Here is a 288358-nt window from a genome sequence, read left to right on the forward strand (position 1 = left end):
TAACATCATCGCGAAAAAGGGTTAGAAATGTAAGAAGAAAGGTTAGAAAAAGGGTTAGAAATTTAATGATAACACGTATTTCACGTTTCTGCTAAGATTAATATAATAAAATAATAATAATAATTCATGATTTATATATTTAGTAAATATTAGTTTTCGTAATTTGTGCGCATCCATCCTATTTTATATCATTTATAATTTTTATAACACTATTCACAAAATAGTACTTTGTGACGAGTGTGAAGTTCATCTGTCTTCTTTGGAATTGATTTCAAAGTATTTTATAAAACAGATATTTTGTATAGAAGTGTCCTTTATTTGTAATATTGAACAACAATACAGATAAAGTAGTCCAACTGAAAAAAGAGAAAACATTCTAAAGCAGCTTCTTAATTTAAATCGAAGGAGTTTGCTTGGCGTACTCTGAACAGCACGGATAGATGCCCCAGATATATTTATGCATCACGTCGTTTCATCAAATATAAAAGTGATGTCACGGTCCTAAGCTAAAATGATAGTGATGAAAGTCCGTTATGTAAATCACCCTGATGATGGAATGTACAGTCATCTTTGAAACTTAGGTTCGCTTTAAATGCTTGTACAGCTATTTCAATTAGTAGTTCTGCTTTACTGATGTCCCTGAGAAGTTATAAAGGGCGTTTTTGAAAGGTTTCCTCAAACTGGGAGCGTGTTCTGCTGAGTATAAGAATGAAAAAAGGTCTCGAAATGCTTTCCTTTCCACCTATAACCCCAGGAGCTCACATCTGGTGAATATGGGCTTGCTTCGCACACCCAGGGTCCTGAGCTGGATATCATAATTCTTCTCTTTCTTGGTGATTCTCTCTCTCTCTCTCCCCCCCACCCTTTAGGGTAACTTGGGAATTTTGGCTGGTGCAGCCTAAGCCTCAGGCTTCCTTGCACCATATAGCTAATAATAATAATAATAATAATAAAGAACCTTTGAATTTATTCAAACTGTCAGCCTCAACTACCTGCAAGGGCAATTTAATTTAAACCTCAAGCCCTGTAATCTGAATTTATTTGGCAGTTTTAAAACAATCTTTTTCTATAGAGCAACCAGCATTTGCATAAATGAATCAAAGTGAGTGAATTTATTTTACACCTGAGTGTTTTCTTTAAAAAAATTAATAGATTGAGCTGTTTAGAATAATCTCCAGGGCAGATAAGGCCATGAAATGTTAGTATATGGTGTTTTCTGTAAACTGTGAATAATCTAAAAAAAAAAAACAAAAAAACGTGCATTTCTCGCTTCAGACCAATTAACTTTGGTACAGTGTAGGTAGATTACGTGCTAAGATATAACCCCATAACTCCTACACTTGGTAACTTGTGTAACTCCCAAAACCAATTTTTGCATGCAAGCTATTTGTATTCAGTGGTCTGTTTGCTGGATGAAAACAGAAATTTCCAAGGTAACAAAAATTGAAAACACCTGAGACCGTATAACTTGGTCACACTGTGAAAATAACCTGAAATGGTTTCTGCTATCTGGACAAGAAGTATACATTATCAACAGCCAGGAACGATAATCAAATCTAGGCCACGTCCACGGAAAATGAGCAAGCAGTAATTTCTTTTGTTGTATTGCTTGCATGCGATGAATTCGGCTCGGTTGTTTAAAATGCATGTTAAGCGCCAAAGCAACTAAGGCATTGAGGCGTCAGTATATCTCGTCTGTAAATTGAGTTATTCTGTGGTCTATATGCCTTTTGCTGTACGTAAAAGCCGAGTTTCCTGGAGAAAAAATTATGGGACCCTCTCATAGGCTAACTCAGCCACATTATGAAAAAGGCCATAAAAATTCGTCGAGTAATCGACGGGATTCAAACCCAGGCCTTTTCCACCAGGTGTGGAGAGGATGGTAATTATATCTACTTTGTTATCGCGTTTGTCAGTTGCTCGCATTTAGTAATGTGTTGGCTTGATTTCTGAATTTAAATCCTTTAAAATGTTGCAGTATACAATTCTTTATTCGTTACGCACGTGAAAATTGATATTTTAAAAATCTGGTTTTCCTGCCATTTGATTGAAAGATATGAAAGCTGTTTATGATTTTCCTAATATATATATTTCTTTTTTATCTGTACGAAGATGTTTGATGCATGATTAATGCCACGATTGTATTATGAGTATGTTTGTTTATTGCCTATGTTTTTTAGTCGGTTTGCTTGTTTTTTGGAAGAAAAACCCGAATTTCTGGGAGAATAACCTCTCGCCTGAGACCACTGAGTCAGTCACGCAGTGATAACAGCTCATCCCTCCTCTTTTTCACTCAGCATGGGAGAGGATGGTGATTATAACCACTACACTTGGACGAAAAACCCGAGTTAGTTTCTGGGAGAATAACCTCTCGCCTGAGACCCACTTACTCAGCCACGGAGTGATAACAGCCCATAAAAGTTCCTTGTGTCATTCACGAGATTGGAACCCCATTTTTTTTCACCCAGCATGGGAGTGGATGGTGATTATAGTCACCATGCTACCCTGAATCCAGTTAATGGAAAAAAAATATCGCATTTCGGTGGTGAAGAACATGTTTGAATTCAACTCTGGTCTAGCCTGTCGCTCTAAAGAATCAATCTTCGTGGGTAGCACAGTTGGTATAATCACCGTCCTCCCCATACCGGGTGGAAAAGACCTGATTTCGAATCCTCTCAATGACCCGAGGAATTTTTACGTTTTTTTTTTTTTTTTTGCACAATGTGGCTGAGTTCGTCGATCTCAAGTGAGGATGGCATGGTTTTTTCCTGAAAACTAGTGTTTTTCGTCCAGCAAACAGAATCGATCACAGAACACAGGCACACTCAATTTACAGACATATTATGTACGGCGCAATATGGCGTAAGTTGCTGATACGCCCAAACCTACAACCAACAACACAACAGCTAAAGAATTGCCGATTGCATATGGTCCAATTCGAAAATTGCTCGTCTCATTCCCTGGATATTGGAGTTTTCGGGACCGACTTTTGTATTTTAGTCCGTCACTGAATGGTAATGAACACACGGTGCCAGGATTCGAATACTGTCTGAACGGGAAGACATTTATCGGATTTTTTCAAAATGTAGCCGAGTTGTATCCGAGCTGGAGGAATACATAGTACACCTTCCTGAAACCCTTAGTTTTTCCTCCAGGAATCTAACTTAAGAATTTACTATATTATAGACACAATACCCTGGTGCCTCATTTTCCTTGGCATTTACGTAATTACAAGTATTACCACTGTGGTTCACCCTTCCATCTTCACTGTCCATATTGAGCCCTCTTGGCAAATTTAATGCGCTAACAAATATCCATTAAAGCTGAGTGAAGACATTTTAACATGAAAATGGTGTGGCATTTAGTATTAGTAGTGGGAATTGATGCAAGGAAGCAAGCTTACCCAGCATCTCATAAAAGGAAAACACTTACAGAATGCTACCCACATCACCCGACCATCCTATCTAATTGTCTAGTTTCCTCAATTCGCCCCCCCCCCGTCTTGTTCGAATGTTTCTCACGCATTCCCATTATTTATTTCTAAGTTGAATCTTATTTAATGGAACTGTAATATGTTGGTTGTTATAGAATTTTAGGTGCATCAGCGACTTAGGCAAAATATAATATATCTGTAAATTGCATATGCTCTGTGGTCGAATTATTTTTGCTGGACGAAAAACCGGAGTTTCCAGGAGTAAAATTATTCTACCCTAAATCATAATTTCCAGTTTGTCTCGAAGACAATTTCTTAAATATCAATTATCCAAACTGGCTTTGATTATAGACTAAACTCATTGTATAGGTAATATTGTTTACTTAGATTTCAAAAAAGTATTTGACTTTGTTTCGTCAACATTGGCGTGGTAACCCCTGGCATGGTGCCGTGAAGGGTATTGTATGGTCGTGGTACCTGCGTGTACCGGTGAACTGTACAATAAAGATCTTATTGTTTACTTAAAATTTTAGCGAAGTATTTTACTCAGTCTTGAGAGGTTACTGTATAAGCTGGGACATCCTGAAATCTCAGAGAAAAAAAATCCTTACATTGATTGCAGAAGGCAGACGGTTGTGACTGACGGTTAATCTTCAGATTGGGCTAAAGTAAGAAGTGGGGTTCCTCAAAGATCAACACTGGCACTCTTGTTTTTGGTTTTCTAACATAAATCGACGAAGGGATGAAGGGGGTGATCTCAAAATTTTCAGATTATATCAAGATTGATAGAGTACTTAATGATTATCACCAGGCATAACTTCTTCAAGATAACTTAGATAGAGTTCAGGGATGGTCAGAAAAGTGGCAGCTAATTTTTAATGCACAAAGATTCTTACACTTTGTGAACAGCAAACTCAAAATAACTTACACACTTAATGGGGTTGAGCTTAAACAGTGGAGAAAGAGAGAGATTTGGGAGTGACGATATAACGATATGGTCGGACATGATGTTCTCCGAGAGGTGTAGATAAGCTGCAAGGATAGGACACCACGGTGTCCTATCGATGAATTATCGAGCAAGTGCTTGTAGAGATGGAGAGGTCATAATACCACTATAAGGTAATTGTGAGGGCACACTTGGTCTGTGTGCTGGTATGGAGACGGCACCAAAAGAAAGACATCGGACTCTTTGAAAGGATCTGAAGGGAAACCTGCTGATGAGATTGGCAACGGCGGACATATGAGGAAAAACTTCGAATATATGGGCTGCATAGCATGGAAACTAGACAACTTAGGGAAATTTTGATTGAGATAAGTAAGGCTCCGAAAATAGTAAAATGAATGAGAGAAAAATGTTCACTATAATAAATGGTTCCAGAACTAAGGGCCATGAATTCAATTTCGAATGAATTGCATGAAGTTTTATTTCTGTCAGCAAGCTGTTATTGGAATAAGTTGCCTTCATTGGTAGTATCACTCGTGGGGCAGCACACCTCGTTAGTAGGATCGCCGCCCTTCCCACACTGGCTGGAAAAGACCTGAGTTCGGGTTCCGTCGATGAGGGAGAATTTTTTATGGGCCCTTTTCACCACATGGCTGAGTCAGTCGGTCTCCGACGAGGGCAGCATGATTCCCGGAAACTCGGGTTTTTCATCCAGCAAAGAGAAATTTAACCTCAGAACACGCAAATTAAAGACAGTACACGTGGAGCAACATGGCTTTGTCGCTGATGCTCCTAAAAACCCTATTACTGCAATTATTACAACATTGGTGGTTGAGGTTAACAACGTAGGGAAATTCAAAAGTTATGAACTCATTAATACCAAATTTCATTAATCTATCAGTTGTAGAGCAAACCGTTACACTTTTGTCATTATATACTCTCTCCAAGTAATATCCGGACGCACTTCGGTTTCACATTCACGTTACTGCTACTCACTTCCGTGCGTGTCACCCCCCCCTCTGGTCTCATACAGTCTACCCTCTTGAGTAGGCATTCTACCAAGGAACGATAAACTATTTAAAAAAATCTACCCATGTGTATTGTGTCTGTAAATTGCGTGTGTTCTCTAGTCGACTTGCTTGCTTTGCTGGACGAAAACCTTGCTATTTATGCCTGAGACCGACTAACTCAGCCACGGAGTGAAAGATGCCCATAAAACATCCTCGCGCCATCGACGGAATTCAAGTCCGGGCCTTTTCCACCCGGTGTGGGGAGGATGTGACAATACCACTGTGCTATTTGTTGTTGTTGTTGTTATTTTGTTTTTAGGAGCATTAGCAACTAAGGCCATATTGCTCCGGGGATATGCGGTGGTCATTTCCTGACCTTTCCGCATCCTCCGTATTTGGTGTTCACGGGCTCGAACCCCAGTCTAATCAAGAAGCGTGTGCTACGTACTGCTGCTCCTGCCCACCTGGCTACGGAGGCGCCCGTGTGCTACTCGTGCAGTACCAAGAAACAATAGATTGAAATGGGTATAGCTCTCCTTTCCTCCTGTGGAACAGTGACCATTTGAGCTACCGATGTAGAGCGCTTTGGTCTGGCTCTCACCGACATTCCGGTTTTGTCATAAGCGTTCCATACAATTCAAATCGATATTTTTCGCTGGCTATGGAGCATTATTCTGTTGAAACAAACATTATCTTTTCCCAAAAAATTTTCACATCGTAGGGAGCATGGAAGTGTCGCACATATTAAGGTAGACCTCGGCGTTCGTGATATCCTGTACTACAATCGGGTAGTCTAATATCCTGTACAGATAGTAGATCACCCGATGATACCTGTAACTCTGAACTTTAATTTTGTCTCAATGAATTTCAGCATCAAATATTCTCTAGTCCGAATCCGCTCCATCTGATTTTAATAGGGTGTCACCAAGTTCGTGACACCATAGAGCCAACTCGTGCTCTTTTGTGGATAAATTATGGCGGTCCTTACCCCATGCAAGTTATGATCAATGATTGTGGTTAGTTATGTTTATCTTATGTACCTCTGCTTTTCTATGAAAAACAGAGGCGTGGAGTCCCTCACATAAGTCTATTCTGTTGGAATAGACTTTAACTCCTTTCTATGCTTTAAACTCGTGGTGGCAGCTACTGATCTATCGCATCTACTGGTGGGTGTGGGATTTTGGTGCAGTTTGCACAATCAGTATAGTGGACCCTGGCCTGGCTGTGCATGCCTTGGGAAGGCTGCCTGGGTGTTGGTAGCTCCCTGGTGGCGAAGTGACCTGTCACTAACACCAGAACATCACACTACATATTACTGACCCCCCTCCCCCCACACATTAATACTCCTATAGGACCGATTTGCAGAGGTTCTACATAAATACAGTTATACACAGGTGGAGATAGACGTAAGCTTGGGAGTCAGCTTAGACCCGAACAGATATACATGTTCGACTCCGCCTCGTGTCGCTGTAAAGAACAGAATCACTGCAAAAGGGCCAGAAATGTGATTGATGTTGGTTTGAGTGAGAGGTATGCATGTTCAAAACTGCTTCTATAGTGCGGAGACGATACTGTGTGATACATTATGCTAATGTTCCACCTCCATCTGCAATTGCCTGGCTTAAAGTCGTGGAACGGTTCACCATCTCAAAGTATCATCAAAGCGATGATGAGTGTGCCTGGGTAGCACAGTGGTATCGTCACAGTCCCTCCCCCCCACCACATCCAGCGGACAAGGCCCAGGTTCGAATCCCTTTGATGACATGAGGAACTTTTATGGGCTTTTTTCACTCCGTGACTGAGTTAGTCGACCTTAGGCATAAATAGCAAGGTTCCCCCCCCCCCCCCGGAACCAGTGGTTTTTCGTCGAGCAAAGCAGGCAAATCGCCCAGAGACAAATGGGTAGTTGAATTAACATTATGGGTGAACCTAATAAATAGTTTTTAAATGACGATTACTTGCCATCCTGAATATGGAGATGTCGCTGTCCTACTGAACAAACCAAAAATGGGAATGAAATGATGTGGCTGCAATTCATGGTTTCATAGGCGTGAATAATTTGCAGAATGTGCGACTCTCTAATGTAGTAGTTGTTGTAGTAGGGTTTTAGGAGCATCAACAACTAAGGCCATATTACTCCGTGTATATTGCCTGTAAATTGCGTGTGTTCTGAGGTAGAATTTCTATTTGTTGGAGGAAAAACCTGTTCCCATCGCCTGAGACCGACTAACTCAGCCGTGTTGGGCACTCGAACCATGTCTTTTCCACCCGGTGTAGAGAGGACGGCGATCCTACCAACTGTATCATCCAGGAGGGCCCGTCTCATTTTGTTGATAGATCGATTTCTGCCGGATACTCTGAATTTGCATGTCAAGATGCCTATTATATCAAATATTCGCCTTCGGCGATACTCTTCACAATAAAATCTTCATGAAAAACATTTTGTTGCCGAGCAGTGTAGCTGCGATCGTACATCGTGTGTATCGATTCGTATATCTTGTGTATGGATAATGTTCCTTTTGATAATGAAAACCCAGAAGTTTTGGGATGAAAAATCACACAGAGATCCAAACAATTTTTTTTTATTTAATCCATTGCATCTGAGATGATATTTCAACTACGTCTGAATATTAAACATAATTATAAACTTAAATTTTGATTTTCAAAACCGTGGTGTCAATATAATGATAAGAAGGTCAAATTCAACAAGAAGAGGACCCAGGCGTTTCCCTACAGTGAGAGAGAGCCGCGACACTATCAACTGTAAAAGGGGGGGGGGAGATTAAAGGAAGCAGAGCTTCCTTATGATCAAAATGTGGATTTATTTTACTACTACGTGATGATTAAAGCTTAGTGATCTTCCGATTTAGGCCCCTCATTTAGAAAATCCTGGGAGAGTTCTGATCAACTGCACTAACTTGCGAGGATTACGCAAATGCATTGATAGATATTTTTAATAATGGAACTAATAGATATATTTGCAATCATTACAGAACAAAAATATTGTATAATTATTAACTCAAAATTAACTTTTCAAACCCTACTTTGTCAATCTAATGTTTCCTCGTCTTTCGAACATTTTAAGGGAGAATTTTATCACGAGAGGGCCGGTTCAACCGGAATGATCTATGATATACACCGGTAAAAAGCCGGCCGGTTTCAGTTACTGAACATTTCTTTAATACAGTATTTGTGTAAAAGAAATATTTTTCCGTATTTTAAAATCTTTATTTACTCCTTTCATTGAAATGTGTAATAGAGAACGGAAAGAAATACGAAAGATTGAGTAAAATACTCATTTATTCAATGAGAGTAATGCGTCCTGCGCTATATTCTCTAGAGAGCTATAGCATAATATACATAGCAAAACATTCTAAAATAATCCCCAAGAGAGAAGAATAATCCCTCAGTTTTCGCTTTTTATTAGACATCTTAACATTTTCTTGCGAATAACATCTGTAGTCTTCGCGAAGCTGCAGCAAACTTACGCTGATGTACAGTGTACAGTTGTACGTCTGACGTGAGAGGTGGCGTGATAGGCTTGAACCATTGAATAACCACTCGTGTTCATGCTGCACGCTGGAGAAGACAAGTGGTGTAAACCAACTGTCGTCAAGATTTCTTGATATTATCTTTCCTTTAAACTGGTTAGGGAATGTAAATATGACCATACTGCTAACGTACTTGTCATTGATTCGGTCACATGTGATTTGAAGTATGTAGCGATACCGGTGTTTTAATTTTGTGGAGGTTTGAGAAAGTACTCTGCACTTCTCCATCATTCATCTATATCTGATATATTTTATGTCTCTTATTTCGGATTAAGAATAAATGTAAGTTAATTTTTTCTTTTTAATTGTAGAAATCTTTCAGTTGATTTTCTGTCTCGAATGGTTAATATAGAAGTTGTATTTTTTTAACTGTAAGGACAGTAAATACAAATCACGCATAAAATTTCTGAAAATTCGTAATTATTCATTACAAACAGCATATGCTATTTTTTGAGTAACTGTTTATTGAAAATACAGTATTGAGACAAGTATTTTGTTTATGATCAGTTGCACGTGTTCTATCTGGGTGTATATGCATCGTTTTTATACTGCATCTAAATAAATCTCGTAAATAAGTAAATTAAACACGTGGATAAATGTTCATCCTTGCATTGATCAAAGCGGGTACTAAGTACTTTGACCATTGTAGTTAATGAATATAATAATTGGAAATATCAGCAATTTTTATATATAGTCTAGACCAGTGAGTAGACTATTCTCCAAATGAATATTCTCGAGAATTATCCGTTTTGATCTTATTTATCTGTTTGTACAGGCTCTCGAGACGCGGTTTACTTTCAGGGCCCGAAAGAAAGGGGATTGAATTCAGTAATTTAAGAATAATGAAATGTGGAATGAGAGCTATTGATAGTTGAACTGAATATTGTGCATGGACTTGATGGTTTTATTCAGTTGGACAAACCCGTGAAATTCTGTAAATTGTACTTTTTTTTTTTTTTCTCCTCATCCAGTAAGATGTGACTGACTGGCTCATACTAGGCTTGCTTGGTGCAACGAATTCTTTGCACGAGATGAACATAATCCATTATTTATTTACTGTGAAATTCTGCATCGCAGTAGACACTCTGATCCGTGATACCTGTGAAATTTGTTAATTAAATTGAAACGAACTCGAAAATTTACGTATGTTTGCTTTTCGGTGTGCGGAACATATTGGTTTTCGAACATTTTGTATCTTACACATTGAAGCGCTATTGCTGGGAAGAAGAAACGTGTTTTAAGTTGACTGTATGCATTAATCTTAGCGAAAAGGGTTGAGAAGAATTGGACACAAACAATTTTTTTTTTCTGAATAAGAAATGATTAAAAATACATTTACATTTCAATATAATATAATATACAGTGTAGAGTCACTATAGACAGCATGGTTATCCATGTTGTGGTTAGAACATGCGCTTATCATAATGAATGTATATATCTCTCTCTCAACATTTTTCGAGTTGATGCTAAAGAAGTCCCAGTCTGATTTCATTGAATCAATATACTTTATTGTACTAATAATTTTTTGTCATCCTACCACTTCACATATTAATCTGTTACTTAATGAATAATTGATATGTGTATGTATCATGTATGTAAATATGAATTTTTATTATTTATTTTGTTTCATTTTATTTTATATTTTAATGGTAAGCGGTGCATGCTTTTTATTTAGTCTGCACAAGAAGGGAGAACTTCGTTAAAGGACTGGAAGTGATCCCATCTGGTTAAGGCTGGTCCTAGAGTTCATAGGACCTGAGCATGGGAAATTAATGTTGTGGAAAAGGACAGCAAGGGGAAGTTCCCCCTGCCTTGGTTAAGGGGGGGCCCTTCTCAGCACAGAGTCCATTGCATTAACCCCACAAAGGACAGGTCCAATAATGGGGTAGAATTTTATATTTTTCATCTGGGCACTTGGTGCTCAGATTAAATTTTAAATTATAATTAAATAAATTTTAATAATTATTATTAAACAAGATAAAGATATTTTTTGAGTTTATCCAACATGTGCAAACATTATACACACCAGTTCTGATTCATTCAAACCTACAGATGCAGTATCTTATGGACTATAAGATGTACTTTTATCGTGGAAAATATTACTTAAAATTCACCTGCATCTTATGGTGTGAAGTTATACAGTGTTCATAAAATGTTTTAATCTGTAGTCATGGCTGGATGGTCAATGTCCAAGTGACCTGAGAAAGCTGGTTCTTTTAGTGTGTGCTAGTTTAGATTGCCTGCAATGGAGGCAACAAAAAGGGCAGATGCTGAAATAAACATAGAGTTAGCTGTAATACCATGAGGCCTTAGCCCACTCCTTGCACTGGATATTATAATTAACAAACCCTTTAAGAGCAAAGGCATCCAACTATTTTTGGCATTGGGCAAAACAAATAAACTACTGAAGGTTGTGGGCCACAAGAATAGTTCTTTACTGTTAATTACACATTTTTTGTTATCAGTGTTTATATTTTCAGTTTAATATTTTTATATTAAACTGCAAGTATTTGATGTGGCTTGTTGCACTTTAAAATTCATGATTTTATTGATCAGAGAATTTGTATCAAATTTTGTTTCAACTTAAGGAAAATTATAACAGAAACCAAATAAATATTAAGAACAGCTTTTAGAAAATATGCTATTTGTGGTTTGCAAAGTTTAATGAGGGGGCCATAAATTCTTGTGTTTGTGATCTGACGAGGAGTGATTGACATTTAACGAACTGCTCAGTTGATATTATGCAATTGGTATTTCTTATGTGATATGTCAATCAGTTTTAACACAGGAAAGTTCATTGAAAGGAAAGTTCTTAATGTGCTGCTGATGAATATTTTGTTTGTTCCATCATTACTAGTGATGAATTGTGGGTTTGGCTATGACCCAGAAACAAAGGCCCAATCCTGTCAGTGGAAAACTCTTCTCCAAAGCCCATAAAATGCAAGACTGTCTTGATATAAAATGTAGATCTTGTGTTTATCATATATTTTTTAGTTTTCTGGCATTGTTCACTATGACTTTGTCCTAGACGATCAGACAGTGAACCAGGAATACTACAAAACAGTTCTATGGTAATTGTGCAATCTGTTTGAAGAAAATAGCAGGAAAAGTGGGCTTCAGGGAATGGCACTTGCATCATGACATCATCTAAGCACTTTCCATTCAAATATTTTTTGTTAAACACTCCATTACTGTGGTACTCCATCCACCATTCTCACCAGATTTAGTTGCAGTGATTATTATTTAAACAAAATTTATTTTTTTTTGATTTTCCAAGCTTAAAACCCCTTTGAAATTTCAGTAACCGAGGATTTGTGGTGACTGAGGAAATTCAGAAGCCATGAATGCCTACATCATGGAGGCCATGAATGATTGTTGCAGATTGGAATTTATTCAGAACACAGCACAGGAACTGTTAGCAATTTCAAAAGAAGAATATCAGGAATGCTTCCCCAAACATTTTGATCACACCTTGTACATAACACATGCATGGAAGGCAGTGGGAAACCACTACATCATCTGTATGAGCTTAGTACATTGGGCATTTGTCATTCAGATTTTGGATCCTTAATTAGAAGGATGAACTAACACAACATGATAATGGGTATGAGCAATTTTCTTTGAATTTGGAGTTAAGTATTCTTCTTAAGGAATTTATTAAGCATATTTTTCTCTAATTTTTCAATCACTGTTTTCAAGAAGAAAATTATGAATGTTGTATCTGTTGTCTTCAGGACTTGATTTATTTCTTATGTACCTTTAGGTACATGAGTTTCGGTGCTCTCTTGATATAATTGTAATGATACAATTTATTCAGAACACAGTACAGAATACAGTAGGCATCAGAATACTGATGCTTCTTGTATACTGTTCCTCTTTTGTCCATTGGTGTCCCAGGCAAATGATAAATTCACCTAATGATAAATGTGGCACTATCTGTCATACAATTGGACTTTGTGCATCGTAGCTTATGTTGCCAATGTACCATAAAACATAAAATCATCTCTCGTGCAATTGTATAAAATATGTGGCAGATGATATTTTCTGAATAACACCTGATTACAAAATATTGTGTGATATGTTATATATGTGATACTCTGAACTGGTGATGTTTCTAAATTCCCTATGGACCTTTGGTATCAAGCAAACTTGAACAGTGGGGAAGAGATAAATTCCATTGTTACCAGAGAGTAATCGCTACATGTTACACTGACAGTAATAAAACAAATTAGTGTCAAATAAATAAATAAATCTTTATTGTCAGGTATATAAATACAAACAGCAAAGTATATATACAAAAGCAATGTTCCCTTCATGGCCGGAAGGAAATGACAATATTTACTTAATTACACCATGTGCATAGCATATGGACTGGGAATAATAAAACTCTTCGCTTTATTAGGCATGTTTGCACGTAAGCACTTGTTTAAGTACATCTGTCTTTTCGCATGTAATAGCTGTATTTCCAGTGAATTTATTTTCATGAAATTTATATTTGATTCTTTCAAAAACATTTGACATGACATGAAATTTCAACTTTCATTGAATAGAGACAAGTATAAATCTGGCATTTTTTTATTTTCCCTAAAATCAATTAAAAGTAATTAAAATTATATTTTAGCATTAAATCAACTCACACACCAACCATAAGAATAAGTATTTACTGTAACTAAAATATTTACAAATTAAAATAAAAATTTACAAAAACTGCTATTATATTAAATTAAATTATATACATGTAAAAAACATTAAAACTGTGATAAAATCCTTGAGATAAAATACACTAAAATAAACCGGATTAAAAGCGATAAAAACGATAAAAAATCTCTGGAGCTTTCGGAAGCATCGGCTTCCTTCCTCAGCAGTAACAAAACTTCCTGCAGCACGTCCATATATAACAGGCTCACGGTACTTATACACGTGGTCTGAACTGGAAGCGGAAATAGCTCAGGATCGTGTTAAGCAAAACCGTTCATCCGTACTTAGGATGACAGTTTCAAACAGAGGATGCATACTCATACCTCTGTCCCTATTCATAATATTGTGGTCAGATGAACAGATTCGTAGAACAGAACACAGCGTGTTTTATAACCCCGCAAAACCCCGTAGAGGATATTTGTTCTGGTGTGGAACTTTCTCTGGCCAGCACCACTATGGTGTACCAAGGTGTTATGTACAAACAGGTTCACGGTACAGCCATGAGATCTCCTATTAGCGCCATCGTGGCCAATCTGGCCATGGAGGAGTTAGAGGACAGGGTTTTTAGTGGATGTCAGTGTCCCATAAAGAAATGGAAAAGGTATGTTGATGATACCTTCACCGTGGTCCAGAAAGGGAGAGAGGATGATGCACTCCATTGGCTTAATAGCTTCTCCCAATTTATACAATTTACCTCAGAGGTGGAGACAGGAGGTACCCTTCCTTTCTTGGATGTACTGGTCTCTAGGATAGACCCTAGGCTCAAAACTTCTGTGTTTAAAAAACCTATGTGCAGAGGCCAGTACACCCATTATAGTTCAGCACAAGCTGGGCAGCATAAGAATAGTGTAGTGAAAGCTCTACTAGATAGAGCAGGGTCACACTGCACCACCTCTGAGGACAAAGAATGTGAAATTAGACGAGTCAAAGCAGACCTTAGAAAATGCGAATACCCCCAGAGGATCATGGACAGGTTTAGTAGAGGAATCGAGTCTAACCGTCAGGAACCGTTTGTTCCTGTGGCTACCACATACATTCCTTACTATCCGGGCGTTACTGAGCATCTCGCTAGAGTTTTGCGGGGTTATAAAACACGCTATGTGCAGCTTCCCGGGTGGAGGTTGCACACAATGTTGTCTCAGGTAAAAGACCCAATAACAAAGGACTTGAGTAGTGGAGTAGTATACAGGATAAAATGCCCGGATTGTGGGGAATGTTATGTGGGTGAGACAAAACGACGGCTCAAGGATCGTCTGGGGGAGCATGCAAATGCTATAAAAACCGCTGATTACAATAAGTCTGCTGTGGCCGAACATTTTTGGGAGAAGCAGCATCAAATCTCCCCAGAGGATGCGGTTATCGTGGATCGAGTGCAGAGCCTACGAATCTGTTCATCCGACCACAATATTATGAATAGGGACAGAGGTATGCATATGCATCCTCTGTTTGAAACTATCATCCTAAGTACGGATGAACGGTTTTGCTTAACACGTTCCCGAGCTATTTCCGCTTCCAGTTCAGACCACGTGTATAAGTACCGTGAGCACCACTTGTATAAGTACCGACTGCACCACGTGTATAAGTACCGTGAGCCTGTTATATATGGACGTGCTGCAGGAAGTTTTGTTACTGCTGAGGAAGGAAGCCGATGCTTCCGAAAGCTCCAGAGATTTTTATCGCTTTTAATCCGGTTTATTTTAGTGTATTTTATCTCAAGGATTTTATCACAGTTTTAATGTTTATTACATGTATATAATTTAATTTAATATAATAGCAGTTTTTGTAAATTTTTATTTTAATTTGTAAATATTTTAGTTACAATAAATACTTATTCTTATGGTTGGTGTGTGAGCTGATTTAATGCTAAAATTGAATTTGCCCAACCTCAGAGGCCTTTTTCAGGATAAAATTATATTTATTCAATCAAAAATGTGAGTATACCTAAAATATAATGTGATGTGTACGTTGCCTAACTTGTTTTTAGTATCGCTGACACTTTTATTTTTATGTATTGTGAAGTAATATAATTAATGAAGTTAGGTCATATTGTATATTAAGTATTACCTTAATTATCCTCCTTATGTAAGGCATAGTGGTATATATTGATATATTTTTATTAATGCATATCTGTTTTGTTGTATATCTGTATATCTGTTTTGTTGTATATCAGTATATCTGTTTTGTTGGTGCTCAGGTATCATGCATCCAAAACCTTCTGAATATCAGGAACTGTTCGTGTGTGCTAAAGGGCATAAAATAGATATCGTACCAAAAATCAACCTAATCAGTGATCAGAGCCCCTATGTCATTAATTTGGTGTGTTTATATCAAACTGAACATATGTATATTTTTAAAAGATTTAATCATATACTTATTGTCATTGCAGACTTTGGTGAAACTCTTATCTGTTGAGCTTCATTTAAGTATTTTCTGGATTATCTTCCTGAAAAGTTCTGTATGCAAAAAAAAAAAAAAATTTTTTTATTTTCCTTATTGCTCATGCAAGGCTTATTGAACCATATTTAGGAAATGGAGAAGTTTGTCAGAGTGGAATAAATTGAGGTATTATATATTTGTAGCATGCTGATAAAGGAGTTAGTGATTGTGATAAATTTTGTGTGAAGGAAAACAGGTGTCAGTCTGGTATCTGGTCTCAATGTGTTGACGGAAGATAGGTGTCTGTGTTAAATTATAAACTTTAAACCATCTCAATCATTATACTGTAATTTAAGGTGAATGTATGAGTGTAAAATAACTGAAAGCTTATAAAATAGAATATAAATGAGAAAAATTAAAGTAAAAAGAGTAATAGGTTAGAAGAATTGAAAATAAATAAATAAAATAGTGGCGTATAATCAAAATTTTAGCAGTTCTTACCATATAAAACCCTTGGCTTTTTGGCTTGAAGGTACATTGCAACACTATCCAATCTTGTAACTGTTACAATTGAAGGTGGTGAAATCTCTCTCAATTGTTTATTTATCCTAAAAAGAATAGCGGCTTGCTCAATATCTTTTGCATACTATTAGTTGTTGCATATATTTTAGTGATTTGGAGTCTATAGAGCTAGAATATTCTTGACCTTCTTGCTCAATATCTTTTGCATACTATTAGTTGTTGCATATATTTTAGTGATTTGGAGTCTATAGAGCTAGAATATTCTTGACCTTTCATTACCCCGGGGGCTCACATCTGGTGAGTATGGGCTTGGCACACCCAGGGTCCTGAGCTGGATTTCATCATTCTTCTCTTTCTTGGTGATTCCCTTCTACTTTTGACTCTCTCTCTCTCTCTCTCTCTCTCTCTCTCTCTCTCTCTCTCTCACAGGGTTACTCGGGAACTTTTTTTTTTTTTTTTTTCCTGGTGCAGCATAAGCCTCAGGCTTCCTTGCATCATATGGATATTAATAATAATAATAATAATAATAATAATAATAATAATAATACTCACAAATTAGATGACATCACAGGACTTAAAATACAGGCACCATTGGCAGGTAGTGATCACACAGTCACTACCTGCCAATGGTGGCAGGTAGTGACTGTGTCATCAGTTGGAAGATGAAGAAAGATGTTACAGTAGTTCAAGGTGAAGGCACGAGTTTTAATTTAAGAAGAGGGGAAGTTGACGGTTTAAGGTACTAAAAAAAAAAAGGTAAAGTGCAGCCATTATCAACCCACTGCAGGATGGAAACCTCCTCAACAATTCATGCTGAGGGAAATGGACCATAATCTGCTGCGCTGGTCCTGTGCGGGTTGGCAGATCGACCGTATTCAGCAGCCAGCGGCTTGAACCCCGGTCTACTCAAAGAGCGTGTGCTACTGCACTCCCGCTCCTGACCACTCAGCTACAGAGGCTCGTTTAAGGGTAATATACAGTGCCTATTAATTTGGCAGTTGCAGAGTATGGGCGAATACATTTGAATTATAGAATACCTTTAAAGCAAAAATCACAGACGCCATGAATGCATGCGTACCATCTGGAAAATATTATTGGAGGAGGACACTGAAATGTATGAATGTGGAGCTGGCTGGTCAAATAGAGCAGAAAAAGATAGCATGGGAGAGTTACAGAGCGATAAAAAGTACTGAAGCCTGCAACAGTTACAAGTTGATTTGTAATAGTACCGCAGACAAGGATAGAGAAGCCCACTGCATACAAGAAAGCACTGGCTAAGAGAGTAAAGAGATGGGGACCAGGAATTTTTCATGTATGTGAATACAAGACTGTTCGAGGCTTAGACCTAAATGGATGTCAGGTGAACTATTGAGACACGTGACAGGGAAGAAAAGTGCATGGGATGCATATAAATGAATAAGGTGATACAGAAGCCTAAGGTAGATATAAATTAGGCTGTAATCAAGTCACAAAGGAGGTTAGGCAAGCTAAGGCAGATTATGAGAAGTCTCTGGCAAAGAAATGTAGCAACAACTTCCATATTTATATTAACAGTAGAAGGAAGAGATTGAATCACATTGGGACACTTGAAGTTAGTAGGTTAACTGTTGATGATCCCTCTCGTTTGCTGACAAATTAGTATTTTGCATCTACATTCACATATGACGAATCCTTTAGGGAAGGGGATGCCAGAAGTTTATTAAACTCCAATGGGGAGCTAAATGACTTTGTGATAACTGAAAGGAAAGGGGAAGAGGAATTGTTTAAGCTGAACATAAAAAAAAAAAAAAAAGGTGGCTGGAATCTATCCAGTCATATCAATAGAGGCAGCAAAGGAGGTAAGCAAGCCTTTAGCCATAATTGTGAGAGCTTCTTTGGATTCATTGATGGTCCCTATGGACTGGAGACTTCAGATGTGATTGTATCCCCAATTCATAAAGGGAGGTAAAAAGGTGACATGAATAATTACAGACGTGTTAGCTTAATATATATGTTCCAGGAAAAATAATGGAGTCAATGGTTAAAGAAGTAATGCAGAACCATTTGGACAGGAATGCAGTTATACTGCATTCACAGCATGAATTTGTTCAGGGGCGGCCTTGTCTAACCAATCTGATTGAATACTGTGATGCAGTGACCAAGGAACTGGATGCAAAAAATAATTTTGATATCATATACTTAGATTTTAGGAAGGCTTTTGATACTGTTGCACATAAAAGACTGCTGTATAAACTGGAGCAATGTGGCATTAATGGCAAGTTATTACTATGGATAAAGGGATGGTTAAGTGGAAGAAGACAGAGTGGTTATCAGTGAGCACTGCTCTTCATGGAATAATGTTATCAGTGGAGTTCCCGAGGGTTCAGTGCTGAACACGTTGTTTTCAGTGTTTATTAATAATATTGATGAAGGTATATCAGGCTTAAAATCAAAGTTTGCAGATGATACAAAGGTTGGCAGGATGGTTAATGACAGTAATCAGGGCGAGATACTGCAACAAGATCTAGGGCAGTAGTAATCCCAGAGTAACTTATCAACTGTGTCATACTACAGTCAGAGTAGCTGAAAATGAAAAAGACCTGGGGTAGTTGCTTAATTAGATATGAAATTCTCTGAGCAGTGCAGACATGGTGCCAGAATTGCTCATTGGGTTTTGTCAATGATATACAGAAATTTTGCTAGCAGGGATAAAGAGGTGATTATCCCTTTATACAAGGCCACAGTTAGGCAGGATCTTGAGTATTGTATACAGGTCTAGAGGCCTCACTTTAGAAAGGATGTAGATCTGCTGGAACAGGTGCAAAGAAGGGAAACCAGATTAGTGAAGTGAAGTGAAGTGAACAAAATAGAACAATTTAAACATAGTTTATTTGGATTTTAGCAAGTCATTTGACTCAGTCCCTTATGAGATGTTATTATATAAGCTGGAACATGTTGGGATTACTGGAAAAATTCTAAGATTGATTGCTGGGTGGCTGCAGGGTAGAAGGCAGAGATTTACCATTAATGGATATGCTTCAGATTGTGTAAAGTCAGAAGTGGGGATCACTGTTGGTTCTGATTTTCATAAACAACATCGATGAAGGGATAGAAGGTGTAAATCAAAATTTGCAGATGATGTTAAAATTGGTAGAGTTGTCAATGGTCCATCCCAAGCATCAATCCTCCAGGATGACTTGAACAGCTTTCAGGAAAGGTGATAAAAGTGTCAGCTATGTTTTAATGCAGCAAAATGCAAGGTCACTTGGGGAATATCAACCCCAAAATAAATTATACACTTGTTGGGGGTTGAATTAAAAACAGTAGAGAAAGGAAGGGATCTGGGAGTTATGATATGGGCAGATATGAAGTTTTCTGGGCAGTGTAAAGAGAGCCCATGGTGTCCCATTGATGAATTATTGAGCATTATCCTGTAGAGATAGGGAAGGCTTGAAAGGGTCCAAAGATGGGCAACTCGCATGGTGAGACCAGCAAAAGGGCAACCATATAACGAAAGGTTCTGATCATGTGGGCTGCAGAGCTTGGCAACTAGGCACCTCAGAGGGGACCTCATTGCAGTTTATAAGGCTCTGAAGAGGGTTCAGTAACATAAATGAAGGCAGAATTTTCAGTGTTATAAAAAATTCCAGAACTAGAGGCTATAAATTCAAATTACAGGAGAAGAGGTTTAGACTACATTGTAGGAAGTGTTCTTTTAGCCAGCAAGTCATTGATTGCTAGAACAGGTTGCTTTTGCAGGTAGTTGAGGCTGACAGTTTGAATAAATTCAAAGATCAACTGGATAGTTGATCTTTGAATTTGTTACCTATGTGAGGAAAATAAATTTTGTTTTCTTAACTACTTTTTTTTCCCAGTCAGTGCAGCAAAAGCCTGTGGCTTCCTTGCACTATATGACTATTACTGTTACTACTGTCTAGTCCCAATATTGAAAAAAATGTTACTCACCCTTGGTTATTTGTTTGTTTTCACTTTATATGTGTCATATATATGTCATTTATAAAATAACTCATCCTGGAAATTATTTTATTGTTTGTTTATTAATGTACTGTATAGGGACTATAATTGATTCTCAAACTCCGGATTGTGATCTCCTTTCCTGAGGGTGTGGGTAGGAAGGCACAAGAGCAGTGTGGGCCCTTAGGAAGTTTGCAGGATGGAAAATTTTGAGAACTGCTACTGCGTACTATTTTCACAATATTCTTTATATTGCTGCAAAAATAAAACATAGCTTCTGTATGATAACTCATTTTGAAGTTAAAGATTTTTTAGATTTTTATTTTTTTTTGTATATATATATATATATATATATATATATATATATGTATGTAGTATTCATATTAGTAGTAGCAAATGGTGCAATGTAGCAGCAAGCTTGTTGTTTTGTTTGTTATTTGGTTTTTAGGAGCATTAGCAACTAAGGCCATATTGCTCCGGGATATGCGGTGGTCACGGGTGTTTGGTGGTGACGGGCTCGAACCCCGGTCTAATCAAGAAGCGTGTGCTACGCACTGCTGCTCCTTCCCACCTGGCTACAGAAGCGCCACAGCAAGCTTATATAGCATCAGATAAAAAAAAAAAAAAACGATCTTCTCTGTTAATTTGTCTAATTCTTCCTTAAATTTATTCAAACTATCCACCTCCACTACACCAAATTTCTGAATTTTGTTCCAACAATCAATTGCTCTTTGGCTTAAAAATTTTCACTCATCTGCCCTATAACCATCCTTTTTCAATTTAAATTTGTCCCCTTATGTATGTTGTCCAAGCAGGATACCATCCAAATTTAGTTTACTCAGTCTGTTTAATATAGGATAAGTGCAAGTAGAATAAATTCTCTAAAGACAGCTAAGGGATTAAACATTAAGGGTTCCAAAATCCAAGAGGGCTAATAATTTGTGGTGGCTGCACCTAAAAATGACAATCTTCAGGGAGTTTTCAAAATGGGATAAGGAGCACTAATAATTGTCCCTATGTGGAATAATGGCAAAGGTGCAAAATGTAAAGGTAACTAGACACTTTAGGGGGGGGGGCAATTGTGGTTATATGGCCCTGATGGGGATCGGTACACTGAGTGAGGTAGGTGTACTCTCACTGGTAGGAGAGACAAGAATTAGGGAATGCAAATGTAAAGGCTGATTATTGTAATGACAAATGTAAAGGCTCATTAAATTTACACCTATACAGGATATTGTTAATTCTGCAATAAATTCTGTACCAAGTGGCTATGAACAGAGAGTTTGTTCAACTTTAAAGTGGAACTGGATGGTTACTTTTTTTTTAAGCAGGTGAATTATACTTCCTTGCATCATTTAGCCATTCTAATACCAATGTTAATTATCTAAAACATCAGTGTCGTTTAATTATACTTTCATGACTCTGTCATGAAAATAACCACTTTACAACTGTATTTCAAATTATTGTCCTATTAATTCAATTTTATCTCAGTAACCAGGTACTGCATTAGGTTATTCAGATTATGGAAAGAATTTGCTAGAGTATGAATGATATTCTTTCCGTTTTTAAAATTTGTGGAAGTAGAAAGAAAGAAGGGTACATTAATATATGAATAGTTAATAATATGAGCATAAATTGTAATCATAGGGATGGAAATTAGGTATGAAATTTACATTTTATGATTAGAGATAATCATATCAATATGAATTTTTTATTGGTTAATATTTAAGTAATTAAATTAGTTATATATCGTAAGGTGCACTTATGCTACATTGTTTTTTACATACTGAAAATATGCATTGCAGTGACTCATACTGTTGTGAAGTGCAATATATATTTTCTTTTATAGACCGCATATTTATTTCACCCTTATAAAGAAAAATGATATCTAGATAGTGCCTTCAGGATCACTATCCTTCTATACCATGTGAAAAATAGTAGTAGTAGTGGCATGTAATGCAAGAAAGCAAGTGTATGAGCTTATGCAGCATCAGCCAAAAAAAAAAAAAAAAATGTTGGACTTTGAATCCTGTTAAGAGATGGAAGGCATATTTTTTTGAATACTGTGGCTGAATTAATTGTCTGGGGCAAGAGTTGATTATTTTCCCCCAAAAAAACTTATTTTCTTTTTTTTTTTGTTATCCAGGAATAGTGAAAAAACCCAGAGAATATATGCAATTTACGCCAGTTAAATGATACTTTATGACTTTAATTACTTGGGCATAAAATTAAAAGCAACAATATAGATAACCTTTATTATTATTATTGGTAGAATGATTATTGCTTTCCATTGAATAGGTATTAATTTTGTTGTCTTTACATGATAAATATGACATTTAACTACACTCTATTTTTTAAATGTCAAATGGTCTTTTTTTTAGAACCAAAATTACTAAAAAAAGGTTCTTATTATTAAATAAGACAAACCTATTCTCTAGCTCCCTTATTGCTGTTTGATGCCATAAGGATGCTATTCTCCAGCTTCCTTATTGCAGTTTGATGCCATATTATTAATCATTAACATATGAATTTCCCACTTACAATCAATTTATTAAGTATAATATAATACATTAACAAGGTTGATAAAATGGTCGTGGTTACAAATTTGTATTGGAATCATTCTTGCTATTTTAAGATTAGATCTGTCACTCAAAAAGCTAGAACTAGTAAAGCGAAAGCAAAACAAGTTTCTCCTGGGTTTCCAGACATGTAGGAATAGATGGCAATGAACAGGCGGACCAAGCAACAAAACAAGCGGAAAGCCTGATCAAAAATACCATATGATGACTATAAAATTACAATTTGAAATAGCGCCAAAAGACAGTAGCAACAAAAATGGCAGGAGCAAGATGGTAACAAATTATTACAGATAAAACTGTGGTTACAACAATGGAAAACCAGTACAAGAACCAACAGACAAGAAGTTATACTGAGCAGATCAAGAATAGAACACACCAATGTTACCCACTCTTACCTGCTCCGAAATGAATCTCCACCTCAGTGCTCTGACTGTCACACAGTGCAAACAGTCCAACATATTCTACTTGACTGCCTTACTTTACACGAGAATATCAGATTACCTTTAAATCCTTAAAAGGAACAGGCACATTTTCATTATGAACAATATTGCCAGATAAATCTAATATATCTGAAGTTTTCCAGTTTCTGAAATGCATTAAATTACTATTATTTAATATAAAAAGTTATAATGAAAGACATCAGTGAATAAACCATAAATCATGAGTTTGGCACGCTATAGCCATAAAAGCTGATGCACCGGTAAAATATCCAAACCAACCAATCAAAAGCTGGGCTACTGTTTTTTTTTTAGCCTGTCCTGTATAATGTGTATTCATTGCTAATTCAAACTTTAATAAATTGCATTTGATTTCAAAAAGTTATCTGCATACTATTTTTCATAATTAATTAAATGTTAGCTAGATTTATAGATATTCTACTTAAGGGATGGTTGATTGGGAGAAGACCGAGAATGGTAATCAGTGGGATCGTGCTTCGTGGACTAATGTTATTAGTGAAGTCTCCTGGCGTTCAGTGTTGGGCCCATGGTTGTTTTCTATATTTATTAATGGTATTGATGAAGGCATATCATAAATCAGCATTTTTTAACTTGGTTCTATACATTTCCAGGATTTGCAGAGATATTATGAAAGCATCCTTGGATTCAGGGGAGGTCCCTACAGATTAGGATATGTGCAAATGTATCCCCAATTTACAAAGGAGGATTAAAGGGTGACAGGAGTAATTACAGACCTGTTCCAGAGTGAAAAATGGAGTCACTGGTAAAATAAGTAATGCAGGCTCATCTAGACAAGGCTGCAATTATACTTCAGACACAGCATGGATTTGTTAAGGGGAAATCTTGTTTGACCAATTTTATTGGTTACTATGATGTGGTCACAAAGGAACTGGATCCAAAAATTACTTCTAATATCATATACTTGGATTTCATGAAAGTTTTTGATACTGTTGCACATAGGACTGCCGTACAAATTGGAGCAGGGTGGCATTAAGGGCAAGTTGCTGCTATGGATAAAGGGATGGTTGATTGGGAGAATACAGAGAATGGTAATCAGTGGACATTGTGCTTCGTGGATTAATGTTATTAGTGCAGTCTCCTGGGGTTCGATTGGGCCCATTGTTATTTTCTATATTTATCAATGATATTGATGAAGGCATATCAGGCTTAATGTCGAAGTCTGCAGATGATACAAAGGTAGACAGGGTGATTAATGAGAGTAATGAAAATATGCTACTACTGCCATAGGATCAAGAAAAGTAGGCAGCTGTGCTGAGAAATGGCAATTGAAATTTAAAATTGATAAATTCAAAGTATTGCATATGGGTAGCAGTAACCCTTGAGTAACATGCCAGCTGTATGGTACTACATTTAGGGTAGTCGAAGATGAAAACAATTTGATTGGTAATGTAAACAATTGTGCAGTCAGATATGAAGTTTTTTGAGCAATGCAGACAGGCTGCCCGGCTCAGAGTTTTGTCAAAGATGAACAGGAATTTTGCTATCAGGGATAAGGAAGTGATTATCCCATTGTATAATGAGGCAGTGGGTAGGCTGCATCTCCAGTACAGCACACTGATCTGGAGGCCCCATTTTAGAAAGCTGCTGGAACAAGTACAGAGAAGGGCAATGAGATTGGTGAGTGGAACAAAGGCGTGCTCTTACAAAGAAAGGCTTCAATTCTGCAAATTGCAGCATCTGGAGACTGGGCACCTGCGAGGTGAGCTGATTGAGGTATTTAAGAGAAAGAATCCCATGGATTGAGCAAGCTCAATCCATGGGATTCTTTTCCTTGCTCAGACTACACGAGGGGGCACAAATTCCAATCGAGGAAAGACGGTTGCAGAATAGAAGTGCAGAAGTTTGCCTTTAACTGGTTGATTTCTGGAACAAACTTCCACATGTTGTGGAAGTTTATGGTTTAAATTTGAGGAAGAACTAGACAAACTATTGGAGGGAATGAATAGGTGAAATGGGAGGTGTTGTATTTTTTTTTTTTTTTTTTTGTGGCTGATGCTGTATAAACTTTCTTTCTTGCATCATTTGCTAATGCTATTTGAGGGATCAGTGAGTCATATTCAAAGCAATTAATATTTAAAAACTAAGAAAATTTACATCAATAAAATATTTTTTGGATGATTTTGATATAAAATATATATATTTTACTTATGTGTATTTATGAATAGTGTTGCTCTCTGCATGTAGCAATCGGTTAATAACTGATATTATTGCCATTAATAATAATTTATCAGCAAGTTTGAAATGTGTCAGGTTTTTAGGAGAGCCTAGATAGAATGATAGCACCTCATATTTTGGGGAGTTAGTAATTTTACTAATTTTTTGAAACTTGCCATGACATGTTGGAAAGCTTTATATTCTGTTTTTTCTTTTGGTACTGAAAATGTTTTTGATGTCAGTTAGATATATTCATGAGTTTAAATTATTGGTGGCTTGAAGTTTGCAGTCAAGGTGGGCTGGCACAGGAAATTTGAGAAAGGTATTAAACATTTGATTTGATTAAAATCAGTTTTATTAATAAAAGCATGTCAAAAATCAAAATAATAGGAATATACAGTTGGAAGGCACAATCATAGCTGAGTAGCGAGGTTGAAAGTACAGGGCACCTTGCTCATGCCTCTGCCCCATGTTCAGAATAATGCAATATTACAAAATATTTCTTGTACTTATCTTTTAAACTCCTCTGACCTTTTGAGTCCATATCTGAATATAAATGAAATTTAATTTAAAGCTGTGCACTAATATTAGGATTAGCACTACTAGAGGCATATGATGCAAGAAAGCAAGCTTATACAGCATCAGCCAAAAAAACAGTTCCCATTTCACCGATCCATTTGCTCCAAATGTTTGTCCAGTTCTTCCTTGAATTTATATAAGCTATCAACTTCCATGACAGTTGGAAGTTCCACTGGTTAAAGGCAAATTTCCACACATCTATTCTACAACTGTCTTTCCTCAATTTGAATTTATGTCCCCTCAGGTGTGTAACCTGAGCAAGAGGAAGAATCCCATCAGAATTGGGCTTGCTCAAACCATTCAAGGCTTTATACACCTCAATCAGATCACCTCGGAGATGCCTAGTTTCCAGATGCTTCAATTTGCAGGACTTAAACCTTTCTTGGTAAGAACAACCCTTTGTTCCCCTCACCAATATTGTTGCCCTTCTCTGTACTCATTCCAGCAGCTCTATATCCTTTATAAAATGAGGCCTCCAGACCTGTATGCAGTATTCAAGGTGGTATGGCCTGACCATTGCCTCATACAGAGGAATAATCACCTCCTTATCCCTGCTAACAAAGTTCCTGTATATCATTGACAAGACATCACGAGCTGCTCTGGCAGCCCGTCCTGTCTACACTGCTCAGAAAACTTCATATCTGACTGCACAAATACCCCCAGGTCCTTTTCATTCTCCACTACCCTGAGTGTTGTACTGCACAGTTTGTACATCACTGTGGTTCCTGCTACCCATATGCAGTATTTTGCAATTGTCAGGGCCGGCTCCAAAATTTCTGAGGCCCTGTTTGAGAATTACTTGCGGACCTTGGTGGGGTCTTGTGCAAAACTTGTATGGGTTATGGAGTGTTTTGTGTATAGTGATTTATTAATTTATTTTTTCAAATTTTACAGTAAATAAGAAGTAATTGAATAATTTTATATTAAACTGAACAAAATTTTTAAATACGAATAATATTTAATACATTAAATTGCAGTCATCTCATAAAAATACAAACATGAATAAATAATAATAGGAACCAATAATCACACACATTTACATATTATTAAAGCAATTATTGCACACCAACATTTTTTAGATAATTAGAAAATATTTCTAGCCCTTTTGGCTGCAAAGTCATTAATGATGTTATCATAACCAATTTTTTTTTTTGCTATGTCATTTTCGATAGAAATAATGCATAGTGAAGTTAGTGTGTCCTGGGAAATGGATGACCTTAAATAATTTTTAACTATTTTTAGCTTGGAATGGGGTAATGGAATACATAAAAATTGCATTTTTAAATAATGTCCTATATTCAATATCAAACAAAACATACACATTGAGATTGAAGTATACGCTCTTCTAGAAACTTTCAAGTCAACTTGCAAAGTGCTCATGTGCGTAACTAGACATTATGATGTGGTAGGCTCATTGATAGAAATGCGGAAAAGATGTAGATGATATTATTATTTAGATCAATTGAGCGCTGGGCTCTGTTTGACAGAACCGTTTGAATATGAGTATAGCCAGCACTGCATTTTTCAATGTTAAACTTCAATTGCCACCTCTCAGCCCATTTGCCCAAACTTTCTGGATCCTGTTGCAATAGCATACTGTCATTAACAACCCTGCCAACCTTCGTATCATCTGCAGACTTGGACAACAATGACCCCAACATGGAAGCTGGGGGACTCCACTAATAACATTAGTCCACGATGACTAGTCCATTAATTACCACTCTTTGTCTTCTCCCACTCAACCATCCCTTTATCCACAGAAGCAGCTTGCCTTTGATGCCTAATGGTCCAATTTGTGCAGTAGTCTTCCATGTGCAACAGCTTTCATGAAATTCAAATTAGCATTAGCATTAGTAGAAGCATTTGATGCAAGAAAGCAAGCTTATGCAGCATCAGCCAAAAAAAAAAAAAAAAAAAAAACCCACTTCCACTTCACCCCTCTGTTCGTTCAAAATACCTGTCCAGCTGAGCCTTAAACTTATTTAGGCTATCAACCTCCACTACAAGGGATGGAAGTCTGTTCCACCAACCAACCACCCGCTGGCTAAAGGCAAATTTCCGCACGTCTATCCTATATCTGTCTTTCCTCAATTTGAATTTATGCCCTCTCAGGTGATTTTTCTGAGCAAGAGGAAGAATCCCATCGGCATTGAGCATGCTTAAACCATTCAAGGCTTTATACACCTCTATCAGATCACCTCGCTGGTGCCTAGTCTCCAGACACTGTAATTTGCAAAACTTAAGCCTTTCTTCGTAAGAGCACCCCTTTGTTCCATTCACTAATCTTGTTGCCCTTCTCTGTACTCGTTCCAGCAGCTCTACATCCTTCTTGAAATGAGGCCTCCAGACCTGTATACAGTACTCAAGGTGTGGCCTGACCATTGCCTTATACAATGGAATAATCACCTCCTTATCCCTGCTGGAAAAATTCCTGTATATCATTGACAATACTCCATGAGCTACTCTTGCAGCTCGTCTGCACTGCTCAGAGAACTTCATATCTGCCTGCACAACCACCCCAGGTCCTTTTCATTCTCTACCACTGTCAGTGTAGTACCACAGAGTTGATACGTTGCTCTGGGGTTGCTGTTTCCCATGTGTAGTACTTTACATTTGTCAATGTTAAACTTCATTTGCCACCTCTCACCCCATCTGCTCAACCTTTCCAGATCCTGTTGCAGCAGCATAGTGTCAGTAGTGTCCTTGACAACCCTGCCAACCTTTGTATCATCTGCAAACTTGGACATTAAGCTTGATATACCATCATCAATATCATTTATAAATACAGAAAACAATAATGGACCCAACACTGAGCCCTGAGGGACTCCACTAATAACATTAGTCCACGATGAGCAGTGTCCATTGATTACCACTCACTGTCTTCTCCCCCTCAACCACCCCTTTATCCATAGCAGCAATTTGCCTCCAATGTCACACTGCTCCAATTTGTGTAGCAGTCTTCCATGTACAACAGTATCAAAAGCCTTTCTAAGATCCAAGTATATAATATCAAAGTTATTCCCTGCATCCAGTTCTTTTGTGAATGCATCATAGTATCCAATCAAATTGGTCAGGCAAGACTTCCCCTTAACAAAACCATGCTGTGTCTGAGCTATAACTGAAGTCTTGTCTAAATGATCCTGCAGTGCTTCTTTAACCAGTGCCTCCATTAATTTTCCTGGAACAGAAGTTAAGCTCACAGGTCTATAATTACTTGTGTCAGCCTTTGATCCTCCTTTGTGAATTGGGGTCACATTTGCACATTTCCAGTCTATGGGTACCTTCCCTGAGTCCAAGGAAGCTCTCATAATTATGGCTAAGGGTTTGCTTACTTCCTTTGCTGCCTCCTTTAATATAACTGGATAGATCCCATCCACCCCGGGTGCCGATCGGGCTAGCCGAGTGGGTAAAGTACCTGCCCGGCAACCCAAAGGTCGCGGGTTCGATTCCCGCCTCGAGCTTGGATCAAAGTACTGCAAAAACCTTGGGAGGTGCAATATGGCCACAGAAGCCGATGCGCCAACAACTACCAAATAAAAAAAAAAAAAAAAAAAAAAAAAACCACCCCGGGTGCCTTTCTTGTGTTTATCTTCAACAGTTTCTCCTCCACTTTACTCCCAGTTATTTCAAGATTCTGTAGCTTACTGCTAGAGTTGAATACACCTCTGGCATTCCCCTCACTGAATAACTCCTCATGTGTGAATGTCGATGCAAAATATTCATTTAGTTTGTTAGCTACTTGAGCAGGATCATCAACAGTTGACCCATCAATATCAAGTGGACCAATCTGATTCATCCCCTTCCTTCTAGAGTTTACATAAGTAAAGAACTCTTTGCTGTTTTTCTTTGCATCCCTTGCCAAGGATTTCTCGTAATCTGCCTTCGCCTGCCTAACCTCCTTTGTAACTTGGTTGCATATCAACTTGTATCTATCATAGGCTTCTTTGTCATGTGTTAATTTGTAAGTATCCCATGCATTTTTTCTTCTCTGCCATATGCTTCATTAGTTCATCTGACATCCATTTTGGCCTGGCGCCTCCGTAGCCAGGTGGGAAGGAGCAGCAGTGCGTAGCACACGCTTCTTGATTAGACCGGGGTTCGAACCCGTCACCACCAAATACGGAAGATGTGGAAAGGTCAGGAAATGGCCACCGCATATCACAGAGCAATATGGCCTTAGTTGCAAATGCTCCTAAAAACCAAATAACATAACATAACATCCATTTTGGCCTAAACCTTGAACAATATTTCTTAGTTGGTATGTAAAGCCTGGTAGCTTCCAAGATAAGTTCTTTGAATGCTTCCCATTTTGAATTTGCTGTTGGTAACATCATCAGTTGATCCCACTGTATAGAATTTAAATACTGTCTCAGTCCATCGTAGTCGCCTTTACGGAAGCAATAACCCTTCCCTTTACCCCTAATGGTAGTTACCTCTTTGAGTAAATCCCACTTCAGCACACTGTGATCACTGCCACCTAGTGGTTCATTTATCTGCAGATTCTTAATGCATGAAGAATCACTGCTGATAATCAAATCAAGAGTATTACTCCCTCTAGTTGCCTCCCGAACATGCTGATGTAGAAAACAATCATCCAATAAATCCACAAAAGCCCTGCTAGTGTGTGAGTAACCAGCCCCCAAATTCCAGTCAATATCTGGGAAATTAAAATCTCCCATTATAAGACTCTCTGATTTACTGGCCCACTCTATTTCCCTGTACAGTTTCTTATTATACTCATCAGAGTCATTAGGCCTATATCACACTCCTACTCTCAATTTTGATCTCCCAATGCTTATGTCACACCAAACTGACTCAACACTGCACTGTCCAGCGAAGTCGACTGGCTTCACTTCCTTGGTTTTTATGTGTTTCTTAACTAATAGCATAACCCCTCCCCCCTTCCTATCCTGTCTATCCTTTCTGTAGACATTGTACTCCCCAAATTGCAGTTCTGCATCCCTTATTTCTGACACCACGTCTCTGATATCTCAACAATATCTGCCTTTGATGTTTTGAGCAATACCTCAAATTCATCAAATTTATTTACTAAACTCCTAGCATTGGTGTACACGCAAGTATACCTGCACCTGTTTCTATTCTTAGCTACCCTAACACAACCCATGTGTTTATTTGTACCGCAATGGCTCCCAGTGAAATATATGATATCAAAATTAATTTTTTGCATCCAATTCCTTTGTGGCTACATCGTAGCATCCAATCACATTGGTCAGACAAGACTTCCCCTTAACAGACCCATGCTGTGTCTAAACTATAACTGCAGTTTTGTCTAGATGATCCTGTAATGCTTCTTTAACAAGTGATGCCATGATTTTCCCTGGAACAGAAGTTAAACAGTTGATCCTCTCTCCCCTATTTGTGAATTGCAGATACATTTGCACAACTTCAGTACATGAGGACCTCCCATCAGTCCAAGGATGCTCTCATAATTATGGCTAAGGGTTTGCTTACTTTCTTTGCTGCCTCCTTTAATATAACTGGGTAGATCCCATTCACCCCAGTTGCCTTTTTTATGTTTAACATCAACAATTTCTTATTCACTTTGTTCACAGCTATTACAAAATAATTTAGCTCACTGTTAGAGTTTGATAAGCTTATGGCTTCCACTTCCTTACAGAATTACTCATGTGTGAATGTAGTTGCAAAATACTCATTCAGTTTGTCAGCTACCTGAGCAGGATCATCAACAGTCGAACCATCAATATCAAGTGGACCAATCTGATTCAAAGGAAGGCTTTACTGTTTTTCTTTGCATCCTTTTCCGAATATTTCTTGTAATTGGCCTTTGCTTGCCTAACCTCCTTTGTGACTTGATTACTGACTAGCTTTTATCTACTATAGGCTTTTGTGTTGCCTGGTAATTTATGTGCATTCCATACATTTTTCTTCTCTGCCATGACTCTAGTAGCTTCCAAGATTAATTCCTTGAATGCTTCCCATTTAGAATTTGCTATTTGTAACATTATCGGTTAGTCCCGCAGTGTGAGAGCACTTTAATCACCTTTATGAAAGCAAAAACCCTTCCCTTTACCCCTGATGGTAGTTACGTCTTTAAGTAAATCCCACATCACTACACTGTGATCACTGCCACCAAGTGGTTCCTTTATCTGCAGATTCTTAATGCATGAATAATCACTGCTGATAATCATATCAAGAATACTCCCTCTGGTTGTCTCTCGAACATGCTGCTGTAGAAAACAGTCATCCAATAAATCCACAAAAGTCTTGCTAGTGTGTGTGCCCAACCCACAAGTTGTTGTCTCTATCTGGGAAGTTAAAATTCCCCATTATAAGATATCTGGTTTACTGGCTCACTCTATTTCTCTGTACAGTTGTTTGTTGTACTCAACAGATTCATTAGGCCTATAACAAACTCCTACTCTCATTTTCGCTTTCCCAATGCTTATGTCAGACCAAACTGGCTCAACATTGGACTGTACACACACATCAGTTGGATGCACTGCCTTAGATTTTGTGTTTCTTAACTAACAGCATAACCTCGCCTCCCTTCCTATCCTGTCTATACACATTGTACTCCCCGAATTCAAATTCTGCATACCTTATATCTCTCTGACATCATGTCTCTGATATCCCAACAATATACACCTTTGATGTCTTGACCAGCACTTTGCATTCATCAAATTTATTTATTATACTCCTAGCATTGGTGTATACTAAACCTATTTAAAGATATTAAATAGATTTAGTAGCATTCATTAGCGTCTTATTTTGAATTTAACTAGTGATTTTTTTGAAATTACTACTCCGGTGTTGGTGCCAATATTGTTGAACTAGCTGCCATATTGTAATTGATAAGAAATAGTGCAACGTATATATCTGAAACCGATAGCTTAAGGTATGACGTAAAACTAGATAACGTATTACGAAGCACTGTATTAGGAATCTGTTAGCGTAGTATAGTATTATTAATTAATTAAAAATATTTATTAATCTTATTAAATTCCTTAGTTAATTAAACTGGGAATAATTAAACTGGGAAACGTATTTAAATGGAAATCATGACCCAGACTGGAGCTGTGAAGCAAAGATCACAGACTAGCAAGAATGCTGTGACTCGGGGGGGGAACAAAGGGGCAATTCTCCAGTGCAGCATAGTCTCAAAAAATGTATGAAATGCGAAATGTTTGCTGAACGTTCTAAAATGGAACATGATCTAGCCAAAGAGGATATATTTTTGTGTGCTAGATGCCTACAGTGTCAAGAAATTGGGTGTCAACTCAGCATTCTGATGGGCATCTATGAGAGCTTGAGGTGTAGGGTAAATGCCCTCAAAGAAATTAATATGAGGGGTCCATTAAGCTCTCAGCTGCCTAGCTCAACGGCAGAGCTGACTCCTGTTCATCAGACAACACAGAGGCAATCTCCAAGGCAGAATGCGCTGGTCCCAAAGGAACTAATTATTGTTGGTGGCTCTATTGTCAGGGATACAGGAATATACTATGCAAGAAGAATAGGTGGAACAGGACCAGGGTATGTCTGCCAAGGGCAAAAGTTGATGATGTTTTACAGCAGATATCATCTTTTAAGGTCACAAAAGGTGATATTGTTGTACATATACATGACATTAAGAGTAAGAAATCTGCAGATTTACTCAACAAGTACAGGTCAATGTTGAAAAAAAGTTGTGAGTTAGGGTTGAATGTGAAAGTGTTTGCAATTCTGCCCAGACACAATAGGAGGGAGTATATGATGAGAGCCTTGTCGATCAGTTTGACACTGGAGAGATTGCACAAGGCTCAAGGGGTAGAATTTTTATCAGCCTGATCTGTGCTTGTTGATGGGAGAGACTGCTTCTACAGGGATGGGGGTACATCCCCATCCCTATAGAAGCAGTCTCTCCCCTACTCCCTTCCTGTCCTGTTTCTACAGGACAGGAAAGGGAGGAGGGGTTATGCTGTTAGTTAAGAAATACATAAAATCTAAGGAAGTGCATCCAATTGATGTTGGTGGACAATGCAATGTTGAGTCTATTTGGTGTGACATAAGCACTGGGAAAGGAAAACTGAGAGTAGGTGTGTGTTATAGGCCTAATGAATCTGATGAGTATATTGAGCAGTTGTGCTGAGAAATAGTGGACTGTAAATCAGAATGTCTTATAATGGGGGATTTTAACAGTCCAGGTATTGACTTGAACTTGTGGGTTGGTCACTCACACACTAGCAGGACTTATTGCATGAGTTTTCTACAGCAGTATGTTCGAGAGGCAACCAGTGGGAGTAATACTCTTGATCTGATTATCAGCAGTGATTATTCATGCATTAAGAATTTGCAGATAAAGGAACCACTAGGTGACAGTGATCACAATGTACTGATATGGGAATTACTTAAAGACGTAACTACCATCAAGGCTAAAGGGAAGGGCTTTTGCTTTCGCAAATGTGAATACAGGGGTCTCAGACAGTTTCTAAATTCTGTATAGTGGGATCAACTGATGATGTTACCAATGTTGAACTCTAAATGGGAAGCCTTCAGGGACTTAATCTTGGAGACTACTAGGCTTTTCATTCCAAATAAGAAATACTGTTCAAGTTTCAGGCCTAAATGGATGTTAGATGAATTAGTGAGGCTCGTAACAGAGAAGAAAAATGTAATGGGATGTGTATAAATTATCAGGTGATACAGAAGCCTACGGCAGATATAAGCTTGTCTGTAATCAAGTCACAAAGGTGGTTAGGCAGGCGAAGGCAGATTACGAGAAATCTTTGGCAAAGGATGCAAAGGAAAAACAGCAAAGAGTTCATTACGTATGTAAACTCCAGAAGGAAAGGGAAGAATGAGATTGGACCACGTAACATAGATGGGTTGACTATTGATGATCATGCTCAGGTAGCTGATAAACTGAATGAGTATTTTGCATCTACATTCACACATGAGGAGTTATTCAATGAGGGGAATGCCAGATGTTTATCAGACTTGAGCTAAGTGATTTTGTAATAACTGAGAGCAAAGTGGAGGAGAGATTGTTGGAGTTAAACCTAAGGAAGGCACCTGGGGTGGATGGGATCTATCCAGTTATATTAAAGGAGACAGCACAGCAAAGGAAGTAAGCAAACCCTTAGCCATAATTATGAGAGCTTCCCTTGACTCAGAGTAGGTCTCCATGGGCTGGAGGTGTGCAAACGTATCACCAATTCACAAAGCGTGTTCGATATGTGACTCAAGTAACTATAGACTTATTAGTTTAACTATGTTCCGAGGAAAATAATTGAGTCACTGGTTAAAGAAACATTGCAGGTTCATCTAGACAAGACTGCAGTAATAGTTAAGACACAGCATGGGTTTGTTAAACAGGTCTTGTCTGACCAATTTGATTGGATAATATTATGTGGTCACAAAGGAACGAATGTCAAAAATAATTTTGATATCATATACTTGGATTTGGGGAAAGCGTTTGATACTGTTGCACAAAGAAGACTGCTGTACAAATTGGAGAGGTATGGCATTAAGGGTAAGTTGCTACAATGGATAAGGGGATGATTGAGGGGGAGATGACAGAGAGTTGTAATCAGTGGACACTGCTTTTCACGGACAGATGTTATTAGTGTAGTTCTCCAGGTTTCGGTGCTGGGCCCATTGTTGTTTTGTGTATTCATCAGTGATACTGATGAAGGTATATCAGGACTAATGTCCAAGTTTTGCAGATGATACAAAGTTGGCAGGGTTGTTAATGACAGTAAAGACAGTATGCTACTCCAACTGGATGTAGACAAAGTTGGGCAAATAGTCTGAGAAGTGGCAACTGAAGTTTTAACATTGACAATTGCAAAGTACTGCATATGGGTAGCAGTAATCCAAGAGGAACATACCAACTGTTTGGGTACTACACTCAGGGAAGTGGAAAGTGAAAAAGACCTGGGTGTAATTGTGTAGTGATATATGAAGTTTTCTGAGTCGTGCAGATGGGCTGCCAAGGCAGGTCATGGAGTCCTATCAATGATATATGGAATTTTGCTAGCAGCAACAGGAAGGTGATTATCCTGTTGTAGAAGGCAATGGTAAGGCCACACCTAGAGTACTGTGTACAGGTCTGAAGGCTTCATTTTAGGAAGATGTACAGTTGCTAGAAAGAGTACAAAGAAGTGCAACAAGATTGGTGAGGGGAACAAAGGGGTGCTCTTACCAAGAAAGGCTTAATTTCTGAAAATTGCAGCACCTGCGAGGTGATCTGATTGAGGTGTATAAGACCTTGAATGGGTTGAGCAAGCTGAATGCTGATGGGATTGTTCCATTTGCTCAGATTAAGAACCTGAGGGGGCATAGATTCAAATTGAGGAAAGACAGTTGTAGAATAGATGTGCGGAAATTTGCCTTTATGTGAAAGTTCTTTGGCTAAGGACACAAAGAAAAGTAGGGAAGAATTCTTTGCTTATGTTATCATCACTTTAGCTCATGAAGAAACCACTCTGTCTTCTACCACTTGACTATCCCTTTATCCAAGTAGTAACTTGCCTCCAGTTCCACATTGCTGCAATTTGTTATTATCGAACAGGATGAACTGTATCAATCCACTGTATATGAATGGCATAATTGTTGGTAATTGATTCTGTATAGGTTACTGTCAAACTGAATAATATTTTGCATCCACATTCATGCATGAAGAAATTTTTAGAGATGGGAAGATCAGTAGTGTATCTAATACTGATTGGGAGTTTAATGATTTTGTGGCAACTGAAAAGAAGCTGGAAGATAAATTGTTGCTGCTAAAGGCATCTGGGGCTGGTATAATCTATACAGTTATATTAAAAGACGCAGCAAAAGAGATAATTGGATCTTTGACCATGATAATATAGTGCCTTTGGATTCAGGGCAAGTCATAGGGCTCACATCTGGTGAGTATGGGCTTGGCACACCCAGGTTCCTGAGCTGGATATCATCATTCTTCTCTTTCTTGGTGATTCCCTTCTACTTCTGATTCTTGTTCTCTCTCTCTCTCTCTCTCTCTCTCTCTCTCTCTCTCTCTCTCTCTCTCTCTCTCTCAGGGTAATTCAGAATTTTTGAATTTTTTTTTTGGCTGGTGCAGCATAAGCCTCAGGCTTCCTTGCACCATATGCTAATATTAATAATAATAATAATATAGCTTGGAAATGTGTGTAATTAGAGATATGTAAGTTTGACTGCTGTGCCAGGGAAAATAATGGAATCAGTATTTTAAGAAGTAATACAAGATCATTGTGATAGGAATGGAGCTATAAGGCAATCACAGCATTGGCATTGTTGAATACTGCATACATGTCTGACCAGGCTGATTTAGTTACTATGAGGTTGCCACAAAGGAACTGGATCATAGATTAATTTTGACATCACATACTTGAGTTTCAGAAAAGCCTTGCTATTATATCATGAATGATTGTTGTATAAATTGGAGCAATGTGTCATTGGAGGCAAGTTACTCCTTGGATAAAGGGGATAGTTAAGTGGTAGAAGACAGAGTGGTTTCTTCATGGGCTAAAGTGATGAGTGGGATATCATAGGGTTGGTGGAGTCCTCTCTTACTGTTTTTATTATTTATTGGCGATAATGATGTAGGTATTTCAAGTTTGATGTCTGAGTTTGCTGATGATATAAAAATTGGACACAGATGAATGACAGTAATCAGGATATGCTACTTCAAGAAGATAATGATAAATTATTCACATGGGTTGAAAATGGAAATTGAGATTTAACACTTAAAATGAAAAGTGTTGCATTTAGGAAGTAGTAATCCAAGAATAACATACCATTTGGGTAGTAACAAATTCAAGGTTGTTTATAATGAAAAAGATCTATTGGTAATTGTCCAGTCTAATATGAAGTTCTTTGAGCAGTGAAGGTTGGCTGCTAAAACAGCTCATAGTTCCCCCTTCCCAGGTGTCAATGATATACAGGAACTTTGGCAGCAGAGACAAAGAAGTGATTATCCTGTATAAGGCAATGTGTACATCTGTAAATCTGGCAATGCCAGATAAATATTAAAAGCTACAAAATTTTACTCCTTGCAGTGACTACATTCATCCAGGAGGGGAGGGGGAGTATACTTCGAAGTCCTGGAGCAACTGTGCCTCTGAAAATCCTCCCTTCCATGCATGTTTAGAAACCTCATTTTTCATGTTTCATGGACAAAAGAGCAACGGGACACCGTCATCTTTTCTGACGAATCGAAATTCAACCTGCATGGCAAGCGATATGTCAGGAGACGAAAATCGGAGGCATACCATCCTGATTGCATAACACCAATTGTAAAGTTCCCCGCCGGTCAGATGGTCTGGGAATGCATAACAAGCAAAGGCGTGGGGCAAATTAAGTTTATTAACGGAATGGTGAATGCAGAAACCTACACTGCTATCTTGAAGGAGTGCCTGAAACCCATTATTAGGGATCACCACACAGACATCCAAAACTGCATTTTTCAGCAGGACTCAGCACCTTGCCACACAGCAAAATTAGTAAGTTTTATGCTATTTAGATTTAATGATGAGTGTCTTCTTGTCTCACAAGGCTTAAAACATATTTACACCAATGTTTTCCCTAGTTTTTCTCCCTTAAGGTGCAGCCATACCTCAAAAATGCTGGCATTAAAAATTGCTGGTGTGTAATGTCATCTAAAATTGCTAAGAAGAAGCAAACAAGTAAGATTCAGCTGCAGGAGAGCATTGTAAGGGTGTAGTATCATGAAATTGGGCAGCCGTATATCCAGAAGTTGATTAACTCTATGCCAGATCATTGTAAGGCTGTAATTGCAGCTTGGGGAGTAACAACAGAATATTGAGTACTTATTTTGTTGATTTACAGTGTGTAATACTATTACATTAACTTGTTATTTCAGTTTGTACACGTAAATGCAATAAAATTTATGTTTGGTTGTCATGATTGCCATTTGCATGATTTCTCATATTTTCATTAATTATGTATTTTACCCTTTGGGAAGATATTTATGGCAATTAGATATATCAGGTGGAGTTTTTTTTTTTTATTGGATTTCATTCACAGAGATATATATCCCATCTAACAAATGCATTTCGAATGTTTCTGCAACCCACAATGCAGCGCAAAACACATTATTTGGAAAATTCACAAGTGATGCAGTTTTTTTGTCTGTCACTGTACATTAGCATTAGTAGAGGCATTTGATGCAAGAAAGCAAGCTTATGCAGCATCAGCCAAAAAAAAAAATAAAGTAAAATAAATAAATAAAAAATAACCACTTCCACTTCACCCCTCTGTTCGTTCGAAATACCTGTCCAGCTGAGCCTTAAACTTATTTAGGCTATCAACTTCCACAACAAGGGATGGAAGTCTGTGCCACCTACCAACCACCCGCTGGCTAAAGGCAAAATTCCGCGCATCTATCCTACATCTGTCTTTCCTCAATTTGAATTTATGCCCTCTCAGGTGATTATTCTGAGCAAGAGGAAGAATCCCATCAGCATTGAGCATGCTCAAACCATTCAAGGCTTTGTACACCTCTATCAGATCACCTCGCTGGTGCCTAGTCTCCAGACACTGTAATTCGCAAAACTTAAGCCTTTCTTCGTAAGAGCACCCCTTTGTTCCATTCACTAATCTTGTTGCCCTTCTCTGTACTCGTTCCAGCAGCTCTACATCCTTCTTGAAATGAGGCCTCCAGGCCTGTATACAGTACTCTAGGTGTGGCCTGACCATTGCCTTATACAAGGGAATAATCACCTCCTTATCTCTGCTAGAAAAATTCCTATATATCATTGACAATACACCATGAGCTACTCTTGCAGCCCATCTGCACTGCTCAGAGAACTTCATATCTGCCTGCACAACCACCCCCAGGTCCCTTTCATTCTCTACCACTGTCAGTGTAGTACCACAGAGTTGATACGTTGCTCTGGGGTTGCTGTTTCCCATATGTAGTACTTTACATTTGTCAATGTTAAACTTCATTTGCCACCTCTCAGCCCATCTGCTCAACCTTTCCAGATCCTGTTGCAGCAGCATAGTGTCAGTAGTGTCCTTGACAACCCTGCCAACCTTCGTATCGTCTGCAAACTTGGACATTAAGCTTGATATACCATCATCAATATCATTTATAAATACAGAAAACAATAAAGGACCCAATACTGAACCCTGAGGGACTCCACTAATAACATTAGTCCACGATGAGCAGTGTCCATTGATTACCACTCGGTCTTCTCCCCCTCAACCACCCCTTTATCCATAGCAGCAATTTGCCTCCAATGCCACACTACTCCAATTTGTGCAGCAGTCTTCCATGTGCAACAGTATCAAAAGCCTTTCTAAGATCCAAGTATATAATATCGAAGTTATTCCCTGCATCCAGTTCTTTTGTGACTGCATCATAGTATCCAATCAAATTGGTCAGGCAAGACTTCCCCTTAACAAAACCATGCTGTGTCCGAGCTATAACTGAAGTCTTGTCTAGATATTTTATTTTTAATACATATATAAAAATACATATAAAAATACTAAAAATACATATATATATTTTTATTATTGTCAGCTATATAGTGCAAGGAAGCCTGAGGCTTATGCTGCACCAGCAAAAAAAAAAAAAAAAAAATTTCCCAAGTTACCTTGAGAGCGAGAGAGAAAGAAGTAGAAGGGAATCATCAAGAAAGAGAAGAATAAATAAATAAATTTTCTGTTTATATTCCGTCACGACAACCAAGTCAGTAGAGTTTACAATAAATCGTCAATACAAATATTTATCATATTTAGTAATCACGGGCTTGAACCCCGGTCCACTCAAGGAATGCATGCTATGCACTCTAGCTCCTGACCACTGGGCTATGTTAAGAATGACACACCCACCCACCCACCCACCTACCTACCTACCTTTGCATCATTTTAATACTAAATTGACTGGTGTCATTGTCTGTGATTACTAAATTCCATTAATTTAAACATATACATTTACTTTGTTTGGTCATAGCACACAGTCAGGCAAAAACATTAAATATATTTATATCATTGTACACTTCTGTTTTTCTTATTATTTCTCAGTTAAGTTTGTTGCAAATAACTACTTTATAATAAGTTTTGATAATATGAAATGACTTCTTTGATTTGTCTCTTTATTTGGTTTCTTTCAGGTTTGTAATGTGTCTTATCATTAATATATTTTGCTTCCTTTTCTATAATTTTGAGGCTGTTTCTCGTATCTAGAATAAATTCTCAGAATGATCTGAAAAAATTAGTACAATTCTTCAAATTTTTATTAAATTTGTCCACATATCACGAGACACTTGCTGTTAGCATTTATTTTCTATAATTTGTCCTACAATACTGTAAGCAATGTTATTTTGTATTCAACAAAAACTGGATAATATTTGGATATCTTTGCAAGTCATACAAACCTGATGTCTTCTCAGGCCTCGTTAAGGACCTCAATATGCTGAGATTTATATTTTCATTTTATTTTATAATGGTTTTGTTTCCATTCCAGTCCTAAGAAAGATCCAATTTTGCATAAGGGCAGAAAATAAAAGTTTTTATATATAAGTATAGAAACGCAGTTCCTGATGCATGGTCAGGTGTAGTCACCTCATGAAATACCTGATCACATATCAATATTTGCTTCAGCTGACATCAGATTCTGTACATTTGCCTTACCTATATTCAACTGACATCAGATTCTGTACATTTGCCTTACCTATATTCGACCTTTATCTAAATATGTTTCCCTCCATATCTGATGACAGCTGTACCACTTTTTATTTTTATTTTTGTTTAATTTGTATTTTACTGTACTAATTTTACTTTACAGTTTACCCACCTACTATTGGCTTTGTAATTTAGCTCATAATTCTCTTAATTCATCATTAACTTTTAGGATATTAACATTCTTTCACCTTTCTACTACATTTTCTTTTCTACTATCCTCACCCTTCTAGTTACTGGCACTTTGTGTAATTTTCACATCCATTTATGCATACTTTATTCAGTATATTAATATAAACTTATATATACTCTTGCATCCTTTAATGCTGCTTTGCACTTTTAGGACCATCTGTCATACCTGACTTATTAGCCTTTCATTAACTGAAACTATTTCATCAACTGAAAAACCTTTTTCATCCACTGTAACTTTAAAAAAAAATTACATTTAATATATATATATATATATATATATATATATATACACAGTGCTTTTTGTGACGGTACACAATAGTACGGCATACTGGCACCTTTATGAATAGTGATGTGTGACATTTGGATGCAGTGCACTTTGAAATTTGTAAAATTCCTTAAATTTTTTTTTTTTTTTTTTTTTACATGTTTATCTACTATTCAAATAAGCTTAAAATTATTTAACTAAATTTACATTTTTTGCTGTCTATTGTTAAGATATTTTCTACATAAAACTGTATAACCATTTTCATAATTCTAAATTACTCAGTCGGACCTATTTTATTTATTAATTATAAATTATTCAGTCGGACCTCTGTTTAATTATTTTGAATTCCCCTTGGAAGTTACATTTAAAATAGTTTCCGTTGAGTGAGAAAATTTTCATGTAGCGAATGGATTAGGAGAGAATTAACTCGGTACTCCTTGTTCGCATTTCTGGCCTTCAGGCAATTTAGGCAATTAGTGCTGCTGTGCGAATTAAGAGAGCTGAAGGGATTACCATTCTATAACTTAGTGGTACCTGGTAAAAACTATCCGACCACCAGTCCCACATACGGAGAAGTCGCGCTGGTCTGCAGTGAGCTGATAAAGGTGTATTTCCAATGGGCTCTGGTTGACCTTCTACTGCAGTGGTGTCCAAACATTTCCCATACAGGGGCAGTATTCAAAAAAAATTCAAAGTTAGATTTCTTTAGTGTGTTACATTTTCCCTATCTTGTTGCATGTAAAAGTAAAATTGAAAATATTCGAAAATTTTATGAAGTACAATACACAATTACATTTACTGAACAAAACATTTAATGAGATTTTTTTTGATAATTAACAAAATTTAAAATGCTGTTTTAGTTCACATTCCTCGTGGGCCGTAGGTTGGACACCTTTGTGAATCAACCGTAAGCGCCCCGTTCGAGAATTAGAAAAGTGATTTTCTTTTATCCCAACAAATAATCATCTGCTGTTTTGCGGAAGTGCGTTATCCACATTTTTCCGTAAATTTTCCCCATCTCTGTTTATATGATCACAGTACCTGAATATCCGAATGACACTGACATTTTGGAGTTTCAAAAAAAAAAAAAAAAAAAAAAAATTCAAATTTAAGAACTAGTGACAATACCAATGACGAGAGAGAGAGAGAAGGAAAATGAGGACAATGAAGGTATTAAACCTTTTAAGCATGAGTTGTTGGCATTTGGCAAAAATGAAGTTAGAAAATTATCAATCAGGTTATAGTTAAATGCAATTCGTGGATTTTGGGGGAACCTAGTTGAAAAGATGGTTTCGGAAGAATTGAAGAATTTCATGGATGCTCTGAGTATGATACCAATTTCATCAAGTGAATGTGAACAAGTATTTTCACAAATGAATCTGATTGTCAGCCCAACCAGAGCTTCGTTGATGACAAAAACAGTTTCTTCACTACTGTTTCTTAAAATTGTATGCCCATCACTGACCCGCTTCGATCCAGCAAAATATGTCGATTTGTGGCTGCTTCGGAAACGTCATTCAGCAACTAACACACACAAAGAGGAAGAAAAGAAAAAAAAGTCGGGATAGGGTGTCGGATGAAAACTTAATAAAAATTTGGAATATTCTACAAAAACTTTTATAAAATTATTTTTACTTATTATTTTTAGGGGCCATACTCTAACGAAGGACCCTTAAAATGTCACTCAGTTGTCTGCCTGTCCATCCGTCTGTCATAGCATTGTATCTCTGGAACCACTCAACCTATGACTAGAAATTTTGCATGGGTTTGCACATCAAGTGGGCCAACATAATGCCATATTGATCATTGTTGATAAAAATTTGTCTGAGAAATGGAGGGAGATTAAAATGTGGGGAGATAAAAATGTTGTTGACAACCTATAGCTACACTGTTGGAAAATATAATTTTAAAATTAAAAATGGCAGCGCCAAACAGGAAAATGTGAGTAATTTTCGTGTCCCCCTCTCTATTTCCGTCGCTAACAGAGCTAAAAATTTAAAAATCACATTTAGCTATGCGTTATTCGATGCTTATCAAGGGAAAACTATTCCGATTGAAATCTATCATTTATAATTAAATGATAAATTATATATGTGTTTAGAATTAAAAAAACAATTTTTTATTGCACTTTGATAGCGCTTCTTTGTACTAAGTAACTCTCCTTTTGGAGACAAAAAGGTTGCTAAATAGTTAGTTAATAATTCTATAAAGGTCATTTATAAATTTTGCGACGTGAAGTATTTTTTAACAGTTTTCAAAGCTGGAGTTGTCCTGGCAAGGAGGTGCTCAGAGAGCCAGTGTTGAGGCTGTGGTGGTGGAGAGGTGTCTGCATGGAGTCTTGCACGGCCCTCACCTGCCAGTCGTGCCTCCTTAGCCAGGTGGGAAGGAGCAGCAGTGCGCAGCACACGCTTCTTGATTAGACCGGGGTTTGAGCCCGTCACCACCAAATACGGAGGATGCGGAAAGGTCAGCGAATGACCACTGCATATTCACGGAGCAATATGGCCTTAGTTTCTAATGCCCCTGAAAACCAAACAACAACAACCTGCCAGTCACTTCTTCCCCGAGACTTTAATTGCTTCTCCAGGAAGAAGTCAGAGTCACTTTTCCCACCCTTGGCATTCACAACAACTGGAAAGACTCAAATAGACAACGTTTTCATTATTTCCTAAGTTTTAGGCCAAGCTGGGGTACTGGAAACTTTTTTTCAGTTTCTATAAAGCTCTCTATTTGAGATACTACACTAACAACCATTCGTGTCATCCTTAGCGCCCGGCACTCAGTAGTTGGCCGATTTATTTACTTATTTTTCTTTATATACTTGAATAATTAATTTATATTTAATGAACTGTGTTAATATACTAAATTTGTTGTTCTTATTCCAAAAACATTACTACGAAAGTAACAAACAATATCAGGAAAAAAAATTTTTAGAGTACTTTTTATATCCTTTTAATTTTCAATTTTTCCTGATAGCAAAGAATGAGTACCGGCACCTATTTTTTTTTTACAAAAAAAGCATTATATATATATATATATATAGACAAATGTTTATTTTCAATGTATTGGGTAGGGGTGCTGACTTGTCAAGTTTCTTCCTGCAAGTGTAATTATCATGGAAAAAATTGATTGAGAAAGCCAGCAAGGTAAAAGCAGATAACCTGAAATTAAATTAGATTAACATACAAATAATAATGATAATAACGATGGTGCCTAAAGCAGTGGGTCCTAGGGCTTTAACTTCTTCACAGGGTCGACAGCCAAAACCGTAGGAGCCACTGCAATAAGAAGGCAAAAGATGGCAAAATACAGTATGAAATTTAAACAGTTTAAATTTCATACTGTATTTTGCCTTTTTTTGAATTCAAACTCTCATTCATTTTTCCTTTAACTAGATTTAATTGCCATTATTTTAGCTTTTTAACTCTATTTTATACTTATATATTTATTTTTATTTATGTTTGAATTTTATTCCTTTTGGTCTCTGTCGGGTCGGCTGTGATGTATACATTTTGCACGTATACATCATAACAGAAACAGAGACCCTGCTTATTGTGGTGGTTCCTACGGTTTTGGCTACCGACCCTGTGAAGAATTAGTTAAAGGCCTAGGACCCACTGCTTTAGGTACCATCGTTATTATCATTATTATTTTTATGTTAATCTAATTTAATTTCATGTTATCTGATTTTACCTTGCCAGCTTTCTCAATTTTTTCCGTGGTAATTACACTTGACAAGTCGGCATCCCTACCCAATACACTGAAAATAAACATTTGTCTATATTTCATTATGGTTGCCGAGTATTTCTACTATAACTAGTAGTGCCCGGATCCATAACCCAGTTTAATAATTTAATACTTTTTCTTGCTTGCTTACTCGTTCAGTAATGTGATTATATCCTATTATTTTTATCAATATTATATATATATATATGTATATGATGTAAAAATGTTTGACAAGTTAGAAAAAAGAAAGTTTCATTATTTGAAAAATTTCATGGAAAATTACCACATTACATCTTTTCTTAACTATATTAAACTTAAGGAAGGTAATGTATTAGAATAGAGACCCCATTCTACATGATTCAGTTTTCAGGCCTATGTTTTCAAGGGTGGTTTTCAGGCCTATGTTTTCAATTGATATGAATTGTCACACTCCAGATGTGTTTGCCAACAGTTTATTTAAACATGTTATAAGAAAGTCATCTTTAAAGCTAGTGAGGGATATTACAGCATTAATGCTTTTCAACTTTGAATTAAGTGAAAGAGATTTAATAATAAAAAAAATTACATTCGATTATAACATGATATATGGTAAATGAGTTTAATTAATATAATTATTTCTCTTTTTTTTTCAGAAAACAATGGCAGGTATATGCAGTGGGGAAGAATTTATTGATATCTTGGAAGATAGGCGGAAAAAAGGTGATTTTAACTGGGTAACCCGAGATTGGAGTTGTGCCACGTACCGCTTCTCAGCAAATAGGAATCCTGAACAAATAAAGCAGCAGGTGCTGCAGAGCTATAGAGTACAGCTAGTCATTAAAGAAGTAAGCTTATAAAATAGTTAAGTAAATTTTGGGCAACACTTCATGCTGAATAACTATAAGTAATTTTGGTACTTGTCTGTTTCTTCCTGCCAGTAATTACAAAGCCACCACCCCTAGCAAAATATACAAAAGGTAAATATATATAAGTATACATATGCATAAATATACACTGGTTAGGTTAGGCCTACTTGTAACTTACTCACTGGGAATAATAGACAAGTACATAATTTCTTTATAAAATAGGCAAAACTAAAGAAAGTTTTTAGATTTAATAATACAGTATTTAAATAACCTAATTAAAAAAAAAAAATAGATATATTGTTTAGATTTTAGTTCAGAGTTAATGATTGCATAATCTCTTAATTTACTGTTGTGGATTCTGGATAATTAGAGTTTCTTGCTCATAGGATCTTTTTTTGTAAATGAAATGGTGAAATCATTTTATTTACAAAAAAGAAATCAGACATCAGGTGTTTTCTTCTTTCAGAAATACAGCTCAGATTAAGACTTTTTCCTTACATAATTACATTCAGATTTATGGGTAAAAAGCAAATAATGAAAAATTATGAACTTTGTAATCCATTTCTTTAGCCTATTTGAGTTATACTGAAATTAAAAATCTAAAGAGAAATTTTTAGCAGTGGAAGGAGACAAGGTCAAGGTAAGGTGTGTTTGTTTCAATTGCCACCTTCAGGGTTTCTCCTATATGCCGCTGTAGTATCTGAAAAGGTGAAGGCCGGCAAGTGTATGTATGTACGTAGGTGTGGAAGTATGTGTCTTGTTATGTTGAGTGCCGGCACTGGCGACTTTGCAGACCTGGTTCCCTTCCCCCTGACTCCCAACCTTTGCCACGAGGAGGCGCACCAGAGTCCACTTTCTAGCTGAGACTCTTACTGGGGCTATCAGGCAAGCCTGGGAGCCCCAAGGGAAAGGAAGTGGGGATAAGAATTGAAGTATGGGGATTGGAAGGGATGGGGAGGTTGGATAGAAGATAAGGGGAAGAGATAGACCTCCCATGAAATAGAAGAGAAAAGTGGAAGGAGACAGAAAGGTTCCTCTGATGATTGGGATTGGAATTGCAGGTTAGATCTTCTAAACCAGACGATTCTAAAATTTTTGTTATTTGAAGAGGCTGTGGAGTTAAAAATTCTGTATTTTGTGACACCTTTAAAGTGCCATTGATCTTCATCAGATTTTTCTTAATCTTGCAGCACTTCTTAAGGAAGTTATAGCAACTTCATGTGCCATAGCAACTTTAGGGTGCTGCAGTGGTTGGGAAACATTGTTATAAGCAATAATCCTCCAAATGCAATGAGCCAAAATGAATCAAATGATATTTTTAGCTTAGAAGGTTTATACTTAATGATCTATGATTTGATGATAATCAAAAACAGCAGAGTAATGTATAAAATATAATTCACATAATTGCAAGAAAATCAATAAAATGCAAAGTTTGTTTTGGCAAAGCTGTAGAAATGGGGGGGGGGATAGCTCTCTTTCCATGAATATTAGTAATATCAGAATGGCAGTTTATCAGATTTCTTATATTGCTGAACGCAGCATTCCAAAAACTCTCACACAGATTGAGAATTTTTGGAATGCTGTATTCAGAAATATAAGTGTGTATTTGCGAAACCCTTAAAGAGCCATTGATCCTCATGGGAATTTTCTTAATCTTGTAGCACTTCTTTAAGAGGGTTGTAGCACACAATCCTTTTAGTATTAGCTGTATGGTACAAGGACGCCTGGGCTTTTGCTGCCCTAGCCAAAATAAAAATATAATAGAGAAAAATATAAACCACCTATTTGACTCCCTTCTCACATAGATACGTATGTATTTATTTGAGCTTTGAATTTCCTCAAGCTGTTAGCTTAAACAGCACAAGGAGGTAACTTATTCCAGTAATTAAGCAACTCATTGGCTACCTTCCTATAATCCAGTCTAAACCTCTTCCTCCATAATTTGAATTTATGGCTCCTAGTTCCAGAATCATTTATAACAGTTGTATTTTATAAACATTTTCATAGAAATGCATTGTTACAACCATCCCTACCTGTGCATAAACCATAACATATACTAGTATCAATTGTAATAGATATAAACAGATGGGAAAATTAATAAATCACATTGATATTGCTAGTACAACTTTTTTCTTCAAAGGATTATGTCGTTGCAGAAGAATCATGCATCTGGTCTCTCCTGTAATCAGTGTATAATATATATATATATATATATGATTATACAGGGTGTCTCAAAAATATTGGTACAAACGTTTAGGGGAGGTTGGTAACATCTAAAGCAATGTGAATCGCATAGGAATCCATAACCGGAAACGTCACCGTAAGTCGGCAGACGGCGCTGTTCATCAGTTCGCGAGAGGGAAAATTTCTGGTTTGCTCATTCAAGCAGTAGTCACCGCACGAAGAGCATGCATTGATATACGAACTGTGAGCTGGCAGACATGCACCTAGTGTATGGATTAGCAGAAGGCAATGGACGAGCCGCTCAACGAATTTATGGAGAACGCTTCCCAGACAGACATGTACCAGACCACCGTTTGTTTGCGCATGTACATCAAAATTTGTGCGATTATGGGTCATTTAGAGGTAACAGGAGTAGTGCGGGCAGACCATGTTCAACACGAACTGCTGCCATGGAAGAAAGTGTGTTGAATGCCATCCAGAATAATCCTACTACCAGCACATATGCTGTTGCCTCTGCCTTAGGAGTGTCTCATTGCAGTGTACAGCGTGTCTGGCACGACGATTCCTTACACCCCTTTCATCTCCAAAGTGTTCAGTTACTGCTCCCCCAAGATCATCTTGCATGTGTGGCTTTTGCGCAGTGGTTTCTCCAAGAAAGTGTTCAAGATTGAATTTTCCAGCCTATGTTTTGTTCACAGATGAGGCTTATTTCACTCGGGAAGGCTTATTCAATCAGCACAATGCTCGTGTGTGGGCTCATGACAACCCACACAGTGTGTGCCCCCATGCGGTACAACATCGCTTCGCAATAAATGTGTGGGCAGGTATGGTCGGTGACTGCTTAGTTGGCCCATATCTGTTACCATCCCGCATGAACTCTGCTAAATATCGGATCTTTCTTGAACAAGTTCTACCAGGGTTACTTGACGACGTTCCAGCAAATGTGAGACACAACATTTGGTTTCAACATGACGGGGCGCCTGCCCATTATGGAAGGTGTGTTCGTGACCATTTGAACAGGCGTTTTGGGCGTCGATGGATTGGCTGTGGTGGACCTGTTGCCTGGCCTCCACGCTCACCTGATTTATCGAGCCTTGATTTCTTTCTGTGGGAAGCCCTCAAATCTATCGTGTATGAATCGCCTGTGGAGACGAAAATGGATCTCGTGGCGAGACTCGTCTGCGCTGCTGCTACTGTCAAAGAAACTCCAGGTGTGTTCGACCGTGTCTGCCAATCCATGCTGCATTGGTGTCACACATGCATCGCGTCTCATGGTGTGCATCAAAATTTGTGCGATTATGGGCATCTTCGAGCATCTGTTGTAACTTCATGAAATGCATCCATCTCGTACTCCATTGTTAATATTATGTCAAATAAATGTTTTCCATTAATTACTGTCTTGTGTCATTTCTTCTTCTTGTGCCTCTGCTACTATTGTCCCATCATGGGACAATAGTAGCAGAGGCACAAGTAGTAGCATTCTGGTTATGGGTTCCAATGTGATTCACATTCCTTTAGATGTTACCTACCTCCCCTAAACGTTTCTACCAATATTTTTGAGACACCCTGTATATATATACCCTCATTCATTTTACATTTTCATTATACACCTCAGTCAGATCTTCTCAGAAATGTGTAGTTTCCATACTCTGCAGCCCACATGTTCGAAGTCTTTCCTCATATGGATGCCCTTTTGCCAATCTCACCAGGTACATTTGTCTATCATTGAACCCTTTCAAGAAGATCAGTGTGTTTTTTTTTTTTTTTTTTTTAAAGGTGTGGTCTTACAGTCATGCAGAAGAGGTTGCTATATATGCTAGAACATGTTGGGATATAGGTAAGATCCTTGGTTGGATAGCAGGATGGCTGTAGGATAGGAGGCAGAGGGTTGTGAATTTATGGTTGTTCTTCAGATTGGGCTAATGCAAAAAGTGGGGTTCCCCAAGGATCAGCAGTGGGACCACTGTTGTGTTTGATTTTCTTAAATGACATCGATAAAGGGTTATCAAAACTTGCAGATGATGTCAAGGCTGGGAGAGTGGTTAATTATCAGTGCCAAGCAGTGCTCCTTCAGAACAACTTTGAGGGCTTCAAGGTCTTACACTTGGGAAATAACAGCTCAAAAAACTTACCACACATGGTGTGGTTGAATTAAAAATAGCAGAGGAAGAGTGGGATTTGGGAATTACAATATGGCCGGACATGAAATTCCCCATGTATTGTAGACAGGTGGGAAGAAAGGACATGGTGTCCTGTTGATGATTTATCAAATAGGACACCATAAAGCAAGTATAAAGCTGCACTTGGACTTCAGATATTTGGGCTACAGAACTTGGTAACTAGTGTCCTTAGAGGGGACCTCATTGAGGTCTCTAAGGCAATGAGTATGAATAGTAAAATAAGGGAAATGAGAATGGGGAATAAAATGTAATGAATGAAGAGGAAATTTTTTTTATGATTATAAATGAATCTTGACTTGGAATCGTGGGGGAAAAGGTTTGTTTCGACTGGATTGTAGGAAGTTTTCTTTTAGCCAGTGAGTATGATTTCTAGATCCTGTTGCAGTTGTTAATCATTAGAATAAGTTTCCTCCATGGGTAGTTGAAGCCAACAGCTTCAAAAGTCAGCAGAATAGTTGTCTATGTGAGGAGGGAAACACATAGGTATTTTATTTATTTGTTTTACTTTATTTATTTATTTTTTGCCTGATGCAGCAAAAGCCGGGGGATTCCTATCACCTAATACTAAAACCATAGAAACATCGCTTGTGTTGAATTTGATTTTAATGTTGAACATGCAAAGAATTGATGCTTTGGTTCTTTGGAAGTCCATTTTATATGCTTGTTTCTTTGGCTGATTGCTATGTTTGCATGCATATGTGATCACCTGTTTAGTGCATTTTTTTTACTGTAGATCAGGGTTCGGCAACCTGTGGCTCGCGAGCCGAATGTGGCTCTTTGAACATGTAACTGCGGCTGTTTAACTTTTAGCTCACATGAAGCACAATTTGAAATGGAGTTAGAGGATTTAAAAATCAAGGACATGTGGAGTGCAAGACTAAAATGCTTTAAAACTGAAATTGAGGATTTGGAGAGGCAAAAGGCTGCCCTTGCAATTCTACACAAATGGATGGCGATAGATGAGTTGAAAATGCAAGACCAAATTGTGTTCGATGCGTGGAGTAGCTTACCAGACAAGTATATAAATTTTAAAATATTTGTGTTTAGACTTCTCTCGGTTTTTGGTTCGATGTATTTCTGCGGGCAAATATTTTCGAACATGAACTATATTAAAAATAAATCAAGAAACCGTCTGAACAATGTGAGTCTCCCAGCTTGTTTAAAGATGGAAATTATGGCATACTCACCTGATGTTGAGAGACTCACTCAAGAAGTTCAGCAGCAAATGTCACACTAATTTGTACCTAATTGAATGTTTATTACGTTTTTTTCAGTATTAATAAATGATATTTGAAAATATATATTTTTATTTTATATATATATACACACACACAAAATATATATATTATAAATTATGTAATATATTAGAAAACAGGCCTTGTGTGTCGGGTTGCATATCAATCATCCAAGTTTCTTGCGACAACTGACTAACTGGTTAAAATAAATTTATTAAAATAAATAAACGATATATACATTATATGGGTCTGCGCACGTCCCTGGTCATTTGCATAGCACTGCTCGCACTTTTTCCTGTGCTTGGATGCACTCTAGTTCGACTAGTAACAGGGAATTGGAGATTTCTGAAATTAGGGCAGAGCTTAGGAATTGAAGCTATCCACCTCATGTTCTAGATAGATGTGAGCTTCAAGCTCACGAATTTGTTACGCAATCTAACCCTCCTCTCGTCAATGAATTTATCTCTACTGCCTACATCCCCTATTATCTGGGTGTATCGGAACGTCTTGTTAGGATTTTGCGTCTCCATCATATACGATGTGTGCAACTTCTGGGGAGGAAATTACAGTCTATTATTTCTAAGGTGAAAACACCTGTTTCTCCTTTCCTATGGAGTGGTTCCGTATACCGCATAAGTGTCCAGATTGTGGGGGGTGTTATGTAGGTGAGTCTGGTAGAAGATTCCAAGACCTGGTTTCTGAGCATGATGTGGCTCTGTGAACCGCTAATTTTGATTGCTCCACAGTCGCTGAGCATTATTGGGTTGAGCAGCACAATCTTGATCCCAATGGGATATTGAAATCTACTATTCACGTGATTACTGCCAGCGCTCATGGCTTGAAGCACTGCACATAGCTACCAATAATAGTACTATGAATCGCATGAGGGGAGTTCACTTACACCCTATTATAGAATGTACTGTATTGCAGTGCGATTAGCGCTGGCGGTCATCACGTGTGTGTAATTCTGTTCTACCAACACCAGACTCGTGATATACGATCATGCCCAGCTGACTTTTGCTAATGTAGCCATCAATATATACTGAAGTATACCATTCACCGACTAGCTTATGAAGAGGCACTTCACTTCGAAAGCTTCTATGTTTTTAACACTTTTATTATATTATATTTTAAAGCTTTGATCTTATTTTATCTCAGTTTTATCTTATGTATATATCATTTTAACAAATTTATTTTAACCAGTTAGTCGGTCGTCGCAAGAAACTTGGATGATATGTATTATATATTTTTTTAATAAAACACCTTCCCACTCTTCCATTTCTTCAAAAACTCCCCCTCCCCCTTGAGCTGAGGTGCGGCTCTTCGGATTCTCTCTTTTTTTTTTTTTAATTATATCAAAAATGGCTCTTCACTCAAAAAAGGTTGCCGACCCCTGCTATAGATATTGGAAGTATAGCATGACTGTGTGCATGCTAGGTGAGTCATGTAAAGTTTTTCAAGCTGTTTTTTAATGCAGACTAATAGAGCTGTCCTTGCACTGTTTTTCATTTTCAGTTCAAAGCTTTCATTGAACTGAAAACTTTATGTGAGTAATTTCCTCTTATCTCATTCTGTTGCTCAATTGCAACATTATTTTCTTTACCCTGTAGAGCCCATTAGGTCAATAATTTCATCATTATTTTTTTCAGGATGTTTCCACAAAACTCAACTGTTTTTCTGCAGTTTATATGCTTCTTAATGTTAGAAGCATATTCATGGTAGTGTAAACAGGATCAGCCATATAGTACTTTTGACTTGTTTGCTAAATGATTCCTCTGTGGCAACTTAGTCAGCCTGATATATTGGTGTCTGCTATTTTTTTGAAGATATCTGTGTTTGATCCTTGAGGGAATTTTTAAAATCCTCTTCAGTTGAGGCTGTAGTTAGCTGATATTAGGTAGAAGAAGCGAGCTTCCATGTGAGTTATTCTACAGGTTTTTCAGCTTGCGTAACATGCAAATTAGTCCACAAACAAAACATTTCTACAGACAAAATAAACAAACAGATATGAGCTCTGGTGCTATGAAAAAAATAATTTGAATTTAGTTTACCAAATGTTTTCATTTCACGAATCTCCAAAACTAAATGATATCAACAGTTTAATATGGCTTTTTGTTTTATCCTTCTGAAGTGGATGGTGGGGAAATATTAGTTTATTTCTTCAAACAGAAAAAAAAAATTAAATAATTTTTTTTTTCTGTTTGAAGTTTTTTAAGTAATATGCTGTAACTTTATTATCTGAAAGAGCATGGTGGTTACTAATGGTATGAAATTAAAAGTTCAGTTTGTATAGGAATCTGCAAAACAGTGTTAAGTAATGTTTTTCAATGTTTTATTGTAAGTATAATTTTTGATTACTGTGACTGTAGATCAGCAAAGAAAGTGGAAGATCATTTGAAGATGTACAGGACGAGGCAAAGTGCATTCTGCAAGAAATGGGCCATAATCATCAGATGAAAGCAATAAGATTTTTTGGCTTTCTTTTAGCAAAAATAATGAAGAGGATTTGTAAAGGAATATATGTTAACACCAGTGGAGTTGAAAAGGTGAGTTAAATTTTATCATAATATGGTCTAATGCAGTTTTGTTTCAATAGCAATCAAGATTAGTTTAATTCTCATTTTTATGTGGTAGAGAGTCAGCAAGTGCGTTGTATCCATCTTTCAAAAATGGATACAAATTTGATATCCATTTTTCAAAACTTTTAGCATTAGCAGTAGCAAATGATACAAGAAAGCAAGCTTATACATCATCAGCCACAAATAAATAAATAAATAAAACACAACACCTCCCATTTCACTTATTCATTCCCTCTAATAGTTTGTCAAGTTCTTCGAATTTATTTGAACTGTCAACTTCTACAACAACAGATGGAAGCTTGTTCCAGCAATCCACCGCCTGCTGGCTAAAGGTAAACTTCTGCACATCTATTCTACAACCATCCTTCCTCGATTTGAATGATTTGAATTTGTGCACCATTTGTGTGTGGTCTGAGCAAGAAGAAGAATCCCATCAGCATTGAGCTTGTTCAATCAGTTAACCTCAATCAGATTACCTCACAGGTGCCTAGTCTCCAAATACTGCAATTTGCAGAACTGAAGCCTTTCTTGGTAAGAGCACCCCTCTGTTCTGCTCACCAATCTCATTGCCCTTCTCTGTACTTGTTCTAGCAGCTCCACATCCTTTCTAAAGTGGGCTCTCCAGGCCTTCAGTATGCTGTTCTTGAGAAACAGCATACCCATTGCCTCATTATACAATGGGATGATCACCTCCTGTTAGCAAAATTCCTGTATATCTTCGAAAAAACTCCATGAGCTGTCTGAGCAGCCTGTCTGCATTGCTTCATATCTGACTGCACAATTGCCACCAGGTCATTTTTCTTTTATCATTACCTTGAGTGTAGTACCACACAGTTGGTACATCTTTGCATTTATCAATGTTAAACTCCAATTGCCATTTCTCAGCCCACCTTGGTAACTTTACTAGATCCTGTTGCAGTAGCATATTTTCATTAATGTCATTAACCACTCTGACAACCTTTGTATTATCTGCAGACTTGGACATTAAGCCTGATATACCTTCATCATTATCATTGATAAATATAGAAAACAACAATGGACCCGACGCCGAACCCTTGGGGACTTCGCTAATAACGTTAGTCCACAAAGAGCAATGTCCGTTGATTACTACTCTCTGTCATCTCATCCATCAGTCATCCCTTTATCCACAGTCATCCATCAGTCGTCCCTTTATCCGCCAATCAGCCATCCCTTTATCCATAGCAACAACTTGCCCTTAATGCCATACTGCTCAAATTTGTACAGTAGTCTTCTATGTGCAACAGTATCAAAAGCTTTCCTGAAACCGAGTACAGGTCGACCATCACTAATCTGGCTACTGGTAATCCGGTTCCACCGCTAATTCGGACATAATTTCCTCTAACATAATTTCAAATTTCTCGGGTCGGCGCACCGACATGCCACTAATGTTTTGGTGGCGTTTGTTGCAGCGTCAACTGTTGGTGCGAACTCGTAAACACTGGCAAGCCATTCCCACTTGTTTTTCTGCATTTATTATTATAACCTGCTCACATTTAGCCCAAGCCATGGTTCCAATGCATAAAGGAAGTGCCTCTCGTGGTGTAAACCGCAAACACTGTACATTTTCCATAAAAGATAAAGTTGAACTTCTGAAAAAATTCGACATTGGTGTGTCTGTGAGAAGTTTAACTCTGCTTAATTGTAAATTCCAGCAATTTCTCTCAGTTCCTTTTATTTTAGTAATTTTCTTTTAGCCATTCCTTTTTAGATTTTTTTTACAACACATTTGTACAAACTTTGCGAAAAAACACAACACAATATGATGAATAATACAGCGTGCTAACGAACTCGTTTTCACAAAATCTCTAACAATACTGACAAACTTATTGCAACGTTTGAGAGTTTATTTTATCGCAGTTAGTTTAATTGGAGTGCACCGTGCATGCAATAAACTAATCACAAACAACCTTCATATGTATGCTGTAATAACGTCACACGTATGTGGCTGACACGGCTTCTCAAGAAATAAAATAACATAATACTGGGCCACTTCGGCTACATATATGCGACATAAAAGAACACTTTTTTTTTTTGATATTTTAAGCGAAAAAATGACAACGCTGACGTTACAATATTTATTTTAGAAATACTAATCAAATTATATGCTAAATGTTTTTTGGCCGCTGGGGAATTTTTTTCTTAAACTAGCTTGGCAGTCAACATGTTTAAGGTAGGATGAGGTGGTTAGCTGTTGAGTAAACTGTATATGCTAAAATAACCACCGGTGATCTGGCAAACTCGCTAATCCGGCACCCCACAGGTCCCAACACTGCTGGATTAGTGATGGTCGACCTGTATATGATATCAAAAGTATTTTCTACAACCAGTTCCTTTGTGACCACATCATATTAACCAATGAAATTGGTCAAACAAGATTTCTCCTTAACAAACCCATGCTGTGTCTAAAGTATAATTGCAGCCTTGTCTAGATGATCCTGCATTACTTCTTTTACCAGTTACCCCATTATTTTATATGAAACAGAAGTTAAACTAAAAGTCTGTAATTACTCGTGTCACCCTTTGAACCCCCTTTGTGAATTGGGGATACATTCGCATATCTCCAGTCTGTGAGGACTGGTGATGTGCAAATGTATTCCCAATCCAAGGATGCTCTCCCCTGAATCCAAAGATGATTTTGTAATCTCAGAATCCTCCCCTGAATCCAAGGATGCTCTCATAATTATGTCTGAGAGTTTGCTTACTTTGTTCGTTGCCTCCCTTAATATAATTGGATAGATGCCATCCCACCAGGTGCCTTTCTTACGTTTAACTTCAACAATTTTTCTTCCAATTTTGATTGACATTGACTGAAGACTATATATATATTGTTCATCTGATTTTAACAAAATTATGCAATTTTCCTGTGAACATTAATATATTTCTGTAATATAATATACTTTAAATATTTCTTATTAATAGTGAAACAACTTTTCATCAAAACATATTTAAGTAAGTAAGTACAACCATTTCTTTAAGAATATAATGTAATATTCTTTTACTGTATAAAGTTAAGATTTTATACAGTAAAATGTTGTTGTAATGAAAATGAATGCCAGTTTCATATACTGAAATATTCAGTATATGAAATAACTTCCCATCCCCTGTGTATTTTTATATAAAATATTTAATTTTTTATGAGTGTCATTAATTCAAGGAAATTTCATCTCACTATAAAAAGATATAACTATTATAAAGAAATTTGTAAAAAGAAAATCCTAAAACAATATGAAATATATTTTAATCTTTGTCTTATCAATGTCTTACTAACTGGGCAGTTAATTTCCTGTTTGGGATTAATGACTTTTGATCTGTCTACCTACCTTCCTACTTTGAGAAATTTTGGAAGTGGGAGGGTTATAGTTATATATTTCATGAAACATGCTAAACAGATGAGGCACTAGCATTATTGAAATTATGTTTATTTGCAAATTTGTGTGCAAAGTAGCTACGATTTTAAGTTTCACTTATCATGATTTTATAAATTTGAGGAGTGGAAGAAACTGTAGTTTTATGCTGATAGTGTTTTTTTTTCATTTTTTTTTCAATATAATTTGTTTCAAAGAATTATATTGAAAAAAAAAAAAGCATAAAAAAGTGCACATTTTTAAATTTTTGAATTTTTCATTAAAAATATAAGATGCATTTAATGAGTAAATTTCTTTCATTATAATTATTTTCAGTAATATGTAACTTTCTATTCTGGCATATTTTATTGCATTTAAGTGTAATGAAATTTTATTATGATGAATAAATTTTGGTCACCCACATGAATTCATTATACTGACATTTCACTGTAATAGGATTCCACCTTGCAGCTGTTTGCAGTCATCATTAGTTTGCATGTTGCATGTTCAGATCTATATGCTACCATAAAAAATACATGAACCTCCCTTTGTTTAACTCATTGCAAAAACATCAACTGCAGTAAACAATGATGGTGGAAACCCTGCTTGTCACTGGGTAGCTTTATTGGAGTATAAAAAGAAATTTTAGGTATGTACGTAGAATCAACCCTGCACATTTTTACAGGAGTTTAATTTTTACTCGTAATATTACAAAAAATGTGTATATATATATATATATATATTAGAAAATGAAATGCACAAGGTATTAATTTCTTATGGGTTTCTTATATATGTGTGTGTGTGTGTGTATATATATACAAGGTGTGGCTATTAAATAACAAGGCTGATGAAATAAAATAAATATAATGAATATTTCATACATTACAAGTTATCTTCTTCAAAATAATTGCCTTGGACATGCACATATTATTCCATACGTTCCAAGCACAGAAACGTTTCTGAAAGTCATCTCCTGTAAGCCCTTTTAACACTTCAGTCAGTTTTTTTTCTGAATGTCTTCAGCAGACTGAAAATAGGTTCTCTTAAGTACAATTTTTAGTTTAGGGAAGAGAAAAAAGTTAAAAGGGACTTGGTCTGTAAAGTAGGGTGCATGTTCACATATAGTGATTTGTTTTTTGCTCAGAAACTGCTGAACAGAAAGCATGTTGTCTTCTAGAGCATTGTCTTGATGGAGTATCCAACCATCCTTAATTTTATTTCTTCAAATTTTTTCATGCAGCCTTGTCAGAACTTCAACGTAGTATGTTTCATTGATAGTCTGATTTGGCAGGATTGTATTCAGCCATAATGATTCCTTTGATATCAAAGAAAACAAGAAGCATGGTTTTAATTTTTTGATTTTTTTTTTTTTTTTTTTTGGTCTGGGGGATTGTTTTGTCTTCCATTGCATTGATTATCTTAGTTTGTGGGTCATACTGAAACAGCCAACTTTCATTGTAAGTAATTACAGAAAGTCTCTAGGCGCCTCCGTAGCCAGGTGGGAAGGAGCAGCAGTGTGTAGCACACGCTTCTTGATTAGACCGGGGTTCGAGCCCGTCACCACCAGATATGGAGGATGCAGAAAGGTCAGGGAATGACCACCGCATATTCCGGAGAAATATGGCCTTAGTTGCTAAGCCGACTGGGCTAGCCGAGTGGGTAAAGTACCTGCCCGGCAACCCATAAGGTCGCGGGTTCGATTCCCGCCTCGGGCTTGGATCAAAGTACTCCAAAAACCTTGGGAGGTGCAATATGGCCACAGAAGCCGATGCGCCAACAACTACCAAATCTTAGTTGCTAATGCTCCTAAAAACCAAATAACAACAACAACAGAAAGTCTGGATCTTCAGTTTTTTTTTCAAAACATCTTCACAAATTTGGAGTCCAACCATTCTTTAATCTTCCTTCAAAATTTTCAGTTAAATGCCTAACTATTTCTTTGTGCATAACAAGTTCTGATGCAACCATTCTAATGCTTAAACAATGATCACTTCTAATCAATGTCCTTACCCAGGCCACAGTTTCATCAGTTTTCATGGATACCAGATAGCCTGGTCATTCATCATCTTCCACATTCTCTCTTCCTTCTAAAAATTTTTTATTTCATTCAAACATGTGAGCTCTTGATATAGTATTTTCCCCATAAACTTGACATAACAACTCAACTTTCAGTTGGTGTTTTCTTTAGTTTTGTTAAAAATTTTAGGTTGATTCATTGTTTGATTTTTTTGTCTGTCATTTTTCTTAAAAACTGCAAAAATACAAGGTAATTAAAACCTGTCTCACTGCAAAGTGAATGAGCATGTTGGAACATGACTTTGCAAACAACTAGGGAATGGTTCAAGGTCAGCTGCTGTACTTTTGTTTTATGGGTAGCACTTGGTGTGCAGTGACTTCATGTGCAGTCTTGTTATTTAATAACCACACTTTGTATTTTAAGGAGCACTTTTGACTGTTGTCTTTATCTGAATTCATAATGTAGGAAACTATGGCAGGTGGACCAGTACTCTATGTGAATTTTAAGAAAATATTTATTGAATAGCAGCTGCCACTCTTGGAATACAGGTCAAATAAGATATACCCAACAGTAAAAGACTGAAATAGTCATTAAAGATAGAATAAAAAGTAAGCAATGGGGGGGGGGGAGAAGAGAGAGAAAGAGAGAGAGAGAGAGAGTTGTTTGTTATTTGGTTTTTAGGAGCATTAGCAACTAAGGCCATATTGCTCTGGGGATATGCGGTGTTCATTCCCTGACCTTTCTGCATCCTCTGTATTTGGTGGTCATGGGCTTGAACCCCGGTCTAATCAAAAAGCGTGTGCTATGCACTGCTGCTCCTGCTCACCTGGCTAAGGAGGCACCGAGAGAGAGAGAGAGAGAGAGAGAGAGATATTACTATATGTTACAGGTGAAGTGTTATGGCCTTCAACAGCATATTTTGGGCATTTTAATCTAGTGAAAAAAACTGCGTGGAACATATTTATCTCCAGAGCCACTTGATGGCTGAGCTGAAAATGTAGAAATAGAAGGAAGATTGTGTTTGGTCTGTTCCCAGTCTGATACAGACATTTATGGGAACTGTATATCCTCAACATGTGCTATTCCATAGAGTTGGACAGCCTGTGATCACCATTATGTCTCTGAGAGAATGTTCCATTATGCTGATTGACTCTGACCTATCTGCTTTGAATGTGCAGTGACCTTTGTAGGATGACACGGGGGATTGAATTTCAATGGATGGAGCTTGATTCAGTTTGCTAGCTGTCTGGAAAGTCTGTCTTTCTGTCATCACAAAAAATCTACACATCTCACAGAAATCTGTCTGGATTCTTTGGTACCTCCTGGTACTGGAAGAACATAATGTATGATGCAGGCCAGTAATCTCCCTCCCCCTTCCAGTTATTTTCTTGCTTTTTTGACTCTATTTGAGTCTTTTTACTATTGAGTATATAGTTTCTAAATTGGTCTCTTCAAATTCATGCAAAGTATTATTCCACTTTTCATACCTCATATATTTTATACCCCTGGAATAGGACTAGGGTATGTCTGCCAGGGGCAAAAGTTGATGACGTTGTAGAACAGATATCATCTTTTAAGGGTGCAAAGGGTGATATTGTTGTACATTCTAGCACTAATGATATTAAGGGTAGGAGATCTGTGGACATACTTAACAAGTACAGGTCAATGTTGAAAAAAAAGTTGTGAGTTAGGGTTAAATTTGAAAGTGTCTGCAATTCTGTTCAGACATGATAGGACTGAGTATATGATGAGATCCTTGTCAATCAGTTCAGCCCTGGAGAGATTGTGCAAGGCTCATGAGGTAGAATTTTTCTCAGCGTGGTCTGTACTTGTGAACAGGAGAGATTTTTTCTACAGGGATGGGATACACTTAAATAGAAAGGGTGCAACAGTATTTGCTGAAGCTATCGAGGCAGTGTTACATGGGTTGGAAAATTGCTAGCTTGGGGGGGGGGTTCACAGACTAATAGAACCATAGCCACAGGCAGAGATGAAAGTGATTCTTGCACTGCTTCTATTAGAATGAGCAGCAGCCTGGAAAGCGAGGTACTGGGGATTTCAAGGCCTGCTCGGAGTCATCATGGAACAAGTAAATACATGGGTTGTATTAGGGTAACTAAGAGAAAGAATAGGTGTAAACTTGCATGTATACATAAATGTAAATTGGAAATGTAAATGTAAATTCATCAAATTTATGTAAATAAATTTGATGAATTTGAAGTGCTGACCAAGACATCAAAAGCTGTTTGTTTTTTTTTTTTTTGTTATTTGGTTTTTAGGAACATTAGCAACTAAGGCCATATTGTTTCGGGGATATGCGGTGGTCATTCCCTGACCTTTTCGCATCCTCCGTGTTTGGTGGTCACAGGCTCAAACCCTGGTCTAATCAAGAAGTGTGTACTATGCACTGCTGCTCCTGCCCACCTGGCTACGGAGGCCCCTGACATATAAAGCGGATATTGTTGGGATATCAGAGATGTGGTGCCAAACGGATATCAGCAGTGCAGAATCGGAGTTTTCGGGAGTACGATGTGTACAGAAAGGATATACAGGACAGGAAGGGAGGAGAGGTTATTCTGTTAGTTAAGAGACACATAAAATCTAAGGAAGTTCATCCAATTGACATTGGTGGACAATGCAATATTGAATTAGTGTGGTGTGACATAAGCATCGGGAAAGGAAAAATGAGAGTATGTGTGAATACAGGTTATTGTAAATATAGTTATCAAGATTTGTTTTGTTTTATTTTATTTTAATTTTATTTTACTCCATGAAAGGTTGGTGAAAAAACGCTAAGAACGTAATATGAATATACCCAACCTCAGAGGCCTATTTGAGGAGAGTATGTGTGTGTTATAAGCCTAATGAATCTAATAAGTATAATGAGCAGTTGTGCAGAGAAATACTGGACCAGTAAATCAGAATGTCTTATAATGGGGGATTTTAACTTTCCAGATATTGACTAGAACTTGTGGGTTGGTCACTCACACACTAGCAAGACTTATTGGATGACTGTTTTCTACAGCAGCATGTTCAAGAGGCAACCAGGGGAATAATACTCTTGATCTGATTATCAGCAGTGATTATTTATGCATTAAGAATTTGCAGATAAAGGAACCACTAGGTGACAGTGATCACAACGTACCAATCTGGAAATTACTTAAAGATGTAACTTCCATCAAGGCTAAAGGGAAGGGCTTTTGCTTTCGCAAAGATGAATACAGGGGTCTCAGAGAGTTTTTAAATTCTATACAATGGGATCAGCTGGTGAAGTTACCAACGATGAATTCTAAATGGGAAGCCTTCATGGAATTAATCTTGGAGGATACTAGGCTTTTCATACAAACTAAGAAATACTGTTCAAGGTTTAGGCTTAATTGGATGTCAGATGAATTAATGAGGCTTGTGACAGAGAAGAATAATGCATGGGATGCATATAAATTATCAGGTGACATAGAAGCCTATGGAAGATATAAGCTAGTCTGTAATCAAGTCACAATGGAGGTTAGGCAGGCGAAGGCAGATTATGAGAAATCTTTGGCAAAGGATGCAAAGAAAAACAGCAAAGAGTTCTTTACTTATGTAAACTCTAGAAGGAAAGGAATAAATCAGATTGGTCCACTTAACATCGATGGTTTGATTCTTGATGATCATGCTCAGGTAGCTGATAAACTGAATGAGTATTTTGCATCTACATTCACACATGAGGAGTTATTCAATGAGGGGAATGTCAGAAGTTTATCAGACTCTAAGGGAGCTAAGTGATTTTGTAACAACTGAGAGCAAAGTGTAGGATAAATTGTTGAAATTAAACATAAGGAAGGACCTGGGGTGGATGGGTTCTATCCAGTTATATTAAAGGAGGTAGCAAAGGAAGTAATCAAACCCTTAGCCATAATTATGAAAGCTTCCTTGGACTCAGCGGAGGTCCCCATGAACTGGAGATGTGAAATGTGTCCCCAATTCACAAAGGGGGATCAAAGGGTGACACGAGTAATTACAGACCTGGTAGTCTAACGTCTGGTCCAAGGAAAATAATGGAGTCACTGGTTAAGGAAGCAATGCAGGATCATCTGGATAAGACTGCAGTTATAGTAAAGACACATCTTGGGTTTGTTAAGGGGAAGCCTTGTCTGACAAATTTCATTGGTTACTATGATGGTCACAAAGGAAATGGATGCAAAGAATAATAATTTTGATATCATATACTTGGATTTTAGGAAAGCTTTTGATACTATGGCACATGGAAGACCGCTATACAAATTGGAGCAGTATGGCTGTAAGGGCAAGTTGCTACAATGAATAAAAGGATGGTTGAATGGGAGAAGACAGAAAGTGGTTATCAATGGCCACTGCTCTTCATGGACTAATGTTATTAGCGGAGTCCCCTAGGGTTCAGTGTTGGCCCCATTATTGTTTTCGGTATTTATCAATGATATTGATGAAGGTAAGTCAAGGTTAATATCTAAGTTTGCAGACAATACAAAGGTTGGCAGAGTTGTTAATGACAGTAATGTTATTATGCTACTTGAACAGGATCTGGAAAAGTTGGGCAGATGGGCTGAGAGGTGGCAACTGAATTTTAACATTGACAAATGAAAATTACTGCATATGGGAAGCAGTAACTCAGAGAAATGTACCAACTGTGTGGTACTACACTCATGGTAGTGGAGAATGAAAAGGACCTGGGGGTAATTGTGCAGTCAGATATGAAGTTTTCTGAGCATTGCAAAAGTAGCTCATGATGTCTTGTCAATGATATATAGGAATTTTGCTAGCAGGGATAAGTGGGTGATTATCCCCTTGTATAAGGTAATGGTCATTCCACACCTTGAATACTGTATACAGGTCTGGAGGCCTCATTTTAGGAAAGTTGTAGAGCTGCTGGAATGAGTACAGAGAAGGGAATGAGATTAATGAGTGGAACAAAGGGTTGATGTTACCAAGAAAGGCTTAAGTTCTGCAAATTGCAGCTTCTGGAGACTAGGCACCTGTGAGGTGATCTAATTGAGGTGTATAAGGCCTTGAATGGATTGAGCAAGCTCAGTGCTAATGGGATACTTCCGCTTGCTCAGATTACTCATCTGTGGGGGCATAAATTCAAATCGAGAAAAGACAATTGTAGAATAGATGTGCGGAAATTCACCTTTAGCCAGCTGGTGGTTGATAGTTGGAACCAACCCCTATTTGTTGTAGTGGAGGTCTGCAACTTAAATAAATTCAAGGCAGAAGTAGACAAACATTTGGAGTGAATGGATGGGTGAAATGGGAACGGTGTTTTTCCTTTTTTTTTGGCTGATGCTATATAAGCTTGCTTTCTTGCATCATATGCATCTACTAATGCTGATGCTAATATTATTTACCACATGGTAGATAACATCTGAATTCACTTTTTTATTTTAAGATTTTGCATATGAGATTTTGGTTGGGAATTCATATTGAATATTCAACTTCATTTTGTAATTTTGTGTCAGTAATTTTGTTTTTGAGCATTTAAAAACAAAATAATCTGAGTCAAATGCTAAATTTAATTGATTTTTTTCATTCTTAGCTTCGAAATGTTGCCGAGAAATATCCTATTTTGATGATGCCAACTCATAGAAGCTATGCTGATTTCCTTTTGTTATCTTATGTCTGCTATCATTTCAACCTTCCAGTTCCAGTGATTGCTGCTGGTTTAGGTAAGCACCATTAGAAAGCATGTTATGGTTTAATGCCAGATTCTGATGTTAGGCTATTTAGGATATCTCAAAATAAGTTTGTGTATCAGCTCATCTTAAGAGATATAATATAATAGGATTTTCTATGAATGTGTCATCTGAGCTCTTGCTTGTATTTATGATTGATAATTTGACTTGCATGAAGTGCATTATAAAAAACAGTTTTCGAATTCTGACTTTGAAATTTCAATGTTATAACCTGCATTAAAGTATTTTAGTTTTTGTTAATCAAAAAAAATTATATTATTTTTATTTGATACTTGTTTCATAATGATACATAGTTTTCTGTCTGCTTATATGCATGAGCAAAAGATGGGTGCCTAATGCCAACTCAGAGGTTAGTGCTAGAATATTGCTGGCATGGAGCTGGATAATTGGAAGTTATATCATTTCTCATGAGATATAATGGGACATGATCCAGACAAGGAGGAGGATGCCTTTGTGTGTGCTAGGTGTCTAGAGTGTCAAGAAATTAGGCACCAACTCAGAGTTCTGATAGGCGTCTATGAGAGCTTGAGGTGTAGGGTAAAAGCCCTCGAAGAAATTAATATGTGGGGTCCATCAGGCAAAACAGAGGCAATCTCCAACCCAGAATGCGCTGGTCCCAAAGGAACTAGTTATTGTTGGTGATGCTATTGTCAGGGAGATGGGAAATATACTATGCAAGAAGAATAGGTGGAATAGGACCAAGGTATGTCTGCTAGGGGCGAAAGTTGATGACGTTGTAGAGCAGATATCATCTTTTAAGGGCACTAAAGGTGATGTTGTACACATTAGAACTAATGACATTAATAAGAGTAAGAGATCTGCAGATTTACTCAACAAGTACAGGTCAATTTTGAAAAAAAGTCGAGAGTTAGGGTCGAATGTGAAAGTGTCTGCAATTCTGCCCAGACATGATAGGAGGGAGTATAAGATGAGAGCCTTGTCGATCAATTCGGCCCTGGAGAGATTGTGCAAGGCTCAAGGGGTAGAATTTTTTTCAGCCTGGTCTGTGCTTGTTGACCGGAGAGACTGCTTCTACAGTGATGGGATACACTTAAATAGAAAGGGTGCAAGAAAATGTGCAACTTGTGAGATTAGCATTAGCATTAGTAGAGGCATTTGATGCAAGAAAGCAAGCTTATACAGCATCAGCCAAAAAAAAAAAAAAAAAAAAAAGTAACATAAATAAATAAAAATAACCACTTCCACTTCACCCCTCTGTTCGTTCGAAATACCTGTCCAGCTGAGCCTTAAACTTATTTAGGCTATCAACTTCCACGACAAGGGATGGAAGTCTGTTCCACCCACCAACCACCCGCTGGCTAAAGGCAAATTTCCGCACATCTATCCTACATCTGTCTTTCCTCAATTTGAATTTATGCCCTCTCAGGTGATTTTTCTGAGCTAGAGGAAGAATCCCATCAGCATTGAGCATGCTCAAACCATTCAAGGCTTTGTACACCTCTATCAGATCACCCCGCTGGTGCCTAGTTTCCAGACACTGTAATTTGCAAAACTTAAGCCTTTCTTTGTAAGAGAACCCCTTTGTCCCATTCACCAATCTAGTTGCCCTTCTCTGTACTCGTTCCAGCAGCTCTACATCCTTCCTGAAATGAGGCCTCCAGGCCTGTATACAGTACTCTAGGTGTGGCCTGACCATTGCCTTATACAAGGGAATAATCACCTCCTTATCCCTGCTAGAAAAATTCCTATATATCATTGACAATACACCATGAGCTACTCTTGCAGCTCGTCTGCACTGCTCAGAGAACTTCATATCTGCCTGCACCACCACCCCCAGGTCCCTTTCATTCTCTACCACTCTCAGTGTAGTACCACAGAGTTGATACGTTGCTCTGGGGTTGCTGTTTCCCATATGTAGTACTTTACATTTGTCAATGTTAAACTTCATTTGCCACCTCGAAGCCCATCTGCTCAACCTTTCCAAATCCTGTTGCAGCAGCATATTGTCAGTAGTGTCCTTGACAACCCTGCCAACCTTCGTATCGTCTGCAAACTTGGACATTAAGCCTGATATACCATCATCAATATCATTTATAAATACAGAAAACAATAAAGGCCCCAATACTGAACCCTGAGGGACTCCACTAATAACATTAGTCCACGATGAGCAGTGTCCATTGATTACCACTCTCTGTCTTCTCCCCCTCAACCACCCCTTTATCCATAGCAGCAACTTGCCTCCAATGCCACACTGCTCCAATTTGTGCAGCAGTCTTCCATGTGCAACAGTATCAAAAGCCTTTCTAAGATCCAAGTATATAATATCAAAGTTATTCCCTGCATCCAGTTCTTTTGTGACTGCATCATAGTATCCAATCAAATTGGTCAGGCAAGACTTCCCCTTAACAAAACCATGCTGTGTCCTAGCTATAACTGAAGTCTTGTCTAGATGATCCTGCAGTGCTTCTTTCACCAGTGCCTCCATTAATTTTCCGGGAACAGAAGTTAAACTCACAGGTCTATAATTACTTGTGTCAGCCTTTGATCCCCCTTTGTGAATTGGGGTCACATTTGCACATCTCCAGTCAATGGGTACCTCCCCTGAGTCCAAGGAAGCTCTCATAATTATGGCTAAGGGTTTGCTTACCTCCTTTGCTGCCTCCTTTAATATAACTGGATAGATCCCATCCACCCCAGGTGCCTTTCTTGTGTTTATCTTCAACAATTTCTCCTCTACTTTGCTCTCAGTTATTACAAGATTCTCTAGCTTACTGCTAGAGTTGAATACACCTCTGGCATTCCCCTCGCTGAATAACTCCTCATGTGTGAATGTCGATGCAAAATATTCATTTAGTTTGTTAGCTACCCGAGCAGGGTCATCAACAGTTGACCCATCGATCTCAAGTGGACCAATCTGATTCATCCCCTTCCTTCTAGAGTTTACATAAGTAAAGAACTCTTTGCTGTTTTTCTTCGCATCCCTTGCCAAGGATCTCTCGTAATCTGCCTTCGCCTGCCTAACCTCCTTTGTAACTTGGTTACAGATCAACTTGTAACTTGTATCTATCATAGGCGTCCGTGTCACGTGTTAATTTGTATGTATCCCATGCATTTTTCTTCTCTGCCATATGCCTCATTAGTTCATCTGACAACCATTTAGGCCTAAACCTTGAACAATATTTCTTAGTTGGTATGTAAAGCCTAGTAGCTTCCACGATAAGTTCTTTGAATGCTTCCCATTTTGAATTTGCTGTTGGCAATATCATCAGTTGATCCCACTGTATAGAATTTAAATACTGTCTCAGTCCATTGTAGTCGCCTTTACGAAAGCAATACCCCTTCCCTTTACCCCTAATGGTAGTTACCTCTTTGAGTAACTCCCACTTCAGCACACTGTGATCACTGCCACCAAGTGGTTCATTTATCTGCAGATTCCTAACGCATGAAGAATCACTACTGATAATCAAATCAAGAGTATTACTCCCTCTAGTTGCCTCCCGAACATGCTGATGTAGAAAACAATCATCCAACAAATCCACAAAAGCCTTGCTACTGTGTGAGTGACCAGCCCCCAAATTCCAGTCAACATCTGGGAAATTAAAATCCCCCATTATAAGACTCTCTGATTCACTGGCCCACTCTATTTCTCCGAACAGTTTCCTATTATACTCATCAGAGTCATTAGGCCTATAGCACACTCCTACTCTCAATTTTGATCTCCCAATGCTTATGTCACACCAAACTGACTCGACACTGCACTGTCCAGCGATGTCGACTGGCTTCACTTACTTGGATTTTATGTGTTTTTTAACTAATAGCATAACCCCTCCTCCCTTCCTATCCTGTCTATCCTTTCTGTAGACATTGTACTCCCCAAATTCCAGTTCTGCATTTCTTATATCTGTGTGACACCACGTCTCTGAAATCCCCACAATATCTGCCTTTGATGTTTTGAGCAACACCTCAAATTCATCAAATTTATTTACTAAACTCCTAGCATTGGTGTACACACAAGTATACATGCACCTGTTCTTTTTCTTAGCTACCCTAACACAACCCATGTGTTTACTTGTACCCCAATGATTCCCAGCAGTCTCTGAACTATCCTGCATCTTATTTTCCAGGCTGCGGCTCATTCCAATAGAAGCAGTGCAAGAATCACTTTCACCTCTGCCAGTGGCTACTGTTAATCTATTAGTCCTTGTATCCCCCCAATCTAGCAGTTTTCTGACCCCTCTAACATTGCCTCGATAGCATCAGCAAACATTCTTGCACCCTTTCTATTTAAGTGTATCCCATCCCTGTAGAAGCAGTCTCTCCTGTTAACAAGTACAGACCAGGCTGAAAAAAATTCTACCCCTTGAGCCCTGCACAATCTTTCCAGGGCCGAATTGATTGACAGGGCTCTCATCATATACTCCCTCCTATCGTGTCTGGGCAGAATTGCAGACACTTTCAATTTCAACCCTAATTCACGGCTTTTTTTCATCAGTGACCTGTACTTGTCAAGTAATTCCGCCGGTCTCCTACTCTTAATGTCATTAGTGCCAACGTGTACAACTATATCACCTTTTGTGCCCTTAAAGGATGATATCCGCTCTACAACGTCATCAACTTTTGCCCCTGGCAGACATACCCTGGTCCTATTCCACCTATCATGTTTGCCAAACTCTCTGGAACAGAACATGATCTAGCCAAGGAGGATGTCTTTGTGTGTGCCAGGTCAGCATTCTACTGGACATCTATGAGAGCTTGAGGTGTAGGGTAGATGCCCTCGAAGAAATTAATATGAGGGGCCTGTCAAGCTCTCAGCTGCCCAACTCAACGTCAGAGCTCACTCCTGGGCATCAGGCAACACAGCGGCAATCTGCAAGGCAGAATGTGCTGGTCCCAAATGAACTAGTTATTGTTGGTGATTCTATTGTCAGGGAGACGGGGAATATATTGTGTAAAAAGGATAGATGGAACAGGACCAGGGTATGTCTGCCAGGGGCAAAAGTTGACGATGTAGTAAAGCATATATCATCTTTTAAGGGCAAAAAGGTGATATTGTTGTAGACGTTGGCACCACCAATGACATTAAGAGTAGGAGATCTGCAGATTTACTTAACAAGTACAGGCCAATGTTGCAAAAAAGTCGAGAGTCAGGGTTAAATTTGAAAGTGTCTGCAATTCCGCCCAGACACGATATAAGGGAATACATGATAAAGAGCCTTGTCAATCAATTCGGCCCTGGAGGGAATGTGCAAGGCTCGAGGGGTAGAATTTTTTTCAGCGTGGTCTGTGCTTGTTAACAGGAGAGACTGCTTCTACAGGGATGGGATACCTTAAATAGAAAGGGTGCAAGAATATTTGCTGATGCTATCGAGGCATTGTTAGGTGGGTCAGAAAACTGCTAGCTTGGGGGGGGGGGATTCACAGACTAAAAGGTTAAAAGTAGCCACAGGCAGAGGTGAAGGTGATTCTTGCACAACTTCTATTAGAATAAGTAGTGACCTGGAGCAAGGGGTGCTGGGGCTTCAGGGAGTGATGGCAGTCATCGTGAAACAGGTGGGTACATGGGATGTGTTAGGGTAACTAATAATAATGATAGGTACATGTATACTTGCATGTATACCAATGCTAGTAGTATAGTAAATAAATTTGATGAATTTGAAGTGTTGGTCAAGACATCAAAGGCGGATATTATTGGGATAGCAGAGACGTGGTGTCACACAGATATAAGGAATGCAGAACTGGAATTTGGGGAGTACAATGTGTACAGAAAGGATAGACAGGATAGGAAGGGAGGAGGTGTTATGCTGTTAATTAAGAAAAACATAAAATCAAAAGAAGTGCATCCAGTTGATATAGATGAACAGTGCACTGTTGAGTCAGTTTGGTGTGACATAAGCACTGCGAAAGCAAAAATAAGAGTAGGGGTGTGTTATAGGCTTAATGACTCGAATGAGTACAATGAACAATTAAACAAAGAAATGGAGTGGGCTAGTAAATCAGAATGTCTTATAATGGGAGATTTTAACTTCCCAGATATTGACTGGAACTTGTGGGTTGGTCACTCACACACTAGTCAGACTTTTGTGGATTTATTCGATGATTGTTTTTTGCAGCAGCATGTTCGAGAGGCAACCAGAGTGGGTAATACTCTTGATCTGGTTATCAGCAGTGATCATTCTTGTATTAAGAATTTGCAGATAAAGGAACCACTAGGTGGCAGTGATCACAGTGTACTGATGTGGGATTTACTTAAAGATATAATTACCATCAGGGATAAAGGAAAGGGGTTTTGCTTCCGTAAAGGTGAGTAAAGTGGTCTCAGACAGTTTTTAAATTCTGTACAGTAGGATCAACTGACGATGTTACCAACAGTAAATTCTAAGTGGGAAGCATTCAAGGAATTAATCGTGGATGCTGCTAAAAGTTTCATACCTATTAAGAAATATTGTTCAAGGATTAGACCTAAATGGTTATCAAACGAACTAATGAGACTCATGACAGAGGAGAAAAATGCACGGGATGCATATAAATTATCAAGTGACTCAGAAGCTGCCTATGGCAGATATAAGCTAGTCTGTAATCAGGTCACAAAGGAGGTAGTAGTGGTAGTAGTAGTAGCAGTGGCATGTGATGCAAGAAAGCAAGTTGTCCCAATTTAGCATTAGCATTAGTAGAGGCATTTGATGCAAGAAAGCAAGCTTATGCAGCATCAGCCAAAAAAAAAAAAAAAAAAACCCACTTCCACTTCACCCCTCTGTTCGTTCAAAATACCTGTCCAGCTGAGCCTTAAACTTATTTAGGCTATCAACCTCCACCACAAGGGATGGCAGTCTGTTCCACCAACCAACCAACCACCCGCTGGCTAAAGGCAAATTTCCGCACGTCTATCCTACATCTGTCTTTCCCCAATTTGAATTTATGCCCTCTCAGGTGATTTTTCTGAGCTAGAGGAAGAATCCCATCGGCATTGAGCATGCTTAAACCATTCAAGGCTTTATACACCTCTATCAGATCACCTCGCTGGTGCCTAGTCTCCAGACACTGTAATTTGCAAAACTTAAGCCTTTCTTCGTAAGAGCACCCCTTTGTTCCATTCACTAATCTTGTTGCCCTTCTCTGTACTCGTACCAGCAGCTCTACATCCTTCTTTAAATGAGGCCTCCAGACCTGTATACAGTACTCAAGGTGTGGCCTGACCATTGCCTTATACAATGGAATAATCACCTCCTTATCCCTGCTGGAAAAATTCCTGTATATCATTGACAATACTCCATGAGCTACTCTTGCAGCTTGTCTGCACTGCTCAGAGAACTTCATATCTGCCTGCACAATCACCCCCAAGTCCCTTTCATTCTCTACCACTGTCAGTGTAGTACCACAGAGTTGATACGTTGCTCTGGGGTTGCTGTTTCCCATGTGTAGTACTTTACATTTGTCAATGTTAAACTTCATTTGCCACCTCTCAGCCCATCTGCTCAACCTTTCCAGATCCTGTTGCAGCAGCATAGTGTCAGTAGTGTCCTTGACAACCCTGCCAACCTTTGTATCATCTGCAAACTTGGACATTAAGCTTGATATACCATCATCAATATCATTTATAAATACAGAAAACAACAATGGACCCAACACTGAGCCCTGAGGGACTCCACTAATAACATTAGTCCACGATGAGCAGTGTCCATTGATTACCACTCTTTGTCTTCTCCCCCTCAACCACCCCTTTATCCATAGCAGCAATTTGCCTCCAATGTTTGCTGTTTTTCTTTGCATCCCTTGCCAAGGATTTCTCGTAATCTGCCTTCGCCTGCCTAACCTCCTTTGTAACTTGGTTGCATATCAACTTGTATCTATCATAGGCTTCTGTGTCATGTGTTAATTTGTAAGTATCCCATGCATTTTTCTTCTCTGCCATATGCCTCATTAGTTCATCTGACATCCATTTTGGCCTAAACCTTGAACAATATTTCTTAGTTGGTATGTAAAGCCTAGTAGCTTCCAAGATAAGTTCTTTGAATGCTTCCCATTTTGAATTTGCTGTTGGTAACATCATCAGTTGGTCCCACTGTATAGAATTTAAATACTGTCTCAGTCCATCGTAGTCGCCTTTACGGAAGCAATAACCCTTACCTCTACCCCTAATGGTAGTTACCTCTTTGAGTAAATCCCACTTCAGCACACTGTGATCACTGCTACCTAGTGGTTCATTTATCTGCAGATTCTTAATGCATGAAGAATCACTGCTGATAATCAAATCAAGAGTATTACTCCCTCTAGTTGCCTCCCGAACATGCTGATGTAGAAAACAATCATCCAATAAATCCACAAAAGCTCTGCTAGTGCGTGAGTAACCAGCCCCCAAATTCCAGTCAATATCTGGGAAATTAAAATCTCCCATTATAAGACTCTCTGATTTACTGGCCCACTCTATTTCCCTGTACAGTTTCTTATTATACTCATCAGAGTCATTAGGCCTGTAGCACGCTCCTACTCTCAATTTTGATTTCCCAATGCTTATGTCACACCAAACTGACTCAACACTGCACTGTCCAGCGATGTCGACTGGCTTCACTTCCTTGGTTTTTATGTGTTTCTTAACTAATAGCATAACCCCTCCCCCCTTCCTATCCTGTCTATCCTTTCTGTAGACGTTGTACTCCCCAAATTGCAGTTCTGCATCCCTTATATCTGTGTGACACCACGTCTCTGATATCCCAACAATATCTGCCTTTGATGTTTTGAGCAATACCTCAAATTCATCAAATTTATTTACTAAACTCCTAGCATTGGTGTACACGCAAGTATACCTGCACCTGTTTCTATTCTTAGCTACCCTAACAGAACCCATGTGTTTACTTGTACCGCAATGGCTCCCAGCACTCTCTGAAATACCATGCATCTTGTTTTTCAGGCGTCTGCTCATTCTAATAGAAGCAGTGCAAGAATCTCTTTCACCTCTGCCAGTGGCTACTGTCAATCTATTGGTCTTTGTCTCCCCCCAAGCTAAAAAACAGAACCCAATCGAGAAAATAGCCAGGGTTTACTTCGTTTAATTGGGACAAAATGTCATTTAATCGGGGCAGGAGACCACAGCACTGGAGATTACCCCACGACTGTCTCCGACCGTACCACGTAGTTCGGACGGATTTGTGGAGGTCACAACCATAAAACAAAGGAGGTAGTAGTAGTAGTGGTAGTAGTAGTAGCAGTGGCATGTGATGCAAGAAAGCAAGTTGTCCCAATTTAGCATTAGTAGAAGGTAGTAGTAGTAGTAGTAGTAGTGATAGTAGTAGTAGCAGTGGCATGTGATGCAAGAAAGCAAGTGTATAAGCTTATACAGAATCAGCCAAAAAAAAAAAAAAAAAAATCACACCATTCCCTCCAAATGCCTGTCCAGTTCCTCCTTAAATTTATTCAACCTATCAACTTCTACAACGACAGATGGAAGTTTGTTCCAGCAATTAACCACCCGTTGGCTAAAGGCAAATTTCGCACATCTATTCTACATCTGTCTTTTCTTAATTTGAATTTATGCCCCCTTAGGTTCGTAATCTGAACAAGTGGAAGGATCCCATCAGAATTCAGCGTGCTCAACCCATTCAAGGCCTTATATACCTCAATCAGATCACCGCGCAGGTGCCTAGTCTCCAGCCACTGCAATTTGCAGAACTTAAGCTTCTCTTTGTAAGAGGATCCCTTCATTCCCCTCACCAATCTTGTTGCCCTTCTCTGTACACGCTCAAGTAAATCTATATCCTTCCTAAAATGAGTCTTCCAGACCTGTACGCAGTACTCAAGGCGTGGCCTAACCATTGCCTTATACAGAGGGATAATCACCTCCTTTTCCCTGCTACAAAATTCCTATATATCATTGACAAAACCCCATGACCTGCCCTGGCTGCCTGTCTGCATTGCTCAGAAAACTTCATATCTGACTGCACAATTACTCCCAGGTCTTTTTCATTTTCTACCACCTTAAGTGTAGTACCACACAATTGGTACATTTCTCTGGAGTTACTTCTACCCATATACAGTACTTTGCATTTGTCAAGGTTAAACTTCAGTTGCCACTTCTTAGCCCATCTGCCCAAATTATCTAGATCCTGTTGCAGTAGCACACTGCCATTACTGTCATTAACAACCCTGCCAACCTTTGTATCATCTGCAAACTTTGACATTAAGCCTGATATACCTTCATCAATATCATTGATAAATATACAAAACAACAGTGGACCTATCACCGAACCCTGTGGGACTCCACTAATAACATTAGTCCAAGAAGAGCAGCACCCATTGATTACCACCCTCTGTCTTCTCCCACTTAACCATCCTTTTATCCATTGTAGCAACTTACCCTTAATACCATTCTGCTCCAATTTGTACAATAGTCTTCCATGCGCAACAGTGTCAAAAGCTCTCCTGAAATCCAAATATATGATATCAAAATTATTTTTTGCATCAAGTTCCTTTGTAACCACATCATAATATCCTATCAAATTTGTCAGACAAGACTTTCCCTTAACAAACCCGTGCTGTGTCTGAATTATTGCTGCAGTCTTGTCTAGATGATCCTGCAATGCATCTTTAACCAGTGACTCCATTCTTTTACCCGGAACAGAAGTTAAACTAACTGGTCTGTAATTACTCGTGTCATCCTTCGATCCCCCTTTGTGAATTGGGGATACATTTGCACATCTCCAGTCCGTGGGAACCTCCCCAGAGTCCAAGGACGCTCTCATAATTATGGCTAAGGGTTTGCTTAGTTGCTTTGCCGCCTCCTTTAATATAACTGGATAGATCCCATCCACCCCAGGTGCTGGTAAGTAAAGTAAAGTAAAGGTTAGGCAGGTGAAGGCAGATTACGAGAAATCTTCGGCAAAAGATGCTAAGAAAAACAGCAAAGATTTCTTTATTTATATAAAGTCTAAAAGGAAGGGGATGAATCTGATTGGTCCACTTGATATCAATGGTTCGACTGTTGATGATCCCGCTCAGATAGCAAACAAACTGAATGAGTATTTTGTATCTACATTCACACATGAGGAGTTGTTAAGGTTTGAAAATGGCAGAAGGTTATCAAATTGTAGCAGGGTGCGTAATGATTTTGTAATAACTGAGAACAAAGTGGAGGAGAAATTGTTGAAGTTAAACAAAAGAAAGGCACCTGGGGTGGATGGGATCTATCCAGTTATATTAAAGGAGGCGGCAAAGCAACTAAGCAAACCCTTAGCCATAATTATGAGACTCAGGGGAGGTCCCCACAGACTGGAGATGTGCAAATGTATCCCCAATTCGCAAAGGGGAATCGAAGGGTGACACGAGTAATTACAGACCAGTTAGTTTAACTTCTGTTCCAGGTAAAATAATGGAGTCACTGGTTAAAGATGCATTGCAGGATCATCTAGACAAGACTGCAGCAATAATTCAGACCCAGCATGGGTTTGTTAAGGGAAAGTCTTGCCTGCCAAATTTGATAAGATATTATGATGTGGTTATAAAGGAACTGGATGCAAAAAATAATTTTGATATATATTTGGATTTCAGGAAAGCTTTTGACACTGTTGCACATGGAAGACTATTGTACAAATTGGAGTAGAATGGTATTAAGGGTAAGTTGCTACAATGGATAAAAGGATGGTTGAGTGGGAGAAGACAGAAGGTGCTGCTCTTCGTGGACTAATGTTATTAGTGGAGTCCCACAGGGTTCGGTGTTGGGTCCTCTGTTGTTTTGTATATTTATCAATGATATTGATGAAGGTATATCAGGCTTAGTGTCGAAGTTTGTGGATGATACAAAGGTTGGCAGGGTTGTTAATGACAGTAAAGACAGTATGCTATTCCAACTGGATCTAGATAAGTTGGGAAAATTGGCTGATAAGTGGCAACTGAAGTTTAACATTGACAAATGCAAAGTACTGCCTATGGGTAGCAATAACTGAAGAGAAACGTACCAACTGTGTGGTACTACACTCAGGGGAGTGGAAAGTGAAAAAGACCTGGGGGTAATTGTGCAGTCAAATTGTGCGGTGCAGATGTGCTGCCAGGGCAGGTCATGGAATCTTGTCAATGATACGTAGGAATTTTGCTAGCAGGGACAGGGAGGTGATTATTCTGTTATACAAGGCAGTGGTCAGGCCACAGCTAGAGTACTGTGTACAGGTCTGGAGGCCTCATTTTAGGAAGGATGTAGAGTAGCTAGAACAAGTACAAAGAAGTGCAACAAGATTGGTGAGGGGAACAAAGGGGTGCTCTTAACAAGAAAGGCTTAAGTTCTGCAAATTGCAGTGCCTGGAGAGTAGGCACCTGCTAGGTGATCTGATTGAGGTGTATAAGGCCTTGAATGGGTTGAGCAAGCTGAATGCTGATTTGATTCTTCCTCTTGCTCAGACTAAGAACCTGAGGGGGCACAGTTTCAAATTGAGGAAAGATAGTTGTAGAATAGATGTGTGGAAATTGGCCTTTAGCCAGCGGGTAGTTGATTGGTGGAATAGGCTTCCCTCTTTTGTTGTGAAAGCTAATTGCCTAAATAAATTTAAGGCTGAGCTGGACAGGCATTTGGAACGAATAGATGGTGAAATGGGAAGGTTTTTTTTTCTTCTTTTTTTTGGCTGATTGCATCGTATGCCTCTAATAATGCTAGTGCTAATGCTAGTCTTTATTAGGTATTTCTCCGATAGAAATAAGGCATGAAGTTTCTATTCTGTTTATAATTTATTTAATTGTTTCAGTCATGAGCACTAAGCAACCTTTTGTCACTCCTATACTTAGAATGTAATTAAAATTAACCTGTCAGCATGTATAGAGGGTGGGAATCTCTTTCTCAGAGCCATAAGAACAAAATACTTTAGTAACTTTCAAGGGTAATGTGAGAATTTGAGACACTAAGTGAATCAGTTTATTTTAAGAGTGAACATTCATCTATTAAGTGCTTAGGTTGACAAGTTATGCTGTATCCTTATTGACATAACTTATCAAATTAACATGCATTTGCTAAATTGATTATTGTTTAGACTCAGTGCTACTCAAAGTGTGGTCTGTGGACCACATCTGGTCTGCTAACTGTTTACCAGTCCACGATGAATTAGAAATTGGTTGCGGACGTTAGTGGTCCCCGCTGATTCGTCCATTACCGGTCCTAGAGATTTGTATTTTACAAAAGTACTGGTCTGCAATGGATTGGAAATGAAAGAAACTTGTCCTTCACCACAGACAGTTTATGAAGCATTGGTTTAGACTATATATTATGTCAGAGATTAACTGTTCCTTGGATAACTTTATTTCAATTCTGTGGGTAGAAAAAGATTTTGTCTCATGGTGTCATTGACTTATAATTATAAACCACTGCGAAAATATTGCAATGTTAATTTTATGCGTTTTTTTTTTTTTGATACACATTTTTTTACTGCAGATTTTAGTCATTATTACTTGACTTAAAAAGCAAGAGAAAACTATTCTTAAACTAAACCAGTGGTTTTCAACCAGGTTGCCTCAACAACATTCCAGGGGTGCCATGTAATTTGGGTTTAAGTTACTTAAATTTTTTTTTTTAATTTACAAGTTTATTTTACTATAAAAAGATATACAGTATCTTTTTAATTTTGTGGTGATCTATAATTAATGTTTACTTAGTACCTCTATATAAAGAATAAAATTATTATAAAGTCTATATATATAATTTGTATTATGAAATGTAATTTTTATAATTATATTATTGTAATAACTATCATATAACATATATGTATATATATACACACACAGAGAGAATCGGATCTAACAGGCAGAAAATTGAGTAGGGGGTGCTGCAAAACAAAAAAAATTACTTAGGGGTGCCGTTATTTAAAAAAGGTTGAAAACCACTGAACTAAACTATTCTTGACCTAAAAAGCAAGAGAAAAACTATTCTTAAAAATGTCCACAACGTGCTATTTTGGCATGTTGTGGACATCTTTTGTATATAAATATAAAAATAAAATAAATATAACCAATTGCACAACATGCTTAGAGTAATATTGACTAGAAAAAAGTTAATGAAATTCTGTATATATTGAAATGTCATGAGCTTTTTGTGCTGGGATGAAAGAAGAAATCTGGGGTCACACACATTATAAATCCATGTTCCCACTACTGGTCGGTTGATAGCGAACATTTTATTCCAAGACTTTAAAAAAAAAAAGTTCTTGTAAACTAAGTAAATTTAATAAAACTGAATGTTAATTACCATGAAAAAAAAATCTTTTTTAAAATTTTTATATATTTTTTCAAGACTTTCTTGGATTGAAGGCTGTGAGTACACTTCTGAGAAATTCTGGTGCATTTTTTATACGACGATCATTTGGAGATGATAAATTGTATTGGACAATATTCTCAGAATATATTCAGACTCATATTTATGGTGGTGAAGCACCAATGGAGTTCTTTGTGGAGGGAACTCGAAGCAGAACAGCTAAGTCATTAACCCCACGGTTAGGTAAGAGTTTTGTAATTTTCTTTTAAATTTAAAAATTATTTTACTTTGTTGTTATTATCATAGGGTTTCAGGTACATCGGCAACATTGACCATTGTGTGTATGCGTGTGTGTGTGTGTGTGGGATCAATTTTACTATATGCTGGACTAAAACATGAGTTTCCGAGAGAAAAAAAACCATGCAACCCTCTCCTGAGACCAACCAACTCAGCTGTGTAAAAAAGCCTATAAATTTTCTCACATTATTGACAGTTATTTACTTTACAGTTTCAGATAAAACTATAAGACAGGTCTTATAGTTTTATCTGAAATATGTTCTGAAAAATATGAAAGAACATATCTGAAATACACTGTGCTGCCACTTTATTAGGTACACCTACCTAGTAGTGTGTTGAGCCTCCTTTAGACTTCAAAACAGGCTGAATTCGTCTAGACATAGATTGAACAAGATGCTGAAAACATTGTGTGGGAATGGAGTACCATGCAGACATAAGTGTGTCATGCAGTTCCGTGAGATTCGACGTAGGTGTATGCCTGGAGCAAACAGCTCTTTCCAGCTAATCCAAAGATGTTCAATAGGATTGAGATTCGGGGACTGAGCGGGCCACTGCAGCAAAGAAAAGTCATTGTCATGTTCCTGGAACCATTCCATAGTGATTCGGGCTTTGTGCACCGGTACATTATCTGACCCTCAGTCAGATAATGTGCCGGTGCACATTATCTGACTGAGGATAAACTGTCAACATGAATGGATGCACTTGGTCAGCAATGATGTTTAGGTACAATGGCATTCAGACGTGAATCTATGGGTATCAATGGACTCATTGTGTGCCAAGAAAACATTCCCCACACCATAACACTGCTCCCCACCACCTTGCACAGTATTCATCAGACATGTTGGTTCCATGGATTCATGTTTTTTTTTGCCAAATTCTGAGCCTTCCATCAACATGATGCACCAGGAACTTTGACTCGTCAGACCAAACAACTGTTTTCCAATCCTCAATAGTCCACTGCTGGTGTTGCTGTGCTCACAGGAGCCGACTGGGCTAACCAGGTGGGTAAAGTGCCTGCCTGGCAACCCAAAGGTCGCGGGTTTGAATCCCGCCTCGGGCTTGGATCAAAGTACTGCAAAAACCTTGGGAGGCGCATTATGGCCACAGAAGCCGATGCGCCAGCAACTACCAAAAAAAAAAAAAAAAAAAGAAAAAAAAGCTATGTCCACAGGAGGCGTGTTCTTCATTGATAACAAAGGTACGCGATGTGGCCGTCAGCTATTGTAGCCCATTTGCAACAAAGTGTGACTAGTGGTACATCGCGATATTTTGTTCTGCACACCAAGGTTGTATTCTGATACGATGTGTGACATTGTGGCCTGTCTGTTTGCTTGCACAATTCTAGCCCTGCTCCTCTGACCTCTCTCATCAACAAGCAATTTTCTTTCACAGGAGTGCCGTTGAGAGGATGTTTTCTGTTCATTGCACCATTCTCGATACACCCTTGAAACTGTGGTGCGTGAAAAGTTCAGGAAAACTGCCGTTTCAGAGATGCTTTGTCCAGCACGTCTTGCACCTACTACCATGCCACGTTCGAAGTCCATTAGATCACTCCTTTTCCCCATTCTTGCTACGGTTTGTATGCTTAACTTGATACTAGAAAGGTTGTTCTGCTGCATTTATATCCAAACTGTGGTCATGTGACTTGCAACGTTGTGGGACAAACCATTTCTGTGCACAGCAGGGGTGTACCTAATAAAGTGACAGCACAGTGTTTGTTCTTTCATATTTTCTCTAATTTTAGTTGTTGAAGATGTGTAGTGTGGTTGCAGTTTCTTTTTGTGAATTAAATGAGATTAATGAAATTTAAGGTGGTAAGGGAAAAAAAAAAAGGATTTTTGTAAATTGAGATTGTTTAATTCACTAGATCTTACTATTTTTATTTGTGCATATATACTATACCAGTGAACTATTCAGTCCAGAAGTACAGTCATGTATATAGGGTGTCTACAAACTAAATATTAGCAAATTGTTTGTGCTTGTTATATAAACTATGGTGAATTACTTAGGTGGATATTGACTGTCTTCTTTAAATATGAGTACTGTAATGATTATATGCTAACCAGGAATTTATAAAATTTGAGATAAATATCATTAAGTTATGCAAACAGAACTACACAGACATATTTCAAACTTTAATTATGTCTAAATAATATAGAAGAATGTGCATTTGACAGAGAATTTGACATACATAAATATATATTAATATCTTATATGCACAATTACTGTTAGCAAGATTATACTGTACCTGAATTTATTACACTATATGTTTATGCAAGGCTATTGCTTATATGTTATGACCTTGCTATGATGACTCTTTCAACATGTAATAATAATAATATAGTGTTAGTTTATTAGTATTAATAATGGCCATATGGTGTAAGGAAGCCTAAGGCTTGTGCTGCACTAGCCAAAAAAAAAAAAAAGAGTAAAATAATAATAAAATTAAATATAATAAAAGAAAAGAAAAGGAAATACACAACCTATGCCATGCATTTCCCCTTTCCCATAGGTAACTATCCAGCTGCCCTTTGAATTTCCCCAAACTTCTGGCCTCAACCACCCACATAGGTAACTTATTCCAGTAATTTATAACTCGCTGGCTAAAATAAAACTTCCTGCAGTCCAGTCTAAACGTCTCCCTCCTGTAACTTGAATTTATGGTCCCTATTTATATATTTTTAACCATGAAAATTTTGTCCTCATTCATTTTACTTTTGCCTCTCAGAGCCTTAAACACCTCAACCAAGTCTCCTCTAAGGTGCCTAGTTTCCAAGCTGTGCAACCCACATATTCAAAGTCTTTCCTCATATGGATACCCTTTTGCCGATCTTGCCAAGCAAGTTACCCGTCTCTGGATCCTTTTATTAGCCCCTGTTTCTAGATGTACACAGTGGAATAGACAATCATGCTGACCTGCACTCCATATTGTAACACTTAGTGATGGCAGTTATGTAGTATTTATGCTGTGTTTGTGCATGTTTGTATTCATTATTTTCTAACTTACAACCAGTGAAGGAAGTCTGGCATTTGATTTTATTCAGCAGCATGCTAATTTTTGTTCACCCAATGCTGTTTTCATTTTATTTTTTACTCCTACCAATTCTGACTTCATTCATTACTAGCACCTAAGCATTGGTTTCCATAAACTTCAAGTATCACCACATAAACATATTACGTTTCCTCTATCACGTTGCATTAAAAATTTAGCATTTTAACCTCATATCCTCTTTTGTGTTAATCTTAGATGCATTAGTATTGATTCTGTTTTCTCAGTAAATCTATGGAATTTTATTATAATGATCATCTCTAGATGTGCAGAAATTTGCCTTTAGCCAGCGGGTAGTTGATTGTGGAAGTTGATAGCTTAAATAAATTTAAGGCTTAGCTAGACAAGCATTTGGAGTGAATAGATGAGGGAAATGGGATTTTTTTCTTTTTGGCTGATGCTGCATAAGCTTGCTTTCTTGCATCGTATGCCACTGCTAATGTTAATACTAATCTCAGTTATAGTTTTACAAGCAACCACAGAATTGATTTTCTGTGGTCGCTTGCGAAACTTCTTGATGTTATTATATAAAGAGCTCCCCTTTTCTTCTGAACCTTCTGAATTTTCACATAAGCAAAGAATAATATGAGTGGTACTGTCAGTTTTTTAAAGTTGGATTGAATTTTTCTCAACTAATTTGTCACTAGAGAGGGGAAAAAAGAAACTGTTCAACTTGGTAACTTCATGGAGTCTTTTAGTACCTTCTCAGAGGACCAGGTTGAAGAAAGTTGGTGTTCATAAGGAAGGAGATAAATTTTCTTTTCTTTTTTAATTTTTTTAATTTTGGGAAGAGAGGGAAACAATATCATGTTTCCCCTTCTTTATAAATTTGATATGTGGTGGTCTTAAGTTTTACCTGGTTAATTGCCAAGTGAGTTGTAAGCTTTGAAGCAAATATAAAAGATGGTGATACTTGTTTTTGGGACGCTATTCAATTTATAAATTGGTAGCTATTTTAACATAGTGTACAAGTAATGTAATCTTGTATATTGAAAAATATGAGAGTCTCTTCAAAAATAGTGCCTACATTTTTTTTTTTTTTTTTTTTTTTGATACCAATTATGCCAATTTGAACCATAGGTTACATGCTTCAGTATGTAACCTATTCTTAAGTATTACATTTATTTTTCCACATATTCAGTTCTACTTTGTTTACATTTTCTCTACTGCTGAGCCAGATCCACCTCTCATAAAAGTTGGGGGAATGCCTTGCCAATGACAGCATTGTCATTGGCAGAGTGTTCCACCAAAGGCCATCATTTTTAGGACTAAAAGTGAAAGTCTGATGCTGCAAGATCAGGATTGTACACAGGGATGTGGCAGAACAGTCTGCCCAAATTCCACAATGGTCTCCCTTGCTTGTATTGAGTCTGGCATTGTCATGCCGAAGAAGAAATTTTCCTTTTTTTTCTGGCCTCACCTTGCAATTCCTGTCTTTAGCTTCTTCAATGTCTCCCCATGGGGAGCAGAATCGATCATTTGTCCTCATTTCAGGAAATCTGCCTGAAGGATAACTCCTCTCTTATCCATTGTCATTAAAGATGAAACCTGATTACCTCATAGACTGCTTATTCTGGTTCATAGTGGTGTATCCAGGTCTCATCTTTAGTGACAGTTGTCAAGAAAATTATTGCCTTATGGTCTTTTCCTGCTCTAGAAAATTAGCACAAGTCTGCACTCTCTGCTCCTTGTGATTCACCCGACATGCATTTTTCATTAAAGCCCATTCCTGCTTTAGCACACATTTCATGCATCTATTTTCAAGAATCAGTTTATTCACTTCTCCTCATTTTCTGCCATCAGTGCAGTGTGAAGACATTGGTCTCATCTTGATATGTCTTCGTATCACTACTGCTATCACTGATGTGCCTAACCCACTGCCTCACTCTTACTGTATAAACTTTCATGTTCCCATAAACATTCTTTAAACATCAGTAGATCTCAGTGGACTTACTGTTCTCTGCATTCAGGAACTCATTAACACACTGCTGCTTCATCTGCACATCAGTATTGCTCTCCATTTTCATTGACTATTATTACACAAGTGGTAAAAATTCAGAGTGGCCTTCATATATTTTGAAGAGAAAACATTATTACTGCATGAAATTATTAAGTTTAGCTTATTGTGATTATTTAAGCAGTATAAAACCCTTTCAAGAACTTTCAACCTTAAAATATACAATTTGATTACATTTCCGGACTCTTGGTTGAATTTTCTCTTCAGAACAATATGAGAGAATGGATTCAGTAAAAATCTAGAAACAAACTAAAATTTATAAACAATTTCATGTGGTAATGAATTTTCTTTTAAAAATATATTTTTTAAAAACCACAATGTAATGCCCTTTCAGAACTAAAATAGTATATGCGTTTATTTTTGTGGAGTAATCATTGAATAAGGCTTACAGTAATTTTATTTTGCAAATAATTATTTGTATCTATATATTTAATTACTAATTAAATTCTTGGTTGATTTTAAATAATGGAATGAATAGGAACTGTTTCTACTTGAAAAAAAAAAAAAAAAACAGCAGTTGTTTCAGGTGCTTATACATAACTGAGTGGTCAGTTGCAAGTGGTAACATATGCGTGAGTGGGCTTGAACACGGTTCAAGCCCACTCACGTAACTGCTAAATGTCGTGCATGGTTCAAGTCCACTCGCATACCGCTAAATGTGGTGATGCAAAGTCCTCTGACCTTATGTGGTGTTCTGGATTATAAACAGAATTTTTTTAAAAATTTTATTTATATATATATATATATATATATATATATATATATAAAAAAAAGACCTTGGCCCTTTTATTAGAAATAAAATAAGGAAAAACTTCAGTTAATCATGTTTTCAATAAAAAATAGACATGTTTTTCTTAAGTATTTTATAGAATATTAATTGTTTTATTGTTTGCTTTTTTTTGAAGGTCTTCTACAGGTAGCATTAGAGCTTTTCTTTACATCAAAAGTACCAGATATTACTATTGTGCCTATCAGTATAGCTTATGATCGTACGCTAGAAGAGAGTTTATATGTATATGAACTTCTAGGAGTTCCTAAGCCAAAAGAGTCAACCAAGGTAAATAAATATTTATTTTTTTACTGAAACAAATGCATATATTTGAAATTGCATGATTACAAGGGGCACTTGAAAGGTTTGTGTCCTGAGTATGAAGAGATTATTTGAAGAGTCTGGTAACATGTTACTTTTACCATAGTCATCTTTGGAGTCTATCCACTTTTGCTACCAATGCTGCAATACGTCAATTCCAGCTGCAAAGAAAGTCCCCTCTTGGGCTTCCAGGAGGTCATCCAATACAGCAGTGACAACACTGTTGGTGGGAAAATGGATGTCAGCCAGATATTTTTTGAAATTAGGAAATAGGTGAAGATCCAATGGTGCAAGATGTGAATATGGGAGATAGTGTGGTCTGTGCTTGCTAACAGGAGAGACTGCTTCTACAGGGATGGATACCCTTAAATCGAAAGGGTACAAGAATATTTGCTGATGCTATCGAGGCAATGTTAGGTGGGTTGGAAAACTGCTAGCTTGGGGGGGGGGATTCACAGACTAATAGATTAACAGTAGTTGCAGGCAGAGGTGGAAATAATTCTTGCACTGCTTCTATTGGAATTTGCAGCAGTCCAGAAAGCAAGTGTTGCTGGGGATTTCAGGAACTGCTGGGAGTCATGAAACAAGTAAATACATGGGCTGGGTTAGAGTAACTATGAGTACGAACAGGTGCATATATACTTGCATGTACACCAATGCTAGGAGTATAGTAAATAAATTTGATGAATTTGAAGTGTCAAGACATCAAAGGTGGATATTGTTGGGATATCAGAGATGTGGTGTCACACAGATATAAGCTGATAAGTTGACATAAGTCGATAGCTTAAATAAATTCAAGGCAGAACCAGACAAACATTTGGAAAGAGTGGATCAGTGAAGTGAGAAGGTTTTTTTTTTTTTTTTTTTTTTTTTTGGCTGATGCTGTATAAGATTGCTTTTGCATCGTGTGCCTCTGCTAATGCTAATAGTCCAAGATTTGAAAGCTGCAGTCATGCAGTGAAGCCATGGTATTGACAGACTTCTAAGCAGGCACATTCCTCATTTGTCTTTGATATTTTCATGTAAATGCCTCAAACACTCCATTAACATTTCAAAAAACTGGTACCATCACCTTGCCAGCAGAAGGATTTGACTTGCTTTCATTAGAGGGAGAGAAGAGCTGTGTTTCCTCTGTTTGGACTGCTCCTTAGTCTTTAGCTGAAAGTGATGAGCCCATGTCTTATTCATGGTCACAGACCTTGCAAGGAAATTTGCTGGATCTGCTTGAAAACTATGCAAATGTTTACTTGTACGTTTTTGATCTACTGTCAACAGTTTTGGGATCCATCATATGGACACCTTTTTCATAATGAGAACTTCTGTCATTATGTGGTACACTCATTCTGATGAGATGTTGAAGATGTTGGCAATGTACCAAACTATCAATTATTAATCACCCATTAGCAGATCATGTACACTGTCAACAACTGCTAGAGTAATGGACATTGCAGTTTTTCCAAGCTGTGGATTATCTTTCAGGCTCTTCCTTCTTCAGTTAAATTCTGCTGCCACTTCTTAACAGTGGAATAGGAAGAGACAGTTTTCTCCCAATGTTGTAACCATACCCTCATGAATTGTTTGGTGTTAGTCCCTTTTTTCCCAAATATTGGATGACTGCATGGTGACTGATTTTGTCTCTTTCCTCATTCACACAACTTTGTTGACTTCAGGACCTGTAATTAGAAAAACCTGTATTGGAACTGCACGAAACTTGGTGGGTTAAGTACAGAAATTTTTAACACTGTACTGCTACTCAGGCCACAAACTTCTCAAACACTCCTCATGTTAGTGATCTGCAAATTTGATAGTGGTACCAGGATTAACTTATGAAATTCACATGTCATCAGTTAAAGCCCTTTAGAAGTTTCTTCACTTTACTGGCCATCCATGAAGCACATCTACATTCAAAAAGTTGTACTTAAATTCAGTGTAAGGCTGTAATATAAGCATTTTATGAAGTTGCTGTATCAAGAAGATAACCTTTTACTGTTATTAATATAATTTCAGCTGAGTTATTTTTTATTAATAAAAGTATATTAATTCGGATTTATACTTTGTAGAGTTAGGTACGAATATGAGTTCTCCACTGAGCTTAAACATTAGTCTCAGCTTTGCAAAAGTTAAATTTTCTTTCAGTTTGTAATTGCAATAGTTTAAACATTTCCTTTTATTGAATGCTAAATAAAGACACCAATGATACTTGACACCTGAAAACAGCAAAGCTAGAAGTATTTACATGGAACAGTATTATACATAAAGGTTAATTATATTCATTATTCAGTAAGTACATCAGTGTATTTATTAGGTGTTTGTATGATTATACATTAACATAGTTAACAATAAATACTAAAGAATTATTTAAGATTCCAGTATAGCACCTAATATTGATAAGGATATTAGAAAAGTTGACTTGAGCATCTGGAAAACATATTAATCATGAAGTTATATGCCTCAAAAAAATTCTTGCTGCAGTGTATTTTATTACTTTTAAACTGTACATGTTATCATTTCTTAATATATTAATTTTATTAATTAGAAGCAATAAATTTAATTTTATTGCTTTCTTAATTTGTATGTTACTTAATTTGTATTAAAGAGTTAAATTGTATTAACACTGTTCTAGTTCTTAATCTCCCTTTTTATTATTTTACTCTAATGATTACTACATCCATATCAATCATGTATAAAGTGAAGTAATAAAAAAGGGAGTTTAAGAAATAGAACAGTGTTAATACAATTTTTATCCCTTGTAGTTTTTTTTTTGTCCCCGAAATATATCTAATAAGGAGATCTGTATCTAGGAATTGAACAGAGTTGCTAATATGAAAAAATCAGTGTGTGTGTGTGCGCTGGGAAGGTGCAGTTATTTTTTCTACTTCATTGTTCTCTGCCATAAACATTTTTTGAAATTACTGCTTATTCTAACTCAGAATGAGTGTCTTTAGTTTCAGGATATACCTATGTATTGACAAGTATTGCCTTGTCTTTGTGTAAAATATTGAATGCAGCTTTTATGTTTCATAGTTTTTTTACTTCTTGCCTAGCTGTACACTGACTGCTTGTTAAGTAGTGTGTCCTGATTTTCCATAGTGTTTGTTGTGGATACAGGGTGTCCTTGAAATAAGTGCAATAAGGACCGATAAAATGAAAAAATGTTATATAAACATGGGTTTGAAAGTGCTTCGTTTGCAAATGGGGACATTTGAAAATTTTCTTAAACCTATTTAACAGAAAACAGTCCTATCATCAGTGGCAGTTTTCTATCAGTGTTTGGACTGGTATCTTTGAAGACCATTTGATAGGTCTATGCTTTGCCCCATACCATCATTTTTTTTAACACACTTTGCCAGAATTTGGACACTGTTCCACTGGATATTTGAGGAAATGTGGTTCATGCATGATGGTGCACAAAAAACTGTCTGGCACTTAGTTTAGGCCTACCATATCATTACTTTAGTGCTGATGATATGGTAGGCCTAAAAACTGGAGTGGCAAGGGTATTAAAAGAGGAATGGAGCACTTGGTTAGAAATAGGTGGTTCTTGTCATCATTAATTTTGGCTGAAAAGGGAGCTGCATAACTTCCTGTGAAAGTGGGTTAATAATTGGTAGACATTTACTACTACATAGAAATAAGTACTAAAAGGAAAGAGATTTAAACAATTTCAACTGATACATGCCACTGAAGTAAAAAAGATTTCAAAACATGTTTGTACATGTTGGATCAACATGTGCAAATGTGTCTGGTTAACATGTAACTTTGGTTAAATATGGTTATATTTGTGGAAACAGCAGCAACTTTTGATAAGCCTATTTAAAGAGGAGATTAGAAATGGTCATAAAAGTCATATGAGCACTGTTCAGAGTTAGCAAATTAAAAATTACAACAAGCGATCAATGGTGAGCGACACTGACTCATATCCCAATCCAGTTCATGGTCCAAAAGAAGTTTTGAAAGAAGGCAAATTAATGAACTCCCCAAGAAAAAGAACTGAATTGCAAATGTCTGGTGAAAGAAATCCTGAACAGGCCAAGCAAGTCGAGCTGATAATTTTGGCATTTTATCCTCACCCATGCAGAAAGCCTCTTCATGTTTCTCTCTTCTGGCTTTAGCAATTTGAAGCAATTTGCTTGTTTCTTTTAAATGCTATGCCAATGTTTGGAAATCTGAACATAGTTCTTCAGTACAGCATGCCTTATATCTGTGTTAGTCCCTTTTTTCCCAAATATTGGATGACTGCATGGTGAAACACAAGGAAGTTTATGCCAATGTTTGGAAATCTTAACATAGCTCTTCAGTACAGCACCCCTTATATCTGTACCGAGATCTTCACTCCTAGATATGTCAAAGAATGTTATGTGCAAATTTATTTTATTAACAGATTTTAAATCATTCCATTTTGGAAATAGATTACCTTAATAGACTAAACCAGAAGGATGATTTTGATTTAGTCATAGGCATTTCTACTGTCAAGATCATGGAGAATCTAAAACAAGAGGAAAAGAGTCTGTTCTTTTTGCTTGTTGGGGAAGTACTTTATGACTTCCAATTTTTAAATGGTGAAGTAGCACAAATTTCAGCAATTGGCACTGCATTATTTTCAAATTTACAATTTTTTATGGACATGTTTCCAGTACTTCTTGGTGGTGTTAAAGATAAAGGAATAGTTTAAGCAGTAGATATTCTTCAGCATCATTTCTATCAGTTTCGGAGTGAGAACCTACAAGCTGCTATTATGAAATAAGATAGAATCAATGTGAAATGGTCCTTAGTTGGGGAACTGACAAGTGCACAAGGAAGCTTGAAATATAGAAAATTATCCCAAATCATGCTTGGCATTTCAATAATTCCTCATAGCAGTGCTGAGTGTGAGAGATTATTCAGCCAGGTTAGAAAAACAAAAACTAATTCTCTTTCTGATGAAGCATTAGAAATGCTTTTAATGGCCAAGTATGGACAACAGAGCACTGTTATACACAAGACTTTTGACTCTATTTCTGAAGAGGGCATACAATAAGGTCTACAACAATATCTTTCTTGAAGCAATCAAAATCAGTTTATGTCTAATAGCAAATAAAAACGGAAATCCCTAGACAGAAAAATATTAGGTAAGCTAATGTTTAAATGCATACTATACTGGTAAACAATACTATGACTGTATTTTAATTGCTAGTGCAGTGTTGACTTTAAAAAAAAATCTGGTTTTTCTGAAAAATCTCCTGTGCTCTTCCTTCTGCTTAGGGTGGTTGAGTGGGAGAAGATAGTGGTAATCAATGGAAGCTGCTCTTTGTGGACTAATGGCCTGGTGTTGTTTTGTATGTTTATCAATGATATTGATAAAGGTATATCAGACTTAATGTTGAAGTTTGCAGATGATACAGAGGTTGGCAGGATTGATAATGAAAGTAATGGTAGTGTGCTACTGCAACAGGATCTAGAGCAGATGGGCTGAGAAGTGGCAACTGAAGTTTAACATTGATAAATGCAAAGTGTTGTATATGGGTAGAAGTAACCCCAGAGAAACGTACCAATTGTGTGGTACTGCACTTAGGCTGGTCAAAAATAAAAAAGACCTGGGAGTAATTGTGCAGTAAGATATGAAATTTTCTGAGCAGTGCAGACAGGCTGCCAGAGGAGATCATGGGGTATTGTCAATGATATACAGGAATTTTTCTAGTAGGGAAAAGGAGGTGATCATCCTTTTGTATAAGGCAATAGTCAGACCACGCCTTGAGTACTGTGCATAGATGTGGAGGCATCATTTTAGGAAGGATGTAGAGTTGTTTGAGTGAGTACATAGAAGGGCAACAAGATTGCTGAGAGCAACGAAAGGGTGGTCTTACCAAGGAAGGCTTAAGTTCTGCAAATTGGAGCATCTGGAGACTAGGCACCTGCGAAGTGATCTGATTGAGGTGTAAGGCCTTGAATGGGTTGAGCAGGCTCAATTCTGATGAGATTCTTCCTCTTGCTCAGGTTACGAACCTGAAGGGGCATAAATTCAAATTGAGGAAAGACAGTTATAGAATAGATCTGCGGAAATTTGCCTTTAGCAAGTAGGTAGTTGATTGCTGGAACAAACTTCCATCTGTCGTTGAAGAAGTTTATAGCTTAAATAAATTAAAGGAGGAACTGGACAAACATTTAGAGGGAATGGATGTGAAATGTGTTTTTTTTTTTTTTTTTTTTTTTTTGGCTGATGCTACATAAGCTTGCTTTCTTGCATGACATGCCTTGATTACTACTACTACTGCAACAAATGCCTGATCTCCAGCTCTTTGAAAGTCACATGTGCACTATGAACTTGATTCTTTAACTGGAAGGGAGGAAAAATTTTGTTGGATGAAATAATTGAATGGTTTAAGTTTCTTTAAAATGTATTCATTCTAATGCTAATGGTATCTTTTGCAATTTGTTTTTAGGGTTTATTCAAAGCAAGAAAAATTCTTCAAGAAAATTTTGGCAATGTATATCTGAGGTTTGGGGATGCAATTTCATTTCGAGAATTCTGTGGCAATAGAGCTGACAGAAGTATTCACAATCTATCACCAAGGTATGTTAACTTTATTTATTTTGAAAGGCAGGAGGTGGAAATAAAATGGTAGCCACGTTATAATGTTTTATCAATTGCAAATTAGAAATGAATATTGTCATATTATTCTTTGTATACTTGAATGCCTTAGAAGCTAATGTAAATGTTTTTGAATTTGGGGGTAGAGTAATTTTTTGGATTGTTGTCTTGTTTTCTGTAAGAACAGCCATTCACTACATTTTTACCTCAGCTTTAACCTGAACTTATAGTAATTTCCAAATCCACTCATTTTTTTCAATAAATGGAGAAATGTGTTCATGGTGTATGTCCAGAAAATTTGATATTTTGCTTTTATCGTAAGAATTACAATAAAATTTTAAAATTTTAATGTTTTGCTAATAGTTTTAATAGAATTTTGTTCTGTATTAATGAACTCCCCAGAAAAAAAAAATTCCTTCTATTAAAAGATGAAAATGGCTACTGAATCTTGCTTTATTCAGTAATGTAATTCAGTGCAGCAACTAAAATAATTAAATGTATATAAGTTCCTTTTTACTGAATACAAATTCAAAATACATTCCATAATTATTAAATGTATTAGTATTAGTTATATTAATGCAAGGAAACCACCAGATTTTCCTGCACTAGACACAAAAAAATATATAAAATAACTAAATAAAAGTAAGAATATAAAAGTAGAAAATTATCTGTAGTTTCCCATTTCATGTAACTATTCAGTTGACCTTTGAATTTCACCAAGCTGTCATCCTCAACTACCCATTGAAGGTAACTTATTCCTGTAATTAACAAGTTGCTGTTAAAAGAAAACATTCTACAGTCCAGTCTGAATCTCTTTCCTTTTAATTTTAAATGATGGTCACTAATTCTGGACCATTTACAATAATGAAAAAATTTGGCCTTTGTTCGTTTTACTATCCCCACCCAAAAGCCTTAATGACCTCACTGAGTTTCCCTGGTAGCTAAGCTCCATATCCCATATATTTGAAGTTTTTCCTTATACTGAAAAATCTTACTTTTTTTTCATATTTTGCCAAGTGAGTTGCCTATCTCTGGGCATTTTTAGAAGGTCACCTTTTTTAAGATGCAACTTCCATACTTGGACATGTTATTTACATGTAGCCTTACAATTTCCTTATATAGTGGAATTATGATGTCACTATCTCTACAGGCAAATGTTCAATAAATCATTGATAGGACACTGGGGCTTCCTTGCTGCCTGTTTACACAGCTTGAAGAACTTCATATCTAGCCCCATATTGTAACTTCCAAATCCCTTTCTTCCTCTACTTTTTTTAGTTCAACCCTACGAGCTGGGAAAGTCATTTTGGGATTGTAATTCCCCAAGTATAAGCCCTTGCATTTTTCTGCATTAAGACATAGCTGCCAATTTTTCGAGCATCCCTGAAGTCTGTCTATCCTGAAGAAGCTGTGCTTGGCTCTGATCAGTAATTACTCTACCAATCTTAACATCATCTGCAAATTTTGACATCACACCCTCCATTCCTTCATCATTTAAAAAAATCTAAAATAACAGTGATTCTTGGGAAACCCCACTTGTTACATTAGCCCAATCTGAAGTAGAATTACTCACAACTCTCTGCCTTGTGCCCTGAAGAAACTGTGCAATCCATCTTAGAATTTTACCCATGAACACAATGTATTCCATCTTTTATAGTAACCATCATGAGGGACTAAGTCAAATGCTTTGCTGAAATCCAAATAAAAAATGTCGAAATTATTTCCCTACATCCAGCTCATGGGTAACTGTGAAAATTGCTAACCAGACTAGTTAAACATGATTTTCCCTTAATATGTATATAAACTTCCCTTGCTTATAATTGAAGGAAAGAGAATTTTGACATATTAGTTATGCCAAAGTCGTAACGGAGTTGTGAAGTTCATAATTTTTTATAAGAAACCATTTTATATCTTATCATTATGTAAATTGTTCATCGTATAAGTTAGTGCAAACGCATCATACAAGTACGCAGCTAAACTCTGAATTAGCAAAAATATGCAAAGGTGGCATCATTTAAGTTATATCTCATATTGTGAATACCTTCACAATGAGTTGCCATGATATTGCACTACTTTGAATAAGTAATGGTTCACCAAAGGAGAAGACTGTTGTTACTTATTCTCAGTGGATACCACCGCCCAGACGGCACTGTTTCAGGGATATTTGGCCCTTCTTCGGTGGGTGAGTAGGTACCCTAATGATGCAATGATGACAAAACAGATATGAAGTATAACTTCACAATATGAGAGATGCCTGATGGTGTATAATACCTCAGGCTGCGAGAGATTTAGACAATGTACAAGTTAGTGCAAATGCCTCTTGCAACCTGAGGCTAAAGCCCTTAACATATTTCAGTCTTAATTTATATTATACACCATCAGGCATCTCTCATATTGTGGAGTTATACTTCATAACTGTTTTGTCATCATTGCATCACTAGGGTACCTACTCACCCACCGAAGAAGGGCCAAATATCCCTGAAACGGTGCCGTCTGGGTGGTGGTATCCATCTGAAAATAAGTAACAACAGTCTTCTCCTTTGGTGAAGCGTTACTTATTTGAAGTAGTGCAATATCATGGCAACTCACAATATGAGATATAACTTAAACGATGCCGCCTTTGCATATTTTTGCTAATTCAGAGTTTAGCTGTGTACTAATATGATGCGTTTGCACTAACTTGTACGTTGTCTAAATCTCTTGCAGTCTGAGGCTAAAGCCCTTACCATATTTCAGTAAACTGTTCATTTAATATGAACAGCTTAAGTATTATTTTTAAGATAAATTTTAATTAAATTATGGTGCATATAAATACACCTAAAAATAAGAAAGCATTTTTTGTAGTGGTTTCTAATTCATATTATTTTTAATTTTTTTTCAGCTTCAAGACATTTTTGGCACCTCACGAGCAGGTGCTTTGCTCTGACCTAGCAAATAGAATTATTCGAATGCATCATTGTAATTTGTTACTTTCTCCATTCCCTCTTGTTTGTCTTGTGCTTGGCCATCCAGATGTGCTTATAAGAAATCACATTCATTTAAATCATATAGTAGAAGATATTTTATGGTTGAAAGAACTTGTACATCGAACAGGAGCAACTATAGTTTATCAAGGTAAGTGCTTAATCTCTCTACAGCTGAAAATTAGGAACAGCATTTTAGTAATAACAGCTATCTATATTAGTCTATCATATATATATTTATATGTGTGTATACATACAGTCGATTCCGGTTATTTGGGACACGTCGGGACTAGTGCATTTTGACCCAATTAAGCGGCTGCCCCAATTATCCGATGTTTCACGTAAATAGTTAAAAATACAATGGACCCTCCGCTTTACAATTAGTTCACTGTAAATCAAATCATGTTACGATGGCGTCACCATAGTAAAGTACCATTCACTATACGATGTGTAGTAAGCACCGGTCGATGCGATCACATTTGTGAATTGAATTTTAATTCTATTAAACAGCAATTCTAATTAGCAAAAATAGGAGGAATGTTATCCACAGGCTATAAAAGTAAAGATATATTAAACACAGATTTACCCTTTATTACCTTACCAATTCAAAAATTAAATGATATGTGAAAATAAGAAGAATATACGTGATAATCGGAATAATTAATACGTACTGGAATATGTACATACTAGCTAGTTGACATCTCTGTTCACTGACATTTGTGGGTAGGGATTAAAATTTAAAACAGTAAAAAAATAAGCAATCAATAACAAAGAACACAGAACACACAAATTGCAAGTAACACGATATGCGCAAGTGAGAACGGAGTAACAAGTTACGAAGCTTTAAAAATAGGAATGAAGAGAAGATTTTGAAAATTAATTTTATTATATGATTGAAGATTCCATGGAAGTGTAAACACATTTCACCATAATAACCCACAGAATTCCAGCTGTCGGTATTACTGCAAATTCAGTAAGATCGAGTTTACTATCCGTTTATGATAGATTGCACTAACAGAAAAGCCCAATGAACAGGTGACTGCTAATTGTTTTTATTTTTTTATGGTTGTGACCTCCAGAAATCCGACCAAACCATGTGGTTCGGTCTGAGACAATTGTAGGGTAATCTTGTGCTGCGGTCTCCTGCCTCAATTAAACAGCATGTTGTCCCAATTAAGCGAAGTAAACCCTGGCTATTTTCTTGATTGGGTTCTGTTTTTTAAGATTTGCCCCAAATAAACAGCTGTCCCGATTAACCGATGGCCCAAATAACCGGAATCTACTGTTTATATACAGTGGAACTTCTATTTAACGAATTTCTCTATATTACGAATTTTTTCGCTAAACATTGCACCTTGAAACGAAATTACATGTAAAATTAACCCCACATAGCAAAGTGTTAGTCTCTCTAAAGCGAATTTTTACAAAAATTAGTAAAAGCATTTTTGAAGATTTTCAAGCATTTACTGCTAAACAGTCAATCAAATATACTGCCTCCTTCCTTCCAAAATTGCACATTAGCATCTGGAATTAAATAATCATCCTTTTAGTGAACACTTGTGATCATTGACATCCATAGGAGGATCTTTGTTTCATTTTTGTTACAGTTATTAAACCAAATGGGTTTTCTTAAAAGTGGTCGTAAACTTTACAATAAATAGGGTAGATTTGTAAATTGATGTTGGCTCAGGGGAAAACGAAATTCACTGTGGTAAACTTTAGCATGCTGCGGTGGCAATACATAGAATGCTGCCATAGTCGGTTTTTTAGTAACTCCTAGCTGACCGGGCTAGCCAGGTGGGTAATGTGCTTGCCTGGCAACCCAAAGGTCGCGGATTCGAATCCCGCCTCGGGCTTGGATCACAGTAAAATGCAAAAACCTTGGGAGGTGCATTATGGCCACAGAAGCTGATGCGCCAACAACTAATAAAAAAAAAATAAATAATAACTCCTACTGAGTGACCTTCGCTTCTCACCTCAACTGTACCACGTGACCTTCCTGTCAATCATTATATGATATGTCCGCTCTCATCTAACCGGACTCCCAGTAGATTGTTTTCATGAATTTTTTTTTTTTTTAATTACGTTCGTCATCAATCACATAGGCCATATGCTCTTGTATTTTTTTTTTCCTGAAACGTAACATACAGCGTACATTAATCATAAATTTTCTTTGATGTATATATTTGCTGATGCTATCGAGGCAGTGTTAGGTGGGTCGGAAAACTGCTAGCTTGGGGGGAGACAAAGACCAATAGATTGACAGTAGCCACTGGCAGAGGTGAAAGAGATTCTTGCACTGCTTCTATTAGAATGAGCAGAAGCCTGAAAAACAAGATGCATGGTATTTCAGAGACTGCTGGGAGCCATTGCGGTACAAGTAAACACATGGGTTGTGTTAGGGTAGCTAAGATTAGAAACAGGTGCAGGTATACTTGCGTGTACACCAATGCTAGGAGTTTAGTAAATAAATTTGATGAATTTGAGGTATTGCTCAAAACATCAAAGGCAGAAATTGTTGGGATATCAGAGACGTGGTGTCACACAGATATAAGGGATGCAGAACTGCAATTTGGGGAGTACAACGTCTACAGAAAGGATAGACAGGATAGGAAGGGGGGAGGGGTTATGCTATTAGTTAAGAAACACATAAAAACCAAGGAAGTGAAGCCAGTCGACATCGCTGGACAGTGCAGTGTTGAGTCAGTTTGGTGTGACATAAGCATTGGGAGATCAAAATTGAGAGTAGGAGTGTGCTATAGGCCTAATGACTCTGATGAGTATAATAAGAAACTGTACAGGGAAATAGAGTGGGCCAGTAAATCAGAGAGTCTTATAATGGGAGATTTTAATTTCCCAGATATTGACTGGAATTTGGGGGCTGGTTACTCACACACTAGCAGGGCTTTTGTGGATTTATTGGATGATTGTTTTCTACATCAGCATGTTCGGGAGGCAACTAGAGGGAGTAATACTCTTGATTTGATTATCAGCAGTGATTCTTCATTCATTAAGAATCTGCAGATAAATGAACCACTAGGTGGCAGTGATCACAGTGTGCTGAAGTGGGATTTACTGAAAGAGGTAACTACCATTAGGGGTAAAGGGAAGGGTTATTGCTTCCGTAAAGGCGACTACGATGGACTGAGACAGTATTTAAATTCTATACAGTGGGACCAACTGATGATGTTACCAACAGCAAATTCAAAATGGGAAGCATTCAAAGAACTTATCTTGGAAGCTACTAGGCTTTACATACCAACTAAGAAATATTGTTATTCTTAGTTGGTATGTAAAGGGAGTAAAGTAGGCCAAAATGGATGTCAGATGAACTAATGAGGCATATGGCAGAGAAGAAAAATGCATGGGATACTGACAAATTAACACATGACACAGAAGCCTATGATAGATACAAGTTGATATGCAACCAAGTTACAAAGGAGGTTAGGCAGGCGAAGGCAGATTACGAGAAATCCTTGGCAAGGGATGCAAAGAAAAACAGCAAAGAGTTCTTTACTTATGTAAACTCTAGAAGGAAGGGGATGAATCAGATTGGTCCACTTGATATTGATGGGTCAACTGTTGATGATCCTGCTCAGGTAGCTAACAAACTAAATGAATATTTTGCATCGACATTCGCACATGAGGAGTTATTCAGCAAGGGGAATGCCAGAGGTGTATTCAACTCTAGCAGTAAGCTACAGAATCTTGAAATAACTGGGAGTAAAGTGGAGGAGAAACTGTTGAAGATAAACACAAGAAAGGCACCCGGGGTGGGTGGGATCTATCCAGTTATATTAAAGGAGGCAGCAAAGGAAGTAAGCAAACCCTTGGCCATAGTTATGAGAGCTTCCTTGGACTCAGGGGAGGTACCCATGGACTGGAAATGTGCAAATGTGACCCCAATTCACAAAGGAGGATCAAAGGCTGAAACAAGTAATTATAGACCTGTGAGCTTAACTTCTGTTCCAGGAAAATTAATGGAGGCACTGGTTAAAGAAGCACTGCAGGATCATTTAGACAAGACTTCAGTTATAGTTCAGACACAGCATGGTTTTGTTAAGGGGAAGTCTTGCCTGACCAATTTAATTGGATACTATGATGCAGTCACAAAAGAGCTGGATGCAGGGAATAACTTTGATATTATATACTTGGATCTTAGAAAGGCTTTTGATACTGTTGCACATGGAAGACTGCTACACAAATTGGAGCAGTGTGACATTGGAGGCAAATTGCTGCTATGGATAAAGGGGTGGTTGAGGGGGAGAAGACAGAGAGTGGTAATCAATGGACACTGCTCATCGTGCACTGATGTTATTAGTGGAGTCCCTCAGGGCTCAGTGTTGGGTCCATTGTTGTTTTCTGTATTTATAAATGATATTGATGATGGTATATCAAGCTTAATGTCCAAGTTTGCAGATCCTGTTGCAGCAGCATCTGGAAAGGTTGAGCAGATGGGCTGAGAGGTGGCAAATGAAGTTTAACATTGACAAATGTAAAGTACTACACGTGGGAAACAGCAACCCCAGAGCAACGTATCAACTCTGTGGTACTACGCTGACAGTGGTAGAGAATGAAGGGGACTTGGGGGTGATTGTGCAGGCAGATATGAAGTTCTCTGAGCAGTACAGACGGGCTGCAAGAGTAGCTCATGGAGTATTGTCAATGATATACAGGAATTTTTCCAGCAGGGATAAGGAGGTGATTATTCCATTGTATAAGGCAATGGTCAGGCCACACCTAGAGTACTGTATACAGGTCTGGAGGCCTCATTTCAAGAAGGATGTAGAGCTGCTGGAACGAGTACAGAGAAGGGCAACAAGATTAGTGAATGGAACGAAGGGGTGCTCTTACGAAGAAAGGCTTAAGTTTTGCAAATTACAGTGTCTGGAGACTAGGCACCAGCGAGGTGATCTGATAGAGGTGTATAAAGCCTTGAATGGTTTAAGCATGCTCAATGCTGATGGGATTCTTCCTCTAGCTCAGAAAAATCGCCTGAGAGGGCATAAATTCAAATTGAGGAAAGACAGATGTAGGATAGACGTGCGGAAATTTGCCTTTAGCCAGCGGGTGGTTGGTTGGTGGAACAGACTGCCATCCCTTGTGGTGGAGGTTGATAGCCTAAATAAGTTTAAGGCTCAGCTGGACAGGTATTTTGAACGAACAGAGGGGTGAAGTGGAAGTGGGTTTTTTTTTTTTGGCTGATGCTGCATAAGCTTGCTTTCTTGCATCAAATGCCTCTACTAATGCTAAATGCTAATGCTAATGAATGAAAGCAGAATAAAAGAAATTCACAAAGTCGTATATTTCTTTAAAGTGATTGATAGGAAAGGTCATGTGATACTGTTGAATTGGCAAGTAGTAGTAGTAGTAGTAGTGGCACATGATGCAAGAAAGCAAGTGTAGGAGCTTATGCAGCATCAGCCAAAAAAAAAAAAAAAAAAAATCACACCATTCCCTCCAAATGCCTGTCCAGTTCCTCCTTAAATTTATTTAACCTATCAACTTCCACAACGACAGATGGAAGTTTGTTCCAGCCATTAACCACCCGCTGGCTAAAGGCAAATTTCCGCACATCTATTCTACATCTGTCCTTTCTTAATTTGAACTTATGTCCCCGTAGGTTCGTAATCTGAACAAGTGGAAGGATCCCATCAGAATTCAGCGTGCTCAACCCATTCAAGGCCTTATAGACCTCAATCAGATCACCGCGCAGGTGCCTAGTCTCCAGCCACTGCAATTTGCAGAACTTAAGCCTCTCCTGGTAAGAGAATCCCTTCATTCCCCTCACCAATCGTGTTGCTCTTCTCTGTACACGCTCAAGCAAATCTACATCCTTCCTAAAATGAGGCCTCCAGACCTGTACGCAGTACTCAAGGCGTGGCCTGACCATTGCCTTATACAGAGGGATAATCACCTCCTTTTCCCTGCTAGCAAAATTCCTATATATCATTGACAAAACCCCATGACCTGCCCTAGCAGCCTGTCTGCATTGCTCAGAAAACTTCATATCTGACTGCACAATTACTCCCAGGTCTTTTTCATTTTCTACCACCTTAAGTGTAGTACCACACAGTTGGTACGTTTCTCTGGGTTTACTTCTACCCATATGCAGTACTTTGCATTTGTCAAGGTTGAACTTCAGTTGCCACTTCTTAGCCCATCTGCCCAAATTATCTAGATCCTGTTGCAGTAGCACACTGCCATTACTGTCATTAACAACCCTGCCAACCTTTGTGTCATCTGCAAACTTCGACATTAAGCCTGATATACCTTCATCAATATCATTGATAAATACACAAAACAACAGTGGACCCAACACCGAACCCTGTGGGACTCCACTAATAACATTAGTCCACGAAGAGCAGCACCCATTGATTACCACCCTCTGTCTTCTCCCACTTACCCATCCTTTTATCCATTGTAGCAACTTACCCTTAATACCATTCTGCTCCAATTTGTACAGCAGTCTTCCATGCGCAACAGTGTCAAAAGCTTTCCTGAAATCCAAGTATATGATATCAAAATTATTTTTTGCATCCAGTTCCTTTGTGACCACATCATAATAACCAATCAAATTTGTCAGACAAGACTTTCCCTTAACAAACTCATGCTGTGTTTGAATTATTGCTGCAGTCTTGTCTAGATGATCCTGCAATGCATCTTTAACCAGTGACTCCATTATTTTACCCGGAACAGAAGTTAAACTAACTGGTCTGTAATTACTCGTGTCACCCTTCGATCCACCTTTGTGAATTGGGGACACATTTGCACATCTCCAGTCCGTGGGAACCTCCCCTGAGTCCAAGGATGCTCTCATAATTATGGCTAAGGGTTTGCTTAGTTGCTTTGCCGCCTCCTTTAAAATAACTGGATAGATCCCATCCATCCCAGGTGCCTTTCTTACGTTTAACTTCAACAATTTCTCCTCCACTTTGCTCTCAGTTATTACAAAATCATTAAGCACACTGCTACAATTTGATAACCTTCTTCCATTTTCAAACTGTAATAATTCCTCACGTGTGAATGTAGATGCAAAATACTCATTCAGTTTGTTTGCTATCTGAGCAGGATCATCAACAGTCGAACCATCGATGTCAAGTGGACCAATCATATTCATCCCCTTCCTTTTAGAGTTTATATAAGTAAAGAAATCCTTGCTATTTTTCTTAGCATCTTTTGCCAAAGATTTATCGTAATCCGCCTTCGCCTGCCGAACCTCCTTTGTGACCTGATTACAGACTAGCTTATATCTGCGACAGGCTTCTGCGTCACCTGATAATTTATATGCATCTCATGCATTTTTCTTCTCTGTCACGAGTCTCATTAGTTCATTTGATAACCATTTAGGCCTAAACCTTGAACGATATTTCTTAATCGGTATATAAAGTCTAGTAGGTTCCACGATTAATTCCTTGAATGCTTCCCACTTAGAATTTACTGTTGGTAACATCGTCAGTTGATCCCACTGTACAGAATTTAAAAACTGTCTGAGACCACTGTACTCCCCTTTACGGAAGCAAAAACCCTTTTCTTTACCCCTGACGGTAGTTACCTCTTTGAGTAAATCCCACTTCAGCACACTGTGATCACTGCCACCTAGTGGTTCCTTTATCTGCAAATTCTTAATACACGAATGATCACTGCTGATAACCAGATCAAGAGTGTTACTTTCTCTGGTTGCCTCTCGAACATGCTGCTGCAGAAAACAATCATCCAATAAATCCACAAAAGTCTGACTAGTGTGTGAGTGACCAATCGACAAGTTCCAGTCAATATCTGGGAAGTTAAAATCCCCCATTATAAGACATTCTGATTTACTGGCCCACTCTATTTCTCTGTACAATTGTTCATTGTACTCATTCAAGTCATTAGGCCTATAACACACTCCTACCCTTATTTTTCTTTTCGCAGTGCTTATCTCACACCAAACTGACTCAACAGAGCACTGTTCATCTATATTAACTGGGTGCACTTCCTTTGATTTTATGTTTTTCTTAATTAACAGCATAACACCCCCTCACTTTCTGTCCTGTCTATCCTTTCTGTACACATTGTACTCCCCAAATTCCAGTTCTGCATTCCTTATATCTTTGTGACACCACGTCTCTGCTATCCCAACAATATCCGCCTCTGATGTCTTGACCAACACTTCAAATTCATCAAATTTATTTACTATACTTCTAGCATTGGTATACATGCAAGCATACATGCTCCTATGCCTATTCCTTGTTACCCTAACACATCCCATATACCCAACTATTCCATGATGACTACCATCCGTCCCTGAAACCCCCAACACCCCTCGCTCCAGGTCGCTTCTTATTCTAATAGAAGTTGTGCAAGAATCACCTTCACAACTGCCTGCGGTTACTGTTAAACTATTAGTCTTTGTATCCCCCCAAACTAGCAGTTTTCCGACCCACCTAACACTGCCTCGATAGCATCAGCAAATATTCTTGCACCCTTTCTATTTAAGTGTATCCCATCCCTGTAGAAGCAATCTCTCCTGTTAACAAGTACAGTCCAGGCTGAAAAAAATTCTACCCCTTGAGCCTTGCACAATCTTTCCAGGGCCGAATTGATCGACAAGGCTCTCATCATGTACTCCCTCCTATCGTGTCTGGGCAGAATTGCAGACACTTTCAAATTCAACCCTATTTCACGGCTTTTTTTCAACAGTGACCTGTACTTCTTGAGTAATTCCGCCGGTCTCCTACTCTTAATATCATTAGTGCCAACGTGTACAACTATATCACCTTTTGTGCCCTTGAAAGATGATATCCGCTCTACAACGTCATCAACCTTTGCCCCTGGCAGACATACCCTGGTCCTGTTCCACCTATCCTTTTTACAAAGGATGTTCCCCGTTTCCCTGACAGTAGTCACCAACAACAACTAGTTCCTGTGGGACCATCGCATTCTGCCTTAGGGGGTGCTGCTGTGTTGCGTGATGACCAAGTGCAAGCTCTGGCCTTGATGTGGGCAGCTGAGAGCCTGATGGGCCCCTCAATTTAGATCTTTCGAGGGCATCCACCCTGTCCTTCAAACTCTCATATAGGCCCATAACAACGCTGAGTTGTCGCCTGATTTCCTTACACTCCTTACATCGCGCACACACAAAGACATCCCCCATGGCAATATCATGTTCCGTTCCAGAGAGTTCGGCAAACATTTCACAAGTTGCACATTTTTTTAGGCTGTGATGCGTTGGAGAATTGCCCCCCTCAGTTCTCCCCCGAGTCACAGCACTCCTGCCACTTTGTGCCCGTTGCTTTGCTGCTCTAGTTTGGGGCATGGTAGCTTAAATTAATAAAATCAATAAATTAAATGTCAATAGTATTTGAATAGAAACTATTAAATAGAAACAGTGAAGCGTATTACTGTATAATTATGCGTTAGGGCTACCTGCTAGGTAGCCCTAACGCATAATTCTACCTCAATAGCTACCTCAATTAAAAAATTTGAATTCCCTACCACTATATCCAAAAACAATGGCTACAAAAATGGAACGAAATAACGGTTTTACCTATCGTAAGTAAAATCCACAAAAACTCTTTATTTATCTAAATAAAAAATAAAAAATAACCAGCGTAACTATAACTATATGACTACGTATTAAGTACAATATAAAATAACAATCATGTAAATAAAAGGCAAACACTTATCGTTTTTGCGGAGCCTGTAACTGACAGCTGTAACTTTTAAAGAGATTCAGCGCCCTCTATCTGAACGTCATTGAGTAGGCGGTACTAACAATTCACTATATGGCCAGCGCAGCGAAATTTACGGTGTATGTATCGGCAAGAGCTGCAGTAGAGTAATTTTTCAATTGCGGAGACAATGTCGAACAGAAAGTGTTTAAGTAATAATGATAAAGCAAAGATTGTTATGATATTAACCAGGGTTTTAAGAAAAAAGATGTTGCGGAGAAATATGGCATACCTGCAAGCAGTTTATCTATGATTTTAAAAAATCGAGAACCAATTTTAAATGCAATTGAAGGAGGAGCAGACAAGGAGTGAATTAAGTTGTGTATATACGAAGATGTTGATAAAGCTGTTCTAAAATGGGTGCAAATGATACATGAAAAGAATATACCAATATCGGGCTTAACAATTAAGCAACAAGCTCTGAAATTTGCACAGTCCCTTGGACATACAGAATTTAATGCGAGCACTGGGTAGCTAGATAAATTTAAGAAGCGCCACAGAATTGTGGAAAAGGTTATTTGTGGAGAAAGTGTTAACGTAAGCGAAGAAGATTGCAACAGTTGTGGAGGATCAATACCTTAAAGAAGATTTTGGAAGAATATGAGCGTAAGGATGTTTTTAATGCTAACGAAATGAGTTTATTCTTTAAATGTTTATCGAATAGAACACTTGCTTTTAAGGATGATAAATGTTTTGGCGGAATACAAAGCAAAGAAAGAATCACTGTGCTAGTTGGAGCAAATATGACAAGAAGTGAAAAATTAAGACTTTTAGTCATCAGAATATCAAAAAACCCAAGATGTTTTAGAGGCACAAAATCTTTGGAAGTTGACTACACCTTTAATAAAAAAGCATGGATGACAAGTGATATTTTTGAAGAATGGATATTAAAACTAGACAAGCGTATAGCAAAAGAAAAAAGGAAAATCGTGTTGGTAACTGACAACTGTCCGGCACATCCTGCCAGTATTTCGGACAAACTTAAAAGTGCAAAGTTGTTGTTTTTACCACCAAACATAACGTCAAAACTCCAGCCAATGGACCAAGGCATTATTAAAAATTTTAAATTTCATTTTCGAAAGAGAATAATAATGAAGATTGTCAATGGGTTATCAGAAAATAGAAACTTGGAGGTTACAATTAACTTTAGAGATTGCATCTCTGAACTGGCAAAAGTTTGGACAAACGATGTCACTGAATACTCTATTCAAAATTTTTTTTCGAAAGCGGGATTTGCATTGAATACAGAAGTCGAACAACAACTGGACGAACAAGATGAACTGCCCCTTTCACAACTGAAAAACTTTTGGACATTATTAGAATTGTCTGGAAACATCGAAAATGAAATAACACTGAATAGTTATGTTTATGTAGATCACAGCAGAACATCTAAATGAAGATAAAATACTGCTGAACAGTGTTAGACGTGACCATGATCACGAATAAATTAACGATGACGCTGAAGACGCATCAGAACAACCCATAGAAAAGCCAACTCGCAAAGAAATGATTAACCCTTTTAAAATGGTTCATATGGGTCTACAGTTTTGTGAAAATGTTCCTGATAATATTTTTAATGCTCTGAACAAATATGAGGTTTTCTTTGAGAATCAGACAATTTTTTAATTGTACTGTGCAAACAAAATTACATTTTTTTTAAAAATTTATGATACTTACCAGCGAAAATTGTGTAAACGTAATTTAAATAAGCATGTTTTTGAAATAAAATACATTCAAAATAAATGTAGATTCGTTTTCATTTTCTAATTAGATAACAATTTCTAATAAAAAAGATATTCTCTGTATAACAAAATTTCTCTGTAACAAATTTTTTCGCTGGATTTATCGAATTTGTTATAGGGAAGTTCGACTGTATATATATAAATTTAGACCGGCGTCCACTTGATAACAGCGAGGCCGAATAATGTAAAATATCACGATAAAGATAGTGTAAACTATCCACAAAAAACAAATAAATGAAACAACCAAAAAGAGAGAACAGCTAATCATTGAGTCTCTTATCAGAGGTCCACAATAGTCATGGAAATTACTGGAATTTCACATTATTTGGCCTCAACGTTACCAAGTGGGCACTGGTCTGAATTTTATTCTTTGTCTTTTAAATTTATGGTACGTTTGCCAATCTATTTAAAATATTGAAAATTTTTGGTATTCTTCCATATTCTTTCCACATTCTTCCCCTCTTTACCTTTTTGTTTTTCTAATTGGATTTAGTTGTATTCACATTTTGCAGCACTTTCCTTCTTACTGTCTTACTTTAATTTGACTCACATTATGTTCTGGAAAATATTTTGTTGGACTCGCTAACACTGCCTCTTATGTTCACCATTTTTTCTTTTGTTATTTTTTATCTTTCTTAGTTTTACTTTTAATTTAATTCAACAAAATTACCTCAACAGTTCAACAGAATTGATCACCTCAACAAATGATAGATGCCGATTAACATGGTGTCAGGAGTGCAAATCCTGGTCTGCAGAGCAGTGGAAAATAGTCCTATGGACTGATGAGCCGAGGTTTGCACTCTACCAGTCTGATGGCTGTACGTGGGCATGGCAAATGCCAGGGGAACAGTTCCTTCCTAATTTTTTTTTTTTTTTTTTTTTTTATGTAAACCCCAAACACGAGAGGTATTAGAACCTATAGTACTGAGCACCGTGCTTGGGTTGGAGGTTGAGAAGACGAAAGAAGATAATTGTTTACATTGTACTTGAACTTCTGTAGCCTGTAATTTTCAGGAAATACGTATGAAGGAAGGTTGTTCCGGAAAACGGCAGTTGAATGAATAAACAAGGAAGATGAAAAGTTGGTTCTGTGAGTTTGGAGTTGGACAGTAAATGGATGTTGGCTGGTGGCGGCACGTGTTCGGACTGTTTTGAAAGAGAGAGCAGGAATTATAGAAGCCAATTCAGAAGAACAGTGCCCATGGAAGTATCTGTAGAAGAGGCATGCAGCAGAAACAGTACGTCTATGAGACAGCGAGTGGAGAGACTTTGTTAAAGATGAATCATTAATTAACCTAATTGCCCTCTTCTGAATGGAATCAAGAAACCTGAGAGAAGTTTTGGGGGCACCGCCCCAGATTTGGGAACAATATTCCATGGCAGGGCGGATTTGCGATTTATACAGAGTGAGCAGCTGTTTGGAAGAAAAGTAATGCCGAGAGCGAAAGAGAAAACCAAGTTTTTTAGATGCAGAGGAAGCAATATTTGTAATGTGCTTGTGCCAAGAGAGATTAGAAGTCAGGGTAATCCCCAAAAGAGATATATCATTTTGCCTAGAAATTGGAGTGTCACTAAAGATAAGCATAGGAGCAGAAGAATCCTTTTTGCGAGATATAAGACAAGACTGAGTTTTAGAAGGGTTGAAATCAACTAAGTTGTCTTTGCCCCACTGGAGAAATACCTGAAGATCGGCATTTAAGGAATTGATAGCAGATTTTCGAGAAGTTGAAGCTGATTGAGCAGGACAAGGTTTCTCAAAATGGAAAGTGGAATGCAATGTGCTATCATCGGCAAAACTATGGATAGGATTTCCAGTCAATGGAAGAAGGTCATTAATATACAAGAGGAAAAGAGTGGGGGAAAGAATTGAACCTTGGGGGACATCGGCATTAGTGGAGAAGTTAGAAGGCAGAAAGCCATCTACCATCACTCTCAGCGAACGATTAGAGAGAAAACTGGATAAACAATTACTAAAAACAGTTGGCAAATCATAAGATGGAAGCTTGTTTAGAAGACCTTTATGCCAAACACGATCAAAAGCCTTTGAGATATCAAGAGCAACTACTTGTGTTTCACCGAACCTTTCCATTGAATTAGTCCATAAATGGGTAACATAAGCCAGAATATCACCAGTGGATCGACACTGACGGAATCCATACTGGCGATCGTTGATCAGATGGAAGGTTTCTAGGTAGTTTAAGAGTTGGCAGTTAATTGATTTCTCCATTACTTTAGAAAGAGTAGAAGGAATTGCTATGGGATGATAATTGGATGGGAGGGATTTGTCACCCTTTTTAGGAACTAATTTTATCCTCCCAACAATGAAGTTTGGTGGAGGCAGTGTCCTGGTATGGGGCTTCCTTCGTGGTTTGCTTGGGTCCATTAGTCATTATTGACAAAACCACGAATGCTGTGCAATACAGGACAAATTAGACAATTATGCACTTTCAACATTATGGCAATACTTCAGGGAAGGCCCATACCTGTATAAGCAAGATGCACCATGCCATACTCAGTTACTACTCAGTTACGACCTGAGTAGTAACTCAGGTCGTAACAGAGTGGTTTGAGGATGTGGTTTTGGAAGAGTTGGATTGGCCAGCCCAGAGTACTGATCTGAACTCTATCGAGCATCTTTGGGATGTGTTGGATCATCTGGTTCGTGCACGTCGAGATCGCCCAAAGAACAAGGCCGAACTGGTGGATGCGTTAAAGGCCAAGTGGAGGAACATATCACCTGACATTTATAAAAAGCTGGTTGAGAGTATGTCACTGAGATTGCAGGCAGTCATAAAAGCAAAAGGTTTCAGCACAAAATATTAAATGACACAATAAAAGCTCTTTTTTTGTCTAAAGGCAGGTGTCTGGATGTTAATGGTAGGGCAGTGTATATGTTTAACATGAAAACTTGATATAATTAGTATGAATTATAGTATAATTTATAATTCATTTTACATGAAAAATTAATTTATTTCTTTAAAACTGAAAAAGGAACCTGTTCAAAATGAGGCAGTTGAAGGATGTAGATATATATATAATCATCAAGAATAATGCAATAGAGAAGCTATATGCTATAGGGGGGAAGAAAATTAAGAATTAGATTAGATAAGACTGAATTACAATAACATGAATTATGGATCAGGGTCACAGCTATCGCAAAAGTACCCTACAGCCATAATGTATATATAAAATATTATTAGTATAAAATACAGTAAGTAGATGTTTATGCATAGAAATAAACTAATGAAAATACGGTGTACCCTGGGAGCGATATACGTTGTGAACGAAGGGGGGAAGAAAGGAACCGGAAAAAATAATTGTAACGATTGAAAAGTAAACCAAATGAATTTTTTGAAGAAACGACCAAGGTGGAGATAGCATTGCAGAGTCTTTCATAATTTTTGTGTCTTCATCAGAGGTCATCCACCAAAATCATGAAAAAGACAGCAATGCTCTTCCCCCCTTCGTTCACAACGTATATCGCTCCCAGGGTACACCGTATTTTCATTAGTTTATTTCTATGCATCTACTTACTGTATTTTATACTAATAATATTTCATATATATATATATTTATTTAAGATATTAGTTGTAGTGGTAAGTTCTAATAGTGCAATAATAGACAAAGTTAAGCTGGCTATAATGTATAATACGAAAGCTAGTAAGTTATAGCATCTCAAGCAACCCAACGCCTTATGCAAGTGCCCAACGCAAACTGGAAAAAAAATATATATATATGCCAAATACAGTAAGGAAAACCTTACATATCAATAACATTAAAAGAAAAATTAAAATGTTAATTATAGGCAATTAGATACATTGAAAGGGACTTTTTCGAGGGCTAACCCTTTCAATGTATCAACCATAATTAACGAGCTATCCATTTCTGTAGTCATCGTCCAGCATAACTGTGTCCAAATGATAGTCAGATAGTATAAGATAACCAGGTAGAATAAAATAACATTAAAGATGTATAACAACCATACAAAGGAAGTAACCATCCATTACAATAAGATATTTAAGTTGATATATCCCAATTTAGTAGTAAACTGGCAAGATGACTGTTAGCCCGATGGATAGCCAAATTTTAAATTATAAAAAGAGATCCATCTATAGTTGGAATTATACGTATGTAGTATATAATATATAATCATGGTAGAATCAGTAATTGCCAAGTAACAGTAGAAGCAAAAGCTAACCAAGGCGAACGGAAAAAGTCAAAGTATAGATATGGTACCTCAATCCCCCTCAAATTACTCTAATAGTTCATGAGGTATGAAAAATAGGGATCTTACAGCAAAAGTTAAAAAGAATAGAAAAAGTTAAATCATAAATTAACTTCAGATATAACCGGGAGCGTAAATTCCCGTCCCTTATAGTAAGGGATCCTGGTTATGGCAAGCAAAGTAAAGTCCTTTAGTATAAGCTAAAAATATATATAAGAAAACTGCTTACCACCGTAAAGCAAAAGTACGAAAGACTGAATGAATCGGCACGTAGATGACTTTCATCAACCGGTGAAATACCACCACTTTGCTTATTGGAGCAAAGTGGTGGTATTTCACCACTTTGCCATGAAACCCATGTTTAGTCTCTAGAGCAAAGTTTCCGGCATCCCCCTTCCCCCATACTTCTCCTTCAACCCATGCACGGTACTAAGTACTATAGATTTTGATACCTTTCATGTTTGGGGTTTTCATAAAAAAAAAAAAAAAAAAGGTTAACGACCAAAGCCTCCCCCCCCCCTAGGAAAAGTAGTTAATATCACTAAATTGCTATAATTCTAATATATGTAGCGCCCTCTGCAATTTTGTATATGCTGCTTAAATATAGAAATGCCAACAAATAGATGTTTCTCGAAGTAGCTGTAGAGGTTAATAGAATAAGTTCCTACCCATAGCCTAAATATAGGTACAACGTTTTCAATGCGTGTAAGCTATATAAAACTTACTCCATGGGCAGTGTCTACTATATACATAAATACATGTCCAACAAAGGCTACCTATGCCAAAGTAACTTCCACGAAAAAACCTACCAAATCTATGCTGTATCAGTGCAGATTTAAAGACTTTATCCATAATATGATGTTGGTTTAGGTTATAGTGCCCTTTGTTATTAGCTATCAAAATGGCCTTATGTAGATATCGTGCAATTATATAGTGTGGGAATCCATTTTTTATTAACTTAGATCTGAAATCTATAAGCGTATCTATAATGTAATCTATCTTGTTACATATGCATATTCTTCTGATACCTTGTGCGACTATGATATTTCTGTGTATCCGTTTAGAGATGTTAGAGTTCCAGTTGGTAAGGTCTATAGAATTAAAATGAAATTCTTTACGTTTGTCATACAGCTTGGTGTGTATAGTATTATTAACTATACTAATGTCTAGGTCTAGGAAGGTAGCTAATTTGGAACTGTTTGTGTTAGTACATTCTAATATTAATTCTGGTGGATAGTACTTAATTGCTTCTGTGAGAAAATCTGGTTTGTTAATAACAATCAAATCATCTATATATCTGTATAGAATAATATTGTGCTTAAAGTTATTTTCAAAATGGTGAAGGTATAGATTCGCCACTAAACAAGAGCTACATGCTCCCATAGCTATGCCTATATGTTGCTTATATAAGTTACTGCCATTAAATATGTAGTTGTTGAAAATACAAAGGTTAATAAGGTCATCCCAGTAGTATTTCTGACATGGTAATATATTTTTATATTTATTGTAATAATCACTAAACACTGTTTTTAGGTTGTTATGAGGGATACTAGTAAACAAGTTATTGAAGTCATAGGTATTAATGTATTCTATCGTATTTATGTCTATTTTATTATTTATGTAATTTAATACCAGTCTATTATTGAGAATAATATAGGAATTACCTATGTTATTGAAAATTGTTTGCAGTAATTGAACAAGTTTGTGATGGGGAATCTTAGCGTAGCTATCCCTACACGAAGTTATAAATCTAAAACCAGTAAGAGTTTTATGAAATTTAGGTATACAGTATATGTTTGGATACAAGGTGTTATTGTTAGTTAACTTTAACTTTCTATGCCAAGCCCGTATTATAAATATATATATATTTATATATAATCCAATTAATCTAAAAATTAAATAGAGATAAAAATTAATAAAAAATAAACAAGAAAAAATAGTACGAAAGCTAACATCAGTGGCAGCAGAAAAGCATAGTCCACTACATGCTGCTCATAATAATAATAAAATAGAATTTTTGCCAGTAGCATGGCAAACCATTAGAGTGAAAATAAACTGAACCAAATAAAAAATAACAATAACAGAAAATATAAGGGGGGGGATAAAGAAGGAGAGGGTAGTGTTGAAGCAACGTTCCTAGAATAATTTAGAAAATAAGCCAATTAAAAGAAATTTAGCGGTGCCCCCTCGTAGGCACCTGTTTTCGAATTATGTGAAATCTCACTAAGGTGGAAACGTAGACTAACAACATTACATGACCAAATAAATTAAAAATAATGAAATGAAATAAAATAGACTGACCATTATGTCCCATCTCGACAGAGGACCACGAGGCCAATAATAGTCAGGAATCACTGCATTTCGAATGCTAAACAAATCCACGCAACGACGGAATGATACCAAGATCAAACTGCTGATGCAATAGATTTGCATACGGTGGTCCTTATACAGCATAAAATAATAAAACAAAGTCTAGTACTCGCATGGCCAAACCACACCACTGACAAAACAATAGTTGAACTGAAGATATATAGAAACAAATTAGGCTATAGATGGCGGTACGAATGCAGCATTAGCACATCGTCACACTACTACCCCCAATGTAAATATAATCCAATTAATCCATCTATAGCCTGATTTGTTTCTATATATTTTCAGTTTGGCCATGTGAGTCTAGCTTTCTGTTTTATTATTTTAAGCTGCTTAAGGACCACCGCTATGCAAATCTATTGCATCGGCGGTTTGATCTTGGTACCATTCTGTCGTTGCATGGATTTGTTTAGCGTTCGAAATGCAGTGGTTCTCTGTCGAGATGGGGCATAATGGTCAGTCTATTTTATTTAATTTCATTTTATTATTTTTAATTTATCTGGTCGTGTAATGTTGTTAGTCTGTTTTCACCTTAGTTTGATTTCACATAATTCGGAAACTGGTGCCTACGAGGAGGCACCGCTAAATTTCTTTTAATTGGCTTATTTTCTAAATTATTCTAGGACTGCTGCTTCAACACTACCCTCTCCTTCTTTATACCCCCATTTATATTTTCCGTTATTGTTATTTTTTATTTGGTTCAGTTTATTTTCACTCTACTGGTTTGCCATGCTACTGGCAAAAATCCTATTTTAATTATTATTATATATTTATATATATATACAGGAATGACTAAACTTATTAAATTATACACACCACTATGTTATAATAACATAATTTAGAAATTTAATTATTAAATTTAATTAATAAGTGAACATTACAAAAAACTTAAACGTTTCAAAACATGGTTCCTTCATCTGTGGGAATTTGATTCCCATTCATCTGTTCTCACAGATAAAGGGAATGTTGGAAATGTTGAGGTTTCAATTATGTTATTGCATTGCAGTGCAGTGCAGTGTATGTTTTAATTAGATGCAGTGTATATTTTAATTAAATTGAGGAAACGTTTCTTATGCTAGTGTATTTTAATATATCAAAATGCACATATAGGAAATCGGATTAATTTGAAGTGCAAATGAGCAAAAAATGACTGTCTTTAAAATCATCATCAAATGACAATCAGTAAGCAGAAATCCATCTTACTGGATGCTGTGTTGAATACTTTTTCTCCAAACATTCTAGTCTAGTTGTTTAGATAATTGAACCACATTAATTTCTACCTCCCAGTTCTGTTTCCCCCCCCCCCCTTTCCCTTTTAATTTTTAATCCAGACACCTGCCTTTTAATTCCAGGATTAAGTTAGGAATACTCTTGTGATTTTTTTAAGCAATGATTTAACTTGTCTCTCTCCATTTATTGTTTTTGCCAATTCTTTCTTTTCACATTCTTCAAATTATCTCATCGTTTATTAATGTTATCTGTTTTATTTTAAATGTGCATCTCTATGTGAACATTTTGAAATAATTCAGGATTATTACTCATCCAAACCTTTATATGTTATTTAGAGAGACATCTCCAGTTCCCTCTGTTCTCATCAAAGTTGGAATGCACTGAGACATACTGATTGCATTTCTAACAGCCACCTTTCACCTTTCCATTTCATAGCATCTTATCATTTCCTTTTCTGTTGAATATCATTTCTTAACATTGTTCAAAGTTTATTTGGGTCTTGTTATGGATTTACCCATGATGGCAGTGTTTCTGCTGTTGTGACTGTCATCATTCTTATAAAAATTGGAAATACCTGATTCTAGGCAAATGAAGAACAGATAGTGATAAAGTTATAATACTTATGAATTGTCATAGCAAATTCATTGGTCCCTTAAATTTCTGTTGTCAGTTTTCAGTTGTGTTTAGAATCGTGGATGGTTCTAAAAACAGCTGAAAACCAAACTAGATCTGGCCCTGAGGTGGCATGCAACACATTTCCAACATAATATGGGGCATACTGCAGGAAAAGGTTTGTCACCCCTATTGTAATGCATGAATTGTTAAAGGTGGAACACTGTGGAATATTTTATTAATGTAATTATAGGTTATGTATATATAATACATTATAGTTGTATCTGCTGATCTAAACTATATGTGTATTTGGTTTAATTTTCCAAGTTTCTAATGGCTATTCTGATGGCTGCTGTTGGTGTGAGTCAATTAAGAATGCAGGAACTGTTTTAAAGCAATTCATTTGACATTTTGTTATTAATATGTGGTCTGTGTAATTTCACAGTTAAATATATAAAATTTACTTTTTTTAAAAAAAATTGTACTAATATATCTGGCTACCATGGCCTTCTTTCTGTTGCAAATTTAGAACTGAGAATTTGAATTGCAAATTAAAACATTCCATTTGTATGTTGATAAAGAAGTTTCACTCAGTGTTAAATTTACAGCTTGAATTTTCTTTGATATATATATTTTTTTTTCAAATACTTAATAAATTCATAAATTTTAATAGTTATTGCATTTCTAAAGTAATTAGTTTTTATTTCTAATTACATTAATTATATTAATATAATTTCATTTCAACATAATCATAAAATAATATAGACATGAATATAACAGAAGAAATTTAATAGCCTAACTATTTCCTTATAAGATTTTTGTAATATTCTCTAAAAAAAAATCTTTTGTATGCTGTCTTTTGCAGAAGATCTTATCTCTAGTATTTGCTCCTCTATTGAATTACATTCAAATATTGTTCAGCTTTCTTCAGAGGGTTTTGTTGCACCTAAAGAGTGTGAGCTAGAGAAGACAAGATCTACTCAGATTCCTCTTAGGTTAAGCGTTGAAACGCTGAAGCAAGCACTACCTCAGGTGTACCTCTACCATTATGAGAATCAAGCTCTTCAGTTGTTGGTGCATTTTGCAATGATAGCTCTGGCAATGTTTGATAATGGTATTGTTTTAGAGAAACAAGGTAATATGGTTTTAACTTTTTTAATATAAGTAAAGCTTTTTGATAATATCTTTTATGTGAAAAAAAAAAAAGAAGCCTAAACTCTTAATGGTGTTTAGCTTATTTGAGATATGCAAACAATCTAAATACCATCTTTTAAAGAATCATCTAAACACATCTTCTTGTCCTTTGCAAAATGACCTCTGATAGTGTTGGCAAAATGATGCAAAGAAGCAAGCTTATATGGCATCAACAGAATGAGGGAATTCAAGATAATGGTGTCACCTTCCCTCACTTCATTTACCTATTCCTTTCTGATATTTTTCCAAACCCACCTTAAATTTAGATATTCTTCTAACCTCCAGAAGAGTAGCTGGTAGTTCATTTCATCATCAATCATTCTTTAATTAAAGGAAAATTTTTAGACATTTAGTCTACAATTAGTCTTCCTTGCACCATGTGGCCATTTCTAATACTAATACTCTCAGTATTTAGTTCACTCAAACCTTTTAATGCCTTAAACACTTCAGTCAGGTCGTCCTGCAAATCCCTGGTTTCCAAGCACTAATTAGCATTAGCAAAGGTACATGATGCAAGAAAGCAAGCTTATATAGCATCAGCCAAACCCCCCTCCCCCTTATTTCATCCATCCACTCGCTCCAAAAGTTTGTCAAGTTCTGTCTTGAATCTATTTAAGCTATCAACTTCTACAACGACAGATGGAAGTTTGTTCCACCCGCTGGCTAAAGGCAAAATTCCACACATTAGCCTACAACCATCTTCCTTCAATTTGAATTTATGCCCTCTCAGGCAGCCAGGTGGGAAGGAGCAGCAGTGTGTAGCACACGCTTCTTGATTAGACCGGGATTCGAGCCCGTCACTACCAAATACGGAGGATGCGGAAAGGTCAGGGAATGACCACCGCACCGGAGCAATATGTCTTTAGTTGCTAATGCTCCTATAAACCAAATAACAACAACAGCCCTCTCAGGTGATTATTCTGAGCAAGAGGAGGAATCCCATCCGCATTGAGCTTGCTCAAACCATTCAAGGCTTTATACACCTCAATCAGATCACCTCGCAGGTGACTAGTCTCCAGACACTGTAATTTGCAAAACTTAAGCCTTTCTTCGTAAGAGCAACTCTTTGTTCCATTCACTAATCTTGTTGCCCTTCTCTGTACTCTTTCCAACAGCTCTACATCCTTCTTAAAATGAGACCTCCAGACCTGTATACAGTACTCAAGGTGTGGCCTGACCATTGCTTATACAAGGGGATAATCACCTCCTTATCCCTGCTAGAAAAATTCCTGTATATCATCGACAAGACACCATGAGCTACTCTTGCAGACCGTCTGCACTGCTCAGAAAACTTCATATCTGCCTGCACAATTACCCGCAGGTCCTTTTCATTTTTACCACTGTCAGTGTGGTACCACAGAGTTGATACGTTACTCTGGGATTACTGCTTCCCATATGTAGTACTTTACATTTGTTAATGTTAAACTTCATTTGCCACCTCTCAGCCCATCTGCTCAACTTTTCTAGATCCTGTTGCAGCAGTGTACTGTCATTAGTGTCATTAACGATCCTGCCAACCTTCGTATCATCTGCAAACTTGGACATTAAACCTGATGTACCATCATCAATATCATTTATAAATACAGAAAACAACAATGGACCCAACACTGAACCCTGAGGGACTCCACTAATAACATTAATCCACGAAGAGCAGTGTCCATTGATTACCACTCTCTGTCTTCTCCCACTCAAACATTACTTTTTCCCTAGCAGCAATTTGCTTCCAATGCCACACTGCTCCAATTTGTGCAGCAGTCTTCCATATGTAACAGTATGCTTTTCTAAAATCCAAATATATGATATCAAAGTTATTCTTTGCATCCAGTTCCTTTGTGACTACATCATAGTATCCAATCAAATTAGTCAGAAAAAACTTCTCCATTACAAACCCATTCTGTGTCCGAGCTATAACTGAAGTCTTGTCTAGATGATCCTGCAATGATTCTTTAACCAGTTTCTCCATTAATTTCCCTGGAACAGAAGTTAAACTACTAGGTCTTTAATTAGGGCCCATCAAGCTCTCTCGCTGAGAGCTTGATGGGCCCTCAGTTTAAATCCTTTGAGGGCATCCACCCTGTCCTTCAAGCTCTCATATAAGACCATAACAATGTTGAGTTGGCACATGATTTCCTCACACTGCTTACATTGCGCACACACAAAGACCTCCCCCTCGGCAATATCATGTCCCATTCCTGATTGCTCCACAAACATCAAACAAGCAGTGCATTTCAATAGACTGTGATTCAGAGGACAACCGCCTCCCCTCCTCAATTCTCCCCTGAGCCCCACACACTTCCACTAGTTTGAGCCTTTTGCTTTGCTGCTCTGGTCCGAGTCATGATTTCTATTCAAGTTCAATAAAATTCCAATACAAAATATAACCCTAAACCTATATCCCAATGCAGTTTATTTTATAGAATAAACTAAATATAATTTATAGAACTCAAGTCTTTCTCTTGTTGAGAATGCTCTTTTGTGCTTTTAACTATTTTGTTACTCTTCTCTGTGTGCTTTCCAAAAGGTCCATCTGTTTCCTCAGTGAGGCCTCCAAGCTTGTATTCCATATTCAAGATGTATCCTAACCATTGCTTTATATAATTGAAATAATTGCTTCTTTGTCTCTACCTGCAGAGTTACAGTATATTATTGACAAAATCTCATGAGCTTGCAGCCTGTTTGCTATTCAGAGAATCTCATATCAGATTGTATATTTACTCCCAAAACCTTTTCATTATCAACATCTTGAATCTGATGGTAAACAAATGGTATGTCAGTTTCAGATTGCTATCACCTTAATGCAGAACCTTGCATTTTCCACTGTTAAATTTCAGCAGTTATTAACCCATGAATAGTTTGGCTGAGTTTTATAACATGAGTGGTTTGGCATCCCTGATGGGATGAATTTTAACCTTAAATTTTGAGAAGAGTATTTAGTATTTTGAATTGTGCTTATAATTACGCAAATTCTTGATCTTTATCAATAGACTGCAATACTTAAGTTTATTATTTGTTATTTTTTAATAATAATTCAAGTTTTTTTAAATGTGTTTTTTGACACTAGAAATGTCAAAGAATGTTTGACGCCAGAAATGAAACAAAAAAGTTTATTAATTATGCTTGAAATTTTGAAAATACATTGGTACCGTATAATAGAAATGTGATAATATTAATTGCTACCAAATTTAAATTTTTAGATGTTTATTGCACAAAACTTTGATATTGTTCCAGCATTGCAAATTAAACCAGAAAACACCTTGAAATTAACATTTTTTGATGAAAAAAAAAGTAATAATAAACTATCATTATTTATTTATTCCTGTGTTGAATTAAATTGTAAACTTGAAATAATTACATAAAATCATTCTTTTACATTCTTTTCAAGATTCCTGTGACATTTGGCAGCCACACACTAGCAATTCTTCCTGCAGACCCAGACCGCCATGGTCCAGGCCTACAGGAGAAGGGGTTCAAAAAAGATATGTATCCAATCAGAAGAAGTTGATAGAAGGTTGAAACAAACACCATGCATTACACTTTTCCAACGTAGTCACCAGACAAAAAGACACTTTTTTGCCAATTATTACACTTTCACAGGCAATTTTGTAAAAGTCCTCTGACTATCCTTCAAACCATGACTCAGCAGCAAAAATCACCTTATCATCAGTAGCAAAGTGTTTTCCATGAAGAAAGGACTTTAGGGCAGGAAAGAGGAAGAAATCCGAGAGTGAAAGGTCGGGGAATAAGCAGGATGCGACAATATGTCAAACCCACATTCGTGGGCACACCTCACTGCAGTATGCAAGGAATGTACAGGAGCATTATCGTGGAGCAGGCACACACACACCTTTTGACAGCTTTCCCCATATTTTTCTTTTATAGCAGCACGTAGCTTTGAGGAGGTTGGTATAATACTTTGCTGTCACAGTACAGCCCTGTTGAAGGAATCTGTTAGATTATACCATGCTGATCTCCCCTCAGAAAAACTGACAGCATCACCAGCATTTGGTTGCACCTTTGCCTTTTTGCAGGAATGGTGATTCTGCATTCTTTCATTGTCTTGATGGGATCATAGCAATTGATCCAAGTTTCACCCATAGTGACTAGCCATGAAAAAAAAAATACTTTTGATTTTCATGCACTTTGACGTTTCATGTGCACATTGTACCCTTTCCATCTTCTGGTAAGGGGTCAGAAGTCTAACCGTCTAACAAACACTTTTCTCACATGCAACTGTTGATGGATTATGTTCTTCGCAGACAATACACTAATTTGGAGCAGTGCAGTTAGTTTTTTGACAATATTTTGACACTAATATGGTGATCTTCCAGGATTAGTGCCTCAACTTTTGCAACACTCTTTTGTTACAGCAGTTGCTGGGCATCATTTCATTGGTATAAACATTTGAATTGTTTACACCAATGTGTAAACACTTTAACCTGGACAGTCTTCTCCATAAATAGCAACCATTTTTTCATGGATTCTTGTGGGTGTTTTTCCTTGTAGAAAGAGAAACCAAATCACTGTTTGTATTCCATTGTGGATTCAGCACTGCAAAAAGAAAAAAAAAAACAAATTGTCAGATTGAAACCAAAAATTGTGTGGTTACTATAGAGATTTCAAGGTGTCACACGCACACAAAAAAATCATATTTCTATTACAACTACTTCTTGTGTGAATACGAATCTTTTTTTGAACCACCTTGTATATACCTGCTTGTGTGTGGCTTGCAATAAATGAAAAAAAAAAAAAAATAAATAAATAAATAAATAACAAACAAATAAATAAATAAATATATTCAGACCTCTATATAATGAAATCGATTGTTCCCTTGAAAAAATTCGTTAGACAGAAATTTTATTATAAAGAAATATCTCTTTTTTTCAACAGTGAAAAATACTGTAAATTCAGAAATATAGTAAAAGATGGGAAATAAATTAGATATAAGTGGCAGTGAATAAATTTTCTAACTAAAATGTTAGAAAATTTATTTGCTCAATTAATTGTTTTAAAATAAACAATTTATTAATACATACATATTAAGAAATGACTACTTACATGATGTCCACAATATATTAGTACACTTTTAAGAATTATGTTGTAAAATATTTGGTTATTTTTTGTTGTACAGTGGATTTTACTGTACATCGTTCATACAAATGTGTGCATTTGTTTAAGCAATCAAATATATTTTCTGGCACATTTTTTTCACACTGAAGGCCTCTATGCAAAGTTTCAAATGCTGCCAACATTTCACGTTTGGAAGGTTTAATATTTCCCTCATTTTCATCCAACTCATTGTCGATATTGTCACTAGTTCTTTGAATACTCTCCAAAATGTTCGAGTTACTCTGATATTCAGTTACTATGATATAATTTTCAACTCCTAAATATTCTTAGGTGCCTCCGTAGCCAGGTGGGAAGGAGCAGCAGTGCGTAGCACACGCTTCTTGATTGGACCGGGGTTCGAGCCCGTCACCACCAAATACGGAGCATGCGGAAAGGTCAGGGAATGACCACTGCACCGGAGCAATATGGCCTTAGTTGCTAATGCTCTTAAAAACCAAATAACAACAACAACAATCCTAAATATTCATCAAGAACAATTTCTCCACTGATTAAACCTTGGTTGAAACCCTTCCCAAGACTGCTCAATATCTTGTAGTAGTTCATCCCTCTCATCGCTGTTAATTGGCATTTTAGCAAAACCTGCTTTTGCGATAGCGAAACAATTCTTAATTTTTTCCGTCACATCTTGACTCCACGCTTTTGCCAACTCTGCTATGCACATCTGCAAATCTATAACAGAATCTATAGGTTGGTTGGTTTCTACTCTCAGTATAATTTTTTTCAGTATATGCCTTCAGTAGTGCATTTTCAAATCCTTGAGCACATTAAATTTGTCCAAACAAGCAGAACTGGCTTGGAATGTTTTATGCCCTTGATGAGATTCATGCTCCATAGCCTTTTCTTTTATTAATGTCCCTGATATCAGCACGTTTTGATCTCGAATCAACTTCATCCACATAAAAATTGCTTCATCTACCTCTTCACAAAGGCATAATTTTGCACGCCTCCAAATGGGTTCCGTTTCCTCAAACAATTTGAGAATCGAAACACCGGTTTTTCAGAATGGTTGACACATTACTGGCAGGGGCACCAAATTTTAAAGCAACTTCCTTTTTTTTTAATGCCGCGATCTATACTATTAAGCACTTCCACCTTTTCCACTACGTTTAAGGATTTCCTCTTAAACGTTGTAAGGTTACTTGCACAGCAGCTAAAATAAAACTGATTTAGGGATCACTTGTACCTACCATACAGAGACAGGAGAAATTTAGTGAAAGTGTGGATGACTCATTTCTTAGCAACAACAGAGGAATTTCCCGGATAAAGGAAAATCGCTCTCTCCTAATTTTCTAATAGGATGCTTACAGTAGAAAACAGGTGGATCAGACCCAATGTCCACTTCAGGAATATGCCTTAATCTTTGCCAATGGCTGTGGACACACAGATAGTGATTGAGCACGACTTCTCAGTACACTAGTGTATAGGATGTATAGGTTTAACTACTTCTTTTTAGCCATTGCTGATCCCCTGCTGCACATCCCGTGCTGTGGTTGGCCATTTTCTTCCTGCAGGGTTTTAAGGGCACCACTGAATTGTAAAATATTTTAGCTTTTAATGCGTGGAATTATTCCCTTTAGCTCTTAAAAGCTAACAGGATTAATTCTTAATCTTTTTAGCTCTTAATTCGTGCTTTCTACAGTATCAGCTCTATTCCCTAAAGGCCTGAGGTGTGAACAGTGCTTACCCAGGTCTGTTGAAATAAGTTTGTTATATGGAAATTTTCTTCATACAGAAACTGTTTTTAGTGTAATGACCAAGGGAAAATCAAAAAAGTTTGCATTAATTCCTCCATGCATATATATATATATATATATATATATATATATATATATATATATATATATATTGGAGAAATTAATAGGTTTGATAAAAGTACAAAGATGGAAGTGAAATTTACACAAAATGCCAAAAACTAAAAGGGGAAGGATAGCAGAAATAAGAAAAGTTGTAGGTGTGAAAAAAGGAAAGAATGTGAATATCTTATATGTTATAATGAATTAAGAGAATTATAGGCTGAATTAAAAAGCTAATTAGAGAAGAGGGAACTGCAAAGTAAAATAATTAATACAAAGTGATTAAACAAATAAAAGGTGAACTAGCCAGCATCAGAAATAGGTGGGCAAATTTAGCTATAAGTTGAAAAAAAGGGGGTAGCAAAAATGCAAAAATCTGATGTTAGTTAAAGTAAATATTGATACATGTTCAGGTATTTTATCAGAGGACTACACCTGACCATGTATCAAGAACTGCATTTCTATATTATCCGTAATAGTGGAAGAGAAGCAAATTAAAGAATAAAACTTGTGTGATAAAGCAGCATTACTCACAAAATATGGACAAGGTAGTCACAATGCAGTGTAAGTTATATAAAAATTAAGGTGAAATTAAGATAATGCTGAAATAAATTAAAATATAAATAAGTGTTTTCAGAGTAGGGAAAAAAAAAATGGTTAAAATCTGTATTGTAATTTATAATAAATATTGGTATTGGAATTTAGTAGAAAAAGTACATAAATTTGATAAATTTAGAACAAGCAAATGGTATAAGGCAAGGGATTAAATTGAGGATAGGGAAGGAATAAAAGTGTAATTAAATAGAGACGAAGATAGCAAGAGATTAAGGATAGTAGGAACATTTGTATCACCCTCTTATTGCACTAATAGCTTTACAAAGTGTATTATTGGAATGTAAAAAAGGTAGAAGTAGAAAGTAAAGAGATAAAAAGTAAAGAAAAAGGTATTAAACGTACTAGGCTAGCTGGGATTGTAAAGCGCAACCTTTTAGTAAGGGCCCTGACTTTGTGTGTTAGTATAAAAAAGAAACTAATACCAGGTGCTTGTGAAGAAGGGAAAATGAAAACGAAAATCAGGAGCCGAAAAATATAAGTCGAAACAGGCAGAAACAGAAATCGAAAGTATAATGAGAAAAAAAGTATAAGATCGATACGTGGAATTTTCAAGTAATGCTTAGTGGAAGGAAGAAGGCATGAAAAAATATTGCAAACATTCGGTTGAGTTGATAAGTTTATCTAAAACAGTACCACATTAGATACTGTGCTTCAGACACAATTATTTATAGTAAAAGAACAGACTTAATAGAGAGCTGTGAAAAAAAAAAAAAAAAAAAATTAGTGACCTTTATAGTCGCATTTTGATAAAATATGTGCGTAGAGATACATAAAGTGGAGTTGTTGGTAAAGAGAAGGAATTATCTATAATGATAATCTATAATGATAATTGAATTCTGTAGATACAAAGGCAAAAATATGTAGAAAATAAACATAGATCAGTCTATAAATAAAAAATACATATTGAACTCAGTAGTGACTAGTCTAGCAAATCAGAAAGTAATAAAATGCCTCTTATAGGTATAAGTAAAAAGGCATATAGAATGAATGTAGATTAGAATTAATAGAAAGTAGACCAAATGGTGTGGCTACTATATATCTAAAAACTTTGGAGGTTGTATAAGTAAAGCCTTGTAAAATATATAAAGAAATTTTATAAACCAGGGTAGCTTTGTCTAATTTTTGGAACTAATTACCATTTTTAATTTTCTCATTATAAGAAAATGGTCACTTCCAATCTCAAATCTTCTGTATCAAGTAGTTGTTTAAGAAGATCCTTTTCTATAATGATACAGTCAATTATTCTTTTCTTGTTTCTGTTATGTTCCCTCCATATAAACTTGTGATTATCTTGATGCTTAAATACTATGTTTGTAATTAAGAGCACATGCTTGCATAAAATTCTAATAGCTCTGTAGGTGTAATTCTCATTTTCTACCTATTTAAACTTCCGACAACTACATATCTTTCTTTGTCTTTAGTTTCTACTGATATTTCTAAGATATAAGAAGTGAAATAGAAATAACCTTTCAGTTTCATTTCTTTACGGTTTATTCCTATTTCTCTTCTGTTTTGCTTTCAGTAATCTGTTATTTTTCTGTTCCTTCTCTCTTTGGTTAGACTACAATTTTCTGCTTTCTTAGAAGTTTATATCACTTTAACTATTATAATAGGTCATATATTCTTTTGAGTTACATGAAAAAAAAATTGTCATTTAATTTTCAGATGCTGTTTTTTGCAAGTATAAAGTTCTGAGAAGGTTACTGCAGAGAGAGTTTGTGTTTGAAAGGGAGAAAGATGAGGAGGTAAGCAGTCAATATTTGTTCATTATTAATAATTTTGATAGTTTATAGTGTGTTGTGCAGTTTTTATGCATAGCACACTATAAATCTTTATCCGTCATGTTCCCTCTGTATACAGATAGTGAAGTTGTTGTTAGTTGCTAGAATGCTATTGCTGCATACAATCCAGAGTAATAATGTATGCAGGCTTGGTATACTCTGATTAAGGTACCTTTGTAAAGACTTTCCATACAGCTATTACTACATTGCTATGATGCTGTTCAAGGATCAGATGCATCTAATGCATACACCACACTATCTACCATGCTCACTCTTCTTTAAGAGTTTCTGTCCATGGCAGCAAACCTGTACAGACTTTATTATGACAAGGAAGGAAAATACAACTAGCCCTCATAACCTATTCTATGTGGACTACAGATAACTATACCTTGCAAAAAGTATCTTTGCATCCCTATAGTTGGACTTTCCTAGCTACTCAAGTGAGTTAGAATAGTATATAAGGAAGGCATATGAGCCACACAAGTTATTTGTTCTTGTCATAACATTGAGCCAAGGCGCCTGATTTCGAGAACCGTGTTATTGTTGGATGTCGCATTGTTGGCTTGGCAATTTGTGCAATCAGTGACAGCCTATATCATCCAAAATTGACTGTTTCCGATGTTAAAAATGGAAGCGTAAGAAAGGCCACGGAAGCTCACTCCTTGTGGCCAGAGGGTACTCAGAAAGGTAGTATGACAATCTCATCAGACTTCTCAGCAAAATAACCAGGACTTTAAAGCATCAGATGAAAACACTACTTATGGAGCTCCATAGCCTCAGTTTTCATGAGAGAGTAGCATAACCAGTCTTGTCTTGCATAGTGCTAAAAATGCTGTAATTGGTCTTAGAGTGGAGGAAATCAATTCTGTGGAGTGACAAATTTCACTATACTTTATTCCAGTCAGATGGGTGGCTGTCGGTGTAGAGGATTCCTGGAGAACATCTGCTGCGAGAGTCCATTGTGCCAGTAGTGAAGTTTGGAGGAGACAGGGTTATGGTGTGGAACTGTTTCTTGTGATATGGCCTAGGACTTTCGGTGGTTCTGTGGGGAATCATGAATACTGATACCTACCTTAACATTTTTGACACTTCTATGCTCGCTATGATGTGTCAGTTATTTGGTACAGTTCCATATTTATTTGTTTCAACAGGATAATGCCCTATGCCATACTGCTAGTACTGTTTGAGAATGGTTCATGGACATGGATGTATCAAAGCTGGAATGGCCACTGTAAAGTAATGATTTAAACCCTGTGGAACACCTGCAGGATGGACTGGAACATCACATGTGGATCAGACCAGTGCTCCCATATAGCCCAGCTGATTGCTGTTCTTCAGGAGGAACAGAGGACTGTATCCAGTGCAGTGTATTATTGGAAAGCCTGTTGGCAGAAAATAGTCGGAGGGGAACTGACATGCTGTTGAAATGAGTGGCAGCAACTCTAGTGTCTAGATATTTTTTTGGAGTGTAGTGTACATGTGCGGATAGTGTGCATTTGATAAACTTTGTTGATTAGGCATTTATGATCTTATTTGTTCTAATGAGTAATGTACTTTATTAAATCTAACTGATGTCTGCACATCAGTCTGCACATAATTTCTAATTTCTTCCTTGTGAGAAATAAAAAAAAAAAAAAAAAAAAAAAAGTCACAAAAAAAATACACAACAGTCTCACTGTTATGTGAATCCAACGGTTAACTGATGAAGGCCAAAATAAATCCCGAAAGCTTTTTGTATTACTGGTTACTGTATGTATCTAAATATTCTGTTTTTACTGTTTATCTTATGTATTTAACATTAAACCTAGTTTAACTACAACTTGTCATTTTATTTTGCTTTCCGTTCCACTCTGTGCTACATAATAGAGAATATAGAATACATAACAGTCTGTATAGTATGGTTTTGGGGACCTTTGGGTTGTAAAAATCTGTTATATGGTAACTCTTGTGTTGTACTATTGTATTTTGTAATAATATACATTTGTGTATTAAGAAACAAATTTTAAAACACTGGATTAACTCTTTTTTATTTTGTGTACTTTCCTTTAGGACTTCAGCCATACATTACAGGGATTAGTTGATGAAGGTATAGTGAATGTGAGAGAGGGAAATATTATTACCGTGAAAAGGGGTGCTAAGAAATTGGATTTTCTCTCAAAGTTGTTAGATCATTTTCTGTTTTGCTATCAGGTAAAATTCCTAGTTAATTTGTTACCACCATTTACTTGGTCACTTCTGTAACTTTATTCTTGCCCTGGTTTTAATTTAAATGGGAAATGATGTTTGTAATTATTTTGAATACCATAATATTGCAGATATAATTTTTAAATTATGTGGTTAATTATAAGAGCCTGTTGGACTTGGGGGTTGATCCCTGTGAGTTGAAGTGCCAGTGTAACATGATCCTTCAAACAATTTTGCCTAATCAGCGACAGCCACGTGCTATTGGCAGAAAGGACATATCTTCTGGTTAAGACGTGTCCTTCCTAATATTTGATGTCCAGGATTTCAAGATCCATTGCTGGTTGGAATAAACCCCCATATGTTGCACTAGATACACTTTGAAAAGTAGTGATGATATGTGAATACATCCCAACATCCCACCTTTGAATCTGTATTGTTGCTGTAGTTGAATGAATATTAGAAAAGTGGCCTTGGGCATTGAGAAACATGATGTAAAAGATTTCTTGTAACAGTTGAAAAATACAACTGAATAACAACTAGAATTAAAATCAAAATTTTAATAAAATATAGCTACATAAACATGAATAAAACACTAAAAATATTAAAAGCAAATACAAATAAAGTAACAATAATACTGATAAGATTGATGAATAAAAGTGCTAAAATAAAGTGAGGTACGATAACAAGATTATGGTTTTGGATGGATGCCACCCTTACCCTTCTTTCCAATAAGTCATGAATATGACTGCATTTCTGGATACCGAAGAATTACTTCCTTCCCTTTCTACTTGTCATGCAGGTGATAAAAGATGCCAAAAGCTGCTGAGTCTCAATGTTTTTAAATTTTATGATTTTACTTTTTTAGCAATTTTAACCAGTATAGTTTAAATATTTAAATATATGTTTTTAATTGATATTTAGGTTTTTATTTTTGTACATTTTTAATAATAAATATATATTGAAGTTTTTATTTGGAGTAATCAAGAATTATTCATGTACCCAATTCCTGACCAGCAAAGGTTTTTCAGTTATCTAGTGTTGCTAATGATTTGGATGCAGGAAATAATTTTGGCATTGTTTATTTGGATTTTAACAAAGTATTTGATACAGTCTTACATAAAAGATTGCTTTATAAGCTGGCACACACTGGGATCACGTGAAGGATCATTAGATACATTACAGGGTGACTGCAGTTCGGGAAGTAGGCAAAGGTTACAATTAATGGGTACATTCTATGATTAGAAGTGGAATCCTTCAAGAATTGGTATTGAGGCCTTGTTTCTCCTGTTTCTGAGTTTCTTAGGTAATATTGATGAAGGGATGCAGGATGTGATGTCAGAATTTGAAGATAGTAGGAAGACTAGAACTATAGTTAATGACTATCATAGACAGTGCTCCTTCAGTATGACTTTAATAAGTTTCTAGGGTAATCAGATTAGCATTAGTAGGGCATATGATGGAAGAAGCAAGCTTATATAGCATCAGCCAGGGAAAAAAAAAAAGGAAAAGAAAAAAACCACCCTTCCCATTTCATTCATCCATCCATTCATTCCAAATGTTTGTCTAGGTCTGCCTTGAACTTATTTAAGTTGCTGACCTCCACTACACCAGATGGAAGTTTGTTCTAACTATCACCCCCCCCCAGCTAAAGGCGAATTTCCGCACATCTATTCTACAATCGTCTATCGTCTTTCCTCAGTTTGAATTTATGTCCCCTCAGGTGAGTAATCTGAGCAAGAGGAAGAATCCCATTGGCACTGAGCTTGCTCAGTCCATTCAAGGCCTTATACACCTCAATTAGATCACCTCACAGGTGCCTAGTCTCCAGAAGCTGCAATTTGCAGAACTTAAGCCTTTCTTGGAAACACCAATCCTTTGTTCCACTCACCAATCTTGTCCCTCTCTGTACTTGTTCCAGCAGCTCTACATCTTTCCTAAAATTAGGCCTCCAGACCTGTATACAGCACTCAAGGTGTGGCCTGACCATTGCCTTATACAGGATAAATGGCTGCTATGCTTAATATTACAAAATTCAAGATTCTACACTTGGGTAAATAACACCAAAATGCAGTTCATAGGGTCCATGATGACCTGTTAATGATTATCAGATAATTTCTTGTAGAGATAGGGAGGTTGTAATTCCACTGTGTAAGGCAGTTGTGGGAATGCACTTGGAATACTGTCTGAATATGGGAACTGTACCTAAAAACAGACATCAAGCTTCTTGAAAAGGTACAAAGAAGGGCAAATGTGCCTGATAAGATTGGTAAGGGAGTGCATGTATGGGGGAGATACTTCAAACACATGGGCTGCAGAACTTGGTAATTGGATACTATAGAGATGTGATTGAGGTTTATTCTGTTCCCTCTCAGAAGAAATAATAAAAATGAATGAAGGGAAAATTATCATGGTATTAAATGACACCAGAACCAGCTTTTCAGCATGAATTCAAACCAAGAAAGAGTTATAGAGTGGATTGTAGGTTTTCCTTTAGTCAGTCAGTTGATTATACTATGTGGATGGTTGATAGTTGGAACAAACTTCCATCTGGTGTAGTGGAGCTCAGCAACTTAAATAAGTTCAAGGCAGAACTAGACAAACATTTGGAATAAATGGATGAAATGGGAAGGGCAGGGTTTTTTTTTTTTTTTTTGGCTGATACTATATAAGCTTGCTTTCTTGCATCATATGCCCTACTAACGCTAATCTAATTACCCCATAAACTTATTAAAATCATCCTGAAGGAGTACTGCCTATGATAGTCAAATCACTGGTAGAAGTTGCCTCCATGTAGTCTCAGAATTTGTTAAAATTAAAAGGCTAGCTGAACCAGTGCCTATTGGAGCAGGGGATACAAACTGGTAATTTTTTTTTTTTTTTTTTTGCTGGTGCAGCAAAATTACAGCTGTCTTGCAACCATGGCCAACATTAATACTGATGTTCTCTATGGTAGGAAGCACTTCAGAGAGTTACCACTGAAAACCCATAATGGGAAAAGGTTAATAGATGTGGTAAAAAGGACTTTCAGATGAAGACCAAAAACAAAAATATTTATTTGTGTTTATATATTAAGTAATAATTCCTACACTGGAGATATATCTTCATTGTGGGAAGTGGTTAAAGAGCTGTCAGTTCTTTGACAAATGGTTCATAAGAAAACTATGAACAACAGCATGTTTAGTTTTCCAGTATTCCAAGAATTAAATTTTATTTAATTGTGTATTGAAATAACTATACAAATTGCTTTTTTAAGTGCTTCCATTGAAAAGTTGTCTAAATAGATCACGCACTAACTGTTTTATTATGACCAACTCATACCACAGTAGCATTAATCTCTCATAAGGTGAGACTGTTACGATAAGTTACCTCAGTATTGCACTACCAATAAGTAACACTTCTGTTTAGTAATGTAGTGCCACCTTCATGACAACTGTTGACTACTTTTTGACACTTCTTCAGTGGGAAGACAGGCACCTGTCAGTGCAGAACCTGATAACCCAGTTGTGTGCGTGCATGTGCATGCATGTGTTCCTCACAATTATGAGAAATGCCAAGCACTGAAACAGCTACCCGAGAGGTGTCACATTACTAATAAATAACATATTTGTCATAGAAGATGTGTTATTTAATAATTGTGCAGTAATAAGGTATCACAACTCATTGTGATAGTCCCATGTAGTAATGTGAGACTGTTGCCATTATAGTAAGATTTTGTCTTAAACTATTGCTCATTCTCATTACTAAATTTTTTTTTCTTTTTTTATTCTTACAGATCACTTGCCAACATCTAATAAGTCTTCAAGATACAGAGGAATCTAGTCAGGTAATTGCTCGTAAATGCCAGGCTGCCATTGAAAATGCATTACAGTTACTTGCTGAAACAAATTATAAGACACTTTCTTTGGATATGATCAACAACTGCATTATGCTTTTAATAAATGAAGGAGCTATAAAAAGGAACAAAAGGTAACACTTTAATGCAGCATTTAGTGAATATGTGGTAGACTTGTATATTGGATTTCATATTTGTATAATACATTTACTATAGCATAGGATAATCATCTTTTGGAAAATTTGTTCCAAGGTTATCTAGGCCAAGATCATTCCTCTCTCTCTCTCTCTCTCTCATTTTCTTTTGTTTTTCTTCTTACAGTTTCATTTTTATAGCTTCTGTTTGGATTCTTTTTATCTCTTATGCAGAGATGCCGTGGTTTCTTAATCAGTTTTCCTCTTTATTAATCCTGTGCAGTCTAGTGTCATGTCCAGCATATCTGTTGGTGTTTTTGATTACAGAATTTGTTTTCCTGCTGTGCTGGCATAATTATTTTACTACCATCTGTCTACATTTCATATAAACAACTGAAAAGATAAATTAATATTTATTATTGTTCATATTCAATATTTAATCATAGGTGGTATTGTTCTTTTTAGTGCTCTTTCAAGGTGCCTCCGTAGCCAGGTGGGCAGGAGCAGCAGTGTGTAGCACATTCTTCTTGATTAGACCGGGGTTCAAGCCCGTGACCACCAAATACGGAGGATGCGGAAGGTCAGGGAATGACCACCGCATATCCCCTGAGCAATATGGCCTTAGTTGCTAATGCTCCTAAAAATCAAATAACAAAAATAACAGTGCTCTTTCAATCGAATGCTGTAGTACCACAAACGTTGGCATTTCTGATTATGAAATTTGATTTTCAAATGTACTGCCTAAATTATTTTACTGCCATCTATTTATACCTTGTATAAACAATGTAAAAAAACAAAATCTATGTCAATTGTTAATGGTAGGCGGTGGGGTTTTTTTATTTTATTTATTTTTTTGTCTGATTGTCTGAGGTCTAAACGTCTCATTTGATACAACTGTCTGTGTTTCTGATTATGAAATATGTTTTCCCAGTATGCTGGCTCAGTTGTTATGATGCCATCCATTTATACTTCATATAAGCATCTGAAAAACTAAATTATATTGCCACACTCGTAGAGTAGGTAGTACTTTATTTTATTTTATTTTTTTTTTTTGTCACCCTGAAGTCCATTATGGAAATAGGCTCAACTGTCAGTGTTTTTGATTATAAAGTTTTCTTGCTGTATTGCCATCCATTTATATTTCATATAAATGATCTGGAAAACTAAGCCGATATTTATATTCAATAGTCAACAGCAAGCAGTGTTGTTTTTTCAGTTTAGAAGTCACAAACTGACTTATGTTTTGTTTTACAGTGAAGTACAAAGGGTACTAGGAAAGTTTTGCAATATGACGCAACAATGAATCACAGGAAGCTGCTTGTTGCTGCATGTTGAGACATGTTCATACGTGCATAGTAGCCGCCGCTCCAAGTCGATGGGCTCAGTTATTCATTAGTAGTGAGAGTGTAAAGTGCTTGCGATGGCATCGTGGTCACGAAATGAGATAAGGACAGTTTTGCGGTATAATTTCGTGCGTGGTTTAACCATAGACCAGTGCTTAGAAGAAATGACTCTTGCACTAGATGATGATTGTCCACATCGTACAACGATATTTAGGTGGTATAGAGAATTCCAAAGGGGAAATTTCACTCTGGAGGATTCTGAGAGGCCGGGAAGGCCACGAACGTCAGTTACGGAGGAAAACGTTACTGCTGTGAGGAAAATGCTTGACGAAAACAGGCGAGTGACCAACCAACAGATAGAGGATACTTTGGGCCTAAATGCACCAGCAATTCGTTCGATTCTGCAAGATCATTTGCACGTGAAGAAACTTTGTTCTCTCTGGGTGCCGCATCAACTGACTGAAGAGCAGATGACATGACGTGTGACTTGGTGCCGGGAGATGTTAAAAAAGTTTGATAAGGGACAATCTCGGTATGTGAACAACATCGTGACAGGTGACGAGACTTGGCTGTACTATTACGATCTGCCGACCAAGGCTCAAAACAAAGTTTGGGTCTTTGATGATGACGACACACCCGTAATTGTCAGAAAATCCCGATCTGTAAAGAAGAAAATGATAGCTGTATTTTTCAAATCGAGTGGAATTGTGGAACGTGTCGTTTTGGACACGCAGAAGACAGTCACAGCTAAGTGGTATACTGAACAATGCCTGCCTAAAGTCATTGGATCTATGAAGAACCTGCAGCCAAAGTCAAAAATGGACACCTGGTACCTCCATCACGATAATGCTGCAGCTCACCGCGCCAAAGCCTGCACCGAATATTTGACCACGACAGGACTGAAACTTCTCGAGCACCCTCCCTACAGTCCAGACCTTGCTCCCTGCGACTTTGCACTGTTCCCGCATGTGAAAATGAAGCTAAAAGGGAGGCGGTTTTCCAGTGATGAGGACCTTCTACGGGCTTGGGACAACGAGTGTGCTTTACTCCCTAGTGAAACTTGGCAGAACTGGTTTAAAGATTAGTTTCGGAGGATTGAGAGGTGTATTGAATGTAGAGGAAATTACTTTGAAAAAATTAAATAAACAAAGCTGTATTGCAAAACTTTCCTAGTACCCTTTGTATTTAGACATGTTATCAGGAACTTAAAGACTTTTCTGGTGGAGAAATTGAGAGGAAAAGAGGAAACTCTTACAAATAAGATAGTTTGTGACTGGGTTTTGGTTTCACTAATTGAAGTAAAGATAGGGAGAATAATACATAAACCAAGTCATTTTGAAGAATTATTTGATTTATGTATTAATTATTTATAGCAAGCATAAAATTATGCTTGTTTTTCATTACTTTCTTACATCTTTAGATTCACTTTTTCATCAAAATTCATCCCCCCCTTATCTGATGCATGCTATTTTATTGTAATCATAAATATTAATAATTTATTTTCACTTTTTCTTTGCAGCTTTATTCATCTAAATAGCTTTCTAATCCAACCTTTAATTTATTATAATTGAGTGTCTCACTTAGGTTTTTCACCTTCTTTCCATGTCACCCATCCCTTATTCTCTTTCTTTCTTTCTATCCTTTCCCTACTAGTACCTTGTGCTCTACATTTCCATCTGTCAGTTCTTTCTTTCGCTTAATTATTATAACTTTGCTTATATACTGTATATGTGTTTTTTGAATGTGTTTTAGTAACCAAGAGTTAAGCAACAAACTGAATTTTAGCAATATCACAATAATGAGCTTAAATAAAAAAAAAAAAAATTAAAAAAAATCAGGTTAAATCAGGAGGAGAAAGAACTTTGAGGGATTGTTGTATATGAAAATATAAACTTAACCAAATTTTGAAATTTTCCATAATATTTTAATATTTTCAGGATTTTCTTGAAAATGTCATGTAATAAAATAGGAATTTTATTTGTTTTGGGATGCATTGATTAAGCAGAGGTAAGAATGTTAAAAATAAAAATATTTTCAGTGCATCTTAATGAAATAAAAATTACAAGATAAGGAATAGTTGTTTCATCATTAAAATTTTGCAAAACAAAATTTGGTTTTGCTAAAGATACCCAAAATAGCAATAGTTTTAGCTTTCTTATATAAACTACTTTGAAAAAATTAAATGCTACATTGCATGTTGATGAATTGCACTTACTTCATCTGCAAAGAATTCATATCTCAGGAAACAATTTTAAGCCAGAAGAAGGAAGTATGAGTATCTTCTCCTTACCATTTGACATCAATATTTACTTGGCTCCTTAACATACAAAAATATGAGGTGTGCCAATAAAGTTTCTGGACTGGTGCAATAAAAAGAACACAAAGCAAAGGAGCTCAAAAATGGATATGGATTTATTTTTATTCAAAGTAAACACCTTCTGACTGAATGCACTTATTATGCCATTCTAAAGTTTCTGAAAATAGTCAGTGAAGACATCCAAATAGATGATGTTCAGCTTGGTGGTTGCATTTTTCTTTATGCCCTCAACATCCTGAAATCTCTTTCTTCGAGGACAGTTTTCACTTTGGGAAAGAGGAAAAAGTCTGCTGGTGCTAAATGGGAGAGTGTAGGATAGTTGGTTGAACTGTAAAACTGTACAATGCCATGTTTCATCAGAAATGTCTTTACAACAAGCATGGAATGGGTGAGGTATTGTTGTTCAAAAAGAACCAACTGCCTTTCTCTTTAAATTGTGGACTCACCCAGGAAATGCACTTCAGCAGTCTTTGAAGCACCTGTAAATAGAATGCAGCATTGACTCTCTTCCCTTTAGGTACAAATTCCTTGTGAATCACACCATTTGTCAAAAAAGATGATCAGCATTGTCTTAATCCTAGACTTCTGCAAACAAAACTTTTTGAGCCTTGGTGGCAATTTTGAAGTCCACTGAATGCTCTGACACTTCTCTGTGGGTTGTACTGAAGCACCCAGTGCATATCAAAGGAGGTTAGGCAGGCGAAGGCAGATTACGAGAAATCCTTGGCAAAAGATGCTAAGAAAGACAGCAAGGATTTCTTTACTTATATAAACTCTAAAAGGAAGGGGATGAATCTGATTGGTCCACTTGACATCCGATGGTTCGACTGTTGACGATCTCCTGCTCAGACAGCAAACAAACTGAATGAGTATTTTGCCTCTACATTCACACATGAGGAATTATTAAGGTTTGAAAATGGCAGAAGGTTATCAAATTGTAGCAGGGTACTTAATGATTTTGTAATAACTGAGAGCAAAGTGGAGGAGAAATTGTTGAAGTTAAACATTAGAAAAGCATCTGGGGTGGATAGGATCTATCCAGTTATATTAAAGGAGGTGGCAAAGCAACTAAGCAAACCCTTAGCCATAATTATGAGAGCATCCTTGGATTCAGGGGAGGTTCCCATGGACTGAAGATGTGCAAATGTATTCCCAATTCACAAAGGGGGATCGAAGGATGACACGAGTAATTACAGACCAGTTAGTTTAACTTCTGTTCCGGTTAAAATAATGGAGTCACTGGTTAAAGATGCATTGCAGCATCATCTAGACAAGACTGCAGCAATAATTCAGATACAGCATGGGTTTGTTAAGGGAAATTCTTGTCTGACAAATTTGATTGGTTATTATGATGTGGTTACAAAGGAACTGGATGCAAAAAATAATTTTGATATCATATATTTGGATTTCAGGAAAGCTTTTGACACTGTTGCGCATGGAAGACTATTGTACAAATTGGAGCAGAATGGTATTAAGGGTAAGTTGCTACAATGGATAAAAGGATGGTTAAGTGGGAGAAGACAGAGGGTGGTAATCATGGGTGCTGCTCTTCGTGGACTAATGTTATTAGTGGAGTCCCACAGGGTTCGGTGTTGGGTCCTCTGTTGTTTTGTATATTTATCAATGTGATATTGATGAAGGTATATCAGGCTTAGTGTCGAAGTTTGTAGATGATACAAAGGTTGGCAGGGTTGTTAATGACAGTAATGGCAGTCTGCTACTGCAACAGGATCTAGATAATTAGGGCAGATGGGTTAAGAAGTGGCAACTGAAGTTTAACCTTGACAAATGCAAAGTACTGCATATGGGTAGAAGTAACCCCAGAGAAACGTACCAACTGTGTGGTACTACACTTAAGGTGGTAGAAAATGAAAAAGACCTGGGAGTAATTGTGCAGTCAGATATGAAGTTTTCTGAGCAGTGCAGACAGGCTGCCAGGGCAGGTCATGAGGTTTTGTCAATGATATATAGGAATTTTGCTAGCAGGGAAAAGGAGGTGATTGTCCCTCTGTATAAGGCAATGGTCAGGCCACGCCTTGAGTACTGTGTACAGGTGTGGAGGCCTCATTTTAGGAAGTATGTCGATTTGCTTGAATGTGTACAGAGAAGGGCAACAAGATTGGTGAGGGGAATGAAGGGATCCTCTTACCAAGAGAGGTTTAAGTTCTGCAAATTGCAGTGGCTTGAGACTAGGCACCTGTGCGGTGATCTGATTGAGGTGTATAAGGCCTTGTATGGGTTGAGCATGCTGAATTCTGATGGGATCCTTCCACTTGTTCAGATTATGAACCTAAGGGGGCATAAATTCAAATTAAGAAAAGACAGATGTAGAATAGATGTGCGGAAATTTGCCTTTAGCCAGCGGGTGGTTAATTGCTGGAACAAACTTCCATCTGTCATTGTGGAAGTTGATAGGTTATAGGTTGAATAAATTTGAAGAACTGGACAGGCATTTGGAGGGAATGGTATGATTTTTTTTTTTTTGGCTGATGCTGCATAAGCTCATACACTTGCTTTCTTGCCTCACATGCCACTACTACTACAATATAGTCAAGGAAATTAGGATTTTCTTGACAAGTCTGGATGAAGTCTTCGCATGATGATACTCTTTGCTTTTGCTCATCCCAGTCCACTTGACATCAGAAAAGTAAACAGTGTTTAAATACTGAAATCCTATATATTCTTTTATCAAAAAAATATTTCCACTTTTGTAGCACATAGCAATGTGAATAGCATATCCATAAGTTAAATTTAAAAAAAAAAAAAAAAAAAAAAAAACAGAATACAGCTGAAAGTTCCCTCTTCAAAAAGCAACTTGAGTCTTTAGTATTTCTTCCAATGTAAATGAAGCATGTAAGGAAAACTTGATTCCAAAATTCACTGAATTTATTTTATTAATATTTTTTTGGTTCAGATCAGTAGTTTTATATTTTTATGCCTCAATTATCAAATTTTAATATGTAACTTGTATAATTTTTAAAAAATATAATAGTGATCTTTAGTGCTCTCACTGCTGAGCATCTTATAAAAGTTTAGTCAGGTCCCAATTATAGAAAAGTTTCTGTTCACACCTGTGCAATTTTCTGATAGGGAGAAAATAAGGGTATAAGCTGGACAAACCCAGTGGAAGTAGCAAGATGGATAACTGGTCATTAGCCAGCAAAGCAGCTTATGTAGTCAATCCTAGAAAATGAAAATTCATGAAGATCTGCAATTATCATCCTCAGATTACTTCATCTTAGAGTAAACAGTATATATGCATAATTGCAAGATGAAATAGTTCTAATCCAAGTTGACTACCAGTGGAAGGATTGTTTCAAGGCAGAATGTTTATGATACAGGGAGAGATTCTTAAACCTTATGTTCACCCTTTTGGTCTTTACAATTGCCTTTGTAATGGATGTCAATCCCACACCAACATTAGTGGGCCACCATCATTAACAATGAAGTTAAGGCACAAAGATTGGGCTGCATGTGATGTGTCCTTGGCCTTGATTCTTAATTCTGTGAAGTATGTTTGGGAAGATACTTTGCAACCTATACCACCCATTCTGGATATCACCATAAACATAAGCCTACTGTTATTGGCAAGAGTAGATTACTATTCTTATCAGCCCATGCTAATTCTTCGTACAAACACTATAAAGTATGTATTGCCATGAGAGAAGATCCTACTCCAGATTATTGTTCTCCAGCTGCTTTTTCATATTTCATATCAAAAAATTATTTTGTTAATGTATAAGTTTGTTTGCATTTATTTCAAATCATCTTTTAAATATTTACTAAAACAGTGAGAATATTTTCACATATTCAGTTTTTTGTGTAACTTTTTTGTACAGTGATATATTAGTAAGTATAAATTTAGAATTTGAACAAATTTCTGAACCAATTCATTTTAGAATTAGCAAGTATACATTTTCTTTTGGTGTAAAGAATTTTACATTGCTGAGTATTTTATTTATTTTATATAGAAAAGCTGTGTATAGTGTTTCTTTAATGAAAATTATTTTATTTTATTTTTGTAGAGAAAAAGAAGTTATTCTAGTCCCAATTCCATCTCAGATTTCCATCATTTTGAAAGATATTGGTAGGTATCCTTTTGTTTCTTACATTAACAAGTTGTTAGTCAAGTTTTCTTATTTTGCAGTTTTTTTTTAACCTAAAAGACACTACTGATGAATATAAGTATCACTTGAGTTAAATGAGGAATGCATTTCTGGAAATCATCACATCAAGGTAAAACACAGATGTTTTTTTTTTTTTTTTTTTTGATTTGGTAGTTGTTGGCGCATCGGCTTCTGTGGCCATATTGCACCTCCCAAGGTTTTTGCAGTACTTTGATCCAAGCCCGAGGCGGGAATCGAACCTGCGACCTTTGGGTTGCCGGGCAGGTACTTTACCCACTCGGCTAGCCCGGTCGGCAAAACACAGATGTATCACTCAAACTATTTTATAGGTTACCTATTCACATTAACATAGTGATAATTTCAACAATAATTGTTAGAGTTCTTAAAAAACTTATTGAATGAATTAATTAAATGTGGGATAAAATCATTGTATTTGTGTATATTCCAACAATGGTGGGACTTGGTCGATTGCCAGACCGATGTGGGCTACATTACTAATGCACATCTTATCACAGGAAGCTGCCTTCTGTCAGGCAAGGTTTTTTTTTTTTTTTAACATGTAATTCTACACAAATGTATCTCTGCTTTTCCAGGTGTTTTTATTCGAACATGCACATCATGGCTTGCAGAATTCTAAAAATAACTTTAGAAAAAAGAACTTGATTATAGATTCACGTTAGTTCAGAATGTGTCACTTACTTTCAACTGTGTTATGTTTCATTCCTGACATTGTGTGACATTCCTGAGATTGAATATTTTACTTTTGAACCTTTGTCAAAAGTTTTTAGTGGAAAATTGCCATTAATAAATTTTCTGGTTATACCCGACCTTTTTAACAGTGAGCAAATTTCTCATTGTTAGGAATCTGCATAAACAATCTCTCATATCTGAGAGTTATCAGACACTATTTATGGCCTAGGTATTTTCTTTTATATAAATAGATTAATTAGATCAGTGCATTCTTTTATTATTAAGGACCAAATAAATAACTTTTCTTGTATAATATGGATGATATTTGGAACATCATTAGAACTACAGTATTTAGATAGTTAATAGCATTAGCATTAGTAGAGGCATATGATGCAAGAAAGCAAGCTTATTCAGCATCAGCCAAAAAAAAAAAAAAAAAAAAAAAATCCCACTCCCATTTTACCACTCCATTCGTTCGAAATACCTGTCCAGTTGAGCTTTAAATTTGTTTAGGCTATCAACTTCAACAACAAGTGATGGAAGTCGGTTCCACCAACCAACCACCCGCTGGCCAAAGGCAAATTTCCGCACATCTATCCGACATCCGTCCTTCCTCAATTTGAATTTATGCCCTCTCAGGTGATTATTCTGAGCAAGATGAAGAATCCCATTGGCATTGAGCATGCTCAAACCATTCAAAGCCTTATACACCTCTATCAGATCACCTCGCCGGTGCCTAGTCTCCAGACTCTGTAATTTGCAAAACTTAAGCCTTTCTACGTAAGAGCAACCCTTTGTTCCATTCACTAATCTTGTTGCCCTTCTCGGTACCCGTTCCAGCAGCTCTACATCCTTCTTGAAATGAGGCCTCCAGACCTGTATACAGTACTCAAGATGTGGCCTAACCATTGTGCCTTATACAAGGGAATAATCACCTTCTTATCCCTGCTAGAAAAATTCCTGTATATCATTGACAAGACACCATGAGCTACTCTTGCAGCTCGTCTGCACTGCTCAGAGAACTTCATATCTGCCTGCACAATTACCCCCAGGTCCTTTTCATTCTCCACCACTGTCAGTGTAGTACCGCAGAGTTGATACGTTGCTCTGGGGTTACTGTTTCCCATATGTAGTACTTTACATTTTTCAATGTTAAACTTCATTTGCCACCTCTCAGCCCATCTGTTCAACCTTTCCAGATCCTGTTGCAGCAGCATAGCGTCAGTAGTGTCCTTAACAACCCTGCCAACCTTTGTATCATCTGCAAACTTGGACATTAAACTTGATATCCCATCATCAATATCATTCATAAACACCGAAAACAACAACGGACCCAATACTGAACCCTGAGGAACTCCACTAATAACATTAGTCCACGTTGAGCAGTGTCCATTGATTACCACTCTCTGTCTTCTGCCACTCAACCATCCCCTTATCCATAGCAGCAATTTGCCTCCAATGCCACACTGCTCCAATTTGTGCAGCAGTCTTCCATGTGCAACAGTATCAAAAGCCTTTCTAAGATCCAAATATATAACATCAAAGTTATTCCCTGCATCCAGTTCTTTTGTGACTACATCATAGTATCCAATCAAATTGGTCAGGCAAGACCTGCCCTTAACAAAACCATGCTGCGTCTGAGCTATAACTGAATTCTTGTCTAGATGATCCTGCAGTGCTTCTTTAACCAGTGCCTCCATTAATTTACCTGGAACAGAAGTTACACTAACAGGTCTATAATTACTTGTGTCAGCCTTTGATCCTCCTTTGTGAATTGGGGTTACATTTGCACATCTCCAGTCTATGGGTACCTCCCCTGAGTCCAAAGAAGCTCTCATAATTATGGCTAGGGGTTTGCTTACTTCCTTTGCTGCCTCCTTTAATATAACTGGATAGATCCCGATCCATCCTTTTTTATGTTTATCCTCAACAATCTCTCCTCCACTTTCCTCTCAGTTATTACAAAATCATCCAGCTCACTGCCAATGTTTACTTTACCTACATCATTCTCCTTCCTGAATAACTCCTCATGCGTGAATGTAGATGCAAAATACTCGTTTAGATTGTTAGCCACCTGAGCAGGATCCTCAACTATTGAACCATCAATATCCAGTGGACCAATCTGATTCATCCCTTTCCTTCTCGAGTTTAAATATGTAAAGAACTCTTTTCTGTTTTTCTTTGCATCCTTTGCCAAGGATTTTTCGTAGTCTGCCTTTGCCTGCCTAATCTCCTTTGTGACTTGGTTACAGACCAACTTATATCTATCATAGGCTTCATGTCACCCATTAATTTGTATGTATCCCATGCAATTTTCTTCTCTGCCACATGTCTCATTAGTTCATTTGACAACCATTTAGGCCTAAACCTTGAACAATATTTCTTAGTTGGTATGTAAAGCCTGGTAGCCTCCAAGATTAGTTCCTTGAATGCTTCCCATTTTGAGTTTGCTGTTGGTAACGTCATCAGTTGGTCCCACCGTATAGAATTTAAATACTGTCTCAGACCATCATAGTCGCCTTTACGAAAACAAAAACCCTTCCCTTTACCTCTGATGGTAGTTAGCTCCTTGAGTAAATCCCACTGCAACACACTGTGATCACTGCCACCTAGTGGTTCATTTATCTGCAGATTCTTAATGCATGAAGAATCACTACTGATAATCAGATCAAGAGTATTGCTCCCTCTTGTTGCCTCACGAACATGCTGATGTAGAAAACAATCATCCAATAAATCCACAAAAGCCTTGCTAGTGTGCGAGTGACCAAGCCACAAATTCCAGTCAATATCTGGGAAATTAAAATCCCCCATTATAAGACTCTCTGATTTACTGGCCCACTCTATTTCCCTGTACAATATCTTATTATACTCATCAGAGTCATTAGGCCTATAGCACACTCCTACTCGCAATTTGGATTTCCCTATGCTTATGTCACACCAAACTGACTCGACACTGCCCTGTCCATCGATGTCGACTGGCTTCACTTCCTTGGACTTTATGTGTTTCTTAATTAATAGCATAACCCCTCCTCCCCTCCTGTCCTGTCTATCCTTTCTATACACATTGTATTCCCCAAATTCCAGTTCCGCATTACTTATATCTGTGTGACACCACGTCTCTGATATCCCAACAATATCTGCCTTTGATGTTTTGAGCAATACCTCAAATTCATCAAATTTATTTACCAAACTCCTAGCATTGGTGTACACGCAGGTATACATGCACCTGTTTCTATTCTTAGCTACCCTAACACAACCCATGTGTTTACTTGTACCGCAATGACTCCCAGCAGTCTCTGAAATATCCTGCATCTTGTTTTTCAGGCTTCTGCTCATTTCAATAGAAGCAGTGCAAGAATCACTTCCACCTCTGCCAGTGGCCACTGTTAATCTATTAGTCATTGTATCCCCCCAACTAGCAGTTTTCCGACCCACCTAACACTGCCTCGACAGCATCAGCAAAAATTCTTGCACCCTTTCTATTTAAGTGTATCCCATCCCTGTAGAAGCAATCTCTCCTGTTAACAAGTACAGTCCAGGCTGAAAAAAATTCTACCCCTTGAGCCTTGCACAATCCCTCCAGGGCCGAATTGATCGACAAGGCTCTCATCATATACTCCCTCCTATCGTGTCTGGGCAGAATTGCAGACACTTTCAAATTCAACCCTAATTCACGGCTTTTTTTCAACAGTGACCTGTACTTGCTAAGTAATTCCGCCGGTCTCCTACTCTTAATATCATTAGTGCCAACGTGTACAACTATATCACCTTTTGTGCCCTTAAAAGATGATATCCGCTCTACAACGTCATCAACCTTTGCCCCTGGCAGACATACCCTGGTCCTATTCCACCTATCCTTTTTACAAAGCATGTTCCCCGTTTCCCTGACAATAGAGTCACCAACAACTACTAGTTCCTGTGGGACCAGCGCATTCTGCCTAGGGGGCTGCCTCTGTGTTGCCTGATGACCAAGTGCAAGCTCTGGCGTTGATGTGGGCAGCTGAGAGCTTGATGGGCCCTCAATTTATTTCCTTCGAGGGCATCCACCCTGTCCTTCAAGCTCTCATAAATTCCCATAACAACGCTGAGTTGTCGCTTGATTTCCTTGCACTCCTTACATCGTGCACACACAAAGACATCCCCCTTGGCAGTATCATGTCCCGTACCCGACTGCTCCGCAAACATCAAGCAAACAGTGCATTTTAAAAGACTGTGATTCAGAGGGCAACTGCCCCCCTCAGTTCTCCCCTGAACCACAGCACTCCCATTAGCTTGAGCCTTTTGCTTTGCTGCTCTGGTCAGAGTCATGATTCCGATTTAATTCAATAAAATTTCAAAACAAAAATTAAATCCTTAAGTTATTTCCCAAAACAGTTATGTTATATTTTTTTTTTTTCGGTATCTAGTGTTTTCTATGAGTTCCCTTTATACAACTTCCGTATCACGTGTACCACTATAGTTATGTATTAATTATTTGTTACAATTAAGTCGTTATATATATATAGAGTTAAAAATACAATTTAATTGACAATAAAGTTTATCAAGATTAATAGATTTACTGATTAATTTGCAATATTATATTATGCACTATACTACACTAAGCTTATGCTATCGTGTAAAAATGGCTGGAATTCACGAACGGTACTTCTACGGACTCGTAAGTATTGATTAGCTTCCAAATCTCGCTATCTCAATTTAGAATAAACTAAGGATCCAGACTAGGTCTATAATCTACTTATAGAAGATAATTTGATATAACAATTGGTTAATAAATCGACTAAATTTGGTTAAAAAAAAGACCTCTCGTTCAATTTGTGATACGTGGATTTGATACCGTTACCGATACTAAGTAATATCTACAAAATCTCTGTCTAAGTTAAACTTTAAACTAAGTATCGTAACTAGGAATATAAAGCTACTCTAGAAAATAAGTTAATATGACAATTTAAACTAATAAATCAGGAAAAACTTCTCTGTTTCAAGAGCTTCAAGGAGCTAATAGTTTGTTTGAGTCCGTTTGGTGTGACATAAGCATTGGGAGATCAAAATTGAGAGTAGGAGTGTGCTATAGGCCTAATGACTCTGATGAGTATAATAAGAAACTGTACAGAGAAATAGAGTGGGCCAGTAAATCAGAGAGTCTTATAATGGGAGATTTTAATTTCCCAGATATTGACTGGAATTTGGGGGCTGGTCACTCACACACTAGCAGGGCTTTTGTGGATTTATTGGATGATTGTTTTCTACATCAGCATGTTCGGGAGGCAACTAGAGGGAGTAATACTCTTGATTTGATTATCAGCAGTGATTCTGCTGATAATCTGCTGATTCATGCATTAAGAATCTGCAGATAAATGAACCACTAGGTGGCAGTGATCACAGTGTGTTGCAGTGGGATTTACTCAAGGAGCTAACTACCATCAGAGGTAAAGGGAAGGGTTTTTGTTTTCGTAAAGGTGACTATGATGGTCTGAGACAGTATTTAAATTCTATACGGTGGGACCAACTGATGACGTTACCAACAGCAAACTCAAAATGGGAAGCATTCAAGGAACTAATCTTGGAGGCTACCAGGCTTTACATACCAACTAAGAAATATTGTTCAAGGTTTAGGCCAAAATGGATGTCAGATGAACTAATGAGGCATATGGCAGAGAAGAAAAATGCATGGGATACTTACAAATTAACACATGCCACAGAAGCCTATGATAGATACAAGTTGATATGCAACCAAGTTACAAAGGAGGTTAGGCAGGCAAAGGCAGATTACGAGAAATCCTTGGCAAGGGATGCAAAGAAAAACAGCAAAGAGTTCTTTACTTATGTAAACTCTAGAAGGAAGGGGATGAATCAGATTGGTCCACTTGATATTGATGGGTCAACTGTTGATGACCCTGCTCAGGTAGCTAACAAACTAAATGAATATTTTGCATCAACATTCACACATGAGGAGTTATTCAGCGAGGGGAATGCCAGAGGTGTATTCAACTCTAGCAGTAAGCTACAGAATCTTGAAATAACTGGCAGTAAAGTGGAGGAGAAACTGTTGAAGATAAACACAAGAAAGGCACCCGGGGTGAATGGAATCTATCCAGTTATATTAAAGGAGGCAGCAAAGGAAGTAAGCAAACCCTTAGCCATAATTATGAGAGCTTCCTTGGACTCAGGGGAGGTACCCATAGACTGGAAATGTGCAAATGTGACCCCAATTCACAAAGGAGGATCAAAGGCTGACACAAGTAATTATAGACCTGTGAGCTTAACTTCTGTTCCAGGAAAATTAATGGAGGCACTGGTTAAAGAAGCACTGCATGATCATTTAGACAAGACTTCAGTTATAGCTCGGACACAGCATGGTTTTGTTAAGGGGAAGTCTTGCCTGACCAATTTAATTGGATATTATGATGCAGTCACAAAAGAACTGGATGCAGGGAATAGCTTTGATATTATATACTTGGATCTTAGAAAGGCTTTTGATACTGTTGCACATGGAAGACTGCTACACAAATTGGAGCAGTGTGACATTGGAGGCAAATTGCTGCTGTGGATAAAGGGGTGGTTGAGGGGGAGAAGACAGAGGGTGTTAATCAATGGACACTGCTCGTCGTGGACCAATGTTATTAGTGGAGTCCCTCAGGGCTCAGTGTTGGGTCCATTATTGTTTTCTTTATTTATAAATGTTATTGATGATGGTATATCAAGCTTAATGTCCAAGTTTGCAGACGATACAAAGGTTGGCAGGGTTGTCAAGGACACTACTGACACTATGCTGCTGCAACAGGATCTGGAAAGGTTGAGCAGATGGGCTGAGAGGTGGCAAATGAAGTTTAACATTGACAAATGTAAAGTACTACACATGGGAAACAGCAACCCCAGAGCAACGTATCAACTCTGTGGTACTACACTGACAGTGGTAGAGAATGAAAGGGACTTGGGGGTGGTTGTGCAGGCAGATATGAAGTTCTCTGAGCAGTGCAGACGGGCGGCAACAGTAGCTCATGGAGTATTGTCAATGATATACAGGAATTTTTCCAGCAGGGATAAGGAGGTGATTATTCCCTTGTATAAGGCAATGGTCAGGCCACACCTAGAGTACTGTATACAGGTCTGGAGGCCTCATTTCAAGAACGATGGTAGAGCTGCTGGAACGAGTACAGAGAAGGGCAGCAAGATTAGTGAATGGAACAAAGGGGTGCTCTTACGAAGAAAGGCTTAAGTTTTGCAAATTACAGTGTCTGGAGACTAGGCACCAGTGAGGTGATCTGATAGAGGTGTATAAAGCCTTGAATGGTTTGAGCATGCTCAATGCTGATGGGATTCTTCCTCTAGCTCAGAATAATCACCTGAGAGGGCATAAATTCAAATTGAGGAAAGACAGATGTAGGATAGACGTGTGGAAATTTGCCTTTAGCCAGCGGGTGATTGGTTGGTGGAACAGACTTCCATCCCTTGTAGTCGAGGTTGATAGCCTAAATAAGTTTAAGGCTCAGCTGGACAGGTATTTTGAACAAACAGAGGGGTGAAGTGGGTTTTTTTTTGGCTGATGCTGCATAAGCTTGCTTTCTTGCATCAAATGCCTCTACTAATGCTAATGCTAATAATTAAACATGTAATTTATTTAAGTGAATTTTATTGTTAAAAAGTATTACATAAAAGTATTATTCTGGGTTGAATCCTGATTGGATCTTGTTATCAGACCTGCTCAGGAAAGATTTGGCAGTTGTTCCTAACTTTATAGGAGAGAGAGAGAGAGAGAGAGAGAGAGAGAGAGAGAGAGAGAGAGAGAGAGTAATATTTATTAGAGTATCTAATATCTATTAGAGAATAATATCGATAGAGAGTAATATAAGCATTGGGAGATCAAAATTGAGAGTAGGAGTGTGTTATAGGCCTAATGACTCTGATGAGTATAATAAGAAACTGTAGAGGGAAATAGAGTGGGCCAGTAAATCAGAGAGTCTTATAATGGGGGATTTTAATTTCCATGATATTGACTGGAATTTGTGGGTTGGTCACTCACACACTAGCAAGGCTTTTGTGGATTTATTGGATGATTGTTTTTTAAATCAGCATGTTGGGGAGGCAACTAGAGGGAGCAATACTCTTGATTTGATTATCAGTAGTCATTCTTCATGCATTAAGAATCTGTAGATACAGGAACCACTAGGTGGCAGTGATCACAGTGTACTGAAGTGGGATTTACTCAAAGAGTTAGCTACCATCAGAGGTAAAGGGAAGGGTTATTGCTTTTGTAAAGACCACAACGATGGTCTGAGACAGTATTTAAATTCTATACAGTGGGACCAACTGATGATGTTACCAACAGCAAACTCAAAATGGGAAGCATTCAAAGAACTTATCTTGGAAGCTACTAGGCTTTACATACTAACTAAGAAATATTGTTCAAGGTTCAGGCCTAAATGGATGTCAGATGAACTAATGAGACATATGGCAGAGAAGAAAAATGCATGGGATTCATACAAATTAACATGTGACACAGAAGCCTATGATAGATATAAGTTGATCTGTAACCAAGTTACAAAGGAGGTTAGGCAGGCGAAGGCAGATTACGAGAAATCTTTGGCAAGGGATGCAAAGAAAAACAGCAAGGAGTTCTTTACTTATGTAAACTCTAGAAGGAAGGGGATGAATCAGATTCGTCCACTTGATATCGATGGTTCATCTGTTCATGATCCTGCTCAGGTAGCTAACAAACTAAATCAATATTTTGCATCTACATTCACACGTGACGAGTTATTCAGGAAGGGGAATGCCATAGATGAAGTAAACACTGGCAGTGAGCTAGATGATCTTGTAATAATTGAGAGTCAAGTCGAGGAGAAATTTTTTAAGATAAATACAAGAAAGGCACCTGGGGTGGATGGGATCTATCCAGTTATATTAAAGGAGGCAGCAAAGAAAGTAAGCAATCCGTTAGCCATAATTATGAGAGCTTCCTTGGACTCAGGGAAGGTACCCACAGACTGGAGATGTGCAAATGTAACCCCAATTCACAAAGGAGGATCAAAGGCTGACACAAGTAATTATAGACCTGTGAGTTTAACTTCTGTTCCAGGAAAATTAATGGAAGCACTGGTTAAAGATCTTGTTAAAGCACTGCAGGATCATTTTGACACGAATTCAGTTATAGCTCAGACACGGCATGGTTTTGTTAAGGGAAGGTCTTGCCTGACCAATTTGATTGGATACTATGATGTAGTCACAAAAGAATTGGATGCAGGGAATAACTTTGATATTATATATTTGGATCTTAGAAAGGCTTTTGGTACTGTTGCACATGGAAGACTGCTGCACAAATTGGAGCAGTGTGGCATTGGTGGCAAATTGTTGCTATGGATAAAGGGATGGTTGGGTGGCAGAAGACAGAGAGTGGTAATTAATGGACAATGCTCATAGTGGACTAATGTTATTAGTGGAGTCCGTGAGGGTTCAGTGTTGGGTCCATTGTTGTTTTCTGTATTTATAAATAATATCGATGATGGTATATCAAGCTTAATGTCCAAGTTTGCAGACGATACAAAGTTGGCAGGGTTGTTAAGGATTGTTAAGTTGCTATTGACGCTATGCTGCTGCAACAGGATCTGGAAAGGTTGAGCAGATGGGCTGAGAGGTGGCAAATGAAGTTTAACATTGACAAATGTAAAGTACTACATATGGGAAACAGCAATCCCAGAGCAACTTATCAACTCTGTGGTACTATGCTGACAGTGGTAGAGAATGAAAAGGACCTGGGGGTAATTGTGCAGGCAGATATGAAGTTCTCTGAGCAGTGCAGACAGGCTGCAAGAGTAGCTCATGGTGTCTTGTCAATGATATACAGGAATTTTTCTAGCAGGGATAGGGAGGTGATTATTCCCTTGTATAAGGCAATGGTCAGGCCACACCTTGAGTACTGTATACAGGTCTCATTTCAAGAAGGATGTAGAGCTGCTGGAACGAGTACCGAGAAGGGCAACAAGATTAGTGAACGGAACGAAGGGTTGCTCTTACAAAGAAAGGCTTAAGTTTTGCAAATTACAGTTTCTGGAGACTAGGCACTGGCGAGGTGATCTGATAGAGGTGTACAAAGCCTTGAATGGTTTGATCATGCTCAATGCTGAATGGATATTGCCTCTTGCTCAGAATAATCACCTGAGAGGGCATAAATTCAAATTGAGGAAAGACAGATGTAGGATAGATGTGCGGAAATTTGCCTTTAGCCAGCGGGTAGTTGGTTATTGGAACAGACTTCCACCCCATGTTGTGAAGTTGATAGCCTAAATAAATTTAAGGCTCAGCTGGACAGATATTTCGAACGAACGGAGGGGTGAAGTGGAAGGAGTTTTTTTTTTTTTTTTTTGGCTGATGCTGCATAAGCTTGCTTTCTTGCATCATATGCTTCTACTATTGCTAATGCTAATCTACTCTATTGATCGGGATAGAAGTTCTTTTTTCCTGTAAAATTAGGAACAGCCACCAAATCTTTTTTCATTGGGCCTGATGAATCCAGAAATGTTATCAAATATGAAGTAGCTCTATTGTGTGTGTGTGTGTGTGTGTGGGAGTTTTACCAATTCTTGTAATATTTTTTGAACAATCAAATTCACTAAATAAACTATATGGTTTAATTAGTGTTATTCACACATTACACTTGAATTTATGTAGATTGTATATTTTGGGAAACATGATGTTTTCAGAAAACAAAAATAGAAGGAATAGATGAGGAAGAGTTACTTCTGTTGGTTTGGAATTTAAGAGTGAATGGATGTTGCCTGGTTGAGGCATGTGTTTATACTACTTTGGAAGAGAGTGGTAGAATTACAGATATCAATTTGAGAAGAATGGCGCCTATCAAAGTATTTATAGAAAAAGCATGCTCCAGAAACTGAACATCTGTGAGAAACAGGGCATTAATTAACCTGATTGTTCCCTTTTAAATGGAGAAGCTTGAGAGAGGTTTTGGAGGCTCCACCTCAGATGTGGGAACAATATTCCTGGCCAAGGCAGACAGATTTGTACAGAGTGAGTAGTTTAGGAGAAAAGTAATGCCAAGCACAAAAAATAAAACCCAGTTTTTTTGAATGCAGAGGAAGCAGCATTTGTGAGATGCTTATGCCAAGACAAAGAGATTAGAAGTTAAGATAATTCCTTGTAGAGATGTGTGATCTTGTCTAGAAATCAGTGTCATCGAAGATAAGCAAAGGAGCGGTAGATTCTTTTTTGCAAGAAATAAGGTAGGATTGAGTCTTGGGAGGATTGAAGTTAACTAAGTTTTCTTTTGCCCCATCAGAGAATTTACCTGGAGAGCATTTAAGGAAATGGCAGTGGATATTTGAGAAGTTGAAGCTGTTTGTGCAGGACAAGGTTTCTCAAACTGGAGGGTGGAATGTAGCATACTGTCATATGCAAAACTGTGAATAAGATTACCAGTCAGTGGAAGAAGGTCATTAATGTACAAGAGGGAAAAGAGTGGGAGAAAGAACTGGGCCTTGGGGGGAAATAAGCATAAGTTATATCGTAGCAGGCATTAAGTGAAGTGTATTGGGTATGGTAGCAGGCAATTTATAAAGATCATTGATACAAGAATTAGAAGAAAAATAGGATGCTGGTAACTCAGCTTAGCTGGGGTTACAATAGAACCATCAGATTGTAACAGAAGTGGGAGTACAAAAGTTAATGCTCAGTATTTTTTGGTGAGAAACTCGAATGCTCAGGTGCCATTTGGACTAGAAGCAAGTTTTCTACTCTTAGCCTGTTCAAAATCAAGTTTGTACAGGTAGTTCTCGACTTTATGAGTTAATTCGTTCCTAGCGCACACTCGTAAAGTGAGAATTAAATCCCATAGACATAAGGTTAAAAATGGGGGTTACGTTCTCAACAATGAAATTAGTTAGCTAATTAGTTTGTTTAAACAATGATTGATTTATCTAAATAAATTAAAATGTAGCCTGTAAAATCAAGCAGATTATAATAATAAAGAAATTATTTATGACTTACAAATTTTAAAGAATGTTTATTCTTCATCATTGACTAAATGCACACTTGTTGATCACTTATTATTGGCTCGGCACTCGTTGGTTTGTTGCACAAGGAGTCATCTTCTTCAGAAATGTTTCAAGAGGCATTTGTTTCCAAGATAGCCTTCTATTTTCTTTATAAATTTCAATAGCATGCATAAGCATTTTTTAACAGAATGCACAAATTGCAACTAACACGATTTGCATGGAGTAACAGGTTTACGAAGCTTAAAAAAAAAAAAAAAGGAATGAAGAGAAGATTGTGAAAATTTATTTGTGTTTTTTATAGAATTGAAGATTTCAGTAAAGGGGAAACACATTTCATCATAACGCAAAAAACCAAAATTCCAGCTATCAGTATTTTCACAAATGCAATAACATTAAGTTTACTACCCATTTATAATTGCTTGCAGTAACAGAAAAGTCCAATAAACTGGAAAGTGCAAATTGTTTTTATTGTTTTATGATTATGACCTCCAGAAATGTAGTAGTAGTGGCATGTGATGCAAGTGTATGAGCTTATGCAGCATCAGCCAAAAAAAAAAAAAAAAAAATTCACACAACCATTCCCTCTAAATGTTTGTCCAGTTCCTCCTTAAATTTATTTAACCTATCAACTTCCACAATGACAGATGGAAGTTTGTTCCAGCGATTAACCACCCACTGACTAAAGGCAAATTTCTGCACATCTATTCTACATCTGTCTTTCCTTAATTTGAATTTAAGCCCCCTTAGGTTCGTAATCTGAACAAGTGGAAGAATCCCATCAGAATTCAGCGTGCTCAACCCATTCGAGGCCTTATACACCTCAGTCAGATCACCGCGCAGGTGTCTAGTCTCCAGCCATTGCAATTTGCAGAACTTAAGCCTCTCTTGGTAAAGGATCCCTTCATTCCCCTCACCAATTTTGTTGCTCTTCTCTGTACATGCTCAAGCAAATCTGCATCTTTCCTAAAATGTGGACTCCAGACCTGTACGCAGTACTCAAGGCATGGCCTGACCATTGCCTTATTCAGAGGGACAATTACCTCCTTTTCCCTGCTAGCAAAATTCCTATATATCATTGACAAAACTCCATGACCTGCCCTGGCAGCCTGTCTGCAGTTCTCAGAAAACTTCATATCATTAATGTCACAAAGGCGTTCAAAATTGGTTCTTATAATGGAACATATATGATAGCGATAAAAGTGTAGTGCATTTTAGTGATTCGAATTGGTAACTAATACAATTTGCACTATAAAAACGACTTTTTAGAGAGTTATATAGCGAAAATTTCAACTTCCGAGGTCGTGGAATGAATTACCAAAAAACAATGTTATTGGGTTCACAGATATTTTCACGATATGATGTTGTCTCTTGAGCGGATTAATATCGTAAAGCTGAGTACACTGTAATGTATAGCTACATACGTGATTTGAAATGCGGTATTTATGAATGTTTAACATTCATTTTTGCAATCAATGTTCATATTTTCGATTTTGTTGATATTTGATACTTTGAAAAAAAAAAAAAAAAACTCGTAAACCTAGGAACTTGTAAAGCAAGAACTGCCTGTATTGATTAATAACTGTTATAACAATTGTAGCAAGGTTTGTTGCAGGAAGAAACTGAAACTGGAGATTTGGATACAGGCCAATTGTAATATGCTACATTCTTATATGTTGAATGGATTGTGACACAATTAAGTAATCCAAGAATTTTTCAATTAAAGTTTTTTAAATGCATTTTTAATGTCATATAAGTTTGTACATTACCATCATTTCTATACGCAGTAAGCAAACCGAAGTTGTGCAGGCATCATTAAATAACATCGCATATCATGAATTCTTTCACAGTAAGTTGCCTATTTCATTATACCTTGAATCAATCCTTTTTTTATTTAAATTCAACTACTCAAGTGGCAGTCACCTAAGTGTTCAGCTTGACGATAATGGATGACAGTTTAGTCCCAAAGATGGATGTCAGGTGCTGACTGCTGTGATTATGAATGAGGTGATGTTGTTTTGTTTGGAGATTCAGTGGTTTGTAAACTGAGAATATTTTCTGAAATAGGGACTGGTGGAATAGAACCAGAGTACAATTGATGATGAGTGATGTTGAACCAGTTGTCAGTTGGGAAAGTTAAATTTATATAGTTATCCAAACAAAAATGAACTGAGATCTTGGTTGTGAAATATAAAGTCATGCTTGAAAAAATGCCACATAATAGGTCAAAATGCTGTCTGCAGTTCTGCTGTGACAGGTCAAGAGGGATTGTATGTGAGAGACTTTTCAGTTTAAGGTAGGCTTGATGGCTTCTAAAAAGCTTGGTAAGACTTCTAGTCTTGCAGATTACTTTTATGCAGTAAGTGAGCAATGAAAAAGATGTTAGTATGCTTATATATTTATATAGGAGGATTTAGATTTAACAAAACAAAAAAAAAAAAAAAGTAGGCAAAGCAAAGAATGGAAAGTGAGAAGTTTAAACTTTACAATAGAAATATGTAGATAACAAAGAAGATTGCCAGCAAAACACTTTAAAAAGAAATTAGCATAGCCAGAGACATCCCTTACAGGCAGCAGTGGCAACATACATACATTCAAGAGGGTGGGATCATTATGGAGTGGTTTAAGAACAGTGGTTAGCATGGGAGAATTAGCCTACACGTAGTAAGTATGGGAATGGGAAATTATTTTAAAAAGAGTGTAGTAAAGAAAGGAATTTAAATAATTATAAATGTCATTTGTGGATGAATAGGAAAAAGAGTCACTCTAAAATTGAATTCTGATCGGTTCTTGTATTTGAAGGGTGAGCAGGAGTTATGGAATTCAGAAGAGAGAGAGAGAGAGATGGAAATTTCCCACGATAACCAAAGTAGTGTTGAACAAATTAGAGATTTGATTTTGGTGAGTGAAGATGTAATTTTAATGTGCATATTGTGCCTGGAGCAGATCCATTCTGCCTTGCCTCAGTAAAGAAAGAAAAGACAGTAATGTTTAATAGTGATACGGTGGAAAGCAAAAAAAAACCTAAATAAATAAAGTATAAGCTATGGAAAAATGGACAGAATTAGATGACCAGAACTGGGTGATGGATGCAATATTAATGCAGCATTCCAGAGGCTTGTGCTGACAGTATAATAGTCTGTGGACAAATTCTTATGACTTGGGTGTTCCAGATGGGATGTAGGCTAGAGTGGCTGTTGATCTCTAGTAGTAAACAGCTATGGTAGTTGCATCTCAAGATGCCTAAGGAATCAGTTGTCTAGCAATTCGACTATATATTCTTAGGAGAAAGATGGAAATTTGCGTAAGCAGAACTGTCATTGCATAGTAAACAATCTATAAATTATAGAAGAGAAGGGTCCGATTTTTGATTCAAGTTTTAATGTATAAGTAGGTCATAGCCTCATTCATTAAAGTTTTTTTAATGTAGTTTAGATTGAATATCAAGGTAGACTGATATAATTTATTGATTGGCTGGATCTTTAGACTAGTTAACATGACAATTATACAATATGTTGATAATGATAAATAGGAGCATACCTCAGATTAGCATTATAGTCGTGAGAGAGAGAGAGAGAGAGAGCAAAGGTAAAAAAAAAAAGAGAGAGATAAAAATGAGAAAAAGAAATTAATCCTTCAATATTTAAAATAAATATTGAAGTAAGATGAGCTGAAAAAAATGTAAATGAAGATAATTAAGAGTAAATATCATTATTGAGATTGAATAAAGAAGATAATTAGAATGGAAGAGATTATTGAATTGAATTATAAAAGTTTCTTCTTATGATTTGAGATATTATTTATGATAGGTATTGTGAATGACAGTTTATAAATGGTAGGTATTATGTAATGTAGTGTCATAAGAATTTAAAGAAGAGTTTATTTGTACAAGTTTTAGCATGATTTGAGTCACATTTATGTGACTCAAATTCTATTAATTAGAGAGAAATTTATGATTTAGAGAGCATTTTATATTGGCAGATTTTAATATTGGTATACAATTATATGGAAAATGACAGTTGAGGTTTAAAAGTGATAAATGCAAGGTATGGCATTCAGGTAGCAGTAATCCTAGAATGACATAAAACTTAACATAGTGGAGTGTGAATAAGATCTAGGGCTAATTGTACAGCCTGACATGAAATTCTCTCTTCAGTGCAAACAAGTAATGTTTGCACTGAAGAGGTAATAATCTGTGGAGTTCTGTCAATGATATACAAAAAATTTGCCGATAAAGATTTGATCATCCCATTGTATAACATACTGGTTAGACCATGTCTAGAATATTGAATATAGGTTTGGAAACCTCATTTTAGGAAGAACATAAATTTGTGGAAAGTGTACAGAGAAGAGCAACAAGATTTGACTGGGGCACAAAAGGATATTCTTACCAAGAAAGACTGGGGGGTTCTGTAAATTGCAGTTTCTTGAAAATAGGCATCTACATGGCAACCTAATTGGAAGTGTATGAGGCTTTAAAAGGGTTATGTAAACTTAATGGTGATGGCATCTTTACTTTTTCTCAGATGAAACACACAAGGGAGCATAAATTTAAATTGGAAAAGGATTTGCAAAAATTTGCTTCCAGCAAAGAGTAATTGCTGGAATAAAGTTTCTTCTAGTGTTGGAGGTGGGTAACTTGAATAAATTTAAGGAAGATTTGATGAATTATTGAACAGAATGGGGAAATAATTTTTTTTTTTTTTTTTTTTTGCTGATGCTGCATGAACATTTTTTTCCTTAAATCATGTTGCTAATACTAATATAGTTGTAAATACTAATTACATGGATGAATTTTAGTTTGAAATATGCAATTTGTAATGATAAATGTGTTCTGAAAGCATTATGGGTAACTAGAAATGGAAGTGTCATGAAAGCTTGAGAAAGAAGAACTAATGTTATAATTTTGATTGTAATGAACAACATTATAATTTTGTAGGAGTCAATAACACTGATTAAGAGGCAGTTTTGTATACTGAAATGTTAAAATATAAGGTAGAGCTGAATTTTATAACTTAATTTTTGTTACATATGTAGTTTTTGATTTTCATGACATTTCCATTTCCAGTTATTTATAATTCTTAAGGAACACATTTATCATTACAAACAGTATATTTCCAACTAAAATTCATCCATATAATTTTACACCATCTATTAAAATTTGCAAACAGTAAATATTCTCTAAGTCATGCTCTCTAACTAATAAAGACCCTCTAAATAAAAATTGACTCTTAGTCGGTCATAAAGTCAATCAAAAAAATCAGTCATAAATTCTTTAAGTAGAAATACAGGTTACATACATTCCACACTACATTATATAATGTCCAACATTTATAAACCTGTTATTCATAATATCTATCATGCATAATACCTAAATTCATAAGGGGGAATACACATTTTTCATTCATTTCAGTTATCTTTTCTAATATAATTACCTTCTTTATTCAATATTTTTAACAATATATACTATATCTTCACCCATATTTTTTTCAAGTTATCTTCTTATTTCAGTGCTTATTTTGGTTGTCATTTAACATTGTGGTTATTTGTTAATTGTAATTATGTTGTAGTATTAATGAAGAGGATTTTAATGAATGAAAGAAAATGATAATCTAACAAATTGGATATGAAAGATGAAGAAAATGAAGTGATCAGTTATAAGTTGAAGTTTCCTATTGAGAGTGGTATATACCATGTGCCGTGTAGGTTATATGTGCAAATTGAACTTTGTTGTGTAATAAATGTTTTGTTTTAAATGTTTTTAAATGTTAAGTTTTGTGTCCGCCTCATTTACTAATGAGATATCTGCAATTTATGCTAAATATATAGAAAATTCCTTCTGCTCACAGTGAGAATTATAACAATCAGTAAAGTTGCATTGTGGGCCTTAGTGCTTTGAGGAAAACTGTTGACAATGATTGTCAAAAGAACTAAAGTAAAGATTGTGTAGAACAAAAGTAAAAAGTAATAAAAAAAAAATAGATGAAAAAATCTATTTCACAGCTTTAAGGGGTTAAATTGCTTTCAATATGTCCTGGGAAATTTTGCCTTAGTTGGTAATGGAATTTATTTAGTACAGATAGAATTCATTTGAGCAGAGAAGGTACAATGACATAAAGCAAGCATTAAGGGTTCCTGCTAAATTTGGGGGGGGGAGGGTTACCAGAATAATTCAGATCAGTGGTATGGACTGAATCTTGCACCTTTATGTGAATGCTTTGTGTACAAGCTCAAATTACCATATTCATAGAAAGGGTAATTGCATTATTTTCTTAATTAAGCTGCACACTCCATTTTTTAAGATAAATAAAAAAAATACAGTTATTTTCTACCAGCAACATGATTTCCAGTATTTTTTTTTTCTACCTCTTGAATTATTTTCAGTTTTTCCCTAAGTGAAGAATCATAGCCTCCAGTCCTCAGGTTTAGCAAAACATATACAGAGTACCTTACAGATTTTATGAACTAGTAAAGAGCAGCATTCACTAGTAACTAAGAAATAATCTTCAGTTTCACAAAGTAGGCAGGCAATTTTTATCATAATCTAGGTAGATTGGCAAATGAACATTCACATTACCTACTGTCCTTCCTTTCCACTGAGCAAACAATATTAGTGTACAGGCATACCCTGGTTGGCGCTACCCCTTTTAGTGTTGTTTCGTTATAGTGCTCTTGATACTGGGAATTTCAATTTTTTTAGAATTAAAAAAAAATGACAAATTCATACACTGTGTAATGTAATGATGATGATGGTATGTATATTTTTATTCATTAGTTAAATTTTCTTTATTCATAAAAAAGTCAAATATATACATACAAAAAGTAGTTAATAGTATTAGTACTAGTAATGGCCATATGGTGCAAGGAAACCTAAGGTTTATGCTGCACCACCCAAAAGAAAGAAAGAAAGAAAAAAAAAAAAAGTATAATAATAATAAAATTAAATAAAAAAAAAAGGAAATAGACAACTTGCTAGTGCTCCTGATCTAAAACTGAACTTTGAGATGGCCTCTGGTGTTGAAACAAGTGCATGAACTATCCACAGATGGCTTTTGGAATGTGGAAGAAGAAGAAGCAATGGGACACAGTCATCTTTTCTGACGAATCAAAATTCAACCTGCATGGCTTGGATGGAAAGTGATATGTCGGAAGAAGAAAATCGGAGGCATACCATCCTGACTGCATAACACTGACTGTAAAGTTCCCTGCCAGTCAGATGGTCTGGAAATGCATAACAAGCAAAGGGATGGGTGAATTAAGTTTATTAACGGAACGGTGAATGCAGAAACCTACACTGCTATCTTAGAGGAGTGCCTGAAACCCGTTATTAGGGACACAGACGTCCAAAACTCATCATTAGATTTAATGATGAGTTTGTTTTGTCTCACAAGGCTTAAAACATATTTACACCAATGTTTCCCTCATTTTTCTCCCTTAAGGTGCAGTGATACCTCAGAAATGCTGACATTACAGTGTTGGATTGGCCCTGCAATAGTGCAGATTTGAACCCTATTGAAAATTTCTGGTACATAATGTTGTCGTCTAAAATTGCTCAGAAGAAGCCAACAAGTAAGATTCAGCTGCAGGAGAGCATTGTAAAGGTGTGGTACCAAGAAATTGGGCTACCATATATCCAGAAGCTGATTAACTCTATGCCAGATTGTTGCAGCAAAGAAGTTAACTCTATGCCAGATCAAGGAACAACAAAATATTGAGGACTCATTTTGCTGATTTATAGTACATAATACTATTACGTTAACTTGTCATTTCAGTTTGTACATGTAAATGCAATAAAATGCATGTTTGGTTGTCATGATTGCCATTTGCATGATTTCTCATATTTCTATTAATTACCCATTTTATCCTTTGGGAAGATATTTATGGCAATTAGGTATATCAGGTGAAGTCTTTTTATTGGATCTCATTCACAGACATACAGAGTCCAGTCACAATATTAAGACTACCCGCAACACAGACATTACACACGCCTAGTGAATCATACAGAGCACGTGTCAAGTTCACACACTGCAAGCATATAAGGCTTGATATTCGGCATCTGTGAACACAGTAACAGCCTCTGTCACGGGCAAAGCACGCAACCTATCAGACTTGGAAAAGGCATGATCACCTGCTATTGGGACTAGGGGTGCCAGCATTTCCGAAACAGCGGACTTTGTGAAATGTTCACATGCTGCAGCGGTGAAAGTGTATCAAGACTGGATGAATGGAACAGTTTTGATGACCCGACCTGCCAAATGTGAAGCCCCATGCACCATTGATCCCAGAGGTGAACGTCGGCTGAAACGGTTGGTCAGGACCGATTCGTGCATTACTGTTGCTCAACTGGCCGTCCAAATGAACCATGGGGGCCACCAGAAAAGTCTCCAACACAACAGCACAGCGAACCTTGTTACAAATTGGGCTCTGGAGCGGATGCTTGGTAACAGCACCCACGCTGATGGCCATTTATCGCAAACAACACCATCAGTTTTCACAGCAATACCGACACTGGACCCCAACCGAATGGAAATGGGTGGCCTTCTCCGATGAGTCACGGTTTCTGCTCCACTGAGTGGATGGACAGTGGTGTATTAGGCACGAAACCTCCGAGAACAGACACCCGGACACGATTGTTGGCAGAAGGCAGACTGGTGGGGGCGGTGTTATGGTCTGGGGAATGTTTTTGTGGAATGATACCTCTGGAGGGCACCCCTCAATGCAAATGTTACCTGTTGATTGTCGCTGATCAGGTACACCCGTACATGTTGACCGTGTTCCCTTGGGGCGATGGTATCTATCAGCAAGACAATGCGCTGTGCCATTTCGTCAGAATTGTCCATGAGTGGTTTGAGGAGCACTACGAAGACTTCAGGCTACTTCCTTGGCCACTGAATTCCCCGGATCTTAAACCAACTGAAAATCTATGGGACCACCTTGATCAACACATCAGATGGATGGATCCTCCACCAAGGAACCTACAGGAACTTTTGGGTGCACTGCAGTCTGCATGGTCACAGATACCCGTACAACCTTCCGCGGACTTATCGAGTCCCTCCCACAGCGGCTGGCTGTGGTACATGCTGTGAAAGGTATGCACCTTTCACAGCATGTACTAGGTAGGATACTAAGTAGGTGGTCATAATAATGTGACCTCTATTCTGTAATAATGTGACTGGACCCTGTATATATCCCATCTAACAAATGCATTTCGAACATTTCTGAAACCCACAATGCAGCACAAAACACATTGTTTGCAAAATTCACAAGTGATGCAGTTTTTTTGTCCACCACTGTAGACAGTTAAGATATTAAGGCATTTAGATTGCTTTATAACATATAATTTTTTTTCACATGTCCATTGTTTTGTTAATACTAATTGTTTTTTTTTTTTCTTTTTTTTCCTTTTTACTAGAATCCTTCTTTCATGGGGAAAGAACAGTCATTTCACAGTCTAATTCATCACACATGTTTCCAGCTAAATTGTAAAAAAAAAAAAAAAGCCATATGCAAAAATCCTAGCTTCTGGAGCTCATCCGGAAGTATGCAAATTTAGTTTGCCAAACTACATGAGTATATATAGCTTTATTTATTTGCAGTACTATATCCTTTGTATTCATTGGTTCTGTGCAAGAGTTATACACAGTCTTTATACAGCATGCTGATTTTCAAATTATTTTAATATTGAACTTTACCAGCAGGAATTTCAAGATTCATTTTCATGATACATGCATAGTAAGGCATTTATTTATTTTCTTTTAAATTTTAATATTTAATATGAAGTGTGTGAAAGCAGAATAGAAAGTAAATCTTTACTTATCTACCAGTTTTACTGCAGTGTTAGACTTGTTGGCCTCATTAAATAATTCTAGTCAAATAGAGGAACTATTTATTGGAACAAACTACGTATAAAGAATGGTGCATTACTGGTGTATATGTACCAAAAAATGAATTTGTGATTTTATTTGACCTAGAAAACATTATGGTGCTAATTAAAAATACATAAAATAATGTAACATTTAATTTTTAAGAACAGTTATGAAAATAAAACTTCATATATACAATTTGCATAGTATAGAATTAGTAAGTCTATAAATTTTTACCATCAGAAATTGGCCGTGAACCATACCAGTGATGATGTGAATGTATTTGAAAATTACAAATGCATTTTAAGTGTTAGTATTAGCAAGGTCAAATGATGCAAAGAAGCAGACTTTCTATATCATCTGAAAAATAAATAAAACAAAACAGAATATTCATAACTATTTCCATTCCCACAAAGTAAACCATCCAATCCTACATTAAACTTAGCCAGACTCACTGCCTCTGCCACATTGGGAGGCAACTTATTTGAGTGTTATGTTGTTATTTGGTTTTTAGGAGCATTAGCAACTAAGGTCCTATTGCTCTGGGGATATGCGGTGGTCATTCCGATCTTTCCGCATCCTCCGTATTTGGTGGTCACGGGCTCGAACCCCGGTCTAATCAAGAAGCGTGTGCTACGCACTGCCGCTCCTGCCCACCTGGCTACGGAGGCGCCCTATTTGAGTGTTCAATAACCCATTGCCCATAGATGAACATTGTGAGATCCAATCTTCTGTTATTCCCCTGAGATTTTTATTCACTAATATGGATAAATATAGAGAATGGCTGATATTGGTCAGTGAATGAAATCTTTTATAAGTAAATACTGATTAAAACTAAAATGTGGTCTTTATAGATAAAATAACATACCATTAAATTTTGAATAGATATTTACATTCTTCTCACTCAAAAGCCTTCAAATTTTAATTACTATTAAATAGCATTTCATTGTTAACAGAAGGCTCAGAATTGTACATCAAGCTAAGTATCACAGTACTGCTTTTGATGGTGTTGTTGTTGTTGTTGTATACTGATGCAAAATAAATTGTATAATACAGTGGAAACCTGCTATAATGATGATTACATAATTTATATTTTATTAATAGATATAACCAGTGTTATTATTTCTCTGATAAAACTAAATATTGGGTCTGAATATCCTAAATTTGAGTTATAGCTATAGGGAATTAGCATTGATAGAGGCATATGATGCAAGAAAGCAAGCTTATTCAGCATCAGCCAAAAATGAAAAAAAAAAAAAAAAAAATTGTTCCTTAAAATTTTTGAGTTTTTAAAATTTAAATAAAATTTTTTATAGTAATAATAATATTGTAAACTGAATATGAAGGACTGCTGCAATTCACCTTTTGTTCTGAATAGAAAACAGTTACCTATACAATTGGCTTTCGCTATGCCAATCAATAAATGTCGGAGCAAGCATTCAGTTGTGTTGGCCTTTGCATAAATCACAATTGCTGTCAATTGCACGTGCTCTTTCTTGATTTAAAACTCTATTATTAAAATTCAAATCACAGATGCTAAAACTCTCTCACAGTCCAACATGATTCATAGTATTGTATACAAAGAATTTTTTAGTATCTGTAGGTTAATATATAGTTTTTACTTTTTTAATTATTATTATTAATAGCCATATGGCGCAAGGAAGCCTGAGGCTTATGCTGCACCAGGAAAAAAAAAAAAAAATTCCCGAGTTACCCTGAGAGAGAGAGAGAGAGAGAGAGAGAGAGAGAGAGAGAGAGAGAATGTCAAAAGTAGAAGAGAATCACCAAGAAAGAGAAGAATGATGATATCCAGCTCAGAACCCTGAGTGTGCCAAGCCCATACTCACCAGATGTGAGCCCCTTCATTGAACCTACTGGATATAAAATTTTCTCTAAATCATTCATCAAGAAACAAGGCAAAACTACATTCATTATGTTGATTGTTTTGTAGAGTTGGTGAGCAAAGCGAGCAGGGGAAGGAGCCATCTAGTATAACTTAAAATGGAACAGTGGTCTTCCATTCTTCATTACAGAAGATCAAAAATTACAATGCATGAATATTAAACACCCACAGACTAAATAAAAATATTGAATATACTGATATTAAAAATCAATTATTAGCATATTATATTATAAAATTAACAATCATTGACGTTACGTTAAAATTGTATTTCACTACTGTACAGTGGTTTCATCACTTGTTTGGAGAGGTGCAAGTTTTGAACAAAGTCATCAAGTAGAACTTTTAAAGGCCTCTGCATTGAGGGTCCTAGTTGTTCCTGGGCAGAGGGATTAGGGTTATTCTCATGAGTTATTCAGAGTTCTTCAACCTGCACAACATGAAAATCTGTTGCAATATTAAAAAATTACCAACAGGGGATGCATGTCTTGTGGAAAACTTTGATGCATCTAAACTAATGAAACAAAATTTCTTTTTGCACATTGCTCAGATAACGTTGGAACCTTTACTCATTGTTTCTTGAACATTTCTTGTCCTATCTTCTGGTGGAGACAACAGTAGTAAAAAATCAAGGGAGAGAGAGATTCACTTCTGGATATACAGTGACACCACATTTTGAAACCTGTAATATACAGTTTTGTTTTTAACATATTAGTATATGTTACTTTATTACATTCTCATCAGTAACCTGATCTTCTGGATTTGCAGTTGTTAAGAATGCTTGACTTTCAGGGAACAAATCCTGAAGGGGATGATCCTGATTTTAATTTGAGAAGATAACACTACTCTGCATTCATGTGTTTCTGTCTTTATTGTCTGGAAATGCTCTTGTCCCCTCCAGTGATAGGGTTTGAGCTTACACTCTTTAGAAATTACTTTTATCCACAAGGCAGCCTAAAGTTACTAATATTGTTTTTAATTGAGAACCATTAGAAGGTGAATCTTTTATTTATTAAAAGTGTAAAGGCACTTGTAAACTGGTTTCTGAGCTACTTTTGACTATGTTGTCAGACAATAGAGCTCTGAAACTAGTTCATGACAGTTTCTAATGAACAACAGATTTACTCTCTTGGCGGTGCTGTTGTACTACTAGTAGTAGAGTTTTAGGAGCATAAGCGACTAAGGCCACATTGCTCTGTGTATACTGTCTGTAAATTGCATGTGTTCTGTGGGTGATTTTCTGTTTGCTGGACACAAAATCCCAGTTTCCAGTAGAAAAATACCATGCTACCCTTGCCTGAGTGATGAGCTGAACCACACTGAGTTCATCAGTCTAATGTCATCAACAAGACTCAAACTCGGGTCTTTTTCACCTGGTGTGGGGAGGACAGCAATTCTACCAACCGTGCTACCCACGAGGCTCTTGGTTATTTGATTAACACTACTATTGGCAATTTGAAGTCACTTGTGGATAAACATAGTCATTTTTAAAGAGCGTAAGCCCAAGCTCTATTATTAGAACTTAGGTTATTTCCCCAAACTGTATTTCAGTACTTGCATTGAAATAGTTCTCTACTTAATTGTTCCTGAAATTTGTCATTTCTAGGCTTTACCAGCTCAATTTTTTTTTTTTTTTTTTTTTTAAATGTAGGTTCTTTCTTCATTACACCATTGGCATAAAGGCAGACTGCAACTTATGTAAATGTTTGGTTCCTAGAGAACTTATGTAAGTTGAATTTTTATATAAATCTGGGCCTATACTAAAAATTTACATTTTCTCTACTTTTCACTGAGTTCTGTTTTTTCTTTATATAGCAGACTCTCAATTAAACAGGAAGCGGATTAACCAGGACGCTTCAAGACTCTAAATTAAAAAAAAAAAAAAAAAAAAAAATCAAATAAAAATCAAAAAATTCAAGTAATAACTAGAATAGGTATCAACAGATATTTTGCATGTCATTGGGAGATTAGTGTACCTATTATCTTGCAATCCGTGCTGTCCTCACAGCCGCTGCTCAAAAAAAAAAAAAAAAAGACCAAATGTTTAGTTTGTTTTAGTGTGTCTCGTCGATTTGTTGTGTTCTATTGCAGAGCAAAAAGAAAAGTTTTGTTTCGTTATTTGTCAAGAATGTCAATTTTTTTTGTTTAGAAATTGCAAAAATGATGGGTAAACGCAAAAGAGTTGCATTTTCAGTTAAACAAAAACTGAAATTATTCAAAAGTTTGAAAACGGTGCATCCGTTAAATCTCTAAAGAACCATTATAATGTTGGTGACCAAACCATACGCAACATCGTAAAAAATAAAGGGAAGCTATTAGATATAAAATCAACATCGCAAAAAATAAAGGGATGCATCGTATTGGATATGCAAGTAGTGCGTGGTAAGTTTTTTTGTTTTTTATCTATCGCCATATTTTTTACATAGGTGAACATTTTTTTGCTGAACATTTTTCGATACAGTAAGTCCCTGACTTACGCAACTACGGATTTATGTAAATTTTTTTTCGCTCAAATTTTATTTTTTTATTTTTAGGATTGTAAAATTTAAAACAAAAATAATAAATAAATAAAATAAGCAATCACTAACGATGATCACGGCACACACAAATTACACAAGTGAGATACGGAGTAACAAGCAAAAAAATAGGAAAGAAGAGAAGGTTCTTACAATTTATTTCTGTTTTTTTTTATTTTTTTATATATGACTGAAGATTTCGTGAAGGGGACACATTTCACCATAACGTGAAAACCCACACAATTCCATCTATTGGTATTATCACAAATGCAGTAAGATCGAGTTTACTACCTGTTTATAATTAGATGCATGAACAGAAAAGCCCAGTAACCCAGAAGGTACAAATTGTTTAAATACAGTGACCTCCAGAAATGTGCTTTAGTAAAATATGAGTTTGCGTGAAGTGATAATAATGTGTTTTCCCCTTAACCCTGTGAAGTTCTTTTCAGAAAATTTCATTTTGACCGTTATCATGGTGCTGATTAAGAGAATAAGTGACAGTGAATAAGGTACTAGTAAATCCACTAAAAAAAGGAAAGCCATCGATTTGGATCAGAAAATTAAATTAATAAGGATGTACGAAAATGGCCAAGCATTAACAAGTATCGTGCGGATTTCAGATTTGTCAATAATAATATAGTAGCAATATGTTATTAGTCATTCCCAAGTTACGTAAAACTCGACGAAGTAAGAAGTCCTGGAACGTATCTCTTACGTATGTGTGGACTGTTGTATTTTTGGATTATCCGGGATTTGTTTTTTACCATCTATCCCGGAAAATCGAGAGTCTACTGTACTCTTCTACATATAATTTACTATGAATTTTACGTCCATAATTATACCTACACCTTCATTTCTCAAGAAATGCACATAATAAAAAAAATCAGTAAATATTTCTCTTTGATATATATATATATATATATATATTGAAATTTGCATAAATTGAATTCAAAAATAAATATAAAAATTAATATAGCAGTTTTACTCTAGATGGGGGGGATGTTTTTTACACGAGCCACTTCCCCTTTATTTTGCTTAAAGTATGATAGATACATATCATTGGCAAAGGAACCAGTATTTAAGAACATTTCTTGCAATGCATAAAGCTCACAGAAGGATACTATAGACTGAATGATAGGTATTGCAAACATCGTGCATCAGAAGGGACATTGCTTTATGCACCTTCAACCCCTATGCACGACAGGAATTTTTTTTTCTTCACTTCAAACCTAATGCAAGTCTTACACGATTACCTGTTGCAAAACCATTATTTTCTAATAAAATTTCAAAAACACCTTTCTCTTTCGAGCATATAAATTATGTTGTTTCAGTAAGTTATGAAACAACTGTATTTCCATTGTGTTTGTAATGGCAGGGAACGTATCCATTTATCTTTTAGTTGGCATGTTTCCACTTATTAATCAGTGTTAGAAAGCATAAACATTGTTTTGGCCTAAAATATCTTGTACTAATCAGTTGCATTTAACGTGCCAGCCTTTTTCTTAACAGTTTGAATGTTGTCACTGTTAGAGTGCTTTCAGTACTATTATTTGTTTTTGACAAGATGTTGACATTATATTCTGTACCACCCAGAGCAGAAAAGGTACTAGCTTTAAGTTGGCCTGTAAGGATGATTTTTCTTATGGACTACTGTTCGTTTGGATTGTTGATTTTTAATTATTGGATACTGAGTATTTATTTGTTTTTGTTAATTGTGTGTTGACACAGATATGCAACATGGGGTTTTTAATCCACTTTGAGTGGAAACCACCTGTCTTTTAGAACTATTTTCTACCAATTTTTGATGGAAGACAAAACCAGATATTTTTGTTGAGCAATCTCTGTCAGTGGCTGATTAATTCAGCCAAAATCCATCCAGCCCAACCAACTGGAAATTGCTTCCTGCGCAACTGCACTAGCGACCATCTAGGAAGGAAGAAAACATTAGTGCAGTGAAGTGGAGCATTGAAATGAATACATTCATCATGTGAGCATACTATGAAATAATGAGAAGAAACCCAAAAAATGTCTTTGCCCTTCCTAATCCACATTGACTCATTCCCATAATTTTTAACTTCAGTTCGTAAAGGTGTTGTAGGTAAAGCCAGCAAAAAAGGGGGTTAAACAGTCATAACTTCAGCATATGTGCAATTTACAAACAATATAGCATTGTATCATAGGCTTATGCATTGTCCGACCTTCTAAAAGCTTATACCATTTGTCTAGGCAGTCACAATATGTATCTTTTATTTCTGCTATGCCTAGTCATTTTGAAAATTAATACTCCTGGGGTAATATGAAAAATTGGAAACATCATTTGTCATCAAAGAAAGGAGGAGCGAGCACTATTTTCCTGATAGATACTAGAGTGATACCTGATATGACCAGCAACTTTTAAAAATTGAATATTAGTACAGATTAAGAATGTACTGTTATATATTTTTCCGTTATCAAAATTTATTTTTTCAATAGAACAATTACTGCAGCAGAGAGAACAGTAAACCATCTGCATTACATTGGACACACAACTAAAATCCTGTCTCTCCCTCCCCAATATTTGAATTTGATAAATTACAATTTTTGTCTACCACAAAGTGATTTTTGCATGTTACTTAATTTCATTAATTAGGAAAACAAAATTGTCACATTGAACAGCTAGCATTTCATAATCTTATTTCTTTTCAACTGCCTGTATACACAAAGTAAAAGGTATACATTTTTTTTATCATTATAGACAGTTTTCCACTGTAATTTTGAGAAATTCTAAAATAGTGTGCTGTGAGTCCTTGCCTTGAAAAAATTTCTTGGAATGCAAGCTTTAAATATCTTAAGGTTTTGGGGCTGTAGTAGAATTATTTTTAACTATTACAAATCAGTTTTTTTTTTAAACAAAATAATTTTGCTATCACTTCAATATTTTCATTTTATCTTACCTTTTATGTTTGCTGACATTAAGTGTAGGTATGCCAGAAAACAAATAGCATTAGTAGAGGCATATGATGCAAGAAAGCAAGCTTATACAGCATCAGCTTGTATAAGACAATAAATGACACTAAAGTGGCTTCTTTTATCAGTTCAAGGAAAATTATCATTCTATTGAAACTCAGTAAATTTTTTTTTTTGAAGTGAAACTTCTTTAGGTACATCCCAGGCAGTTTTCAAATGGGAGTAACTTGCATCTGTGGAAATTGCAACAAAAATATGACACAGCAATTTAAGCCATAAGTAAATGCATTACAGGCACTCTGAACAGCCAACTATCATACTAGGCTTAATGCACTGGTTCTCAGCTGATCACTGAAGTTAAACAGCATTAGGCCTCGTTAGTATTTGGGAGGGTGACTACTTGGGAATACCAGGTACAGTTGGGTTGTTGAAGTGAAACTTTTTTAAGTGCACCCTGGCTTGACAAAAATTGCAACGAAAATGTGACAAAATGATTCATCGCTCCTCCACATTGTGCCACTCCTTACCAGGCACGAGCGACGCATGATGCAGTCAATACCCCTACAGCAGGGCCATGGCATACCTTGCATCAGTGTCACATTTATGTTTTAAATTGCCATATCTAGCTTCTAGCAGTCACATTTTAAAAGCCAAAATATTTCTTTAGTCATTCTCTGCTGTATTTGATAAAAAATCCTGGACTCTCTCCTATTAAACCTAACTAAACTTGCACACTCCTTGAGCAGTAATGAATGTTTGCCACTATTGCTAAAATTGCTGGTAGCTGTTCTGAGTGCAGAGAGCATCACAAATTTAATTCACTTTTGTTCTACCAGGCTGAAATTTTTTTGACTGCAGAAAATGAGGCAATCTCCAAGTTGACTGTGGGTTGGGTTGAAAACACCAGGTCCTGTTTCTAGTAATGATGGCCTCTAAAAACAAAGTATCTTTATGAAATTTCCTCAAATTGTTATCCACTTATTACGTCCAAGGAACATAAGACTAAGACTGTTCTCAGTCTTAGAAATCATGATAAATGCACATCAGTGAAACATTAAATGGCATGTGCAGGTTTTGAAATTTGATCATCGTAGTGCAACCAGTGCTTCTTGACTGTAGTATTTTTTTTTTTTTTTAATGGAACCCTTTTTGAAATATTCTATGAATTTGAGTTATTTTTATATTTATTGAATAATTACATTTTAATGAGCATCACCTTTCCATTATTAATTTGGAAACCAACAGAAATTACCTCATTTGGGAAGACAGTATTTTACATAAAAGTTGCACAAACCTAATTAAAGTTGGTCTATATGACATGTTTTTTCCTGATGCAGGATGTGTAGAATCAACATAAATGTCTTATGTATCTTGACATTTCATAATGTAAATAATTTCATTAATCATAAAGACAGGTTGCATTTGTAATAAAATTCATCTACAGCTAGGCTTGTCATACATCTCAATTTGGCCATTAAACCAGGATGGTCCTGGTTTTTAACTTTTGTCACAGCTGATTTGTAATTGTGTGCCAGAACTGTTATGGCTATGTTTATTCTGTAGATATGGTGACTGTTACATTTAGATTTTTTAAAGATATAATTTACTGTGGTAATATCAACGTCAGTGTTTATATTCATTATGAGAAATGTAAATGTGGTAGATATGGTACTGTATAGAGCAGTGAAAATTGTTTACATTGTCCCACTGCTTTAGTTGAAATGTTTATATAGTAGCTTATATGTAAGTCATAAGTAGACAGCAAGGAATTAAAAAATGTGGTTTTGTAGCATAGTAGTTGCAGTATGCAAAATATATTATTTAATGTAAATAATTAACCCACCCATGAAATACAGAAAAAAAGTTAAGTTTATTACCACTGTCTTGAAATCAATACCTCCTACTCACTAAATTTTTTCATTTGTTTCTGTATCAAGTGTGAGAAGACTATTGGCATATAAGGAATGTACCACAAAGTTAATATGTGCATGATATCATTCAACTGGATTAACAAAGCCTTTATGTTGATATCATATAATCAACTTTGCGAAGTAAAACTTTCACCAGGTGTCCCAGTTTCAAGATTTGAAAATATTGTAAACCTAGCTATAACAGAAATTTGGGTAAATCAGAAAAACTCACACGCAGATCTTTTCATAAGTTTACTAAATTTTAAATTAAATGATTCTGATAAAGAGCAATTATTTTTTGGTTTTAAAAGTATTATTCAATAAGAGTTATTTAATTAAATTCAAAATTATTCAAAAGAGTATTATTCAATTAAATGCACCACTTAATTTTAGAGTGGACAGGTAGTAGTTTAAAATGGTATCCTTTATTTTAGCATTATAATGGATGCAGCTATGAATTATTTTTTTTAAATTATGGCAAGCAAATCAAAAACTAGAATTTCACATTGACCTAAAAACTATGGAAAGAGAAATTTCCAAAAAAAAAAAAATTACTTGCACTTTTTCCAAGCATAATCCAGGACAGTAATATGATTAGTGAATGAAAATCCTTAAATTACATCAGTTATGTAGACAAATTTAGAGGATAATCATTTATTAATTTTAAAAAGCATTTTTTATGTATATGCTATGCATATAAAAAAAAAAAGTGTAGTATTGTTTTCCAGTTTCTCTAAACTTGATCAAAAGTTAAATTTGAGTTGTCACTTGCACAGCATATTTGTTTGAAATTTTACCCTCCCCACCCTAACACTCACCATTCACTTAGCTTAATTAGTTAACTTAATTAGTTATTTATTTATTTTCTGTTTTTATCATTGTTTTGTTCGGATTTTTTTTTTTTTTTTTTTGGCTGGTGCAGCATAAGCCATAGGCTTTCTTGCACCATGCGGCCGTTACTAATAATACTAATCTCTAAATAATAATATTCTTTGTTTCTCTTAATCCTTTCATGGTGTCTAAGAGATGCCACTTTTGGTTAATTTGGGAATAAAAAGAAATCACCTTTTCATACCACTATTCTATGAATGATACACTATTTTGTTTCGATTTATTGTGAGTTACAAGAATTTTTTTGTTTGACATTTAACAGATCTAAAAACTCCATCTGTTTCTTGTACTCCACTCCTCACTAACACCAATGAGAGTTGTCTAATTTTCTTTGCTCTTCAGTTTTGTTACTCAAATTGTACCATACATTAGTCAAAAAAATACTTTATTGGATAACAAAATTGATGTTATAAGCCCTGTTAAAGTATTTGCTTATTATATCCAATAGTGTCAAAATTAAGAAATGGTTCATAATGCTCACTCTCTATACAGGCCTGGCTGGTGCTTATCATTCAAATTTGAGTTCATTTGAATTTTTTTATTCATCTTGTAAATTTTTTCCCAAAAAATAAAAATAAAGACAAAAATTAAAGTACTCTAGCATGAGAGCCAAATCATTGGCAGCAGTTAGTATCTGAGAAACAAAATGCAAACAGCTATAGCATCTGTCAGGTGCTAAATGAGCATTGTGTTTCAACCTGGCAAGCAACCTTGCTAATTCTAAAGAATAACATAAATCAATAATGGTTTATTTTGTGTTTAATATTTTATGAATCATAATAAAATATTTTGCAATTTAACAAAAAATATATAACATATAATTAAAAAAAAAATTGACACCATGCATGTGGACGAAAACATGTTGGAAGGTACCAGATTTTTTTTGTGAAAGTAGTTTTGGGTTAATGATTTTTCATTCATAATTAAGGCACAGCAAAATGAAAATTGTACATTTAAACATCTGCAGATGGGAGTGTTGTCATACCCATCTGAAGATGTTTAAAACTTAATAATCAATATAGATTAATGACAAATTATTTGTAATTGCAACCTTTCTTAACGGATGGCTTGTCAGTTGTCATGATTTCCAGTTTAACAACTAAATTGTTCCCAGGATTTGCATGTTTCAGCTGCCTTTCTCTGTAACTTTCTAAAATTGTGTGTAGGGGGTTTTCTCTCCTCCCCATCAATAAATTGATGAGGCAGCAACCATTTATTCATGAGAAAAACACGAGAAAATTAAAGATTAGTTTATACATTGATTAATTAAAAAGTAGGTACAACTCAGTGGAGATTTCATGAATTATTGCTAGGTGAACAGCGAGTGTGGTTTTATTGCCCAAGTGCAAGGGGGAGGAGAAGAGAAATTGCACTGATGGCTGCATACGACTTAAGATCCTCTGATTCTAAAATGTCTCAACTTGTCAGCCTGATGACAGTTAAGAATATAGTTTGAAAATGACATTAGATGATGGTTTACTAATATAATTAAGTTAAACACTTTAACCATATTAAATGACAATGACTGAGAAGTATCCAATGCCTATGCTAATATTTAATGAATATTTTATGTAATTTAAAAATGAAACCACAGCTTACCAGTTCCTAGCCATGATCAGATTATGTAGATTTTTAATAACAATAACCACAGAATTTTTTTCTATATTGGTAGAATTTCAAGTATGGATTTTCTGGTTGTAATGCATTGCCCAAAAAAAATCAGGCCTTTTTTCACTTTTTTTTTTATAGAAAAAAAATTTCCCAATTTCATATAATTTCACACAAAATCATTCATAATACAAGAATTCATTCCACAAGTAAATTCTGCATTTGAACCTACAGGATGTCATGCAGACATCCTGCAGGTTCAAATGCACAGAAGTATACTGACTACCAGACTATAGCCAGCACTTAATTTGATTTTTAAATATTACAGTGGACAAAATATGACCTTGTTGGGGATTTTAATCCTCTGTGTTCGAACATTTTTAGGTTGTGTTTATGCTTTCAGTTTTTACAAATAGGTACAAATTTTTTTTAGGTGGAGTATTATAACTTATTTAAATGCCAATTTTGGCAAACAATTTTAATAGGACTTTTAAAAAGCAATACTCTGGCCCAAGGTTAATTATAGATTTAAACCTTGCATTCCAAGAAACATTAAGTAGTGCTAAATGTGTTTTTGGAGGGATTAAAAATAAATGGCATTTCATCTTTCAACAGATGTGCAAGTCTTACGTTAGCGTAATAATAGAATAAATGTAGTTAATGGAGCATGTAGGTAGTTTCATACAATTTTTATTTTTAAGGGAAAGGTTATTTTCCTCCTAGTCATTTTTTAATTTGCTTTTTTTGCCCTGTAGCAATGTAATACTGAAAGATTAACAGCTATTTGTAGAGCCTCTCCATTTTATTAAAATTTGTTCCGAGGCTAGTGTTGTATCATGCGTATATTATAAAATTGTATATAACATGCACCCTTCAGTTTTATATGTACATTTTTTGTGACTTATTAAAAGTTTTACATATTTAGCAAGTGGTGTTTTTGTTTTTTTGCAAATATAAACAATTGTAAGTATGGAGCTAATTTAGTTCCATACCTAACAAAGCTTTGTTCCCCCCCCCCCCACTAGCATATAGTCAACTGTTATAAATAATAGGACTTGTCTATTTTTATGCACTATGAAAAGACGATTTTCCACATTGATTTCTCATTTTGTGAGGAAGACTTTACAACTTAGTGCATAAAAATTAAACAAAAATTCTATTATTTAAAATAGAATTTGTCTGAGACAAGAAAGCTTTCTTAAACTTTATTTTGCTGAAAAATTTCATGCTACATGCTCTCTCTCATATTGCAAGTTGTAATATTGTCAGATACTATACCGAGGGGGATTCCTGACTGCCCAGTGAGGAGATTGAAGTACTTGAATAGCAGTATACCTCTTAAGTAAATTGCTGTTTTTTTATAGAACAATGCTGAGGAAACTTGTATGCACTAGGTTATAAAAAGTTTCTTGTGAAACTTTTTATAACCTGGTGCAGTCCTCTGTGATAGCTTAGTCAACACTATACAGCACCACTTGTTTGGAGAGTTCAGGTTAATTATTGATGATCAGAGGAACTTGTAAAGTCTTCTTCAATTGCAGCTATAGTTAGCTGATTTCAGGTGGACGGAGCAGCCCCCCCCCCATGAGGGAGGCTACAACATGCAAAATTGTCCCACGAACACTTCTACGGACAAATGAGTGACAAGTTCTGATGCCGTTGAAAATAATTTGAAATTATACATATATAAAAAAACTTAGTAGTGGGTGTAAAGTTCAAAAGTATTTTCTATAAAGATTGATATAATTTATGCACACATTGAAATTTTATAAGGCTGGTTTCCTTTGCATATCACTATTTACCATTATTTTCATTTAAGTTTAATACTATTAATTCAAAGAATCACATGGTGCCTATCACTTAGACACCCCTGGCTTAGTGCAAAAAAAAAAAAAAAAAAAACACACCCACAGATCTTACTAGTTAACATTTATGAGGTTGTTACCATAAGGAACAAAAATTGTTTTCATAATTTCGCACATCTTTATGAAAATCAAATTTGATAGTATCCTTCAGTCTTTTTGCGGCAAGCCCTCTAAAGCTATCATATGGGGGTATATTGTCTTAATTGATATACCCATTTTTCTGGATAAAAATCTCAAATTTTGTGGGGAACAATGACTAATTTGTTATGGGATAGGAAAAGTCCATAAAAATTCCTTCCATTCTGATGGGATTTAACCTTCATTCCTTTTCCACAGTTTGGAAGGACAGCAACATGGACTCCCAAAAGTAGGCTAGTAAAAGTACTACAAATTTAATAGTAGAAACAAAGCTATTAACTGTAGTATACTCACGTTCACTTTTAATACGGAACTGATAAATTTTATAGTGAATTTTTTAAAGAATACTAGTTCTAAGTCAATTGTGGAAGAAAATCAAGCACAGTTAACAAGTATTTTATTTTCATCACAAAAATAACTTATAGAAATAAGCTAATCTGATGTTTGCAATAAACTTTTGCCGCTGAATTTATTGTGCGTGATTAATAACAGCACTATAAACTTAAAACTATTGAAAAAAAATTACTATACATATAATGTATTACATTATTTCTTAAGCTGTTAAGAATTTGTCTTTCTACATTTCTTCATTATTTTGCTTCAATATCTATTGAACTTGTTGAAACCACTGGAAGACTAACGGACACATCTGACAAAATATATTGGCCGCAGCCTGCACACTGGCATGATGCAGTTCTCCTGCAGCATTTGTTACATTTCTAAAAGAAGTAAAGATGAAAAATTATTTTTCAGCCAGAGCGGAAAAATATAGTATTATTAATAAAATAAATTGTGAAAGTCGTACAACTATCATCATATCAATCCACTATTAAACCTTAATAGCCTGTTGTTTTATGTCCCTGTACATTCTGAATTTCACAATACGTCATACTGCCCTCGTGCAGAATACAGTTACTATAATATTCATTTATGCAACAACCAAAATGAAACATTGGTAGATTGCAAATCTTGTGCGGCAACGAACTCCACAGTAACCATCTTTCTTGATGGCTATCAAATAATGCATCCATTTGTGCATGAAATTTTAAATTATCAACTAAAATTTGTCTTTTTCAGGTGTCTTTTGTTCAACAAAAATTTCAAATTTTTGTTGAAATTTGATGAAATTTGTCCAGTATATGGTGTGATCTCTTATCTCCTACTCATAGTAGACATTTCAAAATCAGGACAACATCATGCTTGTTGGAGCCTATCGTCCAATTTTGGCTTACAAATGTTGAAATTAAAGAAATCACTTGTAAGTCAGATTCCAAAGTTGATGAAATTGAATTAAGTGACAAATCAATGTAGAGGATATTATTACTTATTTTTTAACCATATTTTACAGTTTTTTTTCTAATTTTTAAAAAATGTTTTGGTTTAATTTTTCATAATTTTACTCTGTGCAGTCTTATTTTGAATTAATATTCCAAAGCATTTATGCTGAAGGTAATTTTTACAAACCATCAAAGTTTTTTGAAGAAACTCTCTCCACAATAGCCCACCTCTATCAAAAATCAACTACAGGGTAGAGGTTTGTGTGGACCTGGGTTTAAGCCCAACATAATCAGATTGGCCTAACCTATGGGCTGGGAGTGGGTAGGACAAAACTGATAACTTTCCAGCTGGGCTTGGATGAGATTATATTAATCAGATACTACTGTTGAACTTCAGGTGTCTTTTGTTTAAAAATTAATTTACTTTTTATTGAAAGTTTACTAATTAAAACACATTTATTTCTTAGTAATTGCCACAAAAAACATTCAAGGTCAAATTTGTGAATCAACCTAATTTTTCTAAGAAAGTAGTAATCTGATATTGATAAAATACCATTACAAATTTTTGGTAGTTCCAATTTCAAGGATTCTTTTCTGTTGTCTCCATAAACCATTGAAATGTCCTGAAATTTCACTGTTTTGGCACATAGTACAAAGGGTACTAGGAAAGTTTTGCAATACAGCTTTGTTTATTTAATTTTTTTCAAAGTAATTTCCTCTACATTCAATACACCTCTCCATCCTCCGAAACCAATCTTTAAACCAGTTCTGCCAAGTTTCACTAGGGAGTAAAGCACACTCGTTGTCCCAAGCCCGTAGAAGGTCCTCATCACTGGAAAACCGCCTCCCTTTTAGCTTCATTTTCACATGCGGGAACAGTGCAAAGTCGCAGGGAGCAAGGTCTGGCCTGTAGGGAGGGTGCTCGAGAAGTTTCAGTCCTGTCGTGGTCAAATATTCGGTGCAGGCGTTGGCGCGGTGAGCTGGAGCATTTTCGTGATGGAGGTACCAGGTGTCCATTCTTGACTTTGGCCGCAGGTTCTTCATAGATCCAATGACTTTAGGCAGGCATTGTTCAGTATACCACTTAGCTGTGACTGTCTTCTGCGTGTCCAAAACGACACGTTCCACAATTCCACTCGATTTGAAAAATACAGCTATCATTTTCTTCTTTACAGATCGGGATTTTCTGACAATTACGGGTGTGTCGTCATCATCAAAGACCCAAACTTTGTTTTGAGCCTTGGTCGGCAGATCGTAATAGTACAGCCAAGTCTCGTCACCTGTCACGATGTTGTTCACATACCGAGATTGTCCCTTATCAAACTTTTTTAACATCTCCCGGCACCAAGTCACACGTCGTGTCATCTGCTCTTCAGTCAGTTGATGCGGCACCCAGAGAGAACAAAGTTTCTTCACATGCAAATGATCTTGCAGAATCGAACGAATTGCTGGTGCATTTAGGCCCAAAGTATCCTCTATCTGTTGGTAGGTCACTCGCCTGTTTTTGTCAAGCATTTTCCTCACAGCAGTAACGTTTTCCTCCGTAACTGACGTTCGTGGCCTTCCCGGCCTCTCAGAATCCTCCAGAGTGAAATTTCCCCTTTGGAATTCTCTATACCACCTGAATATCGTTGTACGATGTGGACAATCATCATCTAGTGCAAGAGTCGTTTCTTCTAAGCACTGGTCTATGGTTAAACCACGCACGAAATTATACCGCAAAACTGTCCTTATCTCATTTCGTGACCACGATGCCATCGCAAGCACTTTACACTCTCACTACTAATGAATAACTGAACCCATCGACTTGGCGCGGTGGCTACTATGCACGTATGAACATGTCTCAACATGCAGAAACAAGCAGCTTCCTGTGATTCATTGTTGCGTCATATTGCAAAACTTTCCTAGTACCCTTTGTAATTGAATAAAATGAAGTCATTTTGAAAAGTTTTTCCCACTTTGTCATATGGTTATCTTTAGAATGAGCTTTGTGTCCTTAACTGATAATTAAGGAGAGCTTCTTAGTGGGATGGAACAAGGGGACTTATTAACAGAGGTGGTTAAACATTGCAAGAACATCAATATTCTACACATACAGAAAAAATGTAAAATCTTCCTCTTTTCCACATACAAAACACTATAATGGGACAATTTTTGGAGATTGGAAAAAATCGACGACTACAAACTAAAATCTTTATTGCTAGTCCAAGTGAATTAATTAGCACTTTCGATGATTTGAGAAAGTGAAGATGAACAAAAATTTATTACAATCTGAGTTCTTCCAACAAGTGAGTGGGGAAAATAAGTCTCCAAAAACTTCAGATGACAAAATCAACCTTTCTTTGATAATAAATAAGAACTTTAATTGAATGTCATTTTTTGTTATTTTATTATTTTCAGCAAGTGATTTCATCACCAGTGTTTTAATTTTTATACATTTGTATGACTTTGCATGGGGAAAAACAGGAAAAAGGCTTTTGTACCACGTGTGCTGCAATTTAGGTTATGAAAATACGGTCACCGTAATTAGCAGCAATGAAAAGAACTCATTTCATCTAATTGAATAGTTAGATGAAATGAGTTCTTTTCATTGCTGCTAATTATGTACAAAAATTATATGGCTTCCTCTGGATGGAAAACATTACATCAATTAATTTAATAATTAATACATATACACAGTGCTACCATAAATACTGTTAATATTTTTGTAATAATTACCATAAAAGAAATAAATTTGCTTGCATATAGGATTTATCTATCGATAAATTAATCAACAAATTGCAGTACAGTTATTCAAAATGTTGTCCCAGCATTATGTAGTCCTTAAACCTACCAAGCCACCACACATTTATCGTAATAGGAATGTAGTGCCCATTGAAATGACTGCTGCGAGCAGCATCAGACTGTCCTTTGTCTTTTGCCAAAAGATGGACTCCAGCATGCAGCTTGAAAGCTGTTTTTGTAATGCCTTAACCTTATGAGCAGAAAATGAATTCTGTTGTAAGATTCAATGGTTGAGATGCTTTACAACCTTATCTTTTGCAGGGTGAATTTCACAAAAGTTAATTCCTTACCCAGTCCACAGAAATGCAGATGACTCCATAGCTTACACCCAGGGATGTAGTCGAGGGTATATGCCATATATAGATTTTTTTTTTAGATGAATAGTGTATACCTTCTGGTTTTTTTTAATAACATTTGAAAACATTAAAATATTTAATAATATTTTCAAATATTATTAAATATTTTAATAATATTTGAAAAAACAAATTATTAAAATATTTACTGAAAATTAAAAAATAAATTTATTAAAATTTAATTCTTAGGCAATATTTTGTTTTACGCGACCAAAGTGAATTCGATTAATAAGCCTGATATGCACAGTATACTCTCTGCTTTTCATAACATTCATAGGCATACCGTTTGCTAATTTTATGACTACAGCACTGCTTCCACCCCACCAACTCATCACTGATGCAACATGATAGCCTCCATCCACCTTATGCATAAATGGTTGGCAAAACTTATTTTGATGATCAGTTTTTCTTCAAAAGTGGAGTTCATCTATGATGATTTTTTTTTTTCTCCACACACAGAGAGAGAGAGAGAGAGAGAGAGAGAGAGAGAGAGACAGATTTGATATCAATCTGATATATTTTTTTAAAGCCAGAGTTAATCTACCCTGTCTTTCTGTAAAAAGTAACATAGAAATTTTTTTTTTTTTTTTTGGCTGGTGCAGCAAAAGCCTCAGGCTTCCTTGCACCATATGGCTAATTATAATAATAATAAAAAAACAACAGAGCCTATTTTTATTCCTTCAACATATATTCCCATGGAGCTCAATACACATTCTCCAGAGGAAATACCTGAAATAAAGGGGGAAAAGTTTGTTTTAGTCTCTGAAAGAGATTTTACAAATTTCTTGAGTTAGTCATCACTTGAAAATTTAAGCCCACAAAGGTGTTCAGAGTCATTATGTTCTCTTCAGATTTCTGACAAGGACATAATGAATGGGAGCCAGGTCTGTACGATGGGTGGTTTAACTCCTTGCATCCACAGTCTCTTGGAGCAATAATTTCTTTTATGGGACATGTGTATAGGAGTATATATCATGAAGCAAAACATCTCATATGAATTTAACTCTTATCTGTTCCTCTTTGCCCCTCTTAAATTAGCATTAGTAGAAGTATATAATGCAACAAAGCAAGCTTATACAGCATCGGCAAAAAAAAAAAAAAAACCCCATTTCACCCAACAATTTGCTCCAAAGTTTGTTCAGTTCCTTCTTTGAATTTTTGAGAATAGCAGCAGCATAGACATCCCCAATGATTGTTTTCATGTGGCATGTTATCTATCAACAGAATCGCTTCAATATTAAAAAAAAAAAAAAAAAAAAAATTAGTCATGATCTTACAGGCAGAGGATTGAACCCTAAATGTTTTGGCAGTGGTCATCCATGGTATTTACACTGCATGAACTGTTTTATGTCTAGATTGTTTCTTGAAAGAAACCTATTTCATTTCTTAAAAGAAACCCTTGTGGATCTACACCACGCACGTTGAAATACTTTTCCTCACAAATGAGTTCTGAACTGTTTCTGAAGAGGTAAAAGCTTTCTTGGCACCCAGCAAGAAGCGACCTTCGACATGGGTGTTCACGGAAAATAGTTGGTACTAACCCCTCAAAAATCTTGCATTCTCTGGCAATTAGACACTTTAATATGTCTGCCCTAAGGTAGTCTCAAGGGCGGGAATCATCTTCTATGGATTCTTGACCAATTTTAACTACTTAGACCAATTTTTTTTTCTTCTTCAGAAGGGACAGCATCACCATATACAGTTTTCATGCATTTATGAAATACTTTTGCTCCATTCTCTTCTTTTGTCAAAAAATCTTTTAACAGCCTGATGTTCCAATTTTGTGACATCATTGTTTTCCTTTGGGTTAACTACTTTAAACTTCTCCTATATTTCACTGTACAGCCACTATCTGACTTACATAAGGGTTGTGTTCCGCGGAACTCTAGGTAAGCCAGAATTTCCCTAAATGCTCATGCAGCACTTGCAAATTTGATAGAAGCAAAAAAGAAATGTTTGGCAAACGTGTAAGTAGAATTATTTATTCAATTTTTTTATATCATGCACAGGAAAAATTACAAAAATTTCAAAATTATGAAATTACAAAAAGAGAGAGGACTGGCATAATGTCAGCAAGTTTTACCTTTCGAGCATCGTTGCCAGGATTAACTCTCCAGCTGATAAGCATGCCGCTGCGGAAGTTGGGGGCTGTGGAGATTTAGAATTCATTTTTTCCAACACATCACAAAATTTCTCTGCAGCTGCAGAATCTGCACTGGCAACTTCCCCACATACTTTAAATGTTTTGGAAATCAGCGTGATGCTTGAACCTATTAAACCACCCGTTGCTTGCCACTAACTTGGATTGGGGTTCGGTATACTTATCCTTAATATCTTCATAAATACTTCTTGTTTTTGATTGAATAGCCACTGGACTCAGGGTTTGTTTGTTTTGGTTTTTTTTAGGAGCATTAGCAACTAAGGCCATATTGCTCCGGGATATGCGGCGGTCATTCCCTGACCTTTCCGCATCTTCCGTATTTGGTGGTGACTGGCTCGAACCCTGGTCTAATCAAGACTGTGATACGCACTACTGCTCCTTCCCACCTGGCTACGGAGGCGCCCTGGACTCTGGCACTTGCTTCTGAACCTGATGATTTTCCATCCACATTATTAATAGATTTTCCATCTTTGATATAGCACCTGAATGCTGTTTCGTGATCACTGTTGATCTTAAATGCATTGATCCTGTTCTTTTATATGTGCGCTATCCCTTAAAATAGTATTCACTGTTGAAGCAGTGAGACCTAATTCCATGCAATAGATGACAAACTTTGTCCTGTTTTGTACTTCTTAATCATCTTAATTTTTAAATCAATTTTGTTTCGTTTCTTAGCACTGCCAGCACTTGCACTTTCCGTTGGTCCCTTCACTGTTGTAATAGGTAAATAGGAATGAAGAAAAGATTCTGAAAATTGTTTGTTTTTTTATATGATTGAAGATTTCAGTGAAGGGGGAACACATGTCACCATAATTAAGTAAAAACTCTCACAACTCCAGTTATCCGGATTATTTCAAATGCAATAAGATAGAGTTTACTACCTGTTTATAATTAGATGCACTAACAGAAAAGCCCAATAAACTGGAAAGTGCAAATTGTTTTTATTATTTTATGACAGTGACCTCCAGAAATGTGTTTTAGAAAAATATCACAAAGGCCTTCAAAATTGATTCTTATAACAGAACATAACAGTGAAAGTGTAGTGCAATTTCCATTATAAAATGACCTTTTAGAGAGATAAATAGCTTAGTTATATAGCGAAAAATAAGTTTCCACGATTTTTTTAAGTTTGCATAAACTGGCAAAAACCTGCATAAAGTCAAATTTCTGTAAGTCGAGTATTATGTAAGACGGGGGAATGGCTGTATTGACCTATACCTGTGCAATTAAGATATTTATATCTTAATTGCACAGGTATATTGCAGATATTTATAATATATAAAACTGTAGTTATCATACTATCAAACATTTATAGTCAAGATATTTAATGCCCTTATAGATCCAATTCAATTAACCTTGACATAGTTCAGGATGATATTCACCATTTCTTTCGACATCGCCTTTTGCTGACAAAGTTGGACAAATTTGGTTGGTAACAAACTTTATCACCTCAAGTTCCTACATTGCAGAAATGACCACATCTAGAGACGTCACCCATTTGCAGGGTGTGTCTATCTTTTAATCAGATGATATACAAATTATCTACTAGTTCTTAATGGTTGGTGTAATTTGAAAATGGATGAGGACTGATCTGCTTTGTGCACCGTTTCGATAGCAACTTGATTTCCTCTTTCACCCACTATACACTGATGAGCCAAAACATTATGACTACTTATCTAATATGATGTTGGTCCTCCATGGGCAGCCAAAACAGCTCATATCCGATGAGGCACGGATGCTACAAGATTTCTAAATGTGTCTTGTGGTATTTGGTACCAACACATAACCAGCAGATCCTTTAACTCCTGTAAGGTCCGTGGTCGAGACACCACAGATCAGAGTTGCTGTTCCAACACAAACCACAGATGCTCGATGGGATTGACATCTGGGGAATTTGAAGGCCAGGGGCAATACCTGGAAGTCTTCCTCATGTTCCATGAACCAGTCTCGAACAATCAGGGCAGCGTGACATGGTGCATTATCCTGCTGAAAGACTGCACCACCAGAGGGGAAGACCGTTGCCATGAAAGGGTGTACCTGGTCGCAATGATGTTTAGGTAGGTGGTAGACATCAGATTGCCCGGCACATGGATGACTGGGTCCAGGGTATCCTAGCAAAACATCACCCAAAGTATGACACCACTGGCTTGTTTTCATCCCACAGTGCATTCAGGTGCCATCACTTCCCCAGGTAAACGACGCACACGTACCTGGCCATCCATATGGTATAACAGGAAATGTGATTCATCGGACCAGATGACCTTCTTACAACTGCTTAAGGTCCAGTTTCAATGCTCTCGTGCTCATTGTAGGCACTGTCGCTAGGTGAACTGTGGTTAGCATAGGCACTTGGACTGTGGCCTGCAGCTACGCAGCCCCATTTTCAGCAGGGTTCGATGTACTTGTGTGTTGTGACACATTACTTCCATCACCAGCAATTCCAATTACCACAGTCGCCCTTCTGTTGCCATGTACCATCCGGGAGAGCCTTCGCTCACCTCGAGCATCGATGAGCTGTGGTCGTCCAACACCTCGCCGACGGTTCGTGGGTTTTCCCTCCTCAGACCACTTTTGGTAGGTACTAACCATGGCTGACTGAGCATCCCACCAGCTGTGCAATTTCGAATATGCTCTGACCCAGTTGTCTGGCCATTGCAATTTGGCATTTGTCAAACTTGCTTAAGTCAGCTGCCTTTCCCATTTGAAGAACAAGAGTAACACTGATTAATAGAGCTCTGTATCAGGTGTTTTTTTATACTGTGTCCTGACCCGTGCACGTGCCATAGTTCACCTGCAGTTGCTTCAATGTGCATAATGACTCTGGTCATAATGTTTTGCCTCATCAGTGTATGTTAATCTGTACAAAAGGTAGGAAATTATTATTTTGGTACACATCACACAAAGGCAACTAAACACTCAATTAGGGATTTAATTTTGTTTAGGCACTTTGTTTCTCAAATTTATAACATTTATGGCTGTAGTTTGACAACAAAATCATTATTGATGGCCAACAATTTTAGTTTTTTGATGATAAATTTAATTTATTTTATCTATTGATTGTATATCCATCACTTTTATTAGTACTAATACAACTAACAATTTATAATTTGGAACCTATAATTATTATTTGTCTATAGCAGTAGTGTGGAAACTTGGCCATCACATATTCTTGCAATGATTGGTGACATAATAATTCAAAATAATATTCATGTTTTCCAACTTTGCAAGCTAAACTTTTAATTACTGGTCTATGCTCGTGGTTAAAAGTGCCCCCCCCCTTAGCAGTTTAATACAACTTAAGTTTGTTCTAATTCACTTAACTTACCTGGCAATGATATTCAAGTGGAGAAGAGCATCGTGAACAGAACTCGCAGTGATTTCTTTGACTGGTCGCTGTGTAAACTACTACACCCTTACACCATGAGTATTGTACTCTGGTTCCACATTCTGAATTGGGACAGCTTACTGTGCCTGGGATGAGATATCGTACCATGGTGACAGTACCACAACATTGCATTTGAATTTCACGTTCCAGGTAGCTGTGTAGATGCATTATCTAAAGCGTTGGGGAAAAAAATAAGTGAAATTTAACTTCAAGCCTTTACAAAAAACGTATAAAGTCAACATCTCTTAATAATGATGTCCCCTGAAAACAGAGTGTGCTGTTATAATGCTAAAAGTAAATTCTGTGATCAGTGAAATTACATATTACAATTTGGAATTGGAATTTGGGGAGTACAATGTGTACAGATAGGATAGGAAGGGAAGTGGGGTTATGCTGTTAATTAAGAAAAACTTTAAATCTGAGGAAGTGCATCCAGTTGACATGGGTGGACAGTAAATTTTGAGTCTGTTTGGTGTGACAAACACTGGGAAAGCAAAAATTAGAGCAAGAGTATGTTATAGGACTAATGACTAATGAATATAATGAACAATTGTACAGAGAAATAGAATGGGCCAGTAAATCAGATTGTGTTATAATGGGGGATTTTAACTTCCCAGATATTGACTGGAGCTTGTGGGTTGTTCACTCACACACTAGCAAGACTTGTGGATTTATTGGATGATTGTTTTCTGCAGCAGCATGTTCAAGGGGCAACCAGAGGGAGTAATATTTTTGATCTGGTTATCAAGAGTGATTATTCATGCAATTAAGACTTTGCAGATAAAGGAACCACTAGGTGGCAGTGATCACAGTGTATTCATGTGGGATTTACTTAAAGATATAATTACCATCAGGGGTAAATAATGATGTCCCCTGAAAACAGAGGGACAATTTAAGGCTTTATACACCTCAATCAGATCACCTCGCAGGTGCCTAGTCTCCAGACACTGTAATTCGCAAAACTTGAGCCTTTTTCGTAAGAGCAACCCTTTGGTTCATTTACTAATCTTGTTGCCCTTCTCTGCACTCGCTCCAGCAGCTCTGCATCCTTCCTAAAATGAGGCCTCCAGACCTGTATGCAGTACTCAAGGTGTAGCTTGACCGTTGCCTTATACATGGGGATAATCACCACTAGAATAATTCCTGTATATCATTGAAAAGACACCATGAGCTATTCTTGGACTGTCTGCACTGCTCAAAAAACTTCATATCTACCAGCACAATTACCTCCAGGTTCTTTTCATTCTCTACCACTGTCTGTGTAGTACCACACAGTTGATACGTTACTCTGGGGTTATTGCTTCCCATATGCAGTACTTGGTTACAAAAGGAACGGGATACAAAAAATAATTTTGATATCATATGCTCAGATTTCAGGAAAGCTTTTGACGCTGTTGCACAAAGAAGACTGCCCTACAAATTGGATCAGTATAGTTTTAAGGGTAAGTTGCTACAATGGATAAAAGGTAGGTTGAGTGGGAGAAGATAGAGTGGCAATGAATGGATGCTGCTCTTTGTGGACTAATGTTATTAGTGGAGTCCCCCAGGGTTTGGTGTTGGGCCCACATTTGTTTTGTATATTTATCAATGATATTGATGAAGGTATATCAGGCTTAATGTCAAAGTTTGCAGATGATACAAAGTTTGGCAGGGTAGTTAATGACAGTGTGCTACTGCAACAGGAGTGTAGTACTGTGTGGTACTACACTTAGGGTGGTAGAAAATGAAAAAGACCTGGAAGTCAGATATGAAGTTTTCTGAGCAATGGAGATACGCTGCCAGAGCAAGTCATGAAATACACCATTGTCAATGATATACAGGAATTTGCTAGTAGGGAAAACGAAGTGATTATCCCTTTGTATAAGCCAATGGTTAGGCTACACCTTGAGTATTGCATACAGGTCTGGAGGCCTTATTTTAGGAAGGATGCATAGTTGCTTGAGCATGTACAGAGAAGGGTTTAAGTTCCGCAAAATTGCAGCAGCTGGAGACTAGGCACCTGCGAGGTGATCTCATTGAGGTGTATAAAGCCTTGAATGAGTTGAGCACACTGAATTCTGATGGTATACTTCTGCTTGCTCAGATTACAAAACTGAAGGGGCATAAATTGAAATTGAGGAAAGTTGTAGAATAGATGTGCAGAAATTTACTTTTAGCCACCAGGTGGTTAATTGCTGGAACAAAACTTCCATCTGTCATTGTGGAAGTTGATAGCTTAAATAAATTCAAGGAGGAACTGGACAAACACTTTTAGGGTGAATGGATGTGTGAAATTGTTTTTTATTTTTTATTTTTTGGCTGATGTTACATAAGCTCATAATGCCTGCTTTCTTGCATCAATGCCTCCAATAACTGTTACTATTTAGCTGCTGAATAGTTATACAGACCATTTTATCTTTAGTAAATTAAGGCATGTGGTCTTTAAATAGGGATGGACTGGCTCTAATTGATTCTGGGCAGCTCAGAATAATTTCAGACTTTTTTTAAATTTCTTTTTAAGCCCAAACCTGTCTACCCATCTTTAAAAGATTCAAAAGTAAGATCTTTAAAATTATAATATATCTGAATGCTGTATTTTAAACAAATAGTTAATTAACTAAACCCAGTACTGGAGGAAAGGGACTTGGGTGTTACGATACAGTCAGACATGAAATTCTCTGAGCATTGTAAACAGGTTGCAAGGAAGGCCCATGGTGTCCTATCGATGATCTATCGAACTTTTGCAAGTAGAGATAGGGACGTGATAATCCCATTATATAAGGCTTATGTTAGACCACACTTGAAATACTGTGTTCAAGTATGGAGACACCACCTAAAGAAAGACTCCCCCATACTATTTGAGTCATATGCAGAAGCACTGATGAAAGAATTCAAAGAAGAGCTGAAAAGAGGTGTAAAAGTAGGAGGGGGGAAAAGATAAAGACAATAACATTTGCAGATGACTAGATATTGATTGCTAATAACAAAGAATTACAGAGCTCCTCGAACAGCACAATAAAGGAGTAAAATATGAAGATTAACAGCAATAAAACCAAGGTAATGTTAATTTCAAAGAGGCCAGGAAGAAAAATCAATGTAACATTAGATGGAATAATATTGGAACAGGTCGACAGATACAAGTACTTGGGAAGCATAATGATGAAAACAGAAAAGCCTGGAAGAAATAAAAATTGCAATGGGGAAAGAAGCATTTAGTAATGAAAAAGAACGTGTACTGTGAACCGTGATCCTGCAGATATTTAAGGATGTACTATAGCACATTAAGTATTACTGTTGATAAAGGAGGCGGATGCCTTTGAAAGCTGCGGTTGTGTTTTTATCACTTATATTCTGTGATTTATATCTGATTTTATTTCATTGTACATATTACATGTGCTTTATTTTTGTGGTTTTGTTGTGTGGGTGGTGTGTTTTGTTTTATTTTGTTGCTGGTTTGATTTTGGTCTGGTTCTTGCTATATCTGATTCTTTATTTTGATGGGGAGTCGGTTTTGCATCGGTGTGGTGTTGTTGCAGTTATTATGAATTTTATATTTGTGCCTGGTTCATGTTTTCACATGTTTTGAGGAAGAACAGGGACAATATAAATGTGCTGACAACTGGAGCTTATTTGTTTCTAGAGGTTATTTGAGCTAGATAATGCTTTTACAATATATGATTAAGCACAGATTTTTGAGGCAAAAATAGAAGTTAACTTATATCCAGAATACACAGCATTTCAAGTTGGGGTATTTAGAATGTCTATTGCAGCAGAGTTTCTGGGACAAAAACACGTGGATTTCTTTACTTATGTAAACTCTAGAAGGAAGGGGATGAATCACATTGGTCCACTTGATGTTTGTTGTTTGACTGTTTGACGATCCTGCTCAGATAGCTGACAAACTGAATGAGTATTTTGAATCTATATTCACACATGAGGAAGTCTGTAAAGAAGGGGAGGACAAAAGTTTGCTAAACTTTAACAGGGAGCTAAATGATTTTGTAATAACGGAGAGCAAAGTGAAGGAGAAATTGTTGAAGTTAAACATAAAAAAAAAGGCATCTGGGGTGGATGGAAACTATCCAGTTATATTGAAGGAGGCAGCAAGGGAATTTAGCAAACCCTTATCCATAATTATGAGAGCATCCTTAGATTCAGGGGAAGTCCCAATGGACTGGAAATGTGAAAATGTATCCCCAATTCACAAAGGGGGTTCAAAGGATGACACAAATAATTATAGACCTGTTAGTTTAACTTGTGTTCCGAAGAAAATAATGGAGTCACTGCTTAAAGTAGTGATGCAGGATCACCTAGACAAGACTGCAGTAATAGTTTAGACACAGCATGGGTTTGCTAAGGGGAAGTATTGTCTGACCAATTTGACTGGATACTACGATGTGGTCACAAAGGAACTGGATGTTAAAAATAATTTTGATATCATATACTTGGATTTCAGGAAAGCTTTTGATACTGTTGCACATGGAAGACTGTTTTACAAATTGGAGCGGTATGGTATTAAAGGCAAGTTTCTGCAATGAATAAAGGGATGGTTGAGTGGGAGACACCAGAGAGTGGTAATAAATGGACACTGCTTTACGTGGACTAATGTTATTAGTGAGTCCCCCAGGGTTCGGTGCTGGGCCCATTGTTATTTTGTGTATTTATTAATGATATCGATGAAGGTATATCAGGCTTAATGTCCAAGTTTCCAGATGATACAAAGGTGGCAGGGTTGATAATGATAGTAAAGACAGTATGTTACTGCAACAGGATCTAGAAAAATTAAGCAGATGGGCTGAGAAGTGGCAACTACAGTTTAACATTGACAAATGCAAAGTACTGCATATGGGTAGCAGTAACCCAAGAGAAACATACCAACTGTGCAGTACTACACTCAGGGAGGTGGAGAATGAAAAATACCTGATTAGTAGTTGTGCAGTCAGATATGAAGTTCTCTGGAAGCCTGTCTGCACTTTGAGCAGTGCAGACAGGATGCCAGAGCAGATCATGGAGTTTTGTCAATGATATATAGGAATTTTGCTAGCAGAGACAAGGAGGTGATTATCCCCTTTTATAAGGCAATGGTCAGGCCACACCTTGAGTACTGCATACAGGTCTGGAGGTCTCATTTTAGGAAGGATGTAGAATTGCTAGAACGAGTACAGAGAATGGCAACAAGGTTGGTGAGAAGAACAAAGGGGTGCTCTTACCAAGAGAGGCTTAAGTTCTGCAAGTTGCAGCATCTGGAGACTAGGCACATGTGAGATGTACAAGGTTTTGAGTGGTTTGAGCAGGCTCAATGCTGATGGGACACTTCCGCTTGCTCAGATTAAGAACTTGAGGGGACATAGATTCAAATTGAGGAAAGACAGCTATAGAATAGATGTGTGGAAGTTTGTCTTTAGCCAGTCGGTAGTTGATTGCCGCAACAGACTTCCATCTGTTGTTGTGGAAGTTGAAAGCTTAAATAAATTTAAGGCTGAACTGGACAAACATTTGGAATAACCGGAAGGGTTAAATGAGAAGGGTTTTTTTGGCTGATGCTCAGTAGCGGATTAAGGTGGGTTGAGGCCCTGGGCGCAGAAGAAAATATTGGGCCCCTTAAAAAAAAGAGAGACTGGGAAAATAAAAATACATGTTAACCATTTTTTAAAATAAATAAAAAATATTATGTACTATTAATGTTTTATTTCCAATAAAATTTGAATATAATATAATTAATAATAGCATAATAATAATCACAAAGTTTTGAACTAATAGTTGAACATATGAAAAGGACCTGGGTAATGTACATTTACATTTTAACCTCCATTCGCCGAATCCGCTACCGAGGCCGTAGCCTATCCGCGGTAATGTCAGAGAATGGGATTTTTCCTAACTTTTAGAATTCAATTTTGTTAATAAATAAATAAATAATAACCGAACAATAAACAATTCCTATCTGGCCACTTAGCCTCATGCAAGGATAATCAACTTTGATTTTCTATCCATTGATCCTAATTGGATGAGTTGACATCCCTGCCACTTGGAGGCGTGCCACTACTACCCAGCAATCTAAATCTTCTTTTAAAGACTTCCGAAACGTACTTATTAAAATAAGTAAATAACCTTTTATCAGTGAACATAACATGGAGTCTCTCTTTCTCCAGATAGCCAATTGATAGTTCCAATTCCATTCTCAAGTCAACATAATAATTGCAGTCAAGCATAACATGCTCAGATGTTTCAAGCTCTCCACATTTACACAACCCATTTTCTTTAAGTCCAAGCTGAAAGAGTCTTAATGCCAATCCATGTCCAGTTAACAAAAACGTAGAACAAAGACCAAACTGTTGCCACAACTTTCTTTTAACATCAATTATATTAATTCTCGGCAAAAACATAAAGGTCTGTCGTCCTTTTTCAGATGTTTCCCATTCCATTTGCCATCTAATTTTAACTTCTTCTAAAACTCTGTTCTTTTCATTTTTAACATCTGCTCTTGTATAAATTTTTCCTGGTTCTGGACAAGTTCTTATTCTTACTATTGTCTTCCTGATGTTTCGCTTAGTAAGATATCCAACTCCAGCTATTAATACTACATACTGGACTGGCAACCTACCTGATATTACCTGCAAGGCCTCTGTGGACACCGTCCGACATGCCCGAGTAATCCCTAGTAATGCAAATCTTTGTGCTTGTACTAGGTGTTTTTGAATAACCTTATTCCCAATCCTATGAACCCAAGCCCCGGCAGCATAACACATTATAGGTGAAAATAAACAATCATATAACAGATTGAGGCCTCTACCTTTTATACCCCAATCTCTTCTAATCACCCTCCGGAGCTTGGCATATAAGGTTTTAATTTTAACTTTTAAATACTTAACGTGTTCTGTAAAGAACAAACGTTCTTCAATCATTAAGCCTAAATATTTTGTTACTTGTGCATATCGAACGGCACTCCCCATCAGCCGTACAGTAGGAGCTCTATTCATGCTTAGTCTTCCCTTGAGCAACATCTGAACCGTCTTTTCCTTTGAGACCTGCAATTTATGTTTCCTTGTCCATATTTCTAATGTTCTCAAAGCTTCTTCTGCTTTGCTTTCTATGGAAGATCTGGAATTTCCCTGAACCATCACTACCAGATCGTCAGCATAAGCTATCTTTGTGACACCAGGCATTTCTTCATTTAAATATTCATCAAAGACCATGTTCCACGCAAAGGGGCCAATCACCGAGCCTTGTGGACATCCTTTATTAACTTTCCTAGTTATCTCTGTATATCTTGTTTTAACTACTACTTCCCTATTGGAAAAGTAGCTTCTAAATACATTATATAATTTTGTTGTACATACTTCTTTAATTCTAGACATGATGCCTCCCCAGCATAAGTGGTCAAAAGCACCCTTAAAATCAATAAATACACCCAAACAATACCGTTCCTCACTGTCCTCCACCGCTTGAAGCAATCTATATACCGCATCTTCAGTTGATGAGTCTTTCTTAAAACCATATTGGTTTTGTGATGACATATTTCTTGAATCATACCTCATCATAAGACGGTTCATACATAGTCTTTCATATATCTTGCCCAAAACAGAGAGGAGGGCAATTGGACGATATGTACTAGTTTCATTAAGCATACGATCTATTCCTTTTATAAGTAATTTTATCTGTGCTTTCTTCCACTCATCCGGAAAGGCACCCTCTTCTAAGCATCGATTATACAGATTTAAATATAATTCTGGAGCCATTTGAAAAGATCTTTTCATAACCAAAACTTCTATTTTATCTAGGCCCGGCGATTTACCATCCTTCGCCTGGCCCATGGCCGTTGTCAACTCTTCTAACGTAAACTGTTCTTCTGGTGTCACAACAATATTTTGACCATCTATTTCTAATTCACTGACTTCTTCATTTTCATCTGGAAAGAGATCGTCCAATATCCTGTTCACTGATTCTTCCCAAGTTAAAGTTTGACTATTTTCATTGCCAATAGTGCTCATTATTTCCGATAGGCTTCTTTTATTAGTTAATAATTTAAAAATAGAATTCCATGGATCCCTAGATCCTTGTTTGCTCACATATTCCCTCCACTTATTCTGTTTAGCTTTACAGATAGCTGTAACATATTCTTTACGACAAGCTTTATACATATTTTTATACACCTCACACAAATCTAAATCTCCAATTCTTCTTACAGCCTGGAACTTTCTTCTTAAACGAAAAGTCTCTCTCCTTTTTTCAGATAATTCAGTACTCCACCAGAATACTGGCCTATTAACCTTATACCTTTTCTTCATACTACTAGAACATGCATCATTTAAAATAACAGTTAATTGTTTAACATAATCATTTGATGTCAGGCCCACCCAATTTATTTCATTAATTCTACTCAAAAACACCTGCTCAAACTTGGGCCACCTTGCAGTTTTATCCATAAATCTATCAATATCATTCAATATTCTCACTGAATCATTTATAACACAGGAGAAAGAGATGCTATTATGATCACTAGTAGTATGATGTTCTATCACTTTCCAATTTCTAATATTATCCACAATAGAGGTAGACGCCAAAGTTAAATCAATATATGACTGTCCATGTACCGTGGAATAAGTAGGAGCATGTCCTGTCACATTTAACACCTCCATACCTGAGGCAGCAATGAATTCCTCCAGCATCACTCCTCTTTCATTGGATACATCACTACCCCACAATGGAGAACAAGCATTAGAATCCAAGGCAACCACTACATTACAAGAGCCAACTAATTCATATAATTTATCTAAATACTTTATATGTTGTTCCATTCCTTCTGATGGCTGGCAATATACTGTAACAACATACAACTTGCCACATTTCCCTATAATTTCACAACAAACGTGTTTCTCATCACACAGTGATAACACTTGTGTTACAACCACTTCAGGATCTCTAATTACTATGGCCGTCATTGGATTATCACCTTTAGAAACAATTCTATATCTAATAGGATAACCTGCTACTTTACCTTTAATTACATATGGCTCCTGCAAGAGGGCCACCGAGAAATCTTCACATTCCATTATATGATTTATTTGCAATGCAACTGCCTTAGCTCTTTGTGCATTTAGTTGTAAAATTTTAATATACTTATCCATAATTAATTTTTCTTTTATGAATGTCTAAGGCCCTTTGATACTCAATACACTTTTTATCCACGGCAGCATGAGCAGTCTCTTCATTCTTCCCTTTACAATTACAACACTCAGGCTGTTTCCCTCTATTTGGACAATCTTTAAACAAATGTTCTTTGGAACAGTGACCACATCGCATCTCTCTCCTACAATACTTTGCAACATGGCCAAAAGCAAGGCATTTATAACATTGAGTAATTGAATATATCTCTTTAAATTTGTAGGCCATCCATCTCACAAATAATCTTACTCTATCCTTAACATTATTCCATAATATAGGAGATAACTGTAAAATCCAGTTATTCAACTGTGTATTCCTATTCCTATTTACAGTTAAAATCTCAATATTTTCTTTAAACTTCTTTTCACTTATATCACAGTCTTTAAAGTTTTTCACCCACAATTGCTGCAATAGTTCTTCTTTCTCTACATCTTTTTCCACATCAAATAATACGATTCTAGGATATACAGGTTTAGGCACAATATACTTTAATCCTAAGTCCTGAATTTTGGAACACGATTTCAACTTTATCAGATCATCATTTGTTTCAGCTTCTACCAGGACTCCCCTATCTCTTATTGGTTTTAAGTTCCGAACTTTAAGGTTTGATAACATTGGCCTTATTTCTTTTAAGATATCCACTTTAACATCTTCGCTCGTTTTATGTTTATCTGTCGTTGCTTTAATAATCATAACCTTTGACACTGTATCTTCAAGTTTATTTTTCACAATAGTAGAATAACTTTGTTTTTCCTGCTTTCTTTTTACTTTCTCTTTCAATAAGACATTCTCAAGATATACTTCTTGCGCCTTTTGTTCCAATTTATCCCATTTTTCCAAAATAATTCTTATCACTGCAATAGGGACTTTACTTTGCTCATTCCACAAAACCGAGCTTAATTCACTCCTTATTTCTCTAACGTAATCAAAACCTTCCATACTCGGCCGCTCACTTACACTGTTTTTTCGTTTTCTCTTCTTATGTTTTTCCCCATCGCTTAGTTCTTGTTTATCTTCCACTTTTTTTAACTTTTTACTTTTACTTCCTTTTTGCAAAGATTGGGAAGTACCTGGTAATGATGTTGATCTTGTCTTTACTGGTGTTCTCTGTAAAGTTTTTCCAATAAAGATATCCTGTTCCACTAGTTCCTGGGCTGAACAAGAAATTTCTTTTATCGAATCTTGTCGTTCACCTTCAGTAATAACGTTCACAACTGGCTGTACTTCTTGATCATCCATCCTTATCAAATCCTCCTCACTTGAAGAGGCAGAGGAATAAGACATAATGTATAATATAAAACTCTATATTTACAATTAAAAACTGAATCTAAAAACAGAAATCAGTAACTATTTACAAATATACAATCAATGTAAGCAAACAAGGAGCCACAATCCACTTGTCAAAATGTAATATTAAAATTGCACTTAGAAAATCTATTCAATAAATGCGTCTAAAACACTTTGCCCAAGTTTAACAGGCAAAGGTCCCAGAGGATCGACTCACGAATTTGTGCCTATAAGGCAAACTGTGCCAAAGGGCACGGAAATACTCACAATTTAACTAAGAGCACGAAAATGCTCTAACACACCTCAAGAGGAGAAAATTTAAACACCCCCTCTTGAGTCAAATTTATTAACGAGACCTCGTCCCCTTTGATCTGTCTGGCTCAACTTCGCCAGGTAGGGGTATCACCCCTACCCGCCCGCCCCGGACCACGTGGAGGTGTGAGCCTTAGACGCTTAGTTTTATTTGCCAGAAAATGCAATCAATAACTTATGTCTTGCACAAGCTAAATGGCACAATACAATCAGCAAAAATAAAACATTGCCCAGCGTCGCCTCCGGGGCAATGGTAATGTACAGGTAATGGTAATGTACTGGGTAATGTACAGGCAGATATGAAGTTCTCTGAGCAGTGCAGACGGGCTGCAAGAGTACTCATGGTGTCTTATCAATGATAAACAGGAATTTTTTTAGCAGGGATAAGGAGGTGATTATTCCCTTGTATAAGGCAATGGTCAGCCACACCTTAAGTACTGTATACAGGTCTGGAGGCCTCATTTCAAGAAGGATGAGGAGCTGCTGGAATGAGAACAGCAACGAGATTAGTGAATGGAACAAAGGGTTGCTCTTACGAAGAAAGGCTTAAGTTTTGCAAATTACAGTGTCTGGAGACTAGGCACCGGCGAGGTGATCTGATAGAGGTGTATAAAGCCTTGAATGGTTTGAGCATGCTCAATGCTGATGGGATTCTTTCTCTTGCTAAGAATAATCACCTGAGAGGGCATAAATTCAAATTGAGGAAAGACAGATGTAGGATAGATGTCCGGAAATTTGCCTTTAGCCAGCGGGTAATTGGTTGGTGGAACAGACTTTCCATTGTATAAGGCAATGGTCAGGCCACACCTAGAGTACTGTATACAGGTCTGGAGGCCTCATTTCAAGAAGGATGTAGAGCTGCTGGAACGAGTACAGAGAAGGGCAACAAGATTAGTGAATGGAACAAAGGGGTGCTCTTACGAAGAAAGGCTTAAATTTTGCAAATTACAGTGTCTGGAGACTAGGCACCAGCGAGGTGATCTGATAGAGGTGTATAAAGCCTTGAATGGTTTAAGCATGCTCAATGCTGATGGGATTCTTCCTCTAGCTCAGAAAAATCACCTGAGAGGGCATAAATTCAAATTGAGGAAAGACAGATGTAGGATAGACGTGCGGAAATTTGCCTTTAGCCAGCGGGTGGTAGGTTGGTGGAACAGACTGCCATCCCTTGTGGTGGAGGTTGATAGCCTAAATAAGTTTAAGGCTCAGCTGGACAGGTATTTTGAACGAACAGAGGGGTGAAGTGGAAGTGGGTTTTTTTTTTTTTTTTTGGCTGATGTTGCATAAGCTTGCTTTCTTGCATCAAATGCCTCTACTAATGCTAATGCTAATCCCTTGTTGTGGAAGTTGATAGCCTAAATAAATTTAAGGCTCAGCTGTACAGGTATTTCGAATGAACGGAGGGGTGAAGTGGAAGTTTTTTTTTTTCTGGCTGATGCTGCATAAGCTTGCTTTATTGCATCATATGCCTCTACTAATGCTAATGCTAATATGTAAAAGTATAATTAGTGATAGTATACGTATAATAGGAGTAACAATCAGAAATTTGAACAAAAAAAAAGTCATAGAATTTTACTTGAAATTAAAATTACAAATGTGGAAATATTTAAATAAATTTTTTTCTTTATTAATTTTATTTTAATATAATTTCAACAATATATGATAAACGCATATATCGTACGTCTGCATTCAGGAGAACCTTTGTAAGCACAAAGTAGCAAATACGATTCTATTGCTCTGAGCGGTAGCGCAGCTGCGCGGGGCCTATGCAGCGTAGTATGTGTTTAATATGCAGCGTAGTAATGAAATAATGAAAATAAGCGAATATAAACATACAGGTTTTACCACCGATTGTAAACTTGTACGTAATTAAAATTGCACATATGAAACCAAACTTGGTGTCATTAGAAAAAAGTGTAAAGTTGGGGTTTTGTGGGGCCCTTCAGAAGTCGGGGCCCAGTGCGCCCGCCATTAAATCTGCCTCTGCTGATGCTATATAAGCTTGCTTTCTTGCATCATATGCCTCAACTAATGTTATTGAGAAGAAATTTATTATTTATTATTATTATTAGCCATATGGTGCAAGGAAGCCTGAGGCTTTTGCTGCACCAGCGAAAAAAAATTTGAGTTACCCTGAGAGAGAGAGAGAGAGAGAGAGAGAGAGAGAGAGAGAGAGAGAGAGAGAGAGAGAGAGAAATAAGAGTCAGAAGTAAAAGGGAATCGCTCACCAAGAAAGAGAAGAATGATGATATCCAGCTCAGGACCCTAGGTATGCTAAGCCCACACTCACCAGATGTGAGCCCCATGCAATAAGACCTGTTCCATAACTGCCGATACCAGATCCCCCCAATATCATAAAGCCTTCTGCATAAAGGAAGCAATGATGAATATATTGAGGATTCTTGTGTTGCAGACTTTGCTGGACCAGCAACAGAGTTGCACTACCAACGATATTAAGGCCCCGCACTTAATTAAGCAAAAGAATTTAAATGACTTAGTTCGTGATTTAAACTTATCTAAATCAATCAGATTTCCTTGATTCTAGGCTACAACAGTGGAAGTTACTTGAAGTAGGAAATAAAATTACAGTATACTGAAAATGTCAAAAAAGTGTTTCAAAATATTTCGTTGTGGAAGATGGTATGTGTTTCTGTAATGTTATTAGGGTTCTTCTGAACGAACACATTTCTAGGCATTGAACACAATCCTGATGAATGGAACATATTTACAGATGCCTCAAAATTAAGTTTAAAAGCAGTTTTGCTGCACAACTGAAATTCAATCCCATCAGTTCCTGTACATCATGCTGTTGGCTTGAAAGAAATATATGAAAATATATCCAAGTTCCTGAGTGCAGTAAAGTACCATGACTTTGCTTGGAAGGTCTGCGGGTAATCTTAAAAAAATTGGATTACTCACTGCTCTACAGGGAGGTTTCACACAATACTACTATTTTCCATGTTTTTGTGAAGCAGTCATGCAACAGAAACGCATTATACTGTACAGAAATGAAAAAAAAAAAGAGGAATATTTTCCAGGGAGAAATAATATAAAAATGATCCGTTGGTTGAACCAAAAAAAGGTTCTTCTTCCACCTTTATATAAAGCTTATATTAACGAAGAATTTTTTAAGGCTATGGATAAAGAAGAAAGTGGATTCTGCTACCTAAGATGAAGTGTTTCCCAATTTAACAGATGCAAAACTGAAAGAAGGAATTTTCATTGAGCCTCAAATAAAGAAACTCCTCAAATAGGATGTATTTGAAACAAAGTTACAGGGTACTGAACGGCCAGCTTGGCGATCATTTAAAGCAGTTATGCATGGACCTTGGAAGAAGGAAAGAAGATAATTACAAATCTCTGCAATTACATAATTACAATTTGCTGCAGTGTTATAAAGATATGCACTGCCGAACGTCTTTTAACATTCATTTTGGAATTTAGGAAATGTAAGTGATGAGAAAGTGGAACGCTTTCATCAGGAAATATTCACGATGGAAAAGTGGTGCCAAGGTCAACGTTTGTATAACGCCTGGAAACTACTTTGACTTACGCAGAAGTATTTTGTTATAATCTCAAACACAATTTCAATGCCTAACTCATTATACTTTATTTTTATATAAAAAAAAAAAGTTTGTAAGAAAAAAACTTATTAAAAATTAGTACTTCGTCTTTATCATGAAAGGGTAACAGTACTTGAAATTTTCTAATGATAACTTTGTTGCTGCATAATTTTTGCTTACAGTTACTCTAGTTGTGATCGATAGACCGTAAATAAAAAAAAAAGGTCATATATTATAAACTATTTATGAGATCCTGCTTGCCGTTATATTTGCTCATTCGCCTGGTTCGCCATCGCTGCACTAGAGTACCCAACCAATTATGTTTATTAGCCATTCTAGTGGATAAGAAAATTTATTCCTCCGGTTGCTGTATTTAAGAGATCAAATATTTTAAAAATATTTAAAACTGTAGAAAATATGAATGGTATTCATTTCATCCAAAAGTATGATAAGCATGTACAAATATTATTAAACAATTTACAGTCTACAGAGTATTTTAATTGTTTTTAGAATCAATAAAATGTTTGACTAATATGAAATAACTGCAGTTAGTTTTATGACCTATCTAATGTGTAATATCTCTGAAGTTCGAAGATTTTTAATTGGATTCTTATTTATTGACATTCATATTTCTATGAAAGTCTTTTTACATTACAATCAATATTTTTATTTCCTGCTTTCTTCAGAGTAATGTATATTACTTGTATATTTGAGGAATGCTAATCAGATTGTTAATAATTACCTGTCAAGTTAAACTATAAAACACTGTTTCTTATTGTGTCAAGAAGTAACTGTCTTTATGATAGATGGTATCAACTAGTTTATTAAAAAAAAAAAAAAAAAAAAAAAAAAAAAAAAAAAAAAATCAAATCACGATATCTCTCTCTCTCTCTCTCTTTCTGGAAAAATGCGATAGCAGAAATAAATGGGAGAATTAGTTTCTTCTATCTGTAGAATACATAATCCATGAATGCAGCTTATTTTCTTCCCTCCAGCTATGCGTTTTAGATAACTTAGATGATGAAGATTCATATAATAGGAATGACTGATGTAATTTCGGATAAGTCAAACAGTTCTTGTTTGAACTGCTTAGTGAAAAATAATGAAACTGTTTTTAAGAATCCTGCAGTTAAACTATGATTTTAAGTATTGTGAATATTTTCAGAATATTGCTTATTACAGAGTTCATACGGTATTAGAATAAGCACAAGTGGTTGTTTGCTTTATACTCCGGCACGACCACTAGAGTCAGAGGAGTTCACAATTAATCGTATGGACAATGAATACAAATGTTAATCGTATTCACATAGTCCATTCAAACGTGTGTGCTGCGGCACCCTTGCGCTTGACCACACGGCTACTACTACTTATAATATTCCTTTTTTTATTTTTTAAAACTACTATTAAATTATGATGGCTTTTTGCAAAGTGGATAACAAAAAAAATAACTCAACATGTCATTTACATTATATTATACGCTTCAAACTTGTGTACTTGTAGAAAGAAATTACGAAGTAACACATGAAGATGCGATATCAGCAATAAATATTGCCTGGTGATGCCAATGAACGCGTGTAATTTCTATCTCTATAGTTCAGAGAGTTCGCCGAAATCTAGTTTATACACTTAACTTGGGCAGTTGTAGGCTTTGGGGTGAAGAATAATGACGATATTATTTATTTTTATTTATAATAAAAATAAGCAAGCAAATAATAATTTCGGAGACATCTTATTTTCTCTCTTAAGATCAAAAAAGGAACAAATTGTGCATTTTTAAGTGAAAGTAGACATAACAGAGCATGCTGAATCAGGTGATTCAAATATCTAACGCATGTATAGCAGGCATTCCACAAGACCTACTAAAAGTGGTTATTTGCTTTTCATGATTAGTTTTCTATTTTTATTGCTAAATTCATTGCACAAGCTAAGAATATGCTACTTAAAGCATATAATTTTAATTTTTAATTTAAGTGGTGTTAATTTGTGTCGAACCATGTTTAGGAATTTCTCATTCTGAATTTACTTGAATCACAAATAATATCGGCTTAAAATAATGCAGTGTTGCACATAATACACTGTATGTGATTCCAGCTGTTTTTCAGAGAAGATTTCAAGAAGGAATTAAGAAAGCAAATGGTGAAAACATTAATAGACTGTTGGTCTATATGGCTCCAAAACATGGACACTGGGAAAGAGATTAGATGCCTAGAAGCTTTTGAGATGTGGGTGTGAAGGAGAATGGAAAGGGTGAACAGAGTGAGTAATGAGATTTTGAGGAAAATAGAAGAGAGCATTAGTAAAGAATTAAGATGGAGACAAAATAACTTCATAGGACATGTATTGAGAAAAGAAAGCATGTAGAGGTAGATGTGCAAGAAGAGAACTGTTGGGAGAAGGAGAATTGGAATGATGGAGTGGATGATAAGAGATCACTAATCGACTCAATTGACAGGTGTGCAAACAATGTGTTCCCAGTAAAGTCTCGTAATCTGTTCATTATTTGAAAATTTTCTTCCTTCTACTGAAACTATTATAAATGTAACTACCCAGGGGGATTTAAAAAAAAAAATTATAAATAGAAAATTTCTCTATAAAGAAATTTTATAGATTTTTCTCTATAAAGAAACAAAGCCTATGGTGATCATGTTATTTTGGCAATTACTTACCCTATAAATATTTTGCAAAAGGCAAATATCCCAAATGGCTACATCAGAATCAAGTCCAATGCTACTGAGAATATTAAGAGGATTATCACAGTTGGAACAACCACAAGGATTCTGCCCAGCTCCACATTTTGATTTGGCTTTCACACAACTGCACCTGAGAGTGCGGCAACTTGTTCTGCATGAACACTGTACAGGAAGAACGATTTCTTCTACCAGAATGGTTCGTGGAACTTTCTTACGACTACTGTTTCTTATAGGTGGTGCTAAAATCAAATTAAAATATTTCACATCACAGCTAAGTAATTTACACCCACAGTCTCTCTCTCCTCCTATAAAATTTTAGGAGGAAAGAAACTATGGGAAATAAACAATTCAAGCATCTACCCAATTTAATTTTTTCTTTACAAGTACAATATATCTCTACCTACATTTATGAACTTTATTACTTTTTGCAAAGAAAGTAGAAAAAAAAACAATATTTAATAAGTATAATAGTTAATATTAAGAGAAATATTAAAAAATACCAAGTTAATTGCTAAGTTAGTATTAATTTTTTTCTTTGAGACCAACCATTTATAGGTCCTGGTTTAAACAAGTACAGAGCAACATTGAGAAAAAGGACATCTGCAAGGTAGAATTGAAGTTGGAAGTGTCTGCAATCCGGCTTGGACAAGCTAGGAGAGAGTACAGTATATGATTAGAGCCTTTTCAAATCAATTCAGCCCTGGAGAGGCTGTGCAAGGCTCATTGGGTAGAATTTTTCTCATGTGGTTTCTGTTGTTTTTACAAGAATGATACACTTAAATAGAAGAGGTGCAAGAATATTTGATGCTATTAGCAGTGGCAAATGATGGAAAAAAGCAAGCTTATAATACAGAATCAGCCAAAAAAAAAAAAATTCCTTCCCATTTAACCTTCAATAGTTTGTCTAGTTCTTCCTTGAATTTATTCAAGCTATCCACTTCCACAACAACAGATGAAAGTTTGCTCCAGAAATCAACTACCCACTGGCTAAAAGCAAATTTGTGCACTTCTATTCTGTAATCATCCTCCTTAAATTTATGCCCCCTCATGTGTGTAGTGTAAACAAGAGGAAGAATCCCACCAGCATTAATGCTTGTGGGATTCTTCAATCCATTCAAAGCCTTAAACACCTCAATCAGATAACTTTGCAGATGCCTGATCTTCAGAAACTGCAATTTTCAAAAACTGATGCCTTTCTTAGTAAGAGAACCCCCTTTATTCCCCCACAATCTCACTGCCCTTCTCTTTACCCATTCCAGCAGCTTTATATACTTCCTAAAATGAGGTTTATAGACCTGTATGCAGTACACAAGGTGTGACTTGACCATTGCCTTTTCACCTCCTTATCCCTATTAGCAAAATCCCCATATATCATTAGCAAAACCCCATGAGCTGTCGTTGTTGTTTGGTTTTTAGGAGCATTAGCAACTAAGGCCATATTGCTCCGGGATATACAGTGGTCATTCCCTGACCTTTCTGCATCCTCCGTATTTGGTGGTGACGGGCTCTAACCCCGGTCTAATCAAGGAGTGTGTGCTACACACTGCCGCTCCTTCCCACCTGGCTACGGAGGCATCCATGAGCCGTCCTGGCAGCCTGTCTGCACTGCTCAGAGAACTTCATATCTGACTTACCCCTCAGGTCTTTTTTTATTTTCCTTGAGTGTAGTACCACAGAGATTGTATGTTACTCAGTGATTACTGCTACCTATATGCAGTACTTTGTATTTGTCAATGTTAAGCTTCAATTGCCAATTGAAATTTCAGCCGATCTGCCTAATTTTTCTACACCTTGTTGCCGTAGCATGCCATCATTACTGTCGTTGGCCACCTTGCCAACCTTTGTATCATCTGGAAACTTAAACATTAAGCTTGATATAGCTTCATCAATATCGTTAATAAATGCAGAAAATGATGGGCCCAGCACTGAACCCTAGGGGACTCCACTAATAACATTAGTCCACAAAAAGCAGTGTTGCATTGATAACAGTGGCATAGCCAGGGCAGAGTTGGCAGGTACATTGTACCCCCAATGCTGAAATCTGGTAATGTGGTACTTTTTAGCATTAGTAAATTGGCACTTTTTTTGTGAATGTACCTGCTGACAAAAAAATCCTGGCTATGCCACTGATTGATAACTACTGCCTTTCCCTACTCAACCATTCTTTTATCCATAGTAGTAGCTTTCCCTTAATTCCACACAGCAGTCTTTTATATGCAAAAGTATCAAAAGCTTTCCTGAAATCCAAGTATACAATATCAAAATTATTTCTTTTGCATCCAGTTCCTTTGTCACTGCACCATAGAATCCAATAAAATTGGTCAGATAAGATTTCCCCTTAAACTCAAGCTGTGTCTGACCTATAACTGCAGCCTTGTCTAGATGATCCTGCATTACTTTTTAAACCAGTTACCCCATTATTATTTTTCCTGGAACAGAAGTTCAGCTAACATGTTTGTGATTACTTGTGTCACCCTTTGATCCCCCTTTGTGAATTTCGGATACATTTGGCACATCTCCAGTCCGTGGGGACCTCTCCTGAATCCAAGGATGTTGTTATAATTATGGCTAAGGGTTTGCTTCCTCCTTAATATAATTGGATAGATCCCATCCATCCTAAGTGTCTTTCTTATGTTTAACTTCAACAATTTCTCTTCCATTTTCCTCTCAGTTATTACAAAATCATTAGCTTTCTGCTCGAGTTTGATAAACTACTGGCATCTGCATCCCTAGAGAATTCCTCATGTGTGAATCTAGATGCAAAATACTTATTCAGTTTATCAGCAACCTGAGCAGGATCATGAACAGTTGAACCATCGATGTCAAGTGGGCCAATGCAATTGCAAGGTGATCTGATTGAGGTGTATAAAACCTTGAATGGTTTGAGCATGCTCAATGCTGATGGGATTCTTCTTCTTGCTCAGAATAATCACCCAAGAGGGCATAAATTCAAATTGAGGAAAGGCAGTTGTAGGATAGATATGTGGAAGTTTGCCTTTAGCCAGCGGGTGGTTGATTGCTGGAACAAACTTCCATCTGTTGTTGTAGAAGTTGATATCTTAAATAGATTCAAGGCAGAACTAGACAAACATTTGGAGCAAGTGGATGGGTGAAATGAGAAGGGTGTATGTTTTTTTTGTTTTTTTTTGGCTGATGCTGTATAAGCTTGCATCATGTGCCTTTGCTAATGCTTCCCCTTCCTTCTAAGTATTTACATAAGTAAAGGCATCTTTGTTTTCTTTTGCATCTTCCCTAAGGTGTCTAACTATTTGCCTTAGCTTGCCTCACCTCCTTTGTGGCTTAGGTGGGGGTGGAAATTGCTAGCTGGGGGATACACAGATTAATTGATTAACAGCAGCTGTGGGCATAGGTGAAGTGATTCTTGCACTGCTTCTATTGGAAGATGCAACAGCCTGGAAAGGAAGGTGTTGGGGATTAAGGTCTTTTGGGGGTCCTTGTGTAGAACAATCAAATACATGGGGTGCATTAAGGTTACTAAGAGTAAAAGGTGAATGTATAACTACATGTACACCAATACTAGGAGCACTGGTAAATAAATTTGATGAATTTGAGAAACTGGTTGGTCAAGTCACCAAATGCAGAGATTGTGGGGTTATCAGAGACATGGCATCACTCAGATATAAGGGATGCAGAATTTGAATGTAGAGAGTATACGATGTGCACAGAAAAGAGATGACAGCAGAGGGGGATTATGCTGTTATTTGAGAAGCACATAAAAATGCCAAAATATTTCAATATTTATTTCAATGTTTTTTAACTTTATATCAGATTGTCACTATCCTTTTCTGGCTTGTGGACCATAAATCACATTTATGGAGATATTCAAGGATCTCACTAGTATAGCTCAATAATTTGTGTATACGAAAATTTAAATATTATTACAATATATTACAGTCAGTCCTCGTATAGCACGATAGTTGTGTTCCTAGAAACCCTCGTGCAATGCAAAATCGTGCAATATAAACAACAGGCCCTATGGGAAAAATAGGGTCAGATGCCGACCACCCAAGATTGAACACATCTGTAACCAAAACATTACCAAACACAATAAATAATCGTAATAAAATACGTGTTTTATTACAACTATTATGTAATAAAATATTGCTAAAGCTTTTGCCGTAAGCAAACTTGTTTTTTTGTTTGATTTTCTATCCAAACAGATGACAGCCGTTCCATCTCTTCCAATTCTTTGTCTTAATCTAATGGATTTTAATTACACTTTGAGTTGTTCCTGCTATGAAAGTTGTTTTTATTTTCTCTGCATTCTTTGTAATTCTCGGCGTTGCCTCATTTAGGTCTGTAGCACATGCAATATCACATGGCCTTTCATTTCACTCAAAGCATTTCACAATTTCATATTTTTTCTCTATCGACAGAGGCGGACTGGCCATAAGCCTTACCAGGGAAACCCCGGTGGGCCAGAAGCCGGTGTGATTTTGGCCATAAACCATAGTATGAGGCCACTATAAATTTTCCCGGGTAAGAATTTTTGACCCAGTCCACCTCTGTTTATCGATATTGCTTTTCTTTTTCTCTCTGAATCTTCAGTGTCTTCACCAGGATGCTTCCTTTTCACACCTTTTAAGTATTTTACTCATTTTTAGGGAATAAAGCACAATTACAAAACATTACAAAAGGCATGCTTGATACACATAAACAAAGCTGCGCGTGTAGCAACTGAATAAACAACACCGTAAAGGCAGAGATACACTTAACACCTCACATTTTACTAAAGCACATTTCTAGGGATTACTACCATAAAACAATTTCCAGTTGCGTTTTTGCTAGTGGAATCTGTTATAAACTGGTAGTAAACTTGATCTAATTGCATTTGCGATTATACTGATAACTGGAATTGTGCTGGTTTTTACAAAAAACAAATACATTTTCAGAATCTTCTCTTCATTCCTATCGTGTTGCATTCGGTTGGAGTGATTCTGCGTTCGACTGCCATTTCTTATAAACACAAAGGCGAATCATGCATAAGCGAATTCGGTTCGTGTTATATAAGATATCGTTCTCCTATTTATAAATCGTGTATGATCGAATTTGTGTAGTGTAAACACGTGTTATACGAGGACTGACTGTACTTAGTTTAAAAATTAATAATAAAAATTTGTGTGTTCAAGCAAAAGATTGCAGAAAGCTATTTTAATGGTTGTTATTTGGTTTTTTAGGAGCATTAGCAACTAAGGTCATATTGCTCCGAGAATATGCGGTGGTCACTCCCTGACCTCTCCGCATCCTCTGTATTTGGTGGTGACGGGCTCGAACCCTGGTCTAATCAAGAAGCGTGTGCTACGCACTGCTGCTCCTTCCCACCTGGCTACGGAGGTGCCAAAAAAAAAAAAACATATTAGATTAAGACTTAAATTCTAATAATGTTTCTCAAAAAGAATTAAATATTTTTATAATAACTTTAATTTAAGAAATCACAGCATGTTTATATGTTAATCAAATGAATGTATGTACATAATTTGAAATGATAAACTTGAATATTGTTTAAATAAGGGAAGATACCCTGTAGAAGTGCTGTAATATTCTGTACAGAGTGGGCAGCTGCAAGTGTATTATGTTAGTTGTCTGACAGCACCAGGGGTTTCCACCATCTCCGCTGTGGGCAGTCTGCAGTGGGAGGGATTTTGATCATGGGGATTCTGTAAATTTTTTAATCAGGTTTCTGTAATTTTTTGTAAAGATTATGAGAAGGTTTAGTGGCCAAATTTAATTGGGTCATGCTGCTGTAAAGCAAAAAATAAGAAACGATAGATACAAAAAAGGTTTGTAACATTTAAATGCAGTACTGTGTAATGGTATTTGGAGGGGGGATGATTAGTTTTGGGTGTCCTTTTGTCATTTAAATAATTTAAAAAACATTTAGAAGGGCCTCTTTGTGTCAAAACCCAGGTGTCTAATCCAGTGCATTCCCTGTTGCATGATCCTGTTTAAATGTATGAAATGGAATTTAAAATGCAGAAATAGATAAATGCATACAATATTTAAAGCAACTATAAAATTACACTTTAAAAAAACTGAGCCCTTTGTTAAAGAATTGTTTGATAAAATTTAACAGATTATTTTATCCAGGGATTAACCTACACTGATATTCTTCTCAGGCAAGCTCCTTGTTAAAAATAATATATAGGAAATACAGAAAAGCTAAATTTGAGACTTGGCTAGTAACGTTTGATGCTTTGCACAGACACAGATTTGGAATTAAAAGGTTTGTTTCTGGAAACTGTAAATAAGGTCTCCAGACATTAGAAGATCAAACTATGCTGATATTTCATTCTATTGACTAAATAAACTGTAGATCTTTCTAGGTTATAAAAATATAATATGGATCCACTGTATAACACATTAAAAGAAATAAATCAAGTAGCCACTCCAGGTGACTTTCAAATATGGAGTGTAGGGGGAAAAAAAAAAAAGAATCAGTGAAAGTATAAATTAAGGAATCTGTTTATCTTTATGATATAGTACTTCTGTATATTCTTGCCATCTTTACTTGCTATTCAGTGCTGGTTAATAAAAATAACTACTGGTGAGGTTCTTTAAAATTTCTCTTGTTTATTTTTAAATACTCACAGTGCTTCAGAATAGAAATTCTCTTTTCAGAAAGGTTAATAGGCACTGGTTCACTCTGAACCTCATTTATTTCTTCAGAAGCAGCTTTGGAGCTCATGCTTGGTTCAGATGTAGAATCTGCACCTTCTTGAGATGATGTGGCTACAGCTGAAATAGTGCATTTATCCAAGAGTAAGCCATCATCAACAGGTAGCTGTGTCAGAACCTGAAAACGTGGATCGAAGTGCCACAAATAGACTTTCACCTTGTCGGCATGGAATGGTTGTAGGAAAATCTGCATAAAAAAGGTTCACATGTATTTATCTTTGAAGATAACAAGACCAACCACCTTTAATATGATTGTCTATAAAGGAGTGAGGTATATAACACTAAAAAAATGACATTAGTATCTTAAAAAAGGAATTAAAAGCATGTTTCAAACACATAAAAAAAAATAATACTAAATAAAATAAGGAGCTGCATTCATAAAAGATTTACAAGAAATATTTTTACTGGTCAATTTACATGTTGTGTGAGCTGAAAAAACTATGAATAACTCGCAGGCAAAACACTACTCCCTCCAGATGAAATTGGCTAACTACAGTCCTGAATGAAGAGGCCTTTAGAAATTCCTCCAGTTTATGACAGGACTCTAACCCAGATCGTCCCCATACGAGAAAGCCATCAACAAAATTTAACCATTAACGAATCCATTATCTCATGAAGGCACACGGACTTGAAACACAGTCAACTCAAATGCATGCACTACTGCATCCCCATGCTGGTCAGTTGATTACTGGAACAGGTTGCCTTCACAGGTAATTGAGGCTGACAGTTTGAAGAAATTCAAAGGTCAGCTCAGAACCAGATTTACATATAAGCTAAACAAGCTAGGGCCTCACATTACAAGGGGCCTCACTCCATCTTTCCAAATATTTGGAACGCTTGCTCTTGGAGGATTCCACAGCCAAGCCTAAGGTCGGTACCAGCACTCGTGGCTCACCACAACAGGCTTGTACTCACAGAGATTTCTTCCCAAGCAGATGCTCATCGCCCTCAACCGTGTGGATGCCGACATTGACAGTATAATAAGTAAGAAGAAGGACAGACACAATTTTATCAAAGCCCTTGAACCCTGATATATTGTAAAGTTGTATTTATTTCTATATTTGTGTCTAGCTCTGTGTGTGCTGTATTTGTATTTCTTTTGCATTCATGATCGGTATTTTGTAGCCTTTTTGTATGTGTTTGCTTTATTTTGTAGCCTTATGTATTTGTACGCCGTACTTATCTTATCTATATGTGAACCCCTGGCGCTCGTCGCCGTGATGGGATATTGTGCTGTAACTCTCCTTCACAATAAAGATTTATTTATTTATTTATTTATTTATCTTAAAAAATCCCTTTTTTATATTGTCACAGGTGAACAATAAGAGAAAAAGGGCCTCATACATGTTATAGCTTAGGGCCACAAGTTTAAATCTGGCCCTGGGTCAGCTGTATAGTTACCTACATGAAGAGGGAAGCACATAATTTGTGTTTCCTTATCTACTTTTTTTTCTTTTCCCCTTTTTGTTTTGGCTAATGCAGCAAAAACCAGTGGCTTCCTTGCACTACAATGGCTAATACTGTACTAATATTATATGCCAAATAAATATAAAAAATGTTAACCAATGCTTAAAAAGTGAGATAAGTGGCAAGCACTTTAATGTTTCTGCAGCATTACATAAAAAAAATATATGAATCTTTGTTAGAATAGTGACTGATAGTGAGACCTGGGCTATCTGTCACACATATAAGAGGGTAAACATCAAGTGACAGCAGAGGTACATGAGCTTGCCTTGGAGAAATTCAAACAATGTCAGAAAAAAAAAATGGCTACTGATTTTCTGGGAATGAAAAGGTTTTTTGTTGGTTGAATTTGCACCACAAGGAAAAACTACAAACATATGAGACTACAGAAACGCAGGTGAACCATTCAAAACAAAGATGTGGTTTACTCTCTGAGGATATTTTTATTGCACGATAATGCAAGATCTCATTGTGCCGGTCACGTGCAAAGACTTAATTTCACTGGAAAATCCTCAACCATTTTTCATACAGCCCACATTTGGCACCTGGTGATTACCATTTCTTTTTGAAGAGGCATGATCAGAAAAGTGTTTAAGGATGATGAAATGAAAATTGAAGTCTAAAATCAAGAGATCAGGTGGTGTAGACTTATGGCCAGGCAATACAAAAATTGGTTCCCAAGTACCCTTGGTGATTATGTAGAAAGAAATAAAATATGCAACCTAAATAATTTCTGAATAAAATTATTTTTTACCAATATTTGTGTAGTGTATGGGACGTTTACCTTCTGCACAAGCTTGGTAATAATTTTAAGTTCAAACCAAAATTGAACTCAAAATATTAAATAGATAATATTAAGAACAAATACTGGGCAATAGAAATGAACAAGGTGAATCATATGGATCCTATTATCTGTAAAAGAAACAAAACTGATATCATGTAATGAAATAATGCATTTAAATGAGATAGATACAACTCATTTGATACACTTAGATATCCATGTCCATAAGGATGCTGTTTCATTCAGACAACAGTTGGAAATGATCACCTAATAGCCAAACGTATGTAAAATGTATTTATTTTTCTTTCAATTATTGCATACTCACCTTGTGTACAGCACATCGGCTAATTTCTCCTCCAGTTAGATCCACAGTCCTGTTGGTATCATATGTATTTGAGGATGTGACCACACCTAATCTATGCTGCCGCTCCCCTAAGTACATATCAGGTTGAACATCCATTTGAATTTTCAACAAGTTTCCTGAGCAGTGTAGAGCTGTCACTGTCCTAAATGGAACTAAAATACATGCCATCTTCATAGGAAAACCGGTAGTAGTGTTTTTAACTTCAAACTCGTACACAAATCGCCTGTTTTAGAAAAAAAAAAAAAAAAAAAAAAAAAAAATTTTTTTTTTATTAATATTAGAACCAAAGCCACATTAAAATTTTAATAGAAAAAGTAGATACAGGTCCAATTCCATACTGTTTTGAACTTCAGGCAGTTATATTTCACAGAAAATGCAATCCCAAATTATGAATGGCTAAAACCAAATTCACATTAGGAGGATTACTGCCCTAGCATTAACCCCAAAATAAAAACAGCATTCTAAAGAAAAGCCATATTTTAAAATTAACATTGTTAAAGTTGCTTATGGGCTTCCTATCTCTATTGCCTGTCAGAGTAAAGAACAACCCACAAAGATTTTTTTTCTATTGCAATACACGGATGAATCTTAGTAAGATTCAGTTTCCAGACCAATTGTTTAACTATTGTCTGGAACCATTGTTACTACCATAATTCTCAAATGACCCAAAAATATATAGTATAAAATTCTTAATAAAGCCCTCATTTAGATTTCTGTAAGTGGGGAGATCCAAAAACTCCAAGTTGCACCTCTGTCACAGAATTTAAACTTTTGTTACAATTTTTCTTGCATCTTTTACTGAAAAATTTAAAAAAAATCTTCAATCTTATAGAACTGCAACTGGAAAAACTTGGGCTTGCTGATAACTATAATGGCAAAGAAATTGGGCTGATACCAGCAACAAAACTTGTAAATATCCCAAGTATTGTTATAGTCAGACTGTAAAATTCCCAAAACGTATCATAAAATATAGCATGCACTCCTTGAGTGGACCGGGGTTCAAGCCCGTGACTACTAAATACGATAAATATTTGTATTGACAATTCATTGTAAACTCTACTGACTTGGTTGTTGTGCCGGAGTATAAACAGAAAATTTAATTTAATTTTATGATACATCTAAATAAAGTTTTTATGAAATTGCTGTACAAAACAAAGTAAAGCAATTAGAACAAAAAATAAGGTTATAACAAAACAAAGTAATTATAACAGAAAATAATGTAAAAAATATTAAATTAAGAAAATTACCTTTTGCTAAATAATACTTTGAATTTGTTTCTAGATGTACAGCATTTATCCACCTGTAAAATAAAATATAAAATAACTGTGGACAAACTGCATTCATTTGTATAAGTACACAGAGGACAGAAATCATGGGACACCTACCTAGTAATGGGTAGGCCCACCTTTTGCTTGGATAAGGGCAGTCACATGGGAGGCATTCAGTCCACTAGTTCACGAAAGTGTTCCACAGTTATTTCCATCCATTCTTGCTGCACCGCTGTCCATAATTCCGACGCATTCCTGGGTGGATGATCCAATGCTCAAACAGATCTTTCCACAGTATCCCAAATATGCTTCACAGGGTTCATGTCCAATGAATGAGGAGGCCATTCTATGGTGGTAAAATCTGCAGAATGCTTTTTGTGGGGAGGCACATCTGCTGGAAGAGTCCATTGCTCTGTGGGTGCATGATGACCATGAAGGGATGCAGATTGTCTGCAAGGATGGATACATAACCTGGACTATTCAGAAATGCATCTAGACGTACCAGAGGTCCCAACTTGTGCCAGTTGAACATGCCCCAGACCATTACTGACAGTACACCTGCCCGAACAGTTCCTTGTTGACATGACAGGGGCATAGCTTCGTGCGGTTTCGCAGATACGCACCCTCCCGTCCACTCAAAATAACTGGAAATGGGACTCATCGGACCAGGAGACCCATCTCCAATAATCCAAGGTCCAGTGCCAATATTCTTTCGCCCAGTTGAGGCGTAGCATTCTGGTGTTGTGGTGTTAGCAATGGGACTCTGGTGGGTCGGCAGCTCCCATAACCTATTGCGCTAATGATCGCCTGATGGTCTTGGTGGAGATGTTTCTGGCATCTCCCTCGTTGAAGTTGGCAGTGATTTGTGCCACTGTCGCTCTCCGGTTGATTGAAACAATGTGAGACAGACGTCAATGCCCACATTCATCCACCACCATTCTCCGCCCACAGCGCTTCCATAATGAGACATTATTCCGGAAATGGCATATATAACTTGATACTGTCAAACAGGGCTAGTGTTCTGTACCACCTCCGCGCTAAAGTAACCCATGTGTCAGGCACTCACTATCATCCCTATCAAAGTCTGTTAACTCACAATGTTTATCCATACTGACATCAAATTACTGTCTACATGAATGCAGTGATGCAGTGTACCTATATACTTATCAACTGGTGGGTTCATCCACTAGCAAGAGGGGAGTGACACCATTGTATTGCCCAGGAATCAGGTATCCCATGAATTCTGTCCTTTCAGTATATACATGCTACATAATTGTTAGCAGCTGAAATAGTTACAATTTAACAACTTAATTTTCCTTAGGCCACTTCTGTCTTTGTAAGAAGGGGAAGTGAGAAACTGGGTCATTAGAATACAGTTATTTATCTTGCTCACATTATATGGTGTGTTTCGTACGCACTATATACACTTTAAGGGTTGATTACGTTTTATAATTAAAAGTCACAGCATCTATAGACTAATTTACACAGTACTAAAAAGAAAAGAAACCTCTAAGACATTTTTCTTACAGGCATAAACAGGGAATGCACCAGACTAGCAACTGGCATACAGGGCAAACTGTGAAATTGGCATCCCACTAACCCCAAATGCAGAGATAGGTTGAAGTTTTTGCAAACAGGAAAATATTTTCCTAAGTGACTGATTTATTGATTATCGAAACTGAAGTGGGTGTTACCTTGACCTCATGTCACAAGTTAAGAGTTTCACTGCAATGTTATTTATCTTTAGAGTAAATAAAATAAATATTAAAATAGTCTCTGAAATGTAAAGAAATGAGTTAAGTCATTCTCTTTATAAGCATATGTGAATTGAATTAATGACATCTTTACTTTATTTATATTTTTTCATCTTTTCAGCAATTCTTTTGAACTTCATTTTTCCTTCAATTTGGCAGATATACTGGGCTCAGCTGACCCAGACCTTCCAAAATCACTATGGGGACCTGGACCAATAGAATTACTGTAAGAAGTAAAATTTTTTTAGCTTTTAATCGGCATCTTCCCACAATATGTGGAAACGGTCTGGGTTCAAATCGAGTAAATAGCAGGAGAAACTTTTATAGGCTTTTTCACACTATGATAGCAAAGTTTTTTTCTCCAGGGAACTCTGGTATTTTTCCCAACCACCGAAATAGGCAAACTGACCAGAAAACGTCATTTACAGAAATATGCTTGGGTATACGAGCCACTAGCTGGTGGTGTTGGGGGCAGGGGGAAAGAACACAAATTGAACATTAAATTCCCCATACAGAGTGGTGCAACTTTCCAAGATATGTACCAAGATTTGTGTATAATTTGATTTTTTGAAAGTGAAATACAAATAAATACAATTACTGTATATACACGATAAACTAATCCTGTTTGAAATTCAAAGAAAGCTGACGAATTGAATTCTTCCTTTCATCATAAAGAATCTTATAGCAAATGGTGACATTATGAAGGCTGCTAACAAATTCAGGTGCCTAATAAACTAAACGAGTATTTTGCATCTACATTCATACATGAGGAGTTATTCAGGAAGGGGAATGCCAGAGGTGAAATAAACTCTGGCAGTGAGCTAGATGATTTTGTAATAACTGAGAGGAAAGTGGAAGAGAAATTGAGGATAAACATAAAAAAGGCACCCGGGGTGGATGGGATCTATCCAGTTACATTAAAGGAGGCAGCAAAGGAAGTAAGCAAACCCTTAGCCATAATTATGAGAGCTTCTTTGGACTCAGGGGAGGTACCCATAGACTGGAGATGTGCAAATGTGACCCCAATTCACAAAGGAGGATCAAAGGCTGACACAAGTAATTATAGACCTGTGAGTTTAACTTCTGTTCCAGGAAAATTAATGAACATACTGTTTAAAGAAGCACTACAGGATCATCTAGACAAGACTTCAGTTATAGCTTGGACACAGCATGGTTTTGTTAAGGGAAAGTCTTGCCTGACCAATTTGATTGGATACTATGATGCAGTCAAAAGAACTAGATGCAGGGAATAACTTTGATATTATATATTTGGATCTTAGAAAGGCTTTTGATACTGTTGCATATGGAAGACTGCTACACAAATTGGAGCAGTGTGGCAAATTGCTGCTATGGATAAAGGGATGGCTGAGGGGGAGAAGACAGAGTGGTAATCAACTGCTCATCATGGACTAATGTTATTAGTGGAATCCCTCAGGGTTCAGTGTTGGGTCCATTATTGTTTTCTGTATTTATAAATGATATTGATGATGGTATAACAAGCTTAATGTCCAAGTTTGCAGACGACACAAAGGTTGGCAGGGTTGTTAAGGACACTAATGACACTATGCTGCTGCAACAGGATCTGGAAAGGTTGAGCAGATGGGCTGAGAGATGGCAAATGAAATTTAACATTGACAAATGTAAAGTACTACATATGGGAAACAGTAACCCCAGAGCAACATATCAGCTCTGTGGTACTACACTGACAGTGGTAGAGAATGAAAAGGACCTGGGGTAATTGTGCAGGCAGATATGAAGTTCTCTGAGCAGTGCAGACGGGCTACAAGAGTAACTCATGGTGTCTTGTCAATGATATACAGGAATTTTTCTAGCTGGGATAAGGAGGTGATTATTCCCTTGTATAAGGCAATGGTCAGGCCACACCTTGAGTACTGTATACAGGTCTGGAGGCCTCATTTCAAGAAGGATGTAGAGCTGCTGGAACGAGTACAGAGAAGGGCAATAAGATTAGTGAATGGAACAAAGGGTTGCTCTTACGAAGAAAGGCTTAAGTTTTGCAAATTACAGTGTCTGGCAACTAGGCACCGGCGAGGTGATCTGATAGAGGTGTATAAAGCCTTGAATGGTTTGAGCATGCTCAGAATAATCACCTGAGAGGGCATAAATTCAAATTGAGAAAAGACAGATGTAGGATAGATGTGCGGAGATTTGCCTTTAGCCAGCAGGTAGTTGGTTGGTGGAACAGACTTCCATGATGCTGCATAAGCTTGCTTTCTTGCATCATATGCCTCTACTAATGCTAATTGCTAAGGCCTCTGACTGCCTTTTTCAACACTAATATTAGAATCCTCCATGGCTCCTATTGTCTCTTCTACCATCATGACTTTTTTCTCTTAAATTTGAGGCTCAGGCTCTTTGAAGGGATGCTGGAGATTGACATCACCATTAACTCCAATTGGTATTTGTGCCTGCAACTTAATCAAATCACTGGCCATAAGATCTCCTCTATAAGATGCCAAGCAACTCATTCACATCTTCAGTATCCACTTCCAGGTTAAATTGTTTTGTCATTTCTGAAATTTCCTTGTGCTCTTTGGAAATCTTTATAGTCATGGAGAAACTGTAGACAAAGTTTTCTCCAACCATTCTTCGTAGCAGATTGCTTGATATCTTTCCAGCTTGCAGTAATAGTGTGAGCCATGATGCCTGGTCCACAGACTCCTTTTGTCCCATCAGTTCCACTAGCATCCTCACACTCTCTTTTCACTCATCTGAACTACACAATAAAAACCACTTTTACAAATTACTGATCCACTAAATCTATGAAATCTGGGAATGCATATCCAGAGCAGAAATTAGCTTGAGACTGCTGAAAGAATACCAAAACTTGTTTTAGTTTTGCATTCAAATTTATAAGCCACATTAGCTTCTAATCCCTCAAATAAATTGTCTGTTCGTACTCTGGATGATCAGAGGAATCAGAGAAGTGTACAGTTACTGTAGTTGTTTACTAAGATAATATCAGTGTGCCAAAGATGCACAAAATGTACATAACTATAGCTATAGATATATTGGATTAATAGCAACAGTATGGAATGAACGTATCACTGGACGTACAATGACAGTGGATTCACTTAAGTAATTATTGTTATTTTCATTTGAGTTGAAATATGTTATTTCTAGCCCATTCATATTAAAACTCTGTAAGACTGTGTACATAAACTCTAGAAAAGTCCTCTAAAATGATGAGCACAGGCTTAAAGATATAACAACATTGACCCAGGTTTTTGATCTATCTTGATAACTCACAACTAGGCACACTGAATTTGATAGAAGCAAAAAAGAAATGTTCAACGAACATGTAAATAGAATTATTCAAATTTTATCTCATACGTAGGAAAAATTACAAGAGTGTACAAAATTACTAAAATTTCAAAATTATAAAATTACAAAAAGAGAGGAGACAGGTATAACGTCAGCAAGTTTTACCTTTCGAGCATAGTTGCCAGGATTAACTTTCCAGCTGATAAGCATGCCACTGCAGAAGTTGGGGGCTGTGGAGATTTAGAAGGCGTTTTTTCCCAACACATCACAAAATTTCTCTGCAGCTGCGAAATTGGCAATGGCAACTTCCCCGCATACTTTAATGTTTTGGAAACCCGCATAATGCTTAAACTTATCAAACCACCCATTGCTTGCCATGAACTTAGCTTGGGGTTCACCATACTTATTAATATCTTCATAAATACTTGTTGCTTTTGCTTGAATGGCCATTGGACTCAGGGGCACTCGCTTCTGAATCTAATTTTCCATCCTATATCGAAGATGGAAAAGCTATTAATATAGCTTTTCCATCTTCGATAGCACCCCAATGCTGTTTTGTGATCACTATTGTGGGGCGGACTGGCCCCGGTGTGAAATACGTTGGTGTCTCAAAAATATTGGTACAAACATTTAGAGGAGGTAGGCAACATCTAAAGGAATGTGAATCGCATAGAAACCCATAACTGGAAACGTCACCATAAGTCGGTACACGGCGCTGTCCATCAGTTCGCGAGAGGAAAAATTTATGGTTTACTCATTCAAGCAGTAGTCACCGCACGAAGAGCATGCATCGATATACGAACTGTGAGCTGGCAGACATGCACCTAGTGTATGGATTAGCAGAGGGCCCACATGGTGTGTGCCCCCATGCGGCACAATATCGCTTCGCAATAAATGTGTGGGCAGGTATGGTCGGCGACTGCTTAGTCGACCCATACCTGTTACCATCCCGCATGAACTCCGCTAAATATCGGATCTTTCTTGAACAAGTTCTACCAGGGTTACTTGATGATGTTCCAGCAAATGTGAGACGCAACATTTGGTTTCAACATGACGGGGCACCTGCCCATTATGGAAGATGTGTTTGTGACCATTTGAACAGACGTTTTGGGCGTCGATGGATTGGCCGTGGTGGACCCGTTGCCTGGCACCCACGCTCACCTGATTTATCGAGCCTTGATTTCTTTCTGTGGAGGGCCCTCAAATCTATCGTGTATGAATCGCTTGTGGAGATGGAAATGGATCTCGTGGCGAGACTCGTCTGCTACTACTGTCGAAACTCCAGGTGTGTTCGACTGTGTCCGCCAATCCATGCTGCATCGGTGTCACGCATGCATCGCGTCTCATGGTGGAACCTTCGAGCATCTGTTGTAACATCATGAAATGTATCCATCTCGTACTCCATTGTTAATATTATGTCAAATAAATGTTTGCGCTAATTACTGTCTTGTGTCATTTCTGCTTCTTGTGCCTCTGCTACTACTGTCCCGTGATGTTTCCGGTTATGGGTTCCTATGTGATTCACATTCCTTTAGATGTTACCTACCTCCCCTAAACGTTTGTACCAATATTTTTGAGACACCCTGTATACGCACTGTCCCTTAACAGGCGTTTTGAACTATATAATATCAGTGTAGATATGCTGTATTTTACCCATAATTTATGGGTAAACTATGACGTATCTACACCGATATTATATAGTTAATTACTTAAAACCCACATATAATTATGCCTTGTGCATTTCATCTTTAAATACTTAAAATAGTATTCCTTGTTGAAGCAGCGAGACCTAATTCCGTGCAATAGATGACAAACTGTCCTGCTTTGTACTTCTTAATTAATCATCTTCATTTATAAATCAATTTTGTTTCATTTCCTAGCACTGCCAGCACTTGCACTTTCTGTTGGTCCCTTTCCCTTCACCATTGTAATAAGTAAATAGGAATGAAGAGAAGATTCTGAAAATTTATTTATGTTTTTTATATGATTGAAGATTTCAGTGAAGGGGGAACACATTTCACCATAATTATGTAAAAACCCACACAATTCCAGTTATCGGGACTATTGCAAATGCAATAAAATAGAGTTTACTACCCGTTTATAATTAAATGCTCTAACAGAAAAGCACAAATTGTTTTTATTATTTTATTATGGTAGTGACTTCCAGAGATGTGTTTTAGAAAAATATCACAAAAGCCTTCAAAATTGATTCTTATAACGGAACATATGATAACAGTGAAACTGTAGTGCAATTTCCATTATAAAAATGACCTTTTAGAGAGATAAATAGCTTAGTTATATAGTAAAAATTTCAACTTCTGAGGTCTTGGAACGAATTACCAAAAAAAAAAAAAAAAAAAAAAAACACAATGTGGCATTAGGTTCACATTGCGATATTTTCCCAATACCTCCATTTATTCCTATGGGATGCAAAATACATTTCCACGATTTTTTTTTGTTTGCACCGGCCAGCAAAAACTTACATAAAGTTTAATTTCCGTAAGTTGAGTATTACATAAGTCAGAGTTCCTGTACTAATGATGGTGGCAGCTATAAAAGTAAGTTCTTAACTCTGATTTGAACCACCTCTAGTGCAATTGGGTCAGGTGATACAGACTGAACATATTCAGTATTGTAAGTTTGAAACTGGTTTATTTCACTTTGGAGAAGGGAAAATAAAATTCCTCATTACAGAAACTACCAAAAATTCATTAATTAGACTTACAGTTTTAAAAGAAATATTGTTTTAACTGAACTTTGTATGCTAATAATGTGACTTTTTTCCCCCCTTCAGTGACATACAGTTTAGTTGGAGCAATAATGTCTAAACAATTTGAGAATAATATCTAAGCAATATTAAAATATTGGACAGATTACCCTGGTTTGTGCGGTGCCATAACATCTACTTTATTAGAGTAAAGTCTGTAAAATCCAGAATTCTTTAAAATCTGGCACATTTTACAAAAAAAAAGAAACAAAGCCACTTTGTAATCTGGAAATATTATGACAGCAATTCATTTTTAAGAATCCACAAAAAAAAAAAAAAGTTACATTTCTTTCTTTACAAGATGCTTACAGGCCTATCTTCTTCTTTAGTCTCTCCTTGAAGCCAGCAGAACAAACTACACAGATAATCATCTTAATTCTCACATTAGAACAAACTTGACTTTGCAACAAGTTTCTCTGATATAGCACTGCTTTCAAACAGATAATCTCCATAAAAGGTTAACTGCCCATTTATTAAAAAGACTGCCATGAGAGCATATTTCAGAACTAGTACCTCATTAGATAACAAGTGGCCTCTAGTGAAAATGTGCAGAAAAACAGGTGTAAAAGAATTGTTTCACCCAGGGACTGTGCCAAGCCATTTTAGTACCCAAGGCAAGAATGTAAAATTGTGCCCTACTGTTAGTGCAAATGCATCAGGAATACATAGCTGTATCTGAATAAATCAGATTATTAATAAAACGGCATCGTTTTAAGTTATATCTCATATTGTGAATACCTTCACAACGAGTTGCCATGATATTGCACTACTTCGAATAAGTAACGCTTCACCTAAGGAGAAGACTAATGTTACTTATTCTCAGATGGATACCACCACCCAGACGGCACCGTTTCAGGGCTATTTGGCCCTTCTTCGGTGGGTGGGTAGGTACCCGAGTGATGCAATGATGGCAAAACAGTTATGAAGTATAACTCCACAATATGAGAGATGCCTGATGGTGTATCATGTATTTAGACTCAAGCGTTTAGGGCATAAGCCTCAAGCTATGAAGGAGTCTAGACTATGTATAAATATAAATATATTTATAGACTCCTTCATAGCTTGAGGCTTATGCCCTAAACGCTTGAGTCTAAATACATGATACACCATCAGGCATCTCTCATATTGTGGAGTTATACTTCATAACTGTTTTGCCATCATTGCATCACTCGGGTACCTACCCACCCACCGAAGAAGGGCCAAATAGCCCTGAAACGGTGCCGTCTGGGTGGTGGTATCCATCTGAGAATAAGTAACATTAGTCTTCTCCTTAGGTGAGGCGTTACTTATTCGAAGTAGTGCAATATCATGGCAACTCGTTGTGAAGGTATTCACAATATGAGATATAACTTAAAACGATGCCTTTTTATTAATAATCTGATTTATTCAGATACAGCTATGTATTCCTGATGCATTTGCACTATATTTATACATATAGTGTAGACTCCTTCATAGCTTGAGGCTTATGCCCTAAACGCTTGAGCCCTACTGTTAATAATGGCAACATTAGCAATTATTTAATCTTTCTTTTGGCGTCCCTTTCAGCTTTTAAGCTGAGGCAAGAATCTTGTTCGCCTCATCCTCGGCACGCTCTTGGTTCCACCTTTTGCCTGTACTCAAAAGCAGTTTTTAAACTTGTAATATAGCTAAGGCTATCTGTTGAAAGTAGAGCAATATCAGGGCAACTTGTTTCAGAGACAAGTTTGTTCTGCTATGGGAATTAAGACAATTGCATTATCGATGCAGTCTGAATCCTGCTTCTTGTAAAAACAGATGAAAGGACTAGGTAGTTGTTACAAATGCTACAGATGTAATTAAGTTCAGTTGGTTCTGCTTAATATTTGTTTCAATAAATATTACTCAATTCCCAAGGGTGCCAGATTTTAAAGAGTTTACTGTATTTAACTGAAACACACACACACACACACAATTTTGTAGTAGGCAGTGTGTTATAATCGCATACGCTGCCTACTGCAAAATGCGGGGGCTCTTACTTATCATTCCCCTTTGATAAAACTAATAAGGTGACTCAAGATGGGTCAGTCGTGTTCTACATAATATTGAATGAGTGGGGGGGGGGGGAAGTAAAATAAGTTAGTCTTACACATATGGAATTTTTACTTATTTTCCACTATCCTAGAGGATGTTTGACAGTGACTGTTATAGTGGCTGTCAGTTGAAGCTTCCAAGTGAAAAAAAAAACTGATTTAAGTTTTAAAAAACATTCACATTTAATGTTTCTTTTAAAAAATTAAAATAATAATGATACATTTACTTACTACAAATGTGCCTATTTCAAGTCGCTCCATTTCATAATGCCGAGGTCTGTGTTCTTTGGCATCAACCTTTCCAATTCTGAATGGAGGCAACCCAGTATCTAGAAAAATGCTTTTGTTAGGGTAAATATTTTCTTATTTTTCTAGAAAAGCTAAGTGAAATTCCAACAAAAAGTAGCAAAAACAATTATTCTACCATACAAAGATTTAATAAAGTTTCTGGCAAATTAATTCTAGACTTCCTTTATGTCTGATGCAGGGCCCAGAATGGAACAGAGCTCACTGTAACACTGTTCCACTTTGTCCTAAACATCAGTAATATCATGTATACTTGATTAATAAAATATTTTATTTTTAATAATTAACATTCTGTTTCATGAAATTTTCCATTTCAAGCTGTTGGTGCAACTTGAAATGGAAAATGTTAAGCATACAGCTGATTTTTCCGCAGTTACACAAACCTAAACTTCTGGAAGCTCTCCTCAGTCTTTAGTCATATCCTATGTGTATTATGTGACCACCATGCATAGGTGCAGTCACCAGTGGGGTGGTGGTGGGTGGGGGGGGGGTTAAGGGACCTGAACTCTCCCAAGAATTGTTTTTTGTTTTTTAATTGAAACGTTGTGCCAGTGGCAAAACTACCATAGTACTGGGTCTACCACCATAGGAGTTGGGGGAGGGAGTGATCAGATAGTTTACAATGTTAAAGATTATGTGGGACATAGAAGCTATAGTTTTACCTGTGTGTCATGTATTGATGCTAGTAAAAGCTACCAATGTGGAATGTACAAAACCTGTCCCCACCACTGTGGGCAGTATTGGATTCAGGGGAGGCCCTAAGGTCCAGAGATGTGCAAATGTATCCCCAATTAACAAAGGGGAGGGGATACAAAGATGACATAATTCAGACCTGTTAACTTCTGTTCCAGGGAATCACTGGATAAAGTTGTAATGCAACACCATCTAGACAGGAATGCAATTATATTGCATTCACAGCATGGATTTGTTAAGGGACAAACTTTCCTTCTCTTGTTGCAAAAGTGGGTAGTTTGAATAAATTCAAGGAAGAACTGGACAAATTATTGGAGGGGATGGACAGGTGATGTGGGAAGGTTTTTTTTTTTTTTTTTTTTTTTTTTAAACTCTGATGCATTATAAGCTCTTTATCTTGCATCCTATGCCATTACTACTAATCATTGTCTGCCTAAACAGGGTATAAAAGAACCAAGTGCACAACATGGCAGAATTAGTTGGTCTCATGCAGTGATTGCACGGTTCCCCACCTCCTAGAAACTCAGAAACAAAGTTAGGGTTATTTATAAAAGTCTGAAATTCTGCCCAGATACAATAGGAGGGAGTATATGATGTGAGCCTTGTAAATTAATTCAGCCACAGAGAAATTGTGCAAGGCAGAACTGCTGGGAGTCATCATGGAACAAGTAAATATATGAGCTGTGTTAGGGTAACTAAGAGTAAGAACAGGTGCGTGTATACTTGCATGTACACCAATGCTAGGAGTACAGTAAATAAATTTGAAGTACTGGTCAAGACATCAAAGGTGGATATCGTTGGGATATCAGAGATGTGGTGCCACACAGATATAAGGAATGAATGATTGGATTTGGTGAGTACAATGTGTACAGAAAGGATAGACAGCACAGGAAGGGAATAGGGATTATGGTGTTAGTTAAGAAACAAAATCTAAGGAAGTGCATCCAGTTGACACAGATGGACAGTGCAATGTTGAGTCAGTTTGGTGTGACATAAGCACTGGGAAAACAAAAATGAGAGTAGTGTGTTATAGGCCTAATGACTCTGATGAGTACAAATGAACAACTGTATAGAGAAATAGAGTGAGCCAATAAATCAGAATGTCTTATAATTGGGGATTTTAACTTTCCAGATATTGACTGTAATTTGTGGATTGGTTACTAGCAAGACTTCTTCCTTGGTTATTGGATAACTGTTTTCTACAGCAGCATGTTTGAGAGGCAACCAGAGGGAGCAATACTTGATGTAATTATCAGAAGTGATTATTCATGCATCAAGAATCTGTGGGATTTAATTAAAGGAGTAAAGGGAAGGGTTTTTGCTTTTGTAAAGGTGACTGCAATGGTTACAGACAGTTTTTAAATTCTATATAGTGGGGCTAACTGATGATGTTAACAGCAAATTCTAAATGAAAAGCATTCAAGGAATTAATCTTGAAAGCTACTAGGATTTTCATACCAACTAAGAAAACTGTTCAAAGTTGAGGCCTAAACTCTAGGGTCAATTCCATGTCAAGTGGCCTAGGGGTCCCTGCTCAACCATCTTCATTTTGTCGAAACTTGGTATGGATGTTTAAACAGGTTTCAAATGAAGCTGTGCAAAATTTCAGTTCAAAATATAGTATGCTTGAGGCACTAGCAACTTTTTTGTGGAGGCCACTTGTGTTATGCAGAGCAAATCACAAAAAATTTTCAAAGTTTTGTGTTACTGTTGCACAATGGTGAGAGATAGTGCTCTGAAACCTGAAAACCTCTGAAACGGTATACTTAGTTAACTTCTGAAAGAGAATGCAAAACCTTTGGTGTCCAGGCTCAAAAACCTTCACATTTTTTACAATGTGGTCTAAAACTGGCACCAAAAATTTGTTGCAACAAATTTAAGGGTAAATTATGCTTAACTAACTTAGTAGGCTATTTTGACAAAGAGAGAGAGAAGTAGAAAGGAATCACTAAGAAAGAGAGGAATGATGATATTCAGCTCATGACCCTGGGTGTGCCAAGCCCATACTCACCAGATGTAAGTCCCTTGGGGGGGGGGGGATGATTCCATGTCGTGTGACCTAATTTTGAAGATGGTTCCTGCTCGACCATCTTCAATTTTGTAGAAACTTGGTATAGATGTTTAAACATGTTTCCAAAAAAGCTGTGCAAAAATTCAGTTCAAAATATAGTATGCTTGAGGCACCAGCACCTTTTTTTTTGGAGGCTTGTGTTATGCAGAGCAAATCACAAATTTTCAAAGTTGTGTTACTGTTGCACAACATTGAGAGGTAGTGCTCTGAAACTTGGTATACCTAGTTAACTTTTGGCAGAGAATGCAAAATGTTTGGTGTCCAGGCTCAAAAACCTTCACATTTTTTACAATGCAGTCTAAAACTGGCGCCAAAAAATTTGTCACGACAAATTTAAGTAAGACTTTTGAAAGTCATAACTTTGAAATAAAAAACCTTTGGTACCTTCTTCTTTGGGCATTCCATTTAACATCTGCATGAATTCAGCCTAACTAAATATGAACTTTTATACTTGTTTGCTGGCTGAGATATTTTCCTTCAAAGATAGACTCAAAATTTGACCTATCTTTAGGGGCAAATATCTTAATGTGGGACACCTTCAATTCTCTCATTTTTGCCACCATTGGAAAGATCAGGTTATAAGCAACAAGAATCATGGTTTTCCAGTTTTGTATCTTGCTACTTAAGGCCTAAAAAATGGCCTTAACCATTTTATATTTTCCACATAATATTTGCATACTTATTTGATGAAGTTTCACATCCCAGTAAGGACAGAACTATTGCATTTACAAGAGTGAAATTTTCTGCAATTACTCTGCCCTTTGGTTTAAGGAGAAAGAATATTGCCAATGCACAAAAAGATCTGTATTTTTTTACAATGGGGGTGCAAATGACAAGAAAAGAAATTGTATGGGTTTCTTTAGTGAGTGCAAGTTCCCAAGCCTGAAAAGTGGTCTTTATTCAGGATTCCAAGCATAAAGATGATGTTCTATTGGTTTCTAAGCTTGAAAAAAAAGTTATAACTGCAACAAAATTTATTTAAAACATAATACAGTTTGAAATAAGCAAGTGAATGTGAAGATATTGAATCACTGCTTCCTAATGGACTGGAGAATTTTTCATTGATGGTTGATATTACTAATTCAGGCAAGCTATATTATTGTCCCATTGTTGTTGTTTTTGGAGCTGGAAGATTGGCAAAAATTTGTTGTTCAGGAATCCAGCAGACACCTTGTCAAGCAGGCCAGTGAAATGAGCAAGCTGCTCCATGAGGATGCATGAAACAATACATCATGTTCTTCAAATGAAATTTCACAAATATTTCCAATTAACCAATTATTGTCATAAATACAGGTAATGTATTGGCCAGGTTGTAAATTAACAATTGGCACATATTGAATATTGGTTTCACTAGTCTGATCTACATGAGTTACAAATGATGGTGTGTCATTTGATACTCTGCAAACACAAATATGTCTTGCATCAATAGGAATGAAGTGATGATTTTCTCTTGAAATGGCCTTACTTGCTCAATATCCTCTTTAGAAACAAAACAGAATTTTATTCCAATCACATGCTTGTCACAAAATTCAAACACGTGTCTTGGTGTCAGGATTTGGTTTTCAATTGGGTGTTGAAGACTTGCACATACTGCCAATTGTTTTATTGTTCCACCAATTCCATCACATGGTAGTGCCAAAGAAATTCCATTCAGCACTGATATCAAAATCTTCAAACTTGTGTTCAAGCTTTCAGTCACATGTATTTTTAACCCCAGGGGCTCACATCTGGTGAGTATGGGCTTGGCACACCCAGGGTCCTGAGCTAGATATCATCATTCTTCTCTTTCTTGGTGATTTCCTTCTCCCCCCCCCTCTCTCTCTCTCAGGGTAACTCAGAATTTTTTTTTTTGGCTGGTGTAGCATAAGCCTCAGGCTTCCTTGCACCATATTAAGTAATAATAATAAAAAATCATGGTCTGATCCAGATGAAGTTGATGTTCCTGCTTTTTGGCTGTTAGACTCTTTTAGGCATGATGGGCACAACTTCAAAGCAACTCCAGAACAACATGTATGTATGTATGTACCCTGTTCATGATGGCCCCAGACAACTGTCCATCTCCATCTGGCATCACTGTCCTGATATACAGAACTTAAAGCGGGCTTGACATATGGGTAGTGTGTGTTTGTGAAGTGTGTGGTGTGTATTAGGTCTCTTTGCCACCAGGGAGCAGCCATCACTTGGACAACTGCTGCCCAGTGCTGGTACCCTGGCATGTAGGGCTGGGCCTCTAGTCCAATCTATATATGCATCCACTGAAGGTAGGGCAAAACCAGTGGATACAATAACCCCATACTCAGTTTGCCCAGACCTAAATACCGTATAAAAAAAAGAAGAAAAAAAAAACCCTACTATAACCACCCTCTCCTTGTCAAACTATGGCAAGATAGTTCACCCACAGGAAGAAGTGCAATACCTGTGGGTGAAATCAACTCCAGAATAGTAATTGTAGCTTAACTGGAACATCAGAAGCAAAATCTGTCAGCTTACAGATTTTGTCACTATTGCAGATAGCATGTGCACAAACAGCCATTTTAGTATGGACCCTTGGTTACTACCAGATGTTTTGCATCTCTGATGCATTGATAAAATCAAATGAGTTTCTGGAAATCAGTCATTACCCTTCTTCAAATGTTCCTTGATTTTCATTGAATAGTCAGGATCACTTTCAATAAGTCTTCCCAGTGCATTGTAGATGTGCCTGATGAGGTCAGGGTAGCAGGCAGGCCAATCCATAGAAACAACACCTGAACCTTCCAACATATCATTCACCAGCTGTGACCTACAGATTGAACACTGCTGTCCATCAGAATGAACCCTTTTTGCCTACAGCTATAGCATAACAAAGGACCATGGGTCCAATTCCTGATAATATGGAGGTCTGTATGATCATAGAAACTAATGCCACCAAACTGTGTACACACACACACCTCTGCAGGGTTGGCTTAAGGCATGATCGAGCGGTTCCCCTGAACAGGGCACCAAAATTTACGGGGTGCAAAAGGCTCCAAAAATTCACTGATTTGCTGTAAATTTCAAGTTGGAGAGGGCACACCAAAAAATCTTACACATGGCACTGATAGACCTGGGGCTGTTTCTGCATGACTTTTAGTTTCCTCAGTCACACCACTTTGGGAGCCAACAAGCATCTGACTGCAGTGTGATCCCAATCCAACTTGGAGAGTTGATAGATTTATCCAACTTTCCAAGCGGTAGAGTTGGGTAAATCTATCAGATGCTTCACCATGATAATCAACATGGCGTAGTCCATGAATGAGATTCATCTGAGACATGGCCAATTATTTTACCAAAAACAGTTGAACACCTAAATTTGCACGGTCTGAGGCATGTACTTACTGGAAAACTCAATTTACAACTGCACATTAGTCCATTGGTTAGTGTTGTCATGGCAGCAACAACAGATATCTGTATGATAAAACATCCAACAGATTGTGCAGTGATCCACCAATTGTTTTGATCACTATTTATTTATAGCATTAAGAGTGTCAATACTTAAAAATCTGCAAGGTCAATGCCAGATTTATATCATCTGCCGCCTAGGCATTCATATTTTCAGAAGCTCTAAAAGTAAGGTCACAATGGGTCCTGAACCAACACTACTTGTTTTGTTATTTTTTTTTTTAAACTTTCAAATAGTCAAAAATGAGTGAGCAGGACACCTATTTTGAAGAATTTGATCATCTATTTATTCATTGTTAATTTATACAGTAAACCCTTGATTTAACAGAACCCGATATAACGGACCGGACAAATAACAATACAGTAATGTACATATTAATCTCGACCATTTTTTTTTTTTAGGTTATACAAAACTTCAGTGTTATTATTAATTAAAAATTAGTAATAATTACCTATTTCCATAATTACCTTTTATTTTTATAATCAAATTCAGGAAATTGTTTTTTATTCTTTCTGAAAATGTGTTCAAATAGCTGTTTTCCCAGATTACAGATAAGAGCAGGCGATGACTTGAGAGCTGAAGTGACTCAGGACACTAAACTGCAGGTCTACTGACTCGCTTTGTTTCGGTCTCAGTCTGCTTCAAGCTATTGTGCAGTCAGAGTGTTTCTGATAGTATGAACCAGAGCTATAATGCTCAATACGTTCTATATTGATATCAATATTTGTAAAAGAATAAGAGAAGTTTACCTCAATATGATACGTAGAACACTTCCGTATGATACTCTCCAGAAATTAAAAAGAAAACAATTAAAAATCGAAAATCTGACATTACAGTAAGAAATAATTAACAATAATTAAAAATCAAATGTTGTTAATTATTTCTTACTATAATGTCAGATTTTCGATTTTTTAATTGTTTTCATTTTAATTTCTGGAGAGTATTATTATTATTAATAGCCATATGGTGCAAGGAAGCCTGAGGCTTATGCTGCACCAGGAAAAAAAAAAAAAAGTTCCCCTGAGAGAGAGAGAGAGAGATGATATCCAGCTCAGGATCCTGGGTGTGCCAAGCCCATACTCACCAGATGTGAGCCCCCGGGAAGTGTTCTACATATCATATTGAGGTAAACTTCTCTTATTCTTTTACAGAGTGTTTCTGTGATTTCTGAATTGTGACTTTATTTATTAAATAATTTTTGCAATCCTTACAATTTAAAATGGCATCAAGTGATAGAGTTAAAAAAAAGCATGTGAACTTAAATGTGGCACAGAAATTAGAGCAATCAGTAGTACGTTTGTGAAATTTACGGCGTGAAAAAAAACAAACTGTTTCTGATATCTGTAAACCAAAAGCCAAATTGCAAAGTTTTTCTTTAAAATACAGTGTTGATAGCTCTAAATGTGGTTCTACAGAGGGGAGTAGAAAACACATGAAAGTTGCGAAAGATAAAAACTTAGAAGCTGCGTATAAGTGGTATGTTCAACAGAGATTTAGTGGCGTTAATGTACGAAGTTTTGAGTTGAAATCTACATGTGAAACTCTTGGAAAACACATGGGACTTAATGTTAAAGCAAGTGATGGGTGGCTGTCGTTTTAGAAAAAGGCATGGCATTGTGAACAAAAAAACATGTGGTGAATCTTTAAGTGCAGACACTTCAGAAGTTGAGCCATTTAGAAAATTTATAAATAAACTTATTAAATCTAAGGGTCTTATTTTATCACAGGTTTACAATGCCGATGAAACTGGCCTGTTCTATCGTGCTGTTCCTGAAAATACGCTGGCCTACAAACATGAACACACCACTCCTGATCACAAGTTACATAAGGAGCAAATTTCTGCCTTCCTTTGTGCAAATGCTGATGGCTTGCATCGCCCAAAGTCCATGCAAGTAGGGAAATCAAAGAAACCTCGCAATCTTAAAGGTTTCTTTATGAAACAGTTGCCTGTTATTTACACCAGCTCAAAGAATGCGTGGTTTGTTGTTGTTATTTGGTTTTTAGGAGCATTAGCAACTAAGGCCATATTGCTCCGGGAATATGCGGTGGTCATTCCCTGACCTTTCTGCTTCCTCCGTATTTGGTGGTGACGGGCTCGAACCCCGGTCTAATCAAGAAGCGTGTGCTTCTCACTGCTGCTCCTTCCACCCTGGCTACGGAGGCGCCCTATGCGTGGTTTACTTCAGAGGTTTTTTTTTTTTTGACTGGTTCTTCAACCACTTTGTCCCTGATGTGAGGCGCTTCCAGACAGATGTTCTGAAATTTTCCTTCGATAAAGTAAAGGAATTGTTGCTTCTTGACAATGCCCCTGCTCATCCTAGTGCTGAGAAGTTAGTAAGGATGGCGGAATTAAAATGTCTTTTTTTTTGCCTCCTAACACAACTTCAGTTATTCAGCCAATGAAAAAGACCAAGGAATAATTGCGACCTGCAAGAGGCTGTGTAAGAAGAACTTTTTATAGGAAGTAATGGTTGTGTTGGAGGATGAAGAAGATGCAGAAGAAGACACAAGAGGAGCCAGGACACTTTAGAATCTATGAGCCTACAACGTTAAGTCTGTGCTCTTTAACTTTGCAGCTGCTTGGAAGGAGATGAAGACTACGACTTTGACAAATGGTTGGAAGAAGTTTTTGTACAATATTAACCAGATTTGGAAGGATTTGAAGCAAATGACTTTCGGCACACCCTTGTAAATGCTGGCAACCGGAAAACAACTGAAGGTGATGTTCTGAAATGGCTTGAAAATGATAAAGGTGATCCTGGCTACCAAGTCCTCACTGAAGAAGAAATTGTGGACGAGGTTCAATATGGCAAGAGCGGAAGAAGACGACATTGAGGAAGAGCAAATTATACCAGCACGGCCTACACTGTCTGAAGTGAGAAATCTCACAGACATCGCCATCCACTACATAGGGACATCTTCTGACCCTGAAATTGTTCCTTACTATGAACATTTTTGGCAGTTCAGGGCGATCATTATTAAGAAAAAACAGAGTGGCAAACAACTGAAGCTGGACGCTTTCTTTAAGCAAACTTCACCGACTCCCACTCCTATTTCACCTCCAACTGCTTGTACATCTCAACCGTCTACAAGCAAACAGATGACACTAGTACCTCCATTTGTGGTGCCTCCGTAGCCAGGTGGGCAGGAGCAGCAGTGCTTAACACACGCTTCTTGATTAGAAAGGGGTTCGAGCCCGTGACCACCAAATATGGAGGATGCGGAAAAGTCAGGGAATGACTACCCATATCCCCAGAGCAATATGGCCTTAGTTGCTAATGCTCCTAAAAACCAAATAACAAACAAGCAAATCTGTGAACATATCAGAAGAATCTGAAGCTGAGGATTCCCCTTCAGCTCCAGATACTGAATAACGACCACTGTGATTTAATGGACTTTTGGCATCAACAGACACCCCTTCACCCCTATTAGTCCGTTAAATCGAGGGTTTACTGTATTTATCAGCTGGTGGAAGGAGGGGTGGGAGGAGGCACAAAAATTCTTGGTTATACTAACAATTAACTATATTCTTAAGCTCTCAAATACTGATGGACAATACTCCCCACACCAAATAGAAAAGGCTTGGATTTGAATCCTATCAGTGACCAGAGGAACTTTCATTGGCTTTTTCACTCAGTGGCCACATTAGTCTATTCAAGCGCGAACAAAGTGAGTTTTTTTTTTTTTTTTGTTCTCTCAGAAACTTCGGTTTTCATCCAGTAAAACAGCAAACCAACCAGAGAAAATATGCAATTCAGAATACACCAGTGGTTGAGTTGTCCTCGGGTAACCTTAATGATTTTTTTTTTTTTTTTTTAACTTTCCTTGTTGAGTGGAGCTGGCACGTTTTATTCCGAATTGTAATTAGCACTGAAAAGCTGTAATGCAAAGTCCCAGCTGTAATACATTTTAGGAACTTGAGATTACACCATATTGCTCATTATTACGAGGTTCACACTAGTCATAAATCAATGTTTTAGGTAGCGTGTGGATAATGTAAGATTTATTCCAACCAAAATGGCCACTTTATAACAGACAACCATTAACCCCACTTGAGGCCTGCACTTTTTAGCGTAATTTTTTATTGAAATCAGACACCCGGCCTCATGATAGAAACTAATTATTTCTGAAATTTCTACTCAATATACAAAATTGAAACTCTCAATATACATAAACAGAATATTTTTCTTTGATTTCCTACCTTTCAAGTTCAGCAAAAACTATTAATTAACTCAAAAACAGCAAAAATGTACGATCATATTTGCACTTTTATAATTATGAGCGCAAAAACAGTCGGCAAAATTCGTTTGATTTATATAACGCGTCTCTCCATACGTTTGAAATTCGCGCCAGATCGTTTCGCAGCTGGCTAGAACGAATCAACTTACAGAGCCGTAATTGACTTTGAAGCTAAGTCACAGTTACCAAGGTGATTGACGTAGTTTCACGTCAGCGTTACCAAGGTGACTGAAGTAAACTGAAGTTTTCTTTTTTTTTTTTTTTAAATGCGGATTGTGTTATCAGTTTTACGCCAGTTTTTTTTTTTTTTTTTTTACCGTTTCCACTGTGGCTTCCAATAGATGGATTTTCTTGATTTTTGGTTGGTAGGTACAATACATATCGAAGAAAGGAAATACGATGTTGTTATTTTTCAAAAACAATTCGTTGCAATTCTTTCCGTTAGTTTCTTATGCCAAGAAACAGTTGCGTACATATATATTTTTTCTCCCTGTCGGCTACGTCAGTCACCTCAACCGGTGTGACCTTCTGTTTTCTAGTCATACCGACTGGGGCCAGTGTGACTAGAAAACAGAAGGCCAGCTGGAGTTGTGAACATTAAAATCACCAAGGAAAATTACCTCACCGTTAGGAAAGTTGGGCAGGAGAAAGTCAAGTTGCAAAGAGAGAAGTCAAAGAGGTCCAGGTGATTAGTGGAGTTGGAAGAACGGTAGAGACAACAGATGAATTTGACACAATAACGTAGAGAGATTTTAAGCCAGAGAAGATCGAAAAGAGGAGATGCCAAATTACCAAGTCTCTGCCAGGGAATAGCCATGTCATTCTTAAGGTCGCAAGAACAGACATGGAACCTTAATTAATGGGTGGATTTTCATAAAACATTATATCCGGCTCTTTAGTTAATAATTGTCTGAAAAACAGACAATTTTTAATGAAAGAGTAGGAAATTGTAGGACAAACCCTGTTTCGCATTGTGAAAAATGCCTATAAAAATTCCTCGCGTGGACGGGATTCGAACTCAGGTCTTTTCCACCCATGTGGGGAAGGACAGTAATTATACCAACTGTGCCACCCATGAGGGCACAAAAGCAATGAACACATATTTGTACAGACATAATGAATGATAAACTTTGTGAATCAGCCAAGGGAATATCGGAACGGACATATGCACAAGTACCACCTTTGTTGAGGTGAAAGGAATCATGCAGTGAATAATTTGGCAACTGAGATGAGCAGTATTTGAATCAACCGGTAACTGAGATTCGATCAAAAGAAGTGCACGGGGTTTGTCAGACTGCAAGTGGAGATGGACATCGTTGAGATTAGAATTGAGACCACGTATATTTGTGAAATGAACTAGCAAGTGTTTGGGAGGTTTAGATCTTTTCGCGGATAAGCTTACTCTATTAGTTTGAGAATTCATGGTGAATTCAATATTAAGAAAAAGTGGGGGGGGGGATATGCTGTATGAAGTAATGAAATTTTTTGATATGGCGTACACATGGTAAGAATATACCCAGATTCTCGACATAACGTGGCCTCGACAATGCCATCCGCATACGCTACTTGGACTTCCTCCAGTCACTATCTGGCAGAGTAGAGGTAACAAGATTAAACACTAGCTGATCAGGAAGCCTCCTAGAGTTACCAATAGGTTCGGTCCGTGTACTAACTAGCGGCCGGCCTGGGAACACCGTTTTAGAGCTGTACCCTCGAAACGTAAGGAAGATTGAATCTCGCCATGATGTTCATCAAAATCTCAAAAGTCATCAGTCATACTGCATTATGGAAGAGACGTTTTAAACTGACTAGCTCTATATGGGCTTATGTCACAAAATCTCACACCAAAGAAAAGTCCGCCATCTGGCTTACTGTTACCACATAAACCAAATCAAAAACATTCAATAAATGTAATATGGTTTAATGTTAATTATAGTGGTTATTGTTAACTTACCTACAGAAGTTGTACTGTCTACTGGCTCAGTATTTCCATTACTTCCGTTAGAGTTGAGTAATGTGCTAATAGGTCGTGGCGAGGATTCACTTTGACTTTCCGATTTTTTTTCGATTACGGTTGTTACTTTTGGGTCGCCCTTGTCGTCTGGATTCTGCTGATGTTTTTCTTGCAGCAATTCGCGAACAGTTTTTCCGGTGTAATTCGATTTCGAGATCCCTTCTGTAGAATAAGTGACACTGGTTGACTGGCATGCCTTAGGCACGGCTGAAGTAACCCTATTTTTTTCCAAAATAGATACGCACGGATGGAACAAAGTTAAAGATGGCTTGCTGTACTTTAAATTAGTTGCTGTATTAATTGGTTTGCTAAAAGATGGTATCGTAGATGCGCAGATTGGCCCATTTGCAGTTGATACGGTAAAATCTAAAGTTGCAGGAAGGAGAGAATGTGTCAGATGAATATATTGAGATCGGTTGTCTTGCCTCAGTGGAGTAGCTGGTTTTAGTAATGGAGGTAACGTTAGAGGCAATTTAATCGTATGCATATTTGGAGGCAATAGTTTGGAATTCGGTGGATTATCCACTTTTACAATACGGGCAACAGGAGACGACTCTTGCGGAGCAATACGTCCAGTGGACATTGCAGGAGCAGCAGCAACAAGTGGCAAATGTTCGGGAGTTGCTGATTTGTCTTTGTGGAAATAATTTCTCAGGCAATTAAGTTCTGTTTTCTCTGCAGTAGACAGTGATTGATATATTTCACTATTCGGCAAATATACAGATGGTTTTGATGAGAACGTAGTAGAAAACGATGGCAGATTTATTGGAACAGCAGTCTTCAGCGATTTATTTCCTAACATCGGGAGTGAATTTATTGGTGCTTGGGATCTTGTGGCAATCATGGTGTCCGGTATCGAATAGGGGGCAAACTGCTGCAAGTTAGGGCAAAAAGTGGCTCTTGGAGCGGGCATATTTTGTGCAGTTGGCACATACAAAGATAACGGATTCATGTACGAAAATCTATTTCGCTCGATAGATTTATCATTGGTTGGCCACTGATAGTTTCGATCTACATTAAACCAATCATACATGGAACTATCGCTCGATGGCGGTGCTGCAGTAGGCAGCATACATTCATTGCTAGTCTGGCGTTCACCTTCTTGCCCTGGTAGTTGCCAAAAAGTATAGGATTCATTATACATATCAGAAAAGTCAGGAACATAATCAGAATATTCTCCATTATATCCTGAGGAATTCGAACTGGAAGGAAAAGATGGCAAATCTCCAACAGAATTTTGTAATTCGCTACTACAATCACTGAAATTAGAAAAGATTTCTTGTTCAGCTACTGAACCAAGCTGTTCTTCTGACATTCTACGGATGTTATCTGGCATACGCGTTTCTCTGAATCCTAATAATTCGTCTATGGGCATAGATGCACGTGATTCTGGAGGAATAACGTTTGGATTTTCAATACTGGTCAAGCGAGGAGAGTAATCATCACGCGAACTTGAGTTTTCGCTGCTTTGCTGAGAAAACTGAACAGAATCCTCAGATGTATTTAGACATTCTTTTTCATTACTGGTGTGGAGATTTGATTTTTTAATCCCATTTTGATTGGAAATACTACTTATTTTCTCGAAGGAAACCTTTTTGGAACTTTCATTACTATCTCCCATTGTATAGTAAATCTGTAATAAAAGAAGAAAAAGGTAAGTATTAAAAGTCACACTTCTAGATTTCATCAAAATCATAAGATCATTTAGATGTTATTAATCTAAATTTATATGGATTCAAATAACTCTGATAACATTGCTTTGAATGTCACAAATTTATTCAAGAGGGCACACCAAGTTTCATGGGACAAGATTGGAAAGGTATGTTGGCTGTTCCATTGTTCAAGCAAAAACCTCACTCTACTCATCCAGATATGGCCGGTCAAGTTAATTTTGGGTCGAACTTTGGCTTAATATCCAAGTTCAACGAACTCATTGCTATAACATTGCTAAACCCGCTATAAAAATCAAAACTTGAAGGTACAATATTAGGTTGACCGTTGTGAAAGAACAAATTCATAAGGGACAATTAGTTTTGTCTATGAAAAGGAGATCTCAATGGTTTTATAGGATAACAGTACAGAAAGGACTTCAAGAATTCTCAGTACAGGCGGGCCTCGATTAACGCCATTAATTCATTGCGCAAAACGGAAACGCGTTAATCGAATATCATAACCAATAGGAAAAATTATAATTGGTCCTTGACCTTCTGGAATGTCCATAAAGAATTTTAAAAATACCTTTTAAATAACTTATATATTGTAAAAGATAATGAAAATAATTATGGAATTAAATGTTTATTGCATAAAACAGCGGTTCTTAAACTGTGCGCCGCGGAATATTTTAAATTTTCGAGGGAAACACAGCGATACTCGACATCTGTCGGACACCGCGCGAACTACTAGCTCGAGGTAGTTCACAGTTTCAGCATTTCTTATTAAGTTGTTTGGACCTAACTACTAAACGAAACTGTTAGGCATTTCTTTTGGTCTGGGTGCGCCTTGAAAAAAATTACTAAGACATCAAAGGCGCCGTGAACCTCTGACATAAAATACACAATGAAGAAATTACTGTTGCGGAAATATTTGAACAGTGTTGACTTTCTCTTTTCATCAATCAATTTCCGATAGCCGACAACAATCTTCTCTGGGCCCTGGCAAAATAAATATCGCGGAGAACATCAATCCTTTTGTTTGAGGTTTATGCGATACGAAAGATTTCATCTAATTCGTTATCGCCTTCGCGGTAACATTTTCACCTGGCTCATTTAAAAATTTGAATTTTTAAATGCAAGTCTGTATTGACTTTATTAGCAGGAGACAAACACGTCTTCTTCCGATGGTTGATGGAACACACCGAGGCGGGCAGCAGGCAAACGTTTGTTTATTGACCGTACGACTCGCGGTAAGCTTAACGCGCGATTCAAATCGTTTTCAACTATCGCATAAAAAAAAAAGATCGCGTTAACTGGAAATTTGCATCGTGTAAAGTGGTATCATTTTTCAAATAGCGTTAACTGAATATCGCGTTAATCGAACTCGCGTTATGCGAGGCCTAGCTGTATTGTAATTTGTGAAAAGATGAATGTGGTTGTATAGACATTGTAAAAGGAGGAGACAGTAAAGAGCATTCTTTTGGGAATACCTTGGTCCGGCACTGGCAATTGATTAAAGTTATTTCGTTGCAGTACGGTAGTTTAATTTCATAACGAATAAAATCGAGATCATATATACACTCGTAAGTATGCAGAACAAATATTTCAAATATAATGCATTAAATCAATTAGTGAATGACAATTGCATGTCAAATTCTAAAGTGGCTTCCTCCCGGCAAACAAAAGGAACCAAACTGCTCTCGAGTTCTTCATAAACGACTTTGGTGACGTCACTTCTGGTATGAGAGAAGTTAATGCAATATGACAATTATGACAGTAAAAACATATCATACCCATTCGACTTTAATTCAGAATAAACATTTCACACGACTTGCTTGTTGATTTATAGGTTACCGTTTCCTCCATTTAGTTTGTAGTAAGATGGTGCAAATCTCAAAAACTCATCCTGTGTGATAATGCAATTATTATTCACACTGAAATTAAAGCATGGAAAATATTCGCAATGGGTTAGGCAAATTAGCAAACAAACAAAAAAAAAAAAAAAAAAAGCTCTATGTGGGATATTGCCTTCATTTATCCAGTTAAAAGAAAAACTATGGATTAAAGCAATAGCCGATCATTAAAATTTAACTTTTTCCCTAAAAATCCTTTTCATCTATATCTTAACACAGGAAGTGACATGAAGAATTTAAAAACGTATATAAAGTTTTCTGTGACCTCTTTCTCTACAGGTAATGGATCTGACTAACTTCACTAATATTGGTGTTCCCCAAGATCCAATTCGTTCTCCCACACTTTTAATATTGTATATTAATGACCATCTGCCACTGACTGGAAATCCTATCCGTAATTTTTCGATGACAGTACATTGTATTCCACCTTTCAGATTGAGAAAACAAAAATTGGCCCATTGTTTTCAATATTTATCAATGATATTAATGAAGGCATATCAGGCTTAATGTCCAAGTTTGCAGACGGTTCAAAGGTTGACAGAGTTGTTAATGAAAGTACGTTACTGCAACAGGATCTAGAAAAGTTGGGCAAATGGGCTGAGAAATGGCAATTGAAGTTGAACACTGATAAATGCAAAGTACTGCATATGGTTATCAGTAACCCCAGAGTAATGTACCAACTGTGTGGTAATATGCTCAGGGTATTGTAAAATGAAAACTACCAGTGCGCAATTGTACAGTCAGATATGAAGTTCTCTAAGCAATGCAGACAGGCTGCCAGGCCAGCTCATGGGGTTTTGTCAATGATATACAGGAATTTTACTAGAAGGGATAAGGAGGCGATTATCCCCTTATATAAGCAAGGTCAGGCCATATCTTGAGTACTGTATACAAGTCTGGAGGCCTCATTTTAGAAAGGATGTGGAACGGATACAGAGAAGGGCAACGAGATTGGTAAGAGGCACAAAGGGGTGCTCTTACCAAGAAAGTTCTTCAGTTCAGGAAATTGCAGCGTCTGGGGACTAGGCACTTGCGAGGTTATCTTATTGAGGTGTTTAAAGCTTTGAATGATTTGAGCAAGCTCAATGCTGATAGGATTCTTCCTTTTGCTCAAAACCACACACACGAGGGAACACAAATTGAAATTGAGGGAGGACGGTTGCAGAATAGATGTGCGGAGGTTTGCCTCTAGCCAGCGGATGGTTGATTGCTGGAACAAACTTCCATCTATTCTGGAAGTTGATAGCTTATATAAATTCAAGGAAGAACTAAAACTATTGGAGGGACTGAATAGGTAAAATGGGAGGTGTCGTGTTTTTTTTTTTTTTTTTGATGCTGTATAAGCTTGCTTTCTTGCATCATTTTCCACTGCTAATTGCTTTAATGCTGGGCTCCAACGATCATGAACACTAGTAATTTAAACCCTAAAATTCAGTCCCACCTTATATCTTGCAAAAACGTGTACTGCTCCAATGTTTACCTTCAATGACACTCATATCTAAACGAGATTAAAGTTAGACTTCAATTTCTCTGGGCATAAACTTGCTCTATCTCTTTCGCGATCTCGGCGTTATATTTCTTCTAAACAACTCACTCTACAAATTGCAAATGCGCACTACCATGTAGCACTGTTCTGTCCTGGGGTGGTGCCTCCAAACCCTCTTTCAATCTTCTAGACCAGTGGCGCGCAAACTTATTTCGCTCGCGACCCCCTTTATTAAATATAAAATTGATGCGACCCCTCATTGTAAACCCCGAGGGAGGATGTCAAGCAGGGCATAGGGGCCCCAACGTCTGGGGGCGCCGAAATTCAAAATTTTTATTATAATAATATTTAATAAAAGTATCTCAAGGGCACCAAATACATTTCTGTCTAGAGACGCCAAAAACCCTAGCGCCGCGCCTGCGTGCGACACACTTGCTATGCATATTTACTGCTCCCGCACATTCGCACCTCTGACTTTTAGGCAATACAGTACAGGCAATTTGAGAATTTGTTCCGTAGGAAGCACGAATTAACAGCTAAAGGGATTAACCATAAGGGATTAATTGAGTAGAAGTATCAATACAAACTGAGAAGTCGCACTAGTCAGCTGCTTTTTGTGTGTCCATAGCCAGTGAACAAGTTAAGCCGCTGTGGGCAGTAGGGTTCATTCGTATCTCAGACTTGGTTCGAACAGCAAAGTCTCTACACCTACAGTATTGAAAAAGTAATTTCAACAACAGATTTTTAGCTTTTATGTACACAAAAAATAAATTTATTTAAAAATTTCCGCGACCCCTCTGGGAGTCGCGCCCCACAGTTTGCGCCCACTGTTCTAGACTATTGAAAAAGATCGCAGTTAGGTCAATTAAAGATTCATCTTATAAAGTCTCTCCATTCCATGTCCTATAATCAATTTCTGCTGCATATATATATATATATATATATATATATATATATATTTCTGCTTTTCTATAATTACTTTTATGAGCGCTCTTCTTCTGAATTGGCTTGTATAATTCCCCTTCTCCAAACCAGTCCGAACATGTGCAGCATCTTTTACTGACCAACTTCAAACTTACAGAACCAACTTTTTTTTTTATCTTCATTTATTCCTTTTAACTTCCGTTTGATGGAACAACCCTCCTTCACACTTGTTTCCTGAAAATTACAATCCATAGAAATTCAAGTCTAATGTCAACAAGTATATTCTTTAATCTTCTTCAATCTAATCACGGTAGTAAATACTGTAGGTAAAAAATACACCCATCCGTACCCTCCAAGAATTTGCCTAGTTCTCCCTTGAATTTATTCAACTCATCCACTTCCACAACAAATGGAAGCCTGTTCCAACAATCAACTATCCGCTGGCTGAAGGCAAACTTCAACCCATCCATCCTGCAACCATCCTTAAACTTGAATTTATGCCCCTCGTTTGTGTATCCTCAGCAAGTGTAAGAATACCATTAACTCAATATTATTGAGCTGTTTGATTAAAGAGAGATTTATGTAGCACTGCAAGATATTACTGCCGATGTACACAACTGAATAAATCGGTCCTACAGTTATCGAGAAGATTATCCGAAATGCTTTTCAACTGCTAGTACTATGATTTGTATTTTAGGAGGATAAAGTTGTTCTGAAACCATTTAGTTCACTCACCCGTCCGGAATGCAAATACTACAACCATATGATATGGGATTTATCTTCGATATATTAACATACCGCTACCTAAGGAGAACACACACACGCCCTCACTTTTAACCCTTTCCTTCCAAAGCACCACTAATTTTTAATTAAAGATGCATTAACATGCATCTGATTAGTTCTCTCTTCCTGCAATGCAACTAAGGCGTTTGCAAGATTCAGACTCGGTGAACAACTATTTGTTTAATAACGTTTCCTGATGCTGTTATGATAACAACATCAGGAGACATGCATCTTGAAGGCAAGGTAATATTCCACTAAGACTGGTATCTAGCCTAGCAGCAAGACACGAATTGGCTATGATAGCCAAGCAGGTTCTCTCTCTCAATCAGCTTAGCCAGTCCGGGTAATAGGGACACGATACCTTGCCGTTTGTCACTCATTTAGAGAGGTCTGGGCGACGAGTGGTAAAGCGCAATAGGGTAGGTTCCTGTTTATGCATCGAAAGGGCAGAATTCATGGGATACTTGGTTCCTGGGGAACGCGACGCTGCCACCCCCTCTCGCTAGATAAACGTTGCGAGTTAACGGACTTTTAAAGAGTGATGATAGCGGGTGCCCGTCGCATGGGTCACTATCACGGAGGTGGTACATAAATCGCACTATCCCCGTTCAACAGTATCAAGAGTGCATCGGGAATACGCCATTTCAGGAATAACATCTCATCGCGGACAGCGCTGTGGGAGAAGAAAAGTTGTGGATGAATGTAGCAATCAACATCTGTCTCGCATTGTTTCACACTACCGGAGAATGACAATGCCACAAATCACTGCCGACTTCAACGAGGGAGATACCAGAAACGTCTGCACCAAGACCATTAGGCGATCATTCGACGCAATAGGTTATGAGAGCCAACGACCAACAAGAGTCCCATTGCTAACACCACGACGCAGGATTACGCCTCAACTGGGCGAAAGAAAATCGGCTGGACCTTGGATGATTGGAGCCGGGTCTCCTGGTCCGATGAGTTCCGTTTCCAGTTATTTCTAGTGGATGGGAGGGTGCGTATCTGGCGGAACTCGCACAAAGCTATGCACTCGTCATGTTAACAAGGAATCGTTCAGAGAGATGGACGGTCAGTAATGGTCTGGGGCATGTTCAACTGGCACACGTTGGGACTTCTGGTACGTCTAGACGCATTTCTGAACGGTCAAGGTTACGTGTCCATCCACGCAGCCCATCTGCATTCCTTCTTGGTCATCGTGCACCTACAGAGCAATGAACTCTTCCAGCACGACAATGCGCCTCCCCACAGAGCCATAGTGACCAGAACATGGTTCGAAGAGCATTCCACAGATTTTATCACGATGGAATGGCCGTTTACCGGACATGAATCCTGTGGAAAGGTCCGTTAGAGCTTTGGATCCTCCACCCAGGAATTCGACGGAATTGTGGAGAGCGCTGCAGCAAGCATGGATGGATGGATATACATGTGGAATGCTTTCGTGAACTCTTGGACTGAATGCCTCGCCGTGTGACTGTCCTCATCCGGGCAAAAGGTGGGCTACCCGTTACTAGGCAGGTATCCCATGATTTCTGTCCACTCAGTGTACTCCGGCAAGAACCACGGTCCACATGCGTATGGATTACTATACTCTTACTTTACTACTCGTCTACATAAACTCATCTATGTGGCCGTCCCCGAGTATAAAAAGAAAAATTTTATATTGGAGGAATTTTCAGTTTTCTTCAATTCGGCTGCAATTAGCCCATCTCGGGCGGAAGGGGCAGGGATCCCTTTGTTATTCCAGGTTTTTCAGCTTGTGCAACATCCAAATCGACCCGTGTGCACGCACGCACGCACAGGCAAAATAAACGCATGGACACGAATAAAAAGGTCCAGCACCGTAAAATATGAAAATGTCCACCCGAACAATTAATCCACTATGAAATAAAAAAACATCAATTTAACAAATCCACAAAGTGTTGTTCATTTATTTAAAAAGTTAATACAAAATTCAATTATTTATGAGGATACATTTTGGCCGATTTTTCTGGATTGTTTCGAGAACGTTCTCTTGAGATACAAAAGTTTTTTTTTTTTTTGTGAGCGGTGTCCACTGATTTTTGAAATTGAGCAAGCGTAAATGGAAGAGGTGCAGGTGCGCTTCTTCTCGTAGACGCAGGCGCGCGCTGCTATAATCATTAATTTGTTTTCTCCATATCGACGAAGTGCCATATATTTTCTTTATTTTGGTTGTATATAGTCAGTCATAAAATGTGCAGTTTTTCTCCAGTTTTAAAACTTAATCTTGCTAATTAATCGCGATTGTTAAAAGGCTTAGAAGATTTACATTCTCCTCATGAAGTCTTGCAAAAAATACAAATGATATTTTATTTAAGGGGTAAGTAAAATTGTTAAAACAAACAATAAGAGTAGGAAAAACCATGATGCCCTCGTCTCGCATTGTGAAAAATGCCTATAAAAATTCCTCGCGAGGACGGGATTCGAACTCAGGTCTTTTCCACCCATGTGGGGGAGGACAGTAATTATACCAACAGTGCTACCCATGAGGGCACAAAAGCAATGAACACATACTTGTACAGACATAATGAATGATAAACTTTGTTAATCAGCGAAGGGGCGGAACAAGAATAGACAGATTCTGAGGCAAGAAAGGTTGTCCGTCTGTGTAGAGCGAAACTAAATTCTACTTCCCTACCTCCCTAAATTTCTGAATGGGCCAACCCCAACAATACGACCATTTCCACCACTGTGTCTGTGCCAGGTGTATTTTACCTTAAGGTTAACTATTGGACAACGTACAGAAAGCTCATTTTTTATTGTAATGTGTAATATTTTAGTCAGTTCACATAAGGGGGTGGTGCATTCCAGGCCCCGGGAACTTTTTACTTACCTGAAAATGACCATGATCAATGTTTACAGTCACTTTTAGGCCTATTTCCTATCTCCTAGACCAGGAATGGTCAACTTAATTTGTGATGCGATCTACTTTTTTCCTTCATAATGTGCCGCGATCTACCATCCCAAAAATTTCATTGCACAAGGTGCACAAATCGAGGGATGCCTGTATATTTAAAATTCGTCGTGATCGACCGAAATTAAATCCACGATCGACTCGTTGGCCACCCCTGTCCTAGACCAAAGTAATAGGCGCAATTTGGCCATAGTAGCCCTTGCGCCATTAAACCCCACTCCAACAACAACAACCAGGCCCCAGTTGCGGTGGGGTGAATAAAATAAGCTTGAGATATTACATTTGTAATACAAATTGGTTCTCAGTCTGATTCACATCCAAGCTAGAAACTTCTGAAACCACGAACACTCCCATGGGCTCACATCTGGTGAGTATGGGCTTGGCACACCCAGAGTCCTGAGCTGACTGGATATCATCATTCTTCTCTTCCTTAGTGATTCCCTTTTTATTTCTCTCTCTCTCTCTCTTGGGGTAGTTCATTCACACATTTTTTTGGCTGGTGCAGCATAAGCTTCAGGCTTCCTTGCACCTTAATATACTGGGTATGCTAATAACTTCGCTGAACTTCCGCTTAGAGATTTTGCAGGAAGTTCAGCGTAATTTTTTTTTGAAGGGAAATCATAGGGTGACCACAGGAACAATAGTGAATGATAATTCTCCAAACTTGTAATTCGCTGTTGTTCCTGTGGTAAAATAATTTGTTCATTGTGATAAACTAATTTCCTGATATTAATAAGAATTTACGCAGAAAACTTTCCACCAGCTTGGCATTCCCAACAATATTTATAACAGTGTATAAAGGAAATTGGGCCACACGAGTTCACAATATTCTACTCCCCCCCCCTTGAAATTGTGCGATTTTATGCGTAATTTTAATCTTTTAGCAATGCTGCGTAGGATATATACTATTCGTAGGAAGTCGGAAGGGGTAGCCCTCTTAAATTTTAGACATTTACTGTTAATTTGATTTAGAGACGGAACTAGGAAAGATGAAGGAAACAAACACCAGGCACTGTTATCTCAAAAGCCTGCTTTCCATTTAAAAACAGGCTAAAAATATTCTTAGTTGTATTTATACGAATAGTAATTCTCATTGAGAGTCACCAGACTGCTTCCGTGGGATGAGAACAGTATTGGGGAGAGGTATTCCCCCATATGTATAGTATTACACAATTCATATCAGCGTTTAATACTGTACTCAATTGTGGGTAGTTTGTGTACAGCTTGCTTGACATGGACGTTGAAAAGTTTCAGATTAACTTGGGGGAGCGGGATATTTCAGGAATATTTTCCTGAATAACTTCAAATAGTTGCCAACATATTTACTTTGATTTCTAGGTTGAACATACGAATTTTTGCTGCCCGTTTTCGGTTTTTCTTAAAAAGCACAATTCAAGAAGGGTGGGTAGAGTAGGGTAATTTTTAGTATTAAAGAGGAACGAGAAGATAAACGCAAATTTCTATTCTTAATGTTAATCGCATTTTTTTATTACAATTTCATTAATGATAGTATTAATTTAGCTGACATTCGTAAAACTAAGCTAATTATTAAATAACTTGTCTGCTGTCTGTCCTGTTATATTTCCAAGTTCGACAAAGCGAAGCATATTGTTTTAATTAAATTAGAACTCTTAACTAAATGCATTTCTATGTTACTAAAATAAAGTGAAAAAGGCTGTCATACTCGTAAAATATACTTCAAATATCTACTTCACAGTAATAACGTTTCACACGTTTTAAGACAACGTGGAGTGTCACATTCATAAGCCACCGTTCAAACTTCAAAATAGCTTTAAAAAACTAAGTACAATTAAAACCTTATTTAGAATTCATTCAGCGTATTTTACCTTAAACATGTCAGCACCGAAATTAATGGGAAAATGAGTAAATGAAAAGCAAGAAATACACCTTACCTTTACGCTCCCAAATAGTCATAAAGCTTGTCATCAAACTTAACTCAAAATTTAAGGGACAGTTAAACGTCATCTGCTTATCATAATTTTTGCATAATGATATTCTTCACTGACAAAAAGACATAAGAAAACAATATTTTTTTAGAGTAACATGTTAAAGCTAGTGAGTCAAATAAATCCCACCTAAAATTTTAAATTGAATGCCAACAACAACAGTATTTGATAAATTAATTTGCATGTATTCAACTAGACAAACACTTAGCACTTCAACATAGTGTCACCATAAAATGTTTTTTCTTTTGACTCGTTAGAGGTCGCACTTAATAAAATAATGTCATGAATTATTTGTAAATTTTGTAAAAAAAAAAATAAAAACAACCAAAAAAATAAAAACCACCATAAAAATTACCAAAAATAGGCAGAAAAAATCAGTCGAATTAACGCAGTAATTCGCAAAATAACTGTTTAAGAGATGTTAATATAAATTATATAAATCTGATATTATATTCTATATAAATATATATATATATATATTTTTTTTTATATTATATTCTATATAAAAAAAAATATATATATATTTTTTTGTGTTCTAGTAGCTTGTATTTTCTTGTGTTTCTGTTTATCATGTCAATGGCATTACGAGCAGCTCTTGGAAAGTCGCAAATTCTTTGATAAAATGAAGATGTTAGGTGTATGTTAACCGCTAAAGCAAGTAAGGCTATGAGGCTTAGGTATAGTGTGGCCACAACGGCGTGTATTTTTTTTATTTATTTTTATTAATCACAAAAAACAGCAAAAAGCCTTACATTTATGAAAAACAGTTTGAAATATAATAATAACATATAAAAGTAAAACAAATAAACTTCAGTAAAGTTAAAATATAGAGAATTAATGCAAAACATGAATGGGCTAAAACAACAGTTTGTGATATTCATTTTTAACACTAGTTTTATTAATAAAAATATCAATTGTATTTTCATTTAACAATGCAGCTTTTCTGTTGAAAAATTCAAATTTAAGATGATTTGTCCTAAATTTGGAGATGTGAAATAATTTGTTCCCTCTACGGCCTAGGGACACAATTGGAGTTAATACATGACAGTAGCAATGGAGCATCTATTTTGCCTTGAATAATCGAATGTAGAAGGAAGCAGTCAAACATATTCCTTCTAACACTTAACATGGGAAGGCTAAAAATTTTACACCAATCTTTATATTTAAACATAAAATAGTCTAAATCTGATTTATAAACTAAGAATCTGATGAGAAATTTTTGAACCCTTTCAAGCGTATTAATATTATTTATACCAAAAGGGGTCCACACTTGTGTTGCGTACTCCAGAAATGGACGAACATGTGATGTATAAGCATTATACATCATATGATTATAAGGTTGATTTGCTGCTTTCTGGATGAAAAACCAGTTTCCAGAGGGAGAAGAAGGAAAAAAAAAAAAAAAAAAAAAAAAACCCAGCCACATTGTAAAAAAAGCCACATAAAAATTTTTTGCTTCATTGACCGGATTCGAACTCGGGCATTTTCCACCTGAAAATGCCCGAGTAGTAGGGTTTTAGGAGCAGCACCGACTAAGGTTATATTGTTCCGTGTATACTGTCTGTAAATTGCTTGTGTTCTGTGATCGATTTTCTGTCTGCAGGACATTAAGCCTGACATACCTTCATCAGTATCATTAATAAATATAGAAAACAACGATAGGCCCAGCACTGAACCTCCACTAATAATATTAGTCCACGAAGAGCAGTCCATTAATAACCATTCTCTTGTCTTCTACTCTGCCATCGTTTTATCCAGAGCAGTAACTTGCCTTTAATGCCACACTGATAGTAAATGGTTCAGAACAATGAATGCCAGAGGTACAGTGTTATTCTAGACAATTTGGATCTTTCTACACTGTGGTACCAGTACGGGGAGGACACTTCTGTTTCAGCATAAGAAAGCACCATATCTTACTGCACAGCTTGTACTCACTAGGTTTGAATGCTTGCGATACAAAAACTTCACTGGCCCGAATTCGCTCCTTTTCTGTAAGAAAATCACGAATTTTCTGGAGAAAAAAAAAGACACAAACTCAAATCTTTTCCACTCTGTGTAGGAGGACGCTGATTATAACCATTGTGTTACCTTCTTGGGCGATAATTATCTTCCGTATAGGGTAAAATTGATCAACAGATTCCTTCCGATGATGACATTCTTCAGATAAAGTGGCCAGCTAGATTTCCGGACAAACTCCCGGGATGTTTTAGAGAGATGAACTGGGGCAGGATGATTTCATTCCAGAGGCCCCTTCTCCCACTTCATGCATTAAATATGTTGTGAAGTAAGGTTTATTATGACAAGACCTTATTATCAGTTGCAAGAATTACTTGCTTATCAGGAGTGATCATAACTCCTTACAAAAATTGAATTATGCAGGGCTGGGTTTTGGACAGTCGTAATTTCGTGATTATGACTTGAATATAGAAACATATTTCTTTTCAAAGTCATTGTCATTAAGTCTTAAAATAATGGACATGGTCTTAAAAATATTTGTTAGAATTTCATTACGTTCACATATGCTCCGTTTTGTAATGTCTGTACTTAAAATAGTTCACTATTGTTTAATTTTTACTTGATACATTTTTACTTGTTAAATTAAAACTTATTTTTGTTTTTAATTCTTTCTAAAGTAATGAAAAACAAAATTATTTTATCTGTGTCCAAGCAAACCTGTAGCTTTAATTTCCTTTTTTGTGGATGTAAGCATAAGCGTAGACTTTTAATATTTTAGCAGTAGGAAATACATTTATAATCACTCTGGGTAAACAATACTTTCGCTTCTCTCAGGAAGCGGACTATGGGGTATTCTCCTTCCTTGTAATTAGCGCTTCTGTGTATAAGATATAATTCAATGGTGTAAACCCTAGCTGTTAGTACAGTGGTTAATACGGACACCCTTTCACACCGTGTGCAAAAGGAGTTTGAATCCTGTTTAGCGGTGAGGAACTTTTATGAGCATTATCATAATGTAGTTAGTCGGTCTGGTGCGATAGTTGCATGTTTTTATCGCCCGGACACTTGGGTCGGAAACCTCGTCTGGCAAACAGGGGAACTAATCTCTGTTACATATACAATATGCTGACGCCTCATAGCCTTAGTTGCTTTAAGTGTTTAGCAAACGCTAATTGAAAATTCAGTTCTAAGCCCTCGAGGGTAGAACAGTTAGTATGATCATTGTCCTTCCCAAATCGGGTAGAAAATAGCTCAGTTCGAGTCCTGTAGTGGTGTGAGGAATTTTTATGGGCTTTTTGACAATGTTGCTGAGTTAGTTTCTCAGGCGATGGTAGCATGGTTTTTCTCCCGGAAATTCTGGTTTTTTATCCAGAAATGAGAAAATCGACCACCGAACACACGCAATTTACAGGGGGATAGTCAAGGATATTCATATGTTTTTGTGACGAACCCCAGGTTCACCTCATTAACCGCTATTGTACTTCTTGTGTTGAAGATTACGCCAAAACCGGCCATTTGTATGTTGTGTGTTGGCTGTGTAAATGTTATGACGTGTTGTTGTTATGTTGTCGGCCGGTACCTGCCTCTTAGCTGGTGGGAAGTGGCGACATCTGGTCACCACCTCCCACCCCCATCCAGCCACGTGGAGGCGGCCAGGATCTACTGCATCGTACACGCAATTTACAGACAATATATATGTAGTCTTATGATCTTAGTCGCTAGTCCTCCTAAAACCTTACAATGACAACAAACACAAATGCCCGCGGGGATAATGGATTTTTTCATCCAGAGAAAGAGGCACATAGACTACGGAACAGATCCAATTTAAGGTCACAATATATTGATGCGTCATAGCCAAAAAGTAAATAATAATTTTCTTATTTACTATTTATATTAAATTTCAATTTGGTTAATTGGTTGATTGTTGTAGGGTTTTATGCGCATCAGCGACCTAGACCACATTGCACCGCATGTATTGTCTGGAACTTATGTGTTCTGTGATCGATTTTCTGTTTTCTGAACGAAAAACCCGAGTTTCTGTATAAAATTAATCTGTAATTAATTTTATACTTTTAATCTAAATTATTTGTTTCACATTGCTAAAGTTTTAGTAAAAATAATTCAGATGTTTAAATAAAAGATTCACTTACAAAATAAATTTAAAAATTCTGATTTTATTTGTGTGGTACAAGAACTATGTCGAATTATTCCCTATGTCTACCTCATGAATAACTGTGCCAAAATAGCTAACCAATTCAGTAAAATATGATTTTCCCTTAACAAAACTATGTTGCATGTCTTTCAGAATCCCATTTATATCCAAATGTCCCTGGATTGCACTCTTATTCACTGTCACCAAGGTTTTCTCAATCACTGAAGTTAGTCTAGCCGGTTTGTTATTACCGACTTGTTTCTTAGAACCTCCTTTATGTATTGGCAATATGTTGACACTTCTCAAATCCAATGGAATCTCTCTCTCTCTCTCTCTCTCTCTCTTTCGTCTAATGATACCCTCATAATTAACCTCAGTGGTTCAATGCGCTCTCTGCTTCCAAACTACTTGTACATGCTGTCAACTGCAGGAGCCTTACTTGCCTTTAGGCTTGAAAGTTTTTATAATAAACAGAGTGTAATTTCGAAATTGTTAATTTCATATATCTCAGCCTCATTCGCCCAGCCTCCCCTCATCGTGAAGGGTCTTTCATTAGTAAAAATGAACGCAAATTTCCTGTTTATCAACGATTTTTCCATCAGCGATATCAGCTGCGTTATTTAAAGCTTTCCCATACCCATTTAACAAAGGTCCGATCTGATTCGTTTCCTTCTTCTTTGTATTCAAATACATGAAAAATTCCCTGCCCACATTCTTTGCTCTTTTAGTCAGTGCCTTCTCATACTTAGGGTTTGTTGTTTAACATTTTCTGTAGTACTGTAGTACTATTAAATGTATATATTGGACATGTATTGATTTTATAAATAGATTTTCTGTTTATACTCCGGGATGATCAACAGTAGATGCACTCGAAAATCTTATCCAAGCAGCAAAACAGTGTTCCAAGAAATACTTCCTGGTGCTTTCAGTTGACGTTTCCGGGGCGACTCTCTTTGGCGGCCGAGCGTCCTCGGCAGACTCCGAGAGGCAGGCCTATCGATGAATCCATACAACACCATAAAATCAAAACTAAAGTATCTTGGAATCATTTTTGACTCAAACTTCAAGCAACATTTCCTCTACCGGAAGGAGAAACTCAGAAAATACATGAGCATGATTGCAACAATCACTAAAAAGACTGGGGGCTAAAACGAAGAACTCTGGCACTCTACTACAGCTACTTTTATCCCGGCAATAACCTACTGGTCGCCAGTATGGTTTACCAAGGCAGTTACAGCCGTTAACAAAAGAATTATTGACACCATCCAGAGAAATATTCTACCAACTATAACTCGTGCCTGCTGTACGGTAAGCACCCATACCCTACAGACCCTGGCGTGCGTGCTTCCCCTTGATCTAGAGGTGGTGCGTTGTGGGCAAATGTACATGCTCTCTAGAGGATTCCAAATGACGTTCATAGGGTACACAACAGATCCGGTGAATAATCGGAAACAGGAAAAAACGCTGCTGGTGCTACACCTGCGGCAGGCATGGCAAGAGAGATGGTCCGACTCTGTAAAGGAGAAATCACAAGAAAATTCATACCTCAAGTCAGCAGAGTCTACCCCAGAACCCGACATTCGTTCTTTCCAGGATTACATGCTACATACCTCATACCTACTGACGGACCATGGTACCATAAATGCCAAGCTAAATAATATGATAATTGTAGATGACCCAAATTGTTGATACGGAGAGTTAGAGACTTGGCAACACAAAATGTATGAATATGAATACTATGAGGATCTCCGAAGCATCCTGATAACCAAGACTACATACCTTTTTCGTAGCCGGGAACACCTTTTACTGGACTCGGAAGAAGAATGCAAAGCGTTCAGTAAGTTTGCGCAGGATCTTTTCGCAAGGAGTAGAACATTGATTACGCTGCATAAAAACGCAGGAGATTAATAAAGAAGACCATAGACCAGCACCAAACGAGCAAGAAAAGAGCAGTAAGGAACATAAGTAAGGGAATGGAGAGCCCATCAACAAATCCTTACTGACTGAACACCCAGAAATGACAACAAATGCTACTAAACTTGACGCTACTAACTATAGAAGGCAATGAACAAAGAGGAGGATGCCTATGGCGACACGATACTGATGATGGATATGTCTCAAATCAGCCTCATGTCTGATGGACCAGAACTGACTATCCACAATGCGCCAAGTAGTAGTACAAGATTCCCCACCAAAACCGAAACTAGCAAATGGAAGAACTGGAAATACAACTGAAATATGACAAATACCAACTAATGGAACGTCCTTCTAGTTAACCAGTCGGGGTGTTAGGAACCACATCCTGAATCTGACCTTCTGCCATTTGGCGATCAAAACCGGATGCCTTAACCTGGTTTCTTTAAATCCTCATCCCCTTGCAGGGAGGAGTGGATGGTTCCCGTCTCCCTCCGCCTCCTCTCCTTCCCCGTAGTAAGTAGTAAACTACACTACAAGTGAGTCGAGCAAAATAACAAAGACGGCATCAAACTTTATATTAGATAAGTGGGTTGACATTGAAGTTATTGCAACAGCTGTGCTGATTGATAATGAAAGACTAAAAGCAAAATTAGAAGAGATGGAAGTTAGAGTTGCTCTTTTTGATGAAACTGTGAGGGGCCAACCATTTCCTCCTGCTCAGGAAGAACAGCAAATTTGCGTGGATAAGATTAAAACATACAGTAGTGTAGTTAAAGAAAATATAAGTGATGGTAATGAAGACAGTAAAATTGGTAATAGATGTGGGGGTAGGGGAGGAGGAAGTAATAAGCAGAAACAGGTGAACACTTTAATATTGAGGGCAGATGTTAATGCACAGTTTACGAGTAGTCAGGGGGTCAAAGAAGTGGTATTAAATGTCTTAAGGATGATTTTAAGGAAATTAAAGTGAGAAACCTGCGAACAATAGGAAATAAAGGTGTTTTGATAGAAACAGACAATAAAGACGATTTGAACAAAATAATAGGTTCAGAGACTTTAGTTAGTAAGAGTATTAATTATGATAAGTTGAAAACAAATAATCCTTCCATACTGGTGTATGATATACCCAAGGATATTACGAGGGATGAAATAGTTGAGGACTTATATCTAAAGAATTTGAAGGACTATGGTTACGATCTCGAAGAGGTAAAGAATGGAGTTGTATTTAGATTTAATAGTGGAAACAAGTTAAATTTGACTAACTGGGTTATTGGGGTGGCTCCAGAGTTGTTAAAATGTTTGTTTCTGAGAGACAGAATATTTTGTGGATTTTCCTCCTATAAGTTTAGAAAATTCACAGTTGTGACCAAATGTTTTAAATGTTTGGGATATGGCCACTCTGCCCAGTACTGTAGTCATAAAACAGTGTCATGTGGTCATTGCGCTGAGGGTGGTGGCCCATGCTTATGCTGACTGTCAGCGCAGGGACCAACATCCAAATTGTGTTAACTGTAAGCGTAGAGGTCGTGACTATGAACACTCTGTAAAAGATGTAAAATGTCCAGAATATGTTAAAGCCCTTGAATTAGCAAGTACGCGCATAAATTATGGATAATGATAATAACGATTGTATTAAACAGTTTTGGTTAGCACATAATAGTGATAATAATCAGATATTAAACATAGTTCAATTGAATGGACAAAGGTCTCGCATGGTAATGAATGAAATTAGAATATATGCAATGGAAAACCTGTGTGACATACTTTGTTTGCAGGAGCCATATGCATTACAGCATGATCAGAGTTATAGATTGGTAGGTTTTCCTGTAATTGCTAAGTCAGTTTATGTTACTAGAGTGAGGCCAAGAGTAGCAATAGTTATTTTTAATAGGAATTTAAATATAACTGTGGTATCATGGTTGTGCAATCAAGACATTGTTTGCATTCATGTTGTTATGCCTGACATTTTATTTATTGTCATTGTATTGTTCTCCAACAAATAATATTGAATATTTCATTTCATGTATGGAAGGTGCATTGGCACAAATAGGTTATGGCAATGTATTATTAGCTTTTGATATAAATTCTAAATCCAGTATGTGGTTCAGTGGTATGACTGATAACAGGGGAATGTGTATGGAGGATTTTATAATATTAAATAATTTAGTTGTACTTAATGAATCACAACAACCGTTAGCAATGTACATGGACAATCGAACATTGATTTGACACTGGCTTCACCAGATTTTGTAAAGAGGGTGTGTCACTGGGTTGTTGATGAGAATGCAACAAACAGTGACCATCGGGCTATATTATTTCATGTAAATGTGGGGGTATATAGTAAGACTTATTATATTAAAATCAATGAGCAGATGAGGTTTGCATATAAAAAGATAAATTGGGAAAAATTTAATGATTCCTTGCAATTGGTTTTTGGTAAATAAATATCTGGCTCTGAACACTATGAATGCCACAGAATATGCATTTTATATTAAAAATGTACTTTTTGAAGCTTTGAAGTATGCAGCTAGGCTTAGGAAAGCCACAGATAAGCAAGTACCATGGTGGTCTGAACAACTGAAAATTTTAGGGCGAGATGTTTTTTCGGCCAGGAAGCAATTTCAAAAATATAGGTCGCGTGATAAAGAAGAGGCTAACTATTATAAGGAAATATATAGGTGTAAAAGGAGGGAATATCACAGGGCTATTTATCAGCATAATTTATCAGATAAGAGCAGATAATAGAGATTCTCAAAAACGAGAATATCTCTCTTTTTACAGCAGAGGAGTTACTTGTAACCAGTTAACAGATAAATGTTGATAAGACTCCGGGGATTGATTTAATTGAGAACAACAGTATCAGTAAATTATTAAAGATATACAGGGTGTTTCAGTTAAACGTTTCAGAACTTCTAAGAGGAGTAGGGTACATCCTGACAACTCGAAATCATATAGCAATGTGGGGTCGGAAATGCTTTCCTGAAGCAGTGTTGTACACAGAAGCACCATAAAAAGAAAAGAGACCGTAAGTGAGAAATCGTTTTAATAATACATCAAAAGAAGCAAAAGGTACATGGATTAAAGTAAGTGTTCGAAGTTTCTTCCACGGGCTACAATGCACGCCTCACATCTCCGACGCATGGACATCCGAACATTCTGGAATACTCCAGGCGAATTTCGAATTTCTTCGGCAGCTACTGCGATTCTTGCAACCAGCTCCTCAGCATTGTCAACAAGGGTGTCATAAACTAGCGATTTCATATGACCCCAGAAATAAAAATCAAGACATGATAGGTCGGGTGACCGAGCAGGCCAACGCACGGGACCACCACGTCCGATCCACTGTTGACCAAATGTGACATCCAGGTAGTTACGAACATCTCCGCTATAATGGGCAGGGGCTCCATCGTGTTGGAACCACATTGTCTGTTGCGTCGATGCAGAAATCTGTTCATCTCTCAAAAGTTGTGGCAATACTTGCTGCAGAAAGATCAAGTAGATAGGTCCGGTTAGACGACACGGTAACAGGTAAGGTCCGATGAGGTGATCTCCCATAATACCGGCCCATTCATTGACCGAAAATCGAATCTGTGCTGCACGACGTCGCACGACGACTTCTGTGTACAATACCGCTTCAGGAAAGCATTTCCGACCCCACATTGCTATATGATTTCGAGTTGTCAGGATGTACCCTACCCCTCTTAGAAGTTCTGAAACGTTTAACTGAAACACCCTGTATACCCTCCAGTTCTGCTAAATATGTATAACAAATGTTTATTGGAAGGCACATTTCCTGTTTTCTGGAAATGTGCTCTTCTGAAATTGTTGCCAAAACCAGGTAAAGAAAAAACAAGCCCCAGGAGCTTTCGACCAATATCGCTGTAACCTAACCTAGGCAAGTTGTTTGAGAGATTGATTTTCCAGCGATTAAGTGAATTCTTGAATTTTCACCGCATTGAGTTGCCATTTCAGTTTTAGAAAATCCAAATCTAATGAGGACGCGATTAATGATTTAGTGCTTTACGTTAAAAATGCAGACAGTAAATATGTTATTGCTCTGTTCATTGACTTTGCAGGAGCTTTTGATTCAGTCTGTCACGAGAGTATTCATTACTCATTAAGGCAGCTCCATTGTCCAGGCAAAATATACCGGGTTGTAACAAGCTATTTAACTCCAAGGCAGATAATTGTAAGGGCACAGCATTTAACTTATAGGAAATTAGTGTCTAGGGGATGCCCACAAGGACACAAGGATGCCCACAATGCCAACACAAATCTGTGTTGGGTCCCCTATTTTGAAATTTGGTTCTGAACCAATGGCTTAAATTGAGACAAACAGTTTGCCATAAAATAGCATTTGCGGATGATCTGCTTATTTGTGTGCCTGGTAACTCAAGAAGGGATATTGAAGAGAAGGCTGCAATGGTTCTTCAGAGTCTAACATCATGGGCTACTGTAAATAAATTAACAGCTTCAGAAGTAAAAACAGTCATGATGTTAGTTAACGGTCACCTTGATATCAATCGACCACCAAAAGTTTTGTTAAATTATAAGCAAATTAAATTTGTTACCCAAACTAAGTATCTAGGTGTTTTATTAGATGGTCTAGCACTTCCACCAGAGGGTGTGGGAATTTTATGCGGTCAGCACTGACAGTACAGTTCGCCTTTTCAAGTTGCCTTCTCCACGTTCATAAGGACGAGCATCAGGTAGCAGTTATCCTAGGTGATGACTGCTCTCTGGTGGCTAGGTATCCTGTATAAGGATAATAAAATCAAGTATATTAGGTGGATTTGGACAAACGTCTAGGGGCCAACAAAGACAATAATAATAATAATCCTCCCCTTCCTCGCTTCCCCCTCTTCTCCTGGTGGGACCTGTTCCCACTGATCTTCATGGGGACGCCTTCCCTATTGTCCCGTTATCTCTATCTGTTCCCCCCAGCCTTCAATCTTTCCCATACTCAAACGTAACTTACTGAGTATGCCCATAAAGTAACTTAATTGAACTAGCGCAAAATTTAACCCCTCTCACTTAAACCTATACTCAAATTCGGCTGTAAATTCACCGTAATGCCCCCCCCTTTTTTTTTCTATAGGCCTTTGCCACTGAAATTTTCAGAAACTAGGTGGAAGGGCCTGCCATAGTACTTAAAAATCTATTGGGTGTCTGACCAGCCTCCTCGTGCAAAGTGTGAGCAACGGTGGGTTCCATTAGGGGCTCAATGGCTAAATGGTGAGAAGAAGAACAGAACGTAACACTAAAAGACATTTCACTCCCCACACACTTTTAAATCTGTGGCCTCCACAGAGTACTGTGATGCACAAACAGTAAACAACGTGGAGATGGGGGGAACCTCTGGTGCCGTCAGACAGCTAACACACTTTACACTATACTTTTACTGCGAGATGGCCACAAGGTCAGAGGAGTTCAGAAGGTAGGGAATAAAAATACAAGAAACTGTATTTAGTAGTCGTGCGGACTTGAACCATGGTCACTCAAGTACTACAGAGCCATTCCTGTACGTTAGTTCAACTCTAGCGTGATATTCTGTGATGATACGGAACCTCTGTGAAATGCCGGGAATGGATATAGTGCTTTATTTATGCAGGTTCTTTATGTTGTATTGTATCGTTTAAAAGCGTAGATAGCAAGGTTTTTTCCCCAGAAAGTGGGGTTTTTCATCCAGCAAACAGAAAAATCGACCATAGAACACACGCAATTAATAGACATAAGACACAGCACGGCAGATGAATTTAATTATTCGGGTGGCCTAAATATAATAGTTTGGTTTTTTTTTTTTTTTTGTATTGTTTAAAAGGTAAAGGGTTATATTAAGGCCTCCCGATAACTAACTCATCTGCCCACGTGTAATATGTCCATAAATTGCCTGTGTTCTCTGGTCGATTTGTCTGTTTTTCTGTCAGAAACCTGAGTTTCTTGAGGGGATGGGGAACCTTGCTATTCATTCCTAAGCCCAAATAACTAGCCGTGACTGAAAAATGTCCATAAAAGTTCCTGGTGTTATTGACGGGATTCGAACCCTGACCTTTTCCACCCAGTGTTGGGAGGAATATGATTATAACCACCTGCTACGTGCTCGGACTGCTGAAATGTTTAGTTGTTTCTGTGCACTTTACTGCTAGGAAACAGTAATCACAGAGGTGACCGCTTTCTCCCAGGGTCCGTTCATACCACGAGGAGGTGGGCCACAACTACGTATGAAACATTCAACGGGAGGCTAGTCGGAAATGTACGTACTGACCTCCCATGAAAGCCAAAGTAAACATAGGGACTCAAGAAGTCCCAGAACATAGGAGAAAATGAAAGAAAGAGAAATATCCTTCATTGGTGCAATGAATGGAGCAAAAAATAAATAAAATACCGGTGCTTTTACCTTCAACTACTGCAGCATCTTTCTTTTTCTTATAACTAACGACCTCGTGATCATTCCTGCCAATGGTTCCTGTATTGTGAGCCATATGACATCATCTGCTTCGTGTGTAATGATCAGGTCTAGAATATTCTTACCCTTATTATTTTCTCTGACATGCTGGTACAAATAATAATCTAGTTTATTTAAAAAAATTTACCCCCTTGGTGAGTTTCCTTTGCACTTACTCCAATCAATAAGGAGCAAATTGAAATCACCCATGAAAAGACACTCACATCCTTCACTATTGTCTGGTCTGTAGAATACCTCTAACTCCACCGAGAAGACTGCTTGATCTAAGACTTGGACAGAAAAAAATATTTTAGGATATGTGGTTTATTATAACATACATCATAAACTAATTAAATTTTTATTTATTATTTCATAATAATAAATAAATAAACCTGTGAGGATCTATATATGATTATGGTAGGAAATCTTCATCAACAGATTTTACGTTCTAAATTTAAATAACCTAGATCTTTCTCAAGGTATTTTCAATTAAAACGTTTCTACTGGAATTATCTGTTTGTTTCTGAGGGTTTTATTTTGAAATTGAGAATGACAAGTTTGGTTGTGTTATCTGAATTGAAATTTCTCGGGTAATTACCTCATTATTGTGCTAGTTTTATAAATTATTATCAAAACTAAAATTATATTCATATTTTTGTTTTTGAATGTGTTTATAAACTTGTTATCTCTTTGATCTATTAAAAACCTAACCTAAAATTATGCTGCAATAACTTTATCTTGAATAAACAAAGATCATTATTGGTTTTCTAAGTTCAATGTTCGAGCACCTAGTTACCCCATGAGATGACAGCATTAACCATCGAATCAGCTGTGAAAATGGTGAACATTGCATAGCAGCAGTATATGAGCACTTCTGGTACGGACGTGTTGTTTATTTATAGTACAATGCTGATGTAATCCATTGCAGTCATAGTTTGAAAAAACTTTGAATTTACTCGAGGATTTGATTTTCCAGTGCCGGATTTCTTCGCTTTCTAAGAAATTGCTTTTTAAACCTGGGTATGCACTCCTGGAGCCTGGAGGAATTTTTCATGTCAGTTATCTTTCAATAAGAAATAGCTAGCTTGAAAAATGAACAGTAGTAACAGTCTAATAATTTGGGTTGTTTTCTCCATATCGTGGAAGAAGAGAAATGAATATGTACACCTATTCTTTTATTTCACATCAACCTACAGTTCCAGATTTTGGTAGGCTAGGGCCCTGCAGACATTTCTAAAATGATGTTCTGACGTCGATTTTCTGTTTTCTGGATGAAAAACCTGCCTTTCCGGGAGAAAAAACCATGCTACCCTCGCCTGAGAGAGCATAAAAATTTCCTCACGTCATCGGTGGGACTCGAACTGAGGTCTGTTCCACTTAGTGTGGGGCGGATAGCGAGTCTACCAACTGTACTACCACCCACCAGGGCGTTAGAACTTGTATAGTACTTTTATAGATAAACAATAGTGGCTAATGGAAGGAACCCTGGGAGACGGCCACAACATGAATATCCCTGTATATAGTACTTTAAAATATAAAAAGAAAAATCGAACAATTGCATATGAGTATGTGTCCCAGGCGGGCTTATTATTATCAGTTATATACACCAATGAGCCAAAACATTATGACCAGCGTTATGCAAATCGAAGAAACTGCAGGTGAACTACGGCGCGTGCGCGGGTCGGGACACGGTATAAAAAACACCTGATACTGAGCTTCGTTAATCAGTGTTATTCTTGTTCTTCAGATGGGAAAGGCAGTGGACTTAAGCGAGTTTGACAAAGGCCAAATTGTAATGGCTAGGTGACTGGGTCAGGGCATATCTAACACGGCACAGCTGGTGGGATGCTCACGGTCGACCGTGGTTAGTAGCTACTGACAGTGGTCCAAGGAGGGAACCACCGGCGAGGTGTTGGAAGACCACTGCTCATCGATGCTCGAGATGGGCGAAGGCTCTCCCGGATGGTACATGGCAACAGAAGGGAGACTCTGACGCAACTTGCCGGTAATTGGAATGCTGATGATCGGAGTAATGTGTCACAACACACAGTACATCGAACCCTGCTGAAAATGTGGCTACCTAGCCGCAGGCCGCTCTGAGTGCCCATGCTAACCACAGTTCACCTGCGACAGCCCCTACAATGGGCACGCGAACAACGAAACTGGACCTTGAGTGATTGGAAGAAGGTCGTCTGGTCCGATGAATCACGTTCTGTTTCACCATGTGGACGGCCTGGTACGTGTGCGTCGTTTACCTGGGGAAATGATGGCGCCTGGATACAGACGAAAACAAGCTGGTGGCGGCGGTGTCATGCTTTGGGCGATGTTCTGCTGGGATTCCATAGATACTATGAAAGGTATACCCTTTCATGGCAACGGTCTTTCCCTCTGGTGGTGCTATCTTTCAGCAGGATAATGCGCCATGCCACACCGCCCAGATTATTTGAGACTGGGTCGCGGAACATGAGGAACACTTCCATGCCTTGACCTCCAAATTCCCGCAGACATCAATCCCATCGAGCATCTGTGGTTTGTGTTGGAACAGCAACTCCGATCTGCCTGCATCTCAACCACGGACTTTATAGGAATTAAAGGATCTGCTGGTTATGTGTTGGTACCAGATACCACAAGACACATTTAGAAATCTTGTAGCGTCCATGCCTTGCCGGGTACGAGCTGTTTTGGTGTACGTGGAGGACCAACATCATATTAGGTAGGTGGTCATAATGTTTTGGCTCATCGGTGTATAGATGATGCTATTGAGTTTTTGTCTGAAATAACACGCAGGTATGTTTTAATCAGTTTTTACTTAGAACTAAGATCCGCACAACTGCATTTGGCCCTCGGGTTACGTTCGGGCCAAGTACAACGTCACATTAAGAATACGGTGGCGACGCCTAGTAGCACAAATCATAATCGGGTTCGTATCGGATGGAGTAGCACAGATAACATAATGGTTCGGGTATGGTCGGGTAATATTTGGGTTAAAATTTTATGAAACGTTATAAGTATTTCTGGCTTCCTTAAGCCATTTTTTATTCAAAAAAAAAAAAAAAAAAAAGGAAAGGAAAGAAAAAAAGAAATGTTATTTGTATTAGCGCGTGGAAGAGAAAACATAGAACATAAAGTTATCTGGCACTGTTTGTGTTGCAATCGATTGTGTTCCCTTGTCTGTATCGGATGAATATTTGTTTATTTACATTGCACATACGATTGACGTGAGGAATTGCTATGGGCCTTTTAAGCCGGTCTCAGGCGAGGGTAACATGGTATTTTCTCCCGCAAACCCGTGTTTTTCGTCCAACAAACAGAATGTAAACCACTACAGACAGTATATACAGAGCAATATGGCTTTAGTTGCTGATGTTTCTAAAACCCAACAACAACAACACAGTGGTCAGAATGGTACCTAATGTTTGTAATTCCACAATAGGGTTGAAGAGGTAATAAAGTTGCAGACAAAGTGAAGGAGTTCAAACATAATTTAATTTTTATTCAAAGTAATCACAGAACTCAGCCTTGCATCTTCTTGCCTGCAGGGACACTACTGAAACACTTCTACACTACAAAGCGTACCTCTATCTGGATGCGGTATCCCCAACGTATTGAAACCACAAATAATGAAAGGAAAACCTGACTTGGGGAGGAACATTCCAGTTATACTGAACAGGACCTTCTTAAAGGTTCCAACACTCTCACAGAAGCTTGCCAGCGACATGATCACCCACTACAAACGCCTGAGGGAAGACATATGAAGATTGAGGTGAGAACTAACCATAGACGATTGATGAAGACCATCAGAGCTCCAACAAGGGCATACATCCAAACTTCTTTAATGTGCACAATTTTCTATCAAAATACTAGAAGTCTGAGAAATAAACTTCAGACAATGGAAATTCTTCTCTTGTCAAGGTTGTATGACATCATTTGTATCACAGAGACATGGCTGTCCCCCCAATGAAGAAGCCCTCGCATTCTCTCAACGCGCTTGCTTCTCGGGCATTTTTGCCTCCAGGGAACGGACAATTGGTGGTGGTGTAGGCATTCTCTTCAACACAAAAAAAATTCTCATTGACTAGCTCGGCCACTCTAAAATCAGAACTGTTTGAAGCTGCAAGAGCCTCACTCAGCATTCAAGGCCACAGACTTGATGTGTGCACAGTCTACATCCCCCCTTCCACATTAAAGAACACTTTACAAAAGATCTCCAACTGGATCATTAATCAATGCCACCCTAAAGCAACATTACAAGTGTGTGGAGACTTTAAGATTAGCTCAGGCCAACACAGTCTTCGCAAATTGTTATCTTCTAATCTGGCTTCAGTAGGTCTGACCCTCTAGTATTTTCCCTTACCAGAGGCGCTAAGCTGTTAGACCTAATATTTGCAACAGACACCCTCACCGTTGACAGCCGACCGGAAACACCCTTCATGTCAGACCATCTACCAGTAGCCCTCATTCTTCCAATCACTTCCAGGATATCCTGGCAACATCAGGCACCAGTTAAGAAGACAGTGATTAGCCCTTCTCTCCTCAATCCAGAGAAATGCTGCTTCACAGCATCTATTTTTCCTTGGGAAGCCCTAAACAAATGTCATCCACAGCTCGGGCTGCACTTTCTTACCTGCTGGCTGCAGTCTATTGCTCAAACTGCAGCGTCAAAAACAGTTTCAATCTCCTGTCGAAGCAAAGCATGGTGGACCCAAGATCTCAGCCTTAAATTTCAGAATAAACATAGACTACATGCAAAATGGAAAGCAAAATCAGACCCACTAGACAGAATTGCATACTCAAGAACCCGTGCCCAGTTCAATAGAAGCAAATCTGAAGCCATTAAAGCCTACATCGACAAAACAATAAAGATCGGGAAGGCACCGTTTAAGGCAAGGCATGATGAATTCCCTCAACAACTTAATCCAATTGAATGGCTAGACTACATCACAAGATTTAAGCCAAAGTCAGTGTCAGACCTAAGAGCATTCACAACAGTTGTCAGCGAGATGTCCTCGCTTCCATCATCATCACAAAAAGAGAGCTTATCCAGGCCATCAATGATATCCCACCAACGTCTTGCACTGGATATGATGGGGTCCCACAATTCATTCTTAAGAGCGTTAGTGTTTTCATCATTGATGCACTCCTAGGTATCTTCAATGGAATCCTCACAATGCAAAGTTCCCCAACAGCCTGGAATCAATATATTGTCTGGCCAATCCCCAAAACACAAGGAGCGACATCAATTTCACAATTCAGGCCAATAATGAAAGCCTCATGTCTCCTCAAAGTCATGGAGAAGTGCCTTCTTCCCATCCTAACCAACCAGGTTCTGCCATGTGAATCACCATACATTCACTATGCCTTGAAACGCAGGTCCACCATTACCAACCTACTGCAAACCACCAACACCATTCTGGGGGCTCTACAAGATAGGGCTGAGATGGCAATTGTTTATCTGGACATCAAGTCTGCATTCGACAGCATAGACATCCAGCCCCTCCTGCAACTTTGTGAGGATGGTTACCAGATAAAAGGCAATATACTGGAATTCTTGAAGTCGCTACTTCGACCAGGGTCCTTCACTTGACTGTGAATAAAAAATCTTTCACAAGGAAAGTTTGTGTAGGTGTACCCCAGGGCGGAGTTCTCTCAGGGCTCCTCTTTACGGCTGCCATCCACCCATTCCTGTGCCAGCAAACAGAATTTATCAGTTATGCAGACGACTTGAAGCTCCTCTATCGGATCAACGGGACCATCCGACCTGATTCTGTTTCTGAAACCATTATTAACAGCCTTAAGAATCTGATTACATACTTGGCACAGTTTTCTCTTAAGATAAATCCAAAAAAATCTGCACAAATGGTATTTTCCCTCAAATCAAACCCAACGCAACTAAACATGGAAATTCACGGAACCCCCATCACCCCAGCCATTAAGCACAAAGATTGTGTTATATTCGACCCTAAACTCAGTTTCAAACACCATGTTGCAGACATTCACAACAAGGTCTGCAGAGCAAGATGGCTTGCCAAACAACACATCCTTCATGTCACAAAGCCTGAGTACAAGCTCCAATACATATACCGGTTTCTGCAGCCAGCCATCACCTACGGGTCAGAAATCTGGGCATTGGCAACGAAAAACACGCTAAAAACCATTGCATCTGATGAGTACTGGCTTCTTCGGTGGATCCTCTTCAAGCATAAACTGCCACCACTCATACATACTTCAGATATCACCCAACTTCTAAATTACAGAAAAGTCTCCAAACGGATATTTGCCCTCCGCTTGCTTGTGTCAATTAAAATGTTAGCGGGTGAAGTCAATACGCCAAATTTTTGGCAGATGTGCAATTGGAGGATCCCCCAAAACCCTTAAGAGCCCTCCCCTCTCTGCAGTCTGTGGCGTAGAGACTCAGAATAGGGGATAGATTCCTGCCCATGGAGATGCTCCACAACGTCCAGGAGATAGATGTGGACTACAGAAAGTTCATAGAGGACAAATCGTACAGAAGACTCATCATCATTATGTCCTAATATATGTTTTAAGTAATTTTTCTGGTATTAGTTATTTAATGTTAAACCCCTAGCATTGTCGATGTTGTGGGTATTATTGCATCGGGCAATCATGTAACCAATCACTGCCTGCAATAAAGATATTTATCTGTAAAATGCCATGTTTCGTCAGGAAACAAGTGGGAATGGGTGGGGCATTGTCGTGCAACAAGAACAGCTTCCTTTCTCTCGAAATTGCGGTCTCACTAAGGAAATGCTCTTCACATGTCTTTGAAGCACATGCATGGCTGAGGAAATTAGCCTTATTTCGACACGTGTGGATGAAGTCTTTGCATAATGACACTCTTCGTTGCTTCTCCTCATCCGCGAGGCTGTGTGGAAGAGTCTGTGCACAAATTTTACACAGACCTTTATTTTCCCTAAATATTCATGCAGAATTCGACTAATCATCTCCGTCTTCGTATGCAACTCATCAGCCATAATTCTGAGGGTGAAACGCGATCTTTTGCCGCAATTTCCTCAACTTTTGCAACTCTGTCCTCATTTCGAGTCGCTGACAGATGCTCACTTCTTGGGTCATTGCGAACATCCTCACGTTCGTCTTTGAACCGCTTATGCTGTTCAACCACTGGTCCCAATTAACATTTCATCACAATAAACAGTTTTTAACTTTTCATACGTTTCTCTTGCAAATTTTCCAGTTTAAAGCAAAATTTGACATTCATTAGTTGCTCTGTTGCAAAATCTTGCCACGGAACGTTAACGCTGCTAACGAAACTGGTTGTTACTTGCAACCTGTCAGCCTACTGAACAGTCTGTGTACCATCATCTGTTAGAGGAAGTTTGAACTACAACAATACACTTTCGTTTTTTTTAAAACTCATCGAACATAACCACAACAACACCAGTCTAGGACTTTATTGCCACACCTCTTATATTATGTCTGTAAGTTGCATGTGTTCTATGGTCGATTTCTTGTGTGCTGGACGAAAAACTCGAGTTTCAAAGAGAAAAAACAACCCTCGGCTGAGCCCGACTAACTAAGCCACGTTGTGAAAAAAAAAAAAAAAAAAAAGGCCATAAAAATGCGTCATTTCCGGGATTCGAACCAGAATCTTTTCCACCCGGTGTGGAGAGGATGGGCTTACATGTACTGTGCTACGCGCGAGTGCGCATTTGGTTTTGAGTAAACGAAATATTGTTCTTAGGATGATGATTGGTTTAGCAAAACATTTGAGTCGCAGAAGGTGACCTTGCATGTAGCACAGTTGGTAGAATCGCTGTCCTCCCCACGCCGGGTGGAAATGACCTGAGTTCGAGTCCAGTCGATGAAGGGAGGAATTTTTATGGGGATTTTTCACAAGGTGGCTGAGTTAGTCAGTCTCAGGAGAGGGAAGCATGGCTTTTCTCGCGGAAACGCGGATATTTCGTCCAGAAAACAGAAAATCGACCTCAGAACACACGCATTTACAGACAGTATGTACAGAGCAATATGGTCTTAGTTCCTGATACTCCTACAACCCTACATCAACAACGGTAGGTAAGATGTATTGCTGTTTTTTTTTTTATTTTTTTTTTATTTTATGTAAACCCCAAACACGAGAGGTACTGGAACCTATAGTACCGTGTAGTACTTAGTACCGTGCTTGGGTTGGAGGTTGAGAAGACGAAAGAAGATATTTGTTGACATTGGACTTGAACTTCTGTAGATTGTAATTTTCAGGAAATACATATGAAGGAAGGTTGTTCCAGAAAACGGCAGTTGAATGAATAAATGAGGAAGATGAAAAGTTGGTTCTGTGGGTTTGAAGTTGGACAGTAAATAGATGTTGGCTGGTGGCGGCACGTGTTCGGACTTTTTTGAATCAGAGAGCGGGAATTATAGAAGCCAATTCAGAAGAACAGTGCCCATGGAAGTATCTGTAGAAGAGGCATGTAGCAGAAACAGTACATCTATGAGACAGCGAGTGGAGAGACTCTGTTAGAGATGAATCATTAATTAACCTAACTGCCCTCTTCTGAATGGAATCAAGAAGCCTGAGAGAGGTTTTGGGGGGCACCACCCCAGATGTGGGAACAATATTCCATGGCAGGGCGGATTTGCGATTTATACAGAGTGAGCAGCTGTTTGGAAGAAAAGTAACGCCGAGAGCGAAAGAGAAAACCAAGTTTTTTAGATGCAGAGGAAGCAATATTTGTAATGTGCTTGTGCAAAGAGAGAGATTAGAAGTCAGGGTAATCCCCAAAAGAGATACAGTATATCATTTTGCCTAGAAATCGGAATGTCACTAAAGATAAGCATAGGAGCAGAAGAATCCTTTTTGCGAGATATAAGACAAGACTGAGTTTTAGACGGGTTGAAATCAACTAAGTTGGCTTTGCCCCACTGGAGAATTACCTGAAGATCGGCATTTAAGGAATTGGTAGCAGATTTTCGAGAAGTTGAAGCTGATTCAGCAGGACAAGGTTTCTCAAAATGGAAAGTGGAATGCAATGTGCTATCATCAGCAAAACTATGGATAGGATTTCCAGTCAATGGAAGAAGGTCATTAATATACAAGAGGAAAAGAGTGGGGGAAAGAACTGAACCTTGGGGGGACACTGGCATTAGTGGAGAAGTTAGAAGACAGAGAGCCATCTACCATCACCCTCAGTGAGCGATTAGAGAGAAAACTGGATAACCAATTACTAAAAATGGTTGGCAAACCATAAGATGGAAGCTTGTTTACTTAATAAATTACCCACTTAGTGTATACTACTGTGTTACTCATTGCATTGCAAATAGGTATATCTATAAAATATAAACTTAAGAGTGCTAAGCCATGAGTGAAAATTTTGTCATTGACAAAACTGGCTATCATTTGAAAATTAAAGAAAGGTATTATCTGCAATAGTTTGATGTCCAAATAAGGTGTAGAGCAATCAATAATTTTGGACATCAAACTGGATTGTCGAATTATTAAACGACCCACTGTAAGTGATTACTGACTTCATTTATTTCGTCCATAACTTACTCCTGTGCTCATTTTTCGTTTTGGTTTCCTGCTATTTATGTGATACAGACTTATCTAATCTATCCGAAAACACCTTTGGAGTCTTTGAACTTCTTGCTTTGGGCAGGAAGTGTAAAGATACCACTTCTGTTAGACTATGAAATGGTCTTTCTGCATAGTTTATTAAATTTCAGCTTCCCTTGCATCAGATTCAGGCTATGTTTTTGACTTTCCTATTAGGTCAGAATTTCTTTATTTAGCCAATAACTGAATTTATCAATAATACGCTCCATATAACTCATGAGCCCTTATCTTTGTTATCTTATTTATTTGTAAAGTAATCAAAAAAACACATGATGTATTCTGATAAGCGAATGTATTGCGACTGTGATGAAAAAAACCATATGATAAATTTGTAGACATCAGGAAATAATGGTGTACATACTATTGACCAGAAAATTAAAAACCTTTATTCAGTATCTAATAGGGCCACCTTTTGCCCGCTACCCAAACGTCGTGGCATGATTCCACTAGGAATCTGAGGGAGCTTAGCTTCAGATTTAACAATTCTTCCAACACGATATTTGTCAGCTGCTGTATTGTGGTCAGTAGAGAACTGCGAAGCCGAATTGTCTTTTCCAGCATGACCCACACTTTCTTAGTTGGCTTAGCATCTGGAGAATTAGGCAGCCAGGTGTTAGAAATCTTGGGAACGTTCCTCAAACCATTCAGTACAATTTTTGCCCAGTGGAATGTTGCGTTGTCCTCTTGAAAGGATCCATCACAATCCGGGTGAAAAAAGATGCTTTACAGGGTGAAGTTGGGTCGATATGACAGAAAGATATTCACCGGAAGTAAAATGACTTTCTAACTGTATGAACAAACTCAGTTTGTACAAGAGAACATACCGCATACCATGATACCACCTTCAGCCGCTTGATTTGTAGACATGAGACAGTTTGTTTGTGTAGCTTCGTGAGGTTCACTGCACACTTTCACCCTAATATTGGCGCAAAAAAAAAGTGCAAATCGAGATTCATCAGACTAGACGATCTTTTTCACTGTTCTACAGTTCAGTCTTGGCGTTAGCAGCACTACCACTCCAGTGGAATCTTTCGATTTTTTGAAGGAAGAATTGGTTTTCAGAAAGGCAAACGACTTCAAAAACCCAGTTTCTTCAAATCCGCTGCATAATTTGGTTGTAAATGGGTCTTTCTTTGCCTAAATCGAATTTTTTCACTGATTTGCTGTACACTAGACTCCCTATTCTAACACACAATTTTCTTGAAATTCCTGCGGTCTCGTGCTTTGAGTACGGACTTTCTGCCATATTTCTGTTAAATTTATTAAATTTGTTAAATCTGTTAAATTTAGTTTATAATATCATCGTGCCCTCGTGGGTAGCACAGTTGGTATGATCGCCGTCCAACCCTCACCGGATAGAAAAGACCTAAGTTCGAGTCCCGTTGATGACGTGAAGAATTTTATGGACCTTTTTCACAACATGGCTGAGTTAGTTGGTTTCAGGCGTGGTCAGCATGGTTTTTCTCCCGGAAACTCGGGGTTTTCGTCCAACAATATAGAAAATCGATCTCTGAACTCGCAATTTACAGACAATATACACAGAACAATATGGCCTTAGTCCCTGATGCTTCTAAAAACCCTACTACAACAGCAACAATATTAACATCTTATTATTTTTCTGCCTGACGACTACTCAGTGTCCCGAGGGATACAATCACCAGTTGTTATGATAGCCTAAATATGATATAGTGATTACACTTATAGTGATTACACTTAAATAGTGATTATAGTGATAAATAGTGATTATTTTCTATTTAACCTTATACCTGGCGTTTATTCGTTACTTCGGCTGCAGCTATTGACCAAAAGACAAGTAACGCGAACAAGTAACTACCTAATTAATCTCTCGTTAGGTATTTCATCTATACCATGACTGTAGTTTTTTAAGGTATGTTTAGATTTAAGATGAGCACAATGGCATAATTAAATATAAATAAATATAAATACTAACTTATACTCTACATGTCATTATTTTGGTATATCTAGTCATGGTTTAAGTAAAGATCTACCGGCATATAAATACATTATTGTGATTTTTGTCTTCCAGTCTTCTTTTATAGCCTCAGGTCAAGCAATAGTCCGAATTAGCTTCACGGAAGTAATCTTCATTGTGATCTTCGCTCAAATATCTCTTATTAATTCTTTGTGTAAGTACCTTTGAATATTATTTCTTCACACAACCTCATAATCTTTGCTTTTTATCTTCTAACACGAACTGTCATCTTTTGTACAACTATACTGAGTGATCACTGAATTATGACCATCTACCTAATACTGTGCTGGCTCACCATTCTCATGGATAACAGCCGCTATAGAGATTGGCTCCAATAGACATCTGAAGACATCCTTAGGGATCTGCAGCTATTTTTATACTCCGGCACGCCCACCAGGTTGTGCTGGAGTATAAACACGAATAGTCCATTACCGATGGGATAGTCATAATTCAATGAACACAATGTATAGTGGGTATTGTTATTTATTGTGCTTTGTGGTTATATGGTTTTGTTTCACTTTCATTTTATTATACTCCTCAAGATTTTTAAAAATATATTTTCTTGCACAAAATTGCAGGTTTACTTGATTTAGGATTCGATTTTAAGACAGCTAAGTATTAACAGAGCAATATTTTGATAATCTTTCAATTTTATATTATCATTTGCCAGAGTTGTTCAAAGTGTGATGTGTGATAGTTTAATCCCATTAACTTCGGAATTTTTAAAATTGATATAAGCGATAAATTTATAAAAAGGCCAAAGTTCTAGTCCCACTCAAGGGCTACTTATGGGTTTTTTTTACTACTTATGGTTTTTTTCCACTTGGAGATAGATAAAAACTTTGTGATAAAAACACATAAGGCTTGTCCACACTCTGCCCCGTGGAGGCAAACCAGGTACCAGGTACACTAGTATTATAGTTATTTACTCTGGCAGGTCCTGCCGCCTAATTTCCTAAGATTTCAGTGACTAGGACCTAGGAAAAAAAAAAAAAAAAAACGCTACGGATAGGGATCAGCCAAAAGGATTACTGGTTATGTGATTTGATTTGATGTTGTTATTAAGTTTTTGGGTGTAGGGCTCAGGCAATTTAGAGATGGTTCGGACGCTGGTTATAAGTTAAAGAAGGGGGAGGGAGACTGAAGGCTGGGGAGGAAAGACAGAGATAAGGGATCCATAGAGAGGATAACCCCCCCAAAACAGTGGAGCAGGTCCATGCCCCACCAAAGGGAAAAGAGGGACGGTGAGGGGGGGGGGCAGGCGACCAGGGGTAACCTCCTCCCGCCTGGGTGTAGGTTACCCCTAGTCTGCTGACAGTATGGCAGGCCCTGGTAATGGTAAGGAGGATAAATCTTTGAATAGTTTCGAGCTTCTTTCTGTTTACAGCTATTTTTGCTCTCGGATACCATATTCCTGCAGCGTATGTAATCGCCGGAAGAAATACATACTGCTTTGTAGAACAGCGAGAGAGTGCGGCGGTTGAGGCCCCAAAATCCCGACGCGTAACTCTGGCGACCAAGGCAGTATAGTTCCTTAACTTTGTCTGTAAGTGTTTCAAATGTCGCAGGAATGTAAGTCCTGAGTCCAGAATTATTCCTAGATATTTCAATTCAGTATTGAAACGTATTGTGGTCTCGTTTATCTTAATTGGTGGACGTCTTCTGAGGGACCCTGTCAATAAGATGGAATTAGTCTTCATTAGAGAGATTTGAAGATTATGATCCCTTGCCCAGTTTTGTAATATCGAGAGAACCTGATTTGCAGAATTTTCTAGTTCCGCTCTGCAGTCTGCAGACACGGCCAGGATCAGATCATCTGCATAGGCCTGGGAGATAACTTCATTCAGGTTAGTGGTGAGGAAGTCATCAAGTACAACATTCCAAAGGGGCGGCCCCAGTAACGAGCCTTGTGGACAGCCCCTGTAAACCTGGCGTTTGACTCTGCAGTATGGTGCATTGACATTTATTTCTCTGGCTGTGAGTTAGCTTCTTATGGTGTTATAAAGGTTTCTGGGAAGACAGGCACGTCTTAGTCGGCTGAGGATGCTCGGCCACCAGAATGAGTCGAAGGCCCCAGCAATATCTATGGCAATAATCAGGAAATATTTTCTATTGGAGTTTCTGGCAGTTGTGAGGATATTCTGGATATTCTGTTGAGCATCCTTGTTTGAAACCATATTGGCTTGTAGAGGATAAATTTGCTGCATTATAATGTACTGTAATTCTACTGTGTAGTAAGTATTCGAAAAGCTTTCTTAGCACAGATAACAGGGCAATCGGTCTATGAGAAGATGAGATTTCTGGAGGCTTGGTTGGGTTTTTCAGAATCAGGCGTATGTTAGCTGTCTTCCAATCAGATGGGAAGGCTCCTGTCTGCAGGCAGTGATTGAACAGGTCGAGGATGAGGTATGGTGAATGCTCCACAGTCTTCCTTATAATCTCTGGTTCAAGTAGGTCCGGTCCTGGACATTTATTGTTGTGGAGTCTATTAGTTGTGGTGTGCAGTCCTCAATAGTAAAGAACGGCTCTTGATGTTCTGGACTGTATATACTGTTGTCCTGGCAGAGTGTTGTTGTTGACTTGCACTAGGATCCATTGCTGGTTGGATAATTGTATCCAATATGTTATTGATGGATCTGTCCCATGATAACCATGGACTACAGGTGGTGCCGGTTCGTCAGCAAGAAACTGTAAACAGAACTAAAGCAGAAACAGAAAGAAAAACAGACGCGTGTTGGAATTGGCTACTTGGAATGTGAGGACTCTTTTCCAATGCGGCAAACTTGATAATGTAAAACAGGAAATGGAACGATTACAAATTAATATACTCGGGTTATGTGAGATCAGGTGGAAAGAGAGCGGAGACTTCAAGACAGGGCAACAAAGAATGATTTATTCGGGAGAAGAGGGACACGAAAGAGGAGTTTTGTTTTGTTGGATAGGGCAACGTCTGAGGGCGTGTTAGGTTGGTAGGCTTTATTGGACAGAATACTGCTGGTCAAACTCAAAGGAAAACCTTTTGATATGGCTATCATTCAGGTGTAAGCTCCAACAGCAGAGAGTAGTGAAGCTGAACTAGAAAAGTTTTATGAGCAGCTGGAAACAGCAAGGAAACAATGCAAATCTCAGGAAATTATAATCATAATGGGAGACTTAAATGCAAAAGTAGGAAGTGAGCGAGATGGAGACGTGATAGGAAGATATGTATTGGGAAATCAAAATGAAAGAGGCGAAATCTGGGCGCAGTGGTGCAAGATAAATCAACAAGTGATTATCAACACTTGGTTTAAAGAACATCCAAGGCGCACCTGGACATGAAAATGTCCAGGAGACAATGTAAGAAATCAAATAAACTACATCACTATAAATAAACGCTTTAGGAATGCCATCCTTCAGGTAAAGACATATCCAGGAGCGGATTGCGGAAGCGACCATGTACCAGTAGTAGTCAAACTCCTAGTTAACCTAAAAAACTGAAACAAAGCACAAGAACGGAATGTTTTCAATTTGATATATTGCAGAAATATGATGGCATTAGGAATGCATATGCTGAGGCAGTCAGAGGCAGGTATGAGATACTTGCAAATGAAGGAAACAGCAAATGGCACGCACTAAAGGAAGCCTTGACCAACACAGTATGTGAGACCATTCCAAAGAAAGAAAGGAACAGTAAAAATCAATGGATGACGAGAAAAATCCTGAGCTTGCTGAGGAAAAGGCAACAGATTTTTCCCAGACAGCGAAGAATATCGGAAGATGGACAAGGAAATTAAGATGGAATGCAAAGAGGCAAAAGAAGCATGGTTAAATGAGCAGTGCCAAGAGCTCAGAGCCAGCTATAATGTACAGGAAGATCAAAGAGTTGTTGGGACATAAGGTTTGTCCAGCGTCGGGCTGTATAAAAGCGAAGGATGAAACAGTAATCATGGAAAAAGGCAAAGTTATGAACAGATGGACAGAATACATCGAAGAACTCTTTCAGGATGAACGTGAGGAAAAAACCAACATGCCATAGGACCCTGAATGGTCCGGAAATACTGAAATCGAAAGTCAGGGCAGCTGTATCCCGATTGAAAAGTAATAAGGCGGCCGGACCAGACGCCATCGTGACAGAAATGATAAGGGCGTTGAATGATTTTGGCATTGCGATAATAGCTGAGGTGTTAAATGTGATATATGAGAGCGGAGTGATACCAGAGGATCTTAGTAAATCCATATTCATAGCTCTGCCAAAGAAACCAGGGGCTCTCCCGACCTATTCAACCTGTACAGCGAGGAAATTGTGAGAGAAACACATGGAATTGGAGGATTCGCATTTGGCGGACAGAATGTAAGCAACACCAGATATGCATACGACATCGCTCTCATTGCCGAGACAGAACAAGAAGAACTACAGGAACTTCTAGACAAAGTAGAAGAAAAGGCTTAACAATAAACATTAAAAAAACAGAGTGCATAGTTTTCAGCAAAAAGAAAATTGTGCCCAAATGCATACTGAAAATAGGGAACAACATCATAAGACAATTAGAGAAATACAATTATCTAGGGAGTTGTGTTACACAAGATGGACGATCAGATAATGAAATCAAAAGACGGATTGGTATGGCCAAGGCCACGTTTCAGAAACTGGCCAACATACTAAAAGATAGGAAATTGTCAATGAAAACAAAAAAACAGAATTTTGAACTGTTATGTTATACCTCTCCTTACGTACGGTAGTGAATGCTGGACAATCTCCCGAAAAATGGCAAAGCGCTTGGAGGCGACAGAAATATGGTTTTATAGACGGATGCTCAGAATATCCTGGACTGAACATATCACGAATATAGAGGTACTACAAAGAGCAGGAATGCAAAGATCATTACTGAGGAACATAAGAGAAAAGCAGCTGAAATTTTTTAGGAACATTATGAGGAAGGAGAGTTTGGAGGAGATCATCATGACAGGCAAGGTAAATGGAAAGCGAAGCAGAGGAAGACAAATAATAAACTATATCAGTATATAGTTACTGATACCCAACTGGATGAATGGACGGAGTCTAGACCTGCTGAGAACAGCGAAAGATCGAGAGATGTGGAAGACCATGATCACCAACGTCCTTAACGGACATGGCACATAGAGAGAGAGAGATGTTGACGACACAGTGGAGTGTATTTCGAGAAGGAGAAATCCACAGTAGATTCAAATGATGACAATTATGATAATGAGGCAGCAAAGGAAGTATGCAAACCCCTAGCCATAATTATGAGAGCTTCTTTGGACTCAGGGGAGGTGCCCATAGACTGGAGATGTGCAAATGTAACCCCAATTCACAAAGGAGGATCAAAGGCTGACACAAGTAATTATAGACCTGTTAGTTTAACTTCTGTTCCAGGTAAATTAATGGAGGCACTGGTTAAAGAAGCACTGCAGGATCATCTAGACAAGAATTCAGTTATAGCTCAGACGCAGCATGGTTTTGTTAAGGGCAGGTCTTGCCTGACCAATTTGATTGGATACTATGATGTAGTCACAAAAGAACTGGATGCAGGGAATAACTTTGATATTATATATTTGGATCTTAGAAAGGCTTTTGATACTGTTGCACATGGAAGACTGCTGCACAAATTGGAGCAGTGTGGCATTGGAGGCAAGTTGCTGCTATGGATAAGGGGATGGTTGAGTGGCAGAAGACAGAGAGTGGTAATCAATGGACACTGCTCAACGTGGACTAATGTTATTAGTGGAGTTCCTCAAGGTTCAGTGTTGGGTCCGTTGTTGTTTTCGGTGTTTATGAATGATATTGATGATGGGATATCAAGTTTAATGTCCAAGTTTGCAGATGATACAAAGGTTGGCAGGGTCGTTAAGGACAATACTGACGCTATGCTGCTGCAACAAGATCTGGAAAGGTTGAACAGATGGGCTGAGAGGTGGCAAATGAGGTTTAACATCGACAAATGTAAAGTGCTGCATATGGGAAACAGTAACCCCAGAGCAACGTATCAACTCTGCGGTACTACACTGACAGTGGTGGAGAATGAAAAGGACCTGGGGGTAATTGTGCAGGCAGATATGAAGTTCTCTGAGCAGTGCAGACGAGCTGCAAGAGTAGCGCATGGTGTCTTGTCAATGATATACAGGAATTTTTCTAGCAGGGATAAGGAGGTGATTATTCCCTTGTATAAGGCAATGGTAAGGCCACATCTTGAGTACTGTATACAGGTCTGGAGGCCTCATTTCAAGAAGGATGTAGAGCTGCTGGAACGGGTACAAAGAAGGGCAACAAGATTAGTAAATGGAACAAAGGGTTGCTCTTACGAAGAAAGGCTTAAGTTTTGCAAATTACAGAGTCTGGAGACTAGGCACCGGCGAGGTGATCTGATAGAGGTGTATAAGGCTTTGAATGGTTTGAGCATGCTCAATGCCAATGGGATTCTTCATCTTTCTCAGAATAATCACCTCAGAGGGCATAAATTCAAATTGAGGAAGGACGGATGTCGGATAGATGTGCGGAAATTTGCCTTTGGCCAGCGGGTGGTTGGTTGGTGGAACCGACTTCCATCACTTGTTGTTGAAGTTGATAGCCTAAACAAATTTAAAGCTCAACTGGACAGGTATTTCGAACGAACGGAGGGGTGAAATGGGAGTGGTGTGTTTTTTTTTTTTTTTTTTTTGGCTGATGCTGAATAAGCTTGCTTTCTTGCATCATATGCCTCTGCTAATGCTAATGCTAATGCTAATGCAATTATGATAAGACTTTGCATCAGTCCGCGAATTAAATGATCATCCACTCTTATTATGCTCTCCTTACATTTCAGCTGTGTAGAGGCTAAACCCTACGTTTAAATAAACAGACCAAATAAATATATAAATTTAATACTAGTTTTTGAACTAAGTTTGAGCATTAGATGATTGAAAAGAAAGGGTTCACGTCTTGTAAAAATGTTTTTAGTAAACTGTTAGAAGATTGAAACAGAGTTCCAGTCCAGAATATGAAGGACGTTTGAAAAATTCGTGACATGAGCAAGGAGGGGTTTATTTGAGGAATTTTGTAACATGTTACTTTTCAACATAGTCCTCTTTGGAATCAATATGCGATCCCGCACAACAGACCGGACATAACCCGCGTGGACAAGAAGGAAAAGGCTAACTATCTGATTGACATAGCGGTACCCAACACTGGCAACCTGCAGAAAACCCATGGGGTAAAAATCAGAAAGTACACGAACCTAAAACAGGAGATTAACGCGATGTGCCATATGCAACAAGTAACGACCAAACTGCTAGATTGGGGGGATACAAGGACTAATAGATTAACAGTAGCCACTGGCAGAGGTGAAAGTGATTCTTGCACTGCTTCTATTGGAATGAGCCGCAGCCTGGAAAATAAGATGCAGGATATTTCAGAGACTGCTGGGAATCATTGGGGTACAAGTAAACACATGGGTTGTGTTAGGGTAGCTAAGAAAAAGAACAGGTGCATGTATACTTGTGTGTACACCAATGCTAGGAGTTTAGTAAATAAATTTGATGAATTTGAGGTGTTGCTCAAAACATCAAAGGCAGATATTGTGGGGATTTCAGAGACGTGGTGTCACACAGATATAAGAAATGCAGAACTGGAATTTGGGGAGTACAATGTCTACAGAAAGGATAGACAGGATAGGAAGGGAGGAGGGGTTATGCTATTAGTTAAAAAACACATAAAATCCAAGGAAGTGAAGCCAGTCGACATCGCTGGACAGTGCAGTGTCGAGTCAGTTTGGTGTGACATAAGCATTGGGAGATCAAAATTGAGAGTAGGAGTGTGCTATAGGCCTAATGACTCTGATGAGTATAATAAGAAACTGTTCGGAGAAATAGAGTGGGCCAGTAAATCAGAGAGTCTTATAATGGGGGATTTTAATTTCCCAGATATTGACTGGAATTTGGGGGCTGGTCACTCACACAGTAGCAAGGCTTTTGTGGATTTATTGGATGATTGTTTTCTACATCAGCATGTTCGGGAGGCAACTAGAGGGAGTAATACTCTTGATTTGATTATCAGTAGTGATTCTTCATGCATTAAGAATCTGCAGATAAATGAACCACTTGGTGGCAGTGATCACAGTGTGCTGAAGTGGGAGTTACTCAAAGAGGTAACTACCATTAGGGGTAAAGGGAAGGGGTATTGCTTTCGTAAAGGGGACTACAATGGACTGAGACAGTATTTAAATTCTATACAGTGGGATCAACTGATGATATTGCCAACAGCAAATTCAAAATGGGAAGCATTCAAAGAACTTATCGTGGAAGCTACTAGGCTTTACATACCAACTAAGAAATATTGTTCAAGGTTTAGGCCTAAATGGTTGTCAGATGAACTAATGAGGCATATGGCAGAGAAGAAAAATGCATGGGATACATACAAATTAACACGTGACACGGACGCCTATGATAGATACAAGTTGATCTGTAACCAAGTTACAAAGGAGGTTAGGCAGGCGAAGGCAGATTACGAGAGATCCTTGGCAAGGGATGCGAAGAAAAACAGCAAAGAGTTCTTTACTTATGTAAACTCTAGAAGGAAGGGGATGAATCAGATTGGTCCACTTGAGATCGATGGGTCAACTGTTGATGACCCTGCTCGGGTAGCTAACAAACTAAATGAATATTTTGCATCGACATTCACACATGAGGAGTTATTCAGCGAGGGGAATGCCAGAGGTGTATTCAACTCTAGCAGTAAGCTAGAGAATCTTGTAATAACTGAGAGCAAAGTGGAGGAGAAATTGTTGAAGATAAACACAAGAAAGGCACCTGGGGTGGATGGGATCTATCCAGTTATATTAAAGGAGGCAGCAAAGGAGGTAAGCAAACCCTTAGCCATAATTATGAGAGCTTCCTTGGACTCAGGGGAGGTACCCATTGACTGGAGATGTGCAAATGTGACCCCAATTCACAAAGGGGGATCAAAGGCTGACACAAGTAATTATAGACCTGTGAGTTTAACTTCTGTTCCCGGAAAATTAATGGAGGCACTGGTGAAAGAAGCACTGCAGGATCATCTAGACAAGACTTCAGTTATAGCTAGGACACAGCATGGTTTTGTTAAGGGGAAGTCTTGCCTGACCAATTTGATTGGATACTATGATGCAGTCACAAAAGAACTGGATGCAGGGAATAACTTTGATATTATATACTTGGATCTTAGAAAGGCTTTTGATACTGTTGCACATGGAAGACTGCTGCACAAATTGGAGCAGTGTGGCATTGGAGGCAAGTTGCTGCTATGGATAAAGGGGTGGTTGAGGGGGAGAAGACAGAGAGTGGTAATCAATGGACACTGCTCATCGTGGACTAATGTTATTAGTGGAGTCCCTCAGGGTTCAGTATTGGGGCCTTTATTGTTTTCTGTATTTATAAATGATATTGATGATGGTATATCAGGCTTAATGTCCAAGTTTGCAGACGATACGAAGGTTGGCAGGGTTGTCAAGGACACTACTGACACTATGCTGCTGCAACAGGATTTGGAAAGGTTGAGCAGATGGGCTTCGAGGTGGCAAATGAAGTTTAACATTGACAAATGTAAAGTACTACATATGGGAAACAGCAACCCCAGAGCAACGTATCAACTCTGTGGTACTACACTGACAGTGGTAGAGAATGAAAGGGACCTGGGGGTGGTGGTGCAGGCAGTTATGAAGTTCTCTGAGCAGTGCAGACGAGCTGCAAGAGTAGCTCATGGTGTATTGTCAATGATATATAGGAATTTTTCTAGCAGGGATAAGGAGGTGATTATTCCCTTGTATAAGGCAATGGTCAGGCCACACCTAGAGTACTGTATACAGGCCTGGAGGCCTCATTTCAGGAAGGATGTAGAGCTGCTGGAACGAGTACAGAGAAGGGCAACTAGATTGGTGAATGGGACAAAGGGGTTCTCTTACGAAGAAAGGCTTAAGTTTTGCAAATTACAGTGTCTGGAAACTAGGCACCAGCGGGGTGATCTGATAGAGGTGTACAAAGCCTTGCATGGTTTGAGCATGCTCAATGCTGATGGGATTCTTCCTCTAGCTCAGAAAAATCACCTGAGAGGGCATAAATTCAAATTGAGGAAAGACAGATGTAGGATAGATGTGCGGAAATTTGCCTTTAGCCAGCGGGTGATTGGTGGGTGTAACAGACGTCCATCCCTTGTCGTGGAAGTTGATAGCCTAAATAAGTTTAAGGCTCAGCTGGACAGGTATTTCGAACGAACAGAGGGGTGAAGTGGAAGTGGTTATTTTTATTTATTTATGTTACTTTTTTTTTTTTTTTTTTTGGCTGATGCTGCATAAGCTTGCTTTCTTGCATCAAATGCCTCTACTAATGCTAATGCTAATGCTAATGCTAACATAGTGACATAGTGTTTTTTGACAAGCGGCACCGGTGCTTTCGCACAACTCCGCATTTGAATCTCTTGTGAAGTAAGACAGTACAGTACTGTCAAGGCCAGATAGCATATGTTAGTGTATGTTCATTTTTGCTTAGCCTAGGGTCTGTGGAACACCACAGGCTGCTAGTTACCGTCACTGGCACTGGGAGCCGGACCAGGTATGTGGAAAGAGAACTCTGGCTGGCCGACCCTGGGGTTAGCCTGAGCTTCCCAGGGAGGGCCGAAAAAAAAAAAATAAATAAAGAAATAAAGAAATAAATAAATAAAAAAAATATATATATAAATAAATAAATAAATAAATAAATAAAAAAAATAAAAAATAAAATAAAAAAAAATAAATAAATATATAAATAAATAAATAAATAATAAATAAATAAAAAAATTAACAATAAAAAAATAATAAATAAATAAATTTTAAAAAAATAAAAAATAAAAAATAAATAAATAAAAAAAATAAAAATAAAATAAATAATAATAAAAAAATAATAAATAAATTTTTTTTTTCTTTGAAATAGGAGAAGGGGTGAGAGATTGAGGAGAAGAAAGAAGGTAAGCAGAAGAAAGAGGGCGAGGTAGGGTGGGCTCCCCCAGGGGGGGAGCCCACCCTACCTCGCCCTCTCAATCCAAAAATAAATTGTGGATTGAGTAAAGTAACCGCAAATCGGAGGTTTCTTAGCATTCAATGTATACTGTGATGCAGTACGACCGGTAGGTAATGATATTTCTAGTATAAGTTGACATGCAGATAATCTTGCTTTTGTCTATTAAGAGCAGGGATTGGTCATCTTTTGGCGTTGTTTCCCATGAAGACCATGTTCTTGTCTCCTAGAATTGTTACTTTAGCCTCAGATGATATGATGTTTTCGGACACACTGAAGGACTTGACGACCTCTACAAGTGGTTGGAACATCTCCTTGCTGTGTTGTATAGTCCTTTAAAAGAAAACTATCAGAATGACCGAATTGAAAAAAATAAGCCTATTTCTGGAAAGGGTGTGAAAAGTGCGCGTGTTGGAATTTTTATGCCATATATAAGTATATAAGTACATTATTATTATTATTATTAATACTAGCCATATATTGCAAGGAAGCCTGAGGCTTATGCTGCACCAGCAAAAAAAATTTCCGAGTTACCTTGGAAGAGAGAGAGAGAGAGAGAGAGAGAGAGAGAGAGAGAGAGAGAGAGAGAGAGAGAGAGAGAGAGAGAGAGAGAGAGAGAGAGAGAGAGAAGGGCATCACCAAGAAGAGAAGAATGATGATATCCAGCTCAGAACCCTGGGTGTGCCAACCCCATACTCATCAGGTGTGAGCCCTTGGGGTAAATTTTTAAAGAGCACTTAAAAATTTATCATGTTGTATATTTCTCGAGTTTTATATATACGTATAGAAAATGGCTATTGGGAGTTTTACTCTTAAGGAATATTTTCCATTAGGAAAATAATGCAGTAAATAAATTTCTCTTTCGAAATTTTATTTGCAGTTAACGTACAGAACAATCTCAAATAAATAATGATTTGTGTGGTGCGAGATCGTTAATGGAAAAGGAAAGTTGAGAGTGAGAGTTTGCTATAGAGATTTTGATAGTAATGGGTGGACAAGACTCTCTCTGCATACAATTTGAATGGACAAGTAAGTCTGAGCTCCATGCTATGGGTGATTTGGCCTTTCACTCATTTACTGATTGGAAAAAATGGTATGTGATGGTTATCTCAAGAGTAATGTCCACTGCATTCCACATGCCGGCGCGACTGACTTTTACGAGAATTCTAATTTGAAGTTAACTCCAACATTAGTGTGCTTGAAACAGCGTTCATGAATTGAATTTTTGTGTAGAAGCTTTTAAAACGCCAGGAACTTTTATGGGCGCTTTATCACCGTGGCTCATTTAGTCGGTTCCAGGCGAAAACAGCAAGGTCCCCCACCTTCCCCAGAAACTCGGGTTTTTCTTTTACCAAAACTGGCAGACGACAAAAACACACGTAATTTATGGACATAACACACACACATGATTGGATGAAATTATTCTTGGGTCTGGGGTGGTCCAAATATGACTCTTTTTTTTTTTTTTTTTTTTTTCTTTACAGTTTGCTTTGAAAACTCAAGTACATCACCCGTGACCGTTAGATTTTGAAAAGGAAATAGAAAAAAACATGTTTTGGAAAAATAACCTTTCAGTTTTGTGAAAAACATACCGAATGAAGTACACTCGCTTTCGTGTCTGTTTTCTATAATAATAACAATAATAATAATAATAAAAAAAAACATTTTGTTAGTTCACTTTGTTGCAACCAGGGATAAATACAATTTTAAAAGAACGTTGATGTAATAATCAGTATTGAATGATGCTTCGTTGAGTGTTTGTAAGTTTTCCTTTTAATTTGTTTCTCATGTTTCGCAGTACACTTACATCAAATGTATTCATGGTTACGAGTAATTTTTTTGATTGATGTAAAATTTTTGCTAGCCTTTCTTTACTCTTTGATATCGTAAATGGTGTATCGGAATGAATATTTTTAGTGATTATTACAGAGTAGGTTCGTCATAGTGCAGTATACACCCATATAAATATATGGGCACGTCCATAGTTCAGTATTGGAAATTTATCAACTATCCTCAGCATTTACTGGATTTGAGTTTTCTGTTTTAACTAACTAGTATGGTTACCTAAAATGCAAGAGTGAATCCAGCATTTACTGGATTTGGCCTTTCCGTTTTAAGTAACCAATATGGCTAGTTATTAAAATGCAATGAATCCAGTTAGCCTTTAAAAAAAAAAGTATAAACTAAATTGAAAGTTTATTCAGAATAATAATCGACAACTTAGAATAAAATTTCTTAGGTGCAACAAAAGGCTCAGGTTTCTTGCACCATATGGTTGATGATGATAATGACATCCAAGGAATTGAGTGGTATATTAAAAAAAAAAAAAAAAAATGTACACACAGTTTTGTACAGATTCAATGCAGAAACTAATGTTCATCTGCCCAAAGAAATATAAATTTCATTGAAAAAGAAGAAACTTTATAATTCTGTTTATGTAAGAATAATAAGATTAAATACTATGGTTCTTCCTTAACTGCAATAATGGTTGCAAAGTTAATTAAAACTTGAAAATGAAAGTGAAATATTGTTAAAATTAAACTGACAAATATATGAAATAAAACTTGCTTAATTCAAAAATATGGAATATTTGTACACATCTAGTATTTGCTCAATTTGTTTACTGCAAAGTAAGCCCAAATACAAGACTGTGCAAGTAAAATATCAGACTCCTGACAGCCTTGTTAATTAATTGTTCACTTTTCCTAACGAATTATTTCACTCAGAGGGCAACCTGCTTGGTAATCTTTGCAAAAGAACAACCATATGAGAAAAGACTGCAAAAATGTGCGGGGTATAAAGCTTAGCAACCATGTGCCTTACAGGGGTGCACATTGAGGTTTATAAGGCTCAGAGAAAGAAATAAAAGAGGTGAAAGACTTGTGGAATTTGCAGAATCTCAAGGACTGTCAGTAATGAACACTTTTTTTCAAGAAAAGGGTGAACAGAAAGTGGACATGGAAGAGTCCAAATGGATTAACAACTAATGAAATCGACTTCATCCTCACTAACAGAAGATATATTGTGAATGATGTTACCGTCCTGAATAAGGTAAATGTTGGAAGTGATCACAGAATGGTAAGATGTACACTTGATATAGATGTAGGAAAGGAAAGGAAAAAACTGACTCGAGTAAATAATACAAAGGTCTTTGAGATAACAGAGGAGGAGAAAAAGCAGTATGTACGGGAACTTAAGAACAAGTTTGAGCTTCTGCAGACTGCCCAGGACCAAGATATCGATGAGGAATATTACAACTTTCTGAAAGTGATAAAGCCCAAGAAACCTATAGGGAAAAAGAAATCCAAAGAAGAAAAAATTAGTCAAGAAACATTTGTCATGATGAACTGAAGACGACAAATGAAGAGCAAGAAAAACACTGACAGGGAGAAAATTGAGTATACTGAGTTATGCAAAGCCATTAGAAAGAGACTCAGAGAGGACATAAAAAGATTTAACACAAGAAAAGTAGAACAAGCATTAAGGGAAAACAAAGGATTTAAATCAGCAGCCATGAGCAGTAATACAGAAAGACAAATGATACTGAAACTGAAGAATAGCGATGGTGTACTTATAAACAGCAGAGAAGGCATAATTCAAATAGCAGAAGACTACTATAGAGAATTATACAAGGAGCGAGGGAATGATGCCAGCAGTGGGAAAGATGGATTGCAAAGTAGCAACACATACGACGTACCCGATATTCTTCCTGATTAGGTAGAACATGCATTGAAGAAAATGAAGAATCGGAAAGCCCCGGGGGAAGGTGAAGTTACTGTAGAGTTGTTAAAATTGGGAGGAAGAGACATGACACAGAAACTGGCAAGACTCTTCACAAAGTGCATTAGAAAAGGTGTGATGCCTAAGCAGTGGAATAATGCAATCATAGTTTTGCTGCATAAGAAAGGAGATAAATCAGAAATTGGAAATTATAGACCAATTAGCTTGTTATCCCACATCTACAAGTTGTTCACAAGGGTCATTACTAACAGATTAGAAAGAATACTTGATGAGAATCAACCGAAAGAGCAAGCTGGCTTCAGGACAGGATTCTCAACTATGGATCACCTTCACATAATATCACAGCTAATGGAGAAAGCAAATGAATATAAAACACCATTATGCCTGGCATTTGTAGATTATGAAAAGGCATTTGACTCCATACAGCATAAGACAATGTTTTGGCCACTGGAAAGACAAGGCATAGATGCCCCATATATTATGATTTTGAAGAAAATATATGAGAGTGCTACCTCCTTTATTAGACTAGACAAAGACAGTAGCAAATTTAAAATCGAGAAAGGAGTTCGACAAGGAGACACAATATCTCCGAAGCTGTTTACTTTTGAGGAAGCTTTCAGAAGATTAAACTGGTCGCAGAAAGGAGTCAATGTGAATGGAGAGTACCTAAACCATTTACGATTTGCAGATGACATTGTGGTCATAAGCC

The 288358-nt window shown here is 37.2% G+C and overlaps 2 protein-coding genes across 2 annotated transcripts; one reads left to right on the forward strand and one right to left on the reverse strand.

Moving 5' to 3' along the window:
* The first annotated feature begins 9037 nt into the window (after nucleotides 1-9037).
* Gnpat (dihydroxyacetone phosphate acyltransferase) lies at nucleotides 9038-162944 on the forward strand. The gene is made up of 14 exons (XM_090375697.1): nucleotides 9038-9219; nucleotides 46763-46954; nucleotides 54944-55120; nucleotides 66087-66216; nucleotides 80462-80665; nucleotides 86691-86842; nucleotides 93295-93425; nucleotides 96325-96557; nucleotides 117164-117433; nucleotides 126693-126772; nucleotides 128858-128998; nucleotides 132765-132958; nucleotides 140644-140705; nucleotides 162850-162944. Exons 2-14 carry the CDS (start codon nucleotides 46769-46771, stop codon nucleotides 162921-162923), a joined length of 2034 nt encoding a protein of 677 aa, XP_090231823.1. The 5' UTR covers nucleotides 9038-9219; nucleotides 46763-46768; the 3' UTR covers nucleotides 162924-162944.
* A 14720-nt stretch (nucleotides 162945-177664) lies between these two features.
* On the reverse strand, nucleotides 177665-238819 carry LOC150084994 (uncharacterized). Its single transcript, XM_090376428.1, has 8 exons — nucleotides 237139-238819; nucleotides 224686-224783; nucleotides 214580-214632; nucleotides 213294-213555; nucleotides 210637-210910; nucleotides 204004-204266; nucleotides 186975-187205; nucleotides 177665-177793 (listed from the first exon to the last, which is right to left on the reverse strand). Exons 1-8 carry the CDS (start codon nucleotides 238817-238819, stop codon nucleotides 177665-177667), a joined length of 2991 nt encoding a protein of 996 aa, XP_090232554.1.
* Between the last annotated feature and the right edge of the window lie 49539 nt (nucleotides 238820-288358).

Source organism: Mastigoproctus giganteus, chromosome 6 (assembly GCF_048544385.1).
Source record: "Mastigoproctus giganteus isolate SK-2022 chromosome 6, ASM4854438v1, whole genome shotgun sequence".
In the NCBI taxonomy this organism is placed as follows: Eukaryota; Metazoa; Arthropoda; class Arachnida; order Uropygi; family Thelyphonidae; genus Mastigoproctus; species Mastigoproctus giganteus.

Coding starts and splice junctions, on each gene's coding strand:
- Gnpat (XM_090375697.1), top strand. CDS start 46,769: ATGGCAGGTATATGCAGTGGGGAAGAATTTATTGATATCTTGGAAGAT. Junction 93,426..96,324: donor ATTCACAATCTATCACCAAG/GTATGTTAACTT, acceptor ATTTTTTTTCAG/CTTCAAGACATTTTTGGCAC. Junction 140,706..162,849: donor CATCATTTTGAAAGATATTG/GTAGGTATCCTT, acceptor CCTTTTTACTAG/AATCCTTCTTTCATGGGGAA.
- LOC150084994 (XM_090376428.1), bottom strand. CDS start 238,819: ATGGGAGATAGTAATGAAAGTTCCAAAAAGGTTTCCTTCGAGAAAATA. Junction 214,633..224,685: donor TTGAAATAGGCACATTTGTA/GTAAGTAAATGT, acceptor TTTATTTTACAG/GTGGATAAATGCTGTACATC. Junction 204,267..210,636: donor AATTTCTATTCTGAAGCACT/GTGAGTATTTAA, acceptor ATTTGATTTTAG/CACCACCTATAAGAAACAGT.